This window comes from Arvicanthis niloticus, chromosome 10 (assembly GCF_011762505.2).
Source record: "Arvicanthis niloticus isolate mArvNil1 chromosome 10, mArvNil1.pat.X, whole genome shotgun sequence".
NCBI classification, from domain to species: domain Eukaryota; kingdom Metazoa; phylum Chordata; class Mammalia; order Rodentia; family Muridae; genus Arvicanthis; species Arvicanthis niloticus.
In genome coordinates, this window is record NC_047667.1 from 43,529,253 (window position 1) to 43,801,685 (window position 272,433).

Below are 272,433 nucleotides of genomic sequence, written 5' to 3' on the forward strand. Positions count from 1 at the left end.
CTGCAGTGTTTGTGCAAATCTCAAACAGAATGTTTCTGATATCCTAGAGTAGAGAAAGACCTTGACAGAGACACTTCACGTTTGAGTCTTGTTTGTTTGTTTGGTTGGTTGGTTGTTTTTTTTTGAGACAGGGTTTCTCTGTGTAGCCTGTCTGTGACAGCCTGTGTGGCTGTCCTGGAACTCACTCTATAGACCAGGCTCACCTCAAACTCAGAAATCCGCCTGCCTCTGCCTCCCAAGTGCTGGGATTAAAGGCGTGCACCACCACCGCCTGGCGTTTGTTTTGTTTTTTGAGATAGGGTTTCCTTGTGTTGCCCTCGCTGTCCTAGGCTGGCCTGGAAATCAGAGATCTGATCGCCTCTGTTTCCTGAGAGCTGAAATTAAAGGTGTGCACCACCACCACCTGGCTAAGTCTGAATCTTACATTATTCTTTCCTACTGAAAATGCCCTGAAGCAGATGAGAAAGCTACTCTGAGAGGTTAGACTGTACAGCAATAATATTGAATAACCCCTGTGTAATCATATGGGTTCCAGAATATATTTCTGTTCTTGCTTTGTGTGTGTGTGTGTGTGTGTGAGTGTGCATGCGCGTGCTCACACAGAAGTCTCTTCCCAACCTCTCACTTATTAATATATAAGGAATGTGTGTTGTGTGAATGCATGTGGATGACTTCATTATACTTTTACACTTTTGACCCAAAGCACCACCTGTGAGTCTCAAGTATTCCCATGTTCTTTTGAAATCTCAAGTCTGGAAATGGAGAGAGGCTGCATGGTTAAGAGTGCTAACTGGTGTGGGCAGTGGTGGCGCACACCTTTAATCCGGGCACTTGGGAGGCGGAGACAGGCGGATTTCTGAGTTCGAGGCCATCCTGGTCTACAGAGTGAGTTCCAGGACAGCCAGGACTACACAGAGAAACCCTGTCTCGAGAAACCAAAAAAAAAAAAAAAAAAAAAAGTGCTAACTGGTCTTGCAGAGGGCCAGAATTCAGTTCCCAATACTAACTTGCCTGCATACAATAACAGTCAGTAACTCTAATGCCATGGGATCGGAAGCTGTCTTCTGCCCTCTGCTGGTTTCTGCACTGTAACTGGTTCACATAAACTCATACAGGCTCAGACAGGTACACGTAAATAATAAATAAATAAATCTTCAGAAAAAGAAAGAAGAGGCAGCCTCAAGTCTGAGATGAAATACAGTAGCTTCAAAGGGTATGGTTAGGCAGTTTACTTAAAATGTTAACAATTCAGATAGAAAATTAGATTTTCTGGTTTTCAGAAATTTCAATGAAGGAAATCTTGCATTATTTCAAGTTTTAAGAGGAAACAAATATAGAAGAAGCAGATTAGCATTGGAGAAATAAGAGAAAGGGAAAAATGTATCTTCTCAAGCCAGATTACTCTGGGAAGGTCTTGGCAGCCACTCCCTTTCATTTCTCTGTCTAGGAGAGACATCTAGAGGCTGCTGGGTGGTTCTGTTCTGTCTGTCCTGAAAGATTTTTCCAGATGGCTTCCTCACAGATCCAATCATAAACCAGAGATCCCTGATCCCAGTGGACAAAGCCCAACTAAATGATATTAATCTATGATTAGCTGGGCAGTGGTGGCGCACGCCTTTAATCCCAGCACTTGGGAGGCAGAGGCAGGCAGATTTCTGAGTTTGAGGCCAGCCTGGTCTACAGAATGAGTTCCAGGACAGCCTGGGCTATACAGAGAAACCCTGTCTGGAAAAAAAAAAAAAAAGAGGGAGAGAGAGAAAGGAGGAAAGGAGAAAAGAGAGAGAAAGAGAGTGAGAGAGAGAGGAAGAGAGAGAGAGAGAGAGAGAGAGAGAGAGAGAAAGAAAAGAGCAATGGGCCACATGAGAAAGTACTCAAGGACCCCCCCCCCCTTTTTTTTTTACTTCTTAAAATCAAAATCACTTGAATATAAAGGTATTGAGCAGCGTTGCTTGCTTGACAGACTGGGAGGGGATAGGAACTCCTTGGGAAGACTGAGAATCAAGTGTCCTGGACCCTTGGGGTTCCCAGAGACTGAACTACCAACCAAAGAACATCTCCAGCCCCTCCCTCCGCCCACACACACATATGTAGCAGATGTGCAGCCTGGTCTTCATGCAGGTCCTGACTCTGTTGCCTAAGTATAGATCTTGTTCCCCTAACTGGCTGCTTTGTTTGGCCTCAGAGAGAGAGGATGTGCCTAGTGCTGCAGTGACTTGGTGTGCCAGGGTGGAGGGATACCCAGGGAGACTTCCCCCTTCTCAGAGAAGGGGATGGGAGAGGAGGAAGAGGGAGAGACTTGGGGGGGGGCAGGGAGTAGGAGGGGTTGTGGTTAGGATGTAAAGTGAATAAATAAAATAATAAAAAAAATATGATCAAAATCTGAACCTGGTGGCACAGGCCTGTAAATCCTGTACTGAGTAGCTGAGGAAGGAGGATCATAGGTTCAAGGCCTGCTTGGGCTACAGAGCCACTTCAAGGCCAGACTGAGCAATTTAAGGGAGACCATTTAAAATTAAAAGTGAAAGAAAAGCTTTTGGTAGTTCATGTCTTTAATCCCAGCACTTGGGAGGCAGAGGCAGGCAGATCTCTGTGAGCTCGAGGCCAGCCCAGTGTACAAAGTGAGTTCTAGACCAGCCAAAACTACACAGAGACCCTCTCTTGAAAAAAAAAAAAGGGGGGGGGGCGGGCTGAGGAATAGCTCAATGGTGGAATGCTGGCTTAGCATGTTCAAGGCCTTAGTGATCTCCAGCCCACAAAACAAGAAATATGACCATAAAAGGTTACCTAAAAGGGGCGTGGTAGCACACTCCTTTGTTCCTGGCACTCCACCGAGATGAGTAGGTCTCCTTGAGTTCCATGCCAGCCAGGACTATATAATGAGACCTTGTCTCAAAAAAGCAAAGTAAAACAAAGAAACAAGCAAGACACAAAAACAGAAACTTGAGCTGAGTAGTGCTGCTTGCCCGTTATCCCATCAGCACAGGTGGGGAAACTGAGGCAGGGGGATTACACCTTGAACTACTCGGTGGGATCTGGAATCAAAACAACAGAACTGAATTTGCATCCGTGTCACGACCCTTATTCGGGTTTGCCTGGGTGGAAACAATGTTTCGTGCCTCTTAGTCTCACACTACAGGGATCGCTCACAGCCCATCCTCTATGCTTTCTATCACTTCTGCTGTGCTCAGCAAACGCAAACACTTGGCGATGCTAAAAAGGTAACAGAAAGCTTTACAGCGCCTGCCCTCCCGCCCGCCCAGCCCCCCTGCCGGTGCCGCAGTCTTTCTGGTCTCTCTTGGGTTGAGAGGATGCTGCCTTCTTCCCTCCCCCCACCATAGCTTCCCAGGCTGACTCTGCGGGTCCTCTGGATTCCTGTGCTGGAAAAGCCTTCCTGCCCCACTTCTCTGCTGGTAGATCATTTCCCCTGCCTCAGCACTTGGCCCAGTCTAGTCTAATTATCAGTTTTCTTGACTGATATTTCCCCAAGACTACTGTTTCCTGGAAGAGATAAGAACTCTTTTTACAGCTGTAACCGAGCCTGAGAACATACATAGTACAGGAATGGCCCACCCCAGAATGACCAAATTTTTGGAGCATCAAAACAGAGAGACTCTAAATATATGTGCTCGCTATAATTTAGAATAAATATGAAAATAGTTGTTTGATATGAAATGAATTTTAATTAGGATTATGATAGAAGTTCTTAAAAATTACAGTCTGTAAAATTAAGTTCTCTTCAAAAGTACTCTCTACTCAGTGCACTACTTTTTAACCTTTTATTTTAGTTACTATTATTTTGTGTGCATTTATGGAGAGGGTGCGTGCCACATTGTCTGTGGAAATCACAGGACAGCTTATGGAAATTGGGTTCTTCCCTTTTATTATGTGAGCTTTGAGAATCAAATAGGTTACCAGGCTTGGTGGCAAACCTTCTGAGCCACCTATAATTCTGTCTGTAGATTAGTATCGCTCCCACACTGCAGTTATATCAAGAGTATGTGTCTTTACTTATATTTAATATTACATGTTGTGGTACTGTTTCTAAAACCAGCTAAGTATCTTATATTTCCTACATATTGTCATGCCTGAAGGTAATTACTTCCCCAACAATTATACCACCCATTTTTTCCTATTTTATTACCCTAGCTAGAATAATTGCCTTCATACGAGTCTATAAAGATTTTGCCGTATTTATCTGAGCAAGGGGTTTTATCAGTGTCCAGATTCTCGAGCCAGTATGAGCCTACATGTTGTGGAGAGTGAGAGACCATGTGTTTCCCTTCCTTATACTTGGAAAGGCGCTTTAGTAAGCTCACCAGCCCTGGAGTTAAGTTCTCAGATGGATTTTATTCTAGCTACCTAGACCAGTTCCAAGTCACCTCTCAGAAAGCATACGCCAGCCTTATGAGGGCCTCCTGATACCTGAAGGCTTGTGCGTAGTCACAGTAAGCCCCTTTCATTATGACAAGATGTTATACCAATCAAGGCTTCAGGGCTTTGTTGTTGTTGCTATGTCTATGTTTGGTGGTATTAGGGATTAAACCTAGGGCCTTGTATCCTGGGCAAGGGCTCTACCACCAAGCTACATCACTAGCCCTCTTTTTACTTTTAAAGGACTTTAAATTACATTTATTTATTTACTATAGGGGTGCATAGGGATGGTGCTGTGTCAGAAAACAGCTTTCAAGCTTCTGCCAAACACAAAATTAAAACAAAACAAAACAAAACAAAAATGCTGTTGAGCTGGGTCTGGTAGCAACTTACTTGTAATCCCAGCCCTTGGGAGGCTAAGGCAGGAGGATGGCTGCAGTTCAAGGCATACAGGGTAACGTACAAAGCGTACAATGCAAGGCATTTAGTGGGTAGGAAGTTTGCATTTTGGTAAGAAGTTTATAAAAGCAGGGTGTTCTGATGCATTCCTATAATCCTAGCATCCAGGATGAGTGGGGACAAAGAGTTCAAGGCCATCTTTGGCCATGTAAGTAGTTTCCAGGCCAGCCTGGGCTACAGGAGACCCTGTCACAACCTCCTTTGCACCCACCAAGTAGTTTATAGACAATGGAATTAGCCAGCATTTGTATTTATACCATCTGTTGAGTATGCAGGTAGATTAAAGTCTAGTTTGTCTTTGGCAAAAGATAATCTTATTTAATATATTCTTCACTTCACGTCACTAAATCATGAAACCTATTTTAAGCTTGTTCTTTTTCTTTCTTTCAGAGTTTTTAAAAGCTAGGAAGAACATTTTGCAATTGTTCCTGCGGTTTCAGCTCTGCACTCTAAGGGAACAAGCCATCTGTCAGCAAAAGTTCTTTCTTTTCTTTTTCTTTCTTTGTGTGTGTGTTTTTTTGTTTTTTTGTTTTTGAGACAAGATGTGTATGTAACAACCTTGGCTGGCCTGGAACTCACTCACTATGTAGACCAGGCTGGCCTCAAATTCATAGAGATCTGCCTGCCTCTGCCTCCCTAGTGGTGGGATTAAAGGTGTGCACCAGCACATCTGTCTAAAATGTCCCTTTCTGTTTGCTAACAAAGCGTGTCAAGTGGGAGCTATGAGTCCACAGATTGATCACGGAGCACAGGGGCTAATACACATGGATGCTTGTCCCTTTAGGCTGCATCAGACAGCATCTATTTTAATCTGGGCTCTGGAGTCATAGAAGAGAGGAGCATATTTAATTTGGGGCTGGGGATGTAATGAGGTTGAAAGGTTGGTAGAAGGTTTGCCTAGACAACAGGAAGCCCTGGCTCCTCACCAGCACTGCATCAAACTCGGTATGGCTGCCCATGCCAGTAATCCCAGCAACCTGAAACCCTATCCACAAAAGAGACTGAATTGAGTCTCATCTCATCTCTTTTTTGAGATTTTTTTTTTTTTTTTTTTTTTTTTTTTTTTTTTTTTTTTTTTTGAGATAGGGTTTCTCTGTGTAGTCCTGGCTGTCCTGGAACTCACACTGTAGACCAGGCTGGCCTCGAACTCAGAAATCTGCCTGCCTCTGCCTCTCAAGTGCCGGGATTAAAGGCGTGGAGATTTTTTTTTTAATTAATTTATTTATTTTATGTATATGAGTACACTATAACTGTCTTCACACACACCAGAAGAGGGCATCAGATCCCATTACAGATGGTTGTGAGCCACTATGTGGTCGCTGGGAATTGAACTCAGGACCTCTGGAAGACCAGTCAATACTCTTAACTACTGAAACATCTTTCCAGCTTGAGATCTTTTTTTTAATACTTGTCTTTTCCACCCTGACCTTTTGAGAGACATTCTATTTTTTTTTTAAAGATTTATTTATTTATTTTACTTATAAGTACACCATAGCCATCTTCAGACACACCAGAAGAGGGTGTTGGATCCCATTACAGATGGTTGTGACGCCACCATGTGGTTCTTGGGAATTGAACTCAGGACCTCTGGAAGAGTAGTCAGTCCTCTTAATGGCTGAGCCATCTCTCCAGCACCTGAGTCAGTCTATTTTTAATCTTTTACTTACTCTTTGACAATTTCATACATATATACAATGTATCCTGATCATCTGTACCTCCACCTCCCCCCTCCTCCCATTTCCCCGGGATACCTCACTAACCGTACCCTTCTCGTCACACCACCTCCTTTTGTTCTGTAACTTACTGGTCCAGTTAGTGTGCCCACTGGCTGGAACACTGATCTTGCTGTCCTGAGTTAATAAATACAATGGCCACATCTTGTAGAGGAGACACTCCTGTGACTTCAGAGCACTCCTGCCCTTCTTCTGGCTCTTCAAGTCTTTCCACTGTCTTCACCTCCTCTTTTTTGTGACATTCCTTGTGCCTTGAAGCTGGGGAGGAAGAGTTGGTATAGAGGTTCCATTTAAAGTTGAGGACTCATCATTTATTCGAAGTACCTTGACTAGTTATGAGTCTCTGCACTAACTGCTCACCACTGCAGAAACTTCTCTGGCCAAGATTGAGAACAGCACTAACCTATGGGTAATAAACATAGCATTTAGAAGGCAGTTTGATGACATCGGGTTTGGTAAAACAATAGTGGGTTCTCCTCTAGGGCCCATGACCGGCTAAGCTCTAGGCTCTTCAAGTTTACAGTATTTATTTATTTATTTATTGACAAGAGTCTCCATCTATAGCTCAAGTTATTTTGTATCCAACTGTGGTGATTCTCCTGCCTTAAACACCATGCCTGAGATGAGAGTCATTCTTGAAGTCACTGCTTTTGCCCTCCAAGGCCAAATTCTTTCCTACAAGTTGTACAGTGTGCTGTTTTGGTAGAAGCTATCATTATCATAACACAGATGGCCACATTAAAAAATAAGCTAGCAATATACTCATACCGACATAATGGTTAATCCACCAGCAAAGTCAAAGAGACTGTTACAAGTTGTCCTTAAATTACATGCCTCACAGTGATGCAACAATTAGGGACTGCTGATTGAGGTGGAGCCATCAGCCTGAGACAACAAAGGGAAGGCAGCAAGCATTCATGACAGACGGTAGGTAGTTCATGTATATTGGGCCCAACTGACAGTAAAAATAGTGCTGCCTTTTTAGTCTTTTTTAAAAAAAATCTATTTATACTTATGTTATATATATGACTGCTTTGACTGTGCGCATACATGTGTATGTATGTGTGTGTGCTCGCGAGTTTCATCCCCAGAAGTCTTAAGAATGTTAGATCCCCTAAACTGGAGTTAGGGATGATTGTGAGCCACCAGATTAGTGCTGAGAACCAAACTTGAGTCCTCTGAAAGAGTAACTGGTGCTCTTAACCACTGGGCCATCTATCTAGTCAAATGCTAAGTGCATGTGTGTTTGTTTTTGAGATGTCTATGAATTCTGTACCTTGGGTACCAATGTGAGAGTCAGATGTCCAGCACCTTGATGTCTACAAGTGATGCTGGTAATGACAAAGAGACATTCAGACTTACTAGACTTATCAAGACATAGTGGGTACATGCCTATAATCCCAGCTATGGGAAATGAATAAAATCCTGAGTGAATCTGTATTATTGTCATGGACACAGCCATGTCAAGGACCTCCAAGCCTCAGACCCATAGAAATGGCAGAAGCTTCCTCAGTGAGGCTGGGGGGTTGGGGTATGCTACCACATCCTTCCTCTGTACAATTGACTACTATGTTAAAAAATAAAAACAAAAAACAAAAAACAAAAACAACCCAACCTAGCAGCTGCTGCTTCTTCCTCCCAGATATCTACAGCCTGAAACCAATCCCCAACAGAGCCCTCCTATTGAGACTGGCTAGCTGCTCCTCTTGTACTGTACAAAATAAATGCTCTGAGTTTCCGGGTGTCACCCATCAAAGCAAACTGAGCTCACCCAGTTCCAGCTTCTCTGTATGCGTATCTATCATTTCTTCAATGTCAGTCATTTCTTTGTTCCCAAGTCACTGCAGTCAGATTTCCAGAAGCAAGCTGTTTAGGACAGAGTACTTAACATCAGGAAGACTGAGGCAAAAAGATAGGTGTCAACTCTAGGCCAGTCTAGGCTTTATAGTGACTTCTAAGCCAGCACAGGGTACTGGGAATTCAGGACTTCAATGTATAAATAGAGGGGGGAGTATGGTTCAGGTCACAGCAAGAAGCTTTACAGAGGAGAGCCCAGAATCACCAACTGACAGCAGCATTGTCTGTCAGATGTGAATGAGGCCATCATTTCATTTCCTGCTCAGCTGACCCTTCAGTAAAACTGTCCAGAAACAACCAAGGTTAGATTACCAGAGTTGTCTAGCCAATGTATAGGATAACACAAAGCAGTAAGTCAGTGGTTCTTATTTATTTACATTTATTTGTTTATTTATTTTAAAGCAGGGTTTTATGTACTTTAGTCTGGCTTTGAACTCTCTAGAATGTTGAGGATGACTCCCGGTCCTCCTCTCTCTATGTCCCAAGTGCTGGGATTATATGTGTAGTACCATTCCCAATGAATCGTTGTTTTAAGCCATTTTTCAAAGATGGTCTGTTATGTAACAACAGGTTACTGAAATAACCCCACTTCCCATAATTTCCAGTTCAGGCCTGGGCCTATTACACTGTGCTTGATGGTAGGTTACATGTAAAATGGATTGGTTAGTCAGCTCTTTCATTATTACCATTGAAAGGAAGTAAGTACTAATTTATTAATTTAAAATGAATAGACAGTGCTACTGGTAACATCTATGCAGCACTTTGCCAATTGTTTGAAACAGTCTCTTAATAATTTATAAGGTTTTTTAATCAAAGAAATATTGAATGCTAGACTCCTGGGGCTAAAATGAACAACAGGAGGTCACTTGCAACGTCTCTTCACCTTCCAAGAGAATGACTTATTCTATCTCAGCCAGATGAAATTCCTCATCCCTTCCCTTCTCTGTTTCCCCCTTGTTACTGTCAAAACAACTTTTAAAGTATTGATCTATAAGCAGAACTGCATTTGGCAGTCTATAGGCCTTTAAAGATTTACTATAACAATGCAGAGACAAAGCAACTCAAATCCAAAGTACTGCATGCCCAGACCGCTTCAGAGAAATGGTATACTTACAGTGACAGCATTTTCCCCCTTTCCATTTGTCTATACAAATATTTTCAGAGCAGGGAGATGAATAAGCAGAGGCTATAGAGATGGCTCAGCAATTAAGAGTGCAAACTACTCTTCCAGGGGATGGGTGTTCACTTCCCAGCACCCACATCAGGTGGCTCACACTGCCTATAATTCCATCTTCTGGGGATCTGAAGCTCTCTTCTGTCTTCTTCAGGAACCTATTCTCATGTCCACATACCCACACAGATACACACACAAAAACAAAAGCAAAAAAAAAAATATGTGTTTTTTTAAAGAAGAAACATACAGAGAACATATAATAAACATCTAAACAACATATGCATGTTTGCAATGAAAAAGATATTTGGAGATTCAAGATGGCTTCCCAGTGTTTCAAGGACTGTTGTGTAGGAGAAAGACCAAGATTTGCTCTGTGCAACTGGAGGGTAGAACCAGGATTAGGAATAAACAGGTCAAAGTTGTAAGTGGGCTCTCTTCTCCTCTCATGTAGCCCATGCTGGTTTTGAACTCATTATTTAAACTCCTTATTCTCCTTCCTCTACTTCCTTGGTGCTGGATACAACTACACTTGGTTTATGTGATGCGAGGGATAGAACCCAGGGCTTTGTCTACACCAGGCAAGCACTCTACCAACTGAGTTCCATGCCTAGATCTCAAGTGAGTATGCTTTATTTTACCTTTAGAGCTAACATTAGATGACCATTGCCCTTCAAAATAAATGGATTCTCTCACTGGAAAAGGAGAGTTTCCAGACTAACCTAAATGACGTCTAACACTCTCTCCAACTTTATGACACTGAGCTGTATACCAAAAATTAAACATATTAGGGGATAGATTTGACCAAAACACATAGAATACAGATATGAAAAAATTAAGTAACCATATTTGGAAGAAGTAGATGAAAGCAAGTTAATTTTATAGACAAAGAATCCTTGCAGTTATATTTCCAAGGAGACTCTCAGGTCCCTGTTGAAGTCTGAGGTTCTCTTATGGTAGAGAAAGGATCTGAGTAGTCTCCTGAGTTCTGTAAGGGGGTGGGGCACGTAGGAACACACTGGGGAAAATATAAGTATTACAAAGTCAGTATAGAGGAGACATGCCAGAATTAGGTTGACTTGCTTAAGTATGTGTGCCTACTGTAGGCAAGGTAGAGTTTGGAGAGATAGGACCCAAAGGCCATTAGGTGACTATAACCCAGGGAATCTTGGAAAAATAACTTTGAAATAGTATATAGAATCTTAGCCTTTTTATATAACAAAGGGGAGGAAGAGTATAGGGTAAACAATGAGAAATGAAGTTTATTTAAAAATTTTTATATTTATTTGTGTGTGTGTAAGAATGTGTGTGTATATAAGCAGTCAAGCCATGTGTGACAATCAGAGGATGACTTTTGAGAGTTGGTTCTCTTATTCTACCATGTGAGTCCTAGATATCAAATTTAGGTCTTAAGGTTTGGCAGCAAGTGCTTTTACATGCTGGCTGGCCCATCAATAGTTTCTATTTAGTGAACTGGTTGGTGCTAAAGGCAAAGAGCTGGGCGTGGGCAGGACAAGGCAGGAGAGGCTAAGTAAGTAGCAAAATTAAACAGAGAAATCACCTGAGCCTAAAGTAACAGTGTCCCATATAACAATGTGAATTGAAATCCCCAGAAAATAGACATATCTATGTTAAAGATTTTGCAAGGCTGATTGGCTGATTAGAACTAAATGATTGGGGCTGGAGAGATGGCTCAGTGGTTAAGAGCACTGACTGTTCTTTCAGAGGTTCTGAGTTCAAATCCCAGCAACCACATGGTGGCTCACAACCATCTGTAATAAGATCTGATGCCTTCTTCTGGTGTGTTTGAAGACAGCTACGGTGCACTCATAAATAAAATAAATCTTTTTAAAAAAAGGTTTAGAACTAGATGATTCTAGAAAGTTAGGATGTCACAGCTGCAAAGCCAAGGTATCTTGTGCTAACTTTACTCCACAGCCATTCATCACCCACCTGTGTGGCTGGCCGTACACTTTTTTTTAAACAAAAGATGACTTTACAAACATTTTAAATATGTATGGGTATTTTGTATGCATGTATACTGTGCATTGCTTGGGTGCTTGGTGCCCAAAGATGTAAGAAGAAGATGTCTGGTACCCTGAATCTGGAGTTACAGAAGCTTGTAAACCACTCTGTGGGTGCTAGGGATTGAACTCAGGACCTCTGGAAGAGCAGTCAATGCTCTTAACTGCTGAGCTGTCTCTCCAGCCCTTCAACCTACATCTTTGTGACTATTAGGCAAAACCTTTTGGAATGTACTAACTTAGCTGACTACTAATCGTGTGTCCTAACCTCTCCTCGACCCCATATGGAGTATGATGTTCTGCTTTCCTTCCAGCTAGGAGTATCATCAGGTAGCATCTCAAGTCGACAGTAGAGATTTTCCCAGTTTGCAATAACCTGCCTACATTATGTTCTTTCAATATACTTTACAAATGCCTATCGTTTTCTGTGTCTGGCAACTATGAAAACCTTACAAAACCACTTCCACATTAGACATGTCATTTTCGGCAACCTGAATCTGTGTTGCTGGGCCACAGACACTCATCACTGGCTTCCTCTTGGTATGGAGCTGTGATTGACAACACCGTCTGTCTGTCTGTCTGTCTGTCTGTCTAGATGTAGAGAGAAGAGGATGTGGGAACTCCTATGAAAACTGTAAATATGATAAGAGCTTAGGATGTAGACCCCTGAGGCCAGGGGTCAGGGAGGTGTTGCTCAGTGGTTCCCTGCTTTTGCAAAGGTGGTAAGGCTTTATGATGCAGATGGTGAGGGCATTGGGCAGCAAGTCTCTTAGCTAAGGCTGTTCTGGGCTGCTGTGTCCCAAGTCTGCCTCCCCTTCCTCTTCTTTCTTATTCTCTTTCTTCTCTTCCTCCTGCCCCCTGCACCTCTCCTGCGAGTATTCCCAAGTCTTAATAGGCAAACACTCTACCACTGGACAATGGGTTGTGCATACCCCCAACTCTATTCTTTCTTTACCTGGTTACTGCCTAAAGCTCCCAGCCACCTTCAGTTCAGGTAGAGATGGTGCTAGGAATTGTTTTAAATGTGGAACTCTGATGTGTTCACTGATTAGCATAACGAACAGGGTGAGTTTTTTAAATATATATAAAACCAGTCAGTCCCTCCCCAGTCTATTTTCTGCTTTACATTCTGAATTCTCAAAGAAGTGGGAGGGGACTCCTGGAAATTAAAAGGGTGATGGTGCAAAGGAGTTGGGGGAGAAGAGGAAGAGGAGGTGGGTTAAAAAAAACTAAAGATGTCAGAAAAAGTCTTATGGAAACCCATTGCTTTGTAAGCCAATTAGCAATTAGCTGGGTGTAGGTTTCATGCCTTTAATCTCAGCACTTAGAAGGCAGAGGGCAAACTCTGTTTGGGTCCAGCCTTATGTATATAACAAATCCCAGAACAGTCAAGGCTATATAGTGAAAGTATGTCTCAAGAAGTGAAAAAAAAAAGGAAAAAAATTAAGAGCTTAAACATGGTACCCTGCATGGGTGGACAACTCTTCTCCCATAAGACATGGGCTAGGAAGTGAAAAACCTCAGTACCAGGTTTTGACACACTTTCTTACAAGTTATTGGTCTTGAAGCCCCCTTGAAAGTCCCCAGGCAACAGGCAAGTACTACTGTTCTTTCTTATCTTAACTAGCTTTCTTGGGCAGGAAGTTTTTAAAAAATTTTTATTTATTTGTTTATTTACTGTGTGTGTGTGAACTTGTCATGGGCACATGTAGAGGTCAGAGGGCAATTTGAGGGCATTGTCTCTCGTCCCATGTGAGTTCCAGGGATCAAATTTAGATTATTAAGCTTGGTGGCAATTGCCTTTATCTCATGGGCCATCTCATGGCCCTGCTATTGCTCCTAATTACCTACCACAAGTAGACAGTACAATCCTAGTGCTGAAGACACTGCACTGTGGTTGAAGACATACAGAACTCAATCTGGAATTGGTTGGGAAACTTCCTCCCTGCAGCCTAGCTTTCATAGTACTAAAAAGTGGTACGTAGGCCAGCAGGTAAGACATTGACGGTCCAGCACTGGGTAAGACATCAACCATAAAAGGTATAACACTGACTTTCCAGGCAGGATGTGGCCATCAGTACAATAGTGACATAACTGTTAAGGGTTATCCATTTGATCTTTTAAAAACTAAATCTGAGGCTCATTCCACAGGAGGGAATTCATGCCCAGCACTGTTAATCTTGCCAAAAGTCCATGGTTGAGAAGTTCACAGGCCCTAGTGGGAACTTGCTTTCGTTTTGCTAAATGTTGTCAAATCACCTTCTAAATATTTATATTTATACCCACAGATTCCGGCTCCTCTTAACTTTGGTCAGATCTGTACGTGACATGGCCACTGCATGGAGGAACTCATAGAAGCTTTACTTATCTTCAAAAGTCCTGCATAAAATCAAGCCAGTCCTGTCTTGAGACACATCCCATAGGAGAGAGCCAACCCCTGACACTATTAATGACACTCCGCTATACTTGCAGACAGGAGCCTGGTGTAGCTGTCTCCTGAGAGGTTTCACCCAGCAGCAGATGGAAACAGATGCAGAGACCCACAGCCAAACATCAGGCAGAGCCCAGGGAGTCTTGTGGAAAAGTTAGGGATAGAATTGAGTGAATAGGAAGCATCAAGAACACCACAAGAAGACCTACAGAGTCAAGTAACCTGGGCCCATGGGGACTCACAGAGACTGAACCACCAATCAAAGAGCACACAGGGGCTGGACCTAGGCTTCCTACACATGTGTAACAGATGTGCAACTTGGTCTTCACGAGGGGCCCCTAACAATTGGAGTAAAGGCTGTCTCTGATTCTGTTGCCTGCCATTGGTTCCCCTTCCCCTAACTGGACTGCCTGGTTGGGCTTCAGTGAGAGAAGATATTCCAGGGTGGGTAGTACCCAAGTGAGGGCTTCCCCTTTCTCTAAGGAGAAGGGGATGGGGTAATGTAGAGAGGGATTTATAAGGGTGGGACTGGGAGGAGAGGAGGGGGGAGATTGGGATGTAAAGTGAATAAATAAAATCACATACACACACAAAATCAAGCAAGTCAAAACGAGGTTCCACTTCTAGCTGATCGGTTATTAATAGCTGGTGGCTGCTGGGGAGGGAGAGTAGTTTCTCTTTGGGGATGTGCCTATTGGTAGGTTGGTTGTCACACTCAGGGACAAGGGCAGAGGAAGGGCTGAGAAGTGGGAGGATATGATCAAAGTACATGTGTACACATATGAAATTCTCGGTAATAAAAAAACTGTATTAAAACATAACCAGGAAGGAGAAAACAGAATTAGAGGATCTAATGTCATTAGAGAATCTATATGTAAACCAACTCTACACACACTGCTTTGTTGTTGCTTTTGCATTGCTTTTTGTTTATGTGAGACAAGGTTGGCCTTGAACTTCTGAATCTTCTTTTGCCTCATTTTTTGTATGCTAATAGTATATATTTACACGAGACTTTGTTTTTGGTTTTTAAAGACAGGATCTTTCTATATAGCTCTGGGTACCTCAAAACTATGAAAACCAGGTTGGCCTTGAACTCACAGAGATCTGCCTGTGTCTGCCTGAGTGCTTGTGCCACCACAGACCTTTTTTTTTTTTTCCCTCACCAAATACTCTTTTCCTCCAGGCCTCTCTCCCTCATTCCCTCTTCTTTTCCTTTTTACTTTCACGCTTGTTTTTACAAAAGGTTTTGCTATCTAGCCTGGGATGGCATGATTTCTGGTTCCAGCCTTCAGAGTTTCTGGGGTTACAGGCATATAACTATCCCTGTTGTGCCAGAGTTAAGTTTTGAGTCTAAGCCTTCTAATTTCAGAGTCCCTGCCCTTAACCACAGCACTGTTCTACACAGCAATTACTGTCCATCATTCATGAATTAGCAGAGAAACCAAACTGTTGTCACCAAATTGAAATTCCACGGGTAAATAAAAACCAAACAATAAAAACAAATTCTACTTCTATGATCATCTTTATGCTTTGTGAATTAATCTTTTCAGTAGCTGTAACCACTTTGTGAATGAAAAGAAAATAGTGTTTTGAGGCAGCATCTAGCTATGTCACACAGGCTGGCCTCACTCAGATTCTCAGCCTCAAGTGGTCTCCCTGCTTTAGCTTTCTTAGCAGTTGGAAATACAAATATATACCACAGCATGGAGGTGTGTGGTCATTTTTGTTAATTTTCAGACATGGTCTTACTATGCAGTTAACCTAGCCTAGAACTTGTGATCTGACTGCCTCTGGATCTATAATGGTAGGGATACAACATGGCACTCAGGAAAAAAAGCCATTTTAAGTACAGGAAAACTTTGATGTAAATGAAAATTCATATTCTATCCAATGGTAATAAAGTGTCATGCTTCTTTTCTATGGGAAGTACATTCAGCTGTATTTGGCTGGTGGCAATGGAATAGCTTAAGAGTGTTCGTGTGGGCGAATGCGTGTGCATGTGTGTGTGCCGGTCACAGGACAATGTTTACTGTCAGTTCTTGCCTTTGCATCTGGTTTAAGACAGGGTCCCTTAGCCACTGCACATGTAAGCCAGGCCTGCTGGCTTCTGGAGACTCTCCCATCTCTGCCTCCCTGCTTCTTGTAGACCAGCCAGGATCACAGAGCTTGGGGCTAGTGCATCTGGCTTGTCATTATGACCAGTAACTTGTGTGGGTCCTGGGGCTCCAAGCTCAGGTGGTTAGGCTTACAGTGTAAGTTGTTGTTTTGTTTGTTTGTTTGTCATTAACCCTTCGCCAGCCTCTAAGGCTCTTTAATTGTGAATATCTGTATCAGCTGGAGGTTGGGTAATAGCAAGTGTTAGAGCACTTGCCTGGAACTCAAGGTCCCAAGTTGGACTCTCACCAACACTCAGTTGCGCTCTTACACGGTTCTACAAAAGCCATGTAAGGGGAACTACATCTATTTTGCTATCTCTTTTCTTCCTTAGGGTTGTTTTCCTTGCTCTAAGCAATGGCTCCAGTCATCATATGAAAACAAAAGTTCAAGTGCTATGTCCAGTAACTGATCCTTTTAAAGAACAAAACTAACAAGGTAGCGGAAAATAAGCATCATCAAATGTTTGAGAAAAAACAACTGGCTAAACATTAAGATAAAAGAACACATAGTGGGGTGGGATGGCAGAGACAATTGCACACAGGGTCCACGTCTATAAAAATAACTTCTCTTCTGCCCGTTTCTCTATTTAGACACCAGAAGGTAAAGATGAGTAAGTTCTGACTCAGAGACAAGGTCAAAGTGATTATCTTTTCCTTGTCAACAAAGGAGGGCCTGACCTGCACAGCGAGGAAAATATGTCTGTGGCAAGGTTAGCTTTACTGTCAGGCGTTTTAAAGTAAACAAAAACACATGTGGTTAGGTAGATGGTGGAAGAATTCAAGAGAAATCCTCGGTAGGATGAGGAATTGAGCTACAATTGCTTTCCCAATAAGACAGCAAAGTGCACATAAAGAAATAATTCACCGAATTAAGTTAACCCCGCACTTTACCATCTCCCGGTGAATTTTGTACCATTTCAAACTTCACTCTAGGCCTGATGCTAAGTGTGTGTGAAGGGCTCCTCAATTGAACGGCAGCGAAGCACAGGGATTCTCGAGCCTCAGCTGTTTGCTGCTGAGCTGCGCACGTGGTGGATTCTCAGCCTCCTCTGCCTTTGACAGGTGGATGTGGGACAGGAAAGGCTGGGCGCCCACACTCCTCCAAGTGGGGCAGTGTGTGGATCCGAACGTGGGTGAAGGTCGCGGTAAAGCACCCGAGACTCTGAAAAGCTTCAGTGGACCGGTGGGCCCCGGCTTCCACCCAGCGGGGCGCGGCGCGGGGCGGGGCCACATGGAGCTCCGCCCACCGAGTAGCGGAGGTGCCTGGGCGAGAGGGGGGCGGGAGACGCTCTGTCCCACGCTCGCCCTGTACTCGGTGGTTTAAAGATGGCGGCGGCGGCTGGGGCGAGGAGCCGCCGGAGGTGGAGGGAGAAGGAGAGTCTGTGAGTCGCTGGGAGGCAGCGCGGCAGCGCGGCAGCGGCTCTGAGGAGTCCGCGTGCGGAGCTGCCGGCAACTCCGGCCCGGAGGGCCTGGGTTTAGGCCGGAGAGGCCGAAGCGGCGCCAGGAGCTCCGAGGCCGGAGCAGAGGAGGAATGTGAGCAGGGGTCGGCGGGGGCGCGGGAGTACGCGAGCGGCGGGATGGGGCAGCAGGTGGGCCGCGTCGGGGAGGCTCCGGGGCTCCAGCAGCCGCAGCCGCGCGGGATCCGGGGCAGCAGCGCAGCCAGGCCCTCGGGCCGCAGGCGGGACCCGGCGGGGCGTACCGCAGACGCCGGCTTCAACGTCTTCACTCAGCACGGTGAGTGTGTCCGCAGCCGGCGGAGGGCGTGAGGGAGCCCGGGGGGTGGGGTGGGGTCGGGGCGAGGTGCGAGGCGGACGGGCAGCCTTCGGGGGGCGAGGGCTGGAGGGGTGCCCGCGAGTGGGGGCGGAATCGGCTGCCATCTGGGCCAGTCACGGGAGGCGAGGCACACCCCTCCCCCCGCCCGGCTAGGCTCTCCAGCCTGGCTGGCAGCGTCTGGGGGCGGCGGCGGCGAGAAGGAACAGGGGTCTTAGGGACCCAGGCTTGACTGTCTTGCTGTCCTGGGACAGGACGGGGCGACTGTGGAACAGTGGATGGTATCCCCCGGGAGGGAAGGATGAAGGCAGGTATGAGCTCAGGTTCAGGAGGTGGGAGGATAAACCGGTTATTAAGGACAGGAACGAGTCGTGCCCTGAGGAACTGGGAAATAGGTACTGAATCTTTAGGAGATTGGGGCATATTCGGTATGTGTTTTATTAATCAGGCGGTGAGCAGTGTCAGAATGGTGAACTGTGGAACCCTTTTCAATATCTCTTTACTTTCTTTCAACAGAGTATTTTCTCCAAACTAAAAATGAAAGCCTTTGCCAAACCACCCTGTTCTGCCTATCAGAGTAGGATACAGGATTCTGAGATGGCTGGCGGGGCTGTAGATGGGTGGACATGCTTAGGGCCTCCATGTGGGTATGAACATGAGTTTTTCTTTGAGCCGCATTGGTGTATACAGATGTGCTCCATGTAGTCTGGGACTTACTCTTCTAAAGAAGAGCTGTTTCTAAACTATTTAAAATTATATTTATTTTGTGTATATGTGTGTGTGCACACACCCACGTATGCAGAGGTCAGGAGACAACTTGGGGAATCATTTTTCTCCTTACACCATGTGAGTCCCAGGTATTAAACTCTTCATCAGACTTTCGGTGGGGCAAGTGCCTAAACTCTTAATAAATACAAATTTTGAGCACATGCTCTATTAATTTGTGTGTCTTTATTAATACACACAGGCTAATAATAATTAACAAATAATGTAATTAACAGTCAGAAATAGAGTATAAGAAAGGGTACTGTGAGGAATATTAAGTATAGAGCCCTGTAAATTAGTGACAGTACGCACAGTGTGTCTGAGGCCTGAGTTCAAGCCCCAGGAGCCAAGAAAGAAAGAAAGAAAGAGAAGAATGAATGAATATCAAATTTTTCTCCTTGATGCCAAGTGGATTCTTTTGTTCTTCCATGGTGTTGTTGATCATTTTTAAGAGCATTGTTCTAGAGAAGAGCAGAATAGAGAAGGAGAAAAATCTCAGAAGCCATCCTAAAACCTGAGAGGCTGTGTGATGGAGATGTAACATCTGTAGAAAGGACTTGCTAGCAGAGGTAGCAAGCTGGTTTCACTGATAATACATACAGGAGCAAAGTGAAGGATAAACTGTCTGAGCACGTAGCTTGGAGAAAAGGAAGGAGAAGAAGTGTAGACTAGTCATGGGAAAGGGAGTTTCAGAGGAAGTGATGATAACATGTGTAGATGATCCCAGGACTTGCAGCTACTGGGTGAGGTGTGTCTGAGGTCTGCATTTGGACTTAGGAATAAACAGAATTTGGTTCCATTTTCCTCTTTTAATTTGTAAAAGCAAAATTTAATTTTACATGTATGTGTGTTTTGCTCATGTACATCTGTGTACCATCTGCATACCTGATGCCGCAGAGGCAAGAAGGAGGATATCAGGTCTCTTCCTGTAACTTAATGGTTGTGAGCTACTGTGTGGGTGCTGGGAACTGAACCCAGGTTCTCAGGCAGAACACTGGTTAACAGCACTCTAGCACATAGGAGTTCAGTTTGGGTCAAGAATAATAGTACACAACTTTAATATCAGCACCTAGGAGACAGAGACAGAAGGCTCTCTTTGAGTTTAGGGTCAACCTGGTCTTTTCTGTTTTTACCAGTATTATTATAAAAAATGAGGACGTGTTAAAATTCACATGAAGGTTTTTAACCTGTGTAACTGGGATAATAATGATTTTATTGACAAAGTTGAAAGTTAAAAGCTGATGGATAGGATGTGAATATGGTAGCCAAAGACTAGTATAGAAAGAATAAATACTGGAAGAAATATAGTAAATCCTTTTTGATTTGGGGGGTGGGCAGGTGGTCCAGGAGATTAAATGGAGGGCCTCATATAAGCTAGACAAGTACTCTCCCACTAAACCAAGGCATCCAGTACAAGGAGGAAATTTTGAATTTAGTTAATATATCCATTCATGGGGCTAGGAGAGATGGATCAGTGGTTCTGAGCACTGACTGTTCTCCCAGAGGTCCTGAGTTCAATTCCCAGCAACCACATGGTGGTTCACAACCATCTGCAGTGGGATCTGGTATGTGGGAAGACAGCAACAGTGTACTCATATACATAAAATAAATAAGTCTTCTTTAAAAAAAATATCCATTCAATTCAAAATCTACCACTATTTCTAACAGTAGTAACCCACAAAGGATTAACCTAGTCTACCTGGGGAGGCTGGGGTTAGAAATGTGAAGACATTTTTGCTTGTACCTATGGAGACAAGCTAGAAGACTAGGGAGATGGCTCAGTGATCAGGCACTTGCTTACCCTGTCAAAAGCCCTGCCTTTAGCCTTTTATACTGTTTTCAAAACAGACACCTGCGGCTTAGACGCTCTCTGAATTTGAGGCCAGCCTGGTCTACATAGGAAGTACGCACTTGACATGATTGTGAAAAATAGTCTAGATTATGGAAGTAGCACATAAATCACTATTCTTTTCCTACTACATCCTTTAATTTCAGCCTAGAAAAGCTGAGACAGATGGATTGCTGTGTATTTGAGGTTAGCCTGGGAATATGTAGTGAGTAGCTGAGCAACTAGGCCTGTGTAGCAAGGTCCCATCTCGAAAAACTGGAAAAAAAAAATATCACTGTTTTGAGTGTATTGAATTATTAGCATATAAGTCCATAACTAAAAGGTCTTGTGTGGAACTGGAGAGGTGACTGAGTAGTTGAGAGCTTGCTGGTCTTGCAGAGGACCTGCGTTTGGTTTACTAAAACCCATTCTGGGTGGCTCATGACTGCTTATAACTCCAGCTCCAGGATATCTGATGCCTTCTGACTCCCTCCAGCATCTTCTAACACACACACACACACAAAATAAATCTTAAAAGTGTGATAGGTCCTTGAGTTTATGTGTAGATTTGTATTTTAAATTTTATTATTATTATTGTGTGTATGTATACATATATTATTTTGGGGGGGCAGTGTGTATGTGCACATGTGTTTGAGTGCAGGTGTGCATGAAGATGAGGGAACGGTTTTTGGGAGTCCTTTCTCTTCTGTCCTGGGTTCCTGGAATTGAACTCATGTCATCAGGGTTGCATAGCGACTGCTCTGCTTGTTGAATTGTCTTACTGGCTCTACATATAGATTTTAAAGTAAGTTACATATTTTATGTATCCTGGGAAGTTTATCAGAGTTCATGATTTTTTTTTCTGTGTTTTTTCATTGTTAATATGAATAAGTAGTTACAATAATTTGCTTTGCAAGAAATGTTTTTAGAAATGTAATTAGAAGGAATGAAATAGTACACCATTTTTTGGTACCAAAGAATGAGGTGCTGTATGACGAGCTAGTTTTTTAGTTGATGTTTTATTGGTGATCTGATGTTTTGTGCTAGTAATCTAGTGTTGATTGTTTACTTGTTTTTTTGTTTGTTTGTTTGTTTGTTTGTTTTTTCGAGACAGGGTTTCTCTGAGTAGCCCTGGCTGTCCTGGAACTCACTCTGTAGACTAGGCTGGCCTCGAACTCAGAAATCCTCCTGCCTCTGCCTCCCAAGTGCTGGGATTAAAGGCGTGCTCCACCACTGCCCGGCCTTGTTTTTTGTTTTGAGACGGAGGAATATTGCAGTGTGTCCTTGGCTGGCCTTGAGCTTCTGGCAGTCTTTTAGATGTGTTCCATGCCTAGCTGCTTCATCTGCTATTAGTATCTAGCTTACTTTTCAACAGTTAAAAGATTTCAAGTCACTATTGCTTCTTACCTACTTTCTGAAAATTATATTAAACAATAACCACAAATTATGAAGTTGTGAATAATAGCATTTTTCCTTTAAACTCACTATTTTAAATAATTGGAATTTTTCTCTTCTGTGTCTATAGTGCAGTTTTAAGTCTTTACAGAATAAATTGTGGATACCCCAAAGTGAAGAGTGATATTCCAGAAAGAGAATGTGATTTGATATGGTAACCACTTATGATTCATTGAGACACTCTCTGTGTAGCTCAGGCTGGTATTGCTTATTTAAGACTGAGTCTCCTGTAGCCCAGGGTGGTCTGAAGAGAGCCTTGAATCCCCGAATTCCCTGCCTCTATTTCTCAATGCTGAGATTGCAGATGTGCACCACCACATGGGCCTTGTAGGCTGGTCTCAACTCTCTAGTGTACCTCCCTCTAAATTATAGGTGTTATCATGTCTGGTAGTGGGCACCAATTGTTTTTTTTTTTTTTTTTTTTTTGGTTTTTCGAGACAGGGTTTCTCTGTGTAGCCCTGGCTGTCCTGGAACTCACTCTGTAGACCAGGCTGGCCTTGAACTCAGAAATCCCCCTGCCTCTGCCTCCCAAGTGCTGGGATTAAAGGCGTGCACCACCACCGCCAATTGTTATTAGAATTAAACTTTTGTTGTTGTTTTTAGATAAATCCTCACTCTATATCACTAGCAGGCAGGCAACTCATCATGTAGGCCAGAAAAAAATTCTCTTCTCTTCTCTTCTCTCTCTCTCTCTCTCTCTCTCTCTCTCTCTCTCTATCTATCTATCTATCTATATTTGGCTGGGCACAGTAGTTTGTGCTTGTAATCCAGCACTTAGGAGCTGAGGCAGGAGGATTGAAAGCTATGAATGTAGAAGAGTGTAAAATACTATTCAGACCGTCTATTAGTAGTGGACCATTCTCTGTAAATGGTTCAGAACTACTGAACAGAAAAGACAGCTGAGAGCTCACATCTCCATCCAGAACCATCAGGCAGAAAGAACATTGGAAATGGCTCTGTCTGCCTCCAGTGACATACCTTCTTTAAGAAGATCACACCTCCTCTAATCCTTCCCAAACAGTTTCACCAACTGAGAACCAAAGATTCAAATATATGAGTGTATAGGGGCCATTCTCATTCAGACCACCACACTTTGCATTCTTTATTAGAACCTGAACTGGGTAGGTGTTCTTGGGTGGATACAGCGTTCATTTAAACCACATACATATTCTTTCTTTTATATATTTCTGTAATAGTATCAGTTTAAAAGATTTAAAAATGACAACATATCTGATAAGTAACAAATTGTACTTGATACAGTTTTGTAGGTGAGGGCCAGGGAGATGACTAGGTAGTTGAATCTTGGGAGCTCACTGACTGAAACAGTAAGCTTCCAGTTCACTGAAAGACCCTGTCTCAGAAAAGGAGGAAGAAGATTGAGAAAGACATCCTCATGTCAATCTCTGGTCTCTATATCTGGCCCACTTGGTGAATTCACCCTCCTACACATGCATGCAGCACGCGCGTGTGCGTGCGCACACATGCACACATACACACATACCCCCAAAAAGAAGACCAGAACAAATAAGAAAACTGTAGGTAGTTACTTTTTCCTTGATGATACGGAAGGTCATTTTGTCTTGAACATGAATGTAAATATGTGGAGGAGGGGTATCATCTTATGACATTCAAATATATAATTGAAGTACTCCAATGATCTTCTACTAGAATTTATAATAGCTGCCTAAGGTATTCTTTCAGGTTTATTAGTACATTATGTCATTTATAAGAACCTTTTTATTTGTAGATAATGTGTCAGGCCTGTGCTGTAAGAACTTTTAGCTGTGGAACGATCTGGCCAGCCCAGAACATTTCCTCTCTTTCTATTAGTGGTAGACTTACTAATTGTACATGTTAATGACTCTTAAGAGAATTTGTAGGTATAATTTAGACTGGTCTGGTTTCCACTGAGAGGATCCTCTTGTCCCTGTCTCTGAGTGCTGGAGTTAGAGGAAGGACCACCATGCCCAGGGAAAAGATTTATTTTGATCATTTTAAATTATGTGTACGTGTCTTGCGTACGTATGTGAACATTAGTGCAGGTGTCTATAGATGTCAGACACTTTGGACCCCTTGGAGTTGGAGCTACAGGTACTACTCTGAGAATTCCATATAGACTAGAACACTGTTTCAGTATGGCCAAACATCCAATCACATAAAAGCATGGATGAATACACACTTAATATATAGTATCCCAGATTTAGTCTGGATTCCTTAAAGAAACAATAACTACATTGGGCTCTCATTCGTTTTGCTTTTTGTAAATGTGTTGAGTGATTGGTGATTCTTTGGATTCTCCACAGTGAGCTCTGCCAGTGTTGTGTTTTGATCAGCATAACAGAGAGCTCAGCAGGCTCAGGCCATTTGTATTCTCTGGTTTGCTGTCCTAGGAGAGGACTGGCTCAGAAATCTTTCAGTTGATGTGGTCAAGGTCAAAGGTATTACTCTGTAGCTTAATAAATAGTGTATATACATACTTTTATAATCTACACTTTCTTTATGTTGATTATAACAAACTGAAAAAAAATACTACTGAGTTAAAACCCAAGATTGCTACTTAGTATTTTGTGGTTTCAGGTAATTGCTAAGAAAATAATCTATGAAAATTAATAATATGTTGTTTATGTCCTCCATGTGTTCTTTATTTGTAAAAAGGCTGATGCCTGAAGTTTTTTGTTTTAGTAGCTCCTTGAGTGATTTAAAGATTGCAATTACTGTACAAAGACACTTAAATGTAGAAAACAAATGTACCATGGAGGAGAGCTTATGTAGTAGTAAATAGTTGGGCGTGGTGCCAACATCTTTCACCCCAGTACTAGGGAGTCAGAAGCCAGCTTGGTCTACACGGGGAGTTCCAGGACAGCCAGAGCTAAATAGAGAGACCCTGTATCAGAAAGAAAAAAAAAAAAAAAAAAAAAAAAGAAGAAGAAGAAGAAAAGAAAAGTTTTTTTTTTTAAGGTTTATTTGAAACGTTTGAAAAAGATTTAATTACTTTTATGTGTATGTTGCTGCATATATAACACATCACAGTGGCCAAAAGAGGGCACTGGCGTAACAGACAGGTGTGAGCCACCATTTAGGTGCTGGGTATTGAACTGAGTCTTCTGAAAGGTGCTCTTAACCACTGAACATCTGTCCAGCCCAGATCTGTGGGCACACACACAACCACCTTTTTTTCCCCTTTAAATTAATGTTTTAGTTAACATACAAATCAATAGTTTTCACCCTGACATTTTCATATGTATGTATCTTCATAGTTGAATGAAAAAAATAAATAAAAAGGAGAGGACATGACTGTTCCTAGGTATGGTGGAGGAGAGAGTTTATTATAGGTATGTGAAGAGCATAGCCAGAGGCAGAGACGAGAGACCAGAGAGGACAGTTCTCTGAGCTGGGCTATGTGGGGAAAGGGATCAGGTGCAGCAGCCCAGAAGCCAAAGGTATAAAAAGGTCTGGTAATCAAAATATCTGTATTTATAGGGAAGAACCTGGAGGGGGTGGGGAAGAGTTGTAGCCCAGCTTCTGGGATGGAAAGTTCAGGATAGAAACCCTCTAATGGGTAGGGACCGAGGAATGCTGGGAAAACCTGGAGGCCAAGTCTGCTTTGATATGTTAAACAGGCACCTTAGCCATTTGTCTGGGATTATACAATATCTGTCATATTATAGTACATAATTTATAGTCAGTGGAGGTGCTTTGAACAAACCTCTTTGTAGTTGTTGTTGGTTTAAAAAAAGTATTTTAAATCTGCCTTTATTTTCTTACTATGCTCCTCACACTCGAGTTGGCCTATTTTTAGCTTAACTGTATTTTACCATATATATTTGAGACAGCCCTACTGTGTAGCCCTAGCTGGCCTGGAACTCATTATGTAGTCCAGGGTGGCCTTGAACTCTAGCCAACCTACCTTGGCTTCCAGAGTGAGCAACCATGCTTGCCTTTTAAAGTCTTCAAGTAAAACTTTTAAAAAGTCTATCTTTATCATCTGTTTCATTAAAATTTTTTATTATGTTCTATAATTAGCCTTGTTATTTAGAAAAGTTCTACTGCTTTTATAAGTTCTTTGACCTAATTATTTCAAGGCTTTTTAAAAAAAAAATTCTTAACTGTGTTCAAAAGGAAGTGTCATCTTAGTGATGGGCTGTGGTTGTCAAGGTGTTTTCAGCTCTGAGCAAGTAGGTTGTTTCCTTCTCAAGTCTCACTAGGTCACACACTTAGTTTAGTTTAGTGTAGTTTGGTTTTGTTTGGTTGGTTTTTTTTTTTTTTTTTTTTTTTTTTGGTTGCTTTGTTTTTGTTTTGGTTTCTTGAGACAAGGTCTCACTGAGTAGCCCAGGCTGGTGGTGAACTTTGAGCAATCCTCCTGCCTCTGTCCTGGAATTATGAGCCAACATCCCCTGCTTCTTTCTTGTTCCTTTTGTAAGTATGTGGGATTTATGTGGTCCTGGAAAGGAACCCAGTGCCTCATTCATGCTAGGCAAGTGCACTACCACTGAGTTATATTTTTGTCCCAGCTTTTCATTTTTATTCTTTAAAATTCTTTGTCTTATCGTAAAGGTTTGGTGTGGTAGGTGTGGGAAGAGTTTGTCTTAAGGAGGAACCTTTACACATACCAGTTTTGGAGTTTGTTGTCTTTCAAGTTTAGAATGTTTTGATTATTTCCCTGCTTTCCACAGTACTTGCCTTTTCTCTTCTTATGACTTTATATTATAAATTTATTCACATTGATGTCTTCATGATTGTTATTCCAATTAGTAAATTTTCTCAAATTCTTCCCTGATTTGCTTGCATTCATTTCTTCCATACTCTGAGGATTGCTGCTTCTGTCTACTTCAGTGGCTGCTGTGGGTGGTGTGTGCTGGCAGGACTCTTTATAGAAACAGGTCAGCTTAAGTAGCCCATAGAAAGCTGGCTCACTGGCCAGGTAGAGAACTCAAGGACAGCAGTGCAGCAAAGCCTGTCCAGAAACAGGAAGTGGAGGACTGCTAAAATCTCAGCCAGTATTTATTTATTTTTTTTGTTTCCTGTTTTGGCTTCTGTTTGCTCATTTTATTCTCCTTTCTAATTTAGTTCATATTACACTACTGTTTTTTAACCTTCTGCTCTGATGAATAGGACAGTCCATATAATGTTAGTTTCTTGGTCTCAGCTTTTAAGTGTCCAGGACTGTCACTGTAATGATGGTAGCTGTTAAGAGTCTCTCAGCTTGTATAGTGTTTTGAGCTGAGGGATAGATTGTAATGGAGACTGAACTGGTGTATAGGGTGTGTAGCCTCCTTTTCCTTACCAGATAAAATGTCAGTAGCACTCTGCTTCCAATTGTAGCATCCAAAATGTGTCTAGATATTGCTGGATGTCTCTGTAGATATGCAGTCCTCTTGCTGAGAATCACTAACCAAAAATGCCTTTGGCTGCTGTCAGCCTACCACTGTGAACATGTCAGGAGGCTCTTTGCCGTCTTTTGTAGCAACTTTCAAATGCTTTCTTTCAAACTTATTTTTTCTCATATATCTGTAGTTACTGTGCTTCCCTCCCCCAAAACAGGGTTCTCTGTGTAGCCCCAGCTGTCATGAAGCTCCCCTCTGTAAACCAAACTCTGTCTCCCTCTGTCCTCAAACTTATAGATTTCGATTGCTTTTGCCTCCTGAGTTCTGATCAAAGGTGTGTGCCACCACGCCTTTTTAAAGTTTGGGAGACCAGTTGTCAGCCGACATTTATTATTTTTATGCTGATTTGTTTATTTTGAGGTTAGCGTATGCACCACAATGCATGTGTAGGTCAGAGGACGACTGCTCTCTCATCCTAGGCATTGAACCAGGTTGTGAGACTTGGCAGCAAGCATCCTTACCTACTGAGCTGTCTTGTCATTCTTACACTCTTTGACTACAGTTACAGATAGTTCATTTGGTTCATTGCTTTAAATCTCTGGATTTCTCCACATATGCCTCTGTTTTAGTTTTCTTTTTCCTAAGAGCAAGTAGTATATTTATGAAGGTTATTGGTTGTTTTTTTTTTTTAAATTGTGATTTTGGTTCTTAGAGGTGTAAAGGTTTAGAACTGGAAGAAACCTTAAGAATTATGATTTTTGATAAAGTTGATTTACAGATAGGCAGCCTGATACCTGGAGAGCTGAGAGCCTGTTACTAGATGCAGAGAACAGGAGGACGAAGTCACTCTTCTTACTCTTTATCATTGTAACAAAGGCAGACCAGTAAGAGAAACTCTGGGAGGTGCCCATCCTCAGGTTTTACACAGAAGGATGTTTCACTTAGAGATTGTTTCCGGCCATTGGCTTGACTCCCTGCCCAACATCCCCTCTTAAGACAGTTTTTTTTTTTTTTTTTTTTTTTTTTTGTAGCACAGGCCAACCTAGCACTCAGTGTGTCACTGAGAGTAGCCTTGAACTTCCTCCTCCTCACCAGTTTGCAAGCACACCTGGCTGTGTGTAGTTGGTGTAGGAGCTGCTTCTAGCAGTTGCAGGTGCTGTCAGCTGAGCTGTGTTCCTAGCCCCAAGCAGCCTGACGTTTACATTGCTTGTATACTTTAGTTCTCTGCCGTCCTAGGAGATAGTATATGTAGATTTTTCTCTGTGTTCTAAAGCCTTTATCATAATACAAGCATATCTAATTACTATCAGGAGATAATGTTTCTTTTAAATAGTTGGGATAAAAATAGGCGGTAGAGACCTGTAATCTCCCCAGCTCTGGAGGCTTAGGCAGAAGAAGCCAAAATTTAAGACCTGTCTGGGCTACAGAGTGAGTTTCCAAGTAGCACAGGCACTGAAGCCTTTTGGGCTGACGGTAGAGCTCTTGCTTAGCAGGTGTGAAACCCCACACTCAGTCCCCAGTGAAGGAAGGGGTGGTGGCAAGTGACATGCTTGACAAAGTGGCTTTTCTAACTTAAGACAGAATTTTTTTAAAGTTTTTTTCATTGTTGTTTGCTTTTGTGTGCATTTGTCTGGCTTTGGGGGTGTGTTTGTGTGTGTGTGTGTGTGTGTGTGTGTGTGTGTGTGTGCATATGTGTGTTTTCTAGGCAAGTGTTCTAACATTAGGCTGAACCTCCACTACTCATTATTTTTTGAGACAAAGTCTCTTACTAAACCTGAAGTTGACTAGACTTGCTGGACAGCAAATCCTAGGAATGCTTCTGTTTCTGCCTTCCTAGTACTTGATTACAGATGTGTGCTGTCTGCTCTGTCATTTTATATAGATGCTGGAGTCAGAACTCAGGTCTTCATGCTTGCTTGGCAAGTACTTTGTTGATTAAGTGATCTTCCTAGGCCTCACTATATACCCAAATCTGGCCTTAAACTCCTAATCCGTCTTCTCCATCTTCTCCTGTGCCTCTTGAGTGTTGGTTGGGATTAGAGGTGTGCACCACTACGTCTAGTTTATACTTATGTTCTTGAGGCTTTTGGATTTTCTTATTGGATTCTTGCAATTACAGCATAAAGCTGTAAACTATTTTTTTTTTTTTTTTTTAGACAGGGTCTCATTGTGTAGTTCTGGCTGGCTTGGAGCTTGCTATATAGATCAGGCTACTCTCGAACTCATATAGACATGCCTTCACTGGCTCCCAAGTGCCAGTCTTAAAGGTGTGAGCCACCACATCTGACTGTACCATTTGTAAAGCATGCTGTTAATAGCACAGACTTTGTGTTAGACTGGGTGAGTTTAAGATTCTCAATTAAATTAATAATTTTAGTAGCTTGACTTAGGTATAAACAAATTTAGAACCTTAAGACACTTAAGAAGACATTTATGTGAAGGGAAGTTATTTTTCTCTGTGTGTCTAATTTTTCTGTCATTAATAAAATCATAGTGTTGGGGCTGGTGAGATAGATGGCTCGGCAGTTAAGAGCACTGACTGCTCTTCTGGAGTTCATGAGTTCAAGTCCCAATAACCACATGGTGGCTCACAACCATCCATAATGAGATCTGATGCCCACTTATGGGGTGTCTGAAGACAGCTACAGTGTATTTACATATAATAAACAAGCAAACAAACCTTTGGGCTGGAATGAGCGGGGCTGGAGCGAGAGGGAGAAGGGGGGAAAATCATAATATTGGGAGTACCTATCTAACAAAGTTGTTTTAAGAAATAAGTTATTGCTATGTGTAAAATTCCCATAGTGCACGGTACATGCTAAGTACTTAGAACACAATAGTTGTTAGTACTTAGAATTTTTGACAATTATAGTTATTTATTTGTGAGTGTGTAGCATGGGGATCGAATCTAGGGCCTCTCATATACCAGGCAAGGGTTGTAACTGAGTCACATATAGTTCTGCTTTGCCTGTTTATTTTCTATTGTTTTTTGTTTGTTTTTGTTTTATTTGGTTGAAGCACTTCAGATAGCTCCAAAATGCCTTTTTAAAAACAGTCTGAAAAATGTTAAGGCCAAGATGATTTTGAGATATTAACTTATGGTATCATATTTAGGTATATTCTGTGCCTTGGCTTAATTTTTATGTTTCTGATTGTATATTGAAGGGGGTGCACACACACACACACACACACACACACACACAGAGACAGAGAGAGAGAGAGAGACACACACACACACACACCATCTTTCTGATTGGATGTGTTTGTTCAGCACTTCACTTAGGAAAATCAGTTGTTATTCTTCTCTTACAAAGAACTGGGTACCAGCACTTGTGAGGTAGAGGCAGGATGATCAAGAATTTAAGGTTAGTGAATGCAAGGCCATACTTGGTTACAGGAGACCCTGACCTCCCCCTCCCTACCTCCAAAATGAGACAAAGCATATTTTAAAATATTTTAAAATGATCCTAAAAACACGTCTTGTGTAGCTAAGCTAGAAAAGAAGTGGAGAGCTGGTGGAGCTAAGGACAGGTGCTGGGGAGTCATGGCAGGTAGAGGGCAGGGATCACGACAGCGGAGCCTGGGGAAACCTGGGAGCTGGCGTGCTATGAGAATCAAGTCTGCGCCATACTTGCCTTTCCCATTGTGGGCTGCAGGGGTTTGGTCTTCGCTCTGTGCATCTGTCTGCTGTCCTTTTCCTCCAGCTGGCTTTCTCAGTTTTGGCTTGTCTGTAGGGTATAATGGCTGCTTGGCTCTTTATTATAACTCTTAAAATAGTCTTTTGCCATTTATTCCTCCTGCTGAAAGTCTTGCTATTTCTTTTAAGCTGTAAATGATTTATTTATTGAAGGACTAGTGATTTCAACCATTTGAATTCAGAAGACGTGTCAGGTCCTGGAATTTCTGCACTCTTCTTTCAGCTGTGGTAATGTGGCAGCACACTATATTCATATAAACATGCATATTTCTATATGCATATATAGCCACTACCCTTCTCTGTTTTACTATTTATTTGTAAAACTTTTGTATTTATTTATGTTGTGTAAGTAAATATGTAAATGTATGGGTGTGCCATGGTGGAGGTCAGTCTCAATAACTTGAGGGGGTGGGTTCTCTCCTTCTAAGTGGATTCCACAGATGAAGCAAAGGTTTTCAGGCTTGGTGGCAAGTGTCTATCTCTCAAGATATTTCACTTGTGTTGTGTCCCCTTCTCCCTCCACTTTAGACTAGTGGGAACATATACACTGTTTTTTGATTTATCTTCTACCCCTACCCTTAGTTTATATTGTTTGATTTTTCCACATCAGCAGTTTATTATTAGCGTGTGCATGGTGTGTGTGTCCAGTGAATGTGTGCAGTTGGCTGTCTTCTTCCTTTATGTGGTGTTCTGGTTTACTTGGGGAGGGAAAGGATGTTTGGCTTACAGGTTTCTGTCCATCAGGGAAAGTTAGGACAAGAACTTGAGACAGGAACTGGAACAGAGACTATGGAGGCCTGTTGTTTACTTACTGGCTTGCTTCTAGTTTAATCCAGGTCCCTTCTTACACAGAGTAGACTCCCCTGCCTGGGGATAGTACCACCCACAGTGGGCTGTGGGCCGGAGCCTGCTTCATCAGTTAGTTATCAAAAAATGCCTCATAGACATGCCCACAGGTTAAGGTGTGTTAAATTGACAACTAAAGCTAACTATGGCTCAGGTTGCCAGGCTTGTGGTAGCACTTTCCCCACTGAGCTATCTCTCTTGCTTTTTTTTTTTTTTTCTGAGACAGGGTCTCTCACTGTATCCTAGTCTCACCTCAGACTTCTGATGATACTCTACCTCAGCTTCTCAGTTGTGTGAACTGTGCTTGACTCCTTTTATGTGTGGAGCTCTGAGGTCAGCCTTGGTGGTGTTTTTCAGGAAACAGGTCTCACTGGAACCTGAGGCTTGCCTGTTAGGTTAGGTTGGTTAGTCACTGAGCCTCCACAGTCTGCCTTTACCAACTGAACCATCTCCTAAGTACCTCTGCCCCCCACCTTTTTAAAGGATATATGTCATCTCATTATATGGGTGAATTTTATTATTAGGTTATATACAGTGCTCCAGTGAAAAATATGAACTATCACTTAAGACACCTGATACTACACAGCTCTGAATTATCTGTATGGAGTTGGAATTGCTGACAGAAAGGGTATAAGGATTTCAATACAACCACCATTGAATACTTTTTATCCGCCATTTTGTAAATACAGTGAATATCCTTATCTGACAACATTCCTGGTGCTAGTAGAAGTGTTTCAGACTTGGAAGCTTTTAAACTTTGCATAGATTCTATAGATTCTGCAGGTTGAGTATCTCTAATTTTAAAATTTAAGAAATCTGAAATGATACAAAATCTGAAACTTGCTTTTTTTTTTTTTTTTTTTTTTTTTAGAAGTATTTGGGATATTGAGTCATTTCGAATTTAGGAGCATTTGTTTTGGAGTAAACATGTACAACCGTACAACATTCTGTGTGCTTTTGAGTCTATTCCTGGTCTTTCTGTTCTTGTCATGTTGATTTGCCTGTTTAATTACATACCAGGATCTCACTGTTTTGTTGTACTTTTGCAATATGTAGCATCACATGACCGTCAGGATCTAGATGATTGGAATTGAGACAGGGCTCTGAGTAGCCCTGGCTCCTGCAGCTCCTCTCTATAGACCGGCTGACTTCGAACTCACAGTTACCTGACTCTTCCTCTTGAGTGCTGGCATTAAAGGCATGTGCCTCCACTGCCTGGCCATTTGTATTTATTTTTAATTACTGAATTTTAATGGGCTAGATAGAGTCAACAGAAGAATGAAAACATTTCCTTGGATTTTTCAAAAATAAAATTCAGATATTTTAGGGTTTAGGGCTTTAGTTCAATGGTAGAGCTTGCTAGACCCTGGGTTGGGTCCTCAGCTCTGAGGGTAGGAAGGGCTGAGGGATCTTGTTTGTCTCCAAACTAGGGAAAAGCCCCACAGACATTTGCTACCCTTTCTCTAGCAGAGTACATTTCAGTACATCAGAGAGAGAATGTAAACAAAAACTGAAACAAGCCCCTTGGCCCTGTGTCCTTGGAGGACAGCCATTAAAGCTCTGCTGTCACTCCTCATTGGTATTGACAACCAAAGTGAAACAAAGAGTAAGTTTAATTTCTGGATAAATGTTTTATTCACTTTGTCAGTTGTGAACCTTCTAAACTAGAGCTCTTAAGTGAAGGAGAAAGTGTTCATTGACCTGTTTTGAGACAGCCTCATAATATAGTCAGGCTGGCCTTGTACTTGTGCCTGCAGTGTTTCAGGCTCAAAACTATTGGGGTTACAGGCTTGAGCTATGATAATCATCTTAGAGCCCCCTCCTAATAGTCCTTACACTAATATTAATACTTTTCTTTAAAATTTTTTTTATTATTTCTGTTTTCCCCTTAGGTCATATTTTTCTTGAAGGCTGTGTCCTCTATCCTGTTGAGCACAGTTTATTAAGGAGCAGAGCACAGTAACAGAAGTGATTACAGAGACAAAGCAGAGAACATTTTAGCAGTCATTTCAGGGTACAGCTCAGTGACTGACTGAGTCAGAGCCATTTGATTTGATATAATAACCAAAGCCTACTTGTTGTTATTGTTACTTCTACTACTACTGTTGTTGTTCTTCTCTTCTTCTTCCTCCTCTTCCTCCTCCTCTTCCTCCTACTCTTCCTCCTCCTCCTCCTCCTCCTTCTCCTTCTCCTTCTCCTTCTTCTTCTTCTTCTTCTGATGACAGGGTCTCATGGAACCCAGGCTGGCTTTGATTTTGAACTTGCTATGTAGCCAAAAGTGACCTTGAAATTCTGATGGTCCTGCACATATCTCCCAAGTGCTGGCATTATAGGTAGGTGCCACCATGTCTGGCCTGCCTGTCTTCCTTTGTCCCTCCCTTCTCATCTCACTCTGTAGCTAAGGTTGGGCTGAAAGTAACTGTAACTCAGGTTGGCCTAGAGTTTGTGGGGATCCTCCTTCCTACACAGTCCCAAGTGCTGAGATTATGAACTTTGTACTCAGATCTAATAGCTTAGCTCTTCCCCTTTTAGATTTATTTGTGTGTGTGTGTGTCTGTGTGTGTGTCTGTGTCTGTGTCTGTGTCTGTGTCTGTGTCTGTGTCTGTGTGTGTGTCTGTGTCTATGCTACATGTGTGTGCCCTTAGAGGCCTGGAGAATGTGTCAGATCTCCTGTAGAATTGTAAGCCACCCATCCTAAGTGCTGGGAACTGAACTCAGGCTATCAAGTGCTCTTAACTGCTAAGTCATCTTCTACAGTTCCCTCAGATCTTTTTGTTCAAGTGAAGTATTCTTGTGACTCTTTGAATAGAACATGCTTAGTCCAAGTAAGGCATTGGTAACTATTGAAAACAATGTGGAGGAAGACTGCAAGGTTATATTCTATTCCTTAAAAATGTCATAAGTTTAATTTCTATTCCTTGAAAATGTCATGAATTTAATTTCCTTCAAGAAGGAAGCGTGGGCTTTCTGTCTTGTTCTTAGGTGGTGATTTATAAAGGACTAGCACTCTCACAGTGTTAGTCTGTAATTTGTAAATGTACATGTCAACTGGCAAGAAGTAGAAATCTGGAAATAAGGCACACCTCTTTATTCTTTAAAAAGTACAATTAGTAATCTTTACTTTTTTGATGTAGATAGTTACTAAATTGTATCAAATGTCACTCCTAATGAGTAAAAATTAAATTTTTACCATCTGAAATTATTAAAGATTTCCTACTTTGTTATAGATAGGGAATGTTATAATTTCATATTGTATCTAGTATATTTGTAGTTTGTAAGTTTTAAAAGTTGGCCATAAATAGATACTATGAAAATCTCAGTAAAGGAAATTGTAGTTTAAAATGGCGACAAATAGTGATAAATTTTGAGTTTTGTTTTGTGGTGGTGCTGGGGATTGAACTCAAGACCTCATGCACACTAAGCAAGCATTCTACCACTGTGCTTGTTGTTTCTTTCTGTTCAGAAAAATAAAGAACACTAAAACCATAACAAAACCTTCATGTTATTTCCAAAAAGAAGACCTTAATTGGACCCAAAAAAAAAAAAAAGTCACATAGACAAACAGCCTTCAAAAAAGCTGCTTATAAAGTTGGCACTTGGCTATCTGGGAACTTAGGTTTTTGGAAGTTTCCCTCCTTTCTCAGGTCTGAAAAGAATGAATCAGTCTACTAAACTGTACAAAGTGGTTGATACTGGATATCTGCATTCTTTCTGAGAGTCTGAAATTTTGATAGAGGGTGTTTATGTTCCCACTGGGAAGTAGGAACAGAGAGAGCTTGCCTTGGAGACAACGTTTAATCAAGTGCCCTACTCCCGAGCTACATCCTTTTGGAAGAGTGCCTGCTTTCTTCTAAACTGCCATTGTGCCAGCGGGTCTGATGATTATGCTTTGAGTTCTTTTGCTATGGTAAGTTATAGCCCTCCACCTGTTTTAGATCTCTTTGCTAATAAGTCGTAGTGTGACTACAGGTATGTGCTAGCTTGTGACTCCCTGCCCTCATGGATTATTGGTTGAGATCCATCCACAAGGGCAGAAGGAGCAGGGACGACAGATGGGTGGTGGTGGTATTTAGAATCCCTGTGAGTACATACAGTGAAGAAGACACAACTGGACCAGGTGCAGGGAGGCAGATCAGCTGTACTTGGGGTGATTCAAGCCTTATATAATTTTGGGGGGTGTGGATGGTAGAAACATCCAGGATGGACTGTAGGCTTAGGATGCCTCATTAAGCTTGTGAAAGCATTTTAGGAATCCCAGGTGCTAGCTGAATGGGTTCTTATCAGAAGAAAAGAAGTTGAACCTGTAATCTTGACCAAGTCTGCCTGACAGTCTGCAGGTAAAGGTGTGGGTTTTTAAACTCCCAGACAAGGTCAGAGAAGACCTGCCAATGAAGAGAGTCCTCCATATTGCGCCAAGCCTTAGAAGGCTATCCGGACAATGGTAGACTTCCACCTAAATTAGTAGTTTTCCCACACTAGCTCTCAGTCTTTCGAGTCATAACCAGGAGGTGGTATTGGGGATTCTGACACAACAATGGGTGGGGTACATTTATAACTGGAGCCTTGAGGTGGAAGCATCCAAAGAATAGTTGCCATTCATTTCTACTTATCCCCAAATGTGGTTTCCCACAGGTAGAGTAAGTCAGCTAAAAGTTAGTTCATGGCTGGAGAGAAATGGATGGGACAAAAGCAAAGCAAACCCCACAAATACTCTCTTTGATTTGTGGGTGTGAAATTTCTTTTAAAGGGCCAATGTTTGCTTTTTCTTTTTGAAGTAGGATCCTCTATAGTCTAGGCTTCCTTAGAACTCACATGTAAGCTGGGCTTGAGAGGCAGAGGCAGGTGACAAATGTCATTCCTATTTTTGTTGTGGTAAAATACTGTACAGATCACATAAAATGTGTTTTTTAGCAACTTTTAAGTGTATAGATCAATGGTGTTGCTTATATTTTGATTGTATGACAATCACTACCATTTTTCTCTGGAACTCTTTTGTTTTTCATGACAGGGTTTCTCTGTGTAACTCTGGCGGTCCTGGTACTCACTCTGTAGACCAGACTGGCCTCAAACTCAGAGAGCCACCTGCCTCTGCTTCTTGAGTGCTGGGATTAAAACTGTGGGTCACCACCTAGGCATCTCCAGACCCCTTTATCTTCTCAGACCCAAACTTGTCTCTATTAAACATTAACTCCTTATTGCCCCAGCAACCACTGTTTTTCTTTCTGCCTCTATGAATTTGACTATTCCAGGTATCTTTTCAGATTTTTCTTTTTCTTCCTTTCTTTTTTTTTTTTTTTAAACTACATTTTATTTATTTTGTGTGTATGTAGGTGCCTACTCATGGTATGGCAAACATGTGGAGGTAACAGGACAATCTGGAGGAATTGGTTTTCTCTTTTTACCCTGTAGGTTCCAGGGATTGAATTTGAGTTGTTAGGCTTAGTGGCAGTCACCTTTACCCACTGATCATCCCACTTGACCCTGCGAGTAGGGTCAATGAATATTTCATTGTAAGTTGTTGATATACTATACTCGGTCCAGCCCTCTATGTATGGACCACTTGAGTTGCCTTCACCTTTTGAGTATTCAAGTAAATAATCTCTTATGTACATGAGGGTACAGATAACTCTTTTTCTTTTTCACCTGAGATAGGGTCTTTTATAGTTCAGTCTAGCTTAAACTCACTAAGTAACTGAGAATGACCTTTAGTTCCTTATTCTCCTCTCTGTGTCTCAGTGCTGAGCTTATGAGTGTGCATCAGTATATCCAGCCACAGAGGCCTCTAAGTACCATTTAGTTTATTTGGCTTATATCCAGATGTGAAATTGTTATATCATAATAATTCTGTATTTGAAGAACCTCTATAATGGTTATATCTTTTTGCATTCCCAGTGTGTGGTGCTGTGAATGAGAATGTGCCCCAGAGATTCAGGTGTTTGAGCATTTGGTCCCCAAGGTGCTGTTTGGAGAATTGGTACAGCCTTGTTGAAGGAAGTATGTCACTAGAAGACTTTGAGAGTTTAGACTAGACTGCCTTCTTCCAGCTTTCTCTGTGTTTGTGGTTCAGGACGTGAGTTCTCCTGTAACCATGCCTTCTGCTTCGTTGCCTTGCCATGATGGTCTCTTATCCCTCTGGAAATGTAAGCACAAGTAAATCCTTCCATCTTCCATGACTAGTTGCCTGGTCATGGTGTTTATCTCAGCAATAGAAAACTAAAATGAACTGTAAGCCAGAATAAACCCTTTCCTCCCCAGATTGCTTTGGGGTAGAGCGTTTTACCATAATAGGAATGAAATTGACACGTTGTTTTAGTTACTGTTATGTTGCATTGGTGTGATTAAAGCACCAGGATCAGAAGGCTTATGGGAGAAAGTTTCTTTTGGCTTCCAGTTCCAGGGAGATGAGAGTCTGCCATGGCAGGAAGGCCTAGCCGAAGGTGGCAGGATCAGAGAGTGAGAGCTGAGCTATCACATTCTCAGCCACCAGCATGAAAAGAAAAACTGGAAGTAGGATAAGGATATGAATGCTTCAGAGACCACCCCAGTGGCGTAACTTTCTCCAGCAAGGCTGTACTACGCCCCACCCCCACCCTCAACAGCACCATGAGCTGGGGTCCAGGTGTTCAAATATGTGATTCTATGAAGGACATTTCTTGTTTAAACCATCACACTTCCAGCTGTAAGCACACAAAGATTTTAATTTCTGCACATATTTTTTCTTAGACTCTTAATTTAAAAAAAAGATAGTAACTGTGGCTCATGGCTGTGAGTCTCAGTATGATTTTGATGTGCTTTTCCCCAATTACTAGTGATGTTGACTGTTTGCATGACTTTCTTGGGGGAGATTTCCAAGTCCTTTGCCTGTTTTTAGATCATGCTGTTTGCTTTTTGTTGAGTTGTTGGACCTGGTTGCTAGTGTCTTTTGGTTTGCTTTACAAACATTCTTCTTTTTTCCTTGAACACATTAAATGCAATGTGTTAGTTATGTTCATTCTTGAATATCCAATTGCCCCAAATGTATCTGCCTTTTAAAACAACCAACATGTATTATTCTCTGAGTGTCAGAAATGTGAGAGCAACTTAGCTCGGCTGTTCGCTGTTGTCCACTTCTAGCTGGGCCACAGTCATCTGAAGGCTTGTCTGGGACTGCAGCGTCTATTCTAAGATGTCTCAAACACACCTATCACCACCAGTGGGAAGCCAGGTCTTGTTACATGGACTTCTCACACATTCCTCACACTGATGGCAGCTTTCCCCAGTATTTCCAACTCTATGGGTTTGGAACAAGTCTAATTCTACTCAGAGAGGGAGTTAACCTTCCCTTCTTGAAAGAAGTATCAAAGAGTTTGGCTGAGGATGGGGTAGGGGGTGGATGTAGTTCAGTGGCAGAGCATTTGCTCGTTTGGTTTGTATGAGGCCACAGGTTAGATGATCAGTACTGAAAAAAAAACCCAACAACCCTTTTTTTTCTTGTTGGAGATAAAATCTTAAGTACCGTAGTCTGGATTCAAACTTACTGAGTAGCCGAGGGTGACCTTGAGCTCGGATCTTTTTTTTCTACTCAGGTGCTGGGATGATGGGTGTATACCACCATACCCTGCTAAGATGCTTCTTTAAAGAGAATTCCAATTGAAAAAAAAAAATAGAAAGAAGCACATCTTATAATTCGATAGATTTGATGGAGCTAATACTAATAATGTGTCTGACATTCTTCTAGACCAAATGGCTTAGACATTTCATTTTATCTTTATAGTAACATGGAAGATAATGGAGCTATCTTCAATAGCCCAGTAACATAGAAATAAAAGAAGAAGAGATGGCAGTGTGAGCCACAGTAGCATGGGGATTCCACTTTGGGAGATTTGTTGACTTTAGTTAAGAGTTGAAGGCAGGAGTTAAGAATTTAGACCACAGGAGAGAAGTGGAAGTGCTTCAGACCGAAGGAGCAGAGTGTGGATGTGGAAAGGCAACAGTTTTCATCTTCTCAGTGGAAAGCTAGGGACTCTGGGAGTTCAGCACACTCTTTATCTTAGGGTTTTCTAGAAGAACAGAACTTATAGAATGAATCTATATGTATTTCAAACAGATTTATTAGAGTGGCTTATAGGCTGTGGTCTAGCAAGTCAAAGATTGGCTGTCTTTCAATGGGAATCCCAGTATTTTAGTAGTTTTTGGGTCCACAAGGCTGAATGTCTCAGCTGGTCTTCAATATATGTTGGGATCCAGAAGAAGTAGGCTCTAATGCCGTGAAGCAGGTATTAATACCACAGCAGCACGACAGATGAACTGACCAGCGAGAGTGATTTTCGTGTCTTTTATGTTGGCTGCCAGAGTTAAGATGCATTTTCCTACCTTAAATAGTCAAATTAAGAAAAACCCCTTAGGTATGCCTAGCTGCTTTGGTTTTTAGTTAATTCCAGATGTAGTCAAGACTACCTATCACAAGTAGGTACTTTTTTTTTTTTTTTTCCCCAGTAAAGACATTAACAATACCTTAAAATTGTTTTCTTCCATGGTGGTTGGTGTGGGCATACAATCCCAGGATTGAAGAGGCAGAGTGAGAAGGATCATTGTAAATTTGAAACAACATAGGGAGACCTTGTCTGATCAAAACAAAACTGTTTTTCAGTTACTTCTTTTTATTCTACATTAGCAGAAATAATATGATATGTGAACAATTTCTAAGCCCTCTACAAGTAGTTTTGTCAAATACTGGCTTTTTGGAAAGTATCTTGTTTAATATTCACAATTAGGTTGTTGACTGTTAGATCAATGAAGTATTTTTAACTTTCTTAATAAATTCCTTTGTATAAATTGTTACTAGGAATATATTAAGTAAATTGATTTTAATTTTACAATTTATTTTTATATAAAAGTCCTTTGGCCTGGCAGTGGTGGCACGTCCCTTTGATCCCAGCACTCGAGATTAAACACACAGGCAGAGAACTAATTTCAAGGCCAGCCTGGTCTACAGAGTTAGGTCCAAGACATCCTAGGCTACTCAGAGAAACCCTATCTCGAAACAAATAAACAGGACCTTGAAGAGATTATATTAGAAATGATACTTTAGGAAAAAACAGATAGGTTTCTGTTTTGTAAGAATTTTATTGATCTCAAAACTAAAACATTTACATAAACCAACCACTGTTGATACTGCTTTCACTATGTGTTTTCTTGTAAGTGAATGTATTATCAGTTTACCATATTAAAAAATTGTTCCTTACCAGGCCACTAGGGGCTAGTCCTGTATTTAGGCAGAAGATGCATTTACCACTGCAGCTTAAAAATCACCTCCTTCTAGTACAGTTAGTGCTGTCTCATTTGCTTACATGAACAAAGTAAACTTTTAAGGCTGAGTTGAGGTATTAATTTTGATAATAATATGCACCTTTGGTAAGGATTTGCTATAATTTACTTTTTACACTTACTCACTGGTATGATATATATGAAGAGGTCAGAAGTCAGACTGTAGGAATCCATTTTCTTTCTACCATGTGGGTTCCAGTGCTGGAACTTGGCTCATCAGGCTTGGCAGCAAGTCCCCTTAGGCACTGACTCTTCTTGTTAGCCCTGCTTTGTGTTTAAAATGTAAAAAAAATCATTGGCCACTTTTTCTAATGGTGCTGCCTCAAACTGACTTCTTTGATCACTTGGGGAAAAGTTATAGTTTTCTTCTTTGGTACAGAACATGTTTTACTTGTTTTTTACATTATATCATTTATTAGAAACTCAGAAAAGCTGGTATTTGGTTATCTCTCCCCCCCCCACCTCCCCAATTATGTGTGCCTGAGAGACAGGAAACTAGAAGGATAGTCATGTCACTTTCAAGAGTATTTAATAAGTGGAGATGGTGGCGTGTACCTGTGGTCCCAGCACTGGTACTCTGGAGGGAGACAGAAGCAGGAGGATCTTCAGTGCAGGACTAGCTTTTTTTTTTTATTTGTAGTGCTGGGGATTAAAGTCAAATCTCTACATATGCTTGGCAACTGTTCTACCATTAAAGTATCTTACTTTTTTATGTGTTAAAAAACAAGTTTTAGTATGTGTGTGCCTGCACAGGAATCAAAGAACAACTTTTGGAAGTCAGTTCTTTCCTTTTCCCCTGTGAGTCCTAGGATAGAACTCACATCATCAGGCTTGGTGGCAGGCACTTTGACCTAGCTAGTCATCTTATGGGTCCTATTTCTTCTACTTCTCACTCCCCACCCCTTTTAAAAACATTTTTATTTTGAGTCAGGGTCTTGCTAAGTTGCCCAGACTGACTTGAACTCCGCAGCCTGCTGTCCCATCCTCCTGACTACAGGCCCACATCACAGACACACAGGCATGTGTGTCTAACTTAAAAAAAGTAAGGTGTCTTAATCTCTTTCTCCCCCCCACCCGAGAGTTTTCTGTGTGAGATGATTATATAATTTTCCTGCACACTGTTTCATTCTCTTAATAAATAAAGGTTAACTGAATTACCAAATTTAACTCGATTTTCCTGACTTATGCTAGTTTACAACAAATGGGAGAAGGTCTGTGCAGTCCTGAGAGATTTGGAAATAGAAATTGAGGCATGTGGGATCAGACAATGTATGTATTTGTCTGAAGATGGAGGAGGCCTGGGAGATAGTTCTACAGGCTACCAGATCCAACAGTGTTGAGTGCTAGCGTTGTGTTTGACATTTTCATTGTACATTTGTTTTAGCCTTATTTCCCCAGTGACACAGGGAGTGAGATACTGGGCCTTTTGCTTATCGTCTGGTTTGGATGACTTCGCGTTTATTCCCATGATAGCAGCTGTGGTGGAGTAAGAGGCACTGTACTCTCATGGGTCAGCTTTCCTAACTAGTTCTCAAGCTACTAAGTGAAGTTCTTGGTTGTATGTGTTAGTTGTTTTAAGAAGAAGTCCGACCGCAGCTCAGAATAGACCACTCCAGACTACTCGGTTCCAAGGGGCGGGGGAAGGTTTATTCAGGGGAAAGGGCAAAGGTGGGGAGAGAGGAGAAGTAGAGGTTGGCCATGACCACGTGGAGAGAGAGGAAGGTGGGGAGGGGACAGAGAGGCAAGAGGGTAAGAGAGTAAGAGGGTGTAAGAGCGGGGAGTAAGAGAGTAAGAGAGCAAGAGAGAGAGGAGGGGGCAAGCAGCCCCTTTTATAGTGGATTGGCCTACCTGGCTGTTGCCAGGTAACTGTGGGGAGGAGCATACCTGGCTGTTGCCAGGTAACTGGGGAGGTGGAGCTTAGACAGAATACTAACAGTATGTCCTGACTAAATTGTGAAATAGGATTGATTCATCTAAGACCATATTGTCTTATACTTTCTCGATTGTTTGTAATAAAATGTATTTTTCTCAGACTACTACAACAAGAAAAAACAATTATCATGCTTGCATTTAGGGCAGTTTGCTTTATCATCTTCATGGGATCACACACCAGCATTGCATGTGAGGCAGAGGGTTTACCACTGGGCTATAGCCCCAGGCTCAGACTTTAATTTCTGTGACCATTTCCAATTGATGTTCAAATTTTTAAATTTTAATTTTGTTTGGTTTTTCACATATCACTGTATAGCATATTGGATACTAATGGGGAGAAGTATTGACTTTAAAGATCTGATGGGGGAGGGGACTGAGCCGGCTCTCCCTATAACCAGGAAAAACTTCCCGTGGAAGGATTGGGACACCAACCTAGACACAGAACCTTCAACCTACAGTTTGTCCTACAAGATGTGCAGGAGTAAACATGGAACAGAAATGGAGGGAATGGCTGCCGGTGATTGGGCAAGCTTGAGATTCGTGCCATGAGGGGGAGTCTACTCCTGACACTGCTAATGATAGTCTGCTGTACTTGGAGACGGGAACCTAGTATAATTGTCAGAAAGACTTCACCCAGCAACGGATGGAAACAGATGTAGAGACACAGCTAGACATCAGGCGGAGCTTGGGGAATCCTGTGGAAGAGGGGGATGAGGGATTATAGGAGCCAGAGGGGTCAAGGATACTACAAGAAAACCTACCGAATCAACTGACCTGGGCTCGTAGAGGCACATAGAGACTGAACTGCCAACCAAGAAGCATACATGGGACTGACAAGGCTTCTTGTACATATATAATTGTTGTACAGCTTGGTCTTGATGTGGGACTCTAACAGCGGGAGCAGCGGCTATCTCTGACTCTGTTGCCTGCTTTTTGGGACCCTTATTCCTCTACAGGGCTGCTCTCTTAGCCTCAATAGGAAAAGATGCACCTAGTCCTACTATTTGATTTGCCAAGGCTGGTTGATAGCCATAGGCGGCTTCCCTCTCTCAGGAGAAAGTAGGGGGAGGACTGGGAGGACAGGAGGGAGGGGAAACTACTGTCAGTATGTACAGTAAATTTAAAAATCTGAATTGAGTGTAGATTAGTGGCAATCTTCAACTAAAATTGGAACAATACAGAATATGTGACATGAAAATATGTATATATAAAGTAATTTCATAAGGGTAGAATACTATAGTTACTATATAGTATACCATAGTTAATTATTTAATTTTGAAGAAATGGACAGGCATATAACATCTGAGTTTAAATTTAAGGCTTTAGGCCTTAAATTTGTTATCTTATATATAGCCTGCTTCCCCTTCTGGTATTCAGTAACCCCAACCCACCCAAATAAAAGAAAGAAAGAAAAGAAAATTAAGTACAATAGTCTTTTTTGTTGAAATTGGCAGAATCAATACTTGCTTATTAAATTACAGTTTATAATTTTCACCTATCGTCATTTGAGGTCTCCTTATGTCAGCTGAGAGAAGCATTGTTCACAAGAAAGCTGAGTGTCTTTAATAATCCATATCCAATTATGGAAAAGTGGATTTCTACTTGTTTTCCTTTCTCAACTCCTTTCCCACCCCATCCTGTTCATTACCAGACCTATAACTTTACAGTTTGCATAGTCTGCATATATTCTGGAATATTTTTTGTTGTTTGTCTTTGGCAGTATAGTTCCTGATAACAGTGCATCCTTTTTCAAAGTGCTTGTTTTAATTTGAGCCCTACCCCAATCTTTGGGGAGGGAAGAAGAGATGAAGGATGAGTTTATGGTCAGTAGCTATTGATTATATCAATGGCCTAAATAGTGAACCCCCCATGAACCTAAGCAGACTGGGTTCCTTCAGATTTCTGAGAGCTGAGTGTATAAAGAGAGTGGTTCCTGCAGGGCTTGGAGGTTTTATGTCCTTTGTTTCATCCTTCATTTGTCGATGTGTATTCCTGTGATAGTCTGTATTTTAAGAAATAGGACACGTAGACATAAAATATTTTTCTAGATACCCTTAGCAAATTAGACAAACCACGGAGGAAAGTGTTACAAGAACCATGATGTACTAGCATCAGAAGTGAGCAATGTTCTATGTGACTGAGCCCTCAACCAGTGGGCTCCAAGGCCATCTCTAGATAATAGTGTCAGAATTGAGTTAGAGGAAGGATGCCCAGCATGTCACAGCTGTAGAAGTGTTTTGGTGACTGTTTTACTCTCTCTGGATGAGCTAATGAGTGTAAGTACTACTAATAATGTACTAAGACAGTACATTAAAAAATTTTAGGTACATTTAAAAATGTATGTTTGTGTATGTATGTGCATGCATTTGTTTATGTGTAGTTATGTGCACATGTGTGCAGGTTCCTGCAAGGGTCAGAAGAAAAAATAGAATCTGGAATTGTAATTTGTGATCCACCCAAGGGCTTTGCCATCTTTCCACCTCCACATAGAGTTGTTTGTTTGGTTTGGTTTTTTCAGGACAGAGTCTGTATTCCTGGCTGTCCTGGAACTCTATGTAGATTAGGCTGGTCTTAAACTCACACTTAAATTTTTTTTTAAAAAATCTTGAAGAAGAAAATTATTTTGTTCCTGACTGTTTTTCAGTCTCAGGTTTGGGTTGCAGCTCAGTGACACAGCACTTGTCTAGCGTGTACAAGACCTGGGTTCAGTCCCTCAGTGTGTGTGCTGCCACACCCAGCTATTGGTTTTTTTCTCTCAGATTTATTTACTTTTATTTTATGTGTATGGGTATTTTATCTGCATATATGTAAGTCCAGTGGGTATGTGACCATGGAGGTCAGAAGAGGGCGCTAGTATTTTGGAACTGGAGTTAGAAATGGTTGTAAACCACCAGATGAATGCTTGAAACCAATCCCAGGTCCTCTGGAAAAACAAGTGCTCTAAACTGCTGAGCCATCTCTGCAGTACCCCACAGAGCGTCTCTTGATTGTCGAAGTAGCCTCAAAATGTCCAAATGGCGTAAGAAGTATTTTTGTGTGTGTTTTGTGAATGGAGTCTGGAGAAGTTAGAGGATTTTTCCAGGACTCGGACTTCATTGATACGATTGTCAGTACTCCTTTACCAAAGTAGAATAATTTCTCTGCTTTTATACCTAAATGGAAATCTCAAATCATGACAGTCCCTATTCCAGACAATCTTTCATACACACACTGAGGGACTGAGCCCAGGTCTTGTACAAGTGCTGTGTCACTGAGCTGCAACCCAAGCCTGAGCCTGAGACTTGAAAAATGGTCATTTTTCAATTATTTTCTTCTTTAGGATTCTTTTTTTTAAAGTGTTTCTCTCTCTCTCTCTCTCTCTCTCTCTCTCTCTCTCTCTCTCTCTGTGTGTGTGTGTGTGAGGGGGGGGAGGGAGAGAGACAGAGAGAGAGGGAAAGAGAGAAGGGATATGTGTATGTGTGTATATAGAGCTTAGAAGACAGATTGGAGGAATTGGTTTTCTTCTTCCATGTGGGGTTTAGGATTTGAACTCGGGTCGTCAGACTTGACAGCAGGTGCCATTACCTGCTGAGCCCATTTGCCAGCTCATCTTCTTGAGGCTGTTGAGGGTGATGGAGGGGTTGACTGTGAGTGTTGACCTAGCTTGACCTTCTTGTGAATATACTCACACCAGAGGCTCACATATGACCGTTTTCTTTAATCTCTCCTTTAGGCTGGTGGAAGACAGACCAAGGAGGAATGTAACAGTCTTTGAGCAGTGTGCCTGGGCAGGCAGCTGTGCTGTTAGAATGTGTCTGACAAATGCATGTGCATTCTTTGTGGTGGCAGCTTGCATCATTACAAGTGGCAAAGATAAGGTTAGGTATTGAGTTGTCTATTTGATACATGATTTTTTCCCCATTCTCAAATGAGATAATACCACGCTCTTTAATTGCGTTTTTGCACTTTTGTTGTTGTTGTGGTAGAGAAGACCTGGAAGAGTTCTGTAACTTTGAAAGAATGATGAGGGATTGTTAAATATAATGTGGACCAACATTTATCATTTTTAAATGTTTGCTGAAGTAGAAAAATAGTATTCCTAAGTTTCAGATAATTTTTATTTGTATTATATTTTACATTTTTCTTTTAAAATATCTATTATTTGAAATTATGGTAAGATGTATGTGATATACAATTTACCCATCTTACTAGATGTTTTACTAGGCTCTGGTTTTATCTTTATGGTATTGTTACAGCCCCTGAAAATAATCCACCCCACCCTTCCCCTCCCTGTAGCCGATCCATAAGCACTTTGAGAATAGGGGCTCCTCTTTCCTCTGGCCCTGTCCCACCTGCTGCTGGGACTGAGACTTTACAGCTCTCTCCTAGAGTAGTCCTGTGCAGGACAGAAGGGAAGAGGGACGGCACCTTCACTGCTCCTCCCTGTAGCTGTGAGGCTTCCTCCAGCCTTCCTGACAGCTCCTCCGCGTGTGGTCAAGTGGGAATAGATGTCTTTTCTTTTTCTTTCCTATTTCTCTCTGCTCACCAGCTTTCATTGACTCAAGCCAAGAGCGCTTGTGCGGGCGCATATGTTTGTGCAGGCGTGGCCTCCTGCAGGCCAGAGTTTGAGGATGTGTGTGTGTGTGTGTGGGGGGGTCTTTCTTAGTATCTATTTACCTTTTTTTGAGTCAAGGTCTCTCTCACTGAACTCTGTGGTTCAGCTAGCCTGACTGGCTGGAATGCCCCAGGGATCCTGCTGTGTTTGCTTTTCTGGTCAGGAGTTACAGGAGTGGGCCGCTGTGTCTGCCTGGCTTTAGCATGGTACTTCAGGTTCTCATGCCTCATGCTGATGCATCAAGCAGGTAACCAGTTGAACCCTCTACTCGGCTTTAAGAATTCTTTCAAGAGCTCTTTACTTTTGCCTGTACTAGTAGACATACTTTTTTTTTCTTTAGTTTTTTTTTGGTTTGTGTTTTGTGATAGCATCTCATTTAGTCCAGACTGACCTGCAACTTGAAATATAGTTGATGCTGGGCTTGAATTCTAGATCCTTCTGTCTCCATTTCCCAAGTGCTAGCATTACATTTATAGACTACCACATCTAGCTTAACTAGTAGTTATTCTTCCTCTATGATCCTAAAAGCATTTGGTTATATTATAATGCCTGATTTGTTTTTGTGTTTCTCCTATTAGTATGTAAGGTTTTTTTTTTTTTTTAATCTTTTTAAAACATTTATTTCATATGTCTGTGTGTGCTCTCGTGCATGTGCTGCCTATGCCAGAGTGTGTGTGTGTCCACCATGTGCAAGAGCTCATGGAGGTCAGAAGACAGTACGGAATCTGATAGAACTGGAGTGTCAGGTAGTTGTGAGCTGTCATGTGGGTGCTGAGAACTGTACCTTGCTCCTCTGCAAAGAACACTAAGTACTCATAACCACTGAGCTTCTCTTCAGCCTCATGAGGTTAGTTTAAAAAGTTGTAAACTACATTTATTTTATTTATTTGCATGATGTGTGTATGGGTACTGAGAAAGCACAGTACACATGTGAGGGTCAGAGGGTAACTTGTGGGAATTGAATCTCTCCTTAATAGATGTGGGCCCCAGGGGTCAAACTTAGGTCATCAGGCTTGCCTGCTGGACCATCTTTCTGGTCCTAGTATGTGAGGTTCTTGAGGACCAAGACAATGGGTTATTATTACCTTAGTCTCCCCTAACTCTATCCCACCTTTTTTATTTATTGTGAATGTATGTGTGTGGCATTTACACATCACAGAGTGTGTGGAGGTCAGAGGACAGCTAGAGAAGTTGGTTTTCTTGTCTACCATGTGTGTCCGGAGATTGTCAGGCTTGGGGGCAACTTCCCTTACTCACTGAGTCATCTTGACAGATACTTTGCAATTTAAAAAGTAAATAAATAAAATTTTAAAAATTAACTAAAATTCTGTTTCTTGAATTTTCTAGTATTTATAATATGTGATGTTATAGAGTATCCTGGAAATTGAGAACTATTCCCTTGGCTTTTTTTTTTGTTTGTTTGTTTGTTTGTTTTCTATTGTACTAGAGCTTAGACTGAGGGATTGGCGTGCTAGGCAGTGTTTTACCTTGGAACTAGCCCTTCCTTGCCCTTTCAAAGTGAAAATTGCTTAGACACTTGACTTGTGAAATAATCAGTTATAAATAATTCCAATGAGTAGGTATTGTAACAGTCATAATTAGTGTAATGTGGATGCTTATTACAGGATTGGGATTTGAGATAGGAAGCTCAGAATTACAGACTTTGCCTTCATGTGGAGGAGTTATCTGTGCACTCTAAATAATTGTACTGAATTATGTAAGCCATACCTTCTAGATAAGTATAGCTGAGTTCTATACATTTCCCACTGGTGACTCACTGAGATATCCTCCTGCTTAGAGGTGACTGTGAACTGCAGTTGTTTCCCAGTTTCCCCTTCCCGTCAGCACTGCTTTTCTTCTGTATCCTGACGTCAGTTGGGGCCGTGTGTTTTCCTTAGAGTTAATGACTCAATAAGTTGTTCCCACGGAAAGCTTTTAAAAGATGTTCTTCCATTTGAAAGTACGCAATCTTAACCATTTTACCATACAGTTTTATGCTTCCTATGTGTTCCCTAATTGTGAGAGCAATTATATAAAACAGTCAAGGAACTTGCAAGCATATTAAAAGTGGCTTTTCCCCCCTTTTGGCTGGAACTTTTTTTTTATACAGAGTCAAGGATTTAACCTGGTGGTGGAGTGCTTGCTGAACATGTGTGTTCTTTCCCACTTGTGGTGTGGGAAAGAAGAAAGTTTAACATGTAAATAATAGTTTGAAAAGTCAAATGCATTTGTTTATTTAGCTAAACATTTCAAATGAACAAATGAGAATTAAGCCAGCAGTGGTGGCACACTCCTTTAGTCTTAGCACTCAGGAGGCAGAGGCAAGCAGATCTCTGAGTTGGAGGTTAGCCTGGTCTATAGAGTGAGTCCCAGGATAGCCACAACAACACAGAGAAACCCTGGAAACTAACCAACCAACACCCAAAAACCCGATTTTTTAAAATCTTTGGTCCATTAGGCCAGTTCTTTTGTGCTACTTATTTGCCTATAGAAGATTGGCTTTTCACTTTTTATTTATTTATTTATTTATTTATTTATTTATTTTTTGCTGTTGTTTTTTTGAGACAGGGTTTCTCTGTGTAGCTTTGGAACAGACTCTGTAGACTAGGATGGCCTTAAAGGCATGGAGATCCACCTGCATCTGCCTTCTCAGTGCTGGGATTAAAGGTATGCACTAGCACTCCTTGTGATTGGCCTTTTTATTTTTATTTTTTTGGATCAGGTTTTAAGTTTTTAGAAAATTAATTATAAAATGTATATACAATTGTTTTTCATCTTGCAAATTTTATGTGTACAGTTTGTCTTAGAAGTTTGGTTTTGTTTTTTTGTTTTTTCCTGTGAAGAGACACCATGACCACAGCAACTCCTACAAAGGAAAACGTATAACTGGTGGCTGGCTTATAGTTTCAAAGGTTTATCATTATGGTGGGAAGCATGCAGGCAGACATTGTACTGGAGGAGCTGAGAGTTCTATATCTGGATTTCAGGCAGCAAGAATAGACTGTCCCACTGAGTGTGGCTTGAGCATCCGAGACCTCAAAGACTGCCCCAAATGTCACACCTACTCTAACAAGGCCATACTCCTAATAGTGCCTCTCTCTATGGTCCTGTGGGGGCCATTGTCTTTGAAACCACCATACAGTTCCATGCCATTAATTAAATTCATACTGTGTGACTATTACTGTTGTCTGTTTCTAATTTTTTTTCACCAACCACTGTGGAAAGTCTTGTGACCAGTCAAGAGTACCTTCTCACTCCTCATGACCTCTGGTGGCCTCTTTAGCACTGTGAATTTGCCTTGGATTGATATTTTGTGTAAGTATAATGTTTGTTGTTAAGTGTTTAGTGTATTGTCAAGGTCTAGCGCATTACAGCACGTTTCAGGACCTTGTCCATGTTTCCTCTTCATCTATTTGTGTGTGTCACATTTGGTCCATTAATCCATTGGTGGACGCTTAGGTTCCTTCCACTTTCTGCCTGTTATTAAGCCTGCCTTTCTGACATCGGCACATGCCAGTATCTGTCTCGTCCTTGTTTTCATTTTTAACAAGTGTAGACCTAGGAAAGGAATATACTAGTTCTGTGTTCATATAGTGGTCAATCCCTTTTTATATTCCTACCTGCAATGGCCAGGGGTTAATTCTACAGAAATAACTCTACGTACATGGCTCTCTTCTGTTATTTATCACTTAACCTTTAAAAAACAGAGGGTGAGATGGCTCTGTAGGTAAAGCACTTGCTGGGCAGGCCTGACAGCCTGAGTTCATCTCTGCAACCCACATAAAGTTGGAAGGAGAGAATAGAATCTACTACCTCCACAGGAGTGCCACAGCAGGCCTCCCCCCACCCAGTAATAATAATAACAACAACACAGGAGTGCCACAGCAGGCCTCCCCCCACCCAGTAATAATAATAACAACAACACATGAATGCCACAGCAGGCCTCCCCCCACCCAGTAATAATAATAATAATAACAACACATGAATGCCACAGCAGGCCTCCCCCCACCCAGTAATAATAATAACAACAACACAGGAGTGCCACAGCAGGCCTCCCCCCACCCAATAATAATAATAATAATAATAATAATAATAATAATAATAATAATAGTAATAATAATAATATAATAATAATAATAACAACACATGAATGCCATAGCAGGCCTCCCCCCACCCAGTAATAATAATAACACAGGAGTGCCACAGCAGTCTCCCCCCCAGTAATAATAATATAATAATAATAACAACACATGAATGCCACAGCAGGCCTCCTCCCACCCAGTAATAATAATAACAACACAGGAGTGCCACAGCAGTCTCCCCCCCAGTAATAATAATATAATAATAATAATAACAACACATGAATGCCACAGCAGGCCTCCCCCCAGTGATAATAATATAATGATAATAACACAGGAGTGCCACAGCAGTCTCCCCCCCCCCCCCCCCCCCCCCCCCCCCCCCCGTAATAATAATATAATAATAATAACACATGAATGCCACAGCAGGCCTCCCCCCCAGTGATAATAATATAATAATAGTAACAACACAAGAGTGCCACGGCAGGCCTCCCCCCAGTAATAATAATATAATAATAATAACAACACAATAATAATAATAGTAATGATAACAACAACAGCAATAATAAGCACAGAGCTTTAATTACCTATCAGTATTCTGTCACTAAAGTTCTGGCTTGCATTTCACTTGATCGTAGCTACAAGGCTGAGATAGGATGACTGCATCACAGTGGATGGCATGAGTTCCTGCTTGTAGTATATTTATCCCTTTCTTCCCTTTTATTTTACTTTTATTTACTTTTGCTGTTGTTTTAAGACAAGTTCTCATACTAGCCTTGAACTTCTCATCCTCCTGTTTCTTTCAAGACATTACAGGCATGAAACACCCCATCTCTTCCCTGTATCTTGCCTTAAAGAGCAGTTTAATTATACAGCCACAGAGACATTTATGATTATCAGTACACACATATTCAAATCCTTGAATAATAATTCTTGCTTTATTTGAATCTTTATACAGTCTTCTTTTTAAATCAAAGACTTTCCAAGTACATTTGTGTTGAAATATCACAAAATTTATTAATGTATATTTTATGGCTCTAAAAATTATTATCTGATTAGAAATATACACTATACAACTTATGTCCAAAAAGTCTTGCTTGTAACAAGAGTGATGTTATATAGAATAACATAATAGATGCTTGATATTTTTAAGAAGTTTTAAAGAATGTAGTCTAACACTCTGCAGGTAGAGGCAAAGAACACAGCCTGGACTACAATCGCTGCATCCGTTGCTTAAAGGTATTAGGTATAGGTACCAATACTGAAATTTTAAATTAAAAAAAAAAAAACAGTTTACATAAAAGGGGGGGGTGGTTGGCAAAGCAGGATATAAGATCAACAGTTTAAATGAGGATATGCTTGGATACAGTTGTGATGTCAGTGGGAGTTTGACATATTAGAACTCCAACCTTTTGTTCTGAAATTTGTATATTGTTCTGTATGTAGTAATACCCCTACAGATGCAGTAGTTTGTTTAGCAGCAAGTACATGCAGAACATATTACATATGTAATAAGTAGGATCCCTGACTCATGGGTCCATAGTATGGACGTTATATGAGAAAGCTGTTTTACCCCAGTATATCTTTTTTTTCTTGCTTCTTTTTCTTTACCATTAATTTATTTATTCACTTTGCATTCCAGTTGCAGCCCCCTCAAACCCCCTCACACAGTCCCTCCCCTTATCCTCTCCTCCCTTTTTCCTCTGAGAAGGGGGAGACCCCCCCTGGGTACCAACCTACCCTGGCACATCCTCTCCTACTGAGGCCAGCCAAGGCAGCCAGTTAGTACCCCAGTATACCTTTAACTACTTAGGAAAAACATTTTTAGTAGCTCCCCCTCCCCCCCATTACTGATGTCTGAGAGGACTGTGACCAGTTATTATAAAATACATGACCAAAAAACCACTTTTCAACTTGTTACATAATCTGTTAATACTTAATGTGTGTCAATTTTCAGGGGAAAAGGCTTCTATTTTTAGAAATCAAAATCTCAAAAGTTGCCTAGGAGCCAGCAAATGGCTTAGCTGGTAGAGATGTTTGCCCCAAACATGATGATGACCTGTATTCATTTAGTCCTCACAGAGTTGAAGGAGAGAATGGACTCTTCAGAAGTACACACACACACACACACACACACACACACACAGAGAGAGAGAGAGAGAGAGAGGTAAAAAGCATAAAAGTTCTTTCAACACTTTTGATTTTTTTTTAATATACTACCCGAGATTTACAACAAAGTGACCTTTAGCTGCTCTCCACAATTAAATGGATTAACTGTTAAATGAAGTCAAGTCATTGCAGTTAAGTCCCACATTTCTTTACCTAATGTTTATTAGGATTTTTGTGTATATAGTGAAAAATGGCAGCAATACCTGACTACCATTGTGGCCTAGAGTAGGGGACTCTTTTTGCATCCTGTTTGAGGATCCTGTAGTTGGAAGGGTCTCCCAGGACTATTCCTGGAGCTTAGCTTATGCCATTTTGGCAGAAGCCTCAAGGGTTGGGTTAGATTTCACTGGATCTTTGAAATAATTGGGCTGTTTAGTGTTGCAACCAGGGCTCAGGGCTCCAACAGTAATTTTTGTTTGTGTGGTTTTGTTTACCTTTTATAGTGGTTTTTGTTTTGTTTAGTGATTTTCTTCAAGTGTTTTTTTGTTTATTTCTGTGTGCTTGTGTGTGTGTGTGTGTGTGTGTGTGTGTGTGTGTGTGTGTGTGTATGCATGTATTCCATGATATAAGTGTGGAGGTCAGAAGACAACTGTAGACATGGTTCTTTCCTGCCACATTTGTATGGGTTCTGGTGAATAAACTCAGGTCACCAACTGTGGCAAGTACTTTATTCAGTTTTGGGTGGGGGTTGGGGGGCAGGGTGTCATTTATCTCAGGTTGGCCCTTAAACTTGCTGTGTAACCAAGGATGACCTTGAACTTAATGATTTTCTCCTGCCTCTACCTCATTACACTCAGTGTTTTTATTCTTTGCTTACTCACTAGAAATAGGGAATGTTTTTCTTCCTCATTGTCTCCAACATGTCTAGTGCATGCCTAGATCTGACGCCTCGTGTTCAGTTCTAGGTGATACATAAAGGGAGATGTGGTAGTGCATGCCTGTGATCCCAGCACTGATGTGTGATATCAGAGTCACCCTCGACTACATAGTAAATTCAGGCTGGCCTAGGATATATGAGACTCTGATTTAAAGCAAAAATAAAACTTAATTTTCCATTGATTCATTCCCTCCTAAGGTCTGTACATCAAAAGCAGAATTTTGTTCCTAAATGAACTAAACTACTTGAATTTTTTTAAGCTCGGTGTGATGGCTATTCTTGGTTGTCAACTTGACTACAACTGGAATTAACTAAAACCCAAGTGATGGGTACACCAGTGAGGGAGTGTTTTAATTAAATAATTTGAAGTGGGAGAACCTTCCTTTAATCCAGATCTTTGGAGGTGGGATGATTTGCCTCTAGCATAGGCCACACCTTCTGGTGGCAGCCTATATTCTTCTTCCTACATGGAAGAAGGAAGATATATGTATATGTATGTATATTACATATATGTACATACACATACATAGATAATGTATAAAATATTTATTTTATCAGTTCTGTTTTTCAAGAGAACCCTGATTAATATACTAGGAAAATATAGCAACACTCAAAACTAAAATTGACTGCTGCCAGTAACAGCCTTTTAATTGTGTTTTCTATGCTGCTATAATATGTTACACATTTGCCTTTATCTCCCAAAGTGAGATATCAAATAGAACTAAGAAAATTTTAATTGCTTAAAATATGTTAAGAATGGATGATAATTGATTTTCATCAAGTTTTTAAGTACTTCTTTCAACTCTAGAGGCTATGGTAAGAATTTATTTTGTATGCAATCTAGTTTTATGTCACTATTCCCTTTTGTTAGCCTAGTGGCCTAGGTCATGAGTTCATGTTCTCATTTCTTAGACTTATAAAGCACAACATGCCAAGCAGCAAGCAGTAAAGCTTCCCAGGATGTTTGTCTGGCAGGAGACTACAATTAAAAGCAAGATGCTTATTTCCTAAGGACATCACTTAAAGAGAGTAGTCCTCCTTTCCCTCTCTCAGCCTACCCCTTAATAGTTTATTAATGAATTAACTATTTAATAAATGAATAAATGTGCTATTTATCAATAAATTTAATAAACTAGCCTTTAGCTTTAAACATGACTGTTCTAATGGTCCTCAATATTTTATCCATCCATCCATCCATCTATCCATCTATCCATTTATTTATTTATTCATGGATTTTTTGAGACAGAGTGTCTCTGTATAACAGAGTCTTGGCTGTGCTGGACTTGCTTTGTAGACCAAGCTAGCCTGAAACTCACAGAGACCCACTTGCCTCTGCCTCCAGAGTGCTGGAATTAAAGGCATATGCCAACAACCAACTTACTCTTTTAATTCTATGTGTCTAAGTGTTTTTGCTTAAATGTATGTCTGGATCACATGCATACCTGGTAATGGAGTTCAGAAAAGGGTGTTGAATTTTGTGTAACTGGAGTTATAGACCATTGTGAGACAACATTGAGTTCTGGGAATGAAACCTAGGTCCTCCATAAGAACAGGTACTCTTAACCACAGAGCCGGCTCTCTTAAGATTCTGAAGAAGCCTCTGGATACATACTAACTTTGTGTTTCTTGGCAGTGGAAGTCTGGCCTTTACCAGTATGTGTGGTAGCTTTCCTGATCTGGGCAGAGAAGGGAACAGAAGGCCTGTACAGTGGGGCCAAGGAATCAGTGTAGAACTAGCTGGCTATCATCTGTCTGTCTGGAGCCTTGACAGCCTATTGCTACTGTGCCATGTATGTGTCTGCCTTACCAGTGACTAAATTCCAAACAATTTAGAGACAAAAAGCCTCCCCAAAAATCTGTCTCATATTTTTTTTTCTGACTTTTGTTTTAAAATAAAAACTCTGGGGCTGGAGAGATGGCTCAGCGGTTAAGAGCACTGACTGTTCTTCCAGAGGTCCTGAGTTCAATTCCCAGCAAACACATGGTGGCTCACAACCATCTGTAATGGGATCAGATGCCCTCTTCTGGTATGTCTGACAGTGTACTCACATACATAAAATAAATAAAATCTTAAAAGCAAAACCAAAAACTCCCCTAAGAGATTTCACAGAGCAGCAAAGGGGAAAGCATTGCAGGAGGAATAAAACCTTCTCGCCGCATTCTGTTTTCTGCTTAGAGCCAGTAGGAAAACGACTATTAAAAAATATATAGAAACTATTGATAATGTCAATGAGTTGATTAATTTTAGGTATATAGGCACAGGGTAATTAATGGAGAGCACCAAATATTACCAGGAACAATTTATCTACACAATAGTGAAGGTAGGGGAATTTTCTTATTCCTTGATCCTAAAGATAAAGAGACAGGAATAAGGAAGAATGGTTAGCTCAGGGAACCCAAACTGTGTATCCACACTTTGAATCAAGGATTAGAAGAATTTGGGGGTTTAAATGAACAGCTACAACTTTACTGAACATGGTTTCCCCTGTCATTTCATAGTCATTACAATGTATTATTGAGCATTGTAATATGGGCAGAAAGATTGGCCAGTTTTAGGGCAGCCTGGGCTACATTATGAGTTTGAAGCCAGCCTGGACTATAGAATGAGACCTTGTCTCAAAAACAGACCAAAAAGTATGTGGGAGAATATGATCAGATTGTATGCAAATATTATAGCCTTTAATGTAAGGTGCATGGCTAACTTTGGACTTTGGTATCCATGTTACAGAGCTTGAATGGAAGATGGTAATGCTTCTGGTGTATCCTGGATAAAAGAAAGGAAAGTCAGGGTAAGACAGTAACCTGAAAGGACTGAGGGTGGCTCTGTAGCTGCTTGGACAGTAGACATAGGCACTTATACAAACAGCAGGAATGTCTGCTCTTTCTCCCCACCTTCTTTTCCGGACGTATGTGATACTCTGATACTCTTGGTTTAATATCTTTGGAAGAGATTCACTTGCTTTCAGGACACTTTGTGTGTGTGTGTGTGTGTGTGTGTGTGTGTGTGTGTGTGTGTGTGTGTACTATGTGATTTGAGAAACAGAATTTACACTCGTTGTATTTTAATATATTTATCACTACTCCTAATTCCTTCCAGATTTACCCACATCCCTTTAAAAAAAATAACCTAATTTGTGTGGGGTGATCCCCTGTAGTGTGACTGACCAACAAGGCCACACCCTTAAGAAAGCTTATCCTCTCTCCCCTAGATCCCTTAACTGTAATTCTTCAGTTAGGGGTATGGGGTAGGTGCTTATAAGTCATTCCCTCTTCTGTGCTAGAGTACTGACTGACTTGATCTTATACAATCCTGTGCAGATAAGCTCAGCTGCTGAGAGGCCATGAGTGTAGTGGTTCTATCATGTCCAGAAGACACTGTTTTGCTTTGGTCCTCTCCAGCCTTTGGCTCTTAGTCTTTCTGGGAATCTTCCACAATGGCATCCGAGCTCTATTCACTTGTGAATGCTCAAAGTTCAGTTTTGGAAGGAATTTTTCTTAACTGTATAACCTATGAGGATGTAAACATTTCTGTAGTATTTGTACACTGCAACATATTACTTAGACTAAAACTGTAGAGGATACTTGTGGTAGAGACCTGCCCAGAGCAGTAAGAAGCAGCAAAACTGTAAGATGAATGAATGTCAGAGGAAGGGTTGGTATAGATGCTCGGGGCAGTGCTTCGTATGGTCTACAGCATGGATGGGGCCTGGGGTTTTCTGAACTGTGAACATGTCTGCCAGGCTCAGCAGCTGTACCAACTCCAGGCATTGAAGACTCAATAACTACCCAGGTCAGAAACTCAAGGGCTGGTTGCTCCAGCAGTGACTCTTTCCCTATGCTATAGAGTCCAGTCTTCATGTTATATTGTGGTAACTGTTGAATTAGCTGGACAGTCTTCTGAGTAGTTTCTTGTCAGGAAGGAAGAACCAGGGCTGGATTGCAATTGGTGTAGTCTAGTTATAAAGTATGAATCTGTTTCTCCAGTATCAGAGGAGGCTCCTTCAGCATGGATGGTATATATTGAAAATCACTTGTGTAGAGAATTGTCCCAAAGTATTCTTCAAAGAAAAACATGACAGAACCAGGGCAGTGATTGGTACCTGTGAGCATTACAGTCATGGTTTCTTGCCCAATTTCATCTAGAGGTAATCCATGGCTCTCACCAATCTCCAGGGTTGGGATCCACAGCTTAGATACCAGCAGGCAACAATGCAAGAACTGGGCAGTGCTGGGAGAGCAGCAGAGGGCCCTGCCCAAATGCTAGACAGGCCCACTGTGTGATCACAGTGCATGTGGGATAAGAGGAAGAGCTGTGTGGCACCAGCTCAGCTCAGGCTCCTAAAGTTCACAACAATGGGCGTTTGGGGGATTGTGACTCTGTTCATGATGGCAGAGTTGGGCAGTCACCCAATGGGGTCTTTGCCCAGAACAGCATTCCCAAGTGAGACATCCACAACAATGTTCCCGACAACACGTGGGCACAAGAACAAGGCCAGAAGCTCTAAGGGAAAACCACCCCAGAAATGGAAGTAGACAGAGTAAGCAAAAAGAAGGTGGCCTCACTGGGGATGGCCAAGGTGAAGGTTCCTAATGCAGAAGAAGCCTGGAGAGCATCCTTCACACCCACATGGGAGCTCAGGCCCAGCCCACACTTTGGCAAAGTGTGAATGACCTGGATAGGATGATCTTTTTATGTTGCCTTTTCCGGCTGGTCTTCAGTGTCAGAAGTCCAACACCACAGGTAAACTGAGGAGGGGTGAGGCAGACTTTTCTCTGAGGGAGATTCTCTGAGACCGTTGAAGACTCCTTGGGGCCATCTGCAAAAGGTGGGGAAATCTCAATCTCCCCCCCCCCCCCCTTACACACACACACACACACTGAATGAAGCAAGCTTCATCAAGCTCCAACAACTTTACATATGTACACCCACACATATGCACACACATACATACGTAACACACTTGGTGGATGAAGCAAAGCTCCAGCAACTTTACATATACACATACATATATTTGGTGAAGGAAGCAAAGCTCCAGTAACTATTTTTTCCCCTACAATTTATATATCCTAGTAAAATCTTTCAAGCAGTTAAAAATTCCAATGTGGTTACATTCTATTTTTCTTCTAGTGAATAATTATGAAAACCTAGTATGTTCCCCATACCTTTATATGAATAAATGCTTTATGTATTACAGGTGAAAAAACAGATTATTCCCAAGGACCCATGCACATTCATGTTTTAAGTAATTTACTATAGATTATCGGAGTGTAAGCAAGCAAGGTAATTTTCTCAGTCAGTTTCTCTTATTGGCAGGTTGCACTTTGTGGTTACAAAGAAAGGATCAATGATTTTATTATTTATTTTAAAGAGTAATCTTACTAAAAAAAACTTAGAAGAATCGCAAATCTAAACTTATATATAAAAACCAGTCATTTCTATTTTAAATCCTCAGGGTATACATCTCATTAACAATTTTTTATTTATTGTATCAGGAAGCCAAGGGCAAAATGGGTACAAGAAATTAATCATCACCTTGATCACCAGCCCATCTTTAGCAGGAGAGGGCATGTTAGCTAGTACTAGACCTCAAAAAATAAATAAATAAATAAATAAATAAATAAAATCCTTGTTCAATTATCAAGAGTGCCAGTTGTTGTTGTTGTTGTTGTTTTGGGGGGTGAGGGGTGTTGGGTTTTTTTGAGGTAGGGTTTCTCAGGGAAATCAGCCCTTGAGTGTGCCTTTCTGAACTTTACATTGTTCCCCAAGATTTTCTTTGTCAAAGCCATTAACAAAAACATCTTAACCTAACTTTACTAACCATCTACATCTCTAAGTTCTTTCTGAGGGTGGTAATTGAATCATTAATCTGCTTCAGTGGCGATGCCTGGAAAAGATCAGCCACTATTATTGTAAGTGCCAGTGACACTGCCCAGTGAGGGGCTGGAAACCCCCTTGGGACGTGGTGACCTGGAGGACAGCAATGCCATGTTGTGAACCATGGCTCACATGAGTGAGTCCCTCAGGTCCATAACTCCCCTGGGCTCTGCCTTTCCGAAGCATGCATCAGTTCTAAAACTGGTTTTGGTTCCTCTAGTTCAGATCTCAACACTTGAACTCATAGTCCTCAGTGCTTCAGACTCTTGGGGGCTGGGATGCAGATGTCTGCTACCATGCCTGGCTCTTGGGAAATACTCTGATAATCAGCATGAGCATCTGGACCAATGGAGGCTAGAGTTTTAACAGTGATTTCATTATTTCTCACAAGAGGTTTTTGGTTCTATGAGAATTTGTTGCTGTTTACAGAATTGTATTTCTATATCCTTGTACTTAGATGTAATATGATTAAGTGCTTGCTGTACTTCATAACAGTATAAGGTAAACTTTTCAAAATGCCCCTCCAAACTCAGACAGTAATCTCCTTAAGAACAGGATCTCAGTATCTTTCATTCAGCTTTGTATTTTCCATGCTGTCTAGCTAAAACCCCATGGGAAGTGGAGCAACAGACAACTGGGGGTGTGGTAGCAGACTTGCCTTGAGTAGAGGGTGAACATCCAGTGCATTATTTGGGGGAAGGTAGTGAACTGCCAGTGTGATGATGCAGACGGTTGCTCAGTGGTTATAGGGTAAGTACCAGTCGTGTAGAATGTTAGTCCTCAGCAGACTAACTTCCCCCAAAAAATTAAGTTTAAAAAATTAATGCTGATACAATTTATTCAGTTTCCCATCTTCCATTTAATTTATGACTCTTCTGAGATTTAACACTTGGAGGTTTGCGTTGTAAATTTCTTTTAAGAGAAAGGTATTTAATATTTGGTCACAATAACTAATATAGACCTGTTGTTAACAGGTTTGTGTGTTTGCATGTGCATGTGTAGTTGGGTAACATTAAGATGATGTTCCTAACAAGACTGTTTCAGATTAGTTCTTGAACTATGTTTGATTTTTCCCTTATGCTTCTGATAATTCTCAGGTCTTAGGACTGTTACATTTTTGGTGCTTAGTGGTGTGGTATGCCAGGTATTCCAGAAAGTCAGACTGGTTGAAGACACTGTTTATAATAGCCAAGCTGTGGGATCAGCCTAAGCACCTATCAGCAATACATAAGGAAAAAGAGGCATAAAGAAAACAGAGCATGCATACATAAGGAATTTTATACTGCTATAGTGGTCTGAATGCAAATGGCTCCCATAGGTCCTTAGGGCGAAACACTGATGAGGGGTGTGACCTTATTGGAGTAGGTGTGGCCTTACTGGAGGAAATGTATCACTGGGGGGTGGGCTTTGGGGTTTTACTCTTCCTGCTGCCTGTTGATCTGGATGTAAAAACTCTCAGCTATCTCACCTTCTCTGCCTGCACGCCACCATGCTTCCTGCCATGATGTAAACCTCTGAACTGTAAGTCAGCTGGATTAAATGTTTTCTGTATAAGAATTGCCGTAGCCATGGTGTTTCTTCACAGCAATAAAATGCTTACTAACACAACTCCCCTGGGTGATCTGCAGGAAAATATATGCAGCAAGATCTAAAAGTGTCTTTCTTACTTGCCAGATGTAATCGTTGTCTCGGAGGCTTATTGCTGAATAAGCTCATTCTTTCTGAATTCTAGCTGGCTGTTTCAGCTCAGCTGTTCTGGCTCAAAATTCCTCTCCAAACTGACTGACTCAAACTGGCTTCTCTTAGCTTCTGCTCTGGTTGGAAAAACTGCGTGTGAACTCTATGAACATAGCTGCATTGACTGCACTGACTGCACGAACTAAAAAGAAGTGCATGAGCTCATCTGAAGTGCCCTCCACTCCTGACTCACTCGGATGCTCTTAAGCAGTATCCCCTTCTTGGCCTTGTGAGAGTCGGGTCATCCTTTCTCTGACTCATTCTGTCAGCCCTTTGTCTGATTCATCATTTTGTCTGGCCCTCAATTAGACATCACTTTCAAATATGGCTGCTTCCTTCTGCAGACTAACTTTACCTTCATTGTTAGGGATTAAAGGTGTGTAATAAGGGTGTGTCTGCTTTCTGGCCAGATCACATAGACCTAGAATATCTTTGGATGTGATCCCTTGCTGGTGCAGCCATGTTGCTGGATTAAAATTTCTCTGCAGGACTGGAGGAATGGTTCAGCAGTTAAGAGCATGGACTGTTCTTCCGAAGGTCCTGAGTTCAATTCCCAGAAACCACATATATAGTGGCTCACAACCATCTATAATGGGCTCTTATGACCTCTTCTGGTGTGTCTGAAGAGAATGACTGTGTACTCACATACATTAAATAAATAAATCTTTAAAAAAATTTCTCTGCAACTAGAGATTGTTATAATAAGCAAAACACTCAAATTCAGAAAGGCTCATAATACATGGTTTCTCTTGTAAAGTCTAAAATTCATGTAGACAGACAAACAGAAACACACCATGAAAGTAGAAGTGGCAGGAAGGTATGAATGCAGGGTGAATATGATCAAAGGACAAGATGACACTTGAATGAAAGAAAGCCTGTGAACTCACTGTGAATAGAGAATACATACCAATATAAGTGAGAAATTTGATTTTTAGTGTTAATTAACACACCCCCGCCCTCAGATCAGGTTTCTCTTTGTAACCCTGGTTGTCCTGGAACTCTCTCTGTAGACCAGGCTGGCTTCAAAACTAAAGAGGTCTGCCTGCCTCTGTCTCCTGAGTTCTGGAATTGAAGGCATGCACCACCACTGCCCAAAATGAGTTTCTATTTTTACTACTACATCACTGCTTGTTTTAAGTTATTTCAAAGTATTGGTGGTTTAAAACTCCCCCATCCTCCATGAGTCTCTGGGACAACTGGGACATACCTGGCTATAGTGCCTTTGGCAGCTTCTGTGTATCTCATTGTCTTCTCACAGAGGTAACAGAAACATGAGGTGTGTTTTCTAGTGTCTGTGGATGTTACTTACTGGAGTTAGACATCTCAAACAGCAGGAGTTAGGGACTAAAGAGGTGATGCGAAGAAGATACTTGGGGATGATTTAGGAGCTATGGAATTCAGTAAGTCCAAAGCATGGAGTGAGCCATCAGGAGTTTGCCAAAAAGAAAATGGTAGAGAAATGCAGTACACTTTGCAAAAGAGCCTCGTGTGCCAGGTGAGAGTTGAAACTTGAATGCAAGTGAAGAAATCTTTGCAAAGTTACATGGTCAGACTTGTTCATGTCTAAACAAAATAAACAAACAAATGAATGAATAAAATCAGTCTTGGCTATTTATATATATCCCATTGATACTAGATAAAAGTGCAGACCATCAAAAACTCAGCTGAGAGATTAACAGAGTCTAAACTGAAGTCATGGGATCAGGCCCGGAGAAAATTAATTCAAACTGTGACTTAGCGTCTCATTGCTGTGAAGAGACACCATGACCACAACAACTCTTACAAGGAAAACATTTCATTGGGGCTGGCTTACAGGTTCAGAGGCCTAGTTCTTTATTGTCATAGTGGGAAACATAGCAGCATGCAGGCAGACATGGTGATAGAAATGGAGCTGAGAGTTCTATTTCTTGATCATTAGGCAACAGAAGTGAATGCCACACTAAGCCTAGCTTAAGCATATATAAGACCTCAAAGCCCACCTCCATAGTAACACACTCCAACAAGGTCACACCTACTCCAAGGCCACACCTTCTAACAGTGCTACTTCATTTGGGCAAAGCTTTCAAACACACCAGTCTTGGAGGCTATTCCTATTCAAACCACCACAAATTGTATTTACCAAATAGTAAATTTGTCACACTCTTGTTTTTGGTATCTATGTCTTAGATTAAGAGCAGTTTCCTTTAGAGCAGCACCTTAGAGTTCCCATGGATCTGTGTCTTGCTTCAACAGTGTTTGGACAAAACAAACCCAGGGACTCTTATTTTATTAGCTTCCAGCTGCCTTACAAGTCTCTCCAGTTATAGCCTCCGGGACCATTTCATTACCTTCGGCTTCTAGGACCAGTTAGCACCATCTTCATGGTTAGCCCCTTACTCTAGATCAACCATGACCTTTCAGATACATCAGAATTATTCCACTGAAGTGGAAGCTGGTGTGAACTGCCTGGTCAACTTGTACCTGCTTCTCTCTGGGTTTCTTTTTGATCAGGATGATGTGGCTTTGGAGGGCCACTTCTGCAAATTGGCTGATGAGAAGTTCGAGGGCGCTGAGTGTCTCCTCAATCAGGGGCTGTGCACTCTTCCAGAATGTGCAGAAGCCATCTCAAGATGAATGGGGTAAGCCCCAGGAGGCCATGGAAGATGCCTTGGCCCTGGAGAAGAACCTGAACCAGGCCCTCTTGGAGCTGCATGTCCTGGGTTCTGCCCACACAGACCCTCATCTCTGTGACTTCTTGGAAAGCCACTTCCTGGATAATCAAGAAGATGGGCAACCACCTAACCAACCTCTGTAGGCTGGCAGAGCCACAGCCAGCACAGACTGACGTGCCCCAGGCATCTCTGGGCAAATATCTCTTTGAGCCTCACTCTCAAGCACGACTCAGAGGCCTCTGTGCCTTCAAGGGGCTCCCTCCTCTGCTCTGCACCAGCCCATCTCAGGACCTCAACATGAATGAACCTCTCAAGCCACTAGGCAGCTTTGTAACCACCCTGGAGCTTCTCCCAAGTCTTAGTTAGACCAAGTAAAAATAAAGCTTTTTGAAACAAACAAACAAAAAAAGCAGTTTCCCATTTCACACATGTCTCAGTTTTTAACAAGGTTAAATGCATGAGAAGCTAAGAATGATTTGAAAAGAGCAAAGCAATTAACTAATACAACCATTACACTTTCTTGATACTTGGGAGACTTGAGTGAATACTTGGTATATTGAACCTAACTGATCCATATGTAACTACTAGTGACCTTTTGTTTTATATTTCCTTAGTGTACATATGTGAACACATCTCCCTAATCCAGTCATTTTACAATACATACTTATTTAAAACAGAAACTTAAAAGAATTATTGATGTACTTCATAGCTTTCCTGACATGCAGAAAGCCCTGTGTTAATCCCTAGGACCACATAAACTGGCTATGATAATGCACACCTACAGTCCTGCTACTTAAAACATAATATAAGCAAACCAGAAATAAAAACCTGAAACTCTTCTTCACTGACTAGCTCCTTGCCTTTTCTTTGTTTTCCACTTGTTTTAACTTGGGCTAGTTATGTACCTGAGAATGACCTTGAACTTTTGGTCCCACTGTCCTACCCTTCCAGGAGCTGAGAGTTCGTCTGTGTGTCACCATACTGGGCTTCTCCTGGCTCTTTAACATTTTTAGTTTCTAGCTAAATCTGGAGTTCTTGGTGTGGCTTCAGGGCTTTTCTCAATCAAGTCTTCTTTTTGCTATCTTAGCACTTTATTTAATGCACACATATTTTCTGCACTCAAACAGGTCTTGAGGCCATAATATGTATTTTTTTTCATTTAGAATGTCTTATAGTGCTACATTGTCCTTGACCTGGAATGCAGCAATTCTCAACCTTCCTGATGCTGTGACCCTTTAATATAGTTTCTCATGTTATGGTGGCCCTCAACTATAAAATAGTTTTTGTTGCTAATTCATAACTATAATTTTGCTACTGTTGTGAATCATAATGTAAATATCTGATATGCAGCATGTCTGATAGATCTGTGACCCCTGTGAAAGGAGTCAAAGAGGTCGTGACCCATACTTGTTTAGATGGTTGTTAGAAACGTGACCCGTTGGTGAGTAGTGTTGGGGAATATACCTGGGCATAGATCTCATCTTCATAGTCTACTCACACACCTCTTGTTATAGTGTGTAGCAAAGTAGATACTAATGGATACATTACAATTGTTGATAGGGACACATTTTAGAACTTCCCATATGTGATGATTAGTATTGTTAACCTGACACATAGAAGGCAAGCCTTTGGCATACCTTTAAGGGATTATCTGCATTAAAGTTAGCCTCTGAGAATGTCTGTGGGGGATTGTATTGGTATTGGTAATTGATGTGAGAAGATTCATCATTTTTAGTTTGTTGAACACTTTACACCATTACCACCTCCTCCAGTTCCTTCCATGTTCCTCTATTCTCTCTTCAAATTCATGACTCTTCAGTGTATTTAGAGCTGATCACTGGGTGTTGGGAGAAAACAAATTCTCCCCTTCTCATCATCCACTGATTACCTATAGTTCTTCACCTAGGGGTGGGCTTTGTGAGATTTCTCCTATCCAAGTTAGCATGTCAGTTGGTGTTGTCAGAAGTACTAGTAACCATGTTTTTATGCATTCTTTTTTGTTCCATAATTATGGATGTGATGTGAAGGACCAGCTCCTCAGGCTCCTGCCTCTGTGGTGTCACCTGTATGATAGACTGTAACATGGAACTGTAGGCCAGAATAAGCCCTTTCTCCCTTAAGTTGCTTTTGTCAGGGTGTTTTATCACAGCAACAGGAAAAGAAACTAAGACACTGGATTGACTTGGTTTTTGTATTCACACAGACATATGTGCATTTTATATACAGAAGCTGTGGTATGGTGTGGAGTTTTGTGTGTGTGTGTGTGTGTGTGTGTGTGTGTGTGTGTGTGAGAGAGAGAGAGAGAGAGAGAGAGAGAGAGAGAGAGAGAGAGAGAGAATGCGTGCTCGAGCGTGAGCACGTGCTCATGCACAGTTGTTGCATGCTTCCATAGTTTTAGTGAAACAGCTGACTGCTTATGTTACAAAGGATTGTATTCTAGATCTTTAGGAATGATCTAGGTTTATTGTGAATCCCTCCCAAGGAATGCCAGCTCCAAGCTTGCATTGAGGTCACTGTACCAGGTGCTAGCTGCATTGACTTTGGGAATTCCGTGGGGGAAAGAGGATTGGCACATTCCTCTCATCCCTTAGATAGCTCATTGTCTTTGCCTTTACTACACAGGCAGTGATGCGCTTCTGCCAAGATGAAAAGATCTGGGAATGCTGAGTTCCGTGTGTGTGTGTGTGTGTGTGTGTGTGTGTGTGTGTGTGTGTGTATAATTCTCTCTCTTTCTTTGACATACACACACACACACACACACACACACACACACACACACATCCCATACCACAATAAGGCCTTCACTAAAAACCTTTACAATTATGAACAAAAGTTATTTATATCTAAAATAAATTAAGATAAGCCAGGGTGGGCTGTATATTTTTGCCTATAGATAATTGTAAAATTTGTTTTCTGGGATGTGCTGGTTACAGTATTTTCAGTTTTCATGAAACTGACATGAAAATCATTCAACAACTTTTAATACTTTGCCTGCCTTCTATTTTCTTCATTTAAACATTTTGATGTAGAATTTTTAAAATATAATTCCATGAATTTAATTATTTGCTTACTTAGTTTTTTTTTTTGAGAGAGGTTTTATTACATAGCCTTTGCTGATTTTAAACTCTCAATTCTCCTGAATCAGTCCTCCAAGTCCTGGGATTACAGGCATGTGTACCATATTTGGCACGCTCTGTGAACTCTAACATTTGCAGATTCATGTCCCATTCTGACCCCAGAACACATCAGTGTAAAACTTTGGAGAGTTGGAGTCTCCTTTGGACTGAATAGTCATCAAGTTACAATCCTTTGTAGTTACGTTTCCTGACTTTAACCCCAGGCAACCATTGATTTATTTTTGCCACTATAGTCGTGCCTTTTCAAAGATTTCACATAAATGGAAGCATACATTATATAACCTTTTGTAAATAGCTTCTTTGGGAAACTCAGCATAGTGCTTTTGAGAATTGGGCAACTTGAATGTGTTGGCGGTGTATTTCTCTAATTGTTTGGGTGCTTTCCATCAGATGAGCATTAAATTTTGCTTATAGTCTTCAGTCCATTAGATGACATTTAGATTTTTCCAGTTTGGAGTGATTTTTAAAAAGATTTTTATTTTGTATATGTGTGTATATGTGTCTGCATGCTGTATGTATGCAGGTGCCTAGGGAGGCCAGAAGAGAAACAATATCAGATCCTTTGTAGCTGGAGTTACAGCTGGTTATTCTTGGTTAACTCCTGTGCCATCTCTCCAGCCTCAGTTTGAGGGAGTTTGGAAAAGAGCTTTTAAAAAAATTTGCATACAGGTTTTTGTATGAATTGAAAATGTCCATTTCTCTAATGTGGGGATACTCTGGTGTCTTACACTATAGGAACTGTCCAGTTGTGTTCCGGCTTAGCTGTGCTGCTCTTTATTCTCCGGAGTCACATGAACAGGAAAGTTTTGGTTTTACCCTCAACTGTTTGACTGAGAAATACTGATGGATACAGTATGCCACCCCCATAGTATGGCAACACATACTGTGAAACCTGAAGGTGTGTGACATTTAGTTTTCAAATCCTGAAGCAAGCATTTAAAAATATATTTAAAGTTATAAGATACATAGCTTACCACTTTTTTCAAAGGTTCTCTTTTGTGACTTAAACTTTTTATTGATCCTTTGTGAGTTTCACAACATGTACCTCAGTTCCACTCATCTCCCAGTCCCCTATTTGCCCTCCAACTTTGCAGCTTACCCTCCAAAAATAAAACATACACACCAACAAAATAAAACAAAGTGTTGAAAATATCTGGTCATGGAAGCTGTAGTGTATTCCACAGTGTGTCCCACAGTATATCCACAAGATCTATCCATACATCTTCACTTGTGATTGTTCATTGGATGGAGTAATTGGTCTAGTTCGAGGTCTCATTCAAGGTCTCTGGCTTCTGGGATATTACCAATATTGGCTCCTCACAGGGCTCCTTCCTGTTACCCTGTTGATGCCCTGTATCAGTAGGGCGGGCCCTTTCATGGCACTCCAACAGTTCAAAGATGATGTAGATTTTGGGATGGGCCAACTCAGAGCCCTGGATCTGGGCCTAGGTGGTAGCTGAACTGGTAAGCACTCCAGCTGTCCCTTATCTGTACCACTAGGGTGAGCTCTCCCACACAGCTCTAGCTAGGCCACCCAATGTCCCCATCAGCAGGAGGCAGGGTCAGTTCTGCTCTCATGCCCTCTGCCAGCTCACTTGCACCCACACCTCCAGAGCCAGCTCCACTGTGCTGCCCAGTCGAGGTGCAAGGCTCACTCTCCCAAGTGCTGGGGCTGACGGGCTGGGCCAGCTCTCACACCCTTGGGGCTGGCTCTAGGTACCTTCACCATCAGGGCCTGTTCCACGGTGTTGCCCAGGCGAGGTGCAGGCCAGCACTCCTGTGGTTTTGCCCTACCTTTGGAGCCAGCTCACCTGTACTTTTTCCAACAGGGCCTGCTCTCTTGAGTGCTGCCACAGGGGAGTAGTGGGGCCAGTCTTCTAGAATACCATAACCAGTGAGGGAAGGGCCAGTTTGTACGGACCCATGACATCCATTTTAGTCCCAGGTGGCTGTCCAGACTAGGAACATCCTCATGGTCTCTAATGGCAATGTGAGCTATGGACATCAACACTGACCCCTGTCTCTGCATAGTTGCAGTCTCAGACATGGCCCTGAGCTAAGACTTTACCATGGCCTCAGGTGGCAGGCGGCTATTCCCAGCAGGCTGTTTCTCTCTTCCCTTGAATCTCCAGTTCCACCTACCTTCACTAATTTCTTGTGGGACTAGATTTTGTGGGTATACTGTGGAATACACTACAGCTTCCATGACCAGATGTTTTTGATGCTTTGTTTTGTCTTGTTGGTGTGTATGTTTTATTTTTGGAGGGTGAGCTGCAAAGTTGGAGGGCTAATATGAGGGGACTGGGAGATGAGTGGAACTGAGGTGCATGATGTGAAACTCATAAAGAATCAATGAAAAGTTTCAATAGTTCAGGCTCAGAACTATTCTACTTCCCTTTCTCTCTCATCTGTCTACCACACACTTGCACATTGTAGTGGCTCCCACTGTAGCAGCTGGTGGCCCTCTGGGTGACCTCTGTTTGTTCTGCATGGCATAGCAGCCAGCAGGTCTCTACATGTCTACAGTCAGCTTGTGTGGCATGGCAGCAAGTGGATCTATGGAGATCTCCCCCCCTCCCTCCAATGCATGGCATGAGGGCAGGTGGGCCTTTGTGTGTCTCCAGCCCACCTGTACTGTGGATGGAGGAGGGCATGACTCTGGGCATCTTTCCCAGACTATACCATGTGGCATGGTGGGCAGCAGGTCTCTGGATATCCTCCACCTCTCGACAGGGCAGTTGCATGGTGGCAGGTGTCTGTGATCTATTTTTTAAAGATTTATTTTTAGTTAGGTGTTTATGTACGTTGGGGTGTGCGTACACACATTTGAGTGCAGGTGCCTTTAGAGGCCAGAGGTGTCATATCACCTGGAACTGGAGTTACAAGTGCTTCTAAGCCACTTAACCTGAGTACTGGAAACTGAACTTTGTCCTTTGCAAGAGAAGTTTATGTCCCTAACCTCTGAGCCAGGTCTTCCATCCCAATTTATGACTTTATAACCCCATTACTTAAGGGAGGTCTAGGCATTGGTTTGGAAGTTTGGAACCACCCTGAAATGGTACTAGAAATGTACATCTTTAGGTCCTGCCCTGGGCCATGAGTCAGAAACCCAGAGTGAGATGTAGTAATACCCATTTTCTGCCAGCTTCCCCTGGTGACTCTGCTGTGCACTGAAGTCAGGGAACCACCCTATGGAATCGTTCTCTTTGATTTATTAGCCCAACAAAATAACTAAAAAAGATTCTGATAGTTTGGGGCTGACCAAGATTAGCCAGAGCATCTTTTGTTGAGCCGTCCGTTGATGTTGAACATTTTTATAAACTATATAACAACACTAGTTCAGCTTTCAAATTACAAGTTGCAAACCTGCTTAAATGGAAGAGCCATCTGTAGTTGAAGAGAGGGATAAAAAGGAATGTAAGAATCCACCTACCTAGTAAAAAGCTGTTTTGTGAATCTTCCTTTGCAGTGGGTTCAAAGTGTGAACAATTGCGCATGAGTGCTACTCAGCCCTGAGTATTGTAGGATTACAGCAACGATTAAGTCAGTGGTTCTCAGCTGGGAGTAGTTTGTCCTTCCAAGTATGTTTGAGAAAGTTTGGAGACAATTTTGATGATCACATCTGCAAAAGGGGAGCTATTGGCATTTAGTGGATAGAGGGCACGGTTTCTAAACATTGTCATGCAAAAGATAGTTGTCTATTTCAAGGAATCACCCGACTTCACCCACTTCTAAATGCTAGGAGTGGAAAAAGTTGCATTAAATTATATTAAAAATTCTATCATGAGACGAGCATATTTGTTTCACAGCCGGGGTTATAGCTCAGAGACACAAGCATATGCTCCACCTATTTGGCCTTTGTGCATATGTGTGTCTGTGTGCGTGCATGCATGCGTGCGTGCACATGCGGATGTGGTTTTTTGAGACAGGATTTCTTTGTGGCTGTCCTTGAACTAGCTCTATAGACCACACTGGTCTCTGCCTCCTGAGTGCTGGGATCAAAGGTGTGTGCCACCATGGCCTACCTCCACTCAGCCTTTTTAAATGCCAGTTCTGAGGACCAAATGCAGATGCTTGTGGTTCTGTCAACTGAGCTGTCTCCAGCCCTGCCACGTGGACTTTTTAATCCAAATAAAGTCATTGAGTTTATCTTTTTCCAATGCAGTCTTCTAGGTAAGCATGTAAGCATGTGTAAACGGTTAAACATTTAATTGTTAAGGCCTAGAGATAAGGCTTGCTATCTTTCCTTCTACTCTGTCTTTATCATAAAGTATATATATAGTCCTTGTTTAAGATTTTTACATACATGCCGGGCAGTGGTGGCACACGCCTTTAATCCCAGCACTTGGGAGGCAGAGGCAGGTGGATTTCTGAGTTCGAAGCCAGCCTGGTCTATAGAGTGAGTTCCAGGACAGCCAGGGCTACACAGAGAAACTCTGTCTTGAAAAACAAACAAACAAACAAACAAACAAAAAGATCTTTACATACAATATCTTCCTTAGTTCTTGTTACATATAATATCTCGTTTAATTCTTGTGGTACTTTTATGAGTAATGACTATAGTATTGTCTGTGTGTATTTGTATGTGTACTTTTATGTAGGAACATGTATATCCCTGTGTGTGTGTGTGTGTGTGTGTGTGTGTGTGTGTGTGTGTGTGTGTAAAGGCCAGAGGTTGACCCCAGGCACCTTCCTCATCACTTTCCACTTTACTTAGTGAGATACAATCTTTGTTTCAACCTTGATTTTACGGGTCTGACTAGGCTTTGGCCAGGAAGCCCAGGTGTCATCCTGTGTCCACTTTCCTAGAGGTGGTATCCAGGCAGTGCCACCATATCTCCTTCTTTTGTAGGTGTCAAGGATCCCAATTTAGGTCCTCATGTATGTGCAAACTTGCCACTGTACCATCTCTCCAGCTTTTGTATTGTCCTTTATGGACAAAGAAATTGAAGACCAGTGATTCCAACTTGATAAAGGTCATAGAGATACAGTAAGTGGTAAAACTTGTCCTTAGATGTAGGGACTATAGCTTGAGTCTGTGCACTTGGTCACCACACACTACCACTTGCCTATGTTCACAGGAGCTTCATTACAGGGCTGTTTGCAGTTGAACTTCCTGTGCCTCATGCTTTACCTGTCATAGGTACTTCGTAAAATAAAGCTGCTGTTATTATATATTCTTGCTAAACATAACTAGAAATAATTATTTAACCCATGACTTTAAAGCATCACTTAAACAATTACAATAATATCTAAATCAGGGCATTCTTGTTTTAAATTTTTCCTGAATAACAACTATTGAGAAGATCATGTTTTCCTTAATTTATGTTAACACATGTCACATTGATTTTATGTTATTTGAACCTTGCCTTTCTGCTGTTGGATTTGGCTTGTTATAGATTTATTAATGGTTTTAAAATTAGTAATCATAAGGAATATTGATCTGTACTTCTTCGATGATGTCTGTTTTTGCTTTACTCCTGCTTAAAATCCATTTTCTACCATCTCTTCACTCATGGGAAAGACAGTATTGTAGTTGCTCATTTCTTCTTTTTTTTTTTGGTTTTTCGAGACAGGGTTTCTCTGTGTAGCCCTGGCTGTCCTGGAACTCACTCTGTAGATCAGGCTGGCCTCGAACTCAGAAACCTGCCTGTCTCTGCCTCCCAAGTGCTGGTATTAAAGGCGTGCGCCACCACTGTAGTTGCTCATTTCTAGCTTTAGGTCAGAGGTCAATTTTGCTCTGTAAGTGTGGAAAGCCAAATAAGCAGTCTGTTGTGAGTTCTCTTAAAACATTCCAGAGTGCAGGCCTGTGATCTCTTGCAGAGGAGGAGATTTTATGAACATGTATCCTCCTCCCTGGTACCTCATACCCTCAAATTCCTTATTGACAGTTGGGTCTGAGGATATAGAACCCACAGATGCAAAGAACTGGATGTATAGCTCTTCAGCAATCTTCTAAATATTTCAATTTGTTCTTTTTTTTTTTAAACCCTGTATTGTGTGTATGGTATGTGTGTCCTCATGTGTGTACAGGGTGCATGGGTAGAAGTCGAAGAACAACCTCAAGTGTAGGTCCTTATCTTTTACTTAGCCTCAGTTTTGGGAAAGATGGAATTATAGGCCTGCACCGCCATGCTCAGCTTGAAATATTAATAGCTTCCCCACATTCCCATGTATCTTAGTCTGATCCTTCACCTACCACTTTGGCATATAATTCATAGTGCTAAGAAGAAATTGCATTGAATGAACATAAATTGTGTATGTGATATATACACAATTGCACGCATGGTCAGTTTCTGGTATTGTTCCTTAGGTGTTGTACACTGTATTTTAGACTAAGCAGCTGGTAGGCAAGCCCTAGTCTTTACCCGTAAGGCCCAGATTACAAGTAACGATGGCATGCTACAGGTGGGGTTGGGTTTTTTTTGTTTGTTTGTTTGTTTTGTTTTTTTTTTTTTGATGTACTTTATTGGTTGTTTTTTTATCTCTCGCCCTTTCAACCCCTATTTCACCGTAATTCCTTCAACCCCCCACCCCCAGCGCTAGATAGAAGAGAAAGAAGGTTAGATGGAAAAGGGAAGGAGATATCTTTGGCTACTTGCAGCTGATTAGGGGTGTAGAGTTCCTTGGGGCCAGCCCGATCTTCATCTGCAACAAAAGCAACTAGTAGCAGGAGGGGCCAGTAGCAGCTTCCTACTTGGGATACCTCTTACCCTTCTTGGGGCTCTGGCATTTATTCCCTCTCCAAAGTTCCCCAGAATTAAGCTATCTGCAGCTAGCAAAAATCATGCCCTTCCTACAGCATGAGACAATCATAGTTAAAGGCTGTGGACAAATTGAAGCAGCCCCATATCCCACACTTGGATTAAAACAAAACATATTCACATAACATAACTGGGTTTTTAAGCCCAGATTCTCACTACAGCATGGTGAGACAATCTAGGGAAGAACAAGGTCTGACCACTCAGCAAAGGTTTATTGGACATAAACACACCCTCACCCCTCCACACACCCCATACATACATCACACACACACACACACACACACACACACACACACACACACACACTGACTGACTGACTGACTGACTGACTGACTTACTTCTTGGGGGAAGGGGAACCAGAGATGGATAGCAGAGCCAAGATTTTTATATGAGTAGGTTGAGTTTCTATTCTCTGTCAGAATTGGCTGGTTAGTGCTAGGGGGGATTATTGGATGAATGCAAACAAAGAAAGGGAAGCTGGTTGGTTCCCAGCACAGCAGCCCCTACTCCCAGTGAGTTCTACTGAACAGTTCTTTGCAGGATGGGGAGAGACAAGTCCACCAAGTTTTTGTTTCAGAAAGGGAAAATAATCAAGAAACTTGAGTGAAAAGTGCATGTGTCTACCTAGACCCGTAGTTCTCAGCCTGTGGATCATGACCCCCACAGAGTCACATATCAGACATTTGTATTACAATTCATAACAGTAGCAAAATTATAGTTACGAAGAAGCAGTAAAAATAATTTTATGGTTGGGGGTCACCATACCATGAGGAGCTATATTAAAGAGTCACACAGCTCTGAGAATGTTGAGAGCCACTGGTTTAGCTGGAACATTTAGAACAGGCAACCCATAGAAACTGAAAGCATATTAATGGGAGCCTTGAGCTGCAGTAGAGGGACACAGAGCGACTGCTAATGTCTACACAAGGCTTCTTTTAAGTCCCAAGATTAGACTATCATGGTGGCTGAAAAATTGTGACTACTGGAAAAATAGACAAAAAGTTTACTGACTTGTGTCCTGTTTTCAGACCTGCCATTCAAATAGCTAGGCTCTGAGTTTACAGCTATTTACAACATAGGAAAACAAATGATAATTACTTCATGGAATCAGAGATATGTATAAAGTTGTGATGAAGATCTGTCACATTTGAATATCAAACTTTACTTTGAGGAACTAGTCCCTGATAAGCAGAAAGTTCAATAAGAGACTATCTAGCTCAGTGGTTCTCAACCTTCTTAACACTTAGACCCTTTAATACAGGTCCTCAGGTTGTAGTGGTGCCCAGCCATAAAAATAGTTTTGATGCTACTTCATAACTGTGATTTTGTTACTGTTATAAATCATAACGTTGGGCTGGAGAGATGGCTCAACCATTAAAGGCTAGGCTCACAACCAAAAATAAATCATAACATTTTCTGATGGTCCTAGGCAACCCCTGCGAAAGGGTCATTTGGACCCTGAAGGAACTGCGACCCACAGATTGAAGAGTGCTCTAAATGGAAGCATATAATATGCATTAAACTTTGACTCTTTAAAAAAATTGTATAATGCTTTCAGAGATTGTCTGTTATAGCATGTGTTTTGTTCTTTATCACTTAGTGATTTTATGTGTGCATTCATGAGCAGATCCTGGAGATTTGGGTAGCTTAGTTTTTTATTCTTAGGGATGATGCTGGGAAGTACTGTATGAAAGTTTTGTGTGAATGTGCATGGCTCCACTTGCCTTTCTGCCTGCTGCTGAACCTGGGCCTTGAAGTGAGTGCTCAGTGAGCTCTATTGTCAGCTTTCCCAGCCTTCTAATTTAATCTGTTTCTAAACTTTAACCAGATTACATGTATGTGTGTATCTTGGGTTTTCTATTGCTTTGAAGAGACACCATGACCAAAGCAACTCTTACAAAACAATGTCATTTGGGGCTTGCTTGTAGTTTGAGAGGGTTAGTCTAGTTATCATGGTGGAAAATGTGGCATCATGCAGGCAGTCATGATCTTGGATCAGTAGCTGAAGTTTTACATACTGGTCCACAGGCATGAGGGAGGGAGGAAGGGAGACAAACAGGCAGGAGAGAGACAGGCAGGAGAGAGACAGACAGACAGGAGAGACAGACAGACAGACACAGACAGAGACAGACTGACTAGGCATCCCCCAGTAACACAACCCCTCCAACAAGGCCAGACCTCTCAACCTTTTCAATCCTTCTCAGACAATTCCACTCCCTGGTGACTAAGTATTCAAATTTAAATATATAAGCCTATGGGGCTGATCTCATTCAAACCAGTGTGTGTGTGTGTGTGTGTGTGTGTGTGTGTGTGTGTGTATGGGGGGGGATTTATGTAAGTTTGTGAACATGAGTGTAGCACCCTCAGGGATAGAAGAGGACACTGGGTGCTGTAGCTACAGGTGATGGGCCATAAACTTGGGTGCTGGAAACCAAACTTTATTTACCACTGAACCAACCATCTCTCTAGACCCTAATCTTTCATTCTTGCTGTTCCAGAATTTCATAACATTTCCCATTCTATCAAAATATCTTCCTTTAGCAATTCTTCTAGAGCCAGTCTTCTGGCATTGGATTCTTGCTGGTAATGTGTCTGGTTTACCATTATTTCTGAAGAGTATTTTCTTTTTAAAATTTTTTTATATATATGGATGTTTTGCTTGTATGTATGTCTGTGCACCACTTGCATGCAGTGCCTATGGAGTCCAGAAGAGAACTTTGGACTTCCCTGGAACTGGAGTTATAGGTATTAGTCTCAAATGTGGGTTCTGGGAATTGAACCTAGGTCTTCTAAAAGAGCAGCTAGCACTCTTAACCACTGAACCATCTCTCCAGCCCCTGCAGGGTATTTTCAATGGATGTAGAAATTTGGGTTCATGTTGGTTTGTTTTGTTATGCTAGGGTTGACCTTAGAACCTTTCACATAATGAACAAGTACTATATACAGATTGGGTGGGGTTTGTTTTCTCCACCTGTAATATGACATCATCCTGCTGCTTTCTAGGCTCCGTAGTTTCAAACTAGAAGAGAGTCTTCAGTGAGTTCAATCATCATTCTCCATTAAGTGTGAGCTTATGGTTTTTGTCATTAACTAAATGATTTCACTTATATCTGTGGTTAGGGGTGTATGTGCATGCATATGTGTGTATGTATTCATGTGGATACAAGTCTTTACAGGTGAATGTGCATGTGTGTGGAGGCAGAGGATAACCTTGAGTACTATTGCTTAGGAGCCATATCCACTCTCTTTGTTTTTGAGATGGGGTCTCTCATTGCCTGGAACTCAGTCAGTAGCCTGGGCTGCCCCAGGGATTCACTCTCTAGTCTTGGGATTAAAATGGGTACCACTAGGGCTGGAGAGATGGCTTAGTGGTTAAGAGCACTGACTGGTCTTCCAGAAGTCCTGAGTTCAACTCCCAACAACCACATGGTGGCTCACAACCATCTGTAATGGGATCTGATGCCCTCTTCTGGTGTGTCTGAAGACAGCTACAGTGTACCCACATACATGAAATAAATAAATCTTAAAAAAAAAAAAAAAAAAAAAAAATGGATGCCACCAGTGGGTTCTGGAGATCAAACTTAGGTCCTCCTGCTTGTATAACAAGTAACTTAGCAACTGAGCCAGCTCCCCAGCTCCTGTCTTGGTTTATTTTTATTTTTAAAAAGAATTATTTATTTATTTTATGTATATGAATACACTGTAACTGTCTTCAGATACACCAGAAGGTGACATCGGATCCCATTACAGATGGTTGTGAGCCACACTGTGGTTGCTAGGACTTGAACTTAGCACCTTTGGAAGAGCAGCAGTCAGTGCTCTTAACTGCTGAGCCATCTCTCCAGCCCCAATTTATTGCACCTCAAATTATTTATTTATTTATTTATTTATTTATTTATTTATTTGTGGTAGGGCGGGATTGGTATACTTGTGTGCATATCATGATGTGGCTGTGAAGGTCAAGGGAAAAACTTGTGGGAGTTGGCTTTCTCTTACTGTGTAGAACTGTCTTGGTAACAAGTGCTTTTACAGGCTGAGCTATCTCGCCACCACCCTCTTGAGTCCTGATTTTAATTACCATATCAGCCCAAGATTGTCTCTGAGCTTCAGATTTATGCATCAAAGTGCTTCTTTGTACCTTCTAAATTTACTTAGCCATCAGACTTGCTTCTGAGTGTGCATGGCAGCTACCCACATTCTCAAGCTTAAAGCCTTTGTTTTCTCCTTCTGCTCTACCTAAGCAGTCTTGAGCCCTGGGGCCTCCATCTGTGAGCCACATCTTTAAGTCCATCTGCTCTTTCTTTGTCTCCACTGCTGTCATCACACTCCAAGTGAACAGGGTCCTGCTCCTGAGTCCCAGCAGCTTCTCACTGTCCTGTCTGTGTAATAGCCCCCTCTTCCCAAGCCATGGAGAGTATTTTAAAGACGTTAGACCATATGGCTGCCCTGCTCAGGGCAGTTCACCGGATTTCCTTTTGTAATTGGAATAGAGTTCTAAATCCTCAAATGCTTGCTTGCTCTGGCAGCCTCAGGCGACCTCAGCAGTGACCACACACTTCATTCTCCACACACCAGGTTCTTTTCTTTCCGCTTCAGTGGTTTTGCCTCTGAGGATCTTCCCTGCCCCCAGTCAAGGATACCTGCTAAGATTCTTTTACTCCTGGCCCAGGTTGCCCCTTTCTTTTAAATAGAACACTTCCTTGCTTCGCTGGTGTTGCTAAAAAACATTTGTAAACAATGACAGTGCTATTTCAGTTGTCTCTTTAAAAATGTCATTTTTAATAAAAATGTTATTCATACTGATAATAGATTTGATATTTTAGAATTAAAAATCATTGTTAAAATTTCTTGGTTTTAATACAGTAAATTATTACCAAGTTATTTTAATTTTTATTATGATAAAATGTAAATAACATAAAATTTGCCTTTATAATCATTTTTACTGTAAAATATAAATTCTATAACATTAAATTTATTCACATTTTTTGTATCTACATGAAAGTCAAGCTATTTTATATAAATGGAATTACCAAATATTTGTCCTTTTGTGTCTGGCTTCTTGTGATGCTTTCAAAGCCTATATATGTTGTAACATATATCAAATTTTGTTCCTTTTTATGGCTGAATAATATTCCATTATATGCACATACCACATTTTGCTTATGCATTTACTTCTTTTATACTGTAAGAGGCACACTATAAAGTTACTGATGCTTAAGTAGATTTACTAATTGAACAGTAAATTATATGATACATTCTACATATGAACAGAACATGAATTATGGAGATACTCTCCCAGAGAGTTTCATAATTCCCCAGAAAGAAAATTTTTACCTCGTATTTGGTAGTCTAAGTCATTATTTGGAGAAATTTTACCTGGTATTTGAAATTGAGTCATTATTTGAATTAGCCTTTAGTCATTTAATTTTTACTTTCCTATGATATGGATACAGTAGCTTTGTAAAAGTTAGTTTTGTTGAAATTGTAGGTACTGCTGTTGACTATATACATCAAAGTCAGTTCTTCTCTTGCAATGTTAATTATAATTTGTGTTTTTATTTTAATGTGGGTATTTAGGTCATGGTTTCCTGTAATTTTTACTGTTTCTTTTTTTGACCTAAATAAATGGTACATAGTAGGTACTTAATAATCAGTGCAGTGGGCATCCCCAGCTATATGGTTATAAGTATTATTACTATGGTGCTATGGTTCAGGTTTTTTGAGGCAGGATCTGTAGCACAGGCTGGCTTTGAATTTGCAATCCTCCTGACTCCACCTAGCCAAGTTAGGTGTTACAAGTGTATGCCCCATATGTTCTCTTGAATTATTTTCGTCGACTATACTGTTTAGTTATTTGTACTTACTTTACTAGTTTATCTCATAAATCATTCTGATTTTAAGGTCTTAAATTTTATGTAACTTTCCACTCTGTACTCACAGTTAGGCTTTTGCCTTTCCAGGTTTCAGCATTCACAGTTGAGCCCTGTGCCAGGCCCTTTACCTGGATTGAGCCACACAGGGCATTTGTTAGGGAAGGCAATGAGTTGCTCTCTGCTTCTGACTGTATTTATGAGTCACCCTGGAGCTATTTCTTTGACTTGAGACTTGCGGTTTCTTGAACTAACTGGAGTGATGTAAAAGATGAGTCTTGTTAGGCGTTTCCTGTCTTTTCAAAGTGTTTGGTGGTGTACTGTAAACAGGTTTCTCCAAGGAAACACTGAACAGTCTCACTCCCTATGTCCTTGGGGTTGGAAGTTTCTATACTTACTGACCTTAGCTGATTGTATTTATTATTGAGCAGTTACTGTTGTGTGACTGAAATAGCCTATGCATCACCCCCACCCGGATCCCTGAGGTTTTGGAGTGGCTCCACCCTTACTCAGGTCTCCGCCTCTGTGGGCTGAACTTGTACTTTGTTCCTTCTGGCCGCTGAGTATGTGAGTAATGTCCCACGTGTATGGATTGCTGGCCAGTGTGGGATTTTAAGGCTCCTCTATTCAGAACAGTTTAACTTTTCATGCTGCTTGGCCAAAGGCATGGCCCTGGGACCTGTTCAGCTGCCATCAACCAGTTACTGTAGAGACCAGGACACCTTGCTTCCCTGCCCAGGCAGGGATGTCTCAGAGTTGCCTGTGGCCCACGTGACAGGTGTGTAAAGATGAGGTTGGGGTGGGGGTAGACAACACAGTAATGAAATGGGGGTTATCTGCTCCGTAGTCTCCACTAGGGTCAGTGAAGAGTACACAGCTTGTTTGTGTGCTTGTGTGTTTTTTCTGTTTTATGGGGAGGGGGCAGGGTCTCACAATGGAGCCTTTGCTGGTCTGGAACCAGATCTGCCTGCCTCTGCCAGCCAGCACCAGGAGGTAAGGTGTGTGCCACAGCACTCAGTCTGGTTTTATTTGAGATTGAATCTCACTGTCTTACTGGCTAACCTAGAATTCGATATATAGACCAGGCTGACCTCAAACTTTTATTTTGGTTGTGAGCCTAGCCTTTAACGGCTGAGCCATCTCTCCAGCCCTGACCTTAAACTTATAGAGGCTAGCTAGCTAGCCTGCTTTTGCCTCCTAAGAACTGAGAGTAAAGGTGTGTACCAGCACACCTAACATATTAGACCTTTAATAAATGCTCAATGAATGGAAGAACATGAATAATACATAAAATGATGTTAAATGCATGTCTTGATTGAAAAACTTAAGCTAAATTGAAAACTACCAAATATATTCCCAACTAAAATAGTTTTTAAAAGAGGTATTAAGAATTATTAGCCTCTTAGAGAATATACGAAGTAGAATAATGTTAAGTAATATAAAATAATGAAATCACTTTGAGGCAATGATTATTGCCTGACAAATCTATAATGAGAATGGTAAAAAAGTAACTGATTAAATATTGAAAATGTGCTTTATAAGCTAAACATTAAATATCCACATTTCCTCCAAATTTGAATTTGTGTTTCAGTTTTATTATTACAGGTTTTAAGTATGTTGCTGGTGAGTGTGTTGTCCTACAAATGTATCAGTAGAAAAGATAACAGATAACTTCTTTTTGGGTCTCAAAATATTTCTGTTCCCTGAGTCTTTTACACAATTCAGTAGAGTTGGGGCTCCTTTGCTGCCTTCTTTCCACATCCTCACAATCTATTGCTATTGCATTGGGTTAATTGAAAGATTTAGTTAACTTGCATTGTTCACAAGTTAAACATTGTATCCCACACACTGACACTGAATTGGGTGTAGTACATCTGACTCATGGGTCTTGCCTGTCTTAACTGGTGGTGAACATGGCATAGACTGGACCCTGGTGACTGAGACTCCAGGGTTTCCTTTGCTTTTTTCTTTAGTTTACTTCTTATTCTTTAACTCCTTGCTCCGTAGACTTCCAGGTATAATCATTCATTAACTCTGTGCTTAGTCTTGGCTTCAGCAGGAGTTAGGACATTTTTACTTGAAGATATTTTCCTTTTGTTTGGTGCTAGGGGGTAGGAAGGTGTTTTCTGTGGATATCCTGTGCAGACAGACTGGACAGGAACTTGTACAAGAACAAAGAGTGAGTGGGAAGAAGGAAGGAAGGGAAGGAAGCTCTTACAGAGCAGAGATGAGAGGGATGGAGACGGGGACAGCCAGGCCAGGGGACGGGAAGACAGGTTTCTCTCTTGGGTTCTGCTGGGCCTTTTCTCTTTGCTACTGCATTTATCTTGTGCCTTTCACGTCATCTAAGGGGATGTACCACTGGTTGGCTTTTTATTAAATTCATTAAAATTTTAACAAGAGTTTTTTTGTGTATGTGTTGATTATATATTTGAATATATTACCTAACTCTCCTGGGTGCAATATTTTGAGGACAAGAATACTCCCAACTCCTCCCATAGCTTTAAATTTTACACAAAATAGTTCTGTGAACTCCATTCTTTTTATGTTGTGAAGGTAACAACTTGACTTTGGTAGCCCTCGTTTGGGCCTGAAATTCCTCCCCAGAGCAGATGAAACATGTCTAGATCGTTTCTTGTGTATTGACAGTTGGCAGTGCAGAACTTTTGTTCATCACATTTAAAGGGACATCCAGTGTAAACTGAGCTGTGCATGGCTCCAGAGGGCTTGCCGCTCCTCTCCAATAGTACTTGCTGAGTTTGCAAGCCACACGTTTATTCTTCAGCAAACCTTTTGTTGTTGTGTGCTGGTTAGTTTGTTTGGAGATGGGGGTCTTGCTATGTTGTGCAAACTTACATGATCTGGGACTTAAGATCCTCCTTCCTCCCTTAGCCTCTGGAATACTGGAATTGCAGCCATGTGCCACATGACTGGTTGTTTTTTTTAAAAAGCCTCTTGTACATAAGCTTGTACATAAGCTCTTGGGGTGGGAGGGGGCTGCTGTTGTTCACTATTTATTCAAGGAACAAATAAGAAACTTCCTGTCCTCAAAACATTGCACCCCGGAGACTTAGGTAGTATACATGCATATAGGAGTGTATGCACTTTTGAATAGGACCATCAGAAAATGTCATCCTCAGAGGGTTACATTTGAGTGAAATATCTTTGGGATAAGTATTTTAGCCAGAAGAAAAGGCGAGTGGGGGAAAAAAAAAAAAAAAAAAAAAAAAAAAAAAAAAAAAAAAAAAAAAAAAAAAAAGGCATGGTGTGTACCTGCCCTGTTTAAGCAGTAGTAGGGAGGGTAGTGGTGAGCACAAAAGTAAGGGTAAGGGAGAAAATTCCCTGGGCTGGAGAGAGGGCTCATTGGTTGAGAGCACTCCCTGCTCTAGCCAGGGACTGAAGCTCAGATCCTAGCAGCAGGTGGCTGTAGACACCTGGAACCCCAGCTCCAGGGGAGCTGATGCCCTCCCTTCTCCATGGGCACCCATACATGAGTGCAGACACACTATTTCAAAAATCTTAGACAACAAAACAAACCAGTGTGTGATGGTACACACCTCAGCACCAGCAGTGGGGAAAGGAGAGAGGGAAGTGGGCCTCTGTGAGTTCAAGACTATCAGGGTCTACAGAGTGAGACCCTGTCGTGAAAGAAAAGAAAGGAAGAAAGAAAGAAAAAAGAAAGAGAGAAAGAAAGAAAGGAGAGAAAGAAGGAAAGAAATTAACCTGTGAGGAACCTGAGAGGCCCTTTAAAGATTTGATTTTTACTGTAAGTTTGGGACCAATGAAGAATTTTAAACATAGAGTTACAAACTATGGCCCTTTTTTAAGCTTTAGAGGGAGTAAGTATAGACACATAGAAATCAGTAGCCTAGTGAAGCAGTGTTGATGGAAGTGAAAAGGATGAATGAGAAATGGATAGATTTCGGGTATTTTAAGATTTTTTCAAAAGCTGGGCAGTGGTGGTGTACAACTTTAATCCCAGCATTTGGGAAACAGAGGCAGGTGGATCTCTGAGTTCAAAGCCAGCCTGGTCTACAGAACAAGTTTTAGGATAGCCAGGAATACATAGAGAAACCCTGTCTCAAAAAGCCAAAAAAAAATTTTTTTAACGTGTGTGTGTGTGTGTGTGTGTGTGTGTGTGTGTATGTGCACGCATGCTCACATGTGTGGTCAGAGGACAGTATATGTGTGTGCATGTGTAATGTACACATTCACATGTATGGTCAGAGGACAGTTTATAAGAGTAGGTTCTCTTCTTCTTCCATGTGGGATCTGAAGATGGGACCAGAGTTGTCAAGCTGGGCAGTAGGCATCTTCACCACTCTATAGAGCCATTTCTCTTCACTGATAGGTGTTTTCTGAGAGTAAGAGTTAAGAATGGAGTCATAAATGATCACAAAGGTTGTGGCTATGGCAGCTGAAAAGATAGAATTACCATTGAATAAGACGGAGGAATGGATTGGAAGTAAGATATAGACTGAAAAGCAACTTTGGTAAATTTCAACAGTGTCATTGGTGATTTCTGGCCTTGGTGCTCTTGGAAACACAATTGTATGTTTATGTAAATTAGCTTTGTGGATCTTAACTTGGAAGTTTCACAAAATAACATAGATGTGCAATTTAATACTTTTTGCCTTTGTTGGGTTTGTGTTGATTTCATACCACAGAAAACTAAGTTCTAAACATTAGTTAATGGTAGTTTGCTTTGTTGTTGTTTGAGGGAGGGGGTCTCACTATGTAGTCAGTATAGCTCTGAATATCCTAGAACCTGGAACTCACAGTAATCTGCCTGCTTCTGCTTCCTCAGTGCTGAGATTAAAGACATATTTGTTTCCTGTTGTTTACATTTTTTTTTATAAGTTGAGTATCATGCAACTAATAGCTCTTGAGTACAGATTATGGAACCTTTGGAAAAAATATGATTGTTATTCATAAGAAACACATTTTGTGGTTGGGAAAGAATTGTAAAGTGAAGGGATTGATACCGTGCTCTTTGGAGAGCACACAAAGGAAATGACTTGTGTGGTTTCTTGGGGAGACTGCAGATTCACAGGGGACCTGAAAATTGAGGAGTCAGCCAGTCAAGAGAAAAGTGAGGAGGAGGGGCTGGAGAAATGGCTCTTCAGTAAGTGCTTGCCTTCAAGCATGGGGGCCTGAGTTTGAACCCATGGTTTTAAAAGCTGAGGATGGTGGCACATTTGTAATTTCAGTGCTGGGGGGTGGGGGGCAGCCTGAATTCTGCTTGATGAGTCTTAGCCTACATATACACGCGCTCGCGCGTGTGCGCACACACACACACACACACACACACACACACACACACACACACACACACAGAGCAGGAGAAGCCACTACAGGTGTAATGGCTTGTGTAAACAAGGCCCAGATGTGGAAGGCAGCCCCAATAAAGTTTACAGTGTAAGGTATGGTATGGGGAGAGGTGAAGCAGAGAAGTAGGTCTGCCTTACTCATGAAAGAACTTGAAAGCCAGAAACAAGGAGACCAGGAGTTTGATGAATAACTCTTAAAGGGGCTCAAGAGTGATGTGGTCCAATTTTTGTCTTAAATAGATCACTTTGCCAGCTGTGTGGAGGATGGATTTGAGGGAGACAAGACTGGAGGCAGTAGTCCAGGTGAGATCTGTGGGGATTGAACAAAGCATTGAGGGAGAGATGGAGAAGAGGGAGTGACTCGAAACAAAAGGAAACCACAGATGCAAAGCTCTTTTCCCTTCAAATGTGGCAAAATCAATTTTGAATGAACTAGGAAGGAAACATAAGCGCACTGTTACATGACGTAGACAGATGGATCATCTGCCTCGGCAAGCAGCCGTTCAACACAGTCCCTTGGAGCAAGAACACTGCTACGGAAAGACCAGTGGGTCTTTTTGGTTTTGGTTTTAGTTGGTTTGTTTGTTTTGTATAACCAAACTAGGGTATGAGAATCGGGTAATTTTAAACAAATGTACAAGATTAGATTCAGAAACTTTAAAAGCTTTAAGGAAGAAACAGATCTTACAAGGTCTTAGCTAGTGTGCATAATTAAAACTCAAAAGTACATTGATAGTATTTTCTAGAACCTTGATTAAGTTACTAATAAGTTCTGCTCAGGAAAAGAGATTGGAGTTTTTTAAAAATTAAAGAAATGAACAATTATAAGCTATCATAACATAAAATGACATTTTGGATGCTAACAGTGTTTTGTATTAAATTAAAATGTATTTCTTTTTCTTTCTTTACTGTTTTTGAGATAAGCTAAGTCTCACTCTATAGTCTAGGCTGACCTCAAACTCCTGGCCTCAGTCTCCTGAGTGGTGCATTGCAGGGGTGAGCTGCCAGGCCTGATTCAGATGTATTTCTGTTAGGCAGAGAGCATCAGGATTAATCTTGCTAGAAGCATTATGCCTGTATTTGTTATTTGTAAATACATGATATTGATATATAAGATACTTATTTCTTGAGAAACTTACTTTCCCTGCTTTGTTTTGTATGAAGGCATAAAGCAAGCACCTAACTTAGAAGGGTTTCTTAACTTTACCATCCATATTTCAGGTAATTACTACATGTGCTGGGTGTGAAGGACACTTCTGTCATCCTAGCACTGCCTAGATGGCAGAAGGATGAGGAGGGAAGGCCACCCTTAGTTCATAGCAAGCTTGGGACTGAGGCCAGTATGAGCTATTTGAGACTCTAACTTAACCCACCTCCAAAGAGCCGCAAGTCATTGCACAACAGTGTATCACATGTGCTTTACAAAGCTAGTAAGCACTTGTTTGTAAGTTTTGTTTCTCATTTTTAGAGAACTGCACCTTTGTTGTTTATTTAGGTCTGATTTAGGTGAATGCATATAAACCAGAACTAAATTATCTGGTTATGGTCTTTCCCTTGACTACAGTATTACAGTTTCAACAAGTCAATTGCTGCCATAAGCCCAGGAAATAACAGCACCTATGCCAGCTCTTTGTGTATGTTGTTTTTTTGGGATAGAGTTGTATGTAGCTCAGGCTTGCCTTGAATTCACTGTATAGTCAGTAGAGGATGGCCTAACTAACTCCTGGCTTATTCTTGTAACTCTGTGAGCGAGTCTTAATTGTACGCCAGCACCTCACATGCGCCACTCACCCTGAGCTCTGAATTTTTAGCTGTTTGACTCACTGGACGCCTTTCTCTGTTTGTGTCTTTCAGAAGTTTTGCACCGCCCGTTTGGCTGTGATGCTGAATCTCAGGCACTGAATGAAGCTATCAGGTGGAGCTCCAAGGAGAACTTGCTAGGAGCCACTGAGAGTGACCCTAATCTCTTTGTTGCACTTTATGACTTTGTGGCAAGTGGTGATAACACACTCAGTATCACTAAAGGTGAGATATCTCTAAATTCTGCTTTATAGTTTTCTTGGTGGCTGAGAAATGAAGAGCCTTGTGCTGGCTTCTTCCACAGACATTGACCAGGTGATTTGTGCCCAAGCACTTTTAGTTTATTCATTTTTACTTGTTTCTGGACTGATGCCTTAAAAACAATCAGCTCTATTTGCAGGATTTGTTAGGAATAAAATGATTTTAAACACTTCAGGAATAGTCCATATTGTTAGACGTTGATGCTCTGATACAGGCTAACATCCATTTGTTTCCATTGAATTGTGACTGAAACAAGATGCAGTGCAGAGGGCTGGAGAGATGGCTCCGCCGTTAAGAGCACTGACTGCTCTGCCAGAGGTCCTGAGTTCAATTCCCAGCAACCACATGGTGGCTTACAATCATCTGTAATGGGATCTGATGCCCTCTTCTAGTGTATCTGAAGACAGCTACAGTGTACTCATATAAATAACCCCACTGGCACTCAGAGAAGCTGCTGTGGACAGACTGTTCCTCTGAAGACTTGTACCCATCCACAGTGAGAGCAGGACCTTGGACCCAAAGTGTAAGCCGTCTGGCTCACTTAAGGGCACTACTGCTTAGGTTAGCAACAGCCTCACTCTTTGGAGCAGTAGAAAGAGAGTAGTCCAGTGCTTATATTGGATAAGTGGCTTATGTTTTGTTATCTGTCTCTGAGCTGCACTGGCTGAGACAAGCAGCTGTTTTTATGGGCTAGTGAAAAGAACGGTTATGAAGGGCTGTCCTGCTGCAATATCTTTGATAGGGTAAATAGAATTATTTTCATTGGCTAGGAAACATTAAGAACATGACCAGATAAAGTCACCAATGAAAACAGTAAGACTTATGAAAAAGAAGAAGAGTGGACACGTTTTCAGTTAGTCTGCTGCACTCTTTTTTGTTTATTTCTTTTTTGATCCTGTAAAGCCTCCCACTATGAGAAAATGTATTTCAAAATATTTAACTAAATGAAAGTATAACTAACAATCACTTGTCAAACAGATCCTTTGATTCCTAAGGGTCAGAATGGAGTAGTTAGTGGAAATGACAAGAGCAAGTCAGCAAGCCTTCCCTGACCTTGAGAAAATGTTTCTATATAAAAATTTTATAAGTAGCCATTTTTTCCAGTGCTGGAGATCAAACTTTGGAACCCCATGTAAGCTATGCAAGTACTGAAGAACTACAGTCTCAGTCCCAAATATATCGAGGTTTAAGTGCCACCAGATCTACTAAAAATAACACTCCTTAAAACTGAGTTTCTTTACATTTTTTTTTTACATTTATTTAATCTATGTGTATGAACCTTTTGCCTGCCTTTATACATGTGTACCATATGTGTGCTTGGTGCTCCTTGAAGGTCACAAGAATGGTTGCATCTCATGGAATTGGAGTTACAGATGGTTGTGAGCCACTGTATGGGTGCTGGAAACCTAGCCCAGGTCCTCTGGAAGAGCAGCCAGTGCTCTGAAGTGATGAGCCATCTGCCTAGCCCCCAAACTGAGTTTCTCAGACTTGAGTGTTGTTTTGTTCAGAGAGCATGATTACACACATACACACATACACATACACACCCCCCAGAGGCATAGGGACAATGAAGTGCAGGACCTCCTCTGGTCAGCCCTGAGAGTTTGATTTACTGGGGCAGATGTTGGAAGAGATGTACATGTGGAGGTTATGCTTATGCACTTAACAGGGATTCTTACATAAAGTTTGAGGCTACAGCAAAGAACTTCTGAACCATGTTCTGTTGTGTGGTCCTTTACGTGGCAGTGCTGTGTGTACATGTGTGTTTGCAAAACCATGATGAGGAATGTTACTGGTTAGGTCACATTTTTTCATCCTTTTTTTCTTATTTATTTATTTATTTATTTATTTATTTATTTATTTATTTTGGTTTTTCGAGACAAGGTTTCTCTGTGTAGCCCTGGCTGTCCTGGAACTCACTCTGTAGACCAGGCTGGCCTCGAACTCAGAAATCCACCTGCCTCTGCCTCCCAAGTGCTGGGATTAAAGGCGTGCACTACCACCACCCGCCTGGCTCATCCTTATTTTCCAAGATAGTTTCTTCACCAAGAAAATGTTGGTAATTACTAGTCTAACTAGTCTTTCTAGTTAATAGTTATAGCAACTGTTAGTATGTTATTCAGGGACCACGATTCCCTTTATATCATAATTGCCAATGTTTTTTCAAAAACTCTTGAAATACCTAGTTTTTATACCAGGTTCTTATTAATAAAAAGATACTATGGTAAAGCTTTGTTGTCTCTGTCCTGTACTGACAGGTTCAGTGTCTGGCTCCCTGTCCATCTCCATAGCAGTCAAGAGTTCCAGAGCAGAACATTCTAACTAAAAAAAAAAGTGTGTGTGTGTGTGTGCGTGTGCAAGTAAAAACTTTAGGGGTTTGGGCTCTGTCCTGCTTTTATTAAGCAGTTGTGTTGAAGTATTGAAGGAAGCAGCAGTGTAGATAAACACATGTGCAGGCATGCACACACACACATATCTTGAGTTTCCTAGCAAGTTCTTCTGGACACATAGTTAGCTACTGTGCACCTGCACATTTGTGTAGATGCACCACCATACCAGACACTCATGTTTTATTATGTATATACAGTGTATAACATGTACATATGTGAGCTCCTACGGAGACCTCTGGGTGCTTTCCTATTTAGGTGTCTCTGAGATAATGGTAGGAAAGAGGAAGCCACGTTGTAATGAGTATCTCTGTAGGCCACAGGAGAAAGTAGATGGCTACCACAGCAAGGCTGGACTTTCCTCACCAGCCTTGGCCTGCCATTTCCTGTGCCCTGCACTACATATTGGTGTGGTTCCCTTTGTTCTCTAGCATTTAGTAGCAGGTGCCAGTTCTATAGAAAAGCTTGCATCTCTTGGAAATAAATGGCGCTACGGAGGCCTTGGATGAACATTTGCTCTGGTCTGTGCTGCAGGTGTGGGACAGAGTGTATATTGAAGTCTACACCAGATGTTTCCAATTTTAATACAACATCAAAGAGATTTAAGCTGATAAAAAGATTCACCAAGTGATTGGAATTTTGGGTTCCAACTTTAGAGTTATTTTCTGTTTCCATAGACTAATTTTAGAGGAATGGCAAAGAGTGAGTCATTCTTTATGGGAAACAGGAAGAAACTGAGAAAATGGAACTTTTAAACCTTGAGTCCTGGAAACACTTGTACTTTAAAAGTCCTTGCCAGCCCCTCCTGCTCCTCTAAATAGTTTTCTTGCTTAAAACTCTTTGTTTAGTCTAGGGTCTATACACTCTGCCCCACACCTGCAGCACAGACTTCCAAGAGATACAGACTTTTCTATAGAACTGACACCTGGTATTAATGCTACAGAACAAAGGGAGCCACACCAATCTGTAGTGCAGGGCACTTAGTTTACCAGGTGTTTGCTCACATTGATGGCTTTGTTGCCTTGATAACATCTGAAAATTTAAGTAACTTTGTATTTCACATGTCCTGTTCATTAACAATAATTAATTATGTATATCTGTGTGTAAATCTATTTTAAGTGAAAGTAAAATTTATTGTATTTTTTTTGAGGAGTCAGTACTATTCAGGTGTTAGTACATATCTGTTGTCCAACATTCAGGACACTGAATTAGGATCATGAGTCTGGGGCCAGCCAGTCTAGGCTAAATGAGACTCACATAAAAGGAAAGGGGTGGGCAGGTGGGCTGGGTTGCTGTCTCAGTAGTTAGTGTTTAGTGCTCTTTCAGAGGCCTGGAGTTCAGTTGTCAGTACCCATGTTGGGTACCTCACAACTGCCTGTGACTCCAGTTCCAGTGGACCCAACCCCTCCTTTGGGAGGACACAGAGACACACACAGACACAAGTACTGTCCCTTTCTATCTATTTGAGTAAACTCTGTATTCTAATTTAATACAATTCATAGTTTCTGGAAGACTTTTTAAGTGATATATAACCCTTCAAAAGTCCATACTAGCTGTCAGAAACCATTTTTTGTTATGCTGCTGTGATTTAAGGTAAAAAGTGCAGATCAGTCAGGACGTTAGTAAGAGTCGGAGTTCTCGGCTCATTCTTCAGTGAGTTTGAAGTTGACACTACACTGCTTCAGTCTGACAGTCCTAACTCGGTTTCCTTCCTGTCTGTGATGACGTACGTCATGGCTAGGTGAGAAGCTGCGAGTCCTTGGTTACAACCAGAATGGTGAGTGGAGTGAAGTTCGCTCCAAGAATGGACAGGGTTGGGTGCCCAGCAACTACATCACTCCAGTGAACAGCCTGGAGAAGCACTCCTGGTACCATGGGCCTGTGTCCCGCAGCGCCGCGGAGTATCTCCTCAGCAGCCTGATCAATGGCAGCTTCCTGGTCCGAGAGAGCGAGAGCAGCCCTGGGCAGCTGTCCATCTCGCTCAGGTATGAGGGACGTGTTTATCACTACAGGATCAATACCACTGCAGACAGCAAGGTAAGACTTGTCAGCAACCTGTTCATGTGAACTGCCTCCTCAGTAAAAATGTATTGAACAGGGAAAAAAATCATTTTTATATCTGATAAAAAATGACGTATTGCCTAACTTTGTGAATTTGGGCTTTTTAGCATATCAGAGCTTGCTTATTTCAAAACAACTCAAATCAAAAAATACAGGTTAAAAATTGTAGATAATTAATGGTAAGCCATATTTGAAGTTGAGGAATGAAGGGATTTATACAAGTTAGCTGCTTTAATCATCAATACAAATTCATACCAAGTACATAGAGAAGTTAAAAGACAGCCATAAGCCTTTGGAAGGAGGCTCCTGTCCAGTAGAAAGTTCCCAGGGTGAAAGGACATTGGGAGGTGCTGTCTCTCATCAGTATGTACTAATGGCAATGGATGAATTACCTAGTCAGTCTGAGTAGAGTGAATGTTTTACACAGATTGTTCAGGGCTGGAAAGATGTAACACAGCTGTTCTTGCAGAGACCTGGGTTTGATTTACAGCACCCACATGGTGACTCCCAACCATCTGCAACCCCAATTCTGGGAGATCCAATGCTCTCTTCTGACCTCCATGGGCACCAGGTATATGTGTGGTGCACAAACATGTGGGTAAAACACTCATACATATAAAATAATAGTAGTAATTACATTTTAAAACAAAATTAAACATAAATCATAAGGCCCAAACTTAAACCAGTTGTTCTATAAAGTGATCCATGAAGTTGAGCCCCCTTTTCTCTCCCTCAGTAGGACATAAAAAGTAGGAGGACACATGGGCCTCAGAGCAGGCACACCTGCTGTGCTTCGTACTGCACCATTTATTAACTAAGTCTTAGTTTGCATGGTGGTGCTAGTGGTGGTGCTGATGCTGATTTAGACTGGATCTCCTTGTGTACCCCTGTGTACTGGAACTTGCCATATAGACCATACATAAAATAGGAGCTTACAGCGGCCAGCCTGCCTGTCTTCAGAGTGCCGTGATTATGATATGCACCACCATACCTCCTTCACTTTGCCTGCTACTATTACAGTTTTATTTACTTTTGATTTTTATTGATGATATATAGAGAGTATGTTGTATGTTGGTGGGTTTATGCATATGGGCGCAGTACCCACAGAGGCCAGAAGAGGGCTTCAGATTCCCTAGAGCTGGAGTTGTGAGCTTCCTGGCATGGGTGCTGAAGACTGAATTCTTCAAGAGAATTGAACCACTAAGCCATTGCTTCAGTCTCCTCCTTGACTGTTATTAAGTCCATCTTGTGAGATTATTGTAAGGATTCAATGAAGCAATTTTTGTAAAGAATAAGAGCTGATTGAGCACTGGAAGTATTTTATTAGTTTTCTCCCCCTCTTTAATCATTATATAAGCATAATGTATTGTCTGTGGCCCAAGTGAATGGGATTAGAGTGTGTAATGTAAGAAGAGATGCAGCCATTATTAGTCGGGTTTTTTTTTTTTCTTTTCTTTTTTGGTTGGTTGGTTGGTTTTTTTATTTTTGTTTTGTTTGTTTGTTTGTCTCTGTGACAAATATCAGAGAGAAACAGTGAAGAAACATTTATTTCCACTCCTGGTTTCAAAGAGTTTAGTCTACTACCAACAGTTCTGTTACCTGTAGGCTGTGGTCATGCAGACCATCATGGTGGGGTTATGTGATAGAACAGAGCTGCTCACTTCATAGCACAGAAAGTCATCAGAAGAAGAAGCTGCCTGACTGAACCCACAGCTGAAGACCAGCTCTTCAGCATAAGTCTTTTGGGGGACACTTTGCATCTACTCCCTAACACATAAACAGCAAAAACGAACACACGTGTCAGGCTGTGCAAGAACATTGATTCACAGCAGCAGTATTTATGGTAGCCTCAACGTAGAAGCACCAAGTGGCGTAATTAACTAATAAATTATGGTATATTGTTAAAGTAGAATCTGCTACAGAAACATAAATAAACATGATGCTGTACACACAAGTCCATAGGAAGCTGTGGCCTGCTAGCTGTCTATTCATTTCTGAATTCTCTGAAGCTACTTTGTATTTCTAAGCATATCTGAGTAGTTGCTACAGAAACTCTATCTAGCCCCAAGCCTAAGATACCTGTTTTCCATCCTGGTTGAGAGAATTTCTCTGCCTTCTCCTAGAGATGAGTTTTATACACATACAGTTGACTGACAGATTAGTATTTGCCAGAGAACTGTGTGGAAAGAAGTGTGGGAGTGATTACCAACAGCTATAAGTAACTGTGCTGGAGTTAGACAGTGGTGGTTGGTTAGCAGGCCTTGTAAATGTCCTGAAAGCTATTGAATTATATACCTTAAAATACTGAATTTTACAGCATGTGAATTATAGATTACTAAAGAGAACTGGCAGAAAGCAGACACTAGACAACACATACTGTATGATTTCCTTTACACGCAGTTTAAGAAAGAACTAGTCCCACTTGCTGGAAGTGCACATACTGAAAACCTTCACAGCAGTAACAGCTGGCAAGGACTTGGTGCTGGTGATGCTGCCATTCTTGGTGTGGGTGATGTTTATTGGGGGAGTTTATTTTGTCAAAGACCACATTCTCCACTTATGAATTATGTACATTTAATATATAAAAATAGAACTTTTCATTTGTTTGTTTTAAACAATTGTTTGTTTATTTAAAGAGCCTGGGAACGATGGCACATACCCTAGAATCCTATCAGTCATGAAACCAGGCAAGAAGACCACAAGTTTGAGGCCAGACTGCATTACATAGAGGAACTCTGTAAATTAACTAGTCAGTTAATTAAAAATAAGTCATACTTTCTTAGATAATGATAAAGCCAAAGATTGCTATCTTATTTTACACGTCTAACTAATTGTCACAAATTAGCAAGCATCTTTTTAATAACTCTGAAATTCAATTATGTCTCTTTTTAATGGCCTAGACATTTTAAAAGGGTGTTATAAAAATAAATACAATTTATAATTAATTATATGATAGTAAATCAAAATTATACCCATATTAACCTTGCAATATCTAAATTTGTGGCTGTCAGTTTATATTCTGAGTGGATTGTGACATCATACTTTATTAGCTTAGAAGGCAGATGGAGATTGCCTATTTAATCACTTCTCTCAGATTTGGGTTGTATGAGCTCTTGTTGTGGCGGTGTCTAGCTTTAGCCCAGGCTGACCTGGAATGTCTGGTGCTCCTCCTCCAGAGTCTTTGGAGTGCTGGCTACACAGTCTACAGTCCTGATGCTTAAAATCATTTTAGAACTAATGTGCCTGACTTAGTCCCTGCAGCCGTGTTGGACATTCTCATTCAAGGCTAATTAGAAAGAGCAGGAAGGATGGGTGATTAAAATGAGATTAAGCCATTTTCTTTGCCCAAAGCATTAACACTTACTTCGCCTTAATTATGATAACCTCCTGGGGCATTAGTAGCACTAGCATACAACCTGTAATCCTGTGCATTGGAGGTGGAGGTCACGTCAGGGGTTCAAGGCCAGCCAGTGCTACATAATGGAGACCCCCATCTCAAAAACAAACAAGTCAGGCCAGGAACAGTGGTGCACACATTTAATATGAGCTCTCTGAAGGCAGAGGCAGGTTGATCTACATGAGTTCAAGGACACCCAGGACTACATAGTTAAAACCCTGTCTAAAAAAAGGAGCAAATCCCCTTCCTGCTGTCTCATGTCCCCGTGGCAGTGAAACGCTTGCTTTTAAACATGGCTCTCTTTTCCGGCTACTGACTGTTCTCTGCTCATTAGGTGTACGTGACTGCTGAGAGCCGCTTTAACACCTTGGCCGAGCTTGTTCACCACCACTCCACAGTTGCTGATGGGCTAGTGACCACGCTACACTACCCAGCACCGAAGTGCAACAAGCCAACCGTCTATGGCGTGTCTCCTATCCATGACAAGTGGGAAATGGAGCGAACAGATATCACCATGAAGCACAAACTTGGGGGCGGTCAGTATGGAGAGGTTTATGTTGGCGTCTGGAAGAAATACAGCCTCACAGTTGCTGTGAAAACACTAAAGGTAGGTTGCTAAGAGCTAAGCTTCCAGACATCTTTGTGTGTGTGCTGAATCACTTGGAAAGATCAGTGTGCCCTTCTTCAACTTTGGAACACTTTCCACCCACTGGTGCCAAACACTTAAGCAAATGGTGGTGATTAACTTAGTGCCTTTGCTGACAGTGCAGGGGCAGATTATTCACTGCAGTGCACCCACGTGGGAAAGGCTTGTCTCCAGAGACTGTTGATAGGGAGCTCAGTGAGCATTTAGAAGCAAATTATAAGTTCTGTTGAGAAGAGCCTCTGCGGGACAGAATGCCTCATGTGCAGTCCACGGCGTGACAAGCTCCCTGTTCTGGTCTCTATCCCTCTACCTTTTGTTTCCTTTCTCCTTATAACTAGAGATGCCCTTTTTAGTTAACGGAGAAATGACAGGGTCCCTCTCACTAAGTAGTCTGTGTTGACCTTCAAGTCAAAATTCCTCCTGCCTCAGCCTCTGAATGCTGCTGGGCATACTGGTGTTACTGCCACACCCAGCTAGATCACATTTTGTTTTTAAACTCACAGAAGCCCTTTCCCTGATCCTACTATTGCTTTGATCTGCTAGAAAACCAGAGTTGCCGCTGCTCACTGGGCATTCCTGTGACCTGTCACGGGTAGCAGTCAGCCCTGTTTACTAAGTATACTCTGAATGGGAAGGAAACAGTAAGGCTTTACAGATGTGCGTTGTTCTTTAAGAACCATGGGCTCTAATCAGACGATCAAACACTAACCTACCAGAAACCGACTCAGTCCCCTCTGTTGGAGTTGTAAGATGAAGTTGCTGAATTTTGCTTCCTTGTTTATTTTTACTCCAGTGTCTGACACTGGATAAATTTAAGAACATTATTCTTAGTTGTTCTTCTATAGAGCATATTAGATTGTAGCAAAATTTCTTAAGGTAATATGCTAAAATACTCATATGATCTTTTACTTAATATATATATATATATATATATATATATATATATATATACACATACACACACACACACACAGACACACACACACACACACACACACACACACACACATATATATATATATATATATATATATATATATATATATATATATATATATGGGTGTTTTGCCTGCATTAAAGTTCACCATGTGAGTGCAGTACCCAGGGAGGCCAGAAGAGGGCGTCAGAGTCCTGGAACTGCAGATGATTGTGAACTGCCATATGGGTGCTGGGGACCAAACTCAGGCTCTGTACAAGAGCAGCAAGTGCTCTTAACTACTGGTCCGTGTCTCTAGCCACCTCTTAATTTGGTAGATGAAGTAGGCATGTGAGTCGAAAGCTTTGACCTCCTTTTTGTCTTTCTCATGCTACCTTCTCATCCCTTTAACAGGAAGATACCATGGAGGTAGAGGAGTTTCTGAAGGAAGCTGCAGTGATGAAGGAAATCAAGCATCCTAATTTAGTACAACTGTTAGGTGAGAACCCCAACCACTGATTTCATAGGTGCACACTCCTGTCTGGCCTCCCGTTATCCTCAGACCATGGTTTTTTGGATTGTCTAGTTTTGTTCTGTTTTGCTTTAGCATTGTGGTAGAAGTGCTAGATATAAATCATCGACTGCGGTGAAGGTTACCTTGAGCTAGGGGAGCCCAGTGATAGGACACTTGGCTAGTAAGCATCAAGTCTGAGGCTTAGTCCTACACACGCACAGGCACACGCATATACACCAGCCATTTTCTTTGAATGCTCAAATTAAGCTAAGCTGTCCCAATATGCAATCTGCCATATATTAGTGAAATTGTTGACTGTGAGAACAGTTCTTTTACAAAGCACAGGTAGAGGCAGGTATTTCACCATAAGCAAAGTGGTGTTACTTTATATTAACACAGACTGCACACAGTTGCAGGGGGATGTGGGCACATACAAAACTCAATAGTCTTATCCCTTGTCAGGTTAATTTAAGAAACTACTTTGCCTCAGAGGCAGATGCTGAAAAGGTCTGTGCTGCTTCAGAGAACAGTACAGCAGAAACAGGCACCCTAACCAACCTGTTTCTGAGTTGTTGTTGTATTTATTTCATAGAATGTGGTGAAGATTATCACATTGTTCTTGGTCAGGTGTGTGTACCCTGGAGCCGCCGTTTTACATTGTGACCGAGTACATGCCATATGGGAATCTGCTTGACTATCTCCGGGAGTGCAGCCGTGAGGAGGTAACTGCCGTTGTGCTGCTTTACATGGCCACTCAGATCTCCTCTGCCATGGAGTATTTGGAGAAGAAGAACTTCATCCATAGGTGAGTGAGCTTCACTGTGGCCTCTGACCAGGCACAAGGCTGTCCTGCTTGACTTAAGGTGAAGCAAACCCCTGTCAGAGCTTTTGGAAAAGAAAGTCTTAGCTGTTACAGCCTCAAACCAGAAAGCTGTTTGACCTCCAAGGTCCTTTTGCTCCACCTAGTGGCCAAATTTTTAAAGTAATACTTGTCTTAAGTTGGGGGTGTGTGGGTTTTTTTATTTTTGTTTTTTGTTGTTTTAAGCCTTTAGGAAGGGTTCTGTTGCTAACCTGTGAAATTTAGCCCATTGTTCTTAACAATAGGAATTCGTTTTGTCTAGCATCTTTATTTTGCCTCCTTGTAGGTATTCAGTGCATGGTACAAATGATAAGTTTCTTCCTTGTTGGTGATTATCATAAAGGATTCCAGTTAGTTAGCATTTCCTTACCAACTGTGCTTGCAACAGAGAACCAAGACATGTAGTCCACACCCATCTTACTCTCAGCAGGAATAACGCAGGGTTCTTTCCCATAGAGACCTTGCTGCACGGAACTGCCTAGTGGGAGAGAACCATGTGGTGAAAGTGGCTGACTTTGGTTTAAGTAGACTGATGACTGGAGATACCTACACTGCTCATGCTGGAGCCAAATTCCCTATTAAATGGACAGCGCCTGAGAGTCTGGCCTACAATACCTTTTCAATTAAATCTGACGTTTGGGGTGAGGTTGACATAATTTCTTACATGTGTTGTTTTATTTTCTTTGTACATGGTCTTAATCTTTTTTTTCTTTTTCTTTTTTTAAACATTAGCTATGGCTAGCCTGGTGTTCAATAGATTATCTAGGGTAAAACTTGGGACAGTTCTTGAGACTCAGCCTCCTTAGCGCTAGGACCACAGATGATTTTCTTAGTTCTTCAGAACTTCTAGGATGCCATAATAATAATAATAATAATAATAATAATAATAATAATAATAATGATAATGATTGGTAGTGATAGTGGTAGTGGTAGTAGTAAATTGAGGAGACTAAGATAGAAGAGACTTAGGAATTTGGTGTGAGGCCAGCCTGGGCTACTTAGCAAGTTGAAGGCCATCTTGAGCCACATAGGGTTGGGGTACAGTGTAGTGGTAGAGTATATGTCTGGAGGTACAAGCCCCCGTGTCAATCCCAGGGGTTGGGAGTAGGCACAAGGGAAAAGCTGTAATTGCTACAGTTGGGGTATGGTAGTGGATGCCTGGAGTTCCAGCATGCTGGGTGCTCAGATCCTTTGAGTCCCTGAGTTTGAGACCTGCCTGGATAGTATGACAAGACTATGAGAACAACAACTAAGGAGCTTGCCCTGGTGGCTCAGACAGGCCTCTGATCTCAGCACTCAGAGACTGAAGGAATTGGAGTCAGGTGCAGAGGACGGCCTGGGCTATGTAGTAAGTTCTAGGCCACCTTGGACAGTGTAAGAGCTGTCACAGCAGCCTTTACTCTCTAAAGCTCCCTGCTTGCCATGCGAGGCTTTGCTCATTTCCAGAGTTCTCTAATAGTGAATGCACCTCGTAGGTCAGATAACATTTCATTTAGAATGTCCTTGTCTTGGATCTAATTTCTACTGCCCTTAGAAGTAGAGACTAGAGAGACTCAATAGACCAAATTAATATAGAAATTTGGACTTGGGGACAAATAGAAATATATTTTTTAATTCCTTTACACAGCTTTTGGAGTACTGTTGTGGGAAATTGCTACGTATGGAATGTCACCATATCCAGGTATTGACCTATCTCAAGTCTATGACCTACTGGAAAAAGGATATCGAATGGAACAGCCTGAGGGATGCCCCCCTAAAGTGTATGAACTTATGAGAGCATGTAAGTGTTTTGCATGTTTGAGCTTTCAAAACGGACCAGCAACAGGATGGTTAATGAAATGGGCACCATTTCTGCTCTCAGCCTGTCAGATGGATCTAGTCTTGTTAAAGGCTCTCACCCTGTCAGATGGATCTAGTCAGTTAAAGAGCTTGTCATTGACAGGCCAGTTGGCATAGTGTATGCTATACCACTAAATCCTAATGGAATCCTAAGAGTAGTTGTCTGTGGCCTAAGTATAATGCCAATTTCTCAAAAACATATGTAGATTCAGACAATAAGAAGTTAGGTTTTCATGGTATGTTTGAAGGATGGCTGCTTTCAGCTAGATATGAATGGTTACTAAAGACTGATAGTTAAGTAACCTCTACTAGGCTGGAAAACCTGCCTGAGTTCGAATCCCTAGTAACCACATGAGATGCCTGTTTCAGCTGCACATACCTGTAACTCCAGTATTAGGATCTCAAAAGATCCCAGGAACTCACTGGTCAGCCAGCACACTTAGCTGAAGTAGAGGAGACCCTAGGTCAAGGGAATAAAGCGTGAAACAGTAGAGAAAAATGTCCTGTCTTTTTCTCTGGCTTCTACATGCCTTATACATGGGCATCTTCCATATCTTTGCTACACAAATAAAAACCAAACAGTAACCTCTGATGAGTGTGAATAGCACCGTCAGCTGCTTAGAGATGACATGTAAGAATGAGTGGGAAGTGACGTGTGCTGGGGGTCATTACTGTGTTCTACTGTAGTCACTTGTTTCTCATGCTACCCTTTATCAAGTATAAACATTGGAATATCCTGGTAGCTTGTTAAACTTCTGAATTTATAACTCAGTTTTTAGGAACCTGGGCTTGGGGTTGGGGGCAGTTGTCACCATGAATTCCGAGCTGCCTGGAACTCACTGTGTCCAGCAAACTGGCCTGATCTCAGAGATCTGCCTGCCTTTGCCTCCTGAGTGCTGGGATTAAGGATGTGTGCAGACATTCCCAGCTAGTTCATCTTTTAAATTACATTATTTACTTAGTTATGGGGAAAGTTATGTGCACTCACACTCACATACACAATGCAGTATTAGTGTAGAAATCAAGAGAGATGTTTTGATAAGTAACTTCTCTTATTCCACCAGTGAAACCCACTTGGGTTGTCAGGCTTGGTGGTGAGCACTTGCCAGTTCTGTAGTTCCCCTCCCCTCCCCTCCCCTCCCCTCCCTCTCTCCCTTTCCCTCTCCCTTTCTCCCCCTCTTCTCCCCCTCTCTCCCTCCCCCCTCTCCCTCTCCTCTCCTCCCCCTTCCCTCCTCTCCCCTCCCCCTTCCCCCTCTCCCCTCTCCTCCCCTCTTCTTCTCTCTCCTCCCCTCCCCTCTTCTCTCCCTCTCCTCTCCCTCCCCTTACCCTCCCCCTCCCTCCTCTCCCTCCTCTCCCTCTTCTCCCTCCTCTCCCTCTCCCTCCTCTCCCTCTTCTCCCTCCTCTCCCTCTCCCTCCCCCTCCCTCCTCTCCCTCTCCCTCTCCCTCCTCTCCCTCCTCTCCCTCCTCTCCCTCTTCTCCCTCCTCTCCCTCTCCCTCCCCCTCCCTCCTCTCCCTCTCCCTCCTCTCCCTCCTCTCCCTCTCCCTCCTCTCCCTCTTCTCCCTCCTCTCCCTCTCCCTCCCCCTCCCTCCTCTCCTTCTCCCTCCTCTCCCTCCTCTCCCTCTCCCTCCCCCTCCCTCCCCCTCCCTCTCCCTCCTCTCCCTCTCCCTCCTCTCCCTCTCCCTCCTCTCCCTCTCCCTCTTCTCCCTCCTCTCCCTCTCCCCCTTCCCCTCCCCTCCCCTCTCCCTCTCCCTGTCTTTCCCTCTCTCCCTCTCCCTCTCCTCTCCTCCCTTTTTCGAGACAGGGTTTCTCTGTGTATCCCTGGCTGTCCTGGAATTCACACTGTAGACCAGAATGGACTCAAACTCAGAGATCCAGCTGCCTTTGCCTCCTGAGTAAATCCGTGCACCACCACCCACCACTCTGTGGTTAGTTCACTTCTAATAGAGAAAAATTGCTATTTTCTAAATTTTCTCTCCATCCTGTTCTTATTTTTGTAGTGGTAGGAATGGGAACCAAGGATAACTAGGAGCAGCACTAAGAGAGGGTGCTCACGGCTCCCAAGGCTGGAGTTGAGAGGTAGCCACTCTTCCCACAGTTCATGTACATACTGTAGCCCTGCTAGGCACATGCCTGGCATGCTGCCACTGGGGATGAGTCCCTCAAGGAGGCTCTTAAGTTCTCTTCTGCTGCAGGCTGGAAGTGGAGCCCTGCTGACAGGCCCTCTTTTGCTGAAACCCATCAAGCTTTTGAAACAATGTTCCATGATTCCAGCATCTCTGAAGGTGAGTCTTGGGGCAGAGGGTAGACTACTAGTGGCCAGGTGCAGGATGGTAATGGTCATTTCAAATATGGGAAGCTCCAACAAGTTGTTGACAGCTGAAAGATACTGAGTTGACTTTTGTCCTTTCTTATTCTCGTGTTACTACTTTTTTTATACCTTTTTAGTTCTGGGTTTTTTCTATATCATATTTCATACTGAAATTACATTTTGGTTTAATTTACTCAGTCTCTACAAAGAAAATTAATAACTTTAGTAGTTCTTAAAGAACACGATACAACGAAGATTAAAATGTAAGTGTGAAAATATTCTAAGCAGTGGAGAGATAGCTCAGCACTTGCAGAGGGTTAGACTGGAATTCAGTTCCCACCACCCATTCTGGGCAACTCACAGATACCTGTGACTCTGGGTCTAGAGCAGCAGGTCTCAACCTGTGGGTCACAACCCATTTGAGGGTCAAATAACCCTTTCACAGGGGTCGAATATCAGATATTTACATTTCAATTCATAATAATAGCAAAGTTACAGTTATGAAGTAGCAATGAAATAATTTTGAAGTTGATGGTCACTACAACTTGAGGAACTGTATTAAAGAGTCACAGTTTAGGGAGGTGGAAGACTTTTGTCTGGAGGTTCCAGAGCCCCCTTCTGGCCTTTGTGGGTACCTGCATTGTGTATATGTACTCACACTTGCATACACATATATGCACATAATTTAAAATAAATCTTTTACAAATATAGTCTAACTCCAAACTACATCTAAGGCAAGATCAACACGAGTATCATAAAATTCCATTTCTAGAAATATAAACAGTGGGCCTGGAGAGATGGCTCAGAGGTTAAGAGCACTGACTGCTCTTCCAGAGGTCCTGAGTTCAATTCCTAGCAACCACATGGTGGCTCACAACCATCTGTAATGGGATCTGATGCCCTCTTCTGGTGTATCTGAAGACAGCTACAGTGCATTCATATAAATAAATAAATCTTAAAAAATATATATATATATATATATTTATATATATATATATATAAACAGTATAACTAAGATTTATGTAGACAGATGTGACGTCTGAGTATAGCTTATAATACTGAGTATAGCTTATAATACTGAAAAAAGTTAAAAACTTAAGCATCTAACAAACTTTTAATTTTATAAACATAACTGAATACTTATATCTTTAGATATATTAGGTTATCAATAGAAATAAGCCTGTCTGTTGAGGCCTACACTCTGCCTCAACACTTTTGGGGCTAAGTGCTCTGGTCAAGAGAGAGTGTGGCTCTTGGGGCAAGAGACGCGAAGAATGGAGACAAGACAGTCTCTTCTATTTTCTCAAGTCTCCCTTATTGAAGGGAATTCTGAGGTATTTATATACACAAGCAGGAGAACACAGGTGAAAACACTTTACCACGTGCACCATACAGCTGAGGTCACTAAACAGCAAAACAAGCTATGTGGGATAAACAAGATATTTATCAGAGTGTGCTTCAGCTGTTATAGGCTTTTGCCAACCAAGTCTTTCATCAGGGTATATGGTTCCAGATGGCTGCAAAGTTGATCTAGCCGCTTTCTACTAAAGTCGGCTCCCAACACCTGTCCTTACTCAAGAAATGGGTACATGGATACACATAGGAAGTCTGTGGACACACCCAGGAAGTCTATGGGCACACGCAGGAAGTTTGTAGGCTCATGCAGGAAGTCTTTGGGCTCACACAGGAAGTCTGTGGGCTCACGCAGGAAGCTGCTTGCTTTTGTATGTAGTGTTCTGGAGATACCTGCAGAAGTGAAACCATGGTCAGGTTATCTCAGCACTCATGGAGGCAGGCAGAGCTCAAGTTCAAGGCTATCCTGAGGTCTCTTCTGAGACCAATAAAGCTCAACATCTGCCTTTTGTGGTGAGGAAGAGACTGTGTTCTTGGAGTCTAAGAATACAGAATTCTTAGTTTCATCTGTCTATTAGATGCTGTGATAGATACAGTTCTGAAGATTTGGTTTTTTTACATATTTTCCTTCCCTTCATAATTAAGTAGAATTGGGCTTTTAATTTCAAGCTTTAAAATATTAGAAGAAGAAATTAAGGGATTTGAGCTTTGTCTTCCTCTAGTGATTTATCACAAGATCAGAAGAGAGGGAAAATGGAAGTACAACATTGACATTTCTATAAAAGTATATCCACCCTTCCCTTAAGTCCCCCACACAGACATACGCACCACATATACATAAATATATACATATACATAAACATATACATAAATAAGTGTAATTAAAATTCATCAAGTGATAACAACTTTGTACAATTTAATTGATTGTTTCACTTCTGTTTTGGAATAAAGAGTAAAGTATATTTTTGCCTCAGTAAAAGCCACACAGCTCACGGCTCAGTTAAATGAAGTGCTGTTTTCATAATTGGGTGTTGGTTGGTTAGGCTTTTTGAGTTTAGAGTTTTGCTTTAGTTTTAGTACTCGGGTGTGAACCTAAGGTCTCTTGAGTGTTAGATCAGCACTCCAACACCTGAGTGACATCCCAGCTCAACAGTCAGTGTGTGTGTGGGTGGGGGTGGGGGGATGAGTTAGGGGTCAGAGGGGAGAACATTTTTTTCACTTGAATGAAATGGAGTAAATTTATATTACTCTCATTTTTAGTGAAAAATGCTTCCCTAAAATAGAAATCTCTACAGATATGAGTTCCTTTTATTCAGTACCTGAACAGTACTTAGTGACATTATCCAAATGCCCAGTGAGCACATGGAGCCATGCGCAAAGATCATTTGCCAGCAGGAAGTACACGTTAAACCGTGAGATTCCTGCGACATGCCTCCAGAATGAGCAGAAGGAAAGTTACATGCACTGTAGGATAACAGCCTCCATGTTTGACAAGCATGCCAAGTAAGTGACCAGCACATTTACACACTGGTAACATGGGTATCACGTTAACATGTGTTGTTAGTGGTCAGAGCCTGATGAAGATCAGTGTGCACCCCATGACCTATCCATGTATACCAGTTAGATGTGCACAGAAGTCCGGGACTCACGGAACAAGTCCTGGCTACATATTTGTAGTAACTCAAACTGGAAACATCCTTCATAAGCACCAAGAGGAGGAGAAATGATTTGGTGGTCTCACACATCAGAACACTGTGGCAATGAGAGAGAGCTCCTGCCACATCAATAACACATAAATCCTTGGCAATAATGTGAGCAAAAGCTGTCCATTAGCATCTGTGTGGGGCTGGAAGGCAGCTCGGTTAGTGAAGTGTTGGCATTCTGCTCAGAGGCCCCATGGGTTCAGATCCCCAGCATCCATGTGCAGAGCTAGGCCTGACAGCACATACCCGTGGGGATGGGAACAGGAGCCCCCTGCTGCTTGCTGGCTAGCCCGGCTAGCTCAACCTTAGCTCTAGGCTGATGGAGACCCTTCTTTAAAGGATGAGGTGGAGAGCAGTTGGGGAAGACACCTGGCATTGACCTCTGACCTCCATGTGTGTGCGCCTGTACACACATAAGACTTTAGACGCTGATTTCATTTTTTTTATGTTTTATATAATTTATTTTTGTTATTTTCAAGATGACATTTTTCCAGGGCTGGTCTCCTATTTCTGACCTGAAACAGACCGTGCACCCAGCTGCATTTGAACTTCAGTATTCTGCTCTCCATTTTTTCTCATTTCAAGTGTATGCCTTGGTCTCTGTCTTAACATTGTCTTTTTTTCACCAGACTTTGTCTTTCTTACAGAGGTAGCTGAGGAGCTTGGAAGAACTGCCTCTTCCTCATCTGTGGTTCCATACCTGCCTCGATTACCGCTACTTCCTTCCAAGACGAGGACCCTGAAGAAGCAGGGGGAGAACAAAGAGAACCTAGATGGGGCCCTTGATGTCTCTGAGAGCCTGGCCTCCAGCTCAGCACCAGGTAGGAGGGGTCAGAGCAGAAAAGGTATCCTCTGAAGAACTAGGGACCATGATGCTTCTGGGCCTTGGGTCTGCACTGCCAGTGTGGGCAGTCCTATGTAGCTTCATACAATCTGTTACCACTTCTGTATTTTTAGACCCTGGCTTCCAGGTAGTTACCTAGATGGGTGATGATATACACCTGTATTCTAGAGAAGGGACGAACACAGAACAAACCAGCAGGTGTCACCACTAATGTACACATCACAGTTGGAACACTAGTCACGGAATCAGTGATTTATTTGTCAATTTCCTGAGTAGTGCCAACATCTGACATTTAATAAATGCAGACAGAACTTTCTAATTTAGTCACACTAACTGACTCACCTCTTGTCTTTCCTGTTATTGATTGGCCATTTCTCAGCAGGGTTCATTAGAAGCACACAGGCCTCCAGTGGGTCCCCAGCTCTGCCTCGAAAGCAAAGAGATAAGTCACCCAGCAGCCTCTTAGAAGATGCCAAAGAGACATGCTTCACTAGGGATAGGAAGGGAGGCTTCTTCAGCTCCTTCATGAAAAAGAGAAACGCCCCCACACCCCCTAAGCGCAGCAGCTCCTTTCGAGAAATGGAGAACCAGCCCCACAAGAAATATGAACTCACGGGTAACTTCTCACCTGTTGCTTCTCTACAGCATGCTGATGGGTTCTCTTTCACTCCCGGCCAGCAAGAGTCGAATCTGGTGCCAGCCAAGTGCTATGGGGGGAGCTTTGCACAGAGGAACCTCTGTGGTGATGATGACAGTGGCGGGGGTGGGGGCAGTGGCACTGCTGGGGGTGGGTGGTCTGGTATCACAGGCTTCTTTACACCTCGATTAATCAAAAAGACACTGGGCTTGCGAGCAGGTAAACCGGCAGCCAGTGATGACACTTCCAAGCCTTTTCCAAGGTCAAACTCTACATCTTCCATGTCCTCAGGGCTTCCAGAGCAGGATAGGATGGCAATGACCCTTCCCAGGAACTGCCAGAGGTCCAAACTCCAGCTGGAAAGGACAGTGTCCACCTCTTCTCAACCAGAAGAGAATGTGGACAGGGCTAATGATATGCTTCCAAAAAAATCTGAGGAAGGTGCTGCTCCAGCCAGGGAGAGACCAAAAGCCAAACTATTGCCCAGAGGAGCCACGGCTCTTCCCCTGAGAGCCCCTGATCCAGCCATCACAGAGAGTGACTCTCCAGGGGTAGGGGCGGCTGGAGTGGCAGCTGCCCCCAAAGGCAAGGAAAGGAATGGTGGGACGCGACTTGGAGTCGCTGGAGTCCCAGAGGATGGGGAGCAGCCAGGCTGGTCTTCTCCAGCCAAGGCTGTAGCTGTCCTCCCAACCACTCACAACCACAAAGTGCCAGTCCTTATCTCACCCACTCTGAAACACACGCCAGCTGACGTGCAGCTCATTGGCACAGACTCTCAGGGGAACAAATTCAAGCTCTTATCTGAGCATCAGGTCACATCCTCTGGAGACAAGGACCGACCCCGACGGGTAAAACCAAAGTGTGCCCCACCCCCACCACCAGTAATGAGACTACTGCAGCATCCGTCCCCATGCTCAGAACCCGAGGAAGAGCCAACTGCCCCACCTGCAGGACAGCACACTCCAGAAACCCAGGAGGGAGGAAAAAAGGCAGCTCCAGGCCCAGTGCCCAGTAGTGGGAAACCTGGGAGGCCAGTCATGCCTCCACCTCAAGTGCCTTTGCCCACATCTTCCATCTCGCCAGCCAAAATGGCCAATGGCACAGCAGGTACTAAGGTGGCCCTGAGAAAAACCAAACAGGCAGCTGAGAAAATCTCAGCTGACAAAATCAGCAAAGAGGCCCTGCTGGAGTGTGCCGACCTACTGTCCAATGCAATCACGGAACCTGTGCCCAATAGCCAACTGGTAGACACTGGGCACCAGCTGCTCGACTACTGCTCAGGGTATGTGGACTGCATCCCTCAGACTCGCAACAAATTTGCCTTCCGAGAGGCTGTGAGCAAACTGGAACTTAGCTTACAGGAGCTGCAGGTGTCTTCCACAGCTGCTGGTGTGCCTGGGACAAATCCTGTCCTTAATAACTTATTGTCATGTGTACAGGAAATTAGCGATGTGGTGCAGAGGTAGCCATTGTCAGCCTAGTGGGGAAATGCACACATTCTGAGGGGAGAGGGAAAGGGACTCGTTTTCCTGTGTTCTCATTCTCAAAAAGTGAAAGACTGATACTTGAGTGTGTTTATGTGAAGTACCTCAGATCCCTGAGTTCTCACGTTTACAGGTTCATCTCAAAACAGCAGAAAGAAAATCACATAAGTAGGTAAAAAGTCAGTTTGCTGGAGCAGGACAGTGTGGATAGAGTTGGAAACTGCACTGGAAGATAAGGGAGCATCATGTATATGTCACAGAAGTGTGCAGCCCTCCCTGTCTGGCGTGGCCTGTGGCCTCCATTGGGCTGTCTCAGTTGTGCTGTACCACAAAACAGGCCTTGACCTGGCAGGTCCTGGGGGTTATCTCACGTTTCAGTTCACTCTGCAAATCTGGAGAACAGGAGAAAGCAGTGTGAGGGTTGTAGCAGGAGGTGTTTTAGTCAAGGCTGGTGGAATCGGCTGTGGGTCTTGCTTCCATGGTCTTTGCTGTTGTAGCAAGAACTGCAAATTAGACTACCAGAGTACTCAACTGGGAAGCGTGGCCCTTTCCATCTGCTCTGCCCTTTTACCATGGGCGTGTCAGTTGGTGCACAAAGTCCAGAATGCAGGATAAGTTTAGTCAGGTGGACCTGCAAGCTCTCATGCTGGTTAGCAGTCACTTCTTCCACTCTTCTGGCATGCTGCTTGCTAATGGGCCAGTATCCACCTGCTACTTGTTGGTAGCTGTCTGTAAGCCATGGGCATAGGGGTGGTCTTAGTTCTCTGTCCTTTGTCGGGCAGTCTGTCTTCCTTCATTCCTGGCAGCATACTGGGCATTACCCAGCATCAAAGTTGAAAACAGTGCTCACTGCAGGTTCTCGTATGCCCCCAAACACTGACACTACGGCCGCTTGAGCAGCTATACGTATGCTTTAGTTCATTAAAACACCAAGCAGATGCAGTACCTTTTTGAAACTGTGGCTGGCTTGGGGACCTGAGACTGAGCTTGTTCAGTCCACATGCTGTTTGTACCTTTCCCTCCTTATACCATCTGTGTGGACATAAGGGAAGCTGTTTTCACTGAGGGCTTGCCTCCACAGTATTTCTCATGTTCTTTTTCTTTGCTTACATATCATCCCTAACTCCTTGTTGCACTTGGAGTTAGTGTTGGAAATATACTTTATTTTCTCCTTTCATCTCTATTTTAAGAGTACATAATAGGAGAAGTTGGGTTATTTTCAGGGAGCACCAATTAGGCCCAGAAACCTAAGGTTTAACCTGAGAATCGGTTTTGCCCTTCCCTAATTACAGTTATGGGAGCTAACAGAGTTACATGGAACAGAACAGGTTAACATTACTGATGGTTTTGGTGTTGGGTCTAATTCCATTTCTGATTTTTTTTTTTTTTTAAACTCTGTGAACACCCCTTTCATTCTTCAAAGAGAACCAATACAAAATACAGTGATTTTCCTTCTTCCATAGGAATATTAATGTAGGAAGATGGGAACTGAGCACTAAGCAGTGTTTTCTTCCTGACTCACTGATCTGCTGTCAAGTTGCTGCCCTGTCTTCTGATCTATTCATTGAAGGCAGTAGCCCACATTCTCAAGAGTGTTTTGCAGACTTAATCTACCGCTCCCTCCCGCTGAGAGGCTCTCTGGGAAGCTCTTCATTTAATGTTGGGTCCTTGGGTCGCTTTTCATTCTCTTTGCTGAATCACAAATAAGAAACTTTTGAACTACTGTTCTTACAGAATGGGGCCAGAATCCTAAGGGGAAACTATTTCAAGTTGCATATGACATCCTTGACCAAGGAAGAAATTTAGTTTTCAATTAGAAAAAGGAAATTTGGATGCCCGCCATTGCTGCTCCAGAGAAGCTCAGGGTAAGAGGAGGAGGCTTGGGATAAAGGAGGCAGCCCTGCAGTGGTAGTGTGTTCCCACAGCTGCAGCCAGGCAGCTAGGTTTCAGGTTAATGCCCTGGAGTCACTGAAGAGAATTCCCCCACCTTGTCGGCCACCATTCTCCACATTTTAGGATTTATAGGCTGCACCTATAAACGTGAATTATTCTAGCAGTTAGCTTTGTGCGGTGGGGAGGAGGAAGTGAAAACTTGAGGAGGGCATTCTTAATGCTGCTTAATGTAATGCCGTCACCGCCGCCGCCGCCGCCACCACCGAAGTGGGATGTCTTAAGGGATGGTGGTGGTTTTGAGTTTGGGTCTCGTTTTTTTGTTTGTTTGTTTGTTTGTTGTTGGTTTTCCCTTCAGAGTCTGAAAATAGGCTTCGAGAAACACTACTGAGTCCCTTGGCTGTTGCTTTTCTTATTCTGAGGTGCTGAGTCAAGACCATGTCTCACTCAAGCATCTGCCCTGCTCACAGTGCTCATCGCTGACTCCGTGAGTTGAGTTGACTTTTCTCTCCACACTGTTATGAGTAACATTAAGTGTTGTAGCACACTTTCTCCACATGATGCATGAACTGTGTACTTTTCAGGGATTGAGGCCTCAGGCCACAGAGGCACTGTCAACTTGCTTGGAAGAATTATTTACGTTTATCTTGTGTCTACCTGCAAGGGACCAGCTTAAGAAAACAAAACAAAAAGTTTGAATCTGAAGCAGCTTTTAGAAACTAAACATGTAATTAATTATGTAGCCTAAAAACAAAGCAGAGAGCAAGAGAGAGGGCTCTTGTGGTTGGTTCTGGCAACTCCTAAAGCCATTTGACTGACCTATGCAGATCTTTGCATTGCCACTGCTTGATTACCTTCATACACAGGTCTTGTGATTTTAGTTGGATTGCCCACCTTCAAATGCAGTGTTTTTGTATTGAATATATCCTAATTATGCTTTACAGGAAGCTTTTCTTTTTAAAGGGTACAATTATATTGTACATTTTCAGGTGAGTTCCATCATGATATTCAGAGAGAGAGAGAGACCTTAAAATTGTCTTTTGTATAAGATGTATTTTGCAGTGAGATGGACTGAATGGAACATGATACACCAAGCTTTGATCTGGCATGTAAGAAACTGATTTGGTCATTTTCAGGATGGCCTTTGTAAAAGGTCATCATAGTGGATTGGAGACTAGTTTCCGGCCTCATTTTAAGGTTTAATTTAAAAATGTTCCTATTTAAATCCTACTTAAAGTCCTCCTTAGTTGACAGTTGGCTAGTAAAATCATTTCCTGCTAATGAAGACAGTGGTTTTTAAGCTTAGGGGTATAGCATTACCTATAGTGTGAGGTGATGTTTATAGGATGTAGCTCAGGTGCCCGGTGCAGTGACTACTCCATGCATGTTAGCTCCATGCAGTATTAACTCCTAACCCGGGAGCGCACAAAAATCCTTTAGAGGTTTTTAAAGGAAAACTGATGAATTAGCCCCGCTTTGTTGGAATTCCTGGTGGGATGAGAGACTAGTTAGTGTACTTTCCAAGATCTTATCCAGGTTTCAAAAACTCCCCACTGAACACTGTACAGAAGAGGAGACTGGAGAGGACAGTTGTCACTAGTCCATATCTTAGAGCAGTTAATGGCAGAGCTGAGGCTAGAATTCAGGAGTCCTGACATTTTGGCATCTCTCCACAACCTGCTGCCTTGTGAGATGCTCAATTAGACAATCGGTATACATGGCGCTGCACGCTTCTAAAGCACAGACCCTGGCAGGCCCTGGCCAGGCAGGGCTGCACAAGCCTTTAGTAGTACTCTGCTCTGAAGAGAACCTAGCACTGTTCTTCTAGACCTCAGGCACACATAGAGCTCTGCACTTTGTAGTTGAAGAATGTCAGCTTGGGTTGTTTAAAAACAAAAAGGAAAAAGATCGGGGGAAAAAAAAACCTAGTCCTACACTCCCTTTTATTCAAAAAGAAATGTGTTCAGTGTCATTTTAATGCATGTGAGGTAGTGTATTTGAAAGCACCTTAAGAGATTAAATGCATTCAGCCGTAAAGCTGAATTATGAATGTCTGTAGAGGATAAGCAGACCTGGACCTGCAGCTAGAGACTCACCACCTCTGTCGTTTGTTACCGACGTACATAAAAAACTGCTAAATGAGCATGTGAAGATACAGCCCATGTTTGCTAATAGTTCAGAGCTGAACAATTTAAGAAAATTAGGGGCCAAGTTTTTGGTTTAATTCTCAACTTTAAGAAGTAGTCAAGTGGCAGCATGTAATCCAGCAGTAAAGAAGTTAAGGCAGGTTCTAGACCAGCCTCGCCTACAGAATGAGACTCAAAGGAGGAATAGATTGCAACTCCCTTTGGAGCCAGTAGCTCTTCCAGGCCCTTGATTGGGAGATGAAGGCCCTCTTCCTCTTGAGCAGTCGTCTGCTGCATGCTCTGCTCTTGGTGTCCTTACTGTGAGGGAGCACACTCATTTCCTGTTCATGTTGACACTTTCTTTTTAAAGCTAATGTCTTGGGGTGGGGGGAGCATTGGGGGTAGAAGACTGATGTACTTGAGGAATTTCTAGAATGTTCTACCAGTTATAAATGCCATTGGCACTTATCATCACTCTTTTAAATAAAAAGTAGCTGAGCTTAACTCGCCTATTATATCCAAGTAACTCATGTGGAGGCAGCTTACACATAGCCGCACTCTAGCTGTCCCTCCCCCACCTCCCATATTTTTCCACCTTTACTAGTGATGCCTTTTTCATTAGGCTATGTCTTCAGGGGAGTTGGTATAGTGTTGATAGAATCATCTTTATTTCTGTTCTCAGTGATCTGTGTCATGCATTAACTTGCTTCATCTGAATCTGCATACATCTTTGTGCCCTCAGCATCTTCTGTCCCCAGGACTTTCTATATTTCTTGTCAGCTGCTTTAGCGTTGTCAAGTTGGGAGCCTAGTTCTTTAAGAATGCCTGTTTCTGTTTGGATTTTGTAGGCATGCAGAGGCCTAGATCAAGGCAGTTCCAAGAAAACCTGTGCAGACTGACTGAGGTAGCCTAGGGCTTCCTTTGGCTCCCATGCTGCCATTACCTCTGAGGCAGAGACGAGACCTTGGGATGGTCCTAAAATTTGGTCTACTCCCAAGTCTAGTGCATAGAGTTGCAGCTTTCCAGCCTAGGAAGGAGTCAGTAGTGCTTAGTAGAGGTTCTGTCCCCTGTGCTGAGCAGCACAGCACAGTGACATAACTACACTGAGGAGGCTGGTTCAGCTCACTCTACTCCCTTGCCACGTGTTTGTGTTCTATCTTGACTGTGTGATGGCAACTCTCCTTTTTTGGACTAGCTCCCTAGGTGCCCCAGGAGGACCCTAAATGAGATCTGGACAGTTGATCTTGATTAGAAACTGACAGAAGTCATCCTCAGAGACTTGTACCATCGAAGATGAGCTCCCGTGTATTGCTGGGAGAAACACTTGCCTGCTGGGCTGGTGAGCGTAACTGTTGAACTAGAGCTCAGTTTCTGTTGGTTCAGATTTGAGCGTAACTGTTGAACTAGAGCTCAGTTTCTGTTGGTTCAGATTCTCCACTCCTCTCCGCACACTGGCAGATTGCTGTTGTATTTTCTGTTCACGATCCTGTGTGATATGCTGAGGGAAGGAGGCCCTTCTGGACCAGCCTCTGCCTCCACACATGTACACCTATATATCTGAGAATGTTTACCCCTCCTAGATAATAATACTCTTTATTTCCCTGGTACCAGTAAACAAGAACATAGCAGAACCCTGTTAGCCAGAGAGGACAGGAGAGAGGCACACTGACTGGATCTGCAAAGCTGCCATCTAAAGATAAAGTATGTCCACTTGTTCTCGGACCTTGAAAAGAGTAGGGCTGTTGTAGAGTCCTGCGTGGATTAACCCTTTAGGACATGGAAGAGGCATTGTCAGAGCTAACAGGGTAGTAAAAGGGAATGGGGAGAGCTCTGTGGGTGGAGCTTGCTTTCCTAGGTTTGCTTCTGAGTTCCTGAACTGCAGTTTAACATCTTGTTTTTAGCAACCATATAATTTAGGACTAGTGGAACTTACTTCATAAAAATTTCACATACCTAGGTTCCTAATTTTCAGCAGATATAAAGTGGCACGTCTCTTGTTGCGTCAAGGGGCACTGCAGGGGTTGTAGTGCCCAGGACCACTATTAGTTCCCACATTATCTTTTGATATTCTTAAGACCCATACTGTGTTGTGATTGACAAGGGCCATGTGAACGTGCGTTCTTGATCTCGATGGCCAGCTTCCACCGTGCTCCATCCTGAGAACCGTTTGCTGAGACCTTGAGAAATGATCTTTAGGAAAATGAGGATTCAGAAACTGAGGGAAGGGGAGGTGCTCCCTGCAGCTCCTTATCACCTCTCTGAGGTCAGAGGCAGTGGCTGGTGAGCACATTGCACACACAAACCCCTTCCTTGTAGACCCTGCACTTCCTCTCCTTTGCAATCTGATTCTGTAATGACTGACTATCAGTGGAGCTGCCCTGACTTTGTGTTTGCTTGATAAAAGTAAATTTGAACATTTTGTGGTGGTTAATAGAACTTTGTCCTAAAACTTGCTAATTCAGACTCTTTAAAACTCTAATGTTTATACCAAAGGTTACACTGCAGGTGTAGGTGGTACACAGAGAGTGACACCCACAGCGGGCACTGTGTGCACTGCTAAGGGGACACAGTGCCCAGTGAGACCATATGGGATTTCACTAAAACACATCAGTCATGGGTCACACTACCACTGTTGTCAAGTATTTGTTCTTAATTGTTATTGTAATATATTTTCAATTGTTTTTCTAATTTAATTTTCTCACTCTGTTGTCTGACTGTGAACTGCTAACAGTGTTAAAAACTTGATGTAAATAAATGATGCCCCTGGCAGGGACTGCTTTCTGCCATGTCTCACAAGGTTTGCAAGTTGTGTTTTGTTTTAAATAAAAGTTGAAATATTTTATAGGCAAAGTGAGCTTGAGTTGGAGTGTTTCTCCCAGGACTGAGTTGACAGGGAAGCTGAGCATATCTCTACAGGCACACAGATGACTGCAAGCGTCCCTCTGAAACGTTCTTTCTGGAGTGTGAGCTGTGGTATGAGTCCTCATTCTAGAATGAGTATTGGCCATATGGTACCTTCTAGAGCCTGGGCTGGCAGATGTCAGTATGTCTGAGTGTGTGTAATGCGAAGGACTACACAGATATTTAATTCTCTGAACATCAGTTCTGAACACAACTGCAAATATGTTCTTAAAATGTCTTGAGACAGGAATTAAAATAAGTATAGACCCTCCAAGAGAACATTCTTCTTATTCAAAATTACCTTTTTTTTTTTTTTCATGCTTTACAGACAGTGCTTCATGTATCCTTCCCAAGGTGGCCTCAACCTTACCACGCAATAAAAGATGACCTGAAACTTAGGAGTCCCCTGCTGGGGTTATTGTTTTACACCATGACACTCTGTTTATATGAGTGCTGGCAATTGAACCTAAGGCTTCATCCATAATAAGCAAGCACTCTTAACAACTGAACTACATTCCCAGGTCCCAATACATTTTTGACGTCTTTACACATCCATTGAGAATAGTGAGGTGTTTCTGTACATGTGCACATTGCAGTAACCAAATCAGTTATTTAGAATATCCACGACCTGGCTTCATTGTGGTGAGAACATTCAGAATCTTCTTTGTTAGCTCTTTTGAAATGCTCTGTGTAGTGTGAACTATAGTCACTCACTGCAGTTAAAATGCCATGACCGAGTTCTCTTACTTGCCTGTAACTGTCACAGTAGCCACTGACCAATGTTTTCACTGTTGTCCCTTCCCTGTCCCCAAGCCCCAGTCACAGCCATCAGTACTCCCTCCGTGAGATGAGCTTCTTGACATTCCATCCGAGTGTTGTGATACACAGTATTTCTCTGTGTGGCTGGTTCGTTCTCGTAGCATAATGTCTTCCATGTTTAGACTGGACTTCATTGTTTTCTGGTCTCCAATACTTTTCCCATTGTGTGTGCATTTCCAGATACCCATGATTGGCTGATGAAATTTCAGGCTGCTTTCATCCTCCCCCATCATGCACAGTGCTACGCTGCTCGAGAGCCAGCAGGTGTCGGTCTGACATGATTCATTTCTCTGTGCTCCCTGTAGTGGAATTTGTGTTTATTTTTCAGTTTTCCTGAAATTCCGTGTACACTGGAATATCATACATTATAGCGTATTTAAAGCAGTCCTGTTGAAAATATATTATTAAAATATTAAGTATATAGAATTATTTATGGGGTATTATGAGATGTTTAAATCATTGTATACACTGCATAATGTTGAAATTGTTAAATGTATCTACTTCCTTAAACATTCATGTCTAATCCTTTTTTTATTTTTAAAAGTCTCACTATGTTGTCTGACTGGCCTCATCCTTGCTGTGTAGACCATGCTGGCCTTGAACCCTGATCAGCCCACTTCTCCTTCACGAATGCTGGAATTACAGGTGTGTGCCACCATGCTCAGCCTCAGACCCTTCTAGCTGGTTTACATCTTCAAAAACAACTTTTATTTCCAAGTGTGTGTGTGCACGCGCACACGTGTGTGCACTGGTACACTCAGTGGCCAGGAAAGGGTATTGGGTCCTTAGAGCTGGCATCACAGTAGATGTAAGCTGTTGGATATTCATGCTGGGAACCAAGTTTAGGTCCTGGAACTTAGGACCCTCGTTTGTCTTGCTGTGCAAAACAGAATTGCTGACTCCTGCGGTGCCCACCAATGGCCTCTCCTTGTTCCCCTTTTAAATTTCTTCACTTTCTGCTGTCCTAAAGGATTCAATGTTTTGTTATAGTAATTTCATAGGTTCAGACCTTACCTTTATATATTTAACTCAAATTTAGTTGTTTTCACTGAGATATCCTTTTCAATGCCTTAAATGTTTTGCCTTTTTTAGTGCTGGGTTCACATGCTAGAAAAACACCTCTAAGGTACATTCCTAGTTTTTGAGACAACATCTCATCATAGGGTCCAGGCTGGCCTTGAACTTTGGATCCTAAGCCTCTGCCTTCTGAGTGCTGGAGCTACAGGTAGGCACCTCCACCCCAATGTGTAATGCTTTGCATAACCTCTGTCCCATTTCTGTAATGACTGTGTTGATTTATACCTTCCCAACAGTATCTGACGGCTCCTTCCCTTTCTGCATCTACCCTAGAATCTGTTGTGTTCATATTCTCCTTGGGGTAAGGGGTTTCCTCTGAGCAGAACCGTTTCCCTCTGGAGGGAAGATTCACAAGCCCCTTCCTTTAGTCCATGAAGCACTAAAGCCTAGCTGTAGGAGATCGGTGTCAAGAGTTCCTTTCACTTCGGACAGAGAGCTCCAGCAGTACAGTTCTGAGGCATCCATTGCCCGTGCGAGGAGAGGCTTTTTAGTGAGGTTGTGCTTGAAAGTTGCCCGACTTGTGTACATAACCCAGGTAAATTCACTGATTCACCAGGGTAGACTTGGATGGAGTCATCTCTTTGGTCTGGCACTGGTGCCCCGTTTGGGGTGAACAGAAGTTTGTTCATAACTCTTAATCAGGAAAAGCTGTGCAGTTTGATTGACATTTTCATTTTTTAGGATGAACACTTTTCTTTCTTTCCTAAGACTTTTTAAAAATGTATGTGTGTGAGTGTTTTGTCTGCATGTATGTCTGTGTGTCATGTGCATGCCTAGTGCCCACAGACCCAGAAGAGGGTGTTAGATCCCCATGAGCTAACAAGTGTGTTTTGCTATCAAGGTAGTGCCTCATGGAACGAGTTTGGAAATATTCCTTCTTCAATTTTGGAGGCAGTTTCAGTAGAATTGGTTTTCACTGCTTGTTGTTTGTCTAATAAAACCAGCCTTAAACTCCTTGACCCTTTTTCCTCAGCCTCCTTGGTGTTGGGATTACCACACCCAGATTTTAACTATTTACTTACTTACTTACAAACAGGGTTTCTCTACCTAGCCCTGGCTGTCCTGGCACTCACTATGCAGACCAGGCTGGCCTTACAGAGATCTGACTTCTGGATTCAAAGGCTTATGTCAGCATGCCCATTTCAGACTTTTAACTCTTTAAAAAAAGTTAGATTTCGGGCTGGAGAGATGGCTCAGCCGTTAAAGGCTAGGCTCACAACCAAAAAGTTAGATTTCAGTATGAAGCCTTGGTGTAAAACTTTTAAAATTTTACTGTTCATATAATTTACTTGTTTAAAATCTATTCAGGTTGTCTATTTCCTGATGATCTAGTTGGTGTCTAATTATAATGGGTTTTTGAACTCTATGTTTCTGTGTTACCAGTAGTAATATCTCCTTTTCTATTTGGTTGAGTCTCCTTCCCCACCCACTCCCTTCACTTTTCCTTAGCTAATAATGGTCATGTTTATCTTACAAAAACAAAGGAAGAACTATCAGCACTTCTACTGATCCTTGTTTTTATTGCCCAATCCAGTGTCATTATTTAGAAACAGGGTCTTGGGTGGGGCTGGGGAACAGTAAAGTTCTTGCCTAGCAAGAAGCCCTGGGTCTGAGCCCAGCACCAGATGAATCCAGGTGTATTGGCACATGCCTGTAATTCTAACACTTGGAAGATGAAGGCAAAACAAAGTCATTTTGGGATTACTGAGTTCAAGACCAGTTTTGGCTATATGAGAACAGCAGGACAAGGTCTTGTATAGCCCTAGCCAGTCTCAGATTCACTAGACAGCCCAGGTTTTCTTAAGCTTGGCAGCCTCCTGCCTCAGCCTTCCCAGTGCTAGAATCACCGGTGCATGCTGTGTTTTTCACCACTAGGTTTTTCACCACAGTGGTGGTTGTTATTAGACTAATTTGGATCTTAGTGTTTTTCTAGTCCTTTGGGGCACAGTGCCTCTCTGAGATGTGTATGTTGTTGCCATTTCTCAGAGCTATTTCCCTCATGGGCTTTGCCTCACAAAATGAAGATTTTTTTTTTTTTTTTTTTTTTTTTTTTTTTTTGCCATTTTAATCTAACCACTGACCTGCTGTTTGTTCTGGAGTGGTAAGTTTCTGAAACTCCTGCTCTGCTTTTCTACCTATAATAATAATACTTGTGACCACGAGGTATTTCTAGGATTCTAGTCCTGTTGGATCAGGTAAGACCTGTTCAGCACGCCAACATCCCTAGTCCAGAGGAGGAACAGTGCATGTGGCTCTTGGATGGGAGGGGATGTACTAGTATTCTTGTTGCAGTTCACTGGCTTCTCACTTTGTGCCCAGTCTGTCCCATTGCACTCTCCTCCTGAATAAGCAGCGCCTGGCTTGAACAGGAATTTATGTCTCATTAGGCATTTTATGTTTATTAATTTCCATGTGGTCTTGCTTTATAGAAACCTGAATTGTTAAATCTCTATCCCTGGGGTTTGTGGCAGCAGAACTCCCAAGCTCTTAAACTTTGGGACTGCCTTTGCTAATTGAGATCCCACTTCCAAAGCACATTCCTTTATTTCAGTTATTTGACTACTTAAGTACTCAATATGGCTGGGCTAGGTAGTCCCTAACTGTAAGGCAGGTGAGTACTCATGTACAACCAGCTATTAGGTGAGGGATGCAGAGATGGCCCATTTTACAACAGCTAAAGGTGAGAGTGCTTTAATAGGATTATGAGAAAGCACAAAGACCTGTATGTTTCAAAAGTGTGAAGAAGGGACCAAAAAGTATCATAAAGATGGGTGGTGCACGATCTGCCTCACCACGACAGCCTCAAGAACCACAGCTTCCCTTGTCGCATGTCTGCAAGTGCTGAGTCATGGGAGCTTAGTAAGATGCTTTAAAGTAGACTGAAATCAGCTTGTAGGTCAGCACATGCTGTGCCAGCCTGCCAGGGTCAGCACCCACCCTATCCCCACCAGTTCCCATTGGTGCAGAGTGCAAGGACTAGATCTCAGTAAGAAAGGATATTAGAAAAATACAAAATTTAATTACTCATGATGAGGCCTCTTAAAAGTTTTCAATTTCAACCTACAGAACAGAACATGCCTTAGCTACACACCTCCAGTTTGTTGAAGCCTGGCAGCTGAGGTTTCTTTAGCTCCATCTCCTGTATTAGCCATACCCCTGTCATGTTTTGAAAACATGTGGTTTTTCCTTTAGCCTAAGGCCCTTTGCTGGTCTGCTCACATACAGAAGCTGCCCCTCTCCCCACCTTGGAAAGCCAGCCAAACCTGTAGACCTGGGTCACGCTCCTGTTGGTCCACACATCTTCCTTGTTCTGTTGCCCAAAGATCCTGGAGCCTCAGGCTCACACTCAACTCCAGCTGCCTTCCAGGAAGAGCAATGGTGTCAAGAGACTGTAGGGAGTGTTCTCAGGACCCTCTGGTGCTTGGACCTTCCACTGGCTTCCTGACTTCATGACACTCAGTCTAGAATGTAGGTTTTTAAGTCACCAAGTGGTTTTTTAGGAACTGCCTTCTGCACAGTAGCTGAAAGCAGTGGTTGCTAGACACCAGGGTACCTGGCAGATGAGTGTGTCTAGAAGAGGAAGATTATTTAGGGTGCACAGCAGTCACTCTCAAGGCAGGAAGAGGTTGATTCTCTGGGAAATGGATTTGCACCCCTGAGAGGAGAAAAGCCGCTCTTCCTCGGGAACGTATGTCATCATCTTGGCGATTTCATCCAGGGCCTCTTCTGTGTATGGGAGATCCTGGCCCAGGAAGGCATCTCGGACACACAGCCTTACATGGCGGTACTCCAGTGGCAGGAAGGGGATAAAGAAGTCAACAAGGTGTTCCTTCAGGAGACGGCTGGAGCCAAAGCTACTGTCTGTAACCAAGACCCAAAGTTACATGGAGTCTGACATAGCCTGGGACTGAACCCTGCTGGAAACTTAAGGTGCCCCCCAAATTGAGACCTGGGCAAGATCTGGTCTCCCACAAAGCTTTTGGAGTGCTGTGTGCAGTTGTTGCCAAGGGCTGTGCAGCTGTGGCTATTCTAGGCTCAGTGAAGCACAGTGACTGTGGCTCTAGCAGGAGGTGACGGGCATGACCACCAGGACTGGCTTGTTTTAGTATAGCAAAAAAGTGGTGTTGGTATCAGGCTCCGAACCCAGTGACATCACATCTAGGCTACAACCGCCACACATTCCCAGAATCCACTTGGCTCACCTCCCATCTTTAACTTCGAGAGGCTTTGTCAGTATCCACATAAATAGGCAGAACCCTGGATTTCTCTCTCTTCTCCCTCTTCTTGCTGTCACCTTCGTCCTTATCCTAAATAGTCCTCACATGGAAAGGCCTGGTATGGTCTGTCGTGAGCAGCTCATCCAACAACAGGTGGAGTTGCCCCACCTGCACTGATTCAGGGAGCTCTGCTAGCCTATGGGCAGACCACAGCTATTTCTCGGGCATTTCCAGGAAAGGAGTGTAGGCTTGCTTATTGTACTTGTGCCACCAGAAGTTGACAGTGTGAGACTGTCATGTGTCCTCCACTGTCCAGACACCCTCATTGCCTCACATTTGATACCAGTTATCTATAGCCATGCTTTTGGCAAGGCTGTGAATGTATCTGAATTGGTCACTTACCTACAGACTTGATGATCTCAGCCTGAAGGGGCATCTCCAAGTGCTGCGTCGTAATTTCCTCCCTGGACAATCCACCCTTAAGCAGACCCAGGACTACCTCATTGATGGCACTGCCTCCAAGGTTACTGAAAGAAACAAGTGCTTGTTAACAGCCGGTTCCCACACTCACTCCCCCATCTGTCACACTCACTCCCCCCATGTGTTCCCTGACCAGTTCTGGAAGGTGGGAGGCTGCTGTGGTGCAGAGCTGGGGACCTGCAACCAGGACAGTTCATCCCTGTCTCAAATTGTCACCCAGCTGAGTCTTGTCTGTCTCCACAGCTGTGCCTTCACTTTCCCTGCTTCTTAAGGCCCACAGAATGAGGAGTGCAGTAAGTGAAGGCTTGGGGGGTGGGGGTGGGGCAGGCAGCAAATTTAACTGGGTCCAGCATTCTGTCCGCTCTCCTAACATGGATCAGTGTCCTTGATACCCCAGATTAGCTCACTTGGACCTTTAGAGTAGGCTGGCTTCAAACTCAGAGATCTGCTTGCCTCTGCCTCCCCAGTGCTGGGATTTAAAGGCATGTGCCACCACCAGGCTATTGTCATCTTTCCTAATGTTGCATTTCAGTCTGTCCTGCAGATGAGACTGACTGCATGCCCCTCCCAACCCCTAACCTGCCTCCCTAGCTGGGTGGAGAGAGACTGGGGTAGCATCCTTCCCCAGCAAACATGTGAAGACCAGTGTGTCCCTCAAAGCCACAGATCTACGAAGGACCTTGAACCCCCAGCTGGAAGAATCCAGTAAGAACAAAGGCATTCCCCACTGCTTGCTCCCAGCTGCTCTGCCACACTTAAGCCTTGAAGAAACTACTCACATCACTCATCTGATTTCTATACCTGCTGGACAACCTGTTAGCAGTCTTGCTGGGTACATAACTGCATCAGCAGAGATTGCCCCATACTTGCTTGCCACAGTAGCCCTGATTCTACAACTTGGACTAGGCAGCAAGCCTCTGGAGGACAGCAGGCCAGTGAGGTTAATTGATCAAGGCCCAAGGACACAGACCTTAGTGCAGTACCATCTCAGTCCCAGGTCAACCTGCCTGCTCCATGTGAAACGGGCCCCACTCTGCATGATTGCTGCATATTTATTGGCTCTATGCAGCTTCCTTCTGAACTGCTTGCACTGTTGCCAGGGTCATCATCTCGCCATGTTGTACCTCTCACAAGACAAGGCCTGGGAAGCCTTCATTGCTTGCCCTGTGTCTTCAGCTCAACAGGGCTGCACGCTGGCATCTGCATGCCAAGGTAGCTAGATGCTGAATTCCTCACCCAGCCCCTGCTGACTGCCTGTTCAAAGGACCAATGTCACAAGCTCCCATCACCAACTGTGAACTCTTTCCTAAACAACAGAGCTAGACTCTCACGAATTTATTTGGGCTTCAGTTTCTTAATTGGTAAAATGAGAAACTGGGCCCAGACAATCTAGGGGCACTTCATCAGTCTGGAAGCAGTCAACAAATACCCACTGCACCCCACATGCTCCATTCATGGGTAACTCACATCCATATAGTTCTTCAAAGTCCTTTCTGTTCGTACCCTGACCACAGCTCAGAAAAAACAGACATTAGCAACCTCTCTTCTGGGTGTGTGAAGAGAGGACAGCAGCCCCAGTTCTGTCATGTGACTCTGGGGTCTTCTGACAGGCACAGGCAGAAATCAGTATAACTATATAGCAAGTGCCTGAATTCCTCCAGCCAGGAAAGGTGTGGGCTTTGGTTCCCTGATTGCTTCAAGTGTAACCTCTGAAACCAAGCCATAAACAGTACTATCCTGTCCTTGCTAATGAAAACTATCTGTATGTACAGCTCCTCAAGACCTGCATATGGAACTCTAGGACAGACCTAAAATCCTTTGGAACCTAGTGGGAGCAAAAGTCTCCCATAAATAGTACCTGAAGAATGAGGCTCTAGATAAGATGGAGGCATGCCATCAACAGATAGATGCAGGAGGGACCAGACCAGGACCGGGATCATGTCAAGGTTCCACCTGGACTGCATCAACTCTGCTGACTCATCACAGCCAGTCAGCCCTCCACTCTGCCCTGCCCCAGGCCTGGCTGCCTTCCATCCTACTGTCAGCTTTATGGATGAAGCTTACTCTTGCAAAATCTTGGCACTGTAAAATGACTTTTGTCGATGTTGGGCAAGCAAGCCCTCCTAGGCTTCACCCATTTTGTCTGAGGTGCGACAGAGAGCTGGCAGAAAAGCCACCAGTACCTCATTTCAACAGCAGATCTCAGGTGTATTTCAGGATTAAACTGCAGATGCAGTTGGCAGTGTAGGAGCTGGGAAGGACTCAGTGGACAAACTAGTTACTGCCTGAGGATGAAGACCTGAGTTCAGGTCCCCAGCAGCTCTGGGAAGAGTCTGGTATGGCTATGTGCCCTTATAACTTCAGCTCTGGGGACTTGCTGGCCAGCCAGTCTATCCAGATTCAGTGAGAGACCCTATCTCAAAAAAACAAAACAAAACAAAACAAAAAAAAAGATAGAGCCAAGTCTGAGGGCACACACCTTTAATTACCTCAGGAGTCAAAGGTACATGGATCTCTGTGAGTTATAGGCCAGCATGCTTTACATACCAAGTTCCAGGCCAGCTGGGGCTACACAGTGAGACCCTGTCTTATTTAAAAAGGGTAAAAGTGAACAAGGTAGAGAGTGATATCAACTTTCACACAGACTAGCATACACATACACAACACACATGCAAGAATCCTTACCATCAAACTGAAAACAAATTGAAGTCAAGTCTAGAGACTTGGATTTCCAACACATTGCTCTCTCATAACTAGAACACCAGGGAACCTTGGGGCAAGGGTTAGAGGTAGCTAATTTTGGGGCGTGCTCAGGAGGGGTGGTTGTGGTTCTACATGGCTGGAGAGGGACTGGTGGACTGGCTCATGGCCTCTTCTTGATGGAAGGCCTTGGTGCACGCACTGCCTCATTTGTTTAAGAGCCCTTAGGTAAGTGAATTCCCTGGACGGCAGCTTGGCTGCTGTTAGGTAGCATTGCCCCAGCTCCAGCTTCACCCATGTGCACTATTGTGTGTGTACAGCTACGTGGCCTGGGTCAGTCCACTGAGGTCAGGGCTCTAGGGGAAAGGGCAGGGCTATTGCCAGCTGGTCAGTGACCAAAATGCTTGCCTTGAGATAGGAGGGTCACTGGGTCACACTGGGCAATGCAGCACCTGAGAGAGTTTGCCAAGTTGCAAAGCAGCTGGGTAGGAGAGTCAGTGCCTTGGGGATCCATTCAGCTGCCCCTGCTTGTGGGAATGTCATGGACAGCTGAGGCCACTGACTCAGGAAGAGTCGAGTACTGTGGGAGCTGGGATCAGTCCTTATTCTGGCATTCCACTTATGTTAACAAATGCCTCCTTTTCTCTTAAAACCGCTCTTGAGATCCTTGGCCCTGCTCCATCCTTGGTTCCATATACAGAAACCCAAGTGGCTTAAATCTGTTCCATCTTAGAGAACTACCCCAAAACCAAACCTCCAAGTTCAGCTGGAGAAAAATCACTCCTACCTCCCCAGGGCATCCTAGAAACACCACCCTCCACCCCACCCAACCCATGAGCAAGCTCCAGCCAAGAGTGGCCTCGCCATTGAATAAGCAGCGGGCTTTGGAACAGTCCACAACTGAGTCTGCAAGGGGCGTCGTGAAGCACGCATGCTGGTTAAGTTTCTTGCCCACCGAGCCCTTTGAGGATCTGGGTACATGGAGCACAGTGATCAAGGAGTGGCTGTTCCTGCTCGGCAGCCTGCACATTCCACTGCAAATGTGAGAGACCGGCCCTTCACTCATCCTTTTTTGAGAAGAGACTGCCCTTCCAGGGTGGGAATCCTGAGGAATGGAAGGCGGTTTTCTACTTGATTTTGGAACAAATAACTGACTTAAAAACCAGTGCTCTCAGACTCTTGTCATTAACCCCTACCCTACTCAATCTCTGTCAGGGAGTGTGGCCTGCTGATGCTAACTCTGTCCAGCCCTGCTTACTCCACCCATCCTGGTGACTCAAGGACTGCCCTACTATACGAAAGGACACTAGACCCACAGTGGCAGCTCCACCCACCTCTACCATCTGCCAGTGGACCAAGCATCTTGTTAACTGTCTTCCACTGCATCCCTCCTCACCACCTTCAGTATGGAGTCTAGATTTGCATCATGAACCCCACCATTACCAATTATTTAAGGAAAGGTCCTGAACATCTTCCCAAGACTCCTGAAGGCTGGCTTATGAGAATCTTCTAACTCAACAGAAAGTCTGCTCCTGGTCTTAGAAATGTCACTTAGCTCAGACTGATCGGGGACTATCTCTGATACCCAGTTGGAACCTCAATACTGAATTGCCCAAAGACTCAAACCCAAGTCTCAACTGGTCAAGTACCTGACAAGTTGGGTAACAAGAAACAGCTTCAAACTCACAACAAAACAGACACAAGATTCCCACACCCAGAACTACTACCAACAATGTAACTATAGATGTCTAGGTCCCATGGCAAGTACACAGGAATACTGGAAATAATTCTCTACAAAAATTAGTACTTCCTTAGTAATGTCTTAGAAAATCAGCTTATGCCGGGCAGTGGTGGTGCACGCCTTTAATCCCAGCACTTGGGAGGCAGAAGCAGGCGGATTTCTGAGTTTGAGGCCAGCCTGGTCTACAGAGTGAGTTCCAGGACAGCCAGGACTACACAGAGAAACCCTGTCTTGAAAAAAACAAAAACAAAAAAATAAATAAATAAATAAAAACAAAACTTAAAAGAAATATAATCTCCGAAGCCAAAATGAAATAAAACATAAAAACTTCATGAATTCAAACAAAAAACTCGAAGGGAAACTTCAGTTTCCAGGTGGAAGCACACATAGTTAATCTCAGCACTTGAGAGGCAGAGGCAGGAGGATCTCTTGAGTCTAGGGCCAGCTTGGTCTACAAAGAGAAGTCAAAGAGACAGGAAAGCCAGGGTTACATAAAGAGACCCTGTCTCAAAACAAAAACAAAAAAGGCCTCAAAAACAACAACAAAGAAAACCCCACCACGGACAACAAAAAAAATTAGGACAAGATACCTACATAAAGAACTGAAAAGGAACTGAATCGCTTAGGTCAAAGAAAATGTCAAATCTAAAAAATGCCTATGAACAGAAGAGAAAGAGGCCTAGATCAAGACACAGAAAATAAGTTGAGCAAAATCAGAGAGAAGGAGAGAGAGAGAGAGAGAAAAAGAGAGGGAGGGAGGGAGGGAGGGAGGGAGAGAGAGAGAGAGAGAGAGGGAGGGAGAGGGAGGAGAGAGAGAGAGAACGAGAACTTACCATCTTACCAGGGGCTGGACAGATGGCTCAGTGGTTGAAAGCATACACTAAATTCCCCCCCCCCCCCAACCTGAGTTTAATTCCTAGCACCCACAGCAGGTGGCTCACAGTGTTCCTTAACTCCAGCTCCAGGGCATCTGACACCTCTGGCCTTGGCAGGTACTGAACTCACATGCACATATCCACACAAAAGCACATACACATAATTTTGAAAATAATCTTAAGAAAAAAAAAAAATCCCTAAAGAGGGCTGGAGAGATGGCTCAGTGTTAAGAGCACTGACTGCTTTTCCAGAGGTCCTGAGTTTAATTCTCAGCAACCACATGGTGGCTCACAACCATCTGTAAGGGGATTCAATGCCCTCTTCTGGTGTGTCTGAAGACAGCTGCAGTATACTCATACACATAAAATAATTTTTCCTACATAAATTTAAAAAAAAATTATCCCTAAAGAAACAGATGATTATCAGGTCTAAGGGGTATACAGATCATCAAACAGACATAGCCAGAAAAGGAGAACACAATATATCAAAATGCCTGGGATACAACAAAAGTTAAAGAGTTAGGTTTATAGTACTGTGTACCTACATTAAAAAAATTGAGAGATCGCAATTTAATAACTTAAGGATATGCCTGAAAGCTTTAGAAAAACAAGAACAATCAATACCACTCCAAAAAAAAAAAAAAAAAAAAAAAAGTAGGTGGGAAGAGAGAAACAAAATCAGAACTAATACTAATAGAAAATTTTTTTCAAAAATAATCAGTGAAAAGATTAACAGGATTCCTCTGTCTATTCCACAAAATAGAAAAGGAAAAAATGTTTTCAAATTCCTTTTATGAAGCCAATTTTATCCACATACCAAAACCAGCCCCCAACTCCTAACCCCCCTTCCCCCCCCCAAAAAAAGGGAGAAAAAAAATATAGACCAATCTCTCTGATGAAATAGATTTGGAGATTCCCAGTAAAATATTTGAAAATCTAATTGAAAAAAAAAAAAAAAAAAAAAAAAAAAACCCACCATGATCAGTCAGCTTTGTTCCAGAGATGCAGGGATGAAGCAATATATGTAAATCAATAAACATAATCCAACACATAGGCAGATGGATTGTGGCTACATGCAACTGGGGAGGAGGGACTGGCCCTGAGAAAGACTGAAATTGAATCTCATCTTGAGACTGGCAGGGAGTCAGGCTCTCTTCCTGCTCTTAGCCTACATGCAAATGACCTCTATCTCCCCCACCTCTGAGGGCAGTCTGTGGCCAGATTACAGTACATCTTCCTCTCAGTCATTAAGAACCTGCACAACAGGTTCTTAGAATTCCTCTTCGTGTAAACAAAGCATTAGCACCTTGGCCTTGGCCAATAAGTCAATCAATCTGTCAGTACTCAAGGCCCACAGTGGGTCATCTCATTGGACATAGAAAGGCCTTTGACAAAATTCAACATCCATTCATGATAAAAGTCCTAGAGATACAGGGGATTATTTCAACATAATAAATGTGTAGCTGCTTGTATTACAAATTATGTTCCCCTCAAAAACTATTAGCCGGGCAGTGGTGGGGCACATCTTTAATCCCAGCACTTGGGAGGCAGAGGCAGGTAGATTTCTGAGTTCGAGGCCAGCCTGGTCTACAGAGTGAGTTCCAGGACAGCCAGGGCTATACAGAGAAACCCTGTCTCGAAAAACAAACAACAACAACAAAAAAAACCTATTTACAGGAGAGGGTCTACATGAAGCTTCTGGGAACCTGCCCCCAGTTGGTTCTGATTGGTAAGTAAAGAACCAACAGCTAATAGCTGGGGAGGTCAGAGGGAGGATTTTAGGTTTCCCCTGGCTTGGGACCAGGAGGAGGAGAGAGATCCACCATTCTGGAGTAGAGTGTGGACAGAAGAGACAAGTTTATCATGGAGTAGAAAAGCAAGAAAGGGACCCCAGACTCTTGGACCAAGAAAACGTGGCCCAGAAGGCTGACTAACTGGAGTTAAGAGCAGCCAAGATGGAACATAAAATTAGTAAGTAATAACTCAGGATTAACAGCACAGAGATTAGGCAGTGGCCCAACTATTGTGCTGTTTAAGGAATATTAAATTATAAAGGCTATGTGTGTTTCATTTGGGAACATAGACCTTTGGGGCTGGTAGCGACCCCAAGTTGGGATTTATTAATTAAATAATTAATACAACATAAATGCAATACACAGGAAGCCCAAAACCAACACCATCCTAAACAGAGGAGAACTCAAGCATTTCCACTAAAATCAGGATCGGGACAAGAATATCTGCTCTTCACCCTCCTGTTTCACATGAGGCTTGAAATCTTAGCTAGAGCAGTAAGACAAGTGGAGGAAACTAAGAGTATACAAATGGGAAAGAAAGAAACCAGAATACCTGTATTGAAGGAGGATGTGATTCTATATATAAAAAACCCTAAAGAGTCCACTGGAAAATTACAAGTGATACTGTCAGCAAAGTAGTAAAATACAAAACACTCAAAATTAGTAGCCTTCCTATATATAAATATCAAACACACCAAGAGAGATCAAGGAAATAACCCCATTCACAATGGCCTCCAAAAATACCTTGAACAAATCTGAGAAAATGAAAGACCTGTACTATGAAACCTTTCAGAGGCAAAAAAAAAAGAAAGAAAGAAAGAAAGAAAGAAAGAAAGAAAGAAAGATTGAATAAGATACCAGAGGATGAAAGACCTCCCATGTTAATAGATTAACATTGTGTAAATGACCATTCTACCAAAAGCAATCTACAGATTCAACACAATCCCCATTAAAAATCCATTGCAGTTCTTCACAAAAATTGAAAAATGAATTTCGTATGGAAACATGGAACTCAGGGCAGCCAAGACAATCCTAAACAATAAAAAACTTGTGGAGGTACCATCATCCCAGATGTCAAGTTACACCACAGAGTCACGGTAATAAAAAACTGGCATGGTACTGGGCTAGAAACAGACTCACTGATCAATGGGAGACAATTAAGGAACCAAATATTAACCTACATATCCACAGGGTTTTAACAAAGATCCAACAATACATACTAGAGAAAAGACAGCATCTTCAAAAAAATGGGGCTGGTCAAATTATATGGCTACATAAGACTTCATCCTCATCTCTTTCCCTGCACAAAACTCAACTCCAGATGGATCAAGGGCTTAAACAAGACCTAACACCCTGAATCTGACAGAACTCATATGCACATGGAAGAACTTACTGAATATAGAAGAACAAGCATTGAGACCCACTGTTAATAAATGAGATCTCATGAAAGTACACCATCACTTGAGTGAAGAGGCAGCCTATTAAATGGGAGAAAGATATTTACCAGTTACATATCTGAGGGTTGGAGTCTAGGATATACAAGGAACTCAAAACAACTAAACATTAAGAAAAAAAGAAAATAAAGCTATGAGGGGGCTGGATAGATGGCTTAGTGGTTTTGAGCACTGACTACTCTTCCAGAGGTCCTGAGTTCAATTCCCAGTAACTGCATGGTGGCTCACAACCATCTGTAATGGGATCTGATGCCCTACAAGTACTCATATACATAAAAATAAATCTTTTTTTTTAATGAGATATGAAACAAAAAAGTTCTCAAAGGACAAAATGACAATGACTGAGAAACAGTTTTTTCCTGAAATTTAACACCCTTAACCATCAGGGAAATGCAAATTAAAGCTACTTTGAGATTCCATCTTACTCAGAATGGCTAAGATTAAAAAATTAAAAATAAAACAACAAAAAACCAGCCAATGACAGATGTAGGCTCAGATGTGGGGAAAAGGAAACAGTGCTGTTGAGAGTAAACTGGTGAAGTCACTATGCAAATCAGTGTGGAGTCTCCTCAAAAAAAAAAAAAAAAAAAAGGACAACCACATGATCCCAATATACCACTCTTGAGCATATATATATTCAAAGAACTGTATTTCTTCCTACTATAGAGATACATGCTGCTCTACTCACAATAGCTAAGAAGTAAAAGCCTGGATGTCCATCCATTGATGAACAGATAAAGACAATGAGATGTATTTACACAATGGAATATCATTCACCTGTTAAGAAAAGTGAAATGGCTCTTATTCTCTTAATCTCTTTACCCTCTTGCCTCTAGCCTCTCTGTCCCCTCCCCTTCTCTTCCTCTCTCTCCACGTGGTCATGGCCGGCCTCTACTTCTCTCTCTCTTCTTCTTCCATCTTCTTCCCCCCACCTTTGCCCTATCTCCTGAATAAACCTCCCCCCCTCCCCCCCGCCAACCATGAAAAAAAATGTGAAATGAAGCCAGGGGTGGTACATGCCTTTAATTCCAGCAGGATTAAAGCCTCCTCTTGGGAGGCAGAGGCAGGCGGATTTCTGAGTTCAAAGCCAGCCTACAGAGTGAGTTCCAGGACTGCCAAGCTTACACAGAGAAACCCTGTCTCGAAAAACCAAAAAAAAAAAAAAAGTGAAATGAAATTTATGGGTAAGTGGGTGAAGCTAGAAACAACCATTCTGAGGTAACCTAGACACAGAAAGACAAACATCAAGTTTCCTCTCATTTGTGTTAGCTTGGAACTCTCAGACAGGTGTGTTTTGTTTGAAATTACTCATGGAGGTCAGGAAATTACCACAGGGAGAGATTTCCAAAGGAGAGAGATAGGGCACAGTAGTCTAAAGGGCTAATGGAGAATAATAGGAGTGTTAAATTGGGGTACAGGAAGGGAGGGCAGAGTAAAGGAGGGACTGTCCGGATGGATAAATAACATTAAAAGATGTTGGGGGAAAAGCATGGAAGTAACCACTCACTTTCTGGTTGGCTCTAAGTCTCACTCCACCGTACCATTATAGGGCCAAGAACCAATGGTCAAGCCTTACAGGATAATCACTATTATTCCCCTACACGGACAAAGTAGTAAACAGACTTTTAATGACATACCACTATACCCATAGATTAATGTGTCTTCCAGCCCTCAGAAGCTTCTATTTGCAGTAGATTGTGATTAACACAGAAACCCATACTGACCAAGGTGCCCAGCCCCAAACGGAACATAAATACCCCACCCTCTGCTCCCTAGACTCAGGGATCATTTTGGAAGAGGAAGTAGAACAAGCATGGGGGGGAGCCAGGGCTAGTGAAAGACCACAAGGAACCGGTGTCTCCTGGACACAGCAGGGCAGCTGAAGTCACGTCATGCTCAAGATCTGTGCAAGCTCCAAATAAACCAAATCCCAGCGAGGAAAGGGGAGCTGGGCACCAAGTATGTCCCACCCTAGCTAAGGAGCTAGAGGCAGTTATTAGCTAACGGGAGAGGGAACTTTCTTTCATGTCGCCCTTGGTAAGTTGACCACGCTCCAGGTAGAAGACCACACATATGAGAATATCTGGGATTCTCAAATCGGTTTTGATGGATTTTTTTTTTTAAGGACACAAAGTTGGACGGATAGGAAGGTGAGAAATGGATGTAGAGTTGGGGTGTGTGCATATGATCAAAATACACTGCAAAAAAAACCTTAACAAAACAAAAACCACAACCCTCTTTGCTAAGGCCTGAGGTGGCTGCACAGCCAGGCAGCCAGGCATTTCTAGCTCCTGCAAGAGTCCCTGGGAGAAATCGGAGGGGGTCAGGGTCGGGGGTGTGCTCAGCGTCCCTTGCCTGCTTCCAAGCTGGGGACTCTGGCTTCCGTAAGGCCTCCGCTGCCAGTCAGTGCCCCATTCCCCGCCTCCTGCTCAGACCTCACCTGAGAAACAGGAAGATGGCTCGGGGTGCCTCAGCTCCATGGGCCTCGGGGCTCCTCCGTTCCAGGTAGGGTTCAAGCAATTCCAGCAGCCCCGGGTGCAGCTTCTCCGCTTCATCAAAGATGAACGTGCTCTGGTGGCAGCGCCACTGCGTCTCCTGCATCTGCCTCTGCAACTCCTCCTGCACAGAAATGGGGAGCTGCAGACCTCAAAAGAGACCAGTCTCCTGTTTCCTCAGCCCTGATGCTGTGGAACACCTAAGTCTGGGCTCCACCCACTATAATCACCAAACCCGGGCTTGGGCCCCACCAGGCTGCAAAGCTTCCCATGTGATGCTCCCTGTTCTTGGGCTCAGCATCCCCACCTGGGATGAAGACCAGTGCTGGAAAGTTCTTGAGAGAAGCCCACCTGCCCAAGAACAAGCACCAGCCAGGTGCCTTCTCCAGGACTAAATAAGTCCCATCCTGGAGCTAAGGACCACCTCACCCTCCCCAGAGGCATGGGCTCAACAACCCGGGAGATAGAAAGCTGCCAGTTACTTTCCCTTGGCCTCTGAGAAGCAGAGCACCTACACTGGGCAGCATCTCAAGACAGCCAGTCTGCTCTTTCTTGGTGCACAGACTCTATGTAACGTGAGGGTTACCACATGGGGCACCCACCACAAGACAATGAGCTCTCCAGGAACATGAACTTTATGGTGCTCTCCGAGCTGGGCACAGCTGCTTCTCAGGGGCAGCTCGGCAAGCCTGCACTCTATCCTTCTCAGCCTCCTTAGCGTCTGGGTCCCTTCAACACTCAAGCATGTGTGTGTTGAGTGTGTGTTTTCGGTTTTCTAGTGGGGAAGCTGATATCCTCGAGTGGTTTTGCAGCAGCCAAGACAAGAGAATTCTTCCTGGGAAAGATCAGCCATCTGACTGGGAGGCCCAGCCCTTGCCCTCCACAGCCAAACTAAAATTACCAGGTGACTCAGGCAAGCTGTGCTCTCAAGGCTGACTTAATCTTCCCAGTTTATACACTCTCCAGTACTACAGATGAGAGCCAACATGGGTGCGGTCACAGCTTTTAGCTCATCTTCAGGCTAATTTTACTACCTGTATAAGTGAGAAAAACCTCCGAATAGTAAAACAACAAAGGAAGGTTCAATCCATCGGCTTGCTGTGTGTAACGAGAACTGGGAACTCACATGCAATATGACGTGATGATATGACATGCCCTTTAAAAACGGCTGGCACTGTAGCTAAGCAGTAGACTGCTTGCCTAGCATGCTGGGGCGCTTCAGTTCATATTTTAAAAATGAGCAGAGAACATGCCCATGATCTCAAGACTCGGGAGGCTAAGTCAGAAGGGTTAAACTATTGTTAAAAAAAATCCCTCAGAGCCAGGTGAATCTCTGAGTTCAAGGCTAGCCTGGCCTATAGAATTGAGTTCTAAGACACCAGGGCTACACGGAGAAACCCTGTCTTGAAAACCAAAAAAGAAAAACAAACCCTTAAATTGTTGCTTTCATTATTCAAATTTTCCAGTTTGAATCCAGGCAATTGCGTTTGTAAGGCCCAGCCCCGCATCCTAGCCCAGTATAAACATAGGGAAAGTCAAACAGAACCACACAGAATGTGCCCCTTTCTGTCTAATAAAACTACAGTGGCTGGGCCGCCCTGAAAGAGGTCTCTCAGTAGCAGAGGTACGGAAGGCTAGCTGTGGCCTTTGGGGAAGGGATGGTAGAGTTTCTTCCTTAGACATAGAGAGGATCTCTTTGTGCAGCCCAGGCTGGTCTTGAACTTACAATCTCCCTGCCTTAGCCAATGAGTGTTGGGATTATAGGCATGTACCACCACACCCAGTCACATTTCACTACTTTTAATACACTCAACACCTCCCCAGCCCCGCTGTTTGATTCTGTTGGTGCTGTGCCTTGCCTCCAGTGTGCAACTGTCATGGAAACAGTTCCAGAGAGTTCTGGAAACGTATGTTTTCCCTCCCGGAGCTCTGGGCTGCCTCTGTGGAAGGGAACGGGGTGGATGTCTGTCACAGCTTCTGTCCCCATCCTGGGCTAGGCTGCTCCAGAGTCCACCTCCTTTAGTCAGGGTCTCCTCTCAGCCCAGGAGCCTGACCCATGCCAGGTCAGTGCAGCCACCCCGTACCACAGCCTCACCTTGTACATGTCCACGTACTTGGGGTGTGGAAAATGGAAGGTGGGGATAAACATCTTGACACAGTCACTCCTCACTCCGTCCCGGTACAGGTTCTCCACCAGCATCCGTGCCACGAAGTTCTTGCCTGTGCCAGACCAGCCATGGAATGACAGAGCCAGGGCCTGGCTTACTTGGGGCGTCTCTAAGTAGCCCTTTACTGCTCTTAGGACCAGCTCGCTAGCGAGATGCTGGCCGTGAAGTCGCAGACGCAAGTCTGATTCTAAGCCTAAGAGAAAAGAGGTCCCAGTGAGAGGCACAGGGGTGTGTGTGCACCACCTCCCCTCCATACCCCAGGATTTCTACAATCGGATCCCTGTGGCCTCAGAGCAAGAAGCAAGAAGGCAAACCTCACAGCAGATGACGTTCTGCTGGGATGACCTACACTCAAACTTACTGTATCAAAAGGCTAGGTGGGTGTGCCCCTGGATATTCAAATGTTAATTAATGTGCAGACTGTGCTAAATGCTGGCAGGATATTTGGTATTGTCATTTCTATGGTCCATTATCTGCTTTCTGTATGTGTTTGTCACTTCCGGCCCCAAAAGGAAAAAGCAAGCTGCTATGGGGGAGGTCACGGAAGGTCACATTGCCCTCAATCTGGCCAAAAAGCAACACTTAAGATATGGGCTAGACAGCCTGGTCTACAGAGTGAGTTCCAGGACAGCCAGGGCTACACAGAGAAACCCTGTCTCCAAAAACCAAAAACCAAAAAAAAAAAAAAAAAATTGGGCTGGTGAGATGGCTCAGTGGTTAAGAGCACTGACTGCTCTTCCAGAGGTCATGAGTTCAAATCCCAGCAACCACATGGTGGCTCACAACCATCCATAATGAGATCTGGTGCCCTCATATGGGTGTCTGAAGACAGCTACAGTGTACTTACACAAAATAAATAAATAAATTCTTTAAAAAAAAAAAAAAAAAAAAAAAAGATATGGGTTGGACATGGTCCTGCTGTGCCAGCGACCTTCCTGGCATCTATAGGGTTTCCAGATCTGGAAGGCAGAGGATGGGGGAGCAGACAGGCCCAGGACAGTGATGAGTGATTTCTGGGGTCAATTCTTCTGACAGAACAATAGTTAATTATCTGGGGCTGGTAAGACTGCTCAGTGAGAAACTCTGGGCTCTTTTAACTCTTAAGTGTACACACATGTAGACAGACAGACATTTATACACACTCTGTACATACAAACATATATACGTACTCTGGCCCAGCCCAGCCACCTGATTCAATCAACTGTGGAAGCCAATGAAATGGCCATGATGTCGGGTTTAGTTAGAAGGTAGCTGAGAGACTGCCCCAGCAAAAAGGCCAACACCCTAAACTGTATAGATGGCAATGCATCTTTATTATTAAACCACAAGTAATATAAGCCCTGCAGTAATATTAAACAACTGTTTTGGAAGAATTTGAGAAACCAAGATTGAATTCTGGGAGAACAATGGACGCACAGACCAGTGTGGAAAGACCCTGCCAGATTTGAAGGTGCTCCCATCTCTGCTTCCGGAATTCATGTTCTCTGTCTGTCATTCCATTCCCAAAGCCAGGCCTGCTTTCCTTTCCACATCGAAGAAGCACAGTTTGGAGGCAGGGAGGCTGCGTTGCCAGTTTGGGTAAGGCACTGGCCATTACCCTATTATCAACACCAACTGGCTAGGTACCTTGAGCCAATCTAGAGGGAATTCTGGAAGGCCGGCAGATGACAGACTACTTTAAAATGCTGCCATCACTCTGCTTCCTTTCAAAACCATTGGTGCCACAAAACTGACACTTGCAGCTGTGCCCCTGTTGTCAGAACCAGGCTGCTTTAGATTTGGATATCCAGGTCTGAAGAACAGTTGGTAGTCTAAAGAGAGAGCAGTGCTAGCCGGGTGTTGGTGGTGCACGCCTTTAATCCCAGCACTCAGGAAGCAGAGGCAGGCAGATCTCTGAAAGTTCGAGGCCAGCCTTGTCTACAGAGTGAGTTCCAGTACAGCCAAGGCTACACAGAGAAACCCTGTCTCAAAAACAAAACAAAGAAACAAACAAAAAACAGGAAAGAGAGGGAGAGGGGTCTTGCTGTAAACCTTCATTTAGACTTCCTGATCTGTATGTAGCCTGAGATTGCACTCTGTGCTAGACCCTCCTCCAGACTCAGTCACTGATGGTCTGCCCATCTTTCTTTCTTTCCTTCCTTCTCTTTCTCTTTGTGGGTGTGTACGTGTTCCTGTATATGTGTAGGGGATTGCTCATGCATGTGCACACTACTGTGGAGGCCAGAGTTTCACATCAGGTAATCACCACCTTGTTTTTTAAGCCAAGGTCTCTCATTGAACCCAGAGCTCCGGTTTAGCTAAACTGACTTTCAAGCCCGAGGACTACCCCAGTGGGTGGGCATGAGTGTGCCACTGCACCTGGCTTCGACATGGGTGTTAGGGATTGAATTTAGACCCTCATGCTTGAGTGGTAAGTAGTGTACTGACTGAGCCACCTCCCCAGCCCCACTGGCCTTTTTGTAAGTAAGTAACCTGATGTCTAGTGTGTGCTTCAGTGTAACCGAGATGCAAGAGGCAGGACAGGCGAACTCCAAGCAAACTCCAGGTGAGAAACTAATTCTGGGGAAACTGGTAAATTTCATGAAGGACTAAACCGCTGGGCCTTTGTCAGAACAGGTTTTCTGATTGATGCTAAATACCACACTGGAGAGTTAAAACACAAACCACCTGCAACACCCACCAGGTCACCCGATGCAATAAGAATACAGAAGGGGAGGGTTAGGTGGCAGTGACTCATTCGTGCAGCTACACTGGGTCGTGCACAAGCTCTCTGGCAGGGCAATTTTTATGCATAAAATGGTATGAATTAATTTATAATGGAAAACAACTTTCTGTTTCCCTCAGGGCACGGAACTCCTCTGCCATAGCCTTACTCTATCAAGATACAGAAACCAAGAAGCCCAGATTATACCCACAGACCTTTGCTGCCTAAACCTCGAGACAGATGCTTCTTTTATTGAGACTAGGTCTTTCTATGTAGCCTAGGCTGAGCTCTGAGCTCATATGCACTATATTCCCACCTCACTTCCCAAGTGCTAGACCACAGGAGACCACACCCAACTAGAAAGGAACACTGTGCGTTGTATGTGTGTGTTCATGTGGGTGCACCCGGTGTCAACATTAAGTATCTTCCTTAATCATGCCCTTTTTCTTTTCTTTTTTTTTTTTTTTTTTTTTTTTTTTTTTTTGAGATATGGTCTGTCTCTGGACTTGCTCATCAGTTTGGCTGTGCCTAACAGACTTCTGGGATTCTGGGAGCCACAAGTCTTTGCCAACACTACAGTGTTTGACAGATGTGCAGGGCTGTGCCCAGCTTTTATGTGGGTGCTGAGCAGAACTCAGACTCTCATGGTTACCCTGTAGGCACTTTGCCAGTGACTTATCTCCTAAGCCCTAGAACATACCAATTTAAAAATTCTTGTGCCGGGCGGTGGTGGTGCATGCCTTTAATCCCAGCACTTGGGAGGCAGAGGCAGGCGGATTTCTGAGTTCGAGGCCAGCCTGGTCTACAGAGCGAGTTCCAGGACAGCCAGGACTACACAGAGAAACTCTGTCTCGAAAAACCAAAAAAAAAAATTTTTTTGTTATTTAATTTTATATATATAAATATATGCATGTAGTCTTGGGTTTCTGTAGCTGAGTGCAGCCACCAGCAGAAGCCAGAAAAGGGCGTCAGCTCCCCTGGAAGTGCAGCTGCAGCCAGCGGTGAGAAGCCTAATGTGGATTGGTGGGAACAGAACTTAGGCTCTCTGTAAGAGTAGTGCTGGCTCCTAACTACTGAGCCATCTCTCCAGCCCTAAGGACGTTTTAACCACCATTATTGATCAGCTTTCTGGCTTCATAATCTCGCCTACTGTCAGAGAGGTTGTTTCCTATTCCTGTTCTGATTCTAACACTTCTGAGAGGAGGCGGGCTGTGTCAGATTCTAACTCAGAATCTGCAGAGCTCAGGCCTGGTACACAGTGGAGCCAATGGAGATGAACAGTTCTTCCTCAGATGTCCCTCAGGCATGAGTGTAGGGACATCTTTAGTCTCAACTGAGAACAGATAGTGGTCTTTAGCCTGCACCTCACAGTGTCTCCTGCCAGCTGTCTTAGCTGGGTGTAACATGTTCATGGGTCCCGTAGATCCCAAGACTCCCTGCACCTTTAAACTAAAGATAAAAAGTGTCCCCAGCACTGAGGGCACCATGATTGGGGGGGTTTGGGAGTAAGGTAAAGGGCCTCTTGCTCTTGATCAAAGTATTTTCATACTCTAAAAAAAACAAACAAACAAACAAAACCAAACAACAATCCAAGCAACAACAAAACCCAGGAGGGCTGGGGGTGGAGCACCTGCCTAGCTCTCCTGAGGACAAGTGTAATGAAAACAGCCACATACCAAGTATTTGGGCACTTGTTCTTAGATCATATAATGTAATGTCCATTAAGGACACTATCAATGCTGGTGTCCTGTCGTTCCTATTGTTGGAAAGTGTCTTTTCTAGAAATCATAAAGTTCAAAGTCTTGGCAGAGAGACCCTCAAATAATTGCAGACCCGACTTTCCTGTTACTGAATAAGGGCGAAACTGAGAGGGAGGTTTCTTACCAGTCTCTTCTCCATAGTCATCAACCCCCTTCCCCAGATACCTGAACCCTGAAAATCAGTTCTAACCTGTCAAGTTGTTGGAGATCCTGCAATCCCCACCGCTGCAGCAGTCCTGAAAGCGGCAGATCCATGCAGTGAGCTTATCCAGCGACCGACGGCCCCACAGAGGAAGGCTCCAGCCTGGAAAGGAAATGCTATGAGATGGCAAGATAGTGATGAGAGAAACAGTCCTGAGGTTTCTCAGTGACAGCGCCCAAACGAGTTCGGGTCCCAACTCACAGCCAGGCTCCCTATGTGCTCCAGCGATTCCTCTCTAAGACTTAGAATCGAAGTATCTGGGGTTGGGACAATCACCAAGTGTGTCTAACAAAGAACTTCCCCTAAAGCCGGGCGGTGGTGGAGGCGCACGCCTTTAATCCCAGCACTTGGGAGGCAGAGGCAGGTGGATTTCTGAGTTCGAGGCCAGCCTGGTATACAGAGTGAGTTCCAGGACAGTCAGGGGTACACAGAGAAACCCTGTCTCGAAAAAAACCAAAAAAAAAAAGAAAGAAAAAAAAAAAAAATAAACCCAAAAAACAAAAAAAAATTAAAAAAAAAGAAAAAAGAAAAAGAAATACCCGTATTCCCGTAAGGCATCGTCAATAAAGTGGGCAAGAACCGGGATACTTGAGTGTCTAGAGAAATCAGGGCAGGTGAGGGGGGCGCAGAGCAGCCAGACCTCTAGTAGTTCCTAGGGGCTGCACCAGGAGACGTGCAGCGGTGGGGTACAGTGCAGGCCTCTGACTATATGCTGGATGCAGTGCTTGAGAGTGGAGAGATGGCTCAGCGGTAAGCACCATCTGCCCTTCCAGAGGTTCTGAGTTCAGTTCCCAGCAACCACATGGTGGCTCACAACCATCTGTACTGGGATTGATGCCCTCTTCTGGCAGGTAGGTATACATGCACATAAAGTACTCATACATAAAAATAAATAAATGCATCTTTAAAAGAAAAAAAAGTGAGACTGGCAGCTGAGCGAGGGGTTGGCGGCGGGGATCGCTCTTACCCAGCGGCGGCACCGGGGTCTCCTGGTCTTCACAGTGTTCGGGCCACAAGGTGCAGCTGAAGAGCGTCCAGTATCGTTTGGAGAGGGCCCCGGCCGTCCTCAGCTGCTCCTGCAGGCGTTGGACGCTCGGCCAAGGTGTGGGTTCGTCGGCCTCCTGCCCTGAGCTCGTGGTACCGTGGCGGCCCTGCACTCCCGGGGGGCGCAGCGGCAGTAGCAGTAGCAACCAGAGGGTACCACGAAACAACATGACCCGAGCGAGCGCTTCCGCCTCAAAGAGTCCGGGGACCCAGGACTCATCGACACCCACCAGCAGGCGCGGCCCAGGATTGGCGTCGCCTTGGTGACCGCCCCGCCCCCACGGAGGCTGACTCAGCTGCCCATCTGCCTGAAACCGAGTTTCGGTTCAGATCAGAGACCCATCCGAACCGGAACTCAAACTGGTGTCCCGGACTGCAGGAATTCCCAGCCCGACTTGAGCCCCCTGTCCACCCCACGGGATGCAGGCTATTCTGGGCATGCCTGTGCCTCAAGTGGCCACGAAATGGCTACTGCCAACCATTCAGCTGTGCCTCCCACATAAGGAGTCCCTTTGGTTCTCTGTCCTTGTAGGAGGTCAGCTTTCTGCCAACCCGACAGGAGGGTGATGAAACCGTCTAAGCAGGGAGCGTTTTGTTGGCAGGGGAGTCAAGCTGGGTTCAGAAGCAGTCCTTAGACTGTGAGCAGTCTTGGAGAGCTGGGTGGCCTTGGTCGGTCCTGCTCCTCTGAAGAGGAAAACGAAAACAGTAGCAAGCAATCAGCAGCAACGGCTTTCATGGATGCCAGCCCAGCAGAAGCAAGAAGTAGGGTCGGGAGGTATTTGAGTTCTGGAAACCGCCAAGTTAAGAGGAAATTGTATCATGTGAGAATTACAAAAGTTAGGCTAAGTACTTGTCCACTCATAGCTAGGTTTACAAAGCTGATCAGAATCCAGGAAGCAGAGGCAGGCACAGCTGAGTTCAAAGCTAGCCTGGTCTACATAGTGAGACCCTGTCAATATTTTAAAAACACCAGAGTAGCCAGCTTGGCATCAGAGGGGAGGTGGTGGAAATCAGAAGTGAGTCCTAGTTGGGGGGGGGGGGTGTCTTTGAGTTATTGGGGTGGGAGCATGTTCTTGAAAGAGAATTGTGGGTGAGTTTTGTTTTACCAATTGCTCCTGACATGATGCACACTGCCTGTTAGTCGTCCGTGTTATTAGATGTCCGACCGCAGCTCAGAACAGACCACTCCAGACCACACGGTTCCAAGACGGGGGAGGGGGTGGGGGGTGGGGGTTTTTCAGGACATAGGGCAAAAAGAGAGGAGGAAGAGAAGTAGAGGCCGGCCATGACCACGTGGAGAGAGAGGAAGAGAAGGGGGAGGGGAGGAGGGGATAGAGAAGCTAAAGGCCAGAGAGTAAGAGGGTAAGAGATTAAGAGAGAGAGGAGGGGGCAAGCAGCCCCTTTTATAGTGGGCCAGGCCTACCTGGCTGTTGCCAGGTAACTGTGGGGAGGAGTTTAGACAGAATACTAACACTGGCCCCCTTCCCCAGGGATAAGTAGTGAACTAGACCTGCAAGGTTATAACCAGCTGTTATAACTCTCTGGTGTTTGCCAGCAGGAAACTGACACACGCCTTTATGATTATTTGCAAACACTCATGCGCTAAATATCTAACCATGCATGTCTAACATACTGATTATTGTGCCCTTCCCCAGCCTTGAGCAGGCCTGGGAGACCTTGTTTACCACAACAGACCAAGTGATAGGATCTAGGTGGCCAATTTAAAAGAACTGCCCCTGGGCTTGCCTTGAGATTTCTCCAGCTGTGACCAAGAACGGATTATCCCACCCATCTCCAGCTTAAACCAGAAAGGGTTTAGGTTGGGCCTTTTCCTTTAAATTGAAAGCTGAACATTAAAGCTTTGAGCCTTCCTTGATCAGAGAACTTTGTCTTGGCTTCATGTCTTCTCGCCCTCCATCCCCTTTTCACTCCCAGCCCCCCTTTCAGGTGAACCCAGTTGATCCGTTGCCAAAGGCAGCTACAGATTATGGGCTTTTGTTGTTTGGATTTTGTATTAGCTTGTTTGGTTTTGAGACAGGGTTTCTCTGTTCAGCCCTGGCTGTCCTATAACTCACTTTGTAGACCAGGCTGGCCTCGAACTAGGTGCCTGCCTCTGCCCCCAGAGTGCTGGGATTAAAGTTATGTGCCACCACCACCAGGTCATACTGATTATCAGAAGGAGCCCTGCCATTCTCTATTTATAGAACTTGGGGTTACCTGACTGTTCTACACCTTGACTGCCTCCTCACCCACACTTCACATCCAAGGAATCCCGTGAAGAGGAGTCAAATGACTGTTTCATGCTCAGTACCTGGTTACTTTTACTTCCTCCTGTAGCAAGTATGTACATTTACATGGAGTGTGTAAAACAACAGCATATTGGAAGACGCTTGGGTGGTTTTAGTTACTGGTGTTTACTGGTGAATTTGTAGAGTGAAAAATTATAAAGGCCATTTTATGAAAAATGTGTAGATTTTTCGCCTTACAGAACGCGGAACTGAAAATAAGATTTCAGGCATTCACATTCCAGGTGAAGGACACTTGCTGGATTACATTCCCCAAGCCTCGCCCAAGGCAGGAAGGCATTCCTGACTACAGATAAAGATGCTGCCACCTAGGTGGGGCTATAGCCGGAAGATAGTTCATCTGAAATAGTTGGTAAATGGCAGGATAGGACACAATAGCATGGTAAAAACCACATTTTTGAGAAGAATGAGTGTGCAGAACGATTTCCACATGACTCTAGATCATTTGGGCTAGATTCTCTGAAATGTTCCACTGTTCTTGGTTACCCCTCCCTTGGTCTTCCCAGTGCTATGTTCAAAATTTGTAATGCAACCATTCATGTGAAAGCGTGCGAAAATGCCTTCCTCCCTCCACCCCATGCTATAAAAGACCCTTTAAACCACCACTGGGGCCAAAACCCTGCTCTTGGAGCTAAAGAGCTTGTCGTTTTGACCGCCGGCTCTTCCCCTAATAAACCTCTGCTGATTGCATCCAGGTATGGTTTCTTGTGATTTTTGGGTGGCCGCAATGTCCTAAGACTTGAGGAAGGGTCTCCGGAGTTTGGAGCTCTTCAAATTGTGGTGTAAATGAAGGCCAGTCTGCTGCTAGTGTGCCTGCTTATGTGCTAGCTTCAACTAAAATTTAAAAAGAAAATACTAAAAACATCAATTTGTCAAAACAACCCAAGTTTTTAGACAGTGGGGTGATCATCTCAGCTGTGCAATCTTTATATAGTGTTAGTAATCTCTGAGATAGTTTGCATCATCATTTCACTGCAGATAAATTAACTAGGAAATTCTAAAGACTAACTTGATTTTTTTTTAAACATGTAGGCAGTCAAAGGAAGACAAAGGAAACCAGTATTTCTTGTTCACCAGAGACCTTGGGCATGCCTGGCTTTCTTCCAAGTTGCCCTTTGGAGAGGGAATCACCTTGGACCTAACTTGATTTTATCAAGACATTCCTTTTCAAAAAACAAAACAAAACAAAAAAAAACACCTTGAGGTTAAGTGTTTCACCAAGAAGTTGGCCCCACACTGAAACAACAAATCCATACACCAGTGTTTGGATCAGTCTCCAAGTATTTCTTGTGAGGCTGGTGGATATAAAAGCCAGGAAGAGCTCGTGGGTGATGGGGTCATCTAGAGGCCACTGTGGGAACTACAGGAAGCTATGAGGACTCATCAATTATTCAAGCAATCCAAAGACCCAAGGCATTGGCATTGCCTAAGAGCTTGTCATAAATGCAGAACCTCAAGTGTGAATCTCTAAGTTCGAGGCCAGCCTGGTCTACATACAGAGCGAGTTCCACGACAGCCAGTCCCACACAGAGAAACCATGTCTCAAAAAACAACACAACAAAAATGTTTAAAAGCTCATGACATTTCAAGTTTGCTCTGCTTTGTGCTTGTGGTTGAAAGTATGAAGACATGGCTTCCATCTAGCCTCTCTATCTGCTGCCTCTACTCCCTCATCATGGATCCATTTGAATTTTCTCTTCTATAAATTGCCTTGGTTACGATGTTTTATCACAATAGAAAAGTGATACAATCTGCATGTGGTGAACCAATCGCATGCCAGAATTTGGCCTCCATGTGTCTTGTTCAAGTACAATGACAAGGCAGGCACACTTATGCAGCATACCAAGAGGAAATCTCAACCATGCTAGTCTGGCTGAGGGGTTAAATACTAGATTTACAATTCAAAAATGGAAATTCTGGATATCCTAAGAATCCTTATCAGGAAAACTGGCCCTTTCCTCTTGTCTATAGTATACTGTGCTGCCAAGTATTTAGGCTTCATAATTCTTCATCTCTAAGAAGCTGTAAGAAAAGGTAACTACAAAGCACCCAAGAGACACTGAAAACTAGTCCTATGATGACTTGTATGCATCAGCTACAATCTAGGTGTGCCTTTCAAAAGCCTGTAAGGAAGTCCAAGGCTCTCACCCACAGGAAGCAGTCCCTGTGGAAGGTTAAGTAGAGATAAAGGATGTAACATTTTCTCCCTAAAAACCAAGAGAAACAGAAATAGCATAGAAAGCACAGGGAAGGGGGAATTGACCAGAAAACATGATACAATAACATATATTAAAATCTTTTATTTTTTTTTCAGAATTGAAACCCATAGAACACATTAGAAATGTTTGGTATCTTACCAAGTACAGCCTCTATCTGCACAACAGCTCCAAGAGGAAATCCTTGGCAGATCAAACAAGAGAGTGGGGATCCACCCTTCAGACAAATAAATTAGCTTCCCACTAAGTTACTCCCAGCTTCCCCCAAGAGTTTACGAGGATCACCTTAGGTCCTAAAAACCTGTGACAGTACAGTGTCCAGCCCCCACTCACCACCAGACTAGAGAAATAAGGGGGGAAGAGCCAGCCTCCCCCATGGAGCATGCTCAGTCGGGTCACCTGCTTAGCAGGCTGTTCAGGAAATGATTGACGTACACTCTAACCTATGTACTAGCCAAGCCCTTTCCCAGTGCCAGTCACTCAGTCTTCCTTGTGTCAAAGTACATTTTCCTTGGTAGAATACACACGGCACATGAACCCAAACCTCCTCCTCCTGTCCTGAAACCCTGGTCACAGGACTCAGAGTGTGCCAACAGCAGGTGCTGTGATCATAAGATAATCAGAGAGATCAAGGGAGGGAAGGGAAGGGAAGGGAGGCTGAAGGAACAGGAGGCAGGGGATGAGAAGACAAAGCGTGAGAGTTTGAAAGAAAACCTGAGTTTCTTTGGATGGCAATGCTGTCTCCAGCACTGGGAAAATCGAGAAACTGCCTGGGTCCACTTTGCTGAAATAATCTGTAATGAATATAACTGAATTTCTCTATTTTCTTCTAAAAATTTAGTCTGACATTTTAACCCTGAGTGCAAACAGGGAGACATACCTTAAAAAATACCAACCATCTTCAGCAAATCAGAGCCTATTGTTTCAAAGATGAATTACTTAGAGCCTTCCCCAAAGTACAACACAGTCTTAGATTAAGAAACAGTTTGAGAATAAAATTTCTATATTCAAATCTCCCCCATTCCAACTTCAGAATACATATATTTAAGAAGTGGGAGGAAAGGAGGGAACAGCAATGGATTCGGGTTTCTTGGGTTTTGTATTAGATGCATCCATCTCTGCAGGTGTTAGGCTGGTAAAGCTGATTTAGAGCTGACCCGATCCCCAGTGCCTTGATTATAACAGTCCTCATCTAGTAACTGGCCCCAAAGAGGCCAGAGTTACAATACTTTCAAAATGTGAATCTATCATTTTTTTCCCTAACAGAACTTTGTGTTTATAAATTTGGGGCTGAGAAGCATACGGCTGCCCCCGTCCCTGCCGCACCAAGATTCACTCAAGTGTACCTCCCAGTTAGAACACACATTTACACTCTAATCGCCATGTCACCCTAACTCAACTCTGTCCACTGTGGCTCTGAGCACCTTCTAAAGCCATGACTGTGAAAAGGAAGTGTGAGATGATGACTCTTCTCTAACTGCCATGAAGGGAAAATGAGACATTTTTTCAAAGCAGCTTTTCTGCCTGTTCTTTTCCCCCAGAAGAATCTTCTGTCTCCAACATTACAAGTGAGGCTGTTTGGGCACAGTTCCTCCTCACTTCCCCAGTGTGTCCGACGGGATGCCGATACACAGTCAGCACTAGAGGGAGGCCTCACTGCTGTCCGCTCTGATGGCTCCCAGCATTTGGTTCCTACTTTCGAAAGTGCTAACTAACAACCACAACCACGCTAATCTCAAAATCCAACTGTGAATTTCCTTGATGAACACAGCAAGTAGCCTGGAAACTGAACTTAATACTTCCTTTTGTTTTTGCTTTGTTTTTTGGGGGTTTGGTCCTAGAACTCACTCTGTAGACCAGACTGGCCTTGAACTCACAGAGATCTGCCTGCCTCTGCCTTCCAAATGCCAGGACTAGAGGTGTGCATCACCACTGCCTGGCTCAATATCTCCTTTTGTTAACACTATTTTAGTGTTTTGTGCTAATATTTGTTTTCTTAAGTTCAATACCCCAGATTAAAAAAAAGAAATATGCAGTATATTCCTTAATCTACCTCAAAGTGTACATTAAATGTACAAATTTTCCTAATTTCATGCCATTTAAAATTGGTTATAGGGTTTTAATGTGAGAAACCAGGGGTTATGAATTCAAAAGGTAGCTGCCTCAGGCCAGGCTCTGTGGCTGGCACCAAATATCAAGCACAATGCTGACAGGCTAGTCCTGACAGAAGTCCAGCAGGGGATGAGATGTAGAGGGAACACAGTGTGAGTGCAGCCACTGTCCCAGACACTCCCTAGCTACGTGGCAGCTGCTTACCTATCAAATGACTTCCCAGAACACAAAGACACAGACCCAACCCTGACTGACACGGAGATGGAAGAGTTCTACTTCACCTCAGGTTCAGAACTCCAAATAAGAGCAAATTTGGATTGGATATGAACCAAAATATTAAGGCTCTTTGTGGTGAGCTCCTCGGTGTCAAGGCTCAGAGGCTTAACATTCTCACTGTTATCTGCAGGGCACACATCACAAGTGTCCACCCACCAGGACACTTTCTCCTAAGAAAGGCAAAAGCTGCCAAGCTCCTAGGAACAGCGCCACTACAGGCATTTACCTCACAGGGTATGAGTTCACTTTAGAAGAGAGAGCTGGGCATGTTGGTTCATACCTATAATCCTCACATGTGGAAGGCTGAGGCCACAGGATTGCTGCCAGTTCAAAGCGAGCCTGGGTCATACAGAAAGTCCCAGATCAGCATGGGCTAGAGTCTACCTCAAAATAAACAATGCCACTGAGAGAAAAAGAAAGAAAAAGGGGAGGGGTGGCAGAGAGTACATTTCAGTTTGTTTTGCTACTTTGGGCAAAAGGAGTGCATGGAGTAGATTAGTGTCCACAGAGGATCATGCTTGGGTTGTGGTAGTTCTAGAGATGACTGTGGTTAATTTGAACACAACCAGGAGACGACTGTTTTGCTTTGGACATATCTAAGAACCCAAACAGAGGGGACACTGTTTTTCACTAAGTCAATGATCTTCCTGGTTCTAGAGAGTGAGTCCCTCCCTCTTCTCTTCCCTGAGATGTCAAATTCATGCTTAGAGTCCCAAGGTCTTCCTGCCCTTCCCTTCCTCCAATCTACCTTGAACACTGTCTCCTGGAGCAGACTGCTATTTTGTCTGATGGCACTCTGGAGGAACAGTATGTTTTCAATCTGACTAGTTCTGGTTTTTGTTGTTTAAAGACACAAGGGACTGCAAAGTGTTTCCAGAGAATCCACGGTGTGGAGAAAGGACAAGGCTAGCCCCAGACACACTTAGCCAGTGTCAACCTGCTTATCCTCGGTGTGGGAATAAAGACTGAGCAGCGCTGCCACCTGCTGCAGAGAGGTGCTTCTGCAGAGACGCTCGCTCAACTGGTCTTGAGCTTGCACTGCAGAAAACGCGGAGCACTCCCAGGGCCATGGTCTTCACCACCAGTCCCACAGTGGCCACTTGCAGGCCATCACATGCCATTTGGAATTGATTGTGCTGTGTCTCTATCTTTGTAAAAATCAGTTGCACTTTTTTTGTGTTGAGAGTTACAAGTGGGAGAGCGGCATCCTGTCTTCCACCAGCACGGTGTCCATCCCAAACTGGTCAGTACACTGCTTGATGGTGGCCAAGACATTCAGAAGTCGCTGGTCCACAGAGTCCAAGTGTGGATCAGAGAGCACAGGGGAGATGGGGTCATGGGCCATGGCAGATTTTAAGGCAGACTTTAGTACTCCATTCTTTAGATAATTCAGTCTATTCCAGGTTGAAACCCGAATTCTGGAAGAAAGTTTTAAAAGAAATTATATAACATCTTAATATTCTATTCAGCTTGAAGCTTTCATGGTAGAGAAGGTTTTTGTTTGTTTGTTTCTTTGAATTACCTCTATTTCAGACTTGCCCCTGCACTGGAAGCTGTACTACCATGGTGTAAATGGGGGGGGGGGGGGGAGGGGCAGTAATTAGAGATATACATGAATATTTACATATATTCATAACAGTCAGAGGAAAACTGAACCGATCTAATGTCTAACAACTGAGGGATACTTCAAATTACGCTTAGCTCTCAGGAAACACCACGCAGCCATTAAAAAGGCTTGAAACTGAGTGGCACAGAGAAATGTCCATGCTATTATGTTAGAGTTGAGGAAGTTAGGGACAATCTTTAACTCCGTGTCCTGGGGAAACTACAGTATAGGACCAGCATGCTGAGACTACAGGATAGAGTGAGGGGCTCCTGTGCTACAATATCCTTAGGTACTCAGGGATGATGTAACTTCACTACCCAAATGTTTCTGAATTTTAAAAATTCTACCACTAATAAAAGAAAAACAGTTACTTTAAGATACCGATTTTTGGCTGAGCAATGATAGCACACGCCTTTAATCCCAGCACTTGGGAGGCAGAGGCAGGCAGATCTTGACTACCAAGCAAGTTCCAGGTCAGACAGGACTACCTTGTCCCAAAACAACAACTCCTCTTCCTCCTCCATTCCCCTGCCCCCACACTCACACACCAAAACAAAAGAAAGAACAAACAACAACAAAAAACAACCAACCAACCAACCAAACCAAACCAAAACCTCCTTTCTAGGGGATGGAGATGGCTCAGCATAGAAGAGCATTCGTTGGTCTTGGAGAGGACCTGAGGTCAGTTATCAGAACTTACTCTGAATGCCTTCTTCTGACTTCTGCAAGCACTGCATTCAGAAGCACATAGTCCCACAGACAGGCAGCAGGCAGGCAGGCAGGCAGGCAGATAGACAGACAGACAGACACACACACACACACAAACACAGACACACACACTTTACAATTTTTAAAGAGGTTATCTATTTTCCTAAGTTACTTCACTAACCATTTGTTATAGGTTAGGTATTTATCCTTGATAAACTCATGTGGGAGGTGAGTTGCCACGGTGACAGTATTAAGAGCTGAGCTCTAAAGAAGCCACCAACTGATGAGGGCTTGGTGGGGCTGATGCTGCTGCCCCTCTGCTCTCTGGTCTCCTGCCATGTGGTAACACAGTAAGAAAGCTCTTTCAGGATGCCAGTGTTTTGATCGCGAGCTTCTCTGCTTCTAGAGCTATGAGCCAATGAATTTCTGTTCTGTATTGGTAAGATAGCTTAACAGGTAAAGGCAGTTGTACCAATAAGCCTGGTGACTGGAGTTTGATCCTGGAGCCATGTAAAGGTGGAAAGAGAGAGCCAAGTGACTAAGTTGTCCTCTGACTACTCATGTACTGTGGCACACAAGCCCACACCTCCACGATGCATACAAACAGACAAACACACACATAAAATCAATAAATGTAAGGGAAACATCTCAGTTTGTGACTTTGTTAGAGCAGAGTGAAACAGACTAAATGATGAAGCAAAGAGAATTACTGCCTCGGGGAAGTCCGTGCCTCTCAGTGGGTATAGCAGGGTAACCAGGCAGATTGTGGATGTTCTAGAGGTCACTGGGCAGGCAGAAGTATCTAACTTTGTGAGAAGTACTGTTTACAGCTACTGACAGAATTCCTTCAAGAATGCCTCCTAATAAGCCTTCTCAGGAGAGGGACAGTGTAGCAGGAAGACGTCCCCTCACACCTCTGGCTACTGTAGGGCAGGTAAGCCAGTGATGCAGGAAGAAGGTCACCAAAGAAGCTCTGTCCAGCCATATTCTTAGAAGATGCAAGCCCATGCAGCCGTACCCTCATCTGCGGATAGCTTCTCTGAGGTCCCTTATCTAGACAGGGTCTCAGGTAGCCCAGGATGACTAGAAATTTGCTTTGTAGCCCAGAATGACACTGAACTCTCTTCCTACTTAGGAGACTAAGTGCTGAGGCACTCTGGTTACTTTTGGACACAGGGCATCTGCCACTCTGACTCATTCTGCAGGCCCATAAATGCCCTGTAGGTGGCCCAGAGGCTTTCCAGTGTCATACTTTCCTCTGCAGATCATGACACCAGATGCTGACTGCCTGTATCCCACCTGCTCTCAGTTTTCCAGTATTAGTAAGGAGAATTAGGGTTAAATAAATACTTCCTTCTGAAGAACCCTGCTTCCTACTGAAAAAGCTGACTACCACAGCACAGACATGTAAGCCCAGTACTTGGGAGACTGAGGCAAGAATACTGGGATGCTGAGGTCAGCCTAGGCCATATAGTGAGAGCCTGTGAAAGAAAGAAAGACAGAGACAGAGACAGAGACAGAGAGACAGAGAGAGAGAAAGAGAGAGAGGAGAAGAGAAGAAGAAAGGAAGGGGTCAGAAGAGCCAGGTAAGAAGGAGAAGGAAAAAAAAGAAAGGAAGGAAGAAAAAAAGGACAGATGGATATGGGTGGGCGGAAGAGATAGTCAGTAGAGGATTTGCCCTGCAAGCACAACTTACTTGAGTTTGATCCATACAATTCATGTAAAAAGAATTTGGGCATAGTGGCGCATACTTGTAATCCCAGATTCATGGAGATGGAGACAGGGGAATCCCTGGGACTTAATGGCTAGCCAGCCCAGCCCACCTAGTGAGTTCCAAGGCAATGAAAGGCCTTGTCTTAAAAAGGGAGGAGAGGTGAACGGTTCCTGAGGATGACACTCATGACTGTCCTCTAGCCTACACATGCACACCTGCACACATACAACAGAAGTGTGTGTGTGGGGGGGTGGAGCTAGAGTATAACTCAGCAATAAAGCATTTGCCTAGGGGGCACAAGGCCCTGAAGTTAGTCCCAGCACTGGAAAAACAAACAAACAAACAAACAAACAAACGGGGGTGGGGGTGGGGGGTGGAGGGCGGGGAAGGAGGGAAAGGAGGCATAGTCACAGGTGTCCTGTTTCTGGGCTAACCAGCCCTAGAATGTTCCCAGACCTGCTTTCTGCAGCCAAATGACATAAATTTCGCTGACTGTTGATGTGTGAACTTCAAAATCAGCCCAGGAGTAGGGGCTTGAAGCAGGAGCTCCTAGGGCCTGGCTTTACTTCATTTTCTTTTTCTTCATTTTCTCAATTCCTTTATTCTCTAATATATTTAAATCAGTTACTAAATACTTAGAGAAAGGTATTTTTGGTTTAGATAATTTCAAGCTAGAATATTCAACTTGAAACACCAAGGTAAACCTGATGTAGCTATGAAGAATACAGATTAACAGATTAAAAAAAATCATTAAATTTTTTTTTTTTGAGATTGTCTCACTATGTGGTCCTGGCTGTCCCAGAACTCACTACGTAGACCAAGGTGGCCTCAAATTCACAGACATCTGTCTGCTTTTGTCTCCTAGGTGCTGGGTTTGTTGAAGCCCAGCTAGATTGTTTTTAGTGGGTGGTAGAGATAAACCTAGCAAACACATATTACTATAGATACCACAAACTTACTGATGCAAAATTCAAAATGAATTCTGAGTTTTGGGTGACCTGCATCTGTGTTTCCCTCAGCCCTGTAAGGGTTCACAGGGGTTCTGGGCTGCAGAAGTAGGAAATCCAACAGAGATGTTTTAAGGTCAAGAAAACTGATGCATGGGTACTGAGCTGAAAGAGGAAATGCAGGCAGACACACACTGTGCATCACTTACATGCAGCACTGATAGAGAGGGGCAAGAATGCTTCTCTCATCCAGCGAGGGGTTCCCAAAGCTGAAAATGGAATTAAGACAGGAATTAGGTGCAGGTGCCTGTTCCCTTCTCAGCATCAAAGCAAGCGCATAATCTATAAAAACCACCCATGAGCCTAGATCATTTCCTGCTCCAACGCTCAAACCATTTACATTAAAAATGAGCTAGGCATGACTAATCAGACACGGGATCATTAACAGCCTGGACTAAAGTATCAAACAGCAAACAAACTCCTTTTCCTGCCAAGATGCTGCAAGATGCTGGAGCATAACTGTGGGACCTCCACAGTTCTCAGTCCTAAGGTGGAAGGCACAAATCCCAAACCTGTACAGCTTTCTAAACGTCTGGAAAGAAATCTAGGCTCTGCTAGAGTCCCCAGAGGTAGGTGGCTATTACTTCCAGAATCACTAAAACCTATTCCAGCAAGCCAGCTTGCTGCCAGCTTAAACTAGAAAACTGCCCGGAGCTTTCAGAGGCCAGGACAACATAAAAATGGTATGGAAAAGAATGTTAGGAAAGGAATGGTCACGCCAGAAATCTGGCGACCTCCCACTCTTTCTGGAACTCTCCTTAATGACTGAAGAATCACTATGCCCCAAGGACAGTGCCATGAAAGCAGCTGTCTAGTGTGAACAGCACAGATCTTGTGGCTACTCAATCTCCAACGCAAGGCTGTAAGAGGTGAGGCTTGGAAGGTTATGCCCGGGATAGTTTGATCCCAAGTCTCCCACCCCAGCCCCAGGCTCATCTGCTAAGGCACTAGAGGCCAGCCTGAAGCTCTACTGAGAGGTGAAGAAGCCTTTGGGAGATGGAGGCCAGCAGAAAGTTAGATCATTGGTGTGCACTACTGATGGAGATTTTGGGACCTGGCCTCTCTACTTCCCAGATGCCACGAGACCAGCAGCTTTGCCATGATGATCCTGCTTTATCACAGGCCCAAGAGCAATAAAACCAACATGCCTCTGAAACCATGAGCTGAGACAAGCCTTTCATTACTATGGGTTGATTTATGTCAGTCTTCATGTCTGAAGTCTGACGAGCACAGTGCCCTAGAGAATGCCCCTCCTTCACACAGACACTGACAAACGCCAGTCCTGCTTCTCTGTACCTTTTGGCATTATCAAGAAGAATAAGCATGCTAGCGCCTTCATCATCTTGAAAGCTTTCATAGTGATGGCGGTCAGCATTGCCAATCAAGTAATCAAAGACAGCCGTGTCAATGATGTCCAGGAGGCGCGGGCCTGAGTCATAGGGAGACGTCTTCTTCACAGCATCGCAGTAGCTCTCATCATATTCCCACCTGGAGGCAAGGAGCATCGTAAGGGTCACTGAGTGTAGCTCCTAAGAGCAAGGCCATGTGTTAACCGTTTGGCTGCCAGACTATGGTGTTAGGAGGTGGGGCCTCGCAGTGGGAAGATAAGCTGTTGGGAACAACTGTAGAAGGTGGATATGGCTCTCTTGGCCTTTCCTCTCACTGTTTGCTTCCTAGCCACCACGAGGAGAGTAACTTTCCTCCTCAGCATACATGTGCTGCCTTGATAATTGTCTTACCATAAATCCCAAAGCAACAGAGCAAACCAAGCTGGGCTGAAACTTCAGAAACTGTGGGCCAAAGAATCTTTCTTCATTTAAAATCTTAGGTATTTTGTTAGAGACAGAAAGCTACGGAGAAAGCTGGTATCGAGCACCACAGTGACCATCCCTGACAGTGAGGCTCAAGGGCCTGTGGGTTTGGTTTGCAAAATGAGAAGAGTTTAGAGAAGGAAGCTACGGAAAGTAGAGTGTGCTAGAAGCAGGGACTGCTGGGAGGATCTGGTGGAGATCAGAGCTGGTGGGAACAGAGAGCAAAGCTATGCGGATAGGTTTGGGATGGAGACAGGGACTCCACTGGGCAACAGACAAGAGGCCAATCATGTTACATTCTGAAGAAAATCTGTCGGTTTTGTACATATCCTGAGACTTTGTGGACTGGCTTCTATGGTAGAGGTAACTGAAGGCAGCAGTGTGGGGATTACTGACTTCTTTTAGCCATATTTACTGTGAGAAGTGGAAGCAAAATGCAGAGCAAAAAGATCTGGAAAACCTGGAGTTGAATCAGGAAAGAGGCACACATAAAGTTCAAGCCAAGAGGGGTAAAGTTGCTGAAGAGACTAGCGCCATGAAAAACACCAAGTGCTTTACACTAGGATGGTAGGAAAGATACCTTGAGGCATCTCAGGAACCTGCAATGTCCAGCCCATCCCAGGTTAAACTTCTGTGTCCAACCATCAACACACTCAAGAGACCACTGTGGTCCAAGAGGGCCTGGATAAGCTCCAGATAGTGCCAGGCCTTGGCATGAGGCAAGTGGTGCGAATGAAGCAGGCATGTATAATGTAAACTGTGGAGCCACTTCCACTGAGAGTCCAAAGGGGTCTTGGGAGGGAACAGACAGGTTCCTCCTGCAGCCACCAGTGTGACACACAGAGCTGTGAGAGTGCAGCTAAAGCTGCAATGGACATTCCACAAGCCTGAGACACTGGGAATGTGGAATACTCGCCCACCGAGAAAAGCTATGGGCAGTGAGCAAAACTATTTCAAGACAGCAGCTTTGTGGCCTCACCCACAGGGACAGGGCTGGCTGAGCTTTCTGCAGCTCACACTGCACCAATGTGAGCCCTTAATTCTGGACATGGAGCTAGAAGAGATTTTTAAAAAAAATTATTTTTATTTTATGTGCATTGGTGTTTTGCCTGTATGTATGTGTGAGAGTGTCAGATTCCCTGGAACTGAAGTTGCAGACAGTTGTGAGGTGCCACATGGGCGCTGGGAATTGAATCCGGGACCTCTGGGAGAGCAATCAGTGCTCTGAACCGCCAAGCTACTGCTCCAGCCCCCTAGATTTGTTTTAATAAATTATTATTGTGTGTATATGTACATATGTAGGGAGTGTGTTAGTGGCATGGCACACATGTGGATGTCAGAGGACAAGTCTGTAGAGCTGGTTCTCTCTCTCCTTCTTTATTCAGTCTCCTTCTGGCGACTGAAGCTTGTGTAGCAGGCACCTTTACCCAGTGTCTATCTCACTGGTCTGAGCTGGAGGATTTATTGTCTGTTCTTGCTTTTGTCCAATCCTGGCTTTCTCTATTCTTTGGAATGAGAGTGCTTCTCCAGTGCCATTTTATCTTGCAAGCATATAACTTGGGTTTTGGTTTATGTGTGTGTGTGTGTGTGTTTAATTTTTGTAGGGCTTATAGCTTACGATTTGCCTTCTGTCTCGGACTTTAGATGTAGGCCTCTTAGCAATATTGGTGCAGTTAAGATTTGGGAACGCTTAGAGGAGAACTGAATGCATTAAGCAGACATGAGCCTGTGGAGACTAGCAGCAAATGCTATGGCTTATATTTAAAAAGCAACAAAAAATATGTATTTTATTTTTATTTGTGTCTGCGTGTGTGTGTGTTAGTGCACTACATGCATACAGTTGCTAGTGGAGGCCCAAAAAAGCTGTTGGATTCCTGAAGCTGAAGTTACAGGTAGTTGTGGGCTCCAAATGTGAGAGGTGGAAATCAAACTCAGGTCCTCTGCAAGATCAGCAGGCGCTCTTGACCCCTGAGGTATCTCCCCAGACCCCTATGGTTTATACTCTAAATGTCCGCTAAAAGCCATGTACTAAAGCCCTGGTTCAGCCTGTGGACCTTTCAGTAGCTACTGAACCTTTAGGGTATGACAGAAGTGTCGTCACTGGGAAAGTGCCTGAAAGAGGATAAAGGGATATTCCAAGGAGTCCCTGCCTAGCCAGTTTGCTCCTGGTCCTTTGTCTCTGCCTTTGCCTTCAGCAGCAACAAGATAAGCAGCCCTGCATCACAAGCTTCTGCAGTGATGTACTGTGCCACTAGAAGCCCAAAGTAATGTGGCCAAAATTAATCTCTCCCTCCCCTTTTTTTTTTTTTTTTTTGGTTTTTCAAAACAGGGTTTCCCTGTGTCCTGGAACTCACTCTGCAAACCAGACTGGCCTCAAACTCAGCGATCTGCCTGCTTCTATCACTTGAGTGATTAAAGGTGTGCACCACTGCTGCCCCAGCTTAATCTCTCCTCTCTTTAGTGATAGAAAGACAAACCAGCACTGCTGAAAACAGGGCCCTGCCAAGCAGGTCTGCCCCTAATCCACAAGTCTTTTTACTCATGGACAGATGGCTGGCTTGGTACAGCAAAGACTTAAATCATGGCTCACAGGAGTATTTACCTGGCCAGTTTGCCTTCTCGGTAAGTCCTGCCCCAGGGATGTCGATGTTTCTGCAGAGGCCACACATCTGGAAGCCAAAGTGTGATGGAACCCTCCATCATGTCACCATCAGCACATGCTGGCTCTGTTTCTCGGCAATAATAGCACTTCCCATAGAAACAAGTATTGTTCCCTGCAGGGTAGAAATGAGCCAGATATACTGAAGAAACAAAACTAAGAATCCAAATTCTCCCTCAAACAAGACTGAACAGCGAAATGAAAAGGCACCATGACAATCAGAATCCTGATGCTAGTCCATTTCACACATGTATTTTCCTATGTAGGTGATAAAAGTCTCCAGATGAACGGAAGGCTATCTACTAGAAAGCAAATCCTCCTGTGTCTCCCTTTTCCCCAGGTCTTTCCCAGAAGTCAACTATCATCACAGTCTTGCTCTCAAGTCACAATTAAAAGAAAGCAATGTCTTCTTGTTCTCTATTAGAGTTGAGGTTTTGGCCAAAGTACCCAGAGGCAAGAGTGCAGACATATACTTAGTTTGGTCACACTGGGAGAGACAGGAGCATTTATTTAGTGAACAGACTGAGGGCAATGAACTAGTTTTCTCAATGATGGCAAAGGAAGTTAACACAGAAAGTAAGATGGTCAGAATAAAATCCTGCCATGAATTAGAATCAGAGATTCTGGTTTTAGTACACACCCAGAGATAAAGACACAGACTTGTATATCTGCCTTGTATACACACATATTGTATATATGTGTGTATAAACAGATACAGACTTGTGTATCTGTTTATACACACATATACTTCCTACCCTGTCATTCAAGAGAACCTAGAAACAATGAGATCCAGGACTTATTCAAACACCAGTTCCCCTGTCCTTTCCCCCTCTTTCTTCTCGTGGTAACAGGGCCTCATACATACGAGGCAGGTACACTACCACTGTGCTATATATCCAGACCTCTGTTTCCTTTTTAAGGCTGGCTTTGACTTACAATCCTTCTGCCTCAACCTCCCAAATTGCTGGAATAGAAGATTATACCACAAAGTATAGCTTCACATATCGTTTTCTAAAGGCCGTTTTAATACTACATTAAAAAGGAAAAAAAGGGCTCTTTGGAGAAGCAGCTGCCTCCAGGGCTGAGTGAGGGTAGGTCCTAGTGAGCCTGGGCTTTAGTGACACTGCCAGCTGCAAGGAAGTGCTCGGAGAACAGCGAGACTATTCCAAAAGGAATGGAGCTGCTTACTGGGTTCCCACTGGGCATGTCAGTGGAGTTAGACCATCAACATAAAAAATAATAGTAAGAAATTGAAGAAACTTAAGTCAGTGAGTTCATCATGACATGAGTAAAGAAATGAGTAAAGAATGCCTACCAAGGAGTCTATAGAGCAATGACAGATTATAAACTACCATCTCACAAGTATCATAAGAGCTGACTCAAACACCAATGATCAATGTGCTAAAACTGAGGGTTACAGTTTGATAAGGAATGGAGTATTTATAGGGTTCTGCCTGGGATGGGATGCCCAGTGGCAGAGCTTTTGCTTAGCATTCATGAGGCGCTAGAGTCAACCCCACACTGCGCGGGGTAGGAGCATGAAAGTAATTAGATATTAATATAATTGTAAAGTACTTGTCTATAAAAACCACCACTAAAAATGCATGCTTGAGAGGTTGAGGCCTTTTACATTTTAATAGCTAGTCTGTAAGTCCCCTCTCAGCAAGGTAGTGCACTCCGCCCTTTTTAAATGTATGAGTGCTCTGTTTGTGTACACATCTGCATGCCACAAAAGGGTATTAGATCCCTTTATAGATGGTACTGAACTACCATGTGGTTGCTGGGAGTTGAACTCAGGACCTCTGGAAGAACAGCCAGTTCTTTTAACTGCTGAGCCATCTCTCCAGCCCTGGTAGTACACACCTTTGAACCCAGCACTTGGGGTAAACAGAGGATCTTCTGTGAGTTCAAAGCCAGCTTGGTCTACATGGGGAATATCAAGACAGCCAGGGTTATATAAAAAGGCCTTATCTCAAGACAAAAAAAACAAAAGCAAAACCAAAAAACAACCAGCCAAACAAACACACAGCTCCTTCTTTGCTCTTATTATAGGATCATTTTCACAGTTCTTTACGTTTCCCTATGACCTTTAAAATAGTCTAGTTTGTGTTCACTCTAAAATGTTAGTATTTCTAATGTAATTGCTTAATTTATAATTTTTTATTTTTGTAACCATAAGCATTCTACATACGTTATTTTCAATTGGTCGAAATTATTTTAAGGTTGCTGTGTAGTGGTGGCACACACCTTTAAACCTAGCACTTGGGAGTCAGACACATGTGTATCTATTAAGTTGGAGGCCAGCCTGGTCTATAGCCCCAGTTCCAGAACAGCCAGGGCTACACAGAAATACCCTATCTCAAAAACAATACAGCCAGGCGGTGGTGGTGCACGCCTTTAATCCCAGCACTTGGGAGGCAGAGACAGGTGGATTTCTGAGTTCAGGCCAGCCTGGTCTACAGAGTGAGTTCCAGGACAGCCAGGGCTATACAGAGAAACCCTGTCTCGAAAAACAAACAAACAAAAAAAAACCCCAAAAACAATACAAAAAAAAAAAGAAGAAGAAGAAAAGAGAAAAAGAAAAAAAAGAAAAGAAAAGAGGGAGGGAGGGAGGGAGGGAAGGAGGGAAGGAAGGAAGGAAGGAAGGAAGGAAGGAAGGAAGGAAGGAAGGAAGGAAGGAGTAACAGCTTTGTGTTTGTGGGTGTGCTGTAGTTGATTCGCTGAGTAGTACACACTGTGCTGGACTTTGGAAGTACAAGCAGGCGGAGACAGGTAGATCTCAGAAGCAGCCCACCCAGGTGGGGAGCTTCAGGTCAGGGAAAGACTGTCTCAAAACAGCAACAAGCAAGATGTGCCTGAGAATCAGTACCTTAGTTGCCCTCTAGCCTCCTCGAACTAACAGAAAATACAAATGAACAGATGCTACATATGAAACAAACAAAATACCCTAAAAGTCTCAGGATACATTTTATTAATGATATTAGGGGAGGGGCTCCCATGGGTAAGGTAAATTAGTTAAGTGTCCACATCCACTAAAATACAAAAATGCCCATGACCTAGCACTTCAACTTCTGGAAGTTTCTACTCATATGTGAAGTGGCATATGTACAAAGTAATTCTGGGTAACAACAGTTGTAAATACAAAATACTGGAGTAATATGTAAGTTGAATAAGGGGCTGGCTATATATTAATTTATGGTAGACCCATAAAATACAACACTTTATAACTAGTTGTGATGGCTAATCTTGGTCTTCAATCTGGGTAACTCTAGAATCAACTAAAATCCAAGGTGCTAGGCACACCATTCAGGGGTTTTCTTGATCAGACTATTTGAAGCAGGAAGACCAACCTTCATCTGGACCACACCCTCTGGAGGCAGCCCACATAAAAGGACACAGAAGAGGACTTTTGATTTGCCTTCTTGTGCTCATTCTTGATGACAATTTGTCTATCTTGTTGATGTAGCATTCCTTCACTGGTAGGATTTCTCTAAACTCCAGTGCCAGCCAGGGACTGCTGAGACACCCAGCATCATGGACTGAACAACTACTGGGTTCTTTGGCATTTCCATTGTGAGAGAGAAGCCACTGTTGAACTACTCAGACCATAGCCTGTAAGCTTGTCTAATAAGTCACCTTTATATTTTTTCACTCTATCAGTTCTATTCATTGAGAGAACAATGAAAAATATATTAGCCAAATAACATAAGAACAAAGAAGTTCTTAAGTGTAATATGCAAAGGTTTTTATAATATATTAAGTAAAAAGAGTAAGATTTAGAAATATGAATCTAAGCTGGGCAGTGGTGGCACATGCCTTTAATCCCAGCACTTGGGAGGCAGAGGCAGGCGGATTTTTGAGTTTGAGGCCAGCCTGGTCTACAGAGTGAGTTCCAGGACAGCCTGGGCGATACAGAGAAACCCTGTCTGAAAAAAACAAAATAAAACAAAGCAAAACAAAACAATATATATATATATATATATATATATATATATATATATGAATCTAAGCTGCAGATTGAATGAAATGGTAGCACTAAACATAGATATAAATTTATATTCATACAAAAAGGAAATCAATTATTAAGAAAGATTATTGCTAGGCTAAGTAGAAAGAAAAAGATGCAGATGTATAGTGTATCATATACAAATAGTATGCAGTATAGTATACATATATAGTGTACTACATACATATACTATGTAGAATGGTAGAGTGTAGGAAGCCGCTGTTAGCGGTGGTATAATCCGCCATTCCAAGATGGTGCGGACATCGTGTCCTCCACTAGTAAACAATTAACTGCGCAGGTGCAAAAAGGCAAAAGCGCGCCAAAAGTCACTGCCCATCCCGGGGCGTAATATGGGGTGATGAGTGAACAGCCAATCAGAAGTGAACACGTCACTCTAGGGTGTATTTAAGCTGTGCCTCTTCCTGTCTTTGGCGCTTCCGCGGTCTTTCCGTTTCTGCTTATACAAGAAGTAAAGCCTCGTTTGTAGTAACTACCCGATCACTGCCTCTGTGTCCTCTTCCACGGGCGAAAAGGGGACACGGGAGGCGCGCGGAACAACTGGAGCCGAAACCCGAGAGTTTCAAGGCAACGCGGAGGCCCCCAAGTTTTGGGGTGGGTTAAAAGACTACAGGATTGAGGTACACCTCTGGAAGGTATGCCTGGGGTAGAAACCTTCGTTGCGAGCGGATATTCACCCATTGCCTCTGCTACAGTAGTTGGCCTCTTGCTTGTGTTTTCGCTGTTAGCTTATTTATGTTGTGAGGATTCAGCCAGCAGAACAGCTATTAGGGCAAGTCAAGAGGTTGCAAGAGAGGTCTGCTCCAGGCTATCAGAACCAGAGCGTGTTAGCCGGCATCAGGCTAAGGAGCCTGGAAAGGAGAAAAAGGCAAAAAGGCCTGGACAACAGAGGCAGGCTAAAGAGCCTGGTCATAGGAAAGAGTACTCAAAAGGAACAAGGGCTACTGCAGAGCTCTTTAAACTTATGGAACCTTCACTGGCGGGTGGAGAGAGAGTGGAGGACAAAAGGATCCTCCTTTATGACAGAATCTTTGGGGAAGCATCTGCTTCTGCTACGTGTGGCGGCTTGCAGCCCGGCAGAGCGAGAGCAAGAGAGCGTGGCGCGAAAGACAGGCAGAGGAGGGAGACAGTTTGCTCTGGGAAACGGCATACCGCCGACAGACACACGGGGAGTGCCCCTTGAGCTTAGAGCAAGCAATGCCAGTGATAGAACAGATGATCTTTGAAAATGCCAAAGCTGAATGCCGTACAGCCATTGTCCCTCGTAAGAACAAGAGGTTACAAGATTGGCTGAGGGCCTGCTGTGGCCTGGGGTGGGAGGCTGTTTGTGCTTATTCCACAGGTGAAAACAATTCAATTTGGGTCCCTATGAGGCTGGTGCAGATTGTGAAGAAGGAAGCCAGATTGCAAGATTACGACCCTCATTCTCCTGACACTGATGTTCGATTTGGCAATAAGTATACCACTGTGGGACATAATTAGATCTTGGCCTGTTCCCTTGCCAGTACATTCAAATGCTGAAGTACTGCCCATTGTTTACAGCTATTGAGTGTTACTTGGTTGCCCGTCCTCAGGGCACACCGGCCAGCAGCCTGAGTTACACAATGCTACAAGTTTTCCATTAAATTTTACACTTTGTTTTGTGGCAGCAAACCTTTATAGCATAAAGGTAATCTACTTGGTGTTGATTTGAGAAAAAATAGATTGCTTACATCGTTAAAGATTGGTTTTTTGATTCGCCTATGTTTATAGAGAAAAGATACAACACGTGTCTTTTAAAGTTTACAGTTTAAATTTAAGGTTTAAAATCACACAGTTCAGGACTAGCCAAGCCTCAGAGAACAGGCCGGAGGGAGGTTACATTTACATTTGAATTGAGACAATACAGACTGAGCTACAGAAGCTCAGGTGCTAAAAGCTCCTTTTATCCTGGGTCTTTACAACCGGGTCCTAGAAATGTGGGAATTTGTCTCTTGTCTTCATTGTTTCTTGTGAGAAGAGGGATAAATCTAAGACCCAAAGACTTTACAACAGTCTGTGGGCTAAAAGTTATGATTATGCTGGAGGCATTAAAATTATGTCTACTTCCCTCCATGAGTATAACTGTACCTGCTGATAAAATATGGTTCAAATTGTTTTAATTCCTTTATGCTTAAAGTTGTTAAAAATGAGATGCCTTGGATTCCTCTAATATATGTAACAATTATTAGAGAATAAGGTTGGCTTTTATCCGATATATTTTCATTGGACAAAAAAGATTGGTTACTAAATTAATCCAAAATAAAGTTCAAATTTAAGATTTATACAGCCTAACTTGCCTACTCCAGCTACCATTTCAGTAAATGCTTATATAAAAGATGTTTTTATACCATCCCTTTACATTTCTGGTAAAGGTGAGAGATTTACAGACAGTAAATTTATTCATAATTTTTAAGAGCCCATGAAGCGATATTTGTTAGAAATAATTGCTTCAGAAAATGGTTAATTGTTTTACATTTTATATATATAAATATTGTTGTTGCTTTAATACAAAAAGTAAGAGGTTAAATCTTTTGGTGTGTATTATTCATTGTGTGATACTTTATTAGTGGATTTCTCTAAAGAAGTTTTTTCTGCAAGCCATTGCTCCAATATAACGAGCTTTAAAAATTTTTAGAGTACTTGTTACTCCAAAAAAGGATTCAAAGACAGTGTCTTTCAATATTTGAGACCTCAGTTATATCCTAATCAGATGGGGCTAGAGAGATGGCTCAGCCATTAAAGGCTGGACTTAATTTAAATTATAAAAGCTGAACTCCCAGCAACCACATGGTGGCTCACAACCATTTGTGGTGGGGATCTAACGCCATCTTCTGGCTTGTGAGTGTACATGCAAAAGAAAATGGTTTACTTTTAATCTTGATTTGCTCTTAGTGATTTTTAAAAGTTGTTAAGAGATATTATTTGGCTAAAACCTCATCTTAAGCTTACCATAGGAGGATTTAAACCTCTGTTTGATGTTTTCAAAGGGATGCAAGTCCTAAATTAAATCATATGTGTATTTTCTTGGGTTTACCCTGCTTCAACACAATTAAATTATGTGTTGTAGCCACTGTTTAGAATGTTAAAAAGGGTGTATCTGCCTTTGTCTTGTTAAACGGTATATTTCATGAAGTGCAGAATGTTTCGGCTACAAGATCTAATATCTCTAGCCATTTAAATAACATTAAAAATTAATAAGGTGTTTAAGAATACATCTGCACAACCGGTGTCAGTGTGTGTGGACCCTCCATTTTTCTTTATGTTATCCAACTTTCAGAATAATTCTGATATCTTGGATTGTAAGAATGTTACATGCCTTTTTAGCACAATGCTGGAATGGATCACTAGACCTAGCCATGGTTAATCAAGTACAGCAGCCACTGTTGTTAATCAAAACTCAGAAAAGACTTCTGAGGCTTTGACCCTTCCACAGAAAGTGGATGCATATCAGGCATCCTGTTGGTCAATCAGAGAGTTGATTTGCTCCAAGCCCATGTGGAGCAGCTCATGGATGTGGTTCAAATAAGCTGTGTGTCAGCAACCCCACATCTAGGTATTACACCTCTGAGATTTGTGAATGATACATTTATTCAAAGCCATAATCTTTCTGCTTATTTAAAAGGGAATTGGAATGGGGAGTTGAACCAGGTGCAACAGCAATTGCAGATCCGGATTTCGAGCCTTGATGGAGCACAGATGGACCCTGTTTCCCTTGGCGATTTTACTTCTTGAATTTCTTCTACCTTTTCCTTCTTTCTTAAATGGTGGGGATAGGCCTGTTTGATGCAGCCCTATGTTGTGGACTGGTGTTCATGATGGTTGGTCTGTAAACTCAGAGCCCAGCAAAAACGTGACAAGGCCGCTAGCGCCCAAGCACTCGCAGTCTTGGAGCAAGGATCTCCCCCTGAAATTTGACTATCTAGGCTAAGAAAGTAGCCGATGACTGAGACCCTCAGTCGATGCACCCCAAGGGTTCAGCCCATTGCACTGGGTCGATGAGAGGTCTAAGTCCAGCTAGCCCTTGCCTAAATAGCCGTGGTACCTGAATAGTAGGTTGACAGCCCTTGCACTCCTGGGAGCTATACTCCATTGCACAGGGACGGGTGTCAATTCCTCTTGTTTCCATTGCACCTGGTAGGGTAAGGGAGAATCTTCAGGCTGTAAGCTCTTGATCGCTTATTCCCCCAAGATGGAGTTTGCTTGATCAGGTTTGAGTTTGAATCTTGATTGGTGCTGCGCTTAATAGGCAATAGGCTGTTCCATATTAATAATTTAAACAGGGGGAGATGTAGGAAGCCGCTGTTAGCGGTGGTATAATCCGCCATTCCAAGATGGCGCGGGCATCATGTCCTCCACAAGTAAATAACTATCTGCGCAGGTGCAAAAAGGCAAAAGCACGCCAAAAGTCACTGCCCATCCCAGGGCGTAATATGGGGTGATGAGTGAACAGCCAATCAGAAGTGAATACGTCACTCTAGGGTGTATTTAAGCTGTGCCTCTTCCTGTCTTTGGCCCTTCCGCGTCTTCCCGCTTCTGCTGATACAGATTAAAGCCTCGCTGTGGTGATACCCAAATTCTGCCTCTCGTGCTTCTCTTCCACGGGTGAAAAGGGGACACGGGAGGCGCGCGGAACAGTAGAGTTAAACATAAACATGTATGTATACAAAAAGAAATAAATTACTAATAGAGGAACTGGGATATGTTACTGTAGTCCTTTTGATAACTTAAGCATGTTAACAATGAATTACTGATTCAAAAATGAAAGCACACAAAACAAAACAATAATACAATTTATGGGGTAAAACCCAAACACTTGGGTTTGGTACATAAGAATCTTACTTAGGAAAAGAAGTATAATGTATTAGTTAAGAGTTTGTGGTTTACTCAAATTTCTGGGGTTAAAATACAAATGGAGGAGTTGGGCTGGAGATGGAACCCAGACACTCCTGCATACCCAGCAATTGCTCTGCCACTGTACTGTGTCCCAGCCCCTACGACAAACTGCCTAAGTCAGGGATTGCACGGTGCTGAGTGTGTCATTCCAGCTCTCCACGTATGCGCATTCCTCCAGTGAGACAGTGGAAAGGAAACAAGTTTGTGTCTAACACGATCAGAAATCAATCAATAGCATGGTCACTCTTAATAATAGGACTAAATGTGCTTTTCCTGAGTCTCTGACCACTTCATGGACACACTCAACTCAGGAAACCGCTTATCTGATCACTGAAGTTCTTTCTCTCCTTGGGTGAACTGAACTATCAAATCTAAGCCTACATCTAGACTTTTCTCCTTTAGTTATTGACTATTTTATACAAATGAAGTTTGTGAGAAGTTTTGGTTTCTTTAACAACCCAGTTCTGTTATGGGAATATGTTTTTGTTTTAATCCCAGGTGTGGCATAAGAGATTGCTTCACAACAAGTGATTATGATTTGCCTCAGGCTCTAGCAGGGACATATCTTTGCCAGTTGTGGATAGTCTAATTCTGGAGACCCTGGAGAGGGAATAAATCCCAGAGCCCCAAGAGAGAGAGAGTGGGGGGCACTCCAAGAAGAATGCTGCTGCTCCTGGCTGCTGTTGTGAGGTTTGTCAAGTGTTTGTGAGCAGAGACTAGAAGTTAGAGATACGAAGATTGGACCTGCCCCAAGAAACACAACACCCTAATCAGCAAGAAGTAGTCTAAAGAGGTCTACGCCCCTCTCCTCTCTACTCTTCCTTCTGTCTACCCAGTGTTGTTATGTTGGAAGGGATTAGGGTGGAACAAACATTGGAAAGGAGGTAGAGCTCTAAGAACCCAATAAAGTATCATAAAAAATATGCCAACACAAACTCATAGATGATCCTGAAAGAAAATATCCAAAACCAGATGTAGTATCTTCTGTACCACTTCAAGTCTTTCCTGATCACCCCTCAGTTAACTGCTTCTGTCTGCACTTGGCCACCCAATCTAGAAACTTGGAGTCACGCCTAAGTTTTCCCTTCTGCCAACTGTCCTCCTAGCCTCATGGCTCATGCTCCAGTTGGGAATCTCTTAGTCTTTCTGTCTCCATCCTCATCTTAGCTCTGTCTCAAAATTATACTTCAGCAGCCTCCGAGGGCTGTTATCTTCTGATTTTCCCATCATCATTCCCTCTCCAGAGTCACAACTAGCTTTCTGCATTCAAATCTGATAAAGCCATGGTTAGATTCCCTCAGCAGCTCCCAATGTCCAAGGAGAATATTGATCCCTTCAGCAACCCTGTCCTGACTACTTCCTCTCATTGGCTAAACCCACAGGCACACTCTACTTGACCACACACTCTTCCTGTATCTCTAATCTGTCTATCTTCTGTCTTCAGCCTAGATCAATGTTAACTCAGGAAGGGTGGGGTAAACTAGACAGGAACAAAATTACAACCTTATTTACATTAAGCCTCTATCTGAAATTTAGTGTTTCAATCAATTATGACAACAGGAACCATAACAGTAAAATTTCCTGTCTCTGTATCTCTAAAAAAAATCATATTGTATTATCATTTGGTATATTTTTTTGAGACAGGTATTGCTTTACCTCATTTCTAAGTATGAATCTATTCATTCTAGTAAGAAGCAAATTGAAGTTCATTTTTCAATGTCTGTTTCTCATTTATGCCATGAAGTAGAGCACTGAAAAAGTCACCACAAGGAGGCAAAGTTGAGAGAGCACAGCACCTCTAAATTCTTCCTGTTCTATCATGCCTACAAGAGCAAGACTGGGTAGATCCTTGCATACAGGAGGATAATGGGAACCAAGGCCAGGGTGGCTTGAGTTACCAACTAACTCTTGAAGGCAAAGCAGTGACCCAAATACAATTCTACAGTAGAACAACCATCTTATGATCTAAAGACTGAGAAGTGTTTGGGCTTCCTCAATTCTTTATTATTTATTTATCTTTAGGTGGTGGGGGCGCACATATGGAGATCAGAACTTGATAGCCTTCCTCAAGTGCTTCCCACCTTACTTTTTGAGACAGGGTCTTTCACGGAACCTGGAGCATAATACCAATTCCACTGGATGGAACAGTGATCTCCAAGAATTTGCCCATCTCCAATTCCTCAGCACTAGAAATACAAGGGCTGCTTCCATATCTGTTTTTCACATGGGTATGGGGATTCAAATTCAGGTCCTCGTGCTTACATAGCAAGCACTTTATTGACTAAGCCATGTCCTCAGCCCCTGGGTTTCCTCACTTCTCAGAAGATAGTTCCCAAAGGAATATATGTATTAAAAATATCCAGGACAATGATATGCAGACAGTAATCGATTTAAGCCAAATCCTGCATTTGAAGCTTAGCTAGAAGATCAAACAGAAATAAAGTTACTGCATTTGCTACTGGTAACTGACTTCACTTCTTACTTCAAGAAGTATGTATTAGGGTGAAATTCTCATTTTCCATTCTCACCATTAGACCTAATTTCCACACTTAACATGAATCCAGGGTGGCCATTTGCTTTTATGTTCCCTTGAGTTCTTTAGGTATGAAAGAGATGCAACTGACCTGCTCAACGATGTCCCACTGATTTACCTCTCTGACCGGGACCCTATTTAAATACCCTCCAAAATCTCTTACCCACAGTTAGGAAGGTACTCAGCAGCTGCTCCGTGGCAACAGGCTTCATTTCTGTTTGCAGATTAACATATCTGCCAACGACCAAGGGAGCTCGGCGGAAACCCAGAATCCTAGTTTTGAAGGTTGAAGAGAAAAGAGAGAAATCTTTGGGGATGTATTTTAAGTTTCAAAAACCATGATCAATCCTGTTAAAGATATTAAGGTTTCAGAGGTAGGTAGGTGATTAAATCTTGGTTTTCAGAGGTACATAAATTCATTATGTCAAGATGTATATTATTCAACAGTTCAGCAAAAAAAAGGGAGAGGGCAAGTCAAGTGATATGTAAAACACTGTCAAGCCTAGGGAAGGGGAACATGGGTATATCACAGTACCCTCTGCTAGAAATTTTTCATAATCAAAACTAGAAATAAGTATTAATAATAAAGCAATTAGAAACTCAGATGGAATAAAAGCTTTGATAAGCTAGGCAAACTGACCAAAACAATACAGCCACACAACAATTTAAATAAAGGCACATTTGAAAGTCTTTCTAATAGTGAGCACTAGAAAAATTTATTTATATATATGTATACATATATATAAATGTATTTGTGTATATATATATATATATATATATATATATATATATATAATATTTTATATTTTATTTTATTTTGAGGCAGAGTTTTATTGTGCTGGCTTACTTACTTGGCTGGCCTAGAACTGGTAAGTAGACCATGTGGCCTCAGACCTAAGGGCTGGTGTTAAAGTTGTACACCACCACATCTATTACTTTCTTTTACGATGACATTTTCTGATGTCACATTCCCTAAATTACACATTCCCTAAAGAAAATTTAGAGGGCAGAACTTTAAAACTAATAATAAACAAACTAAGGTCATCCTTAATTCTCAAGTCCAGCAACTGATATTTTGGCATCAGTGTTTTCTCTCACATTTGTAAAAACACAAGGGCATATATAAACACACACACACTTGGCTTCTCATCTTGCTTTTTTTTCTTTTTTGGCTTTTTAAGACAAGGTTTCTTTATGTAGACCAGGCTGGCCTTGAACTCAGAGATCCACCTGCCTTTGCCTCCTGAATGCTGGGATTAAAGGCGTATGTCACCACTGCCACGGCATCTTCTTTCTTTCTAAACAGGATTTCACTCTGTAGCCCAGTTTACCTGTGAACTCGTGGCAACTCTCTTGCCTCAGCCTCTCAAGTGCTAGGATTGCAGGCATAAGCCACCACACCTGGCTTAATAGTAACCATATCTATATGGAGAATAGTTTACTAAACTGATGCCATGGATAACTGTATTTTGCCAATAATTGGGGGGGGGGGGAGATACAAAATTAAATAATGATATATGGCTTACATACATTAGACTGATGAAATTTACTATGTTGGGTATACTGATCCGAAGTGAGGAATAATAAGGCTCTCTTCATTATCTGCTGGTGTCCAATAAATAGAAAATAAAGAGTCTGAAGGGGAGACAGCAGACAGACAAGGCTGACTCTAACATGCAACTACATGAGGTTGTTGGCTTTATGCAGCTTTGCTTGTAGTACCTTTAAAGGGCTGCAGACATCCACAGTGTTATAAACCCACTTAACTCCTTCCCTAGCTAGAACATTAAGTTACCATCAAGTTTTCTCTACTATAAAATGCTAGTAAGATATGTGTATCTATAAACTTTGCTATGAACAGTAAGATTTCTGGTACAAAACGATGCTTTAAGCACAATGCTTTAAGCAACATATAAATTAAATATATTCCTGACAATAAAACATTATCTTTAAAAAAAAAGTTCTGTCACTTCAGCAGGTGAAAATAGCAGTTTCAAAGGATTTTTAAACATTTCTAGTGACAAGAAACCTGTCCAGTATTCATTAGCACCTCTAATAATTGCTGTTATTCTCCTAAACCACTTACAGTACTTATTTATCCATTTTAGGCAGATGTAGACAATAGCCTAGGCTATCCTCAAACTCTGGCTTCTTCTTCCTCATCTAAGAACAAGGATTACAGGTTTGCACACATGCCCAGCTCCACCAGTGTTAGTTTGTTCCTTCTTTCTTTTAGATTTTTTTGAGACAGAGTTTCTCTGTGTAACAGCTTTTCTTTTTTTAGAAAAGCATTTATTTTATGTGTATGAATGTTTTACCTGCATGTATAGATGGATGTAAACAATCTGCTGTCTGTTGGATTCCCTGAACTGGGGTGGCAGATGGTTGTATGGGTGCTGGGAATTGAACCTAGGTCCTTAGGAAGAGCAGCCCTGAGTCCTGTCTATGGTCTTGACTCATGTTCTATTACAGTGTGTGTGTAAAAATGAGAAACGCTTCCTAATTCAGAAAAAGGCAAAAGTTTGCCTTTTCTGATTTCTTAGTACATTTCTGAACGAGTTCTCTTTCTCTTGCTGTTTTCACTGCTAGAGGTCACCTATAAGCAAATGCTCTGCCCAAGTCATCTCCCTCTCTAGCCCACAAGCATGTCTTTTTGTCACTACGGCAGACTGAGTGCCTGTGATGAGGAACTTGGAAGCACAGTTTGGCTAGGAAGTACCTGCGAGCACAGTGTCAATGTTTCTAGCTGGCCCACACCTCCAGCTTTCAGAGACTCACTCTGTAGCCACAGCAGCCTTGAATGCTCAAGCCCGGCCCTTGTCTCCTTCATACTAAGATCACAAGTGTGCTACCACAGCCAACTACCGGTTACCTATTACACTTCATGGTGATTTTTTTGTTGTTTCTTTTTTGAAGCTGTATATACATTTTACAAAATCCAGTCTTAATTCCATGCTATATATTTTATGTGATGGGAATAAATCAGTACTACTTACAACAGAAACAAAGCAACAGTGCTATGAGGCCCAATTAATGACCAATTCAATATAGAGATTTGAATTCAAACTTCTGTTTTCATTCTGGTATTTTATTTGTCAATTAATACCTTTACCCAAGACAATATAAGGCATGCCAAGAATGATGTGATGTAATAGGAAGTAAAAGTTTGGGGTTAAAAATAATCCTGTTGGTGGAATACTATTAAAGGCGGTGGTGGCACATGCCTTTAATCCCAGCACTTGGGAGGCAGAGGCAGGCAGATTTCTGAGTTCCGAGGCCAGCCTGGTCTACAGAGTGAGTTCCAGGACAGCCAGGGCTACACAGAGAAACCCTGTCTCGAAACTCCCCCCCCCCCCCAAAAAAAATCCTGTTGGAGCTGGAGAGACGCTCTGGTCAGGAGCACCTGCTGCTCTTGTAGAGGACCTAGATTTGGTCCCCAACATCCCCACAGCAGCTTCCATCTGTAACCCCAGTTCCAGGACTCCAATGCCTTTCTCTGGCTTCTGTGGGCACTAGACACACTTGTGATGCACAGACATCCATGGAAACAAAATCTGAAGAATAAATACGTCTTTAAAACTCTCTTGTGGTTTTTAGGCAGCACCCAGATACTGGGTGTGTATAGAACTCCAATGGCACTCATCAGCTATAGGCAGGAGCATGCATGTGTTACTGCATCACTCCCTTCTGCAGAAAGATCACAGACTCTCTGAAAGGAAGGGAACAAGGAAACACGAGATCACACACCTGTCCAAATGGAAGGCCGCCACCTCTGCATTGTGCCTGTCATACCCAGCATATGGCTCCCCTTCTACAACATAGTCTCTGCTGTACCTGCAAAGGGAATGGGAAGCAGACACAGATGTGAATTACATCAGTGTTGGAAGGACAGCACAAGAGGTAGAATCCACCTGTCAGCGAGTCCAGTCTGTCCCACACCCCTTTTCTATCAACCCTGAGAACTGATGAGCTGAGATGAAAACTATCTAAAACACAGCTGAAGTCTCTTTACCACGTATGCCTTGCAGCTGGGGGCATTAAAACAAGATATGTGGGAAAAACAAGATGTTATCAGAGTGTGCTCAGCTGTTGTAGGCTGTTGAAAACAAGTCTCTTGTCAGGGTATATGGTCCAAGATGGCTACAAAGATGATAGCCGTTTTCTGCTAGGAGTCGCTCCCAACAATCATCAAGTGGAAAATGGGACCACAAGAAGTAATAACCTTTAATGTTCTTAGAGTACAAAGTGAAGCCCTATTCTAAAGCATATTTTCAAGACAAAGTGACCCAGGATCCTATCAGAAGGCAGTCATGCGTCAACATCTTCTCAGCCTGGTCTTGTAGCATTCCTTAAAGTTCCTTAGGTTCCTTAGGGTTATACTGGCTGCCTTGCAACTGTCAGTTTAAAAACACCACAGCAGCAGAAGCCGACATGGTAACAAGCATTCTTCTCTCTACCACAGGTGTGGGTGGCCACTCAGCTGGGGAACAGGCCTTGGATACATTTCAGGACTTCAGCACAGTCATGAGAAACTATGAGATGCAGTACAGCACATCCTCCCGCTGAAGCCTCAAGGCCTTCCACTAGCTAAAGGCGGCTGAGAGTGACATGCATGAACCAGAGGCGCCTAGGGGCTTTGAGGGTAGGCTCCAGAGCAAAGAGGAAGAATAAGAATCAAAATGAAGGAGGCAGAGTGGAGTCAGGAGGCTGAAGTCTGAGTTGCATGTGATTGTGTTTTGTATATGTGTACAGATTTGTGTGTGTGTGTGTGTGTGTGTATACACGTGCATGTGGAGGCTAGAGGACAACCACGTGTCACTCTTTAAACACTATCTAACTTTTTAAAAAGTGTTTTTCATTGACATGGAACTTAATGGTTGGCCAGTGGGACCCAAGAATCCACTGACTCTGCCTCCCCACTACTGAGATCACAAGCACACGTCACCATGCCTGGCCTTGTGTGTGTATATAGATGTGTTTGCCTGTGTGAGTGCGTGTGGAAGCCAGAGGGTGGTGCAAGGATAGCTTTCCTTTATTGCTCTCTACCTTACTATTTTTGAGACACATCTCTTTCCAAACCTGAAGCACTGCTTCAGCTAGTGTGGTGGTTTGAATAAGAATGGCCTCCACAGGCTCACGTATCTGAATGTTTAATTATCAGCGAGCAGCACTAGTCAAAAGGATTATAAGGACTAGGAGTTGCTGGCATAGGTGTATGTATGGTCTTGTTAGAGGAAATATGCCACAGAGGGTGGGCGTTGAGGTTTCCAAAGCCCATGCCAGTACCTCCTCTCTCCCCTCTGCCCCTGCTTGTAGACCAGGATGTAGCATGGTACTTCCCCAGCACCATACCTGCCTGCCAAGCTCTCTGCCATGATGATAATGAACTAAGCCTCTGAAACTGTAAGCAAGCCCGCAATTTTATAAGCACTGCCTTGGTCATGGTATCTCTTCACTGCAAGTGTTTGTTGCCTATAAAAATCAATTTACTTCTCAAATGGATACAAGTATAATGGAAAAAAATCACTTGTATAATATACTAAAAATATATAAAAAGACTGGCTTCAAACTCAGAGATCTGACTGCCTCTGACTCCTAAGTGCTGGGATTAAAGGTGTGCACCAGTATGCCCAGCCAAACCATGGACTTAAATTAACATGCTATTATTGACTCATCAATTGGATAATTGAACAACATTAGTAACTTAGGAAAATTGAAGGGAAAGGTAGTTAATGGGACTTATCTAGTATTCACCCTTAAATGAACCTGAAACTGCTCAAAAAATAGAAACCAAACACAATGAAACTCTACATCGATCAATGCTTCAGCACTGATAGGGACTCCCCCATCTGAAGTCTACTCTAACTCTATCTCATCTTTGGATATCCAGTTTTTCGTTGTACTTTCAGTGAAGGGGGCAACAAATTGTTTATTTTCTACTCAGTTCATTTTGTACCTCTAATACTTGCCACACTGAAGATATTTAGTATACTAGAAATCAATAGCCAGGCATAGAAGCTCAGGCCTTCATGATGCAGGAGGATGATCAAGTTGAGACCAGCCAGGGTTATATAGTGAAACTGTCTCAAAACAAACAACCCAAAAAACAAAGCCCCAGAGAAATCAACATTAGCTCTGTTTAAAAGGTCACTTGTTTGTTTGTACCTTACTATAACAGCCCAGGCTGCCCTCCAATTTGTAACAATTCTTTTGCCAAACCTTCCTGAGCCTACAACAGGTCTGACTAAACCACCATATCTGGCTTTTAAAAAGACCTAAAGGAATCAAGACAGGTTCCCATAGATTTCTTCCAAAGAATCACTGAACCTTCAGAACTAGACAGACTCTGGAATGTTTCAGTCTAGCTATGTCATTTTACTGAAAAGCACAGCAAGGAGGATGCTCTTCTATGAACCCCAAGATGACTGAATCAGCAACCAGCACATACACCTTCTAAGATGAAGACTCACCGCTTAGGTTTGAAGACAACTTTCTGTCCTCCTTCAAGAATCAGTAAAGCTTTTAGCTGCGTCCCTTTATAACCCACATCAGCTTTAATGATTTTCTTAGTAGCCATGGCATGCATGATTGCTCCCAGCTCTGGTGTCTCTTCAGGGTACACTTCCCGGGGCACCACCCACTGGGCTGCAATCTCCCAAGGAGACTGCAGGGTGTGGTCCAACTTGGGCACCAGCTCCACCCGCAAGCCAGTCATCATTCTGTGAAAAGCCCTCTGGTCCTCTCGGTTGGCAGCTGATGTATCTAAATTGTCTATCAGGAAAACTTTGGTGAAAATAAAAATGACAAGGAGTATTGCTAACAGCACAACTCGCTGCTTCAGCTTCATGTTGGCCTCTCTTCCTTCTCGACCCACGTCCTTGCTGGCTTATCACGGGGAACAGGTGGTGACGATTAGCAAGGAGATTCCATGATTACATATTTCTTCACTGCAGCGCCTCCACAATTCCTGTAGGCCAAAGTACAGAGGATGATTTGATCAGGAATTGCAGACTTCTACCTTTACATGTTGCAGGCCTCTAATGTCACTCACCCTTTCAGTGATTCATTGCTAAGACTGAGCTCAAGAAGGCCTATTAACTGAAGACGGTAAGGGAAAGACCTCAGAAGGAAGAATTGGGTAACCAGAAAATTATAAGAAACACATTCCCATTTTAATTAGAATGGGGGGGAGGGGTGGTGGTCATCTAGGAGCCATTTGGCTGCTATATATTTCCAAAAAATTATAAAAATAAGGGGAGAAAAAATGAAAGCAAAACATTGAGCTAAGCATAGTTCTTAACTCCCAAGTTTTACTGTTCAAGATCCATAAGTGAACCCTTGTTATGTCTGGTAATTTCCCACTCCTTCCTACGTTAGTTTTCTGATACCTGTGCAATAACAAAGGTCCAGGAGAGAGGCATAACTCCTTTTCAAATGCAAATCCCCAGCGATCAGACAGACTATAGCTATGTGCATGTGATTAAGTACAACACTGAACTTAGTCTCCTTAATCAGACCTCCACTAATTGTTTTTCCTGGTAAAGTATAGATAATCAAATCTGGATGAATTCAGAAAAGGAAAACCATTTCCCTAAGCCATCTGGCTGTTAACAGACTGTGAGCAGACAGCTCACAAAATCTACCAGTTTAGGCCTTGAATGGAGAGGCAAACAGCAAGGATGCTAATGCCATGGACCAAAATGAATGCTGCTTCCAGGGTGCACTCACCACACGCTGGGCAATTCTCAAGACAGAGGTGTCAGAACACATCCTTCAGTTTTATTTGTCTGCTCAGAGTTTGCTTTTCCACTCCGGTGGGATTTGTTTTTAAGACTAGGTCTCATGTAGTCCAAGGCTGAACTCCTAATCTTCCTGCTAATACGGCACAAGCGCTGTGATAAACATGGGCTGCACTGCCCAGCTCCACAAGGCCATTGTAAACTGTGCACCAGCTCACTCTGCTATATGCCTACAGACGATACTGTACAGCAATGGAACAAAACAAATGACAAGAAGATAACAGGGTGCTGCTTCCTTCTACAATTCACTCAACAACCCAAACCATTAATCTAAGAAATAAGACCAACACAAAAAAACAGAGCAAACAACTTTGCTGTGACACTCCTATCTAAATTTGAGGCTTCTTTAACAAATGGAAACAACCCAAAAGGAAAATTCTGAGCAATGCCTGGCCTTGAGCCAGCTGATGTGACATTCACTCTGGAGGACCAATCACTCCTTCCTGTTCTTTTCATGAAGGAAGCAGACAGTGAGAGGTAAAGTCAAGTCCTGAGCGCCCGCCACCTGCTCTGTGTCATCACCATTGCTCACCACAGTTAAGCCAGGACAAAAGCTGTGTGACTGCCACTAAAAGCGTAATTGTTTTTATTTGGTTATTTTTTAAGTTAGCACACAAAGTAATAGGTTTCATTACGCTAAATGTAACTGTGATGCTATCGGCTTCGGCACGGCACTCAGTGAAAGCAGTCCTGGTAATTATGCACACCGCCCGTGTCAGGAGACTGGATTCAGTATTAGCTCCAATGATCCTGTTCTCTCTTCATTTGGTCCACAGTACACACTGCAGGGTGCAGGGATAAAGGAAACAGAAAGGTAGCAGCATCTTTAGCACCTCCAATCCAAACAGTCACAGCCAACCACTGGACAGCTCTGGCTAAAGGAGACTGCAAAGGGCTTTTCCTTTCTAAAAAATGCACTTTGAATCTAAAGTCTGGCTAGTTAGATTTTGATAGTATATATGTAATGGTTATGCATATTTTATGCAGAATAGAGTCCCTTCCCTCATATCATATATAAATAGCATTTAAAAACTTCTTTTTGTTTGTTTTGTTTTGGCTGGCCTTGAACGTGAAGCAATCCTCCCTACTTGCAGGGACTACAGACATGTACCACTCCATCTGGGCTTGGGGCTGTTTTGTTTGTTGTGCTGGGGATGGTACCCGGAGCCTTGCGAACGCTATCCAAATGCTCTACCACTGAGCTATACACCCCAGCCATATCTGAAATAGGAAGTTTAACAGTCCCCAAATTAAGACAAAAAGATTCACATCGAAAATCCAGTTTGTAAGTGTTAAGTTTTGAAATCTCATTATCTTCTGAAAAGGCTTCAGAAGAACATAAGTCATCAATTCTGCACTGCAAACAATTCATCTATTCAGGTAGAACAGAAATTTATATTAGGAGAATTGAATTAAATTGTTATATTATCACTATTCATCTTTGAAGAATTATAGTGAGAGCAAATATGGAAAAAAAGGGAAGTGTGCTTTCATGTCTGAGACTCATGAAACCCATGTGGCACTCGGGTCTAAGACTGCAGGGTGGACTAGCCTTTCTTCTTTTTATGAAAGGAGGAGAGGAATTACTTAGACAGGGCCTCACTATGTAGCCGACCCACTGCCATCTTAGCAAGGTGTGTGATGGGACTGCAGGCGCTGCTTCATACCTGCCAGTAACTTGGCATTGCTCCTTACAACTCTCTTCCACTTCTACAGCCCCAGCCACAGGCTTGCTGTAATGTTCAGTTCCTCCTACCTGACTCTGGAAAGAACAGATTTCTGGACCTGTGGGCTTCAATGGAGCCTAACTAATCCCTCGATCATCCTGAATTCTAAAAATTCCTTAACAGAGCATTAAAGGCTTAGTCTAAATCAGCAGTCCTCAACCTGTGGGTCTTCACCCTTTGGAAGTCAAACAGCCTGTTCATAGGGACCACCTAAGACCATGGGCAAACAGATATTTACAATTCTTAACAGTGGAAAAATTACAGTAATGAAGGAGCAACAAAAATAATTTCATGGTTGGGGGTCACCACAACATGAGGAACCGTATCAAAGGGTCACAGCATTAAGAAGGCTGAGAACCACTGCTCTACGTGGTTTTGAGTGAAGCAGCTCTCTCTCTCACTGTCCATCTTGGCTCCTGACAAAGAACTTAAGAATGCTGGGTCTCCCCTTGATGGACAGCAGCCCTTTGCCACCACCATTCCCCACCCTCAACGCCCTTTAAACACCCCCTTTCTTCTTCCCTCCTCTTGTTTAAAGCCCAATCCTTCTCTCAAGGGCCAGCTCTAAAGGCGTTTCTAGCTCCTTCCCTCCCCTGTTAACACCTCCCTCCTTCTGACCAGTGTAGAACCACATTCTGCCTTAAATTGCCTTGCACACAGTTCCTAATTCCCTGCCCAGAATCACGATTCCTCAGGAGGATCCCCTTGCTCCTTTATATCTGAGAAAGGGTGCCCAAGACCCAGCTTCTAAGCTGTATTATGATCCTTTTAGATTTGAGACAAACAGTGTATTATATACTGCAAACTGGATTTTTAAGAACTTCCACTTCAGATGCAAGAAAATAAAAGCAGGGTTACCGGGTATCTTCCAAACTCCTGATGAACACCTCCCTAGCATTCCCCAAGTAGCGCTGCGCGCCTGCTCTATCTCATGTCCTCACCTCCTGCTGTAAATGCTCGCACAGTGCAGCACTGTTCAGCTACACACAGTCATTTGTTTTCATGTTTGTTATATGGAACAGAGCCCACTTCAAAGAACAAGTAGACTTAAGGTGATAACATACCTCAGAAAGTGTTAAATATAAAAGAGGCAGTGCAAGCAGAACATTTGCCAACAGTCTCCACATGACACCCTGGCATAAACTCTGGGAAGCAGACCTCGAGGCGTCATCCTAGGAACACGTACAGCACTCCCAGCAGCCCATGTGGGGCTTGCCACACAGGTTCACGTTCTTTCATCTTTCACACACATACATCGCAATCCTTCCTGTTGATACATGTTCGGAAGGACAAACCTTTGACTGTAAAGAGATTGTACAAGAGCTTTATAGATTCAGAGGGAGGAAACATGGCCTCTCTTCAAGAATCTAGTGATGTTGCAAAGAAGATATATAGACAAAGGTATTGATGCAGAGGTGTATGTATATACTGTGTAGTTAAACCTCACACAGGAACATAGGTACCTCACATAGGTACCTCACATAGGTACCTCACATAGGTACCTCACATAGGTAGCTAGGAACGTAAAGAACATCTGACCCAAGATTTACTGGGCTGGGGAGATCCTTTAAGTCACAGCTCCAGGGAGCCTCCAAGACTCATTAATAGCTGAGCCCCTTTGACTGGGCCTCTGATTTGACAACTTAAGGCTAATTCCAACTTTTATTCACAGCTATGAAAAGTGAACATTTCAGTAAAAGTGAATAGAAGTTTCACTTTTTTGGCTAGAATTTCTAGTCAAATCAGGCTCTTCTCACATAAATGGAGACCTTGTGACTGTAAAATACCACAGAACAAGTAAATATTCAATTATAAACATTCTGTGCAGATGACTAGGGGATTTGTGGCATAGAGACTTTTTAACTAGCTAGTATGTAATCATATTTACACATGCTCTCCCATGTCCCCTATCCTGAACAGAGACTCTTAGGTCTCTCTTTACCAGTCAATCTCTTTGGAAAGTGTTGGTTTCAGCAAAACTGAAGATTTGGTAAGTTTAAAAAAAAAAAAAAAAAAAGATCTTAATGCAAGTTTCTTATATTTGGGTATTTATTGTGTATGTATGGGAAACATACCCAAGACATGTATGGAAATCAAAAGACAAGTCCTGTGGGTTCTGGAGACTAAACTCATGGATCATCAGGCGTGGTGGCAAGTGTCTTATCTGCAGAGGCTATACAGATAGCCCAGATCTGAATTGAATTAAGATTTTCTTATGAACTATTTCCATAGATAGAAATCAACAATTCCTCCCACCAAAAGATGGAGCCTATTTTTTCTCCACCTGATTTGAGCTGGCTTTGCAGCTTGTTTGATCAAAAAGCTATACAAGTAACTACGTTCCACTTCTGAGCCTAGGCATATTCAGAGAGTCATATCATATCCAGCCCTAATATGGATCTAAAATCTACTTACATACTTTACAACCTTACTTATACAGTGCAATTGAGGCTAACATCACATATTCATACAATTACACACACTCAGCTTATAATACCTAACCTTTCTATTTCAGCCAAAGCAATAGCAAAACTCCTAACCCCTCAATACAGAGGGGAAAAAAAAAAGAAAAAAACACTTTCTCCTAATGTACTGACCCTCTGATTTTTAATTAGCATTAAGGTTACTGCAGTAAGTCACATTCTTATTAGCTGTTATAGGTTTATATGCGTTTATATCTTAGCAATAAAAAAAATTCACCATGGTCAGTCAATATAACTAAAACAGATAGGATGCATGGCCCTACATTCTATTTCACACAAAAATCAGAAATACAGCATGCCTTTCACAAGCCTTTCATTCAGAAAACTAGATGTATTTTTAAAGGATGATTAAAACTCTGTCCTTAAAACTGTTTAAGGCTTAAAGCTTTTAAAACGTAAGTGCTATGAGTAACTTAAAGCTACTGGTAGTTTTTTAAAAAATCTAATTCCTACGAGTCCAAGTTGGACTATTAGATTTTCCTTAATATTTTCATTTCCATTTAAACAGCCATACACTATCTATAAAATAAGAAACTTCCATGTGATATCTTTTAACAGTCCCTGTGAAGGACGTCAACAAAAATTGGCCACCAGGCCTTAATATGAAAACAGCAACAAAAAACTACTCTCTTTTAAAAAAGAAAGAAAATCTTGTAGCCTATCCCCATTTAAACCTTAATTCAAGACAACCTTCTAACCTTCTCCCTTTGAAAAATGAAAAAGAAAAAAAGAAAAGACTTTTAGCAAGACCTGGTACACAAAAAAGAGACAGGCATTTTTCAGTGACCCAGACACTCAGTGGAAAGTGCTTTAAAGGTTCAAGGTGTTTCATTATTCAATTATCAGTACATAAACTACCATTTAAGGCTATGTTATAGAATGTCCTTCATATATGCTTGGAAATATTTCAAATATTTCCTTCTGTTTTTTGTTGTTGTTTTAAATCAGAATTGCCTTTAGGTGTAAATCACTACAGTTCTCAAAAGATATATGAACATCTGCACTAAAACACCTTAATAATTTATTTATTTATTTATTTATTTATTTATTTATTGTTTAGACAGAGTCTTGGTATATTGCTACCCATGCTGGCCCAGAACTCTTGAGCTCAAATGATTCTCCTACCTGGGGCTTCAAGTATACAACTAGGCCTACTTGACACCTCAGTTTCCACCCCTACATTCCATGGTATGTCAATGTGTCAAGCTTACACACCACAAGAAGTAACTTTCAGAAACAACAGAAACTCAAACGCAACTGTGCTGAAATGATGTCTAGGTGGCTCCAAGTGTGATCACTATTTTAGAGTATAAAGGAACACAGGTGCACACGAGCATACGTGTGTGTGTGTGCATACACACACATACACACACACACACACACACACACACACACACACACACGGTTTTGGCATACCCTTCTCTTCTGTCTAGTGAGTTCCTCAAGGACAGGAGATATGTTTTACTCTCTGTTTTTGTACTTCCCAAGGCCCTAACAGAAGTGACAGCAAGGGAGAGAGACTTTTATGGCTAAAAGCATTTCTTCTGGACTGTCAATACTTTAATTTAAAGATGGTCTTTTTTTTTTTTTTTTTTACAAACATGGAGAAATAAGCCCTATAATGAATTCAGAAACACAGTATAGTAAAAACAGCAGAAATATTTACTATGTTTACCAGTTTTACATATTCAAAATTGTCTACGTTGCTACCATCTGCATATCATGCTTACACTATTCGAGACTACTGTTACTGCTAACCTGGTTCCGGATGAAATTGGGAATAAAGACAATCTGGAGATATTAGGAGAAAGAAGGAAGAATGTCCAAGAAGACATTGTTCAAGAATAATATATGAATGAATGATATATCAGACAAGGCTGAACCAGATCTTCAAGTATTACTGACAATGGTTTCTGAAACAAGGTCTAACATTACGTCCTCCATGTTATTTTCTTTTTATGCATGTGTGTGTTTATACATGTAGATGCATGTGTAGGCATACATGTGTGTGTATACCTGTGAATGTGTGTTGTGTGAGATGTTTGGTGTCAGATGTTCAGTGCCATTCTCAATCCTTCTCCACTTTATTTACTGAGGCAGAATCCCTCACTGAGCCTAGAGCTTACTGGTTCAGCTAGTCTAATTAGTCAGCTGGCCCTGGGGATCCGTCTCGGCCTCTGGAGTGTAGTAATGAAAAGCTGCCATGCGCTCTCGGTTTTTATTTGGGTGCCAGGGATCTGAACTCAGGTCCTCCTGTTTGCATGGCAAGACCCTTACTGAGTCTTCTCTTCAGTCCTATTTTGTCTCCCAAAAGAACTACACAACATAAAATACACACATACAGGGTGTGTATACACACAAGGACTAAGAACAAGAAATGAATTAAAAAGGTCTTTGGGCCACCACAACAGTGGTTACAAAGTTCACTCACTAACGCTAAGAGAAGAGTCTCTAGAACCTAACAAGCCTATTTAACTATCTTAAATTTGATCTGTGGAAGCAGAGTAACCTCAGTGGCTACTCCACAGAAGGCCAGAAGCTGTACAGCTTTCCCAGCCGTGAGAGGCAGACTGTTAAAAGCAGATCCAGTAAGTTAAACAGCAAGGGTACACAGCGTACATTTCACAATCACCGCTAATCCTTGTTTAATTACTGACAGTAATGGATCCTAGTAATACTAAACTTGAGACAAGGATTACACTACACCTTGATAAAGAAACAAAGTACACACCATACTGTGAGACTTCTCCCACAAACATATACCTACAACAAGAATATTTTAGCACTTAATATATTATTTCTCAACATTAGATAAGCAAGGCAAAGGCATGCGGAAACGAGAGCCAACACTTGAGAACACACACTAGCAGACTTCCTTATTCTGCATTTGCCTGTCCTTCTTATGCAGTCATAATTTCATATTCCTTGGCCTCCTCTTATAACGTAACCAAATTAACAGTCTCCTCCAATGTGGCCAGTACTTCCCCACAAAGTACAGACCTCGAACAGACCAAAGTACACTGTCTCATCCTGCACCATCTGACACTCAGCTCTCACTGACACCCAAGACTCTAGGTCGAGAGACAGGCAGAGGATCTCCACACTCTGTTCTCTTCAAGCAGCTCTTGCTGTCATGTTTACATTGTAAGTTAGTCAGAAGGGAATTTCAGTAGTAAAAGGAGGGCTTCCGTTCTGTGGCCCAGGCCCACATTATTGAACTCAGTCACACAGAGGCTCACAGAAGGAAGAGAGGGAGAGATGCACAGGTGTTGGAGAAGCAAGTAAAGGAGAAAGAACCTTCCTCTCATCTCCACTGTGAGGGACAAGAGGCCAGTGAGCACTGAAGCTACTGGTATGGGTACGACCAACAACTCCGCAGTTTTCTATTCATGGTAAAACACTGGTTACCCATCTACTGCTCAGCTAGCCAGTCCAAGTGGCGGGAGGAAGTCTGTGCAGCTCTCCGTAACGGCAGCATGGACAGGCTGTAGGTGGCCGGAACACCATATAATCACAGAACTGAATCCAACAATACCTTTTGCAGACACCCACCTTAATAACACATTTCCAACAGAAATCTGAAACACATTGTTTTTGCTTTAAAAAAAAAAAAAAAATTCAGCCGGGCAGTGGTGGCACACGCCTTTAATCCCAGCACTTGGGAGGCAGAGGCAGGCGGATTTCTGAGTTCCGAGGCCAGCCTGGTCTACAGAGTGAGTTCCAGGTCAGCCAAGGCTATACAGAGAAACCCTGTCTTGGAAAAAAAAAAAAATAATAATAATAATAAAATAAATAAAAAATAAAAAAAAATCCTTTTGATTGAAAAATGGGGGAGGGGGAGTATCAAAAGATCTAGTGTTTGCACTAGAATATTTATACTTCTCTCACACCATTTTCCATTTATTAATTTAACCAACCAACCAACAATTAATGTATACCTACTATGCACCCTATGAATTACAACTGGAGGGTCCCATGGGTAAGTGTGCCCTCTACCCCAATCCACAAAATTCATCTGGTGTTTGCTCCCAGATCAGCCTGACACCCAGCGCTCCTGTCCATAACCGTGAGAGATCTAACAGTCTCTACTGTGACAGCCTCGCACTCACCAGGTGTTAAATAGTTATCCGTCTGAAGGCTGAAGTTTCTCACAGTTACAGCACAGGAACTGTAGTCAAAGGGGGCTAATTCCTGTCCTAAAAGTAAACAGAAAATTTCATTTAGGAATTGAAAATTCAGGAGAGGTTTTGTTTTTGTTTTTGTTTTTTTTTTTTTAAACAACCGAAGCTTTAAGGCTGTATGAAAAAGTTAAAATCTATAAATGGAAATCAAGAGAAATGACAAAAAGTAAATAATCATTAACAGTACAAAATAATTCTATGTCATAAAAGATTATGAACGCTGGGCAGTGGTGGCACACGCCTTTAATCCCAGCACTTGGGAGGCAGAGGCAGGTGGATTTCTGAGTTCGAGGCCAGCCTGGTCTACAGAATGAGTTCCAGGACAGCCAGGGCTACACAGAGAAACCCTGTCTTGAAAAACCAAAAAAAAAAAAAAAAAGATTATGAAAACTAAAAATCTGTGACTTGCTTTTTCCCAAATATTCTTTTTTTTTCAAAATATATTTTAAAAAGCAAGGCATGTGCTTTAAAAACAAAATGTACCTATTTTCTCACTAGTTCTAAGAAAACAAAGCAAACCAACCCCATTTCACGAGGAAAGCTGTAAACTCTAGATTTTTGTTTGTTTGTTTTCAAGACAGGGTTTCTTTGTGTAGCCCTAGCTGTCATGGAACTAACTCTGTAGTAGACCAGGCTGGCCTGGAACTCAGAGATCTGCCTGCCTCTGCCTCCCAAAGGCTGGGATTCAAGGTGTGAGCTGAGACTTATTTCTTTTTTAAAATTATTTTTTTCTTCATTATTCTAATTTTTGTTCTTTATTGTGAGTGAAGCTAGATTTACACACAGTACCTTTATTATTTTCCTCTATTTGTTGGCTTTTGAGAAAGGGTCTTACTATGTAGCCCTGGCTAGCCTCTGCCTCAGAAATGGTGAGATTAAAGGGGCATACTAATCTCCCCAGTCTCCCCCCCCCCCCACTGCTCTCCTTTTATAAGTATTTTCTAATGTGAAATGACATCTTGTTGACAGGTAATGGTTAGTTCTGGGACACAAAGTCTAACATCTTCACATACTTTAAGAAAGTTATTAATTTAATACAGTAATTTAATTTAAAATTTGCCTTAAATTGGTTCAGAGCCCATGCAAATAATTTAGCATCTTTAATACCTGAACTTGTTTCTCAGGACGATAACATGCAGAAGTGCTTCAGCTTGCTCAAAGGGCTTGCATAAATTCAAGGAATGGCAAGCGCATTGAGATCAATGTGAAATTACAACCCAAGCAATGTAGGCATGGTTAATGAATGACAATCTCGACTTTACCCGATTAATGGTTGTATTATAAAGCCCTAGACCTCAATAGTGAAAAGATCGAATTCTTTCTTTCTTCCAACAGGAGATATCAAACCTCCAGAGGGAACCTGGCTGAGTAGAGATGACCCTCACACCTGGCTCTAGATCCAAGTGACAGTGTTAAACATATCCCTTTCCCAAATTGTAAACGCCTTACCCATCCTACTGGAGACATAGTCTTTAAACGAAGTAATTGTATAAGGACCATCCACGCCCTGTTGTTTCCCCGTTTCTTTTCTTTTCTTTTTTTTTTTTTTTTTTAATTCGGGAGCCTGACAGATCACTGACTCCTGATTTAAAAGAATGTCTTATCAGACTCCACAATCAAGGACACAGCTTGACAACGTTCACATTCATCATCAAGGCAACGTCTGGGCTCCCTCTTAATCGCTGGGCCATCACACCCGGAAATGAAACCGCCAGCGCAGCCCACTCTGGGACAGTCTCATCTCAAGTTGTGACCCTGGGCGTTCTGAGCGCACAACCCCAGGACCCGGCTGCCCTCTCCGGCCCAGGGCCTGCAGGTCACTCGCGCTCCCCGGCCACCATGCGGGCCCTGTAGGTGCTCAGCGAGAGCGAGCTCCTCGGCCACCAGGCGGGCCGCGTAGGGACCGAGCGAGAGCGCGCTCGCCGGGCCGCCGTAGCGTGACAGGAGGGCGACACCAGGGCCAGGAGCCTCTAGGGACCGTCCCTAGCAGCGAACACCGGTCACCGCAAGGACTCCCGCTCGCCCGCAGCCTCGCGGGGACGCCCCTAGCTCCGCATCCGGCCCCCGAGGGAGGTGCCCCGCCCCCCGCCGCCCGCGCTTTCCCGCCCTCCCTCTCTCCCTCCCTCCCGTCGATCCCGGGCGGGGGTCGCGCGCCCTCTCCAGCCGCGCCACTCACCTGGCGGGACTCAGGACTCACTCCATAGCCGCCCGCGCGGTGCGGTGCGGCGCGGCCCCGGCCGCCCCCGCCGCCTCCGGGGAGGGGCAGCCCCACGCCGCTTCACCGCCCCCGGCCGCCGCCGCCGCCACTGCGGCTCCCGCCCACCACCGGCCCGGCCATTCCCCGGCCGCCGCTCCCCGCGGAGCCGGCCGCTCCACACCCACCCCCGCCTCCGCGCTGCCTGGCTGTTGGTACGGTCCTAGCGGAACGCCCTCCCTGTGGCCAATCCCAGTGCGTACTCGGCGCAGCCCCGCCCCTGTTGCGGGTGGGCGGGACTACCGGGCAGCTCCGGACCGCCCTCTTTAACCCCTTTCACCCTCATTCCTGCTGCGCTGAGTTTCTCCGCGCCGTCGGCGGTTTTCTCCAAGCCTGTTTCCATAAACTAGCTTCTGGCTTCTCTCTTACCTTCACGATGTCTTTCCTGCAGTCATCTAGGTAAAGTTTTATTCGTAAGAAATAATTTTTTTCTTTCTTTCGCTCTTCTGCCTTGACTTCTTGGAGATTCTGCCCAAAAGTGCCCTTCCCTGACCAAAAGAGGCCAGACTTCCCACCTTGGAAATCGCTCCAGCTTTGGCCCAGAGCAGAGCCCCTCCACTGTACCTTTTCAGCAGCTCTTCTTAAAATCCTGATTATTTTATTATAATAGAATTTTTTTTTAATGTTTGTGCCTAGCGGTAGACTGTAAGCCCTAAGAGGGCAAATCTGACGCGTCTTGGTTTCCAGTGCCCTGCACCCACCCACTAGACTCCTGATGAGTGAATGAGACGCTCCTCCCCTTAGCGTGTGTCCACTCCACACACAGTAGCTACTGTATAATGCATACATTTATTCACCATATAGTAAGCTTACAAGTAGTCTGCTCGACTCTAAAATATTATGGTGTACGTTCTACATTGGATACGATTTGTATAGGGGAGGATGGGGACTAAGCAGGAATTTCTTTCAAGAAGGAAAGAAACGATCTTTTTTTTTTTTTCCTCTCCCTTGCTGTATGCCATTGGGTATGCCATATAACGCATCTGAGTATGAGGCGCCTTGGAAAATGGAAGTTAAACACAGTACCTGCTTGACAGGATTGTGGTGAGATTTAAGTAGGAAATGTGTGGAGAAAATACATTATTGTGTGAGGTTAGTTTGTGTGTGTGTGTGTGTGTGTGTGTGCGCGCGCGCAGCACTTTCAATCAGGAGACTCAGAGAAACTATTGGACTTGACACCCTACCCCAGACAACTTAGGGACAGAAAGCAACCTTAGTCACTGCTGGAAGCATTAATCACTGCAAGGCCTACAAAGGGGCAGTGCAGAAGGCACTGTGTCAGCCTTTTACTGGATGGAGTTGAAATGGTTTGAGGTCATTATCTGACAATGGAAAGCACAATTCTTGGGAAAATTGGCTGGATAGTAATGAGAATCTGCCTTGTTTCTCAACAGGACCAGGGGCCTGCTTGCAGCCAGCTCTTCTTCCTGGACCAGAAAACCATGAAGCAAAGAGGAAGTCAACAATTTCTTTGAGACTATAAGACTAACTGTGTTCCCATCTTCTCTGTCATTCCAATGACCCTGAGGATGGACCCTGCTTCTGTCATTGCCCATCCGGAAGCCTAGCTCAGGGGAGATCATGCCCCTCTGTGCTGAAAGATTCTAAGAGAAGGAGGGTTTTTGGTCCACAGAAGCAATTCAGTCAGATACATATTTCACACTCATCCCCCATACTGCAGTATAAACATTGTTCTTCCTCAGAGGGTTCAGAAACACTGTGTCAAAGGCTTTCACACAGAATTAATCTGTCTCCCAGTTTTCCCATCACCAGGTTATATTACACAGGTGTCCTGTGACTGTGTACTCCATGACATCAGTTTTTGCCCCTCAGGGCCACGACAGCACTCACAGTCAATGTATTCTCAGTGCTGTGAGGGTTGTGGTCACTGAAGTAAGGAGTGCGCATGATTAGGACATAGGAAGCCCCTGGGAGGACAGGACACCTAAATTAGGCAGCACAGATTCTGAATCTGAGTCTGGGAAGAGTGTGGACTAGTGTTGTCAGGAGGAAGGATGGGAGTGAGCAAAATCTGAGTGGGAATGGAGATTAACAACATGAACTCAAAGTTGTGCGGTGCTATGAGAAGTTATAACCAATATCCTGGGCAGATAACACAGGGAGGTGTGTTCACGCCTGTACATTCATTTGTCTACTGAGCACGTGTCACGTGCCAGGCACCAGACTAAACTTTGACTATTTGGAGATGAAGAGGCCCCCATCCCCCAGAAGCTTTCAGGGTCAGTAGAGTTCCTTTTAGAAGTCAGGGTACTGGAAGAGTTGTATGACTGCCCCAGTCACGGGGTGTGCTGTGGTTTTAACTATCAACCTAATCTTCTCTTGGCCTTTCTCTCCTCTTTCTGCCCCCCAAACTTCAACATTCTTAAAGCCACAGACTGTGACCTTATGCAACACCTTTTCCAGGTCATGTATGGCAGCTCATGGAGTTGAATTCAGAGTAGGAAACTTTAGCTGTCCCCCTCCCATGAAGGGACCACCCTCGGCAGGGGGATATTAGTTACAAGCCCAAGTGTGAAACACTAGCAGAAGCAAGCCTGTGGCCTGCACAGTTCACCAGGAACCTTCCTGCTTGGCATTTACAGTCCCAGCATACCTCCCTAGTGCAGTCCTTAAAGCCCCCTGCACAGGGCTCACTTAGCTTCGAGTCCCCTGATAGTGAGAGGCCTCCCTCACTCAGCCTCAGGAGTGCTAAACAGGTCACCTTGAGATCTTCCATGGGCTTTCCAGCTGTGCTTCCTTTCCTGAACCTCCTGGGAGCCCAGTGCTTTGGGTGGACCTCTCTGGTGGCATGGTTTATTGAGGCTTTGCAGGACACTGTTCCCACTGGTACAAAGCCTTTTAATGCCAAAGACAGTGTTGTACAGCCAGCATGGAACATGGGTGTGTAGACATGCCCCTTGAAAGAGAAGCTGGAGGAAGACAGGTGCCATAGGACCAGGTGCCTACCCTTGTTTCCTAGATCACTTTGACCATTTTCTGAGAACTGCCTTAGAACTTCCAAGCCTCGGTCAATTTGTTAAGTCCCAGGCCTCCAGCAAATGCAAAGTATTAGGAAACCACTTTCTCCTGGCTCCTGAACACAGAAAGGCTACACACGATGTTTCTTTGAACCTACATAATACACCCATCATGATGGATCCCCTGAAACTGATTAAGTGATTTCTATATCAAACAAGTTGAAGGGGGAGCTCAGAAAACTCCTCCTTAAAGCCGGAAGAGAGTGGTAAGTAAGTCGAGGTGGCAATGAAGCAGATACACTTGTCCTGCCATTTCCTGCCAGGAGCAAAGTTCACTCTCAGCTGCCTCTGGGAAGTCTTGCTCTCTGCAAGAAGCTCTTCATAGACAGTACCTTCTGCCTTTCCTTCCCAATAGAACAATTAGCTTTCTTTCATGTTGCTATCAGCTTTGCAGAGTTGTCCCCAGCCCTCTCCTTTCTGATGGCAGTGGACTGCCCAACTAACCCTTCACAGGGCACCTCTGCCAATACGATCTGAGCAAGTCATTCATGTCCCAGGGCAGCAGCATGCACGGCCTACACACACATAGGCAGGCAGCTTCTTTCCTGAGACGGTCAGGCCACGTGTCCTGAGAGTGGCAGAAATCTTCCTGTCATTTTTTTTTCTACCCTTGTAATATTTTTTAGAGTTGTTTTATTGAGATATAACATACATCTCATGACTCAGTAGTTTAAAGCATGTGATTCACTGCCTTTTAGTACATTTACAGAGGAGTCAGCGTTGTTATACCTGAATTTTAAAGTAGTATCATCACTCCCAAGATAGTATGGACCGTTTTCTCTCACTGCAAAATCTATTTGGGTCTATTTTTAAAGTCTGCATATTAAAGTAAAAAAAAAAAAAAAAAAAGGAAAAACAATAATGAAGTCCTCTGGTTAGGGAGAACCCTGAGGAACATAGCTGTCACAGCAGTGGTTCCCTTAATTGCCCTGTGTGGCAACAACTGTTTAATGGCCAAAGTTGCATACTATATTGTGGTATGCCCTCCTCAGTAAAAGTCCAGGGTTACATCTTTGAACATTTTCCAGTTTGCTGTGGCTCTCTCTAGTGTCATGGCTCTTCTGCAGTTTAAGCAGAGGTAATTCTACAAATCCCGATTGCCAGTTTCTCAAAGGCAACCACTTTATAACACAGCCAGGACAGTACCACATGCTCTGAGTATTTAGTATCTGCTCTGTCTATGTGGAGGAAGCTGAGAAGGTCTTTGTCTTCGTTTCTGTTTTTAAAGCAGGATCTTACTGTGTAGCCCTGGCTGACCTGGAACTCACCATGTAGACCAGGCTGCCCTCAAACTCACAAGAGATCTATGTGCCTCTGCCTGCTTAGATTAAAGGTGTGTACCATTATGCCTCACTTAAACTCTTCAGTTTGTATGAACCCAATTTACTGTTGAGCTGTATGTCTGTCTGCCTTGCTGCTGAAGTGCCCAAGAACTGCCCATAAGCCACTCGGGGGAGACAAAATGCAATCCGAGGATGAAAGGTTCCAAGAGGCTTTGGTCTAGCTAGTACAGCCAAAGAGTTACAGCTCTCCAGAGGTAAGCCTGTGCAGCGCAGTAGCTGGGGCTTCCTCTGCTACACTTGCAGCACCAATGCTAAGGGCAGCTAGTAGCTGCACAAGTCCAGGCGTGAGCTCGGCCTTCTGGGTAGATCTTAGGTCTAGCAATGAATGCTTTAAGAGAGAAAACGTCCCCCGAGTGTTACAGCTCAATTAAACAGCCACCTTCAGATGATTCTTGGTGAAATATCTCGTGCACTTTATTCCATGTGGATGGGGACCTTATAAACATTTTGGAGGTAGGGTAGGATCCAGGGGCAGATGCTTCCCATTTGCTCAGTCTGAGACGTTAGGGATACTCTATTTGCATGGGGGAAGGACTTCAGGTGTTGTCCCTTACATGACTGATTGTCATGGCCCTCTCAATGGAGTATCGTTGTTATATGTTCCAAGACAGGGAGCTGGTTCCACACCTTTGGTTCTCAATTCTGAGATTCCCCATGGTTTTGAGCCTGTTCAACCTTACTAGTCCTTCTGTCTGATGGCACAGTCCACTCGCCTCACATTTTACTGCATGACATAATTGCAGTTACATGGAAGTTCTGGGTTCTTCATACTTCCTCAAAACCAGAAAGCATCTCCCATGAACAGTAACAGGGTCCAGCAGGTATTCTTTGAGCCTCTCTTATGAACCCTCTGGAATGTTCTAGAGCTACAATCCTCTAGCAGGCTACATAGGCAGTTGAAGTATCTTTACACCTGCTCCCATACTCAAAGACTAGAACTTAATTATCATGGGTCAGATCCTAGAAGGATTTTTTTTCCAAGTTTATTCTACCTTGTAACCAATGCTGATAGTCGTTGTCTTACTAACAACTAAGCCAGGATCATGTGCAAGGTTGGCATCATTATAAGACAAAGACAAGTAAAACTGATGATTTTATATATAGTTCAAACTAATTATGGGTGGCTGATTTCTGTTTTCAGGGTAAGTGGATTGGTTTTTGGAAGACCTTCTACAAGAAGCCAATCATTTCTCTCTAGAGAAATACAGCCTGCAGAGTGAGCAAGGATGAAGAAGATGGGCAGGAAGACAATACCCTGTGCAATTCAGCTGCCTCTTCAAAGCAGACCAGATCCCCACAGTTCCTTCCTGTGAGCTTGACCTTTCGAACACCTGGAGCTTTCAGACACAAAGGGAATAGACCAAGATAAGACTATCACAAGCATCAAGAAACAGGACAGACCAGAGAAACTGTCCTCTTCAAGCCACTGGCTAAATTTAACACACACACAGAGAGAGAGAGAGAGAGAGAGAGAGAGAGAGAGAGAGAGAGAGAGAGAGAGAAGAGAAGAGAAGAGAAGAGAAGAGAAGAGAAGAGAAGAGAAGAGAAGAGAGACATGCATGGCCTCATGATGAGATATAATCTGACAAATTCATCACCAGGAAATTTCATCACTACAAACATCAGAGAATGCACTTACTCAAAGATGGTAAAAGGAATTTTTCAACTTCATTATAATGCATGGAATACCAGCTACAGATTCAAGTTATCATTGAATAAACTACCACTGTGTAGCACATGACTGTAGATAGATAGATAGATAGATAGATAGATAGATAGATAGATAGATAGATACATAGATAGATAGATTTAAATATTGAGCAAATAAAACCTATGAGTGGAAATCTGGTCCTTACTCCTATAGTTTGTGACCATCTCTGGGAGGGTAGATATTTGTGGATCAAGGAAGTGGCCCAGAAGGAAAGAGTCCAAGGTGCTTGGCACAGTGGGACAGTAAGCTTAGAAGTAAAGGAGTATTACCTCAGTGGCACGCCTGCTGTGCCCTTCAGGGATCCTGTAGTTGTAAGGGAGGTGAGACAGGGAGGTCCCTGAGACGCATAAGTGGTGTGTGCGAGGATTGACATTGGCAAATCCCTGGCGGCAATGATAATACTAAATCGATCTTCTTTGATGATGATGCTCAACAGAAGTGGGATGAGACAGCTTAAGAGCAGACCCAAGGGCCAGGAAGGTAAATCTGCAAGTAAAGGCATTGGCTGCTAAGCCTGATAACTGGACGAGCCACTTAGTGGAGGGAGAGAATGTCTTGCAATTTGGTCCTTGACCTCTACATGCACACTGTGGTGCATGTCTGTCTGTCTGTCTGTCTGTCTGTCTGTCTGTCTCTCTCTCTCTCTCTCTCTCTCAGATTCTTAAGATAGTACCCAAATTTCTTTGCATCTAGCTCTTCCCTCCCCCAGCCCTACCTCTGCTAAGTGAACCCCATTTTCTTCTCCTTTAACTATGCTTTTAGTCCAATTTGTGCCCACTCAATGAGCCACAGAACACCCAGATATCTGGTTAAGCACTGTTCCTGGTTCTATCTTTGGAAATGTTTTCAGGAGACATCAACATTTGAAGAAATGGCCCAAGCAGAGAAGGTCACCCTCCACAGTGTGGGTAGGCTTCACCCACCTTGATCTCCCTGCTCCAGGGAGTGTGAATAAGCAGAAAAGAAGACTGAATTTGCCCTCTTCCAGGCTGCTGAGCTGAGACGCTGATCTCCAGCACTCCCTGACCTTAGGTCTTCAAAGCCGTCCTAGAATGCACCATCAGCAAAACAGCTCTCAGGCACCCGAGCCGCACCACTGGCTCTCCATCCTCTGTTCCATCTAAGATCTTAATGTGGCCGTATTACTTTGGGAAACAGTTAGGTCATACATGTACAGCTTTCGTGAATAACGTTGGAGCCCCTAAAAGAAAGGCATGAGAGAGCGATGGCCTGTCTCTGCTCTCTGTTGGCAGAACCTAGCAAGATTGTCTGTGTCTGCAAACAAGGAAGCAGGGATGCAGAGATGCCTGTCGTCTGCCAACACCTACACTCACCATTTCTCAATCTCCAGAGATTTTGAAGGGACAGATGTGAGAAGTGGATTTATCCTGCTTAAACTCCCTGTCTGTGTTGCTCCGTTCCTCTTTGGTCTTCCTGTCTCCAGCTCACTCCTATGCAACCCAGAAAATCTTCATAGAAATCTTTATCTAGAAAGTTTTTTTCCAAAAAGGAAACCTTCCCCATATCATACATCACTTACAATCCTTTAGTGATCCAAAGGCCAAAGTTCTCACCGGAGCCTATGAAGCTTCAAGTGCCCCACTTAGCCTTGTGGCTTTTCTCACCTTTCTACATAGTTTTCACTTGGGAAAAATGAACTCCGTATAGTACAGCATGCTCCATACCAGTCCGTGTCTCTGTGCTTTTTCTAAGGCTCTTGATTCTGCTAGGAATCCCTTCCCACTTTCCTCCAGCCTTACTCATCCTTTAAAATGTCATCTTTGCTGAAAAGCTAAGTACCCTGCTTCTCAATTCCCTTAGCAACCTATGTATCCCTCTCCCTTATATTGATCTGCCTCCTTCTCTTCTAGTTGTAGGCATTTACAGCTCTAAATTTCTTATATGTACTGTTAGCTACATCCTATACATCTTGGTATCTTGTGATTCTGTTTTAATTCATCACAAAATAGCTTCTAATTTTGCTGGAGATTTATTCTCCACCCACTGGTTATTTTGGAGTGTGCTGTTTAGTTTCCACATGTTTGTGAATTTCAATTTTTTTTCTTCTTGTGAAATGTTATAATCATTTTTTTTCCACCCTGGAGTCATTCCTTCTCCTGGTGGAGTAGCCTCTGCAAGGAGCTGGACATGACAGACAGATGATTTAGTTAGCATATACATTTTAACCTATCCCAACCCATGGCACCTGAGGAGAAATCCCCATCAGGGCTTCTAGGAAAGGTTTCCTCTTTGCTAAAGAGAGGCTGGGTGGTGGTGGCTCACACCTTTAATCCCAGCACTCAGAAGCAGAAGCAGGTAGAGCTCTGTGAGTTCAAGGCTAGCCTGGTCTACAGAGCTAGTTCTAGGGCAGCCAGAGCTACACAAACTCGGTCTCTAAAAACAAATATATATTCATGTCTAGAAATATGAGAAGCATGAAATATGAAATGTATTCTCATGAAATATGAGAATACATGAAAACCTAGAGTTACCCAAATGTCAGAGTTATAAGGTCAAATAGAAATTACCAGAAGTTGGGGAGAGTTGAGAATGGGAATTAATGTGTAGAGTTTCGTGGAGATGGCCACTAACAATGGCTGCATGGCGTTCTGGGTATATTCAATACTGATAAGTACACACTGAGAATGACAGCCACCGTTTGTGTAGGAAAGGAGACAGACAAGTTAGATGCAGCAGTGAGTAGGTTATGTGCATAGTTTGGCAGCAACTTTATAACCACGAGGGCAGAAGGCTGAGAGTGAGGCAAACATTGAACAAGGAGCCACAGAGGAAAGCTGGCACTCAGAGTCTTGTTTTTGGAAATGTAGCAAATACATAGGAAACTGCAAGCATGAAAGGTCACAGATCAAACAGCCTTGTGGAATTAGCATCTTCTCTTAACTGCTTGTACCGGAGGGCAGCCTCTGTCCTAACATCTGACATCACAGACAGTTTTTCCTGCTTTAGGGCTTCGTACACAGCAAGTGGTTCTCAACCACAGTAATTCAACCTTCCTATAACGCTGCAACCCTTTAATATAGTCCCCCATCCTCATGTTGTGCTGACCCCCAACCATGAAATTATTTTGTTGTTACTTCATAACTGTAGTTTTGCTACTGTCATGAATCATAATGTAAATGTCTGATGTGCAGAATTCCTGATATGAGACCCTCATGGGGGTCGAGACCCACAGGTTGAGAACTACCGGTGCAGTCAGAGCCTGGTTGGTCCCAATGCACACAGCCTTTTCTAAACACGCAGCAGCCCTTCTACATCTGAGGTCTTCCTTTTAATATGTTTATGAGATTCGCCCACATTTTCCATCACTGTAGATCACTCATTCTCACCACTGAATACACTTTTATTTGGTATAACATGGTGTAATTTATCCATTTTGACTCTTGACAGGCATGCAGCTAGTGTTCTAATTTGGGCTACTAAAGACAGTGCGGCTGAGCGACTTCTGCTATCAGAGTGCCTGGACATACCCAGGAGTGGAATCGCTGGGTCTCTGGGTATCCCTCTGTTCTCCGTTAGAGAGTCGATACAGTTTTACAATGTGGGGATGCCATTTTAGACACACACTGGTAACATATGCATTATCTCCATATTTTTGGCTTCTGGATCCAAAACGCCTAACTCACGTTGAGTGTCTAGGCTTTTGCAAGTAAGTTTCTGTCACACACAGTTCCAAGTTTCCCAACTAACAAGGCTATGAGACTATGAGAGAAGGTCATTGTCCTTTAAGACCTAACTCCTCCCAAACCTGGTGGGCCACTCCCTGCCATGTCTGAGGAGGGTGGTAGTAGGACCTGAGTGATTTGGGGGGGGCGGGGCGGGGAGGAGCTCACAGTTGGCTCATTTCTGCTTACCACTACAGCCAATCACCTAGGCTCGCTAACTCTCTCCTGGACTATCACAGTACTCTGCTGATGGACGGTCTCACCCGACCTTCTTCTCTGCATATAGCCTTCAGACCACCCACAGTACTAATTGCCATGTGTGTACATCACAGTCAAACTCCTGTGGTCTTCCAGAAAAATCCAACAATTAACCACAGTTGTCTTCTTTGAGAATTCAGTTAGCTCCCCAAAAAGCAGAAAGAGGAAAGACCTTGGCTAAGTCTAAGTAATCACCCATTATAGTGACTATAACTGAGCTCAATTGTTCGACAAGGCCTGTGCCAAGGGTATTTGCAAATGACCTACACGTGTATTTTGTGTCGTAAAATACAATATATAAATAATTAATATGTAGATAGTTGTGTTGTGTTGATTACAGAATAAGGACAAGAAAAACTCTGCATATGTCCCGTATGCATATAACTCTCCTGAATTTTCTGACTCACACTTTGTAGACTCTGTAGATTGCCCATGGATCCAGAGGCTATGCTAAGTAGCACCATGTTAAATCTTGGCAGTAGAGGGCGCTAGTGAGGCACCACCCGGGAAACGTCTTTAGTTTTAGAGGGCTTGCCTCAGCTAGCCGGCCCACACTGAATTCTCTAGTGGCAGGTTTGTCCCCTCCTCACTCCTCTGCTGAGTCACCTCTTCATCGATGGTCTTCCCTGGCATCCCAGAGGGCGGATTTTAACTACATTTAGGGATCTGCAGCATGCTCCACTCTCTGCACCACCACAACTTCTCTGTTGCTCAGTGAACCAGAACTGTGCCCTCTTCCAATGTGTTCATCTCAGCCTTGGGCGGGTGGGAGGGGAGGGCTGGCATTTCTGATTGAACCTTAATTAATATGTATTTTCCTGCTTACCTTCTGGGGCTTTCATTTTGTTTCAAAGGGAATTCATTAGTTGTTTTCCTTTCTCCTTTTTTTTGAGGAGCCTCTGTCGTTACTGTTTCCATCTGATTAGCTGGGCCAATTGACTGTAGCACCTTCTTCCTCAAACATCAGTTACTCTAAAAATTTCGCCATTTTAGTCTTTTTTTTTTAACTTGCTATGCAGACCACCTGCTTGGAACTCTGCCTTCCCCAACCATAGTGCTGGAATCAAGGGCATGGACCACCAATGCCCATCAATTTCACCTTTTTAAGCAAGCTTTGTTCTTGGTGCTTTCTGACTGGCCTACATGGTCTGGATGCCCTCCACCCTCCATGCCTGTGCTCGACCCTTACCTGGGGTCTGGCTCCAGTGGCATACCGGGACTCTCTGTGTGGCTCATTCACCCATGTACACCCACAGTTGGTCTTTTTGTTTGTTTGTTTGTTTTGATTGAGACAAATATGTCTCATGAGTCACTTGTAGGCCAGACTGGTGTTGAATTCGTGATCTTCTTGACTCTACCTCTCAACTGCATTGACTACAGGTGTAGCCACCATACCTAGCACTTGAAAGATTTTTTTTTTAAGTTTTATCTATTTTTGCAGGTATTTACTTTTACAAATACCCTTTAAAGTTGGAAATAGTTGGTACATGCTTATAATCCCAGCATGTGGGAAGCTGAGGCAGGAGGATTGGGGCCACCCTGGGCAAACAAAGACACAAAGGCTCATTTTATTATCTACATGAGGCTTGGAGAAGAGCCAAGGTTACAGAGGTGTTTATTCTGCTGTCTTCCCTGGGAGACATTCTTTTGAAATTTTCTCTTTATTTTTATTTCATAGTGCTGGGGATAGAATCCAGGGCCTGTGTGCATTCTTTTGAAATTTGCTCTTTATTTTTATTTTGTAGTGCTGGGGATAGAATCCAGGGCCTCCACGCATGCCAGGGAAGCGTTCTACCACGGAATTATACCCCTGGTCTTAAAAATCTACTTTTGATTTTTAATTTAACAATGTATCAATTATACATATTCTTTTGTGATTTCTCTCTCTCTCTCTCTCTCTCTCTCTCTCTCTCTCTCTCTCTCTGTGTGTGTGTGTGTGTTTTGAGACATTCTCAGAGAGTTCGTGTTCTCTAGCTACAGCCTCTAAAATTCTGGGGTTACAGGTGTGCACTACCCAGGCCCAGTTTATCACAATATTTTTTACATTATCACCACATTGTAGAAGGTCTCTGCCAGTTTATGCTGAGGATATGATGAAATTTATTTGACCTGTGCCCCCTCGTTGGACATTTAGGTTGATTACATTTGTGTGGCGTTGATAATTTATAAAGGTTCTGAGCCGACCCGTGTAGAGATGGAATTGCCCTCCCAGGAGCCTGCCAGAAGCAACACAGAGGCAGCTTGTCACAAACACAGCACAGTTCACTCCCAAGGGCTCCTAAAGAATTTATAAACAACTGGAATTATCTGCTTTGCTTTGATGTCCCACCCAGCTGTCAAGGATAGAACATCCAAACGGCCATCGAAGCGGCAGGAGACCAAGGAAACGCAACGCTAAGTATTTTCAACATGTTCAGAATGTCAGATGTCAGTGTGTGCGCGCGTGATGTGTGTGTACATGAGTGTAAATGTGTAGGTGTGTCTGTGTAGGGGTATGTGTGTACAGGGGTGTGTGTGCATAATGTGTGCTTAGGTGTGTATGTGTATGTGGGGAGGGGCATGTCTGCCCATGACACATGTCTGGAGGCCAGAGGACAATTTTCTGGATTTTGTTCTCTCCTGTCCTTTGAGTGGATTTGGGGATTGAACTCAGATCATCAGGTCTGCGCCCTCACCCACTGAGCCATCTTGCTGGCCCTCTCTTTTCTCTTTGTTGCATTTTACATCTAAGTTTGCTTTTGATCTGTGAAAGAAATCCATTACAGGTTTCTCTAGCTTACAAGGAAATAGTGTGTAAAAACGACTTTCTGCCTTGAATTCGTCTTCGTCACTGCTGCACACAGTGTTTCTGTGTTCCTCCTCAGAGCTAAGTGGGCCCCATCCAGAATCATGTCCTAACCTCTGCTGGGCGTGATGTGATGTGATCCTCTGACTCCTCAAAGGAGGAGGGCAGCTCTCTACACCTCAGGCTATAAAATGCACCAAACAATGATGTAATGGCACAGACATAAATATAGGATTCTCAATGAAACGCTAAGCACTGGAGAAACTTACACAGAAACTGAAAACAATTTTGGCCCTTTCAGTCCTGCCTTCCTTCACCCACAAACACAGACAGGCGATTCACGAGTAAATGCAAACTTTTCAACAGCTTATAGTTTGTAGCCAGAAAAAAAAAAAAAAAAAAAAAAAAACCCACCCACAAGTCAAACACTGCCTACAGAGCCTTTCCTTGTCCTTGTCAGAGCTCACAGAAGGTCATCCAGAAACACAAGCCTCCAAGGTTGAGGGTAATAGGGACCAGGGCGGTCCAGGACAGAGTTCCTTTCATAAAGTGGCATGAAGACTGAGCTTATTCACGGGGTTGGGGGCAGCTGAACTTCATGCTCTCCAGGGCCCCATCTGCAGTCCTGGAAGAGGCTGGGCTCTGAGGGCTTGCGCAACCCCTGGAGAGCAATATGGGGTGTGGTTCTGAACCCCAGCATCCGCTATGGGAGGTGCTGAGATGGGAGTTTTGATCCTGCGTCTCTGTGGCTGCTCTGACATTTTCGACTCATTGCTGAGCTGATGTCAGCTTCCAACGACCCCAGTCCAGCAGGAGTTAGACGTGGATTCGTCTCACTATAACCTTTTTATGCCACTCTCTCATGGAACAAACACCTATGTGCCAGCTATATGGTGCCAACAGAGGAGAGGTTAGGAGAGCCTGCCAGGCGGGAATGGGGCAGGCAGGGCGCCCGGCAGGAGGTATCTTCTTAGAGAGACGGAAGTGCTCTCCAGTGACATTTTCATTTATGTCCTGCACATACAACCGAGAAATGCCAGTTTCCATATTACTCCATTTCTCACCACACTAATTTTGTGTGTGTGTGTGGGGGGGGGGGTGTCTGTGTGTTTGTGTAGAGGCCAGAGGTTAATGTTGGGAGTTTGCCTCTCTGCCTTAGTTTTTGAGACAGTCTCTCACAGAACATGGAGTTCAGTGATTGGCTAGTCTGGCCAGTGAGTCTTGATATCTGCTGTCTCTGTTCTCCATGCTAAGCCCTTTATGTTGGTGTTGGGGATCTGAACTCAGGTTCTCATGCTGGGTCGGCTGGCATTTTGCCCATGCAATCATTCCTCAGCCTCGGTTCTTATTTTCTTAGCCTGTGGGGTCAGAGGGGACACAAGATAGAGGTTGTAGCAGACAACAGAATCCTCTCGGTAGGTGCTGTGTATACAAAATGTGGCATCCATACTGCAGTACCAGAGTGTTACAGTACCACCATAACAGCCCTTCTGTGTTTATTGAGCACCTACAGACAGCAGGCCACAGGCCCTGGGTCCTTATTCTTGGAACTCATGGGGCAGTGGGAGCCTGGTGGTAGGCTACTTGAACTTCAGATGACAGTGTTTTAAAGTAAGAATATCATCTGTGGTATTTGCATTTGCCAGATCGGGCAAGTCTACCCAGGACACCATTAAGAAGACAAAGTATGGAGTTCTTACCCAGGGTCTCTTGTCATTACTTCCTTTCTGACTCTTTCCAGGCATTCAAGGTGTTGAAGTACAAACTTGTGGTGAGTGCTCTGGGGTGAAATTCTGGATTTCCCTGTGCCTTCTGTCAGCAGCTGTGATCAACTGTGCTGACATTACAGGAGCCAAAAATGTGCATTTCATCTCTGTGAAGGGAATCAAGGGCCGGCTAAAGAGACTTCCTGCTGGTGGGCACAGTAAAGAAAGGCAAATAAGAACTAAGAAACAAGGTCTTCCCAGCAGGTGGTGATTTGACAATGAAAGTCATACATTAGCCAAGCAGTGGTGGCACACGCCTTTAATTCCAGCACTTGGGAGGCAGAGGCAGGCGGATTTCTGAGTTCGAGGCCAGCCTGGTCCACAGAGTGAGTTCCAGGACAGCCAGGGCTATACAGAGAAACCCTGTCTCAAAAAACCAAAAAAATAAAAAATAAGAAAAAAAGAAAGTCATACAGAAGAGAAGATAGGATGTCACTTTATTTTGAAAGATAACGCAGGGATCAGAGTAAACAATAAAGACGAGATAAAAGGTTCTGCTATCACAGGTCGGGTTGCAAAGGAGTCTGCAGGCATGTGGCCCAGAATTGCATCCAATGCAGGCAGCATGGCATGATTCTCCAGTGTATTTGTAAAATATATTAATTAAAAAGTATTTGCTCAACAAACAGACAAACAAACAAAACACGCACACACACAGTATGAGGCTAAGGATGTACTTCAGTTAGTAGAATATTTGTCTAATGAATAGGAAACCCTGGGTTTTAGACCAGCACTGCATGAACCGGGCATTCAGGGCATGGTGGTGCTTCATTCCTGCCCTTAGAAGAGTGACAGCTCCAGTGACCATATCCCCCTCCCCGCCTGACTTGTCACTCATGGCTTCTAGCCATAATTATTCTGAAGCTACTTCTGCATTTCTGTGGTCTCAGCAGTCTGTCCCCTGGACGATGGAAGTTCCTGAAGTGTCCTCCATCAACTCACTGTCTTGATTTCTAACAAGGATGCTGACTGCTTATTAGACAAATGGCTGCTGCTGGGACCCATAGAAGGAGGGTGAGGAGGTGAGGGAAGGCTTCTCAGAGGATGCGGCATTGGAGTAGGACCTTAAAGAAAATCAGTATTGATTGAGAAGACAGAGCAGTGGGTAGGAGACTCCAGGCTCCCCGGTTGTGATGGGATGGAAGAACAGAGGACCCATGTTCACAGAGTTGCCAGGATGTGTCTGGGAAGGGTTGGAAAGGTGGCAGGAGCTTGGCCATGCAGGATCTCCTGTGCCTTCCTTGGGGGTATAGGGGGAAGAAACAAGGGAGGTCCTGTGAAAGTTGAAGTGTGAGATATAGCAGGGAAAGCAGCCTGGGAGCTCTTTCAGGCAACAGTAGGACAGTGCTCCAGGCAAGAAAAGCTGAGGGTCATGTGAACTGGTGTCCAAGGAATCGCCAAAGCTGACTGAGCGGTTAGCATTTGGAAAGTTGGAATGGTCCAGATCTGGAGCCAAATTATCTTGGGTTGTTTGACCCTTTAATAGCTTCTCTCTGTCCAGTGTTGTCAGCTCTAATAGCCATATCAATCATTTCAGAATGTTTAGACAGACTTAACCTTTAGCTTCCACCAATCCCAAATCTAAGAATGTCTTTAAAGAACATCTACAACCTACAGCATAGACCCGCCTGCTTTGCTCTAATCCACCTGCAAGCTTCCCACCAATGTCTGTGTTTTTTAAATGGCTTGATTGAGGACTGTCTTTTGTTCCATAATCATAAAAACTCCATGAAATCATTGCCATGTTGAAATTGGTATTTGGGGTAGTGTGAATCCATGTTTCTATACCATAGCAATCACAGTTAGCTGCAGAATCAGCTATCTTTTATTTGTCTTGAGGTGAGAGCTATATACTGAGTTGAGAGCCTGAACCAGGCGGGGGATGGTGGTTCTCAGCGGAAGGAGGACGTTGAGGTATTTAAGTTAGAGAACCGACAGGATTGTAGCCTACAGACTGCTAGAAGAAAAGGTGGGAGTTTCCGCTTCAGGTGAAGGGGAGAGAGTGATAAACCAGCAGAGTCCCTAAGAGAGCAGAGGCAAGGCTATGGGCAGGCACAGGGCCACAGGCAGGCACAGGGCCACAGGCAGGCACAGGGCCACAGGCGGGCACAGGGTCACAGGCGGGCACAGGGTCACAGGCGGGCACAGGGTCACAGGCGGGCACAGGGCCACAGGCGGGCACAGGGCCACAGGCGGGCACAGGGTCACAGGCGGGCACAGGGTCACAGGCGGGCACAGGGTCACAGGCGGGCACAGGGCCACAGGCGGGCACAGGGTCACAGGCGGGCACAGGGTCACAGGCGGGCACAGAGTCACAGGCGGGCACAGGGTCACAGGCGGGCACAGGGTCACAGGCGGGCACAGGGTCACAGGCGGGCACAGGGTCACAGGCGGGCACAGAGTCACAGGCAGGCACTGAGTCACAGGCGGGCACAGGGCCACAGGCGGGCACAGAGTCACAGGCGGGCACAGGGTCACAGGCGGGCACAGGGCCACAGGCGGGCACAGGGCCACAGGCGGGCACAGAGTCACAGGCGGGCACAGGGTCACAGGCGGGCACAGGGCCACAGGCAGGCACAGGGCCACAGGCAGGCACAGGGTCACAGGCGGGCACAGGGTCACAGGCGGGCACAGGGCCACAGGCAGGCACAGAGTCACAGGCGGGCACAGGGTCACAGGCAGGCACAGGGTCACAGGCAGGCACAGGGTCACAGGCGGTCACAGGATCACAGGCAGGCACAGGGTCACAGGCGGGCACAGGGCCACAGGCAGGCACAGGGTCACAGGCAGGCACTGAGTCACAGGCAGGCACAGGGTCACAGGCAGGCACAGGGTCACAGGCAGGCACAGGGTCACAGGCAGGCACAGGGTCACAGGCAGGCACTGAGTCACAGGCAGGCACAGGGTCACAGGCGGGCACTGAGTCACAGGCAGGCACAGGGTCACAGGCAGGCACAGAGTCATAGGCAGGCACAGGGTCACAGGCAGACACAGAGCCACAGGCAGGGAGGAAGTAGCTGTAAATAGAGTAAACAGGCATCCACATAGTAGGTCCTACAGTGAAAACCCACCCTGTGCTTCCCTCCCCAGCAGGGGCCATGGGCTAGAGATCTTTGCTAATTGTGTAATATGAGTAAGCTGGATCCATCTATTGGTCCATGTTGCGGTTTGAATGAGACTGGCTTCCATAGGCTCCTATATGTGGATAATTAGTCGCCAGGGAGTGGAACTGTTTGAGAAATATTAGAAGGAAGAATAATTGAAGAAGTGGCCTTGTTGGAGGAGGTGTGTCATTGGGCGTGGGCTCTGAGATTTCAAAAGACCATGCCAAGTCCCCCCTCCCCCGTGTGTGTGCACGTGTGTGTGTGTGTGTGTGTGTGTGTGTGTGTGTGTGTGTCTGCTGCCTGAGGATCAGGATGTAAAGCTCTCAGCTACTGTTCCAGCACCATGCCTGCTGCCTGTGCCGGCTACTACACTCTCCACCATGACAATAATGGAGTAACCCTCTGAAACTGTAAGCAGGCCCCCAATTAAATGCTTTCTTCTATAAGTTACCCTGGTCATGGTCTCTTCACAGCAACCGAATAGTAACTAAGACAGGCTATAAGTTTTCCTCTGTGACCACAAGGGAATTTGCACTGGTTATGACCATGGGGAGTCATAGGACAGATCCATCTATTTCTGAGTGATGAGGTCCAAAGACTGACAAGCAGAGACTCAGGGCTGGGTGGTGAGCTGAGCGTGTTCAATGCGACAGCAGTCATTCTGCAGCCACAAGGACAGAAGGCTGAGAAATGAAGTTTATGAATGTTTGGTTTGCGAAAGGACATGCCTCGCTCTTAGGAGGCCTCTGCCACCCATCTGTCCTTTCTGGTGAGGCTCAGAGAGCAAAAGTCAGAGTCCACAGGGACAGGTCATGTTTTGGATTCGGTGTTTTTTTTTTTTTTTTTTTTTTTTTCTCGAAATAGGGTTTCTCTGTGTAGCCCTGGCTGTCCTGGAACTCGCTCTGTAGACCAGGCTGGTCTTGAACTCAGAAATCCGCCTGCCTCTGCCTCCCAAGTGCTGGGATTAAAGGCTTGCGCCACCACCGCCCAGCTCAGTTTTTCTTTAAAAAACAAAACAAAACAAAACAAAAAAACAACCAAACAAACAAAACCAAAATGTATGCGTGGTGGTAACTCATATTATCTTCCTAGCTTGTACAAAACCCTGGGCTGATCCCCAGAACCATAAAAACCAGGTAGGGAGGCACAGTTCTGTAATCTCAGCATCTGGGAAGTGGAGGCAAAAGAATCAGAAGTCAAAAGTTCCAGGTCACTCTTAGCCACATAGTAAATGACCAGCTTGGGCTATATGAAGTCCTATCAAAAAATTGTTTCAAATAGTATACAAATACTAAATATCAAAATCTATTGCACATAGGAAAATTAACTCCCTGGTGTATATGATATGCATTTTATGCACAGGGATTCTCGTAAATGCCACTTTGGGGAGAAAAGAACAGTTCCAGTGCCCCCAAAGAACCTCTAAGTCTTCATGTAAGTGGGATCCTCATCATGTTCCCTTAAATCTAGCTTCTAATCCATCAACACTATGAGAAACTCACCCAGGCTGCTGTGTGCTGCGGCTTTGTAGTGTCCTTTGTATTGCAGAACAAAAGGTTCTGCATTATGTATTTTCATATATTTACTCACTCTCCTATGGTGGACACTTGAGTTGAAACCAGCTTGAATTAAAAACTTACCTGGAAAGATAGCTCATTGATTAAGAATACTAGCTGCCGTTCAAGAGAATCTGACTGTGGTTCCCAGCATCCACACGGCGGCTCACAGCCTTCTGTGACTCCAGATTCAGAGCTCCTGATGTTCTGTTCTGGTGTCTTCAGATGACATGGACAGGCAGGCAAAAGATAAGCAAATGCATAAAATAAAAGCAATAAAAATTTAAGAAAAAAGAAAAGAAAGAAGTTGCTCTTAAGTCTACCTGGGATGAGGGCCGGATCACCGACGATTTCCTCTTCTGCGCCATCCTCTCCTCTCTCTGTGAGTATCCACAGCAGGGACCTCTGCCTCTTTTGCTTGGCCAGCAAGCATATGCTTCCACTCCCTAAGCTCATGCTAATAGCTGCTTTGGAGAAAAGGTGTCTTCTATATGGCAGACAAATCCCAAACAGACACGGAACTGGTACTGACTGGATAACTGGATAACTCGCCTCTACTTCATGTTTTAACTTCTTTACAACACACACCCATTCACCCTTCTCCCTAAACAGAGACCTAGTGGCTAAATTTGCTTTTCTCTTAACCACTGCCACTTACTCCCTCAAGAGGCAGTCTTTATGGGAACACAGTGGCCTTTGCTGAGGATTTCTGGAGCCATATTCCAAGCAAAACAGTATGATTTTCTTTATTTCAACATATATTAAATGATTTGCCTTTCTGCCAACAAAGATGTCTTAGTGGGATTCTTAAAAACTTTTTATTGATTAAGTATAAATTTCACATCATGCACCCCAATCCCATTCATCTCCCCATCCCTCCATATCCGCCTTCTACCTGTTGGGGACCGCACTAGTCCCACGTTGGGGTGGCCAAAAAATGTCTCGGCCTGAGCAAAATGTTGAGGCCCGGGCCGACCCACGTTTGGGCGGCCACTGTATCCCGGCCCAAGCTGCCGCTCCGGTCTTTAGGTCGAGGTTCCAGCAAGAGTGAGGGTGACGGCAGATTCTACCTAATGTCTGAGATTCGTCTCTGATGATCCCTCTATAGTCTCTGATCTCTGGTTCTGTCTTCTATTGTCTCAATAATGTCTTCTCTCTGCTGTGTCTCCCAAATGTCTCAATTCTGATCTGTTCTGTCTCTGCCTTTTATATGTCTCACTTCTAAGCCACGCCTCTAAGTTACACCTTTAATCATGCCTTTAGGTCTTGTCTCTAACCCTGATCTCTATACTTCTTAAGTCACACACCTTTAATCTCACACACCTTTAATCTCAAGGTATCTAAACCAAGATTATCAGAGTGTTCTCAGCTGTTGTAGGCTATTGTAATTTAAATCTCATGTCAGGGTATATGGCTCAAGATGGCTGCAAAGCTGATAGCCGCTTTCTGCTAAAAGTTGGCCCCCAACATCTACCCTTGCAACCTTTCCCACACAAGAAAACAAATAAAATCTCATCTTAGAAGCCAGAGCATGTCATAGTATGTCACACACACCATTTTGCCCAGACAGCTTTACTTGCAAATGTCTGGTTTGAGGCCTCTGGCTTCTGCTACGCCATCAATACTGGATCCATACTGGGACTCCTCTAGGATAGCCTGTTGTTACCCCGTGTCATGGAGACCCTGCTTTGGTTTTGTAGGACTGGCCCCTTTATGCACTCCAGCAGTTCATAGATGGGATAGATGTTGGGGTGGGCCAGCTCAAAGCCTGGGCCTGGGTGGTAGCTGAGTTGGTCAGCTTGCCAGCTCTCCTGTGCCAGTACCACCAGGGCCAACTCCCCTGCATACTTGCCACCAGGGTCAGGCCTTCAGCACTGCCCTCCCTGTTGAGGGGCTGGTCCAGCTCATCCGAGTGCCATAGTTAGGAAGGGTCAGTACCCATGCCATTAGGGCAAGCTCTACTGTGCTGCCCAGGTGAGGGGCAGGGCCATCTTTCCTGTACCCTCACCACTGAACAGCAGGAGAGGTGCAGGGCCAGCTCTCCTGAATATCACAGCTGGTGAGGAGAGGGGCAAGCTCTGCACAGCCTTCAGACATCAACATAGCCCCAGGCAGTAGCCCAGACCAGGGTAACATGACCCATGGGCATCAACACAGACCCCTGCTGCCGCAGGGTCACGGCTTAATGGGATTTTTTTATTCAATTTAAAAATATGCTTAGAATTTTCTCTGTGCCAAGCACTGTGCTATCTCTTCCCTTGCCTGCTGGTCTCTTCCCTGGGACAATTTTGATGAAAGTCAGGGCTATAAAGGCTGGAGTTCAGAGCAGGTGACACATAGGGACAAGCAAGAGGCACAGAAGAGTCACCTGACCCAGACCTTTGAAAAGGTTTTTATTAGAGAATGTTCATGCATACGTAAGCACTGAGCTTTGTTGAACAGTGAGTGCAGTAGAGTGCACTTTAGTGAACGCGTCTCCCAGCTTCAAGAACGACCAGGATTTTGCCAATTGCATTTCCTTTCTCTTGCCCACACTCTTTTCCTCTGGTTGTAAAAACAACAAATCCAATGTATCACGACAGTTCTCTATGTCTGTTAGTTTTTTTTTTTCTCCCAGCAGATAAGGCCTAACCAAAGGAGGCAGGGAAACAGAGTTAGAAACTGAGGCTGTAGCAGCCAGGTGGGAGACAGGACAAAGTGGGGATAGGTGGGGTCGATGTTAAACACGGAAGAGAGAGTAGAACGGGATCTAGTTGCTCACCTGCGGCCGTGGACTCTCAGAATTGGCATCTTTTAGGAACTTGCTAGAACCTCAGAACCCAGAGCCCAGCAGGACCTGTGCTCCATCTACAACCTTGAAGAACTATCTGCACACTGCAGCCTGAGAGGCCAGTTAGGCAGAGAGCCTGCTCAGCTTCCCTATAACAGAAGGAACTGGAGAATGATGTGGCAAGGCAAAGAAGGTCTCAGACCTGGGCTTGGGGGCCTAACAGTGTCATTTGCTATGGTGATGAAAGATCAGCAGCCGGTGTACTATCAGGGAAGCTGACCTGTAACTACCCTTGACCCAGCCTCAGGTAGGAGGAACATTAGAAAGAAATAATATAATATATGGAAAGCTAAACATGACAGGGCCTTAGAGGGAAGGAGAGGCTTCCCTTTAAAGCCAGAAGGGAAACTAGCTTAATTAAGTAAGGAGGAGGTGGTGGGAGAGGTGCTCAGTGGGTAAGAGCATGGACAAAGAACCTGTGTTCCATTCCCAGTGCCCGTGTTAGGTGGCTTGCACAACCTTAAATCCAGCTCCAGGTGGACTGACACCTATGGCCTCCAATGTCCCCATGTACATACCCACACACATCATTAAAAACAATAGAAAGCATCTTTTAAAAAAGAAAAAGAATGAATGAGAGATATGGGGCAAGAGAGAAAGGGAGGGAAGGAGAGAGGTAGTTGTCACTGAGAAAGATGGCGGGGGTGGGGAGTGGCAGAGCCTCTTCAGAAAGCAGACTTTACAGTATTTTCCAGAGTAGCCTCCATGAGGAGTCTTCTCTGGACCAGTCCCAGGAAGCAAACCAAACAGATGAAATCTGACTTTTCTAACCTTTTCAAAGTTGCAAGAAGTTTCACATCACGTGATTTTAGTTCAACATAGCATACGTGGCTAAGCGTGAAGGAGCCAGGTATGATAAACTAAGAGCTGCCAAGTAGCAGTGTTGATTTTTTTAAACTCTGTCCCAGAGAGAGTTGCAAGGAAGCATGGCTTAATTCCGGTCATGGGATCTGACCTTAAAGGTGCAGGCCAAGGTTCTAATGTAATTCCATTATTTGAGTCTCCAAGTCAAGAGAATAAACAGTTCAAGGTTTGCCTGGGCTACACGAGATCCTGTATTAATCGTAATGAAAAACCAGAGCAAACAAGCAAGAACCCACAGGTAAGAGAAATTGTTCTGTCTTTATTTTGAGGCCAGAGAAAGTTTTAAGTGGGGATGGCATCGGGAAAGGGTAACCTAGTCTCGCTTGCAGAGGCAGTGGCTCTGTCACATGGGGTGTGAGTGTGGGGTAACCTGATCTCACTTGCCGAGGTGGTAGCTCTGCTGAATGGGGCATCTGTGTGTGGAAGGGTGTTGAGGAAGGTAGGACAGGAGCTGCTTAGGTATTTGGTTTTTATTTTGGGAAGCCATGGCTTGCCAAGGTTGGCATATAGACTCTGGGGCCAATGGCTTTGTCCAGTGTGTATTTTTATTGTGTTTTCAACACCCCCCCCCCCCAGCTTGGCTTCTTATATCCCAAGTGGCTGTGATGTGAGACATAGCTATTTTAATTTTCTGAACCTTTCTTTCCTTCCTTGTCTGTCCCAGGCATGGCATCTTCTTACAGAAGCTTAATCACAATGTTGGAGAAGAAATGACCAGAACGGGGCCTGACAAAATGCACCAGAATTAAATGGAGTCAGAAATGAGACAACTGCTTGGATCTCTCCAGACCCCTTCTAGTCCTGATTTTAGAACTCAGGCTACGCTGGGTGGTGGTGGCGCACACCTTTAATCCCAGCACTTGGGAGGCAGAGGCAGGCGGATTTCTGAGTTTGAGGCCAGCCTGGTCTACAGAGTGAGTTCCAGGACAGCGAGTTCCAGGACAGCCAGGGCTACACAGAGAAACCCTGTCTCGAAAAACAAAAACAAAACAAAACAAAACAAAACAAAACAAACAAACAAACAAAAAGAACTCAGGCTACTTCCTTCTAAGCAACTTGTGGACTGGGAAAGAACACAGAATCGGGGGTGGGAACTCATACCTCCAGAACACTCAATTCAGGGCTTGGCCCAACAGAAACCCTTGTTGAGCAGCAGCTGGCTTCTCTGTCCCCTTTGTGTGCTGTCTGACATTCTGTCTCTGCTCAGGCCCAGCCAATACCTACAGTCCAGGAATGTGTGCATGCGCCTAGTCCGTGTTACTAACAAACTGCTCAAGGAGGCCTGGAGAGTGAGAAACAGACACCACTCCCTCTCAGCCTATCAAAATCCAGAGTGTGCTTTGAGCACATCTCGCAGCTACCTGTCCATTAAACACAGCTGCCCACCTCCTAGATGATCGAGCTCAGATGGCCCGTGAAATCATGGCCCAGCTCAGATTTGAAACTGTCAGAGGAGACAGTAATATTTTTTCCCTCTCACATTGCACTTCTATATATAGCCACATGGGGTCAGTGTCCTCTTAGGCCTGGCCAGGGGAACTGCGATGGGCAGACGGTCTGGAATGCATAGCTTTCTCTGAGGGTTTTTTGTTGTTGTTGCAGAGTTGAAATAACTGCGATGCTGCTGCTGCTGCTGCTGCTGCTGATGATGATGATGATGACGATGACGATGACGACGACGACGACGACGACGACGACGACGACGACGACGATGACGATGATGAATTCTCTCTGAGACTGGGAACAAGGTGGCTTTCTTAGGTCAGAGGGACCAATAGTGAAGGTGAGGGTCTTCTGCTTGTGGTAAATCACATGGCTTTCCTGAGCTGAGCCACAGGGGCAGTACAGGTACAACATGGGCTAGCTCTGTCCACACTCACCTGGGCTGCCACTGGTAGGCAGAAGGTTTGTCACAACAGGGAGGAAGACTGAAATATGCAGCCATATGCCCCTCTAGTATACATGGGGTCCTAGTCTACCACAGACTCCTGCTGGTCCTGTTTGTTTGGGTTTTTTTTTTTTTTTTTTTTGGTTTTGTTTTGGGTTCTTTGGGAGAAGGGGAATTGGAGACAGAGTTTCTCTGTGTAGCCCTGGCTGTCCTGGAACTCACTCTGTAGACTAGGCTGGCCTTGAACTCACAGAGATCTGCTGTCTCTGGTGTGTGCCACCACCACCCAACTTGTTTGATCATTTCTAACATTTAATGTTTCTCTGTGTGTGCACATATGTGGGAAGACAGTTGGTTCCCTCCTTCCACCTTCCCTTGGGTTCCAGGGTCATGCACAGATCATCACTGAGTGGAGAGTGCTTTCATCCAAGCCATGACTACAGGAGACTCAGCCTCAGGTGCTGCTGGTGTCCCAGCTTTAGGTAGACCATAGCTCTGTGGCTTTTCCTATACCAGAAGGCAAGTGGTGTTAATACAATGGCCAGACAAACCTTTTTAGAAGGGAGACACCCAGAGGTTCATCAATCAGATGGATGTCTCACTGGCCCACGTGCCTTCTGGCTTACGATGAGACTGTAGATGAAGATGCTTCCAGGTCTGGAGGTAAGGACTGGGGTGGAGATCTTGAGAGAGAGTAGGCTAGGGATAGAAAGGAGCCCCTAAGGCCAGGACTGACTGTCGGTACACAACCATGGCTGATGCCTGGGCTGGTCGCAGATCTAGAGTCTATAGAGTTTGAAGTTTAGAGGCCTCTGTAAGGAGTGTAAGGTGAGAGCACTTGCCTTTCCCAAGGACCTGGATTTGGCTCTTAGTGCCCATATAGCCACTTGCCACTGTCAGTGATTTCAGTTCTAGGGGCTTCTCAGGGTCATTGCACACACAGGATGCACTGATATACACACGGGTGAGCACTGTACATGGGTGAGCATAGTGTACTTTTTCTCCATTAGGGCTGACAGGACATAATGTGCCGACTCTTTCTTGTATGCTGCAGTGCTCACCATGTATACTGCAGTGCTCACCCATGTACACTGCTCACCCATGTGTGTACAGTGCTCACCTGTGTCTGTTGCAGTGCTCATCCATGTACATTGCTCATCCGTGTATGTGCAGTGCTCACCTGTGTACACTGCAGTGGTCACTCGTGTACAGTGCTCACCGTGTATGCTGCAGTGCTCATCCATGTACAGTGCTCGCCCATGTACAGTGTTCACCTGTGTACAGTGCTCACCTGTGTACAGTGCTCACCTGTGTACAGTGCTCACCTGTGTGTGTGCAGTGCTCACCTGAGTACAGTGCTCACCTGTGTGTGTACAGTGCTCACCTGTGTGTACAGTGCTCACCTGTGTGTGTACAGAGCTCACCTGTGTGTACAGTGCTCACCTGTGTGTATACAGTGCTCACCTGTGTGTACAGTGCTCACCTATGTACAGTGCTCACATGTGTACAGTGCTCACCTGTGTACAGTGCTCACCTGTGTGTATACAGTGCTCACCCATGTATAGTGCTCACCTGTGTATGTGCAGTGCTCACCTGTGTGTGCAGTGCTCACCTGTGTGTGTGCAGTGCTCACCTGTGTGTGTGCAGTGCTCACCTGTGTGTGTACAGTGCTCACCTGTGTGTGCAGTGCTCACCTGAGTGCTCTTCAGTGTTCACTCACATTCAGTGCTCATCTGTGTACACTGCATTATTAAATCGATGATATGAGATCTTGGCAGGACAGACTCTGCTTTTACATTCACACTGGATGAAAAGACTTCTCCCAAACTGGTTTCTGACTCACAACAGCTTTGAGCTTCGTTTCTCTTACACTTCCTGTCCATATCCGGTGCTGGGTATGGAAGGTCATATTCATGCTGCACTGACTTTGTAAGCAGCCAGTCAGGACAGTCCTAGAAGTCACTTACACCCTGGACAAGGGCTGCTGCCAGACACTGCCAAAAGATAAAACCACAACCAATTTAAATATCTTTGTTGTTTTGAGACAGGGTTTCGCTGTGTAGCCTTGGCAGCCCTGGAACTTGCTCTGTAGACCAGGCTGGCCTTACACTCACAGAGATCTGCCTGCCTCTGTCTCTGGAGTGCAGGGACTAAAGGTGTGTGCCACCACTACCCAAATCAATTTGAAGATTTTAACTAGTGTTTGTTTCTGGTTCTATACTTAGCTAGACCTGGAGATTAGAATGCTGTTGTCTGTAATATACTAGGATAACATTAAATGGAGAGAAATAGAAGTGACATAATAAATTTATTTGGTTACCACTTGGTATTTTGTCATATTCAATCCAGGGGTTACCTGTGACTGACTGAAGCTGCTACCAGGACTCAGCGGACTCCTAAATTAGCTTTGGGATAACAACCCAAATTAGGTTGTAGTTTGATATATTTTGACTTAAGTAAGGAGGTACCCGCCAGGCATGGTTTTAGTTTAACAGAAATGATTGTACATCACATAAACATATTTTTAACTCAGTTTCTCTCTAGCCAGAGGCTAAAACTGCCTACAGCCTTTCCAATCTCCCCTCAGCTTGAAGAAGTGTGACTGAGGGATGCCAGAATGGAACAGGAGTCTATTGTGGCTAACATACTAACTCCTCCAGATTTTGTAAGGGCAAAACCAATTGTTCTGGGGTCTCCCTTCTGGAAAAGTTGGAGGCTCCTTGCAAGTGAGGTGTTCAGGTTCGATTGCCCTTTCTTACCCTTGTGTAAAGTCTACCTCTGCACAGGACCCACGGCTCCTCCTTCTCTCCCTTTCTTCCTCCAGATTAACCTACCATCTTTGTTCTCTGCTGCCCAACTCTTGGGGTCTCTGGGGAGGGAGTTTCCTCTCCTTACAACTCCTTCCAAAGGGAAAACAGAACAAGTCTCGGTCTCTAGACTCAGTCCCTGGACTCTCCAGGGCATTACCTTTTCTTCCAGGATTGTGCAGCTTTCTAGAGACTGGACAGCCACAAAATTGATACAGAACAGAACACAGCCCTGTACCTAATCCACTCTCACCTTTTCCTCCGTTGGGTGCCACAGAGTGACCCTAGCACACGTGAAGGGAAGTGGTACATATTATCTCTGAACAAGGGCTGGCCAGAGACTGTGGTCACATTTCAGAGGAGAGAAGCATTTATCTGGAGGTGGGGTTGAAATTATATCAGGAAGAGATGGGAGAGAGACTGGGGTCAGGGCTACCCTCTCCCTAGGCCCTATCAGACAGCGCCCCTCATTGTTCCTTTGATGGCACCTTATTTGTCTATGTGTCACCAATCCCTCCTACAGTCTTGGTATATAGGTGGTGCTTGGTGAATGTTGAATTTAAAAGCCAGATGAGGGCTGGGAGATTGACAGCTCTCTGGAAGCATGGTACCTCATTGGCTATGAGCATGTGAGGCCAGGAGACTGCTCCATTCACGATGCTATTCTGTCTTGGGTTTAGTTTTGAGGGAGGGTCTTGTTTTGGAGCCCTGGTTAGCCTGGAGACCTCTATAAAGACCAGACTGGATGCTACTCTGCTTGCCAAGGGTCTTCTCTTAGCAGTTAGACAAAGAACACTCGAAGCTAGCATTTCCAGGCAGGAATGTCTTCCAACTCTTGACTCCTAAGAAAGATCAATGGGGGGAAAAGAGAGAAAAAGTGACTCTAATTTTCCCATGAAGCTTGACCATCCACACAGAAATATCAGGAGTTAAGGACTCTGCTGACCGTTTGTCCTTAGCAGCAACAAAAGGCTCACATCTCCAAGTTGAAGGTTAAGTTGACACTTCAGGGAACAATGACCAAGGTACAAAGAAGAGAGATGGTCACTGTATGATCATTTTCACTGTAGCTGCTAAGAGTATTTGTGACCTCTTCTGGTGTTGTGACCTATTGATGAAGTGAAATAAGTGGTAATAAATTTATATTTACAGTCTAAGCTGTCCCAAGTCCTATGAGTGGGCTGGGTTTGATAGTGCAGGTTTGCAATTCCAGCTGCTCAGACAGTGGAGGCAGCTGTAACTTACAGGCCAACTTCAGAGAGAAAGAGAGTTTAGGGCCAGCCTGGGCTACTAAGTCAGACCTTATCCCCAAAACAAAAATGTGCTGAGTAGCCAGGCGGTGGTGGCGCACGCCTTTAATCCCAACACTTGGGAAGCAGAGGCAGGTGGATTTTTGAGTTCAAAGCCAGCTTGGCCTACAGAGTGAGTTCCAGGACAGTCAGGGCTACACAGAGAAACCCTGTCTTGAAAAACCAAAAACCAACAAATAAACAAACAAAATGTGCTGAGTATATAGTTCAGTGCTAGACTTCACCTAGCATCCCTGTGGTTTTGGGAGTGTTTGTTTGTTTGTTTATTTGTTTGTTTTTTAGAAGTCTATTGGTAGAGTTCCAAGAAATAATGAAGTCTGGAACTGAGAGGCTGGTAAGATGGCTCAGCAGGTAAAGGCAACAGACATCAAGTCCGATGACCCAAGTTTAATCTGGAGATCCTGCACGGTAGAAAGAGAGATATGACTCTTGCAAGTTGTTCTCTGACCTCCACACATGCCACAGCTCGGGTACCCGCACACATGGAAGGAAAAAAAAATAAACCCCGAGTAGTTTTAAAAAGTTCCAAGATTCATAGCTTCAAACAGCAGTTCTGCAAAGCACTGGTTCTCTTGCTGGAGATCTGAAAAGTAAGTTATCTAAGTATTTCTTGACCAGTTTTCACTGACCTTTCCAGTGTCTGAGTGTGTCCTTTGTTTCCTTTTTTTCTTTTTTAAAGATTTATTTATGTATGTGAGTATACTGCAGCTGTCTTCAGACACACCAGAACAGGGCATCAGATCCCATTATAGATGTTTGTGAGCCCCCAATGTGGTTGCTGGGAATTGAACTCAGGACCTCTGGAAGAGCAGTTAATGCTCTTAACCACTGAGCCATCTCTCCAGTCCCTGAGTGTTTCCTTATAGGCAGCAATTCCATATAAATACCCTAAACACTTAATATTTGTTACATATTATAAAAACAAATATATATATATATATATATATATATATATATATATATATATACACATATATACTAATGAGCAAAGATTATAAAGGATATTAGAAGTATTTTGTTAATAATACGATGGCAGAATTTCTTAGAGTTCCCATGAGTTCTGATTTCTTATTCCCAGAGGGAGGCATTTGTGAGGGATTTGGAACCCCTGCTGCAGCCTCCTGAATCAGGGACCGAGCAGGTCAATTTTTATACAGTAAAGACTCTGGCTTTGTTGGTCCACTTCAGTGTCTCTTGGAAAATACTGTTCCCGAGGACATCCTGGTCCCGAGTGCATACTAGAGTTTGAATTGGACAGAGTCAAATCACAAGGAGCTGGGAATTTGAGAGGATTCTGAGGGTCCTCTAGAGCTCCCATGACACAGATGCTTTCATTACCCATAATGCCCTGGCCTTGGCAGTTCCCACCTCCTCCCAAGGCAGTCCATTTCCTCAGCCTTTCTCAGGTGAGGAGCATCTGTGAAATAAGATACCACACGTTGGAAAGCATGACTGTGGCCCCTCAGGGGCAAGTGTGATCAAACTTAAGCATCTTATCAGCCATATGTACCATCCTGGTGGCTCTCAAGCTGCACCCCAAGTGTTGCTAAGGCACTTTAGTTGCTTCCCCCTCCTTTGTGGTGAGATTGCAGGGTGGCTCGGAAGTTCCCTTCCTTAGCATCAGAATCCAATAAGATAAAATTGTGAGACACAAGGGTTCCACAAGAGAGGTAAGGTGTGTTTTTTAATTAAATGGGATTTCTTGGGAAATTCCTAGAAAATACAAAGCTTTGCAGGTGCGAAAGGACAAAAGTCATACATGGATTAGGTTTTAGTCAAGATTCATGGCTATCTTAGTATGGTCATTTGAAAATTTCTCTGTATTAAAGAAATAGTATCCCCCGTGGTGGTAACCTTCACAGCAAATGCTGTTTGGTTTGGAATTCTTCATTACCAGCCAGCAAGAGGCTTGCATCATAGTATCATTTTTCTTACAGAATGAGTTCTAGACCCAATTTTAAAACCTAGATTTGAGTTCTGGGATCTATCTGCCAATTAGAAGTGTTATCTTGCTGGACTCAGGTCTGTTTACAAAGAGTTTTCCACGGTCTGAGAGGACAGGGTGGGGCACTAAAGAAACACTGGCTAAATAAATAGAGTGGGGGGAGGGGGAGGAATGAACACTTTGGAAAGCTCTGGAAAAGGGGCAGGGCCTGACATCAGCCAGCCTTCACAAAAGAGAAACAAGACCTGGGGACTGAGCAGAATGGGTTAAATGTACACAATCTATCTCTTCCTTCCCCAAACTCCAGCTGAGAAATTTTAAGAAACAAGAAAGGTGTAAACTCCGAAGGACCAAGCAGGAGACACCAGCAGCCTCTTAGAAGATCTGAGAGAGGACACTGAAGGGGTGGGCACCAGCTTTCTTAGCAGGCAGTAAAGACAAGCAGAAACGGGGAGCAAGCGGTGGTCAAGGGCAGCCTAGCCCACCCCTTCTCGTTCCTGTGGAAGAGACAGGAAGTTCATCCTCTGGAGAAACAGGCTAGATCCAGGCGCAATCGAGGGTGCGGGACAACACACTGCAAAGAGTCTTTGCAGTGGAGGCCACCATGTGCATCTCGCAGCTCAGGAAGAAGGTGCTCCATGATGGACAGGTGAGCCACAGAGGCGGCGGGTCTTGCTCGCCTGCATCCAGAGTGGGGCATGCACCTGCCACAACTTGTCCCAGTCAAAGGCAGCTTTGTGGTGCTGGTTCCCTCCCGTCTTTATGTGGAGGAGCCTGGCTGCTACCATCCAAGAGAGCTACTGTAGGGGTTTTCTGTGGAAAACTGGCCAACCGGAGAGAAAAAGACCTATAGCTACTGAAATTAGATTTAGGCAACAAAACAAGCAGGCGTCCGGCCTGGTCTTGCTGAATAAAAGCTCAGTAGGCCCCATTCCCTGTCCCCATGCTAGGGTGTCCCACTCAACACCCTAGATAACCTGAGGCCTCCACAGTGGGAGGAAAACATAACAAACCAGAAACCAAACTTTACTAATATTTTCAAGTTTAAAACAGCCACCACTCTGTTGCAGCATACAGGAGCAAGCAGAATTCATAAATGTTAGAAGTATGTACTGGGTTCTAAATTCCATATTCCTATGAAAAACCATTTAATGTTATTCACAGCTTTGGGGTTACAGTGAATGTTATACTGCACATTAGGTTTTAAACTAGTTTCTAAATTATCTTACGTATATGTGTGTTTTGTCTGCGTGTGTTTTGAGTGTCACCTGTGTGTCTGGTGCCCAATGAACCCATGAGAGGACATCAGATCCACTAGGTCTGGAGTTACAGTTGATTGTGAGCTGCCATGTGGGTTCCGGGAATTGAACCTGGGTCCTCTGCAAGAGCAACAAGTACTTTTAACTGCTAAGCCATCTCTCTAGTCATAGATATATTTATAGCTATATACATATACTTCATATACAAATATGTATGAAAGTACAATGCACAGGAAAATGCATATTATATTACATATGTATGATGTCACATATATATCATATATATGTGTGTGGTTTTTAGACGTCCCCTCCTCCAGTTGGATAGTAAAGGCAAGGTGCATGGTGGATCATAAACTAGTCTTACGGCACATGTGTCCCCTCATATGAATCGGCAAGTAGCTCTGACTGGGCCAAGGGAGCATGGGTAAGACATATGGACTCCTTCCTGGTTCTGTTCACTGTGTACTAAAAAAAAAAAAAAAAAAAAAAAAAAAAAAATGGCCAGCCCTAATTAAGATGACTTCAGTTCCTAGTTCCTGCCATAAGACCTTTAAAAGCTCACTCACGGTCAACATGGGGCATTCCATCTGTGGAACCCCTGTCACTCTTGGGATTCTGATTTTTTTGTTAATTAATTAATTAGTTATTATTCTTTAATCTTTTTTTTTACAGTCCAGTTGTTATCCCCTCCCAGTTTACCCTCTGACTGTTCCTCATCACATCCCTCTCCCCTCCCCCCACACCCTCCCCTCCCATCTCCAAGAGGATGTCCCCACCCCATCCCATCAGACCTCTCCACTCCCTGGGTCCTCAAGTCTCTCAACGGTTAGGTGCATCTTCTCTGACTGAGTTCAGACCTGGCAGTCCTGTGCTGTAAATGTGTGGGGTCCTCAGATCAGCTGGTGTTTGTTGCCTGGTTGGTGGCTCAGTGTCTGAGAGATCTTGGGGGTCCAGGTTAATTGAGACTGCTGGTCTTCCTATGTGGTCGCCCTCCTCCTCAGCTTCTAGCCTTTCTCCAATTCAACCACAGGAGTCCCCAGCCTCTATCCATTGGCTGGGTGTAAATATCTGCATCTGACTCCTTCAGCTGCTTGTTGGGCCTCTCAGAGGGCAGCCATGCTAGGCTCCTGTCTGTAATAGTTGGCTTTTCTTTTGCTATGATAAAACATTGTCCTAAAGCAACTTGGGGGAAGAAAGGGTTTATTTGACTTACAAGCTACAGTTCATTATCAAGAGAGGCAAAAGTGGAAACTCAGGCAGGGATTGAGGCAGAGGCCGTGGAGGAACGCTGCTTCCTGGCTCATCCCTATGGCTTGCTCAGCCTGCTTTCTTACTCAGCTGCTTAGGGATGGATTCGCCATACTGGGTTGAACCCTCTCACATCAAATAGCAATTAAGAAAATTCCCCACAAGTCAGTCCAATAGAGGCGATTCATCCTTCAGTTCAGAGTCCCTCTTTCTGGGTGACTCTAGGTTCATATCACCTTGAAACCAACGCTTCCTTAATAAATCTGTGTTCACCCTGCTTACTGTTCATCTGTGTTTCCTCTTTCTCCTTGGGTGTGAGACAAGAAAGTTGGGATCCACTGGCTCTGGGTGGCTGTGGTGATTATCTGATCGTCAGGGGATCCTTTCCACCCGAGTTAAACTCTAAGAGCAGAGACAGGCTCTTTTCTGTCAATAAACAGCTATCATTTTCACAAATGGTAACTAATTCAAAAACAGAAGCACTGCTATGCAATGTTTATAGTAAAAACAAGGTTTAATGCCAACTAATTCCTTTATTATTCTCAGGGTATGTGGAGCGGTATTTGTTGTGGGTGTCTCTTCCGCCCCAGCTTCTGTAATTTTTAAGCCAAACTACACAACTTTCTTTTTTTTTTTTTTTTTTTTTTTTCCTGAGACAGGGTTTCTCTGTGTAGCCCTGGCTGTCCTGGAACTCACTGTGTAGACCAGGCTGGCCTCGAACTCAGAAATCTGCCTGCCTCTGCCTTCCAAGTGCTGGGATTAAAGGTGTGCGCCACCACCGCCCGGCCACTACACAACTTTCAATGTTAAAGACAGACACCAAAACTAACGAAAATAAACAGAGAAAGGAATTTGGGTAACAAAGGAAATGTAAGATACAAAAACCCAAACCAAATCAAACCAGCCAACCAAACAAAAACACCAAACCATTAAAATAATTACAGTGATGCACAGAAAGATCAAAGTCCAGGTTTTTCCTTCTTTTCTTTCTTTCTTTCTTTCTTTCTTTCTTTCTTTCTTTCTTTCTTTCTTTCTTTCTAATTTTTAGTTTTTTCTATTTTTCTTTCCATGTCTTGGGAGGGTCTGACTATGAAGATTAGGGCTGGTCTCTAACTTACAGATACCCACTTCTTTTTGCGTTACCACGCCCAGCTTAGGGCATAGGATTTTGTTTTGTTTTGATTTGGTTTTGGTTTTAGAGGGGAAGGGTGCCATTTAAAGAAACGGATACAACTGAATAAGCAGCCACTCTTGGAAACTAATAACAGTTACATCCCACTGGGGACTGTAAATACCAATTGTGGAAATCTCCTAGGAGTAAAACAAAAAGTCAAAGTAATAGAAAACAAGAAAGGGCAAGTGTCACACTGCAGAGTTTCAGTGGGAAAGACCAGAGAACGAGAGCACATTATCAATTAAGCATTACTAGATTTTTCAGTGCCACGTTCATAAATCACTGGTCCGAAGGCATGGCAGAGAAATGAGACCCACAGCCAGGTACTTAATCTTGAGAACAGCTGGGTACGGAGAAGTCACATACAAACGGCAGCAATGAGGACAGACTAAAGCAGCTGGCTAGCTAGCACACAAGCCAGGGGACAAGGAACAGTGCCGTCAAAGGGATTCCTTTGCCTTTTTGCTCAGGACCCTACTAAACAGCAACTCCACCAAAATGAAGAGTAGGCCGAGGCAGAGAAAAATAGGATCAAAAAGGAACTTTGGAGGGGGGATTAAAAGCTCCAGAACAGTGCTGAAGGGAAGCATAGCAGGTCCAGATAAAAGCAAGGGATTGAGAGCTTGGTGAGGTAAGAAATGAGCGTTACAGGCCTGCATTTGAACATTGGGCCCCCAGTTGGTGGCGCTGTTTGGGGAGCTTTAGACGGTGCAGCGTGGGGCTGGGAGTACATCAGTGGGGGTGGGCTTTGAGTTTAAAGCCTTGCAAAGTTTCAGTGTCGCCTCTCTCTTATGTTTGTAGCTGAGGATGTGAACTCGCAGCTTCCTGCCCCTGCAGTATTCACGCTTGCCTCTTGTTGCCGCGCCCCTCCACCATGATGGACTATAAGCCCTTGAACAGTAAACCCAATTTAACCCTTGCCAGGTAGCTCGTAACTCCTATAATTCCAGCTCTCTGTGTTCTTGACGCTCAGACAACTCAAGATTAAGTACCTGGCTGTGAATTTCATTTCTCCACAATGCCTTCAGTTGCTTTTAATGGTGTCTTATGAAAGCAATAAAAGGTAAATAAATCATCCTCCGAAGACAGGGATGTTTCCGAGAAAAAAAAAATAAAAGCATCCCACTGTGGGTTTGGGTCATCTTGGTGGGTTGAGGAGTAGCATGGGGAGAGGTGAATGATAGATTACATGGAGGAAAAAAAGCAAAACAATAACAGTAGTTATTTTTAAAAATTAAGGTTCATTTTTATTTTTCATATATACATATCCAGGTCTCTCTGTGTTTGCCCCATGTGTGTGGGTGTCCTTAGAGGTCAGATCCCCTAGAGCTGGAGTTATAGGAGACTGTGAGCTGCCTGCCACCAGTGCTGGGAACTGAACTCTGTTCCTCTTGACAGCATCAAGTGGTCTTAACCACTGAGTCATGTCTCTAGTCCCATAAAGGCAGTCTCTAAGGTGGGAATGGGATAGGAGAAAGCAGTCTCTAAGGCGGGAATGGGATGGGGTGGGACTTTACAAGAAAGGAAATGAGTCTGGACTTAAACATTTGCCTAGAAACAATAAAAGTACTAAATATCGGTTATTATTTTTGGCATTCCTTTTTGATTGATATGTAGCAATTATATGCATTTTGGCATGGTTTATTTTAATGTAGTATATGCTGAACATTTAAATCTTTTCCTATTTTTAACTTTAAAATGTTTTAATTTTGGTTTAAGTTTTAGGAGCTGGCTCAATCCATAAAGTTCTTGTGCAAGTACAAGGACCTGAACTTGGATCCCAAGCACTCACTTTAAAAGCAAGTCAGACATGAGAGCATATGCCTATAATCCCGTTGCCAGAGCTGGTGGTGGAGACAGGAGGATTCCTAGGACTTGCTGTGTAGCCATGCCAGCTGAAATAGCAGGCAAGCTCTAGCCTATGTCAAATAAGGTGGAGGTTAACTGAGGGAGACTTCTGGTATTGACCTCTGGCCTCCACAGGTAGACACCCACAGATGTACTGCACACACACACACATACACACACACTCTCTCTATTACACACACACACACACACACACACACACACACACGTTGTAGTCTGTTAGAATGCATAATTAATCATGGCAGACTCTGTTGCTCTTTTGTGCTACAAAACATTAGATTGGCACCTCCAACCAACTGTTGTTTGAAACCCATTCTCCACTCTCTACTGTCAAATAGCTGATGGTTAAGTGGGCCAGTGGAAGTGTGTGTGTGTGTGTGTGTGTGTGTGTGTGTAGCAGGAAAGTATATGTAAAAGAGATAAATCTTCATCTTTTCTGGTGACAGTCAATAAAGAGTGTCTAAAATGAAAACTAGATCAAGATTAATGGCCTTTTTAAATATGCAGTTAAAGTTTTAAGAATGGGTAAAGGAAATACAGGAGGATGGCCCTCAGGGCCAGAGTCTCCGAGGGAAAGCACTAGCTGGACTGTTGTTTGTATTTTATGCTTTGGAGTAATTCTTAACTTTGGAAACTATGAAATTATGCATAACTGTATAACACTATAAAAATGAATGCCAGTTGCTCAAAGTCTCTGCTTCCCTTCAGTTTTATATTGCACTCCCACCGGGCCCTCGGTGTTTAGAAACCAGGTCACAGGCATTGACAACAGTGTCAGAGTCACCTGAAGTCTACCAGAAACAACCAGAAAGCCATCTTTCTCCCCACTTCTGGGAGGGAAGCTGCCAGCCAGCAACTTCACCGTGGGGTGAGCCCTGTGCCGGCTCCCCCATCTTGCTTCTGAGCTGGGAGTGCCTTCCAGATTCAGTGCTTTTTCCAAATCAAAGCCGAAATCCTAACTCTCCACTCCTGACCTCCAAGCTGGCCAAAGTGACTTTGCAGGAAGAGTCATTAAACTGGAGGAACTACAAAAGGAGAACCGTGCACAGCCCTAAACCACAGGCCTCTTCAATTGCTTTTGTCCTTCGGAGACAGCAGAATGGATGGGCTGCCCTGGGAGACCTGGCAGATGGGAAACTCATTAGAGATGCAAGCTTCAGAGAGAAGGACCCGTGCATGTCAGGAGTTTGGGGGGTATTCACTGTTGCCTGGAAACCAGAGACCAAATAGGAAACAGGAAGCCCCAGGAGAAGAGGCAGAAATACTTGAGTTTCATTTCCAGAGGTGAGGGCTGCCTGCCAGGGCCTGAGGGCAGCTCTGTGCCTTATTTCTCCTCCAGCCTCAGACAATCAGCACTATTTCCCCTGGCTCCCACTCCTTCCCAGCCTCTCTTTGCATCTCTTAGAGTTTAAGTGAGCCTGTAATGGTGTCATAATGGTGACATATGCATGGGTAAACACACACACACACACACACACACACACACACACACACACACACACACACACACCAGAGCTTTGAGCTATTTTCTGGAAGAAGTTGCTGATGAAACTGACAGCCTAACAGAAAAATTGCATCACCTCTGGGTTTCCTACAGCTGTTTGGCTGCTCAGGGCATGGACTCTTCTATTTGTGTGACCCTGGGTGAGGCAGGGTCTGTCTGAGTCTGCCCTAGAAACTGCAGCTGGAGCAGAGTGTGTGTAGCCGAGTTAGGAGAATTCCTAGGGTACAAGGGAGCGCAGAGCACAAAACCTGGATGACCTCTATCCTGCTGAGCACACCAACCAGGTTCTTTCCTGATACATACAAGCCTGGATAAAAAGGTCTTCTTCGATGGATCATTCTGGTTCCTGTCGCTGACATGGTCTTCTTTGTCTCTGTACATCTCTCTGTCACTCCAAATGCAGGTGGAACCTCTTCCTCATCCCCATCTTGGGAGCCAGATTATTGTACCCACACCATGGATCTTTTTTTGGTGTTAGCACCCATGCACTTGAAAGTTTGGGAGGAGGCCATGAACTTGGGAGTTAGGCACACTACTCCCTGTCACTGAAGCTGGGACAGCTTTGCCTCAACTTCTTCATCTAGAAACACAGAGAAATCCTATGGGCTCAGTGAGGCCATGAGGATTTGGGCATTTGAAATCTGGGTCTTGGATAGACATGGGTTAGAGAGGATATACAAATGGTCAACACGCATATGACCCGGGTAAAACCTCAGGAAAAATACGACTCCATACCGACAAGAATGCCTATAGCAACGAGAAAGGAAAGGAGACAATAGCCGGATTTGTAAGAGTGCATGGAGCCTCTGTACACTGAGGGGAGAAATATAAACGCAGCTGTGGGGGAAAGGCTGGCGTCTGTGATCCCTATCTCCGTGTCCCCAGTGTGCCACCAAGCCAAGTGCAGCATGTTTTAGAGGAGGGTTAGTACATTGGGTCTCAGTTGGCAGCGCTATTTGGGGAGCTTTAGTCGGTGCAGCGTGGGGCTGGGGAATTACGTCAGTGGGGGAGGCTTTGAGTCTAAGGCCTCTCTCTTATGTTTGTAGCTGAGGATGTGAGCTCTCAAGATCCCTGCTCCTACAGCCACGCTTGCCTCTTGTTGCCTCCCCTCTACCATGATGGCCTACAAGCCCTTGAATCCTAAACCCAATTTAACCCTTTGATAAGTTACCCCTTTTGTCTGCATCTCTGGCCACCTGGTCCTCTTTCTTGGTTTCTTTATATTGAAGAAAATGGCATAAGCGTGTATTCCTCTAACAAAAAAAATCAGTCTTCCCTGAGACTCCCTCTCAGTTTCCTTTTCTGCCACTTACTGTCACCTAATGTCCAGTCTCCTCCATATTTTGAATATCTCCTCTTTCCCCGTTCCCTGTCATGGTTTTACTAGGCTGCTGTGGCCTCTCTTTTCGACTCTTCTCCCAGTTCAGCCCCTGTGCCTGAGCCCCACACTCTCTCCAGAAGGAACAAGTGGAACACTTTACCTACTGCTCTTGCCTGGCTCTCCAAGTCTATTGAGACCCAGCTGTTGACAGCATTCTTCCCTGACAGACCTTCTGGCCTAGAGTGGCATCCAGCTGTGCACCACTGCAGGGCTTCATTTTCTCCATAGTATTTCTCATCATATCCTATTTTCTTACTTGTCTGCCTCCACCATGATGTCCCTTCTTCTTTCTGTTTCTGTTGTATTTTCAAACTTCTAGCTATTCTTAGCTCTTCTCTCATCTTTTTTGTTTTCTTTTTTTGAATTTTCGAGACAGGGTTTCTCTGTGTATCTCTGGCTGTCCTGGAACTCACTCTGTAGACCAGGATGGCCTCAAACTCAGAAATCTGCCTGCCTCTGCCTCCCAAGGGCTGGGATTAAAGGCGCGCGCCACTACCACCACTCTTCTCTCATCTTAAGTTGAATTAAAAAAATGTGTGTGTGTGTGTGTGTGTGTGTGTGTGTGTGTGTGTGTGTGTGTGTGTACATTCTTGAGTGTTTACGTGCTTGCGAGAGCACATTCATGCCACAGCAAGGACAGCCTTGGGTGTTGATCCTCACTTGCCATCCTGTTTGAGGCAGTGTCTCATAACATTTGCATTGTATACTCCAGGAGAGCTGGTGTGCACACTTCCGGGGGACTGGCCTCCATCTTGCGTGTCCTAGGAGGAGTGCTGGAACAACAGGTACATGCCACTGTCTCGGTGTCTGGCTTTTACTTGGGGGTTGGGGCTCTGAACTTGGGTCATCAGATAATGGAGTAGAGTCCTTTTACCTTCCGAGTACTTCCCGAGCCCTAGGTCAAATGTTAAGGTGTTTACTGATAGGTGTCTGGTTTTTGTTTTTGCTTTGTTTCGTTTTTAAATCTAGAAAAGACTATTTCATATGTTTCCACTAGTGGCTTAGGAGAGACTTCATTGTGGTGACCTCGGCAGCTCTAGGGTTTAACCAGTCAGTCACACACCTGTCCCTTGGGAAAGATTTTGGAAAGTCTAGAAAAATGCAGGCAACACTCAGGCTATAGAAGGTCTCATGACTAAAGGAGCAGAGCCACCAGGCCACTCACCCAGTGTATCACTGTTCTAATGCAAAGGAGACTCATCAGAGGGACAGGACAAATACCAGCTGGGGAAAGGCAGAGAACCCTTCAGGAAAGCAAAACCAGGTTGCCTCCAATGAATGTTAACACTGGGTTATTTTTGTCTGTTTTGTATCGTTCTTATAACTAGTAAGCTGAGACACTTTGGACAACACAGATTTCTGTTCTTATAGGTTTAGAGATTGGGAAGTTCAACAGAGGTTTCACTGTGCTAAAGTTAAAGGGTTAGCAGGTCAGGACTGGATCCTTGTCCAGGATCCCAGGGATAATGTGCCTCCTGGCCTTTTCTAATTTCTAACAGGTCTGCCCTCGTTCATCAGTGGCCCCTTCCCTATCGTGAAGAGCAGGACTGTGGGGCTATGGCCTTCCCATGCTGCGCTGATGCCCCCTTTCCGGCTTTGCAGGTCCCTTGTGGTCCGCTTGGATGTATCTGAAGAGTCCAGAATTAGATTCCTAGTAAAGACAACCTTGGCTTCTTCAATGTCATCTACATACTCTGCCAGGAAATAATCCATTCCCAGATGCTGGGGGTTACATGTAAACATCTTTCAGAGGCTACAGTTTGTTTGGAAGATTAATATGAAAGATGAACATGGAAGGGTGTCTATTGCTTGGGGAAAACAAGTAACTGTTAATAAATATCAGAGTCCACTCGGGGACCATCTGTCCCTAACACTTTTAAGATGCAGTTGTCCCTGGAAGAGGGGCCGGCTTAGCAGAGAGACTTTTGACTCACAGATTCACATGTGGAAGAAAGGTCATATTTTTCTATTTTTCCACCATCCTGAATCCAATTTCCTATACTGTCAGCTTGGCAAGAAATCCTGCTTAAATTATTACTAAGACTGTCTCCTTCCCAGAACCCAGGGGCCACAAAACCATCAGTCACCACAGGGGACAACACAATGCTATGTGCCAGGTGCTGTTGTAAGCATCAGAGCTGTAACCAGCTTAACCCTCTCAAGCAGCCTGACACAGGGATCATCCTTATTTTACAGGTAAGGGATGGAGCCCCAGAAAGACTCCAGTACTTGTTCAAGATCTCACCACACGACTGTGACTGACACCATTATTTTCCAAACCCAGAATGCCACTTTGAAGGTTTTCTCTTTTTTGATGGTGTATGGGCATTGTTGTTGGTCATAAGTGCCTGTGTTATAGCCACCCTGCCCCATGGTACCACATAGCCATTCACCCAGGTCTGATCACCCCCTTAGTACTACCTAACTTTGCTTCCTCCCACCTTGATTGGTTTCTACTTTATTTTCCATTTTTGGCTCTGGGGGTTCTCTTGCCATTAACAATACTTGTTTTTTTGTTTGTTTTGTTTTGCCAGTTCCAGGTATAGACAGTCAAGCAGATACCTCTGTGTTGGTTCTCTCTGGACTGAATGCTCCTGTGGGAGAGAATGGATACACACACACACACACACACACACACACACACACACACACACACACGGCTAGTTTCCTTCACCCTTCTTGAGGCCAGTACATTTCAGGGAGAGGACATGCGCATTCAAGTTTTAAGAAGTGACCTTGCTGGGGCTAGAAAGATGGCTCAGTGGTTGAGAGTACTGCTCTTCCTGACTGCCTGGGTTCAATTCCCAGAACCCACACGGCAGCTCATAGTCATCAGTAACTCTAGCTCTAGGAGATCCAATACACTCTTCTGATCTCGGAGTGCACAGATAGACACACAGCCAAAACACCCATAGACATAAAATAAAATACACGTTCAAGCTCCCACTCTTCTGGGAGGAGGCTTGAAGAAGGGAGAGGATACCAGGAGCCCTGAATATGTCAAGCCAAGTTTTTTAAAGTGTGGGGGAGAAGAGATTCTAAAGACAGATACCAGCCTTGGTGATGGTCTCTTTTCCTGTAGTAGCAGGGCCATCAGACCGGAGGACACAGGAGTTGTTACACTCAAGGGGACTCGGGGCTCTAATATGACCCTTACCAACCTGAGGTTGAAATAGAAAAGTCCAGTTGATAGCTGGCTAGGTGGCGGCATCAGAGGAAGCTCTTAAAAACCATTGTTAAGAAACTCTGTCATAGCTGGGTGGCAGTGGTGCACACCTTTAATCCCAGTACTTGGGAGGCAGAGGCAGGCAGATTTCTGAGTTCGAGGCCAGCCTGGTCTACAGAGTGAGTATCAGGACAGCCAGGACTACACAGAGAAACCCACAGAGAAACCCTGTCTCGAAAAACAAAACAAAACAACAACAAAAAAAGAAACTCTGTCATGGGTGGCAAGGATCAGGGTGGAACTAAACTGATGTATGTGGGGTGGCTCTTCTCCCATTTAATATGTGAATTAATCTGCAAGGTTACACAGGGGAGTGCATGTGGAAACAACCTGAACTATCCCAGGGAAATGGGAAGGAGAAGTGCTCACAGGTCATGTGACTTGCTTCAGCTTCCGGAACAGAGCTTGATTGGCAGTAGCATTGGCTTGCCTTCATCTCATGCTTATGTACCTATCACCATCTCATGCTTGCTTATTTATTTATTTATTTATTTATTTATTTATTTATTTAGACAAGGTCTCACTATGTAGACTGTGTTACCACTATCCAGCCACGAAAGTTAATTCTTGATGTATTCTTCATATACATAATACTTACATTTTGGGTTTTTTTTTTTGGTTTGGTTTGGTTTGGTTTGGCTTTTTTTTTTTTGGTTTTTCAAGACAGGGTTTCTCTGTGTAGCCCTGGCCGTCCTGGAACTCACTATGTAGACCAGGCTGGCCTCGAACTCACAGAGATTCCCCCTGCCTTTGCCTCCCTTTGCCTCCTAAGTGCTGGGATTAAAGGCGTGCACCTTCATGCCTGGCTTCTAATCCTATTAAAGTTATTTATTATTATTGTGCATGTATAGGCATGGTTGTTGCATGCCCATGGAAGGTCAGAGGCAACTTGTGTGAAGTTGATCCTCCCCGTTCACCCCTGTGTGGGGTTTGGGGTGTGCACATCGAGTGCCTTTATCTGCTGAGCATCTCGCTAGCTCTTCAGTTCCATCAATGCCGTGTTCTTAGAGGTCTGCAAGGTACAGCTCTGGGCCTGTTACAGGTTCTCACCCACTTAATTCTCTCAACCCTAGGAGGTTGGGGCTGCGATCAGTCCCATTCGTACATGAGAAAGCCATGATCTAAAGAATGGAGGAGGTTAATGTGAGAGCTGGACTCCACTTAATTTTAATCAACAGCCTGCAACTCACAGTGGCGAGCTCAGGCAAGCAGCCTCTGGAGGCCACTGTGGCATCGTGCAAGGCCTCGGAAACATCCTCTGGGGCACCTGTGTTGTGATGTGACAGTACACAGAATGTGCTCTGTCAAAGAGTCAGGCTAGACAGCCCACGGCACACAGCAAGCTGGGTGCCGGGTCGGTCACCTGGATGACTGATTTCCATGGCTGGTTAACATCTTTGGATGTCTTAAGCTGTTTGGCAGCCAGTAAAATTCCCTGCAATGTGCTTTGGGGGAAAAAATACCCAATCATCAAACAAGAACCCAACCCCCACCCTCACCCTTAAATTTTTGAATTCATGTGTATTCTTTGGGAAAATTCAATCCATATGTTTCTCAGCCTTTTATACATTGAAATGTTTCTTGGGGAGTACTTGACTTCCAGAAAGTTTAGATCCTTTTCTCCCCCAGTCCCCCCCCATTCGTCCCTCTGTCTCCTCATCATCTCCTCTCTCCCAACACTTTAAAACCAGGAACTCATGCTTGCTCAAGCAAAGCTCCAGGGTAATACTAAAGCTATAACCTGACAGTCCTGAATGGTCCAGAACCATCAACATGGCCAAAGAGGAACCCTAAAGCCCGTCACCTCCATCTTCAGGTACCAGGTCAGAAAAGCAGGAAGCTCCTGTCTGTCCCAGGAGTGTCCTACTTCAGGAGGGTTGCATTGGAACAGTTTTCAAAGCCTCACTGTCTCTTTGCACACACAGGGTGGGGGCAGCCTGTGGAATCTGCTCAGACTCACATTTTGTTAGAAACTGGAGATTGGGCCCAGGGCTCTCACAATTGTTCCCAATAAGGCTCTTCATGAAGGCTGAGTGTGCAGTGGAGTGGATCTGAGGTGTTACTGTTCAGGGCTTCAAGCCAAGCTCCAGGAGGTGGAGGTAATGATAATTTTAATGCCTGGCTTTTGTAGAGCACTTCATAGTTTGAGAAATGCTGTCAGCAGCTGGATGTAGCCAACAGTTTTCTGGACCAGGAAATTTGGATTCAGATTCTTTGTCCTAGATCCACAAGCTAGTCTAATGGTCTCATCTATCTAAGCCACTGACCATTCATCTGTGACAAGGGACAGTGATACCTACTCGCAGTCAAGTCTCATGAGACAATGCCACTGACACTCTACAAGGTTGACTGCCACTACTGCTTGTTGCAGAAGTGGTCTTGTTCAAGGCTTAAATCTCAGTGCTTAAGAGCCTGGCTTGCTCAAAAAGATAATTCCAGGAAAGGAACAATAGCTGCACAAAGGTGTTCATAGCACAATTTTTTACAAGAGGAACTTCAATTTCAATTATTAGAAAACAACTATGTCCTACAGGCAAACACACACACAGAGGCAAAGAGAAAAAGAGACAGACACAGACAGACAGACAGACAGACAGACAGACAGACAGACACACACACACACCCCCCAAAACCAAAACATTAAATAGATTACAGATGTCAGGAGGGACCAACATGAATTCTCGGGACTATGGAATCATGTTTACAATCTAGTTCTAAGTAAAATAAACAGAATACAAAATTACTTATAAACACTATGATTACAACTAAGTAAAAAAAGTATTTCTAGCTGAAGATTACAAAGGAGCAGAGAGAAATGGAAATGGTTGTGTAAGACGAACAGGTAGGATTACACATTGGCTTTTTTCCTTTAAGCTCTTCTAATGCTATTGTAAAACCCATGTCAATAAACATGTCATATAAAATTAAAAGTAACACACTACTGTCCCATTCCAAGAAAGTTCATGCCAAATATGTCATGGCTTGAGCTTACTTTCCCCTGATTGTCTATTTGGATCAGGAAGGAGGCTCTTGGGAAGGAGACCTACCCCCCTTTTAAATGTCTTATGTGTGTGTTTTGCTTGCACATATGTATGTGCACCATATGTATGCACTGGATCCTCTGGAACTGGAGTCATGGATGGTTGGGAAGTGAATTTGGGTCCTCTGCAGGAACAGCAAGTGCTCTTAAACACCATGCCACCTCTCCAGCCCAATGAGGTCTCCTACAGGGCAGAAAAAACTCTAGGAGATGGGGTCTTGCACAGGCTGCATGGCGCGAGCCAGCTCCTGTCTTGTTTCCTCACAGACCCCAGTAGATGAAAAAAACAAACCATCACATTTTTCTTGGATTATTCCAGAGACCCACGTCCTAAGGAGCAAACGGCCTGTGGCAACTGCTCTTCTGTTTCTGGATGTCAAATATCATGGAACAGGTAGATAGATAGCTCAGGGGTAGTCCAGGTTACAACAGCAAGGGGAGAGGCAAGAGATCTCAAGAGAGAAAGGAGAAGGGTTGAGAAGGGGCAGACGTCATCCAGGTGTGGCCCAGGCTGGGAGTCGGTATGTTCCAGCAGAGAAAGAATGGAGTTGGCAGTCACACCACATATTAGCCATGTGTCTCAGAACAAGTCATTTGTCTTTCTAGCCTTAATTTGCCCTCCTGTAAAATGGACAATTAATGACTCCCCCCGACTCTAAGGAGCAATCAAGGACCTCAAAGTACAGCATGCTCACAGAGGCATGGTCATAGTTTCCAACATGTCTTTTTGGTGGTGCTGGAAGGAAACCCAGGCAGACTCTCTCCAAGTCCATGATGTTCCAGAAGAACCGCAAGGGGAAGGGCACCATGAATCATGGCGAGAGGCAGAGGGGCTGGGAATGTGGCCCAGATATAGAGCACTTGCCTAGCATGTTCAAGGTTTGAGCCCATCATCACCACAAGAAGAAAAAAGCATAGGAACCCAGAGGCCAGGTCCTAGAAGCGTGTGCAGCCCAGAACATTCTTGCTTTATAATTTTAACCCCTTACAAGTTCAGGCTTGCTGGGCAGTGGTGGTACACGCCTTTAATCCCAGTACTTGGGAGGCAGAGGCAGGCGGATTTCTGAGTTCGAGGCTAGCCTGGTCTACAGAGTGAGTTCCAGGACAGCCAGGGCTACACAGAGAAACCCTGTCTCGAAAAACCAACCAACCAACCAACCAAACAAACAAAAAAGTTCAGGCTTTATCATCACTTTATTGTGATCTGTGCCACAGGAGCTCTGAGTCCGTCCCCTCAGAATCCAGGACCATCTCTCCAAAGGACCGTGGGGAACAGATGGCCAATGTCAGGGAGACTAGCCTCTCACTCAAGCTCTTGATAAAGCCAAGGGGGGTTTTGTCACCTCTTGACTAAACAGGCTAACCCAACGCCTGACTTGTGAAATGAATGATCAGGTAGAGGCTCCATGTGTGTCCTCTGTGAACTAAATGGCCAGGGGCCATCAAGATGAACCAGCCACTGGGGCACAAAGCCTAGCAGGCAAAGCCAATGTGGAGTTTAATCATGAGTAAGCTGTGTGTGTGTATGTATGTATATATGTATGTATGCATGTATGTATGTATGCATGTATGTATGTATGCATGTATGTATGCATGTATGTATGTATGCATGTATGTATGTATGCATGTATGTATGCATGCATGTATGTATGCATGTATGTATGTATGCATGTATGTATGTATGCATGTATGTATGCATGCATGTATGTATGTATGTATGTATGCATGTATGCATGTATGTATGTATGTATGCATGTATGTATGTATGCATGTATGTATGCATGCATGTATGTATGTATGTATGTATGCATGTATGCATGTATGTATGTATGTATGTATGTATGCATGTATGTATGCATGCATGTATGTATGTATGCATGTATGTATGTATGTATGTATGCATGTATGTATGTATGTATGTATGTATGCATGTATGTATGTATGCATGTATGTATGCATGCATGTATGTATGTATGTATGCATGTATGCATGTATGTATGTATGTATGTATGCATGTATGCATGCATGCATGTATGTATGTATGCATGTATGTATGTATGCATGTATGTATGCATGTATGTATGTATGCATGTATGTATGCATGTATGTATGTATGCATGTATGTATGCATGTATGTATGTATGTATGCATGTATGTATGTATGTATGCATGTATGCATGTATGTATGCATGTATGTATGCATGTATGTATGCATGTATGTATGTATGTATGCATGTATGTATGCATGTATGTATGTATGTATGCATGTATGTATGTATGTATGCATGTATGTATGTATGTATGCATGTATGTATGTATGTATGCATGTATGTATGTATGTATGTATGCATGTATGTATGTATGCATGTATGTATGTATGCATGTATGTATGTATGTATGTATGTATGCATGTATGTATGTATGTATGCATGTATGTATGTATGCATGTATGTATGCATGTATGTATGTATGCATGTATGTATGTATGTATGCATGTATGTATGTATGCATGTATGTATGCATGTATGTATGTATGTATGCATGTATGTATGTATGTATGCATGTATGTATGTATGTATGCATGTATGTATGCATGCATGTATGTATGCATGTATGTATGTATGCATGTATGTATGTATGTATGCATGTATGTATGTATGTATGCATGTATGTATGTATGTATGTATGTATGCATGTATGTATGTATGTATGTATGCATGTATGTATGTATGTATGAGACAGAATGAGTGGCAGCTTTATTGGGCCTGTGCCTAGGTCCTCATCCCTGTTGCAGCAGCACAGAAACACCAAAGACATGAAGTTTCGCTTATCTGCTGACTCTAACACTGAGGAATCCTGGGGAAGCCCCTCCTCCTTCTCTTTCAACTTACTTTACTTTTTATTTTTATTTTGCTTTAAAGAAGACTTCATTATTTTGTGTGTATGGGTGTTTTTGGCCAGAAATATTTGTTCGTGTATGCAGTGCTCTTGGAGACCAGAAGAGGGCGCCATATCTACTGGCCCTGGAGTTACAGTTGTGAGCTGCCATGTAGGTGCCAAGGATAGAAGACTGGTCCTCTAGGATCACTGAGCCATTGCTCCAGCCCCGTCTTTTGGATGACAGGACTTCACTGTAGCGTGGCATAGCATTGTTGCCTCAGATTTGCAGTAAGCCTCTTAGCCTCCCAAATGTGTGGGCCACTGCCCAATTTAATTTGCATGGAAAACATTGTTTGAATTGTGCACAGTGAGTGGTGTGTTCTGTAAAGATAGTCACCCTTTCCCTTCCCTTTCTATTCTGTGCCCCCCACTGGTCTGCTTCCTTCACATAGTCTTTTGTTTTCATAGTGTGTATGTGTGCGCATAAATATATATGATCTCATATATGTGATTTTATATCTCGCTATAAAATCTAGAAGCCACAAATGAGAGAAAACATGACATTTGTCTAAGTCTGGCTCACTTCACTTACTACGAGGCTCTCCAGTTGCATCCATTTTCCAGGGAGTGACATAATTTCACTCTTCCATATGGGAATCAAACTCCACTGCATCTGTACATCACACTTTCTTTGCCCATTCACTTGGTAATGGGCACTTGGCAGATTCTGTAGCTTGGCTTCTGTGGCTAGGGCTGAAATAAACATGGGTGTGGTATGCTATCTAAGGCCTCCTCAGATGTATACCTCGGAGTGATATAGCCCGTCATACGGTCGTCACTTTATACTTTATGCGTGCTTCCCGCCAGCATGCATCAAACAGTCTGCCAAGCCTGCAGTGGACGCTGCATGGAGGAAGGTGTTGTACTTGCCAGGGTGGGTTGCTTCCCAGGCAGCGAGGAGTACATCATACTGAAGCAGACCAGAGAAGACCAAGATTGCACATAGAGCTCAAGCTGAGGCTTGAAGGCTGTGTCCTATGTGTCCCAGGTGTCTGCGTGGGTGATTGGCAGATAGAAAGGCAGAGTAGCAGGCTTGGCAAAGGGGAAGAGCTGTCGTTGGCGGCAGTGGGGAAACTGTAGTTAGAAAGGACAAAAAACGACTCAGTCATGCCTTGATGCCGTGCTTGGGGCTTTGAGCCTTGTCCTGGGGACCTAGCTTCCTATGCCTGTGAGGTATGATCAGTTAATGTCACAATGACAGGATGGACACCACTCCTTTGTGGGCCTCTACTCACCACCATGAAACTCCTAAAATGCTTAGAATCCACGGGAATATATCAACAATGCACACATTCCGTCTTACGGTTTCTATTGCTATGAAGAGACACCATGACCATGCCAACTCTTATAAAGGACAACGTTTAATTAGGGCTGGTTTGCAGGTTCAAAAGTTCAGTCCATTATCATCATGGCAGGAAGCATGGCAGCATGCATACAGGCAGGGCACTAGAGGAGCTGAGAGTTCTACATCTTAATCCAAAGGAAGCCAGGAACAGACTGTCTCTTCAGCCCTGGTGGAGCTTCAAAGCCCACCCCCACAGTGACACACTTCCTCCAAAAGGGCCACACCTACTCCAACAAGGCCACACCTCCTAAGAGTGCCACTCCCTGGGCCAACCATATTCAAACTACCACACACACCCTGCACATTTGTTCACTGCCCAGGGCTCCTTGGAACTCAAGAAGAGACCTGGGACATTGGATGGTAAGGCATCTCCTTACTGTACCTCATGTGGCCTCAGAGCTCTGTGCTCCCAGTGATGTGCTCCTGCACACCAGGTAGTCAGACCACTGTCCTGTCCCGGCCTTCCTGCAGGATTCCCCAGACACTCAATGCCTCCCATCTCCTTAAGACAAGTTGCTCAAGCCCTGCTTCCTAGCCCCCCTTTCCTGGAGCCCAGTGCCAACAGGAAGCCCCATGGTCCCTCCTAGAGGTGCTAAAGACAAACCCCCAATCTCTGATATCTTGGGACCCACACATCATACAGTCAAGGAGTTGCACCAGCCTGTGTCCTTTCCAGGAAAAGTATGAGGAGCATATTCAAAGTGACAAGCAAGACACTTGCCACCCTGACCTAGTGAGGGAGACAACACAGGAAAATTCTCGTTTCTGGGCAACCCAAGGAAGCAGCACACTGGGGTCAACTTGGACTCATACCCCAACCTGGGTTGAAAGATACTGGGGTAGCAAGCCAGTGGTGAGGTGACATGCACGTGCTCCTGGGAGAACTGCGGGGGCCCAGAGCCTCTCACTGGAGGACTTCCTTCATATACTCAGGAGGATTCTTTCCCCTCCTAAAGTTCTCTTTTTATTTCCATACATACATAAAATTGCCCATAAAAATTGTATGGGTAATGTGAAGTTTCCTCATGTGAATTCATTATGTGAATCTCTGATCAAAGTAAATGTGTCCATGTATAAGTTAATATAAATTCTGCTTATCTTCGTCCAGCTTCAAGTGAATAAGACTCAAACTATGATTTATTTATTAGGTCTGTGCAATTACTGGAGGATTGCCTCTAATCTAATTCTCTAACCCTAGGCTGGCTACTTCCTCAAATGTGCTCCCCAAATACTTGCTGTTTGAATCTTCCTGGGTTATTACTGCTCCAGCAGTCTGGTGTCCTGGGGAGGCATTTCCCTCGGGCATGTGCTGCTGGTTCATCATGACTAATGGTTCTCTCCTCCTCCTCTTCTTCTTCCTCCTTCTCCTCTTCTTCCTCCCCTCCTCTTTTTCCTCCTCCTCCTCTTCTTCCTCCTCCTCTTCCTCCTCTTCTTCATCTTCCTCCTCCTCTTCCTCCTCCTCTTCATCATCTTCTTTCTCCTCCTCTTCTCTCCTTTCTCCTTTTCCTCATCGTCCCTGCCTGTGACTCTGAGCCTAGTAACTCAGACTCCATTTATATTCCTCCTGGTGATTGGCTGTTGACAGTTTTATTTAACCAATAGTTTTAAACTGGAGACTAACTTTGCACAACAAAGGCAGAGAATTTGTTCTTCTTGGGGACAACTAGAGCTTGGGGTACAGAATTTAGCATATACATATAAGCAGCACCAGACCAACCCCCAACATTCATAGCACATTATGTAAAGTTCTGATCTAAGTAAATGTGTCCTAGCCTGGTCCATCATTTCTTCACGGTGAGGCGATTGTATTTTTAATGCACATCTTCTGGCTCCATTTCTGCAAGCAGCTGTTGGAAGGCAGGGCCTGAGTCACATTTTCCTTTTGTCTTGAGAATTGATGAGAAAGAAGTACCCCATTGCTGTGGGCTAGAAACCATGACAGCCCACCTCAGTGTTGAGATTTGGGTGGGATCCCAGTTGGTATAGAGACACGGGAAGTAGACCCAGACAGAGATGGTATAACTCAAGCTGCATATGAGAAGGGGCAGAGTGTGTCAGGAGCCCAAACGCAGTGGGTGGAGCCCATGGTACAGAACCACGAGGAATAAGGCCACAGACAGGGCCTTTGGCATAGCCTGAGCCTGGGGGAGTGATCTTTTTTCCAGGCTGACTTTGGCTCAGCACAGGGAACGGCGGTCTTCTGGAAGGAGCTGATTGCATTTGGCACTTTCTTGCAATCAAGAAAGGAGGAAGAAAAATAACGTAACCTAAATTAGGTAAATAAACAAGACCCAAGCTGCTGTGTCCAGACTCGGAGTGAAAACAGACAGCCTCGCTGTCTGACGCAAGTGTGTCACCCAAGATGAGAACCTATCTGTGCAGCTGCTCCAGAAGGACCACAGCAATGTCCTATCTGAGGATGGTGCTGGTCACTGCCTGAGGTGAGGTTGACTCCTAGTGGCATGTGATGATCAGGCCAGACTCCGCCCCTCAGATGCTTAGGGGACTGTTGCAAGGCGGGATAGGCAGCTTTCTTTGGGAACGGTCCTCTTTTGCTAGCCTCTGCTGTCTGTCTGAAGACTCTAGAGTCTACCAGAGAAAAAGTTGGGGGGAGGGGTAGAGGCAAGCTTCTGGAATGGCTAGGACTTTCTCAAGAGTTTCTGTAGCTTGGCTCCAGGTATCCACCACCTTTCCCTGCTCTCTAGGGCTGGCAACCAGGAGAAGTGGTCAGCCCCTATTCTGGGGCCCAGCCTAATTTTGGTTGGAATTCTGGTATTAAGTAAAAACATCAGAGAAAACTGGCAGGGACTCAGACAAAATGAGAATTAGGAAAACAGAAAAGTCTCCAAGTCTTCCCAAGTGGTATAAGCCAGCAGCCCAAGCTTGGAAGCCTCTGGAGAGCATCCTCTGGCAGCAGGCAGCCCACACCACCTGCCCAGCTTGGGAAGCTTCCTCTGCCTGTGGTTCATGTTAGAGACGCTAACTGATGCGTACAACAGGTTCTAGATGTTTCCATCTGAAAGGAAATACCTCACACTCAACAGGTCAAATGCAAACTTTCCCCAAGCCCCATGCACATCAGAATTTCCAGTACCATCACACATCGGGAGACCAGAACCAGGCTGCCGAGGCTCAGCAATCCGAACGCTGTATGCTCCCCAGTTTTAGTCCTCCCTAATTCTGCCGCTGCTTCTGGAGTTCAAAGCTTTTGTTCAGGAGACTCACAAAGGATGTCCATGATCTTACTACACATACCCTGCCCATCCTCAAGGCCATACCACTAGGAGACTCTTCCTAAAAACATGGACCATTGCCAGTTCCTTTCTCTCAGAGTGTGCTGGAGGGAAACCAAAGCTTGGCAGGGTGTGTCCTTCTGAGAGGTGGTGATGCGGGCTTGGGAAGCTCCTTTTCCCCAACAAAGGATGGGGGAAAAGAGGCATTGTATAGGTCTGTGGTGGATTGCGTAGGTCAGTATTGACAAAGCATCCAAGGTCACTGAAGGTTCATGGGTAAGAAAAGTAGATAGAAGCTACAGTGTGCTAATTGATCAGAGTATAAACCATGACCTTGACAAATAGCCTTTTGTCTCTGTCACCAGCCAAGCGGCATCCATCTCCACATCCGCCCATGTGCTCACTGTACCACCACATATTTGGAATGTCCAACTTCGGTTTTTAGGGGTATGTGGTCTATGCACATGTATGCATTTGTGTGTATACACATGTATGCATTTGTGTGCATGCATGAAGGCAGAGGCAGATGTTGGGTGTTTCGCTCTATTACTCTGCATCTTACTTTTTCAGACATGACATCTCATTGAACCTGCAGCTTGCTGCTTCAGTTAGCCCGGCTGACCAGTGAACCGTCAAGGTCTGCCTGTTTCCAAACCTCCTCATCCTAGTGCCAGAGTTACACTTGCATGCCGCATTTTATGTGGGTGCTGGAGTCTGAACTCAGGTGCTCATGTAGAGCAAGCACTTCACCACTGAACCAGCTCCCAGAAAGACTCCTTGTAGGATGGCTGACTGTATGTGTTAGGGTGTGGGGAGAAACAGGATGTACCTGGAATGTGTTCTTACTGCCAGTCAAAATGCTTTCTAGGCTGTTAAGGGCGGTGGGACTAGAGAGCGCTGAGTGGTTAGGAGCACTTGTTGCTTTTGCAGAGAACTCAGGTTCTATCCCAGCACCCACATAGTGGCTCACAACCATCTGTAACTCCAGTTCCAGGGATCCAACGCCCTCTTCTGACCTCATGCACACGGTGCACATACGTGCATGCAGGCAAATGTACATACACTCATGGGAACAAATAAAATACGTAACGTTTTTCTTTTCCTTTCTTTCTCTCTCTTTTCCTTTCTCTCTTTTCCTTTCTTTCTCTTCTTTCTCTCTCACTCTTTCTCTTCTTTTTCTTTCTCACTCGTTCTCACTCTCTCCTTTTCTCTCTTCTTTCTCTTCCTTCTCTTTCCTTCTTTATCTTCTTTCTCACTTTCTTTCTTACTCTTTCTCTCTCTTTCTCTCTTTCTCTCTCTCTCTTTCTTTCTTTCTTTCTTTCTTTCTTTCTTTCTTTCTTTCTTTCTTTTTTTCTCTCTTTCTTTTGAGAATGTCAGAGCCAGTCTTGCAGGACAGAGGAGCTAACAAGAGATTCCATGTCAAACTTCAACAATTGACCAGGCTGAGCCATAGAAAGGTGATAGATTCATTGAAATACCCAAACTCTACACAGAGAAGTGGGGGCTGGTTAAAAGGAGTGTGGGTACAATGGGGTATATTCATTTGTTCTGACTTTGATATATAGGACATTTCATAGAAACAGGGCTTTTTTTCTAACATATACCTTTTAAAAATAAAGGATAGATGCTTATTTCTGTTGGCGAGCAGGAGAAAACAGATGAAAGAGTCTTGACTTTTAACCTTAGGAGTTTGCTGAATGACTAAAGAAAGGTCTTCATGTATTTCCGGGGGCCTACAAGTGACCCAAATGGATTATCTACCTCCTCCCTTAATTAGAGTTCACAGTAGCTCTGTAAATTATGATTCAACCCCAGTATGGAGACACTCCACTGTAATTATACTGACAGTCCCCAAGTCCATCCTGGAGGTGGGGCAATGGGTGTGAACTGGTAGCCAAACTAGAATCTCCTAACCTCAATCTCATGGGTGATGGTCAGGGCTACCAACACCTTCCATAAAGGCAGGGGTGTCAAGTCTTCCTCAAGCTCGTTAACTTGGTCAGGAAGCTTCCCCGGTTAGACTATCCGTGGACTCTGCAGTCCAGCTTCATATCCTGACCCAGAATCAGCAGCCCAGAGTCCCAGACTTGTGCAACCCTGACAGTTCAGGGTGGCTCTCTTTTCTTCTTGTGGTCTGGTAAGGTTGTTAAAAATCCCTAAGAAGGCAAAAAATAGTATTTGGTAAAAGTCACTGAAATCCTAGGAAGGTGTTAAAATTGGCACCCTGGGAAGGTGTGGAATTTAGGATAAGAAAGAGTGAAATCTACACAGTCTTAGGAGTTTTATGGTTGCTTTTGGCACAAGGGTGTTAAACAGCTTGGGATGAATCATGGTATTTTTGTTTATATGTTTAATATATTTCAACTCTTTAAGAGAAACAGCTATTTATAAATTTAATTAAAAGCTTGGAGGTGTTTAATTAGCAATAAATGCTAAATATTTGTGAAAATTTAATTTACTAAACATATGACATTTTTAATAGATTTCCTTTCCCTCCCTCTTGTTTTCCACTTCTCTATGTAGCCCAGGCTGGCTATGAGTTTCTGATCCTTTTGCCTAACCCTCCTGAGTGGGAGATTATAGTCATGTGCCTCCAGGCCTAAGATGGATTATATTGTAGAGAAGTTTTAGGAGCATCTGTGTGGTAGCACACATCTGTAGTCCCAGCATACAGAGAGGCAGAGGTGCTGCAAGTTCAAAGCCAGCTTGGTCTATGTACCAGGTTCCAGACTAGCTAAAGGTATGCAATGAAACTTTATATTAACAGAACAAGCAGAGCAAATATAGATTTCCCAACAATTAAGCAGAACAGTGTTAGGTTCATAATAAATCAAGCAGAGTAGGGGAGTGGCTGTAAATGCCCTTACCCTTATATGCTCATGACCTCTCCCACAATTCTCAACCAGAGTGGTACCTAGAGTGGTACCTAGACAAAAACATCTTGCTCTTCCAGAGTTCATAGTTCACACAGAGGTAAATTCTTGGAGTGCATTCTATAGATTAGGACAGATGTTTGATGACATGTGTCCTCCACATAGTATTGCACAAAATAATATCCGTGCCCTAAAAACGCTGTTCAGATAGGTCCCCTACTGGCCCTTTCCCCGTACCGGTCCCTGATCTTTTTTTAAACTTTGCTAATCATTTTGCTTTTCCCAGAATGCTACACATAGCTGCGCCCAGCAGTATGACTCCTTTTCAGGTAGGACTGCTTCTCTTAGGAATATTCATGTAAGTTTCCTCCATGTTATCTTACTACTTTTCTATTGCTGTGAGAAGATATGATGACCTGTATAGTAAGTCATTTGTTTAGGGCTTATGGTTCTCGAGGGCTAGAGTTCATGACCATGATGTTGGAAAGCCTGACAACAGGCAGAGAGGGCGCCATGGCGCTGAGCAGAGCGTGAGAGCTCACATCTCCAGCCATAAGCATGAGGCAGAGAGAACTAATTGTGTGGGCTTTTGAAACCCCAAAGCTACTCCAAGTGACACACCTCCTCCAACAAGTCCACACCTCCTAATCCTTCTCAAACAGGTCCACCAGCTGGGAAACAAGCATCCAAATATACGAGCCTATGAGGCCATTTTTTTTCAAACCACATGTATGCTATTTCAAGGCTTGATGGTTCATTTCTATTCAGCACTGGATAATATCTCATGGTGTGGGTGTTTACTTATTATCTAAAGGGCATGGTGGCTGCTTCTATGTTTTGACAGTTCTGTATAAATCTGCCCAAATGGCTATAAACATCCTTTGTCAGGTTATGGGGTCTATAAAAGTTTTTAGTTCACTTGGGCAAATCTCAGGAACATGCCCGATGGGTCCTCTGTACAAGTACATTTAGTTTTGCAAGAACTTCGAGCCATGTTCTAAAATGGTTGTGGCATTCGTCATTCCTCCAGTGATGACCACGAGTGCCTGATGTTTCACACCTTTACTACTGTTGAGTGGTTTAGATTCTGTCCATACTTAGTGGTGTGAGTTAGAGTGTTTGGAGTAAAACTCTATCTTATTAGCTATGTACATAAAAACGTAGAGGAAGGTTGATTGGTAGACAGTCAAAGGATTATGCCGGGTATAACTAATCATGGGGAGTTAGATGTGGGTGTGTATACCTGTGATCCCAGCATGCTCATGGCAGAGGGAGGGGAATTGGTACATGTTTGAGGCCAGTCTGATCTACATAGCAAGCTCCAGGCTAGGCAGGGCTCCACTGTGAGGCTCTGTCTCAAAAACAAAACATAAAACAACAACCTTTCCCCACAACCCCTGCAACACAACACACACACACACACACACACACACACACACACACACACACGAACGAACAAAGGCATGCGCACACTCATGGGGGAGGGGTTAATGCATGTATGTGGAGGCCAGAGTTCAATCTCAAGGGTCATTTCTCAGGATCTGTCCACCTTGAATTTTGAGACAGGCTTTTCCACTGGGGTTCACTCATTAGGCTAAGCCTGCTGGCCAGTGAACCCCGGAGATCACCAGCCTCTGCTTCCCTGTATTGGAATTACAAGCTTGTACTGCCACAGTCAGGTTTTTTTATGTGGGTGCTGGGGATTGAACTCAGGTCTTCAGGCTTGCACAGCAAGCGCTTTAACAAGGGAGGATTTTGAGAGGCAAAGGTAAAGTGGAGGAGGAGATCAACAGAGGTTGGAGAGAGTGGGTTCAAAGCAGAAGCCCAAAGTCAAGATGGCAGAAACGGCTTAGTGAGGAGGAGTGGTGGGTTTAGTGCCTCGAGGTTAGTGGTGGTAACATCACAAATCAGAGGTCAGGAGAAGCTGCAGAAACCTCTGTGCTGAGGTCATGTGACTGGCTGGTGAGAGGAGCCTGCTGACAAGGACAGGGACTGAAGAGGACTTCCTACTCCCCAGTGCTGGAACCTGAAGTCTCCCTCCATATGGCAGGAGCTCTGGCCAGTGGTCATGTCTGTTGGGAGGGAGGCACTAACCCCGCAGTGTGCACCAGTCCCTGGGTATCAACACAGCAGACTGAAGCCTCGGCCAGCAGCTGCCCCTGCTGTTGTCCCCGGGCGGAGCTGCTTTTCACCTTGTCAGCAGGACTAGAAATGGCTCCTTAAACAAAAAGTTGAAACTGGAGGAGTCATTTTTAGGACAGCAGTGGGGCCAGCTGCTTGAGAGGATTTACAAGGCTGTCTCCTTCTGTCCTCACACTGATGCTGGCGCAGGCCCTGCCCCTCCCATCTCAGTTTCTTGGAAGAAGATGGAGAGACAGGAGAAACATAATGGAGAATACCCCCAGACTCTGTTTCTTACTCAAGTGCACATCATCAATCCTGTCTCCTTAGACTCTAAATACCTGTTAAACTTTCTTACTGATGGTGTCTTAAAAGCACAGAAGCTGGTCTTGCTAACAGTGATATCGGACATTGCCCCCAACAACAGCAGGGAAGTGCTTTGTGGTGGATAAACTCAGCTACCTTGTTCATCTAGAGCACTGGTTCTCAACCTTCCTAATGCCGTGAGCCTTTAATACGGTTCCTCATGTTGTGGTGACCCCAACCATAAAATTATTTCCATTGCTACCTCATAATTGTAATTTTGCTGCTGTTATGAATTGTAATATAAACATCTGTGTTTTCTGATGGTCTAACACAACCCCTGTGAAACAGTTGGTTGGCTCTCAAAGGGGCTGAGACCCACAGGTTGAGAGCCTTTTGATCTAGAATCTAGAGGCTAGAATCTAAAAGCAGGCTGGCCTTCTGGATCAGGACTGGTATTATCAGCAGACTCACTTACCTCTCAGGTTTTATGTTTTCTGGGCTTGGCCACTATTTTAGTTCCTGGAAAGCCCACAGGCCTGTGTATTTCCTGAGCCTCTGGTATTCACTGCTGGTTGACCAAGGCTTTCCTGGGAACTACTCTGCTGTGGTTGACTAGGTAGCAGAGAGAATCCACCTCACAGCCAGGCTCAGCTGCCAGGAGAGACCTGCTCATGTGAAACTCCTTAGTGGTCCAGGCCTGGGCTGAGAGCAGCCCGTGGTTTATGAGGATCACGCTGGGCTTCCTATTAGCTTTGTTCTGGCTGGAGAAACCCACGTACCACACACTCGGTCATAGCTTCTTCGCGCTTCTACTGATGAACGGAGCAGGTGCTGAGATAGCTCAATATGTAGACCAGTCTGGCTTCAAACGAGTGATGATCCTCCTGCCTCTGCCTGACTTCCAGGTGCTGGTGATTACAGGCATGTGCCACCATACCCAGCTGGGAGAGTTATCATTAAAATCATCTTCTATATGGGAAGTGAGACTCGGAGGTTTATGACACTGGTGACAGAGCTTGTAAGTGCTGGAGGCTGAAACGTAAACCTCCCCGAGTGCAGGTGTGATCCTGCCTTCCTGTGATTATAAAGAGCGATCTTTCACCTGTCTGTAAAACCCAAAGTCTAACTTGGATTGTCTGTGGACAAGAAACAGATATAGTATTGTTCCTTACCGAAAGTAGGAGATGCCATTCCTAGGAAATTTCCTTCATTCTGTCATCCAGAAGATAAGCCCAGCATAACATATACCAGCTACTGACAGGCGGAATCCTCTGCCTGATTTTTCTCTGCAGCTTGTATTCCTCCACCCCTGCTGCAGCTGCTCATTGACTCTTCTCATTATGAGCCTGTCTTAGTCAGGGTTACTATTGCTATGAAGAAGTATCACGTCCAAAGCAATGTGGGAAGAAAAGGGTTGTATTTCACTCACAGTTCTAAATAACAGTTCATCATCAAAAGCAGCAACTCGAGCAGGGCTGTAACCTGGAGGCAGGAGCTGATGCAGAGGCCATGGAGGGATGCTGCTTACTGGCTTGCTCCTCATGGCTTGCTCAGCTTGCTTTCTTATAGAGCCCAGGACCTCCAGCCCAGGGATGGCAGCACCCACAATGGGCTGGGCTCTTCCCCATGGATCACTAGTTAAGAAAAAGCCCTTCTGGCTTGTCCATAGCTGGATCTTATGGAGGCTTTATCTTAAGTGAGGTTCTCTCCTTTAAGATGACTTTAGTTTATGTCGAGTTGACATAAAACTACTCAGCACAGGGCCCAAACCAGTAAACTATCGGGAGTTTCATGCAAGTCAGTGTCCCTTGCATGAAAGGCTACCTTTCCTTGATTACATTTCTTCCCACCTAATCAACAGTGTACCTTATCCAGACCTGAGTCTCAGGTTTCAGCTTGGAGCCCACCACCTTCTCTAAGAAGCCAGCTGGCTTTCCAACTGGAAACAATATTTTTCTGAATCCCCGTAGTACTTCACCTATATTTCTGGTCACACTCTTGCAAATGCTTTTGTCTGGTCAGGGAGCCATGTTGAATGTTTGTTCACCTCAGCAGCTCTTGGCACGGCCACTGGCAATGGTGTGGGTGCAAGTCCAAAGCCATTTTAGCTCCGCTGTGACTTCCTGATTCTTGGAGGGCAGTGTCCGCCAGGAATTGAGCTTGTAGAAGAATCTGAGTGAGGTGGGCAGCGAATTCTCAAACCTTCACAGCCCCCACCCACGATCCGGAAATGGGTGATAAGGATATCTGTCTCCTGGTTGAGTGGCGATGGGGCGGGGTCCTCTTTAAGTCAGACTGAGTGAACGGGTTAAATGAGAGTGGTCAACAGAAGAACCAGGGAGGGAGCCCTTTTCTTGTCATTTGACTGAAGAGAAATGTCCCTCAGACATGGCTTGATCAGCAAAGACGAGAGCCACAGGTTTAGTCATTGCCTTGTGAAAGATTTAAGGAGGATCCGCTGGCCTGGGAGTCAGAAGGCAGGTGGCTTTATGTTTTCAGCTGGTTACATTCTGCTCCCTTTGGCTGCCCTCCCCTCCAAGGCTTAATTAAGGTGGAAAGGATTAATGGGTTTCCAGTCTCTTCAGAGGCTAGAAACCTACACATTTCTGACTCTAATCGTTTAGACAACTGTATGGCTCAGAGCAGCTGATCCCTTAAAGGGCCATGCCTTCCACTCCATGTTGTCTGGCTTGAAAATGAAGAATGGCAGGACTTGAAGGGGTTGACAATCCCATTTCTTTGTGGGCCACAGCCCAGCACACACTCTAAGTCAAGCTGAGGGAATTAGTGTGCTACAGAAGTGAGTCATGGGAGCTCAGGGCTCAGGCCTAATGAACATTCCCCACATGCTCACCCGTGAGACCAGGGCAACAGGGTCCCCTGATCACTGTGTACAATATCTTCACCATCTCTCCTGACTCCCAGCTCCGAGAAAGCGGATGGTGCAGGCCGAAGTTGTGGGGTGTGTGTGTGTGTGTGTGTATAACACAACCCCAAATACGCATACAGAATACTTTGGAGAATTATACAGAGCTGCAGACATGTAAAAAATCAAAATGATCCATTCACTGTTTAACTCAATGGCAGGATGCTTGGAAAATGGTAGGTAGTGTGGATGGTGCAAGAATATAGGCTCCTGACTGGCAGGTAAAACAGCAGTGGTCAGACAAACAGACAAACAGAACAGAATAACCCATGAGAGCCAGCAGGCATAAAAGCATGTGGGGACAGGAGACCGGATGTTGAGGGCCAGGTGTTGAAGGCACTGGAGGAGGGTCCAGAGGACTCTGGCAAGGCAGGGGTTATTCTGGGGAAAATAGTTTGCACAGATGGCATTTCACATCAGGAGTATCCCAGGCTGAGGCCCAGAGGCAGAGAGACTGAGACACACCTGAGGATCTCTGTCGTGCATGGTGGACAGGAAGAAGAGCAGGGTGACAGGCTGTACAACCAGAGACTCAGCCCGGGACCAGTCAGAGCATGGCTTGACTCCTGCGGTTGCTTAGAGTGTGCTCTGGGATGCGAAGGTGCCAGTGGAGTTTTCTAAAGCCGGCGAGTGACAGGAACAGGTTTGTGGTGCCTGAGATGAACATGGAGTCTGGTGTGGGGCCCTGTGCTTGCCTTCGCCTCCACACTACTTGAGGAGGAGCCGCTTCCACCAGTACGGAACAGCACAGGCAAATAGGGAGCCCAGACTGGGAGAGCAGAGAGAGGGTGCCTGCGGGGGCGGGCAGAGAGACTGTGGGGAATATTAAAAAGCCAATGCTGTGACTGAGCGAGGAATGAATGGGCTCAGGGAGGTGGGAGAAGGCCAGGCGTCTGCTGTGTGTGGGCAGGAGTGTGGCTTGGTTGCCATCTTCAGAACTGAGGGTGCCGTGGAGTTCTGCTCTGGGTGTCACGAGTGTCTTTCAAGTGGGCAGTAATTTCACACTCCGTACCCCTCCATGCACTCACTAACAACTTAGTTCATTGCAATTAGCTTTGTTGGAGAAGACTGGGGACACGAAGGGAAATATGCAAGTGAATTAAAAATCCCTCTTAATTCTGTTACTCAGAGACAGTCTGTGAATGTGTTCGTGAATGTGCTCCCCATTTTAAAAGTGTAAATATAATTTTTAAAAATCGGAAACTAAGCCTAATTCTTTGAACGGCTTCTGCTACTTGACTGGACCCCAGCTCGGTCCAGACACAATCCCTGGGGGCTGGAGACCAGGCACCAGTGTGTTTTAAAGCTTCCCTGTGATTCTGAGAACGGGTGCCATAGAGATGGGCCGTGACTAGAAGGGAGTCCAAGCAGCCCACGTTGGTTCCATACTTTGTTTTGGAAGGCCTCAGAAAGAATCCCAGATTAGTAATAAGTCAGGGACCATAGGCAGTTTAGTCTTCTACCCAAGAGATCGGACTACGTAGAGATGGAATCTGAGGAAAGAGCAGTGTGAATTCGGAGCTTCTGATGTCGGCTCCAGCCCAGTGGCTGCCTCAGCCCTGATGATTCTTGGTGGGGAAGCCCCTCTAACGTTCACAGTTACCAGAACACCCAGAGACTCTGGCTTTCTTGCTGGCCATTGGTCTTGAGGATGCAGTCACTCGCTTAACCAAGTCAATGTTGGGTATTATCTACGGAGAAAGCAACTCTAGACTCTTGGAACTGGTTCACCTTCTTAGAGAAGGCGAAGAGGTAAGAGTGTTTCTGATACACACCAGAGCCCTGTGTCCAGGAATTGTAAACACACACAGGCTGCCAAGTCTCACTCCATATATATATATTCCAATGAGCTCATACTTTCATATGCAGTGGAATTAAAAAGAGTCTTTTTTTTTTTCCTTTTCCATTTTGGATGACAGAATCGGTCGATCTTTTGGGAGTGCTGAAGTTGGAGTCGAACTTAGAGCAATGGCCAGTTTCAGCTAGTCAAAATCACCCGCAGGCATATTAAACACACCGCCCAGCAATTACCCTGTCAGTGCAATTAGACTTTCTGATGAGTTCCTGAGTATCTGCAGCCAGTCCCTGGCCCCTGGGAGAGGTCTCCAATCACGGATCTTCTGAGGAGAGCCAGAGAGGCTGGAAAGAGCTGTGCATAGTTGGAGATGATTAACATTCGGGTCTGGCCTCCTTGTGTGTCCACGAGAGCATCATCTGTTACTTGTTTTCTCTTTGGCCAAAGAGACGGCATCCAGCGTCCTGAAGGAGAAGACTGGATTTTTTTTTCTTTCTTTCTTTCTTTTCTTTTTCTTTCTTTCTTTTTTTTTTTTTTTTAAAGAAAGGCTTTTTAGGTGGAGCCCAGTGAAAGGTACATGCGGCCACTCTTCTTTAATGGATGTCTCACATACAGAACAAAATCGAGAACTTGTTTCTGCTCCCAGGGCTGTGGAGACTGTGTTATCCTCAGCCTGAGCTGAATGAGGGTTTGATCCTGAGGGTCACCCTTTTGATGACCCCTGGGGTGATGGAAGAGCCCATCACTCCAGCTCCTGACTCCTGGCCTCTGCCCTGTGTCTACATAAATCAACCAGCAGGGTAGCTCAGAAAATGACGAATACCTTGGCTGGTCCCGCTTGAAAAGACAGGGAGGAGAGGGATTCTAAAGTAACCAGGCCTGGCTAGAAATGCAGCCAGAATTTAGTGTTCCCAGAGCCGAAGCCAGCTGCTTGGCTGGGGAGTCTTCCCTGGGGGCAGCCTGAGCTCTCCACACGCAGGAGGAGGAAAAGGCTGTAGTGTCTGTCAGAAACATTATTCACAAAATCTTGGACATGTCTAAGCCCTTGCTGCATGCTGGAGAGAGGAGTGCGGGAGGGGCTGGGAGCTTTTGCCTGGCCTGGCCTGGTGCTTGTGTGCAGCCTGGGTTTGAAGGCTACTATTTCCAGAAAAGTCTCTAAAGAGATGGGTGTGCAATGGTTGTGTGTATAGGACCTCATGGATGGACCAGTGGGGTGAGAGCCTTTCTGAGTACTGTTTCAAGTTTATATGTAGGCTCTAGGCTTGGGGACTCAGTGAGGGAGTCAGGGTCTGTTGTCATGTGTCTGGCACTCAGTTTGTCTTTCAGGAGCACCAGGGTCCTCTTGGCTGGCAGGTCTGGTCAGCAGCCTGCTCCCAGTCCTTGCTGTAGTGCCAGAATAGTTCAGCCTAGAGGCTTGTTTTGTCTTTGTCTTTCTGCTGTTGTTTTAATGCAGTTTGTTTTGTCTTACTGCTCTCACTTTGGTTTGTTTTATTTTATGTTTGTGGTGGGGGGAGTCTAGTTCAGGCTGGCTTTGATCGGTCAGTCCTTCTGTTTAAGCCTCTTGAGCGAGAGAAGGACAGTTACCACATAGTTTGTTTTGTTTCTGGGAGTCATGAAGAAAGCATCCTAGTCACCACAGACCTAGGCCCTAGGAGACTGCGCACAGTGGGGCCACTTCGGGGTCTGTTTGGAGCAGAGTTCTGGTGGGGACCTAGCCACTCCAGCAGTAGGCTTTGTGGACATGTGTGTCCGAGGCTCTGAAGAATTGCCTCCTTGAATGTTGTTAATCACATTAAACTATTCACTCCCCTTTCCAAGACCTCCCCCTCAGCACTTAAAAACATTGTTTATTGAAAGAAACCTTTTTTTTTTTCTTGATGGGGAGAAGCTCTGTGGGGCTCTCACTGAAAAGAGACAGGCCATTATCCTCCCCACTGTCCCTCCATGCCCTATCTTGACCATGGTGTCAATCTTCCAAGCTGGCTGCCAGAGCAATTAGTTTTCCTCAGGGCAGGGCAGATCATCAGGGCAGCCAGGCATGTGTCCAGGGGCTTCCTGACACTACGGCTACACTAATGCAAATCCATTTTTCATTAGAAGAAAATAAAACTCGTAAGTGACATCAACTGAAAAAGGTTCTTTGAGAGCAAGTAGTTTCCATTCGGAGCTGAGCACATGACAGCTGGTGGCTTTGAACGGAAAGTTAAATTTGCTGGGCTGAAATACTAGCAACCCACTTGAGAATTTGTTTTTAATTTTCATTTTTGGAGGAGGCCAGTACTTCAGAGTCCAGCAGAGCAGATGAGAGATGGAAAGGTCTGGTCTTATGTATAATTGTGGCCTGAAAGGACCCTGGATAGTCCTTATAAAACTGTCCCTGTATAGGGATCTTACGTCCTCTTTACTCCTTATTAGAAAACTCAGATAAGCACTCCTGATCAGGCCAGGCATGGTGGTGCACACCTTTGATCCCAGCACTTGAGAGGCAGAGGCAGGCTGCTCTCTGTGAGTTTGTGGCCAGCCTGGTCTACAGAGTGAGTTCTAGGACAGCCAGGGCTACAACACACAGAGAAACTCTGTCTTGAAAAACCAAAGCAAAAAGAAAACCCCTCCTGATTCTGCCATGTGGGTTGTATCCCCAGACAGTTCTACTGCAGACAGCTCAGCTTCCCCTCCCTTAGCAGGGTCTCAGGTGTGAAGGAAGTTGCTATCGAGTGTATGATCCATCAAGTTCAATTGCTGAAGCCCAAGTGGTACTGGAGGTGCAGCCTTTGGTTTAGATGAAGTCACAAAGATGGGGCAGTTGGCCCCAGTCAGTGTCCTTATTAGATAAAGAAGTGTTCAGAATTCTCTGTCCATGTTATGTAAAGACACAGAGAAGATGGCCACCTACAAGCCTTGAAAGAAGTTCTTAGCTGAATAGAATCTGCTGGTATCTTGAACTTGCCACTCTTAGGACCATGAGAACTCCCTTTGTTGTTTAAGCAACCAGCCTCTGGTGCTTTGTGTTAGTGGCCTCAGCTGATGAAGACCATAGTAAAGTAGTCTAGGGGACCCTCTTCACCTCAAGTGCCAGAGAATGAGCTACCTGTACAGCTGGGCTCCATTGTGTGGGCCAAGCTCAGCCGAACATTCTATTTCACACCAATAGGAATTGAACTATTTTTCCTTCCAGATTTTTTTAGTACTCGTGGAATCTTTAGCATTTGTTCCCTGTAATGTGCAGTTGGCAGCACCTTTAGCATTTGGGGACAGGGTAGAAAGGTGTCTGTCTTTGGAGAGAGAGGGTACAAGAGTCCTCACACTTGAATTGAGATCAACTCCCTGCAGACACACTCCATCTTTGTAGAGGTTTGGGGCTGCAGTGATGAAGATTTCATGGGTTACTCCATCAAGATTAGATTGCACCAAGTTTACCTAGAGATTAAGAGACAGAGATTAAGATTCAGAGCTAGAGACAAAGTGTGAGTCGTGTACACCAAGTGACCTGGCAAGAGTTAAAGTAGGTAGGCCACTTTAAAGTAGAAGACCCCATGGAGACCTTAGAGAGGTAAAGGTGGTGCTGATGTGGGGGTAACACCCCTCCTTCAATACCTTTCCTCTGATTCCTGCTTCTCAGCAGTTTTAAAATATGAATCTACTCTGTCTGGAACACACTGGGAAGAGAGTCCCCACTGTCCACTGGTTCAAAGGCATTCTTGTTCCCAGCATCCTGCTGTATGAGTTTGGGCAGCCAAGACTCTATTACTTGCAACCTGGTCAATCTTGTAAGGACTGACTGCATGGGGTTTCTGAAACTTGCCTTTTAAGAGCCAGGCATGGCTCCAGACCCGAGCCACAGGCATCGATACCCTTTGAACTTCCTTGATCTGGAGCACTAGCCAGGGGACATCACCTCTGTGATCCCAACCCCAGTTACCGTGGTTCCCACCGCTGAGAAATGACACACATCGAGCCTTTTCTATACACTGCCTTCCCCCCCATCAGAAGGTGAGTTTGTGGCAGGGTACTCTCTCCCTCTATCCATTAATTGAGCAGCAGTCAAACCTCAGGGACACTCAGTGACCGAAATAACACTGTAAACAAAGGTACTGCAACGGTGGAAAGTGCCAATCAAATCGATATACCTTCCTAACTGTAAAAAATTAAAGCAGAAACCATTTGTTGTGTTGTATAACTTTGGACTCTCTATCCCATAATACTTTGGCAACAAGCACACGATACCACCGCTGTACCTTTCTATGCTCTGACCTACAGCTTTTGTTTAAATTTAACTGTCCTGGCCTGGCCACTAAACATGATGCCATATCCCAGACTGACTAGAGCTTGTGGTGCTTAAATGTGTTCCCAACTACATAGTTAAAGGTAAGTATTACAGCCACTCACCATATGAAGCCACACACCTTTAATCATACTGTGGAAAAAAAAATGCTGATCTTGGAAGACCGTGTAAGAGCAGCCGCGAGTGGGCTTACCACAAGGCTGTAGGAGGGGCGTGTGTAGGAAACACAGCTTTCAGCCAAGTGCCACTTTCCATCCAAGTGCAGCTGGCTCAATGCACGAGCTCGGGTAAGGTTCTTTCACCAAGACACTATTTTCTCATTATCATAAGTATGTGGACAGCCATTCCTCTTTTATGGGATGGGCGTGAGGGTTGGATACCACAGCGTATGTCAAAATGCACAGCTGTCTGGCACATGTGGAAATGGTAAAGCTTCTGCTCTCTGTGCCCAGGGCATAGGGGGATAGAAGGACGGACCGTTTGTGGGAGGGCTCTTCTAGTGTTCCTAGTTATTGGTTCTTACTGAAGGGATCCAGTGGTACCTCACATTCCTACCTGGACCTCCATGGCAGCACGGCTGCAGGGCGCCAGGGTATGAACAGAGTGGACGAGCACTCTGTGACAGCAAGGTCACAACCTTAAGGAGCTATGTGTCTGTTGTGTATCTCCCCCGAGAATGATCCCACTTCAGACCTGCTGGATTTCTCTGCCAGCTGTTTGTCAGAGCAGAGTAGCCACGGTTAGTCATGGCAGGTCCTCACAAACAAGCTGAGGGCTCTGTGGGTGTCAGTTCCTACTGACACAGAAGCTGGCCTCTCAGGCTAGTGTCTGCTGTCTGCTCTGGGGCTCCCACACTAGGCCTCAAGCAGCTGTCTGTTATCTCATTTGGCCTCACAGTCACCTCTGGAAGGAGGAATTGTCTTGCTTGGTGCATTTTTTTATACATGAGGAAACAGGCCAGTGAGGTGACAAATTTAGTGACATGGAGGTTGAACGCAGGGCTACTGGCATTATGGGAGTGGGACTGGCCCACTCTTCTCCAAACTGGGCATTGTGTAATCTACAAGGACCAGGGCATCCTGCCAACAGATGGGCTACTTAGCAGGAGCAGTCCTGCCTGGGCATATGGGTGCTTCCTGCAAAATGGCACATGTAAGCTTTCAAGCTGAAGAGGAATGTTGGAGCAAATTGTTCTTGTGGGTAACAGATTAGGGGAGATCTTGATGCCATAGATGCATGGCAGGGGTTCTGAAGACTCTGGGTCTCCAAAACAAAGTAGGGGTCTCCTCTCTCAGGTTCCAGAGAGGTTGATGAGAAGCCCGTATCAAGGGCTAGCAATCAGATTTCCTCTGCATCCCAGGCAGCAGCGGGAGAGAAGAAAGATTCTGCCCTTTAGTTCATGTGTGTCTGGATTATGGACTATGCTACCTATAGCCTCAATTGCATAAGAGGCTGAATAATGGTCCTTTGAGGAAGTGAGGGTTACTCACAGATAGCCACAGTAGAGATCATGTAGTTTCTTTCCAGCAGCTATGAGGGGAGAAGAAAGATGTTCAAGAAGCCCAAATCTCATGTCAGGACAGGCCAATTATCTCTCCTTTGGACCACAACCACTTTCAGCCTGGTCTTCAGCATCTTCTCTCTGAGCCCTCATCCTGGCAGCTGAAGACCAAAGCAGCTTGGCTCTAATTCTTTTCCCAACCCCATGCTCCACACATCAGTGTAAACTCTTCCCAGCCTCAACTACACCTTTCTAACTTCCCAAGGTCCATTCTCCTGTGGTCTGAAACACTGACCACCCTCTTCAAATCTCCCATCTCCCTTCCAGCTTCCCAAGACTCTAGGCCAGAGTGCTCGGCCTGAGTAAGTATGCTTGGGACCTCCTTGTCTAATACAGGCAGTAGCACATTCAGGCTGTAACTTCCTTGTCTAACACAGGCAGTAGCACATTCAGGCTGTAACTTCCTTGTCTAACACAGGCAGTAGCACATTCAGGCTGTAACTTCCTTGTCTAACACAGGCAGTAGCACATTCAGGCTGTAACTTCCTTGTCTAACACAGGCAGTAGCACATTCAGGCTGTAACTTCCTTGTCTAACACAGGCAGTAGTACATTCAGGCTGTCTGGTGGTATTTGTGCCGTTCACGCTGTGCTTTGTGTTGGCGGTGAACTTGTCAAATGCCAGGGAGCAGATGCAGCATGGTATGAGGCTCCCAGGGAGGGAGTACCCCAGGACAGACAGACAATCAGAGTTACTCAGACATGCTGACAGCGTACACATAGTCTTTCAGTAAGAAAGCATCCTTAGTAAGCACCCAGCACAGGGAGCATCTGGGCTGTCCCTTGTGTTATGTAATTTATCATAAGGACTTTTGAGCTACTAGCTCTGGGCACTAAAACTGCAAGTGATGACTCTGGCTTGCTCTGCCTGCCCAGGCTGCATGGCACCAGGCAGGGGTCACACGTAAGTGACAACTCTTAAAGGCTTCTCTGAGGCTGAAAAACCAGGGCTCCAATCCTAGCTCTACCTGACTGCTGGGTGAATTCCTTTTTTGTTTGTTTGTTTGTTTTTGTTTTTGTTTTGTTTTTCAAGACAGGGTTTCTCTGTGTAGCCCTGGCTGTCCTGGAACTCACTCTGTAGACCAGGCTGGCCTTGAAATCAGAAATCCTCCTGCCTCTGCCTCCCAAGTGCTGGGATTAAAGGCATGCGCCACCACCACCCGGCTACAGGTGAATTCCTAAACCTCTCTGAGCCTTAGAGTAACAATTCTTGAATCACAAGAAGAAACAATATCTTCAGAAGGTCATCGGAAGAAATAATTGATATACTGTGCCTAAAATGATTAAGATTAGAGCCAGGGCCAGCCTCAGTGACTACACTGAGTTAAAACTGGTCAGGTTTCATAAAATGCTTCGAGAACATTGAGTGGCACCTAAAGGAACCTAGCGGTCAGGTGGGCAGGAGGGCAGATGCTGCTTCACCTTCACCGTGGTGAGTTTGAGCAGACGAGAGATCTGAGCTGTGGAGCTGGGAGAAGGGCATCCCATGACGCCCAGCCTAGGTCCTGTTCTGTTTGTGCAGCCCACCAGTCTGTTGTAAAACTTAGGCTCCAGCTTTCAGGACAGTCTCAGGTTTCTCACTTGGTAACCATGAAATCAACAAGGGACCTTGAGTAGTTTCAATAAGGAGTTAGATATGAGTTAATTAAGAAAAGCCCAGCTGTGTCTTGGCTGCAGAGTCTCCTGACAGCCAGGACACCCCTTTGTGGTTAAACGTCCTTGAGGATGTAGATCAGTTGTTCCTGTTCTGCCAAAAACTAAAGTGCCTGGGTATTCTGCTGTTTGTGTACACTAATGATAAGTGGCCTTTTCTAGAGGATCATGGGAAGGGATTCTCTACAAGTGAATCTAGTCCACCATGACTTAGGAGGGGAAAAAGACACTTTACCCCATGAATATGATATTCAGCTCATTAAAATTCATCAAAGCTTCTTTAAAACCCACAACAAAGAACACTGTATCCCACCCTGTGCAACAGGCTACTCCAACTTCTGTCCTGAGAGTTCGCCTTGTTCTGCTAAATAAACATCCACTTAAACTGTCTGTGCCTCTCAACTGAATTCTTTCCACCTTATCCTAGTTTTCAAACTCTCTTGTCCTTTCTCTCTCTTAACTGTGCTAATCTCATGCACTTACTTGGAGCTTGGCCACGCCCACACCCTGGCTTGGCCACGCCCACGCCCTGGTTGCTGCTTCTTTGCCCCATGACTGTTGAGACTCTAACTTCAAAATTCCCCAGAATCTGCTATAGGGCTAGAACTCAGCTCACTCTGTGTGTGTGTGTGTGTGTTCATGGGTGTGCATTCCCATGTGTGAGTGTAGAGGTCAGGGTCATGTGTCTTCATCTTCATACTCTTGTTTCTGCACTGGTGTTGGGAGCTGCAGTGAGCGTGTCAACACTCGCCATTACAAGATGGTGCGGGCATCCTGTCCTCCAACTAGTAAACAACTGACTGCGCAGGTGCAAAAGGCAAAAGGCGCGCCAAAGTCACTGCCCATCCCTGGGGCGTAATATGGGGTGATGAGTGAACAGCCAATCAAAAGTGAACACGTCACTCTAGGGTACATATAGCAGTGCCTTTCCCGGGCTTTGGGTCTTTCCGCTTCTGCTTATATAAGAAGTAAAGCCTCGTTGTAGTAACCACCCGAACATTGCCTCACGTGTCCTTTTTCGCGGGCGAAGGGGACACGGGAGGCGCGGAACACACTGGAGTTACAGATTCACACTATCAATCAACTGCTTTTTTTTTTGGAGTGGGTGTCGGTGATTCGAATAACCTGAATATCAGATATTTACATTACAAATAATAACAGTAGCAAAATGACAGCTATGAAGTAGCAGTGAAATAATTTTCTGGTTGGGGGTCACCACAACGTGTGGAACCGTATTAAAGGGTCACAGCATTAGGAAGGTTGAGAACCGCTGATCTAGATGGATGTTCTAACCAGCAAATGTATAATTAAGATGCTGTAAACAAGTGCTTGGCAGTAGGGTGAGGGTCTGCTTTAGGTTCAGCCCTTCAGGGATGCTCAGAGGTCACAGGTTACATAGCTCATAGTATAGACGGAAGGGCAAGTACAAAGGAGAGCGCCATCTTTTACTTAAGCAGGACTGGCTTTGTTTGGTAACTATTTACTGGATATCCTGGTAGCACCCTGCCCTGGTGTGCAGAGGGAGAGGGGCCGCCCGGCCTGTAACAGAGAATGTAAATACTTGGAGGGAAAAGCATAATTATTTTAAGGCACTTCAAAACAGAAGCGGAGAGGGAAACAACCTGGCTTTAACCATTTGGGAGAATCCAGCTTAAGAACAAACTGAGTTGTTAATGAACAGAGGGGCTGGCTGTTGCCCTGGGGGCACCTGTGACCCCTCACTGACCCCTAGAGGCAGCATACGGATCTCCCAAGTGACTCAGAAACCAACAGAGCCTAGTCTGACTTAGCAGTAAGGAAACACCAAGCCGAGTCTCCTCAGACAGGCCCCTGGGGCAGATGGTAGATCAAGGCTCCCCAGAGCCCCTCCAGGTGGCAAAGGAGACAGCCCACCAGGGTTCTGTTTCTTTTTAGTATATCTGTTTGATTTGAGAAATTCTACTCTCGTGTTCTGCAAGGGTCCTATTTTTCTACTTTAAAAATATTTCTATTTTATTTACGTGTGGTGTGCAGATCATGGCACATGTGGAGAGGTCAGAAGACAACTCATAGAAGTCATTTTTCTCCTTCTACCATGAGGGTCTCAGGTTGTCAGGCTTGGTAGTAGGCACATTTACTTGCTGAGCTACTTTGCCAATCTTCTCATTCATCCATCCATGCCTTCACATATCCAAGCATCCAATCATCTATCTATCTATCTATCTATCTATCTATCTATCTATCTATCATCTATCTATTCATCTATCTATCTATCATCTATGTATCTACCTATCTATCAATCTATCTATTGTCTATCAATCATCTATTGTCTGTACATTTAATTATTATCTATTTATTTATTATGTATGGGTGTTTTTCCTCATGTATGTCTGTGCACATGTGAATCCCTAGTACCCAAGGAGACCGGAATAGTGCATCTGATCTTCTGGGACTGGAGTTACACATGGTTGTGAGTCACCATGTGGGTGCTGGAAATTTAACCCAAGTCCTCTGGAAGAACAGTCAGTGCTTTTACCTCCTGAGCCTCCTCTCCAGGCGTCATGATTTTTTTTTTAAATATAAAAATCATTTTAAAAATAATATCATGTATAAGTACTTACATGATGTCTACCACCTTTCCCCTTTCCAAACCGTTATGTCCCCCAAAGTTCTCTCAAATTTTACAACTTAATTATTGTTGCATAAATATACACATACATACACACATATATGAATACACACTACACACATACATACAAATCTGATGAATCCATTTAGTGTTGCTCATGTATATATATTTCTATGTGTATGTGTTAACCACATGGGGTTGGATAACCTATCAGGGAGCCTTGTCCCTGGAGAAGACTGATTCTTCCTTCCCACCAGATACTGATTACCTGTAGTTCTTTATCTGCAGATGGGACCTTGTGATATTTCCTGTGGACAGTGGCATGTCACCTGGTGGTGTTATCCAGGCTTTGCTTGTATTACCATACTGTTGGGATTCCATGGTACAGCTTTTTGTCTTTTAAACATTATCCAGTGGGCAGCAGCCCTGTCCCTGGCTCTTACAGTCTTTCCAACCTCTCTCCTACAATTTCCCCCATGCCTTAGGTATGAGGGCTGCATTACAGATACATCAGTTGGGGCAGGACTCTCCACAGACCCGTATTTTTTGCATTTTGGCCAGCTGTAGGTCTGCAATGGTCTCAGTAGGTTGCAAAAGAAGTCTACTTTGGTGAACAGTGAGAAACTTTGATTGTCTGTTGGCATAAAAATAAGTAATAATATCAATAACAGGTCATAAGAAATCGATATTTCTTTCCCCTATTTTATGCCCAATAACCAACACTACTTTGTTATACTTTCCAAAATTAATTAGTTGGGGTGTACAGGCAGACACTGCATGAGAGATCTTGGGCAGGGGCTGACTGTGTTGCCCAGGCTGGCTTCAGTTCCCTATATAACCAAAACCGGCCTTGAACTTATAATTCCCCCACTGGCCCCCAGCCACTCAAATCCTGGGATTGTGGGTATGCTCTACTTGCCCAGTTCCAAAGCCATCATATAATTCCTTTAAAAAACGTATCTTTAAATTAAAAGTATATTTAAGTTACTACTGTGTGTGGGCATGTGTGTGAGTGAGGATGGCTAAACATATGCCATGACAGGCATGGCAGCAAAAGGACAACTTGCAAAAGTTAGGTCTCCCCTTACACTTTATTGAGATGATAGCAGGGTCTCTGTGTCCTCTGTCTCCACCTCCCATTTCACTATTGGAGTTGGTCTATTTGGACCTTTACAGGGGTTCCAGGAATCAAACTCAGGAAGCCAGGCTTGCAAAGCAGGTGTTTCTACCCCCTGAGCCAGCTTGTCAGCATCAGCATTTGTAAATGATTATCTCCTCTTCTGTTGATTTCTTTTTTATTGTGAATTTCATATGTGAATAATGCAATGTGTTTTGGTCATGACCAAACCCCATTCCCTCTCCTCCAGTCCCTTCTCCATCTTCACCATAACTATTCCTTCCCCAATTTCATCCTCCGCCTACTCCTTTCCCACTGCTGCTGCCTCCTCCTCCCCCTCTCCCTACTCCTCTCCCTCCTCCCTGTACCCCTCTTCCTCCCCCCTCTTCTCCTCCTTACTGAGTCCACGGAGTGTTCATGGCTCTAGGTACATCTACTGACGCATGGGTACCTCTTCTCAGGAACTGAATCCCTGAAGAAAAACTGGCTAGCGGCATTCCCAGTAGCCACCTGTTTACTAATAGCTCCTCAGCTAGGGGCGGGACTTTGTGAGCTCCTCCCCTCTCCATGCTTGGATCTTAATTGGCTCTACCTTGATGCAGGTCTTCTGTGAGCTGTCTCAGGAACTGTGAGTTCATGTGTGTAGTCCCATGTGTGTGACAACATATCGCTCAAAGATACTGTATTTTTTTCTTTCTCTCTCTCTTTTTTTTTTTTTTTGTAGCAGTCCTCCCTGACCTCTGACCTCTGTTTCCTTTACCCATTGAACTGCCTTCAAAATGGCCTTATTTTCTTCCTTTTCTTCTCTCTCTCTTCTCCTCCCTCCCTCCCTTCTTTCCTCCCTTTTTCCCTTTTCTCTTTCTCGTCTGTTTCTTTTTTCTTTTCACTTCCCCCTCTTCTTTCCTTTTCCCTGGTTTTCTTTTCTCTTCCTCTTTAGAAAAAGAATATGGCAGCTGAAAGGCTAGAGAGAAGCCCCTCCTCCTTGGCTCACCTAGCAGCATGCGGAGTCCTGGAGGACCTAGGCTGTTTCAGCTTTTTCTCCTGTTGTCATGAGACCAGCTCTGCACAAGGGCTAACTTCCCTCTGCCTATAATGGAGTTTTGGTTCTTAGTATGGTGTGACAGCGTTGTTGTCACGAGCAGGTTGCGGCGAGGTTGTAGTATCCTCACAGGGAGAGGAGCGACAGATCCTTCTCCGCTCAAGGATCGTATGCTGGATTGACCATGAGATTATCAGCTCCACGAGAGGGGAGGGAGTACACCAGAGACGGAGGGTTTAACATTCAATTGCTCTTTAATGATGCACAGCAAACAATATATTATCACCAATGTTAAGGCTATTGCCACAACAAGATATTACCACATTTCTTATTCACTTCATGTATTGTCTCTATCAAACACAAATAATAAATCTCTAATTACCAAAGAAATAAGCACAGCAACAAGTACATCATTCATTCATGGGTTATACAACCTGAGTCCTTATGATGGTTTCGGGTTCAGGTCCGGAGTCCGGGAAGGTGGTCGTGGGTTGCAGCTTCCAGCTATTTTGACCTTGTAGGGTGCTTGATGGGAAGGTGGAGGTGTGATGCGTTAAGGAGGTGTGGCCGGAGATCACATTAGGCAGTCATGGCTACCAGTGTGTGATGTTGTGCTCCGGACGGGGCTCCTCTTTTTATGCCCGATTTGACAGCACTGCTGACGTGTGCGGCCGATAACCATTTGCGTCTGGTTATCGCAGGACTCTGACTCCGTTACAGCTGGTTATCACACTTATTCAAAACAACTTGTTTTTGTGCACAAATATTTTGATTCATAAGGTTTCAAAACAACTTCTGGTTATCACAGCACTTGAAAACAACTTCAAAACTTGTTTTCTTTCCTATTACAAGATGGAGTCGGTCCTGTTAAGGGCCTGCTCCTTACAAGCACCTAGTTTGGCAAGGAACAACTGGCAGCGACTGTGGTGAGTTGGCATGGTCGTGCCCAAGGCATTCAGATAAAAAACACCTCCCTCATTGCTTCAAAATGTTTAGATATTGTTAGAGGACAGCTTGCAGGAGCCACTGTCGCCTGAGAGGATTCCTGTACACCTATTGTTTCAAACAGTTGAAGCGTTGCTTTCCTTTAAATCGGAAGCGGGCATCAGCAAGGTAAGGTGACCCACACAGGGTTCACAGGGCTTCTCAGTCCCAGCTTCCCCTGGGGTTTTCATTACTACTGGTGCAATTTGCCCCTGCCTAGCCTTCAGCTCTGTCACCACAGCCAAGCCCCTGTTGGGGTGGTGGGGTGGGGCCTTTCTCCATGGTGAACACCCCATGCCCCAACATTCACTCAGCAGGGTGACTACTCTCTCGTGCCCCTTGCCAACTCATTTCTGATTTCCAGCAGTTCTCCAAGTGTCCTCAGTGCCATCAACTTGTTAGGAAAATTAATCTGTAGACTCTACCCCCAAACCTACTACCAAATCAGAGCCTGTGTGTGAGACCCAGCAAACACTGTTCAGGGCTTCTAATGCCTTCTGAAGTTTGAGGACCTTACATCATGTCTTACATGAAGCACTAGAATGTTTACAGACGAGCAATGGAGGATTCGTCTCCCAGATACACCTTCAAGACCCACAGCGAGCTTGCAAAAGCGAGTGACTTCGGGTAGCATCCTGACTCCCAGCATCTGGTGTTCATGGTCCTCTGTGCACCTGGGAGCTTCAATAGTTCCCCCAGGTGATTCTAAGTTGAAGCTGAGAACCACTGCCATAAGTGACTCCTCAAGGAGAGAACTGTATCAGCACACTTAGGATGGAAGCAGGGGAATGCTAATAGGGTGTGCTGTAAAAATGGAAACAGAAGAGTCTCTTTGGGCTAAATACCTGAGGGGATGTCAACCTCCCACGGTTTACATGAAGCTGGAAACCCCTTCCCCTCCTTCGGGAACAGATATCTAAACTTGTGTGTGTTGCCCGTCCCTGGGAAAATCCTTCCCACTGCTTTAAAATATCATGTGGCAACTTCATCTGTGGTGTGTCTCCTGCACTGTCCTTGCCCCTTCTGGGAGTTCAGAAGCAGGCAGAAGCCTTGAGCTGTCACAGGCTTCAGACTATACAAGGCAGAGGTGGCACGTGTCCCATGGAAGTCTCTGGAATGCAGACACCTTCCTGCTACCAGATTAAAGAAATAAAGACATACAGGGGCCATTTTAGCTAACAGTGGAAATAGAATATCAGACTCGAAGGAAGCCATTTTAATTTAGGGAAAATCAAGGAGGGGCAGGAAAAATGGCTCAGTCAGTAAAGTGTGTGGGATGCAAGCATGAAGTCCTGAGTTCAGGTACCCAAAACCCATATAATCCCAGAGCTGCAGATATAGGGACAGCCAGATGCCTGATACTTGCTGGCCTGATAGACTAGCCAATCAATGAACTCCAGGTTCAGTGAGAGACCTGTCTCAAAAGTAAGATGCAGGCTCAGCAAGTTGTCTCAGCCGGTAAAGACACTTCTCGCCCAGCCTGACTACATAAGTTTGCTCTCTAAAGACCTATGTGGTGGAAGCCGAGAAAACCGACTCCTACAAGTAGTTCTCTGACCTTTACTTGTGAACGAACCACAGCACATGCAATCTCCTCCATAAAATAAATAGATAAATAAAACTACGATGCAGAAGTGATGAGGACACCCGTGTATGTGCAGTCCTGAGATGGGCACACGTGAGCACACTCGAACTGCATAGAAGGTATTTGTCCCAGATGCAGCCTCTTACCTCATTTGGAAACGTAGATGAGGCTAGATTCAGGCTTCAATTCAAATTACAGCAGCTATACTCTGGACTGGTTCTGAACTCAAAAAAAAAAAAAAAAAAAAAAAAAAGTTCCAGGCAGACATGATCACACAAGTGCAGTTATTTGTCTTTTGGACATGAGTGGAAATTATAACCTCATGTTGTGTGACTGAACATGACTCAGGTTACATAAGCCGTCACACATGGCCCCCAGAGAATCACGGCTGGCAGAGGGTCACTGACTCGACCTACAAAGCACTGCTTGCCAATCAGAGCGTTTCTTCCACATCTGAAGGTAAAGGGGTCCTGTTTTCACATTAACATCTCAGACTGGTTCCAGGCACCAAAAATAGCTTCTGACTTTGTGTTTCTTCTGTAGCAGCTTAACACAGATGTTGGTTTCGGAGTCTAAATGTTTGACGAGCTGGGCTTTGATGATCAGGCTGTGTCGGAGGTTAATTCAGCCATGGCGGTCACTTGACATGAGCTGAGAGCAGATCCAGGGACACTGTGTATACTAGGCTGTCCCCACTTTGGCTGAACCTGGGTGGTATTCCAAGTCTTAAACAGCCTTCTTCCATTCTAATGCAGGTGGGTGAACACATTTTAACAAGTGGAAATCTTGTGAGCGTGTGTGTGTGTGTGTGTGTGTGTGTCTGTGTGTGTGTGTGATAGATATCTCATTTATGGCTGAACACTTCACAGGCACATAGATTCTGCACTTTGACCTGTTGTAAGTCTCTGAATTAAACGCTATCGATTGCTGGAAGAATCTTCTCTGATGAGGTCTGAGAGCAGCTCTGAATCTGATTGAGAGCTAGGATCCACAGGAAGTACAACCCGTAGCATTTGTAGCATTTGTCTTCCTGAGTCTGGATCACCCCACTCAGTACAATTTTTTTTCCCCTAGCATTATCCCTTACTTGCAAAGTTCATAATTTCATTTTTTCCTCACAGCTGAAATAACATCCCACTGTGTGTATATGTAGCACGTTGTCATTACCAGAGATCTAGCTGCGTCCACTTCCTAGTTACTGTGAACAGAGCATCAGTAACCACGAATGCACAAATCTCTCTGCAGAAGGATAGAGTCCTGATGATACGTGTCCCAGGAGATGTGTAGCCAGTCATTTGGTAGGTCTATTTCTATTTTGTTGTTTGTTTGAGATGGGGTCTTATTGCATAACTCTTCCTGGTCTGGATTGCACTGTGTAGACCAGGCTGGCTTTGAACTCACTGAAGCCGGCCTCTCTCTGCCTCTCAAATACTACCATTAAAAGCATGACCACCACACTTGGCCTGTTTGGACTATTGGTCCTATTTCCTGGGGTTCTATTCAGAAGGTCCCTGTTGGAGCTCTCTCTGGAAGTGTGTTCCCTATTGTTCCCTTCAGAAGTTTCAGAGTTTTAGGAATAACACCCAACACTCTGATGCAGTCAGAACTGGTTTTTGTGCAGGGTAAGAGGAGCTCATCCTCCTACATGTGGAGGTAAGCGCATTTGTTAAAGAGGTTCTTTTTTATTTTGTGTATTTGTATATCTTTTGGCATCTTTGTAGAACTTCAGGTAGGTATAGGTATGTGGAATTTTATCTGGATTTTTATTTTATTCCATTGATCATGTGTCTATGATATGATATAGAGTCGTTTGAATATATACTCAGGAATTGTTCAGCTGGTCATATGGTAGATGTTTTTAGCAGAGCCGTGAAGTTTTTACTTACCATGGTTTTGTGGTATCATGGAAACCATGACTAGTGATACCTCCAGCAATATTTTTATTGTTCAGAATGTTTTCTGGCTATATGGAATCTTTCAAGCTTCCACATAAAACTTTAAGATTTTTATTTTCAATTTCTGTGAAAAACAGCATTGGAATTTTGGTGGGAATCGCATAGACTCTGTAGAGTGTTTTTGGTAGGATTGTCATTTTCTACCATCCATGAGCATGGAGGGGTCGCTCCATCTTTTTAATTGTTTAATTCAGTGTTTTCTTTGTATAAGTAGTTCACTTCCTTGGATAGGTTATGAGTGTTGTTTTGCTATTGTGAACAGTTTCTTTGTCAGTATGTTTGTCTTTGTGTAATAGAAAGGCCACTGACTTGAGTATGTTAAATTTGAACCTGCCAATCTGTCACTTGGTGGAAAGTGTTGACATCATTTGAAAATGGGGATGCTTTGACTTCTTTCTGAATGGAATCCCCTTGTCTGCTTCTCTTGCCTGATTGCTCCAGCTAGGGCTCCAGCTGCTATCCTGATTAGCTGAAGAGCGGACACCTTTGTCTCTCCTGCTCTTAGTTGGAATGCTTTGCGTCGTCATCTCTGTTGACACAGCGGTGGCTATGTTTGTCATAGCCTTCATTATGTCAAGGTATGTTTATCTCTGGAGTTTTTGATGTTGAATTTTGTCAAAGATCTTTTCTGCATTGAGGTGATAGCATAACTTTGAGTCCATTAATGTGGGCATTATATTTACTGACTTATGGGATGTCGAACCATCCCTGCATTCTCAGACTTAAATTTTGGTTTGCATTGTATGATTTTTATGTCTGTTTTCACCGTAGAGATTAGTTTGTAATCCTCTCCCTTTCCCTCTCCCTCTTGCTGAGGCTTTATTTGGTTTTGGTATCAGGGTAATACTGGCTTTGAAAAATAGTTTGGAGCTGGGCAATGGTGGTACATGCCAGCACTTGGGAGGCAGAGGCAGGCTGATTTCTGAGTTTGAAGCCAGCCTGGTCTACAGAGTGAGTTCCAGGACAGCCAGAGCTACACAGAGAAACCCTGTCTCGAAAAACAAAACAAAACAAAACACCCAAATAAACTAACAACAAAAAAAGAAAAACAGTTTGGAAGTGTTCCTTTTACTGACTAATCTGATAATCACTGACGTCGGTTCTTTGAAGGTGGAAGTCTGTGTTGATTCCATCTGTCCCTGAGTTGCTTTTAGATAGATTTAAAATGATTTCTGTCTTAACGCTTACAACAGGTATACCTAAATTATTTAATCATCTTGGTTGAACTTTGGAGGTCATATGCGTCTAGAAATTCATGCACTTCTTTCAGATTTTCCCATTTGGTGGAGTATACAATTGTAAAGTATGACCTTATGACTCTGAACGTCCTACCTCCTGTTATGTCTTTTCAATTCTTATTAATCTGGGTCTTCTTTCTTCATCACTTAACAGTGCTGTTTAACCTCTGAGAGGTTGTCTCTTTTCTGCTGCTTTTCTTGCTGTTGATTTCCAGCTTTATCCGGCTGTGGTCAGAGAGAATACAGGGTATGCTTCAGTTTTCATGTATTTACTGAGACTTATTTCACACCCTTGAATGTGCTCTATTGAGAGGTTCCATGGGTTGCTGAGGCTGTGATGTGTATTCTTTAGGATTTGAGTGAATGTTCCATAGATGTTAGGCCCATATTTGACCTACAGTGTCTTGTTTGTTTGTTTTTTGGTTTTTTTGAGACAGGGTTTCTCTGTATAGCCCTGGCTGTCCTGGAACTCACTGTGTAGACCAGGCTGGCCTCGAACTCAGAAATCCGCCTGTCTCTGCCTCCCAAGTGCTGGGATTAAAGGCCTGCACCAACACCGCCCGGCTCTACAGTGTCTTTAAATCCAATGTTTATTCTTTTTTTGGGGGGGGGGGGTCCAGCTGATATGTGTAATGATGAAGGGAGAGTATTGAAGTCACTATTTTGGGGTTAATCTGTGATTTAATAGTTCTTGCTTTTATGAAATTGAATGAGCCTGTATTTGGTGCACATGTGTTTAGAATTATAATTTTCTCTTGGTGTTACCTTGATAAGTATCAAGTGCCCTCATTTTGTTCTGACCAGTTTTAAAGCTTATTTTCTCAGATATTAGAAGCCAGCAAGCTATGCCTGTTTGCTTCCTAGTCGCAGCGTCTGCTTGGAATGCCTTCTTTTATCCTTTTACCCGATTTTTTTATTTTAATTTTTTTTGAAGGCAGCAAAAAGAGGGATTCTGTTTTCTAATCTATCTGGCTGGTTTCTCCATCTCTCCCTCACCCCCCCCCCCCCAATCCCCATCCCCAGATCTCTCTCCAAGGTTTCTTTATGTAGCCTTGGCTGTCCTGGAACTCATTAGCTAGATAGATCAGGCTAGCCTCAAATTTACAGAGGTTCACCTGCCTCTCAAGTGCTGGGATTAATATTCAGTTATTATTGGAAAAACATGTATTGCTCCTTGCACAATGGCCACGACTTTTGCAGATTTGCTTGGTATCAACGTTTGCACGACTTTTTTTCACAGTTTCAAAAGCGTGTTCTTACTGTGTAGCTCAGTGACACGGCCATCTTGTTTCCTTTCATCCTTCACTTTACTTTGTTGGTTTATGAGAATTGCTAGTGTCATTACTCTCCCATGTTGGGGCCTCTATAGTGAAACAAGTTTTATATGAACAAAGATGCTGAGATATGATGAATGAATACATATACATCATATACATGTACATATACATACCAAGGCAGTTACTAAATGACTACTGGGCAAATAGTGTACCCAGCATGGACCCATTACACAAAAGGGTGATTACATTCTGGGCAGAATGGAGAGAGATTATTTCCGACTTCATTATTTTCCTCAAACTGGCATAAAACTTCTGCAACTTTCCATTTAATATTTCCCAACTATGTTTGACTGTGAAGCCGTAGGACGCATGACAAGCTTCTGCCAATGAAACTTTTATCTAGTTGGGCAACACATGGCTGGCGCGTCCTGCTCTGCTTCTTCCCAGGGTCTTCTTCCATGCCTGCTTAACTCTGACAGTAGATTTCAACTCAGGGAATCACATCAGAACCACCGTAGAACACACGGCACTTATGTGAACAAATGCAAAGACAACAGAATGGAGATGAAGTAGGAAGGAAATAGGTGAGAAAAGCAGAGTATCTCAGAGGTAACACTGAAGGACAGAAGTGAGCCACTACTGTCGGGGCAGCAGAGATGGCTTCGTGGGTAAGAGCACTTGCTGCTCTTGCAAGCAACCCAGTTTTAGTTCTCAGCACACAGTGGCTCACAACCATCTGCAACTCCAGCTTCAGGGATTATGAGACCCTCTTGTGACCTTTGTGGACACTACCCATGTGATGCACATAAACTCACCCAGGCTCATGCATACATATGAATGAAAAGAAATCTATCTTTAAAAGATGAACCACTTTTCTTTTCCCCTCCCTCCCTCTCTCCCTCCTTCTTTCCCTCCTTCCCTCCTTCCCTCCTTCCCTCCCTCCCTCCCTCCTTCTCTCTCCCCAACCTCTTGACAGGTTTCTCTGTATAGTCCTGGCTGTCTTGGACTTGTTTTGTAGACCAGGCTGGCCTGGAATTCACAGAGACTCGCCTGTCTCTGTCTCCCGAGTGTTGGGAAGAACGGCGTGCACCACTATGCACAGCTTTTAGTTTCTAATAATGTCAACATATTAACAACTTCCATTACCACCAGAAAAATGTTTACTTTTCTTACACCCAGTGGACTTATGTTTATGTGACCAACCTTTCCCAATACTGATTGCTTTTTAAAGACGTGAAATAATTAGTGATGTTTGACTTGCTTTTAAGAAGAGTACCAGGAAAAGGCACATGAAATCACCATCTTACAGGCCCCAAATGGTTAATACAGACAATTTCATGTCTCATCTAATAGATGCGTGGGCCGAGGAATCCAACATCTGGAGGTACTTATCTCTTACAGGAAAGTGGAAAATGCCAGCTCGTTTAGTCAGCTTTCAAGGAGCCTTTACGTAACCTGTTTCATGCAAGAAGGCCCTTTGATGGCACTTTAGGATGCTGCTTCTGATCCCGAGATGAAAACAAACCAGCAAATCTGTATCACTTTTCGACTTTGAGACGGCAGTATTGTTGCATGCTTTAGTGTGCCTCAGTGTATTCGAGGGTCCAAAGTTAGACATCTGATGGGGAGAGGCAGAAAATGTCCCCAGAGCTTGAGTCAGAAATAAATGATTCTAGGAACTGACTCAAAGAGAATGGTTTTATTAACTGTGGAGGAGGAGTCTGGCAGGTGGGACAGGCAACTTCTACCCTATGCCTTGTTGTATTGCTTGGGTTTTTTCAAGAAGGATATGTTTTTTGTAACACTTGCACAACATCAGAGAGAGGATATGTTTTTTTATAACACTTGCACAACATCAGAAAGAAAAAGAGCCTTTGGTTTAACTCAAAGGTTAGTTTAATAGACAAGCTGGTCTAACACACTGCAAGCAGGACCATCTTTCTGGACTTTCAGGACTGGAGAGGAAGGTGTTTGCAGACACGCTCGGTTAGAAGGCTCTCATCCTGTCTGCTTTAG

The 272,433-nt window shown here is 43.8% G+C and overlaps 3 protein-coding genes, 1 long non-coding RNA gene, 1 other non-coding gene and 2 pseudogenes across 18 annotated transcripts; 2 read left to right on the top strand and 5 right to left on the bottom strand.

Annotated features, from left to right (window-relative positions):
• Positions 1-6,133: 6,133 nt before the first annotated feature.
• LOC143443700 (uncharacterized) lies at positions 6,134-17,487 on the bottom strand. The gene is made up of 4 exons (XR_013112885.1): positions 17,094-17,487; positions 9,535-9,752; positions 8,335-8,429; positions 6,134-6,966 (listed from the first exon to the last, which is right to left on the bottom strand). It is a non-coding gene; the product is annotated as an uncharacterized LOC143443700 (long non-coding RNA).
• A 44-nt stretch (positions 17,488-17,531) lies between these two features.
• Abl2 (ABL proto-oncogene 2, non-receptor tyrosine kinase) lies at positions 17,532-116,030 on the top strand. Of its 8 annotated transcripts, none has more exons than XM_076941402.1 (13): positions 17,534-17,936; positions 86,449-86,511; positions 88,063-88,233; positions 92,398-92,693; positions 96,449-96,721; positions 98,091-98,175; positions 98,818-98,995; positions 99,506-99,690; positions 100,677-100,829; positions 103,082-103,171; positions 106,901-107,074; positions 107,477-107,713; positions 108,026-116,030. In XM_076941402.1, the coding sequence occupies exons 1-13, from the start codon at positions 17,780-17,782 to the stop codon at positions 109,198-109,200; spliced, it is 3,237 nt and encodes a 1,078-aa protein (XP_076797517.1). In that variant the 5' UTR covers positions 17,534-17,779; the 3' UTR covers positions 109,201-116,030. The 8 variants fall into 8 exon arrangements, with proteins under 8 accessions (XP_076797516.1, XP_034368839.1, XP_034368840.1 ...); XM_076941403.1 differs by having other exon boundaries at positions 107,480-107,713; XM_076941401.1 differs by having other exon boundaries at positions 17,532-17,936; positions 100,677-100,730; positions 107,477-116,030.
• On the bottom strand, positions 58,486-59,229 carry LOC117716378 (5' exonuclease Apollo pseudogene; annotated as a pseudogene).
• On the bottom strand, positions 104,293-142,363 carry Tor3a (torsin family 3 member A). 4 transcript variants are annotated; one of them, XR_013112884.1, is made up of 9 exons: positions 141,588-142,351; positions 140,609-140,722; positions 135,882-136,147; positions 133,732-133,910; positions 122,651-122,775; positions 121,295-121,892; positions 107,726-117,341; positions 107,440-107,520; positions 104,293-104,943 (listed from the first exon to the last, which is right to left on the bottom strand). XR_013112884.1 is itself a non-coding variant. In XM_076941407.1 (6 exons), exons 1-6 carry the CDS (start codon positions 141,832-141,834, stop codon positions 121,642-121,644), a joined length of 1,041 nt encoding a protein of 346 aa, XP_076797522.1. In that variant the 5' UTR covers positions 141,835-142,363; the 3' UTR covers positions 121,029-121,641. The 4 variants fall into 4 exon arrangements, 2 of the variants coding, with proteins under 2 accessions (XP_076797522.1, XP_034368844.1); XR_013112883.1 differs by having other exon boundaries at positions 107,440-117,341; XM_076941407.1 differs by lacking the exons at positions 104,293-104,943; positions 107,440-107,520; positions 107,726-117,341 and having other exon boundaries at positions 121,029-121,892; positions 135,882-136,006; positions 141,588-142,363.
• Positions 142,364-144,994: 2,631 nt separating this feature from the next.
• Positions 144,995-145,108, bottom strand: LOC117716715 (small nucleolar RNA SNORA67). The gene has a single exon (XR_004607809.1). It is a non-coding gene; the product is annotated as a small nucleolar RNA SNORA67 (small nucleolar RNA).
• A 1,147-nt stretch (positions 145,109-146,255) lies between these two features.
• On the bottom strand, positions 146,256-188,070 carry Fam20b (FAM20B glycosaminoglycan xylosylkinase). 4 transcript variants are annotated; one of them, XM_076941405.1, is made up of 10 exons: positions 187,917-188,070; positions 185,669-185,755; positions 177,985-178,131; positions 176,021-176,517; positions 173,298-173,384; positions 169,714-169,823; positions 158,023-158,194; positions 154,906-155,097; positions 153,759-153,818; positions 146,256-149,992 (listed from the first exon to the last, which is right to left on the bottom strand). In XM_076941405.1, the coding sequence occupies exons 4-10, from the start codon at positions 176,395-176,397 to the stop codon at positions 149,761-149,763; spliced, it is 1,230 nt and encodes a 409-aa protein (XP_076797520.1). In that variant the 5' UTR covers positions 176,398-176,517; positions 177,985-178,131; positions 185,669-185,755; positions 187,917-188,070; the 3' UTR covers positions 146,256-149,760. The 4 variants fall into 4 exon arrangements, with proteins under 4 accessions (XP_076797520.1, XP_076797521.1, XP_034368842.1 ...); XM_076941406.1 differs by lacking the exon at positions 187,917-188,070 and adding an exon at positions 187,190-187,763; XM_034512951.2 differs by lacking the exon at positions 177,985-178,131.
• Positions 188,071-201,746: 13,676 nt separating this feature from the next.
• LOC143443781 (large ribosomal subunit protein uL14-like) lies at positions 201,747-203,360 on the top strand (annotated as a pseudogene).
• The last annotated feature ends 69,073 nt before the right edge of the window (positions 203,361-272,433 follow it).

Excerpts from the sequence above, each read along its gene's own strand:
- Abl2 (XM_034512948.2), top strand. The coding sequence starts at position 17,780 with ATGGGGCAGCAGGTGGGCCGCGTCGGGGAGGCTCCGGGGCTCCAGCAG. Across the intron at positions 86,512-88,062 it reads GACTGGAGGCAGTAGTCCAG|AAGTTTTGCACCGCCCGTTT; the intron begins GTGAGATCTGTG and ends TGTGTCTTTCAG. Across the intron at positions 103,172-106,900 it reads TGATTCCAGCATCTCTGAAG|AGGTAGCTGAGGAGCTTGGA; the intron begins GTGAGTCTTGGG and ends TCTTTCTTACAG.
- Tor3a (XM_034512953.2), bottom strand. The coding sequence starts at position 141,834 with ATGTTGTTTCGTGGTACCCTCTGGTTGCTACTGCTACTGCCGCTGCGC. Across the intron at positions 140,723-141,587 it reads GACCCCGGTGCCGCCGCTGG|GCTGGAGCCTTCCTCTGTGG; the intron begins GTAAGAGCGATC and ends TTTCCTTTCCAG. Across the intron at positions 133,911-135,881 it reads AGTACGTGGACATGTACAAG|GAGGAGTTGCAGAGGCAGAT; the intron begins GTGAGGCTGTGG and ends ATTTCTGTGCAG.
- Fam20b (XM_034512951.2), bottom strand. The coding sequence starts at position 176,397 with ATGAAGCTGAAGCAGCGAGTTGTGCTGTTAGCAATACTCCTTGTCATT. Across the intron at positions 153,819-154,905 it reads CTTCTTGATAATGCCAAAAG|CTTTGGGAACCCCTCGCTGG; the intron begins GTACAGAGAAGC and ends TTCCATTTTCAG. Across the intron at positions 149,993-153,758 it reads CCTCTCTATCAGTGCTGCAT|AATTCGGGTTTCAACCTGGA; the intron begins GTAAGTGATGCA and ends ACTTTCTTCCAG.